General features: G+C 40.7%; 10 protein-coding genes and 2 long non-coding RNA genes across 15 annotated transcripts; 6 read left to right on the plus strand and 6 right to left on the minus strand.

Moving 5' to 3' along the window:
* The first annotated feature begins 22,350 nt into the window (after positions 1 to 22,350).
* LOC145431772 (uncharacterized) lies at positions 22,351 to 23,074 on the plus strand. Its single transcript, XR_013912068.1, has 3 exons — positions 22,351 to 22,526; positions 22,614 to 22,691; positions 22,824 to 23,074. It is a non-coding gene; the product is annotated as an uncharacterized LOC145431772 (long non-coding RNA).
* Positions 23,075 to 40,691: 17,617 nt separating this feature from the next.
* LOC113032166 (hepcidin-like) lies at positions 40,692 to 41,549 on the plus strand. The gene is made up of 3 exons (XM_026184869.2): positions 40,692 to 40,926; positions 41,014 to 41,100; positions 41,266 to 41,549. The coding sequence occupies exons 1-3, from the start codon at positions 40,843 to 40,845 to the stop codon at positions 41,356 to 41,358; spliced, it is 264 nt and encodes an 87-aa protein (XP_026040654.2). The 5' UTR covers positions 40,692 to 40,842; the 3' UTR covers positions 41,359 to 41,549.
* Positions 41,550 to 43,133: 1,584 nt separating this feature from the next.
* Positions 43,134 to 46,557, minus strand: LOC113032629 (uncharacterized). Its single transcript, XM_026185639.2, has 3 exons — positions 46,447 to 46,557; positions 45,514 to 45,558; positions 43,134 to 45,421 (listed from the first exon to the last, which is right to left on the minus strand). The coding sequence occupies exons 2-3, from the start codon at positions 45,551 to 45,553 to the stop codon at positions 44,571 to 44,573; spliced, it is 891 nt and encodes a 296-aa protein (XP_026041424.2). The 5' UTR covers positions 45,554 to 45,558; positions 46,447 to 46,557; the 3' UTR covers positions 43,134 to 44,570.
* Positions 46,558 to 47,757: 1,200 nt separating this feature from the next.
* Positions 47,758 to 48,672, minus strand: LOC113032318 (hepcidin-like). Its single transcript, XM_026185172.2, has 3 exons — positions 48,328 to 48,672; positions 48,152 to 48,229; positions 47,758 to 48,015 (listed from the first exon to the last, which is right to left on the minus strand). The coding sequence occupies exons 1-3, from the start codon at positions 48,412 to 48,414 to the stop codon at positions 47,920 to 47,922; spliced, it is 261 nt and encodes an 86-aa protein (XP_026040957.2). The 5' UTR covers positions 48,415 to 48,672; the 3' UTR covers positions 47,758 to 47,919.
* A 173-nt stretch (positions 48,673 to 48,845) lies between these two features.
* LOC113032602 (hepcidin-like) lies at positions 48,846 to 49,617 on the plus strand. The gene is made up of 3 exons (XM_026185595.2): positions 48,846 to 48,988; positions 49,076 to 49,162; positions 49,328 to 49,617. The coding sequence occupies exons 1-3, from the start codon at positions 48,905 to 48,907 to the stop codon at positions 49,418 to 49,420; spliced, it is 264 nt and encodes an 87-aa protein (XP_026041380.1). The 5' UTR covers positions 48,846 to 48,904; the 3' UTR covers positions 49,421 to 49,617.
* A 970-nt stretch (positions 49,618 to 50,587) lies between these two features.
* Positions 50,588 to 55,019, plus strand: LOC113032605 (hepcidin-like). The gene is made up of 4 exons (XM_080307848.1): positions 50,588 to 50,772; positions 50,871 to 50,948; positions 53,675 to 53,752; positions 54,553 to 55,019. The coding sequence occupies exons 1-4, from the start codon at positions 50,686 to 50,688 to the stop codon at positions 54,652 to 54,654; spliced, it is 345 nt and encodes a 114-aa protein (XP_080163974.1). The 5' UTR covers positions 50,588 to 50,685; the 3' UTR covers positions 54,655 to 55,019.
* Positions 55,020 to 60,696: 5,677 nt separating this feature from the next.
* rspo2 (R-spondin 2) lies at positions 60,697 to 120,032 on the minus strand. 4 transcript variants are annotated; one of them, XM_026185332.2, is made up of 6 exons: positions 119,807 to 120,032; positions 118,920 to 119,206; positions 93,373 to 93,561; positions 85,378 to 85,521; positions 84,923 to 85,111; positions 60,697 to 62,220 (listed from the first exon to the last, which is right to left on the minus strand). In XM_026185332.2, exons 2-6 carry the CDS (start codon positions 119,017 to 119,019, stop codon positions 62,105 to 62,107), a joined length of 738 nt encoding a protein of 245 aa, XP_026041117.1. In that variant the 5' UTR covers positions 119,020 to 119,206; positions 119,807 to 120,032; the 3' UTR covers positions 60,697 to 62,104. The 4 variants fall into 4 exon arrangements, with proteins under 4 accessions (XP_026041117.1, XP_026041115.1, XP_026041116.1 ...); XM_026185330.2 differs by having other exon boundaries at positions 93,373 to 93,557; positions 119,807 to 120,030; XM_026185331.2 differs by lacking the exon at positions 119,807 to 120,032 and adding an exon at positions 119,517 to 119,656 and having other exon boundaries at positions 93,373 to 93,557.
* A 6,142-nt stretch (positions 120,033 to 126,174) lies between these two features.
* eif3ea (eukaryotic translation initiation factor 3, subunit E, a) lies at positions 126,175 to 154,845 on the minus strand. The gene is made up of 13 exons (XM_026184134.2): positions 154,688 to 154,845; positions 153,483 to 153,600; positions 153,179 to 153,296; positions 150,380 to 150,422; positions 148,776 to 148,880; positions 143,707 to 143,832; positions 143,220 to 143,344; positions 138,895 to 139,021; positions 138,205 to 138,306; positions 134,306 to 134,415; positions 128,064 to 128,166; positions 127,461 to 127,595; positions 126,175 to 126,334 (listed from the first exon to the last, which is right to left on the minus strand). Exons 1-13 carry the CDS (start codon positions 154,775 to 154,777, stop codon positions 126,299 to 126,301), a joined length of 1,338 nt encoding a protein of 445 aa, XP_026039919.1. The 5' UTR covers positions 154,778 to 154,845; the 3' UTR covers positions 126,175 to 126,298.
* An 8,508-nt stretch (positions 154,846 to 163,353) lies between these two features.
* On the plus strand, positions 163,354 to 187,646 carry emc2 (ER membrane protein complex subunit 2). Its single transcript, XM_026184093.2, has 11 exons — positions 163,354 to 163,462; positions 164,264 to 164,377; positions 167,590 to 167,654; positions 168,595 to 168,680; positions 170,295 to 170,352; positions 175,936 to 176,021; positions 176,291 to 176,350; positions 179,391 to 179,472; positions 179,606 to 179,716; positions 181,435 to 181,539; positions 186,104 to 187,646. The coding sequence occupies exons 1-11, from the start codon at positions 163,360 to 163,362 to the stop codon at positions 186,188 to 186,190; spliced, it is 957 nt and encodes a 318-aa protein (XP_026039878.2). The 5' UTR covers positions 163,354 to 163,359; the 3' UTR covers positions 186,191 to 187,646.
* Positions 187,647 to 202,765: 15,119 nt separating this feature from the next.
* On the minus strand, positions 202,766 to 203,745 carry LOC145431773 (uncharacterized). The gene is made up of 2 exons (XR_013912069.1): positions 203,627 to 203,745; positions 202,766 to 203,023 (listed from the first exon to the last, which is right to left on the minus strand). It is a non-coding gene; the product is annotated as an uncharacterized LOC145431773 (long non-coding RNA).
* Positions 203,746 to 244,344: 40,599 nt separating this feature from the next.
* tmem74 (transmembrane protein 74) lies at positions 244,345 to 246,250 on the minus strand. Its single transcript, XM_026184919.2, has 2 exons — positions 246,112 to 246,250; positions 244,345 to 245,470 (listed from the first exon to the last, which is right to left on the minus strand). Exon 2 carries the CDS (start codon positions 245,401 to 245,403, stop codon positions 244,558 to 244,560), a length of 846 nt encoding a protein of 281 aa, XP_026040704.2. The 5' UTR covers positions 245,404 to 245,470; positions 246,112 to 246,250; the 3' UTR covers positions 244,345 to 244,557.
* A 15,028-nt stretch (positions 246,251 to 261,278) lies between these two features.
* On the plus strand, positions 261,279 to 270,530 carry trhra (thyrotropin-releasing hormone receptor a). Its single transcript, XM_026185947.2, has 2 exons — positions 261,279 to 262,473; positions 266,746 to 270,530. The coding sequence occupies exons 1-2, from the start codon at positions 261,667 to 261,669 to the stop codon at positions 267,184 to 267,186; spliced, it is 1,248 nt and encodes a 415-aa protein (XP_026041732.2). The 5' UTR covers positions 261,279 to 261,666; the 3' UTR covers positions 267,187 to 270,530.
* The last annotated feature ends 17,828 nt before the right edge of the window (positions 270,531 to 288,358 follow it).

A 288,358-nucleotide genomic window follows, 5' to 3' on the forward strand; every position in this document is an offset into this window, starting at 1 on the left:
TTCGCTTGGCACTCCCTTTCTGCATTTTTATGTACTATGATTTTAAGAGCCCGTCCTTCCCAAAACAGTAAAGTGTTGAAGGTTAAATCAGAGGTTCCCAAAGTGTGGGGCAGAGCCTTACTAAAACAATATATAAAAGTAATGAGAAAGTGGCCACTTTCATGAGTAAATCATATAAGCCTTATATGATTCACTATATGAAGTAGGCCACATCTTATGCAAGTCTTTTATAAGTTTCTTTTCCATTTGGGCTAAAGGTACAAACGCATATAAACAGCTGCGTTTTAAAAAATACCTGTGTAGGTGTGGACGTAGCGTAAAAGACTTAGTAGTTACTACCTGTAATTTATTGCAGTTTACTTTTATTTGCTTAATTGTTTACTAAATGTTTGAGTTGTGAAATAAACCGCAATGGAGTTTGAAAACAAATATGGGCGCGTGTGCCTTAGAATATGGGGACTCTTTTTGTGTGCGCACGCGCGCGCGTGTGTGTGTGCTCTATCTAGCTTTAAATCTGCATTGTGTTGAGTCACTGTATGTTTGGAAGGTTAACTTAGTGCAAATTAGCATTGAGTAGCTGGATTTCAGTGGAAGCGTAGCACAAATTTAAGCTGAATTTCAGCGAAGTCTGAGAAAGATAAGACTCCATAACACACCAAGGTCACCACTTGACTCTGCACCACCATCTGCTCAGCTGTGATGCTACTTTGCACCTGATATGCTAAAACGTATCACGGCTATGAAAGGTCCAGGGTTTAATGAATTTAATTAAATGGATTTATCGAACAAGCTGAGTTATTGTCTGTTGAAGCTCTGACTCACATCTGGAAAAAGGGGAACACAAAATAACACAAAAGAGTAATATCATGTCTACGTGTGTCTGGACTCAGCAGGGATGATAATAAATGACAAAATTTGAGAATATTTGTTCGAAAGCAATAGAGAATGACTCACTGCATTATATATCAGTATGTATTGCCACCCGGAGCCTCATTTCCTTCATTTATTGATGCAAAAAGGCTGAAAGTGGTGCATAAAAATTCACCAGAATGGGGGGGGGGGGTCACTTCAGGTATCATAATCCTGTATCTCATGTCACAGCACCACTAATGCATTAAGAGGCTTGTTAATGCAGACTAATAGGAAAAAGTGCTGAAACATCAGGTAGTTTACAGGTAGTAAAACATGTTTTTTAATGTTTTCACATTATTCTCATGAATACATGCTTGCTTTATGAAATGTGGCAGGTCCAAAGCACAAAATGTAATCTTATCCTGGATATTACGCCATAATCCATATAAGCAGTATTTCAGGCGCAGAGAGAACTTTGTGTTAGTGGTAATATAAGGAGAAATACTCTGAGACAGTACAGATTTAAGCTGTGTGGACGGTAGGAGACAGGACCCAAATGCAGGACATTTGGTGATCTAAGGGAGGCAGCTTTTATTGTGCTGTGGAGAACTTGAATACAGGTAAACAGCTGGGACTAATCAGACATAATGAGACAAGGCGAAAGCAAAACTAGACACACTAACACAGGACAGGGGCTATCAAAATAAAACAGGAAGCATGACATAAAGATGCAGACTAGACACTGAGACGTGGAAACATGACAGACTTGGGAACAGAGGAAATATGAACCACAGAGACAAAAGGAACTAGACACGGAACACAGGGAAGACGTAGTGGCAGAAAACCAAGACAAGCATACAACACACGGAGACAAATAAGGAAAATAAGAATACAGAACAAACCCTTCACTAGAGACATGACACCAGGAACACAGGGGAGGCACAGAAACAGAAAACCTAGAAACCAGAAACTATAAATACAATACAAACAGAAAACCATCATTCAAAGAGAATAACTAACCCAAAACCACAAAACACTGGATCACCAACCCAGGACCATGACATAAGCTGTTTATAGGAATACAAGATTTCAGATATACCAGAAAGAATGATAGTTAAGCAATAGATCTCAGGAAAAAGAGTTTTCAGTCAATGAAAATCTCTGACAATAGGAAAAAAAACTACTCGAAAAAGATGAACAAATCATCCAGCTGAAGCTGATGGCTGCTTTCAAGACCCACTGTTAGTATCCTGCTCACCTCTGTTTGTCAGTGAGAACTTGGTTATCTTTTAAGTGACAAATACCTCAGTCTTCCTATCATCCAGATTTGTACATGTCACTGCAGTTACACGTGCAGGATGTTCAGGTGAGCTGGAAAGAACACTAGAGCTGTGGACTTGAATGGCATCAGACTAAACATTTCATAGACTGCATTTTGCTTTTATTTGACAACAGCTGTTCTCATTAAGGTGGAGTCTGAAACCACCCTTTAAATTCTGAGTGTACCGAGCTGCTATAACTATCAAGACAGAAGTAATACTGATCTAAAAAAAACTAGATTGTATTGATAATAAGAAGATTAGATATTAAACACTTTATCCTTAAAAAGAACAGGTTTCCAGTCTTATTTAAAATATGGCCTTGATTTTCTCGCAGCACACATGCTGACTTAAAACACAAAAGCTCCTCAACTACAGTTCTTATCTCAAAGACCTCGGACTACAAAGCAAGAGTCGCATTCATTGCTGCACAACGATGCTACCACTGCATGACAAGCTGAAACTTGTGTGTATCCACTATAACAGTTGCTGTGAATGAAATTTTCTAGTGCATTGCCTGCACTACTAGTTTAGTGGTTTAGCACGACAACTGAGATGAGATGAGATAGCCTTTATTTGTCAGTTGCAGGTCTTTTGCCCACAACCGAGATGACAGACCTTGCCGACCGTACATACAACACACAAACATCACATTGGGGAGACAGGTCAGGCTAGGTAGCGAGGAAAAAAACATCGAAATGTGTAACACAAAAGGATAATACAGGAATGCACAGATATCAACACACCATAGCACAATAAACACAGACAAGCAACATGTGAAAGTGTTCCAGTTTGTACATCTGATCTGGGACCGCTGCAATCTTCGACTGCGCCTCCAGCTGACCCGATGTCCACATCAGAGGGGAGGTAAGCGTTGGAGGTGGCGTTGGATCCGGGGTAGGGAGGGTGATGCGTCAGTGAGTGCTTATCAGTATCAGTATATGTATGTGTTTGCGTGTCCATAGTTCAGCTGAGACAATGTCCTTCGCCCTGCCAGGCTAAGTAAACAGTCTTCCAGCCAACCCATGTGGCCTTGCATGGGACAGTCAGGGACAATGGCAGCATGAAAACTGAGCCAGGATTAAGGTCATGTGACTTGGTAATAGCAGTCGTAGGGCCATTAAGTGACACCTAGCCTTTTTATGTGTTTAGAACTCACTGGATCTATACTTACAGAGATTTTGATTGGCTCTTACTGTAAGGTTGCACGTACAGCGAAGAGTATTGAGACTCCTCCTGGGTTCATTGTGTCAGCTGCAGCTGCTTTGCTGTCTCTAGAGCTCCAGTTCACTACTCAGGGTGCTACTTTTGCTGCCATTTAACATTTTTGACACACCAGATATTTTCTAGTTGTTCTAAATGTATTTAGAAAGCTAAACTAAGTAATCAGTGTTTGGATTTTTTAACCATTTTTTATTTGGAATGTAGAGTTTATAAACAACTATTCATAATAACATACTAAAAGTCATGATATGCATTTCCTCAGTTGTGTGAGACATATGGTTTAATACAGTGTGTGTCCCACAGGTATTGACAGTAGATTTCACAAAGTATTACCCATTACAAATCCCATATTAATCTTTTTGGACAGAAGTCATAGACGGAATAATGAGCAACATTACTATGAAGATAACTGCATTTGGTGATGCAAAAACCATTTAAAAATAGAACAAAAACAACAAAAAACTTTTTTAAAATTATTTTAATACCCTTGATTTATGGTCAGTTCTGTTTTTTCTCAATTGCAAATGGAAGAATTCCTCCAGCAGACATTCAGCTTCTTAATAAAATTAGGGAAAAAAAGAGAAAATACGACATTAAGTTTGTGATTTTGTAAGTCCTACTATAGATTTACAGTAAAAGTAAATTAAAGTAACTGTCAGCAAAACACAGGACACAGTCAGGAGTCTCTCTGTTAGCCATTAGGGTTTTTCTGCTGCTTGTTTGGTGTCTCCTAGCTACTCATTAGATGTCCTCACTCTGCATCCAGTTGAAGTTTTTACTTGTTGTTTTTGTCTCTGCATTAATTACTCCTGGAATTATTCATCAGTCCACAGATGTTGTGCATTTTGTACTGCATTCATAATTTATAACTGAAACATTATCTGCATTACATCTAAACGGACTCTGACAGCAAGTAAATGTATTTTTTTCTTTTAAGTTCAGCAGTGGCCTGATTTCCTCCTCAATGTCCCTTATTTGTCTCACTGCTGGTCGGTCTGCATGATTACCACAAGAGGTTTAGTGGTCAGATGTCCCTCAGTACCAGTACATTTGTGTTAAACAAGAAATGCTGGGACGGGTGCCAGCAGGTCAGATCAGATCAGCTGTTTTACAAGAAGCTCACGTCACCTCCACCCACTCAAACAGCATGTTTTCATGTGGACAAATTATCGAGAAACAGTCTCCCACTTATCTGGAACAACTCTATCAAAACCAAAATAGAAAATTGTTTGCAGGTGTTTTGTGTGCCATTACAGCTTTATGTGTTATGTTTTCATGTCATTCTCCTGTTATTTTGTCTATTTTTATAACTGCTTTGTGTGGCTCTTTTTTTTTCAGTTAAGTAAAAAAGAAGTTTTTTTTGTTTTCCTTTAGTTTTTTCTGTGTCTGCAATCATTTTGTATTGGTTTGTGTTCATTTTTCGTGTCATTTTTAAGAGTTCCATTTTTTTGCATTCTGTATTTTTTCCTAATATTTACCATTAAGTCTGATTGTGCAGTGGCCTAAAGAACTTGAAAGAGAAGGCAACTTGACCTCTTTAAGTTTTTTTTCCACTTCTCATCCAAGAGGCTTTACATCTTTACATAAAGGATAAAGAATGATCTTTTGAGGATATCAGTGTTTACATTCTGGACCAAGAAGAAGTTTGAAAAAGGAGTAAAAGAGGCCTATGTCCACGGTAACAACCATCAATAGAATGGTGGCATATGTACAGTGTAGTCTTGGTAAATGAGTTTCCTCCACTCAGACCGTGCTTCAGGTGACCTCAGTGGGTTACATCACAAGGTGGGGCATCGTACACTAGTGCTTACAATTCTGTGTAAAGGTCAGAAGTCAAGTGGTCTTGAGCAGTACTTTTCTGAGCTTTCTAAAGGTCATTCAAAGTTCTTATTTGGGCATTGGGTGGTTTTTCACTCATTTTCAGATAAATATTTGTTTGTTAAGCCACTCAACACTCACCTATGAATCACTCAGGCATAAAAAAGCCTCCTTGTTGTGTTGTGTTGTTGTCTACACATAATAGGAAAACTAAGAAAAGAACCAATTTTAAGTTGTGTCTTAGGTACTTTGTTGGTAGCAGCCTGTTACAAAGAAACTGTTCCAATTTATTTATTTTGATGTACAAAAAAGATAATAGAGTTTGACAGGCATAAAACAGTATTTTTGCACCAACAAGGTGATTCCCAAAGAGCTGCTAGATAAACTTATCTCACTCAGCATGGTGTGCAGTGTGTCCTTAAAACACTGGAGGAAGCAGAACACACAGACAAAAGAAGTAGCAGCTCTAAAAATCATAATGCAGTAAAAGCATACACGGATAGAAAAACACACAATGAAATATTATCAGTCATGGATTGGCCTTCTCACAGCCCAGACCTCAGTATTATTGAAGCAGTGTGGGAACGTCTTGACAGAGAACAGAACAAAAGGCAGCCAACATCCATAGAGCTTTGAATGTCCACTATTGCTGAAGACTACTTAAAGAAATGACAAGAAAGTTGAGTGCTGGGACTGCGCCTTGTAGGCCTACTGTGTTTTAAGATTAGACAAGAAAGAACAAAACAGACTGCATCTGATGATGTCTCTTCTTTTACAATCACACACACAAAATTCACAGTCACCTGCAGCAGCCAAAAATTCTCAGGCAGCCATCCAACACTGCCCTCCAGTGGAATTTTGAAAAACAATTCCTCAAAAGCTACAAAAATTGGGACTAAGTTCAGTGCAGGTCATGGATTATTTAACCAATTCCTCATGAGAACAGTCTTATTAAACCAATTGGAAGGAACCTTGTTTTATCCTCAAAGCCTCAGACATAACATTTGCCACATCAATAAAGATCATCTTATTCCTCAAGCACTCAACATTCTCCAGGCATCTACTTCTTCACCCAGCGGAAATACCACCTTACCCACCGTGAGCCTTTTTCTGCTTAAAGCATCATAAGAGTCTTATTTTTTATGTGTTTGTGTGATGGAAAGCACATATTTTCAGACAGCGATCACGGCAGTAAAGCCATAAAGTAATGACGGAAATCTGGAACGGTATGGCAAACGTTATGTTCAAGTCTATATGATTTACATAAACAACAAATGGAAAGACTGAACGCGTCTCCGCAGTGAGTCATTTTTGGAGCAGACTGCATCATGGGAGAGTTTGCGCAGGCAGTAAGAGGGCAGCAGAGTGCTTTGAGATATGTTTGCTGTAAGGTACGACTGGGTATCAACAATATTAAAGTGGATATATATTGTACTTATTGCTAACCACCAAACACACTCGTGCGCACATAGTCACACCACACAGGCATGCAGGATGCGGCGCCGGCCAGAGTCATACACAAACACGCGTAACCCACACACATGGCTGTATATACCCACGAGTCCATACACATATACAGGAGTTTAGTGCGAAACCACATATACACACACAGGAGCGCTCACTCGCCATAAACCACACTCATACACACACGCACACTCCTGCAGTGCATACCTCCCTACTACTGGTCCAGACCCAGACACCGCATGCCAGTGCACCTCACTCCCTGAGCCACAGGCCGCAGGAGTAGAAGAAGAAACAGATGGGTACCAGCTGTTTGGATCAGAGCCCTGGGTACACAGCTACTGTATTGCACCACACACACACATACACACACTTCCACTGCATACATGAATACTTGAACTCATTCAAGTTGTTTAACTGCAGCTCTGCGTATACTGTTTCTAGCACTTATGCAGAGAATTTACAAGTAATGTATTGTTGCTGTACTTTTGGTCTGTTTAACAATTTGAGCTTTCTGCTCTACTACTAAACTGTTGCTCTTTATCTGTCTGCTGATAATTCAAATTACTCACCTTTCCTGGTATTAAATGCTACACGGCAACAACACATTCAGACATTGTACAGTTTGTCATTGCAGCCTTTAAATATGAGAATAGCTGATATTAAGGCGCTTACATAGTCCACATTAAATGGTGAAGGAATGATACAAAGAAAAGCAAGGTCAGACACTGAAATAAGTAAACTCATTAAACAGGCAAAGTGGAATCACACTGATTGGAAATCTGTAGTTGCAACAAGCTGGTTAATAGGTCAAATAACTTGTAACACAAGCGGGGGTTGCTGGCAGTGGTAATTACACACAAATTATCCCAGTGCTAGCATTAACAGCAGGCACACTATCATAGCTGTTAACACATACAGCATTAAGCTTTTTCTTTCTGTGTTAGCCACTGTGACGCACAAAGTTCAGGGTGCCCCACTTTTTGCCCTGCGACAGCTGGCATTCAGCCCCCATGTGGCCCTGAATTAGATAAGGGCAAGAATGTGGATGGATGAAGTAAAGTCATCACATATAAATAATTTTTGGTTGCATGAACATGAAATTGGATTTCTCTTCTGTCCACCTGCTCGATCTAAGTATGTTAGATCTCTGCATAGATCTGCTTTGATCTCCTCCTGAGAAATATATCAAATAAATAAGATTCTTAACAAATGCACTGCTCAGAAAATTAAAGGAACACTTTGAAAACACATCAGATCTCAGTGGGGGTATCTATGCCCTAAGGAGACTACTGATGGTGTCCTAAGGGGTCTCATCTCAGATCTGTACCAGGGTATCACTGAGCTCCTGGATTTGTCTGAGGTGCAATCTGACTGCATTGGATGGACTAAAACATAATGTTCCAGGGGTGTTCTATTGGATTTAGGTCAGGTGAGCATGGGGGCCAGTCAATGGTAGTAATTCCTTCATCCTCAAGGAACTGCTTACATACTCTCGTCACATGAGGCTGTGCATTGCCCGGCAACAGGAGATACCCATCAAGAATTTCATCCTGATACCTAATGGCAGTCAGGGTGTTGTTGCCTAGCCTGTAGAGGTCTGTTAGTCCCTCCATGAATATGCCTCCCCATCCCATCACTGACCCACAATAAAACCAGTCATGCGGTCCTGGAAAAGCACAGGGCACCAGTGGTCCAGCTGCTGATTCTGGTATTCTACGGCAAATGCCAGACGGTGCTGTTCAGTGAGCACAGGGCCCACTAGAGGACGTCAGAACTATGTTTCTGATTGTTTGGTCAGAAACATTCACACCAGTGATCTGGAGGTCATTTTGTAGCTCATCCATCCCTCCATGGAAGAAGGAGCAAAATATCCGGTCCTGCTGTTGGGTTCAGGACCTTCTGCGGCCCTGTCCAGCTCACCTAGAGTAGCTGTCTGTCTCCTGGAATCTCCTCCATGCTCTTGAGATTGTGCTGGGAGACATGGCAAACCTTCTGGTAATAGCACTTATATTAATGTGGCATCCTGGAGGAGTTGCACTACCGATCCAACTTCTGTGCAATCCATGAATGGCCTAATGCTACCAGTAGTGACACTGAGCCTAGCCAAATGAAAAAAAAAAAAAAAAAAAACAGTCATAAAAGATGTGGAGCGAAAAAATGTCAGTGGCCTCCACCTGTTAAAGCATTCCTAGTTTGGGGCTTTATCTCACTTTTGCCCATATAGTGCACCTGTTGTTGCTTTCATTAACATCAAAGCAGCTGAAACTGACATCAACAACCCCCTCTGCCACTTACTGACTTGATGCTATGCTCTGATGAAAAGTATTTTTGAACAATGTATCATGTTTGTAGGTGTGTTCCCATTCATACCTACTGCCAATTAACCTAACCCATGCATGTCTTTGGACTGTGGGAGGAAACCAGATTATCTGGAGAGAACCTACGCAAGCACGGGAAGAGCATGCAAGCTTCACACAGAAAGGCCCCAGCCTTTCTGTGGGTGGATAAGAACTTAGCATCGTCTTGCTGTGAGTCAACAGTGCTCAAGTATCCACTGGAATATACTGGCTTTCACAGTCTCACTGTCCAACTTTAATCTAACGCACTGCTCGACAGAAGCGACATGAAACACACAAAAATAAGTGCAAAAGGGGTTTATGAAAAGAATGTATCTTTACTCTCAGAGACCACCGTTCCCTAAATAGCTGTCAAATTAACTCATCACTGGCATCCACAACGAGGTCAGGGGTTGATTTTGATCATCCTCGACTCTCATTTCTTTTCTTGCGTTTTCTCCAGGATCCCAGCAATTTCGGATCCAACCTCAGCTATCAACTTTCTTCCTATGAGTCAACCGAGGTGGTGACTCCTTCAGCTCATTACAACATGACTTACCCAAACCAAACCTCTCCTTGTGCTCACTGGGAAGCATGTTTCTCCCTGTCTGAATGCTTTTAGTTACAGTTAGCGGTCGCTCCCCCTTATTACTCTGACTTTAAACAAAGTCAAAGTCTCATTAAATCAAAATACAGCATTGTGTGAAGTACAGTAAAGTTGGGATTTATCAGTATTTAATGCTTCTGTGACTGTCCTGCCACTACAAACGTGACATTAAACATCACAGGAAGCCATGTGCACAGCTTACAGCAGCAGTCTATACTGGATCAGCTATTGAATATTGCACACACACCACAAATGAAAATGGCATTGTGTGTACGGTTGCCCACGATTGTCCTGTGATTTCCAGCTTCAGCGCTGATGTGGTCTGGCCATTGTGGTTTTAGAGGGCAGACCGGAGCAACAGCAGGCTGGTTTGGAATCTTTTTTCCCTCTGGAAGCCAACAGGATGTCTTTAATGAACCACAGCGTGTTTGAACTGTCGCATCTCACCATACTAGGAACCCAGCCCTCATCGTTGGCGTGCACAACAAGAAAAAGGGAGAAACACAGTGAAATGAGAAACATGCAAGAAAAAAAAAACTGAACATGTATCAAATACAGGAAATGCCGCCTCCGAGACAAAGACCACAAATCAAATGTTGGTCATAACAGCGGGGAACGTCTGGGTAATTTATCATAGAGGATTCAAGAGCCCGAGGCCGTCCTGTTCTTGCTGTGCCGGGGCAAGTGTTTCTCCTCCCCATCGCACACATCTTCATGTCACGTTTGATGCAGCTTCACGATCACATCACAGCCAACAGTTCAGTGAAGTTTGTAGCTCCTTGTTGATTTACTTCTGAGGGTTTAAAAAAAAAAAAAAAAAAAAAAAGCAGACACCGTTGTTTACCACAGGCTACAGATCGCTGGGAGTGACCGGCTTGATTAGTAGTTGCCAGTGTGTTGAGTGTACCTGCTGTGTCCACAAGATGGTGTTGCTGGCGTATCGTATAACTAACCGAAGCCGCAATGCCGCTCGCTTTGGCAGCGACAGAGAGCAAACAGAGCTCACATCATTTTCACGATAACTGCAAACTGTGGTGATGGTTCAGTAACTGTGAGTGTTGATATGCTGCATATTGTTTCAATTATACCAAACTGTTGTTCCAGACCATGCCATAGAAAAATGCTGAAAATACTCCATGTTTGATCTTGTGGGCTCTTGTGAAACTGGAAATGAACGGTGATTAACTATAATGATGAAGAAAGGTTATGTGCCACAGGTTATTTGACTATTTAAGCCGGTCTACATAGAGAAGGCCGAGAAGGAGGAGCCCTTTTAAGCTATTTGCAAATGGAAGAGTCATGTTCTACAAAACGTATTATTTAGGATTGGAAGAAAGCTCTTAAGTATTTAATAGATTTTTAAAAGTGGGATAGCAATAACTTAAGCACACAGTCTTGTAAAAGTGACAAAGTTGTTTTCCTTTCCACATCGCATGGCAGCTAGAACTGCTTCAGTCTAGCTCAGTTTTATTTGTAGTATGTGTGTGTGACTGTGTGTGTGGTGGTGAAGTGGGAAGCTTTGTAGTGCTGAGTGAGAAAGACGAATATGGCTATGATTAAAGTAGGCACTAAAGCAAAGGTGGTAATTGGGATCATAAACACTCACTTTTCCATTTACCCCTCTAATGAAGCGTTCCTGTTTATTCTGCGCAAGCGATTCATCAGAAACACAGCATCCACTCTGAGCCAGCCGGAGTGATTAGCACCCCTCAGATCTGTTTACATTGTCTTGGTGGCATGATCAAGGATGTCAACAAATACGGTACGAGTGTGCAGTAAACAAGTGGCGGAGGACTTTCCGGGGTACCGTAGACTCCACGTGAAGATGGAGTTTACCGATCTTTTTGCAGACTTACCGCGAGTGTTTTGCGAATCAGCAAATATTAAAATAATGCAAATTAAAGTGCGCATTATTCCCCTGCTGTTAAGCGATTCAAAGCTTAGGGCAACACGATGAACAGCTGGTGGCACTCATTCAGATGCCAGTGATTGCTTGTGAGCACAAGTGAAATGAAATGATGAATGAAAACTGTACAGAAAAAACATGATGCAAACGTTTTAGTGCTGTAAATGCTTTAGGCGCTTGATTTTGGTTTTCCTTGTTTACCCAGTGATTCAGAAGTGGACAGATCAGTGCAAATATCGATAGTATCGATGTCATTGCCGGTATTGGTATCAGCTTGATACCAGCGCGACAGAATCGATACTGTGTTTCTGTCTTCTAAGGTTAGTATGTAGCCCACTGAATTATGTTAAATATATATATATTTTGGAACTGAAAAAATATACCTCAAACATGCGCTGTAAAAAAAAATGTCAAAAACCCTTTTGCCTTACCTATCGCCTCTATTTTCATGAACCTATAGCACATTTAAACAGCAGAAGCAGACCCAAAGTGCTTTAGAGGCAGATGCATTTACATTCCAGCTCTACAAAGAACCCAGTTACAAAATACATGAAAAGCTGAAAGAGACAAAAGTGTTTTGTTGTGTTAACGAATTACTGTGGAAAGTAAAAAAATACCAATCACAATTATTAAAATCATTATGTGATTCAGCTTATAAATCAAGAAACACTGATTCCTTACATAAGCTACTTTTTTTATAGGTTAAAAGTATTGGTATCGGTATCAGTAGCACTGGCCCTGTATTTACTTGCTATCAGATTGATACCAGAATCTGCATTCTTGCAGTGTCTGTAGTATAGATTTAAAACTATATAGGAGATCAAGTGTCATGTATACATCAAGTTTTAAAGGGGGATCCAGAATCCTTGTCCCTTGTGGGGCCGTGGCCTGAGGAGATTGTGATAGTGTGCAAACCAGGAAAGAGTCCTGGCCTACGTACACAGCCGTTAAACAACAGCCTTAAAGCCTCACTGTCAGTTGCTTGGAGTCGGGCATAGAAGCCTGCACCTCTAGTTTATTTAATTACATTTGTTGACCCAAAAGTGGTCTAACCACTGCCCTCAGTGTTAGCTCTCTTTTTTTTCCTATTTATTTTTGGTGTTGCAGTTTTCTACATGGTTCTTCTTTGATCAGTTTTCCAGCCATTATATTAAACTTTACCAAGTTCTTCCTCTGTTTATTTCAGAGATAAAATGTGTAGAACGAAGCAGCAACAGATGCCGGAGCAAAATGCAAAACTAGCAAAGATTGAATCACTGTTATAGCAGCAGTCAACAGAAACGGCCATTTAATCGAGAAAGAAACAACGGAGGGTAATTAGGTTTTGGCAGTATGAACCGGGTTTTAATTGCAGGTTTTACAAAAGGCCACCTCCTGAAGTTGTTTAACAAAACAGGGAGGGGAAAAAAAACGAGTGAAATGGAACCTAAACATATCTGCAAACATAGATGTTTGATCTTGCACATTTTTAGCATGTACAGGCTTAGGTCAAGTCAAAACTTTGAGGGGTGTTGTGAAAGGATTAGATCAAATTCTTAGCTAAGCAGCAATTCGACATATATATATATATATATATATATATATATATATATATATATATATATATATATATATATATATATATATATATATATGCATCTAATCAGCTCTGGTGTATTTTCACAGCTTTAACAGATGTTTTATTAATGACTGGAAGTGTTTAACTAAATATTACACCTGCCTTCTAGCTGCTTAGATTACAATCAGTTTAACATTCTTCTCCTTTCTCTTTAAAGAAAATGAGAGGCCGTTTGCATATCCACTTCAAGCCCACTTTCAAACAGGATTCCTTTTTATCTTTTCCCCTCACCCAGTGAATCTATCAATCCATCAGTGAACCCAGAGGAAGCTCACCCAGTCAGTGCGTTCCCTTCATCTTACTGTGTCGAAATACTTTATGGCATGTTTGACTTAGCAAATGATAGGAATAATGCAGGCTGTCAGGTAGGAAAAAGCCAGGCTACAAGGCCACAGCAATCAGGAAAACTTGGTCCGGTGCAAGGCATGACTTCAATAAAATGCCACCAGTTCTTTCTTTCTTTCTTTCTTTTTTTTTTTTTTAAAGCATTAGTCCATGGCAAATTAAAAAGTAGAGTGCAATTAAAAGAAATCACTGTGTAAATGTTAGCATGTGGAAGTTTTTCTTTTCCTTTCCCCTTTTTCCCTTCCTCCTAGCCGAACAAAGAATGCCCCTGAGGCAGAGCGGCGCAGCTGTTGAATATTACTACATCCATGTGTTTTAAATAAGGCCCCATTATAATCAAAATCATAAAAAAGCTAATGTGGCTCACTTAAACATTTAAATTTAAGTTAACCAATGTAGAGTTGGATCCTTTGTGTGCATTTCTTGTAACTGAAAAAAAAACAGCTTAAGCAACCATCAAAGAAGTCTTTATTGGTAGCAAATATTTTGTTATTGAAAGTATTTTAAGTAGTGATAGTACAAATAATTAACAGCTTTTGCCAGCTGCATTTTTCTAAACATTTTTCATTTGTCATTTTAGCCAGATTACACATCCAGGGCAGTGTATCTGTTGTGTTTAACTCTGAGTTTACTGAGCAGACAATCAGCTGCAGCACTGAGAAAAGAATATGAAGTACCATGAGTTATCTTTTCCTACAAACTGAACTGCATGGACTGCATGGAGGTAACATCAGAAATATAGAATTAATCTATGGTGGCAGTTGAATTATGAGTGTCCTTCCTAAATGAATTTTTCCTATAATTCCAGTCATCCCTCCACTGCCTTTAAGAAATATTTGATATTAGCAAGTAATGCTCTTTGGCGTATGGACCCTGGGATACTAGGGTAATTTTACTGTCTGTCCTATGTCCAGTGTTCACCACTGGACCTATTTGTATGCAGCGAAAAAACTTTCCTCAATCAGAAGCTGCACTATTGGGGCCCACAGCAATCTATCAACTCAGTTGTTTTTAGTCTTATTGCCACAGGTGTATAAAGCCAAGAACCTAGTCGTGTAGTCTGCCTTCACAAATGCTCACTGGAATCCAGTATGATCATGTAATAGAACAAAGGCAATTTGTGAAATTTCTTCCTAAATATTCCACAATCAGTTGTAAGCGGTATTTTTGCAAAGTGGAAGGAACCACATGACCTCAGAGCAGAGTCAATGAGTCCTGACGCAAACCTCCTTTTGCATGAACATCAGCACAAAAACTGTGCACCAGGAGCTTCATGGTATGGGTTTCCACGGCTCAGCGGCTCCTGTAGGTGTTATGATTAGACAGGCCAGTATTTTTTGTCTTTTATAGCAGCAGATATTGGCAGATCAGCCGAAAAGAGATCATGTTTATAGGTTTGAGGTTTGAGCATGAGTATTTAGAATTCTGTAGAGTACAAAAGAATGGGAGCATGAATGAATACAATAACATTGTGCATTTCTATTTGTACTCTATCCTTATATTTTACCCCACCTCCTTTGTTTTGTCTCTTGGCTGTATTGCCTTAGACATCGTCATACTATAGCACTTATAATTCAATACTTGAAATAACACAAATAGAAATGAAAAAATAAACAGATAAAAGATTTGCATGAAAAAGAGGAGCCTGTAGAGATGTAGCTGTTCTTGCAAAAGCAAAATGTGTGGCACCACAATGCATTTAGATCACAATCCTGATTGCAAAAGCGGCCAGACAGGATGGGATTAAAAAATAAATAAATACATTACATGTTGTCAAAAAGGCTGATTTATTTAGAGAAAGTAAAGCAGTCAGCAGACTGAGGAGAAAACTGCAGATACATTCTGTGGAGCCGATTGGTGTGAAGAAGTCTGCTGCGCTCAACCCTTTGGTTAGAAGTCAGGGTGAGGGTGTCGCCTCACACCAGGACAGATGGGTTTCCATGGAGGGATGAACATGTCTGGCCAAATCCACTTTTCCCCCTTATTAAAATGGATATTTCCGAGCTGTCAGAGGGTGAAGTCTGGTTTTGCAGAGTATCTTGCTTACTTCTCGCTGACAGTGGGCTTCCTTTCCCCATACGTTCAGCATCTCCTGAGGCTCTCGCTCCCATTATGTAGCACAGCAGCTTCCCTATGGGTCCCAAGCCAACACAGATCTGGCAAGTGGTTCACTTTTCACTTAGCGGCACACACTAATTTACTGAGACTCGACACTGTTTTGGGTCCGCGGTGCAATTCCCACGTTCCAGCTGAGAAAATATATCATTAGTCCCTCATCGTGTAATGCTTGCCACGTTACGTTATAAAAGCTGGGGTGTAAAGCGACATGGATAAAACAGGAGCAATTTCCAGTGTGCCTCATTTCGACCGCCTGCTTGGAATAAGTGGTAGGCGTTAAGAAATTTGAAAAGGGGACAAGATGCGGTGTTGAAAAGGCCATTTTGCTTACTAAATACTCCTGGGTGGCTGGAAGACTAAGCATTTCCATTGCAAAAGTCTCCAATAACGTATTACAGCCATATGAGCGCAGGTCTTTACGAGCCTTCCTTGAAAGTTATGTGGATTAATTAACTTTCCAGCCAAATTAAGATTCCATGCTAATTTTAGTCGAAGTCATTTTAATGAGATCTGCACAGAAGATGGCCAATTCACAATTCCTTCCCTCAGTTATACACACTCGCTGTTCCAAGGGTTAATAAATAAATAATGAAAAGAAGTTTGTTTACAACACTGAGGCCAAGTTACTTCATAGTAGACCAACATCCACAGGACTGTCACCAAGTGCAACCTTGCTCTGTCATTACATACTCAGTGAATGAAGACCCGTTTTTGGCACAAGACCACAGCTTTCTGGGCTTTTCGCTTCACAAACATTTTTACAGGCGTAACAGGCTGCGACCGAGCACGCCGCAACAGACCTGTCACCTCAAGGCCACCCCGCAGGGCCACACGAGACAGCTAAATATATCGCCTCCCAGGAAGCACCAGAGAAACTCTTGGTTCTGACCGGCTATCGTTCGGCTTAATTAACAAACACAGGTCAGAGCCAAAGCAAATTAGAGGCCAGGGCATGCTTTGTAGGCACTACCACACTGAAACCACAATACAAACCAGCTCCTCATATCGTATCAATCATCGATGCCCTTTTGTACACCCAGCTACCTCACTTCATATTTGCTCCCTGTTTACCCTTCTACTTTGTGCTTCTACCTATCCAGACCAGTTAGAAACCCTCTTCTACATCTTCGTCCTTCTATTTTCTTTTTAATCACACATGCACAACTCATTCATGTGGCAATGGTTTAGGTCGGCCGACACCCAGTGGCAAATGTGCCTGACCCCCTTTCTGCCCCCTCGAGCCTCCCTCCCCAACACCCTCTGGAAAAGCCACATCTATCGCTGGAGCTTTGTGGGCCCTGACTGGGAGCCTGAGCCCATTAAAGCCACGCTGAACTGTGTGTGTCTGCATCTCCGAAGTGAAGGGATTACAGCTTACAAAATGTTGTTCTGGGCCTCTCTGGGACGAGTAATGAGCGTGGCAGTCTCCTGTGCTGTATTAAACACTTCAGAAGCTCTGTTATCCTGTTTAACCAGCCTCACTGAGCAATTTATGGAAGTTTCTAACAAGCATCAGAGATTTAATGAAAGTTATAAGCATCCGTGTTATTTAGCAGATAATTAAAGAAAATTAAACGAGAATGTCACTGCAGTGGAATTCTGTTATTTATATCGTTTATAAGTGCGAGTGAAACATGATGAAAAGAACTTAAATTTAAGCGCAATTCATCAATAAATTTATTGCATCCTCACGTTAGGAAATAGCGATGCCGTTTCACTTCCTTTTTTCTCTCTCTCTTCTACGGTAGCAGAACATAGGGTTTTGTTGGTGCAAAGGCTCCTGTTAAATTGTTTCACTGGCACAGAAAAGCAGCGCCCTTTGACTCTGCGCAGAAGACATCATCCGCTTACAAGCTCTCGCTATTAAACCCATGCGTGTCGTAATAAGCCCCGCTTTGTTTCTAATACATCCGAGTGAAAACATTTATTGGACTAATTACAATGGTCTCGCGTTGGATTTTCTTCCTGTGTTACACATGCTTTGGCACAGTTCCCAGTATTGTATTGAAATGTCTCACTACTCATGAATGTGGTATTAACTGCCAGGCAGGCAGCAGAAAGGAAAGAGGGAAAAGCACCTTGGAGGGAAACAAGGAGTAGGGGACTACATTTTTTGACCAAGACATCCTCTCTGATGGCGTTTCTTAAGACTCGCAAAGTCCATTTGCTTTGTGATGGATTATGTTGCAGTCGAGGATGTATGAAATTACATTTACATGGGAAAGTTGATGAGACGTGGTTAGAGTCAGAAAAACAATGATAAAGTGGCAAACATGGTAAAGTTAAAATGGACCAATCTGTCAGCTGAGGCTCCAGTATCTTTGTTTAGCCAAAATTCTGTTAGGACTCTAAGGTCGAAGTTCTTTCCAGCATTTTTGCTGCGAAAACATGAGCCAGTTTTTGTGGCCTACTAGAAGGGAGTAGTGTTCCATCCTTGCAGGAGTCCACTCTGCAGGTGGGGGAGAGTTATAGGAGAGGTGAAGAATAAACTTAACCTGGTTGTCTACTGTCTTGTGCAGTCTGGGAGATGATTGAATGTTAGGGTGGGTACAGTTTCCTCTGTGGTGGGGTCGGGTGGGCTGTTCTGGGTCCTGTGGGGCTGGTCGGTCGTGCTGCCGTAGGCCCCCAGTCTGGATGAGCCTGGGCTCCCTTGCCTTGGTGGGTGCCGAAGGACAGGGGTGCCTACTGGGGTCAGCGGGGGAGCTGGCCCCAGGGAGGGGCATCTTGCTCCTTCCTTCTTTTCCTCCCCATCCCCGGCTGCCTCCCTCTTCCCGCTCAACACACCCACCCACACAAGTAGGACCTTGGGGTGCGGGTGTGTCACCAGGGTGCAGGGGAGGCTTCCCCCCCCCTGTCCCCTTCTGGCCACCTGTGCCTCAATTTTATTCCACAACTTAGACATCCACATTACTCACACTCTCATAACACATACATGTAGGGCCTTGAGGGTGGGCACGTTAACGGCGTCCAGTGGACGGTCTGTGTATTCAACCCCACCTCTGGCGCCGGTGCCCACCTCTCAATTTTAAATCCATGTAGACATTGACATTATAATCACTTTTTTCATAAGCAGTATTATAAGACTAGAAATGGAACACTGTTCCACCAAAGATTAGCAGAATTGCACAATCGTGCGATAGTGGCAGGATGATGTAAAACTGGAAAAAACAAAACAAAACAAACAAGCAAACAAAAATCCCTGTTGATTTAAACCCTGTGGGAGTATTACCCTCAAGAGGGACAAAAGGACCCCCTAATGATCCTCTACCTAAGCACATGAGCCAAGGTGGCTGATTGTGACCTAGACCCATTTTCACACCTTGGCTCATGTGCTTAGGTAGAGGATCATTAGGGGGTCATTTTGTCCCTCTTTGGGGGATACTCCCACAGGGTTTAAATCTGGGACTCTCCACCATTTGACCCTAGAAATGAAGAAGCTTCTTGGATAAGAGGTGAAACGTCTTCAAGCAACTTTAACCCTCTCGAGGCAGGCGTTGCCGATTTGCAACAGTTAAAAACTAACAACCTGATTACCCCACATACATATTTTATGATTTTTTTTTTACTCAGAAGTACCACTGCAGGACTTGGTTGTGCATTAACAACAAAAAGTTTAATTTGAGAGTGAGAGGGTTAAGAAGTCCAGACGCTTTTCTAAGCTCCTTAGACTACCATGAGCTGGATGACTGAGAACCTTCACAGACGGATGGATGGAAGCCATTTTTAAACAGTTTCCTGTTTTCAGACTCAAACATGATTGTGCAATTGATTGACAAGCAGTTCTGTGGCCAGCCGAGGTGGATCCCCTGATTACTCCATAACAAATTAAGCAGATAAACGAGCTGTGATTGATTCCAAGTGTTGAGCTTTCATTTAATATCTTTTCTCTGGAGCTTTCAATATGAAGTCCAAAGAGATGTCAGTACTAGCGAACGAAGCCATTGTTAGGTTTATTTGGGCTTTGCAGACTATCAGACAAGCAGCAAAAACTGTGGCCAAATCAATAATCTGGTGCATCCTTAACAATGCAACGACCAGGTCAACAACACCAAAAGGCTTGAAAGACCACATAAGACAAATACAGCAGATTACTGGTCAAGAAAAACCCTTTCACAACATCTGTCTAAGTCAAGGACAGTCTGAAAGATATAGTCTAGGTTAGACTTAAACAATATAATTATTGTAAATACAGAGAGTTTACTGAGCAAGAATTGTGTCACTACCCAAATACCATTGCACCAACACTAAATTGGCTGTGTGAATAGGTGTCTCGGAGTGTTGGCCATTTGATGGGCTGGTGACCTGATTTCACCTCATACCCCACGCCAGCTGCACCACTGAATTACACAAACAATTAAGAATTAAGTTAAATAGAAATTTCTGTCTCAAGGTGATTTTTGTGATTTATCTGTAGGTAATATGCAAAGGTGGTGAAAATTCTGTTCCATTTTAGTGCCTGTAAAGCCCCCTTTTCCTAAGCAAAAGATATTACCTTTCTCTGGAGCAGGACTTTCCATTGACTGTATAGTGACAAAACCATACAATCCGGTCACCATACTGTGGAGTTTAGCTCTTTTTGTCACAGGTAAACACGCAGTTACTGAAAATAAATGTCATGGTTGATGTAGTGGAATAGGAAATATAGCCAAAAGTCAAAAGCATCAGTGTCATTCGGGAAGCATGCAGGTTCTGCCAGTGATGACGCAGCATGAACTTAACAGACCAGCTGTTTGTTTGAAACAAACAGGCAGAACTCAAAACTGCTCTGAAAATAAAGACGTTCAGGGTTGCAGCTGCAGTGGCTGCCATCCTAACATTTGTCTACAATTAGAAGGGTTCTGCTTTTCCATTTCTTGGAGTGAGATTACATTACATTACAAAGTTTCTTTTACAATGCTAAAAGGAAAATTATGTTTCGGCTGTGGTAGCCCATTAGCAGTCCGCTGGCAGCTTCAGACCGTCCATCTACCTGCAGAGAGTATCTGTTGTCAAATGGGGGCAGTGTCAAAAATAAGTGCTTGCGTTGTTGTAAATTAGCCAGCCATGGAGAACAACTAATTTATAACATACAAAGAACTGAAGTGAAACCGAGTGTGCACTGCAGCTACTGTCTGTACTTTTCATGTCGTATTCTTGGTCTTTGCCGCTGTCACTCCTTTCCTTGTTCCAGCTCGATTGTTAACCAATTAGCATTTGGCTAATGCACCAAATCATACACGTTGTGCAGGAGTCTCTGTAGGCAAAACTACAACTGCAGTACCATAAATACAAAATATTGGGTATATGCAAAATTGTTTGATGGACACATGAGGGGGAACCAGTGAAACCTTCAAAGGTACATACAAGTAGCTTGGAGAAAGCACGAGAGCTGAAATAGTTCATGGTGTTTCTGTTAATCTGAGATTATTTAATATTGCATCTGAACGATATGAACCTCCAGTGAAAAACTGGAGCAATAAAAAAATAGAAAACTGTAGTAGGTCAGCTTGATGAGGAATTTTTGCATCAGTGTAGAGCAGCTATGCAACACCTGATCTAGTGCTGGCTTGCTCTTTGCTGAGTTGTAACAGATGCATATTTTTACTTCACATGCAGAACCCATCATACAGAAATGATTTAATTTAAAAGTTGTGGTTTGATTTGATTTAGTTACAGACTGTTCAGCCAAGAAAATCAAGAAATTCTCATTTCCCATAACCATTCACTGCAATTTCCAAGCCCCCTCCTGGAGGCAGTTACATGCTGCCAACAATGAGGCTGCCAACAATGAGGCAACAGTGACCCAGCTGAATGTAAATAATGTATCAGCAGACTCTACCATACGTCAGGAGAAGAAATCTCACTACTTCATTCTGTGTGTAAATTTTAAGAAGACATTTTTTTTTTTGTCAATTTGCTATTTTTAATCATGTTTCTGGTGGATTTGGTAATCACCCACATGTAGGCTACAAACAAGCGTTTGAATATCTGTTATTTATGTCCTATTGCTACTTTCCATAATCCCATACTTCTAAATACATAATATGGTTTCAATCTTTTATGGTTCATGTAACATATTCCGCTATAGTTTCGTTGTTATATCACTGATAACATTTAAAATGGTGAATTCACAAAGGACCCAACTTCAAGAAAAATGTAGACATTCATATACAGATTTATACTTTTATCAAACAGAGTATCCAATCTTAAATTACAAATCCCGAACTTTAATGCAAAATTCTTTTTGTCAATTCTTTTGTCTTTTTGTTTATCAGTAGTTTACGTATTCATTAATCTCGGAAAAGTGAACTTTATTCTTTACGTCATGCTGTTAATGTCAGAGATGTGGTAAAAGCTTTATTATGTGGCTGATAGTATATTCAGCAGAGGTTCAAAGATAAGTCAAGCTCCTGCTTTATCAAAAAACATTTCATCATTTGTTGACCATGACATTGTAGTCAAGCACACAGGTCAAAAGGCTTTGACACAGTGAAGCCAGGGATTTTAGTCATTGCAAAAACTGCAGTAATTGTTAAGATAGCAGTCCAATGAACAGAGTCTGCAGTTAGGTTCATTTTTCACAGACATGACAGTCAGAAAGAAGTTAATGATTGAGCAGACACGAGTAAAACATGAAGAAATTCCAAATTTACCAGTCTTTGGAAATTTTTCACCCATTTTCCCGAGCGTCTCGTGTATGGTGCCAGTTATGAGGCAACAAAAGCCTGAGGGGATATAAATACTGGCACTTTTTCTATACTCAGCCATCGGATCAGAAAATCTCAAAGAGCTGACAACAAGAGACATCAAAACATCAGAGAAGAGCAAGAAGTTTAAGCTAAAACCTCTTAAGATGAAGACACTGACAGCTGCAGTTACAGTAGCCATTGTGGTCACAATTATGTGTATTCTGAGGAGCTCTGCTGTCCCTGTTGTTGAAGTAAGAAATTAACCTTTACTATTACAGTATTAATAACTCTATTGTGTAGTAAATTTTCTCGCTCTAAACATGACAACTCATTAATAGGAGCAATTGCTGGTGGAGCTAATGAACACTGACAATCCAGCTGCAGAACCTGAAGAGATATCAGTGAACTCGTGGAAGGTGAGCAGGGATATTTGAATGAATCATTGGGCTAATTTAAAAGTGCCCAGCAGGGAGCTACAGAGCACAAACAAGAGTGAGCTGTAAGGCTGAAGATGAACACTGTGCTCATGTTTCTTGTCTTTTACATAGATGCTGCATAATGGAAGACAAAAGCGTGGTATCTTTTGCGGCAGGTGCTGTAATGGCAAAGTCTGCTGGAGGTGCTGCTATGCCTAACTTGATTTGGTTTTACTCCTTTTATCAGCTGACAACTTTAAATTGTTAAAAAAAAAAATGCAGCTGTTTTTACCCATGCACAACTGTCTATCTATGCACAACTGTGTAACATGAATTGCTTGCAAAAATAAATGCCTGAATAATAAAATGTAGCATTACTATAATACATTTCAGTGTTATTTTGTATGTCTACAGAATTTTTTCTATAACGTATATGTTAAAAAAAAAGAGTTACCTCACTGATAAACACCTTAAATAAATTAGTTAAATATTTAAACTCCAGTTAAGGTACGTAGTTTGGAATAATTGGAAAAATATAGCAGCTATAGCTAAAAACAAAATTATATAAGCAATAGCTTAACAAAGCATCTTCAGCTAGCTATACTTCTCCAAGTCTCGCAGAAAGTCAGTTATACAGTAATTAATTGATCTGTTTGTTTTTGTATTAGTCAGCTCGAGCTTGTAGTACAAAATAATATATAATTTCAGGAACACTAGCTTAAAGCAAACTCTGTATTAACTAATTAGCAAGCTAGCATGCTAAGCAAGCAGGTAATATCAGAATATCAGACTATCAAAACAATATCAGTATCAGTTAGATTCAAAACAAATTTGCTACACCAAATTGAAACAACTACCTGAACGTACTTTTTTCAGGTCACTACTGCTGAATGCTGATAAAAACTGTTTTATTTTTCAGCAAAAGAAGAATTAGCATTGGTGTAATGGCTCTTGGTGACAGTTATTTGACTAATAAGGTATGTAAGGGTGAACGTGTAACCCAGGGTATTTTCTGCAAAACACAGCAAATTTACAGATACCCCATAAAAAACTCACATGCAGACATTCAACTGTAAGAGTACAGTCACTGCAAGCATGACTGCTCATAAAAATAGCACACATAAAGGGAACCTGAGCAGCAGCTAATGCTAACTAAGGAAGTCTTTGCAGGAATGGAATGAACTAGGTCAATGAACATAGCACAAAGATAGTTCAACAAAGAGAGTGAACATGATTTTTTTGATATACAGAATTTAGACAGAGGTATTTGGCAGTCAGACTCCGATGGCCCGTCGCCACGGAACAGAACCCCAGCGGTAGTAGGAATTAGAGCAGGACCCCTGGAGTCTAGACCCTGGTAGTGGAGATTAAGATGGAGGCTTCAGAGGACCCTGAGTGATGAGAGGTGGGGATGAGGAGGAGGTGGACTGGACAAAGGCATCTGCCAATGAGAACGACTAACGCACAATGAGATTTAAAGTACGCGCCATGAATGCTGATTGGCCTGTGGATTGGAGTAGACCAGTTATGTCACAAACATCAGATACCATAAATCATCCTAAGGGAATTTATGCATAAGCTTCTTTAATACATACGTGTGTGTGTGTGTGTGTGTGTGTGTGTGTGTGTGTGTGTGTGTGTGTGTGTGTGTGTGTGTGTGTGTGTAAGGAAATTTGAGAAAAACAAAAAACCTTGATCCAAAATATGACACTAATGGTTCATTCCATCTCAAATTAACATGGAAAAAAGTACGGGCACAGTTTCACATATTTGAGATGAAAATGAAGACTGATAAATGACATGATAGTCCAAAAAAGTGTTATTTTGAAAATGTTGGAAAAAATATTTGTAGTCGGTAATGCAATGAGAGGTATAAAGGTATAAAGATAAAGATAAATTGTGAATGTATACATAGTACAGTTTGTTGTTTCTGAGACAAGCACAGAATTCAGAAGGCTTTTCAGTAAACGTGACTGTAGTTTGGGATTTGAGTTATTGCAAAAGATGCAATATTTGTAAGCACAGCAGTGAAACAGCTACAGTAAGAATGTAGAAAGCCCACAGTGCTTATAATCCTTTGTAGTGGTATGTGAAGGGGCATTTACAATGACAGATCAATTCATGCCACATTGTTAAAATTCTTTTAAAATAAAATTTTAAAAAAGCCAGTTGTCATTTTCTTTTGACGTGTAAAATGTACTTTCATAGACAAGAAATTAAAAAGTATGATTGAAGAGCCACTGTTCATGGTATGTAAACTTTTGCAGATGTTTCCGGCTTTGGTTAATTTTGCAGTCTGTGATCTATTTACAATCGTGTAACTGCATCATCCAAATATTTTCTTAATAAATGTGCAGATCTTTCCCGTCTATAAATAACAAACTTACTAACTAAACATTACTACAATATAATGCTTAAATATATTTGTGTTATTTGTGCTTGCTTTATATATAAATGTTATTTAACTTGAATAACTAAAATGTGGAGATAAACATATACCTGTGGCGACTGCAGGCCTAGTTAAGTTACTAAATAATATTTCAGTCATCATCATTAGGCCAAAAACAATTTAGGCCCGTTCCTCATGTACAAGGTATTTTGGAAAACATAATGAAAGCAGAAAATCGTCATTTTAAAGAAAGGCCGATGTACAAAGTCTAATAAGCATATCTTACCATTGGACTGCACACTGAATTCCCCATTCAAGCATTGGCACTTAAGTACATCAGCAGATCTTGCTGAAAGTAAGTCATATACTAATTAATTAGTAGTGCACATGTTTAAACCCAACAGTAGCTATAGCAACTAACAAATTATCATTAAATAGCAAGTAAACTGAATGAAATTAGCTAACAATTATCATAGTGATAAACAACAGAATATGGTTATATGGTCCCATCTCGTCATTGCTGATGGAAATACACGTGAAGGCAATTTTGCCCTGCACAACAGGACTTCCTGAGCAGTAACAAACTTGGTTTGGTGGGTTTCCTTGACATTTATATACTCAAAAGTCTGTGGTCCTTCAGAAAATACTAGAATTTTTATCATGATTTAACTCAAACTAATAATAATCTTTCAGACTTTGCTATCTTAAAGAACCTTAAGCAGACCTGCAGATCTTTGGCATTCTAGCTGTCAGTTTGTTGAGGTCATCTGGAGAAATTCTACTCCATGCATCCTGAAGCAGCTCTGACCCCTCCCCCACATTGGACAATCGGACCATCTCTCCCTGTTCCTCACACCTCGGTATTCACCACTCATCCAACGTGTGAAACCTGCTGTGAGGACAATTAAAGTGTGGCCAGAGGGGACAGACGCAGTGCTCCAGGACAGATTTAAAAACACAGACTGGAATATGTTCACCCACACAGACCTGGACCAGTACGCCTAATCTGTACTGGATTACATCTCCAAAACCACAGACAGTGTCACCACCCAGAAACGGATCACCATGTACCCCAACCAGAAGCCTTGGATGAACCGGGATGTTCGTCTCCTCCTGAAGGCCCGCAACACTGCCTTTAGGTCAGGAGATGCACACGCCTACAGTACAGCCAGGGCTAATCTAAAGAAGGGCATCAAAAAAGCCAAACACCATTACAAAAAGAAGGTAGAAGAACACTTCTCCAACTCCAACCCCCGACGCATGTGGCAAGGACTCCAGACCATCACAGACTACAGGACCACCAAACCCTCCCCCGCATCCTCTGATGTCTCCTTCCTCAACGAGCTCAACAACTTTTATGCTCGTTTTGAGCGAGGGAACCCCACAACCACAACCAAAGCAGACATGACGCCAGACCACCAACCTCTGACTCTCTCCCCCACCGATGTAGGAGCGGTGCTGAGCAGGATCAATGTCCACAAGGCTGCAGGCCCTGATGGCATCCCCGGGCGTGTTCTCAGAGCGTGTTCTGGGGAGCTTGCAGGAGTGCTCACAGACATATTCAATCTGTCCTTGGCCCACGCTGTGGTACCGGCCTGCTTCAAATCCACCTCCATCGTCCCGATACCCAAAAACTCCAACCCATCTTGCCTCAATGATTACCGCCCAGTAGCACTCACCCCCATCATCACTAAGTGCTTAGAGCGACTGGTCCTAGCACACTTCAAATCCTGTCTCCCCCCCACCCTGGACCCCCACCAATTCGCATACCGCCAGAACAGGAGCACAGAGGATGCAGTCTCCATCGCAATGCACTCTGTCCTCTCACACCTGGACAACAACAACACCTACGCCAGAATGCTGTTTATAGACTTCAGTTCAGCATTCAATACAATCCACCCCTCACAACTCATCAGGAAACTGACAGATCTGGGTATCAGTTCCCTCATCTGCAAATGGTTACTGGACTTCCTGACCAACCGCCCCCAACATGTCCAGCTGGATAACCACTGCTCATCTACCATCACAATGAACACCGGTGTACCACAAGGCTGTGTGATGAGCCCTTTCCTCTACTCCCTCTTCACCCACGACTGCAGACCTGCTGATGGTTCCAACACCATCATTAAGTTTGCAGATGACACCACGGTGATTGGCCTCATCAGTGACAACGATGAGGCCGCCTACAGGGAGGAGGTGGATCGTCTGGCTGAGTGGTGCGACAGAAACAACCTGCTGCTTAACACCGAGAAGACCAAGGAGCTCATCGTGGACTACAGGAGGAATGCTGACCCACATCCACCCATCCACATTAAGGGGACGGCTGTGGAGCGTGTGAGCAGCTTCAAGTTCCTGGGAGTCCACATCTCCGAGGATCTCACCTGGACGACCAACTGCTCCAAGCTGGTCAAGAAGGCTCACCAGCGCCTCTTCTTCTTGAGGACTCTGAGGAAGAACCACCTGTCCTCAGACATCCTGGTGAACTTCTATCGCTGCACCATCGAGAGCATCCTGACCAACTGTATAACAGTCTGGTACGGGAACTGCTCTGCCTCGGACCGGAAGGGGTTGCAGAGGGTCGTGAAAACTGCCCAGCGCATCGCCGGAGCACCACTTCCTGCCATAAAAGACATCTACAGGAAGCGGTGTCTGAAAAGGGCTGGGAAAATCATCAAAGACCCCAGTCACCCATCGCATGGACTCTTCACCCTCCTGCCCTCTGGGAGGCGCTACAGGAGCCTCCGGACTAAGACCACCAGGTACCGGAACAGCTTCTTCCCCACAGCTGTCAGACTCCTGAACTCTGCCTCCTGACATCTGACCCACGTTAAACTCATGGACTGAACATACACACACCCACAATGGACAACTGTACCCTCAAACACACAATAATAACATGGACTGAACCACCACTCACAACCACTAGCACTTTATATAGCCTCTGTAGAAACTATCTACACCCTCACTTATCTTAACTGCACTACTGTATAGCTCTGTGTAAATAATCATTCTGTACATTCGATAATCTTTAATCCTACAACTGTTTACAACTTGCATAGTTCCCATTCTGTATAGCTGTATATCTCAGATTCTGTAAAGTTATTTATTTCATATTCTGTATAGTTTTTCATATTTATATCCTGTTCATAGCCTGTACATAGCTTGTACTCACTACAGCCTGTACATACTTATAGTTATAGAATATTCACAACATACTTCATACCGTGTACATTATAACATACCATAATAGACCCATTTCTGTAATATACTCACATATCTATATTATTGCTAATATATATTGTAATATATCTATATCACTAAAGCACTTCTGGATGGATGCAAACTGCATTTCGTTGCCCTGTACCTGTGCATGTGCAATGACAATAAAGTTGAATTCTATTCTATTCTATTCTATAAGTTGGACAGCTTTGATTGACATGTTTTGGTTACCTTATCATTCTGTTCCCACAACAGCTCAAGAGGGATGAGATCCAGTCGCAGTCCAGTCATGTTAGCTAAACGCTTCTTTTCTAAACATGTCTTATATTTTTAGTTTTTCTGTGATGTCACGTCATTAGACTAACAAGACTTTCCTTTGGTGCGTCTCATGTATTTTTAACATTTTTGTTTATCCAAAATTACAAAATATAAAACAGGTGCACAAAGGAATATCTATCTTTTGCTTTTTTTTTCACTTCCCTGCTTCACAGGGTTCAGATGACCAACCACTGTCCAGGTTGTCAGTAGTTGGTCATCTGAACTAGGATGAGAAATAAGTTTTAAATTGATTAATATAATCAAAAAATTGTAAACATTTCAATTTTCAAAATATTAGGGCCTGCCTAATACTGTCCCAAAAACTGAGAATCTAATGATAGATTTCTTAGCTAGCTAAAATCAATTATTTGAATATTACTTTTGCTTTAAAAATAAGTTTCTTGTCCTTCACTTCCTAAGCAGTAGCATTAGGGACAAAGCTACACTTTAATTCTGGAGGCAGTGTATAAGGAGAGATTACCCTCAACAAAATGCATTGTGTTAGCTAGTTGGTGAAACAACTTGATCAGCTGTCTTATTGTGTCCTGTGATACTTTCTCTTTATTGCACGTGGATGTAACCATCAGTATCCTTGCATATGTCCACTTCCAGCTGTTTCATTTTGTACAAATCCAGCCAACATTTCCGAGTTTGTGTGGTTTATCCGTCTGACTTGATGCACCTCTCTGCACCATCTTTTCAACAACCTTATACTTATCACCACACTGTGTTTATGTGCTAAGAGAGAAATTATTTAATTGCAACTCAAACTGATTCTAAAGTACGATTTCTCTAACTCATCTATGCAAGACATTTTATATAGGGTGTAGTGTTGGAGAAAGTGGCATGGTGAAATATGTCTGCCAGCTATTTGGAGTTGAGTACAGGGAGTAGTTGATTGATGATGATTTGAGCCCTTCTCTATAAAGGGGAGAGAAAGAGGAATTGAGAGAGAGAAACAGGAAGGGAGAAGGTTGTAGGACACAGTTGTAGCAGGGAAGCTGGTTAAACTTGGAGACTCTGGTGAGGGAAAATGACATTTTAAAAGAAAATAGTTTTAACCTGGCCCGAATGGTTTTGCTTTTGAAGTTGTACCGGAAGGAGGATTCATTTTAATTAAGATTTACGTGGATTTGTTGTACTTAAAGCCTGGATTGGAAACTGTTGGACCGGTGGATTTAGGGAGTTGTAATGGAAAGTCTCAAGCGCAGCCATTCGGAGCAAACTCACATGTTACTACAGTCATAAAAGAACAAAAACAAAGCTATCCTTTTTCTGGTTTCTTATTCCACCCCCGTATCCATGTCTAAGCTTTCTCCTGAACGCCGCACAGCGACATCTGCAGATTGGAATGAAGACTGCACATCACAGGATTTTAAGGAGGAAAAGCCTACTCGGTAATTAGGAAGTGAGCAACCAGAAGAAGTCACTTGAATCTGGAGAGGAAGAGCTCTAGAGTGGTATTCGCAGGATCTGGTGTAGAATCACTCCGTACTGACGCAAGGCAGGTTAAGGTGGGTGAAAAGCCTTTCTCGGGAAGATGCAAGACTGATATGTGATTGCCTGCTTGTTCTTCTGAGTGACCACCTTTTCCTGTTTGTAACCAAGTACATTACTTTGACTGTGGTGGCTTCAGAACTACGCCTTCAGCCCACTAGTCTGCTTCAAAGAAAAATAAGGCTTGTGTAGCCTATTTTCAGTGTGAGTGTGGTGGTTTTCTACTGGTCACTATTAGAACTTATTTCTTGCACTGAGGCCGTTTGTTTCCCACTTTCAAACAACAACTTTGATCTCCACATTTCGACTTATTTTTCAAAATAGTATTGAGCTTAATATCATAATTTTGACTTTATTCGCAAACTGAACAAATACATTTTTTTCTTAATGTGGCCCTAATACTTCTTCATAGAAAGAATGTCTGTAACACACCGATATTTAACCAATCAATCACTCACCTCAGCACTCTGACATTCACTTAACTTATTGTGGTCTGACCTGTGTGACATGCAGCAATAATAAACACCAGCTGTAAATGTTGTATCAGTTATGATCTTGATAGGCACTTGAATTTTGTCTAACTTCCAACAAACACAGAACATTTATTGAAGTATTTTTCTTACAGATGGATCAAATTAGAAGTCTGGCGTTAAGTCAAAGAATACACTCTTTAGTAAGCTAATGGCTTTCTTCCAATAGGCTATTAAAATTGGATCGACATCGTTTAGAAAATAACCAAGAAGCTAATGTGATCGTTGAAAAAACACTTTCTTTCTTTCTGTTTTTCCAATTTTTAAATATTGTGGCTTTCGATCACAGCTAGAATTTGGCATACATAATGGCATGTAATCACTGTGACTGGTAAAGATGTTCTGGCGAACATGGCTGAAACCCTGATGTCAACTGGTCAAAACTAAAGTATGACTGCAAAAACTGAACCGCAGTTTGGACAGATGTTGATGTCTCCACAAACAACATAGGTCCTACAAAGTGAGAAGTCTAGATGTGGTTATTACAGTGAAGGGAATAATGCATCCGTCTTCATATAGTCTTTAAACAATGACAACTTAATTGGTTAGTATACCTTTGTGAACAGGAAACCACACACCATCTTCTCAGTGTTAACAAAGTTCAAAAAGAGTTCCATCAACCACTAAAATATAGTTGTACATGTGTTCTTTAATATGTTGTAATAAAAAAGCTGTTTAGCGATGACATTTATTTGTTATTATTTAAAAAAATCATCTGACTGCTACAGTCACCTGGAATAAAGTCATACAGTTGGTTTGTAGATGCCACTCAACATCCAAATGTCTTAGTTTTTAGTTAGCCAAGAAGCGCAGTCAATATCAGATCTCTGCTTTTCTTACAAAAACTTTTAAAAAATCAACATTAAAAAGGAAAAGTCTTAAAGCAAAATGCTGAAAGTGGTTCAGACATAGACATGTGGTCAGAGTGCTTTATTCTAATGTGCTATTTTCATGGAAATGCTTAATTTAGAAGCATCTACTGCTGAATAATTAGATGCTTGTAAATTAGATGTTAATTTTAACTCTAAATAAAACGTTTTGGGGGGTTTTTAACTGGAAGGACCTTAACAGGAAATTGATCTACTTGAGGTTTTAAAGTGGTGAATGACACTACTTATCATGAGAAAATCAAACGTCAGTAATATCAAGAGTGAGCATCACTGTCAACAGTGGTAGACTCAGTAATAATTCCCAGGTTACTATAATAACCTATACCAGGGAGAGAGGAGGGAAGCTTTTGATGTTACTGCATATGTGAATCTGTTAGGATCTATTTAGGTTCAAGTGATGCCAATTTTGTTATTGGATGCTGAACGCAAGGGTCGGGGAAGACATCTGCATACCAACCAAATGTTTGTGACTGTGCAGACTTGACTGCAGGGACTCTACATTACAATCCACCGACTGTGAATGTGCTCGAGACAGTGAACTTCAAATAGTATAACAGCAGTGACTAACAGGGTGTGGTGTCTTCTGCTGTTCGTGTCAACAACAGAGTAGAATCAACCTTATAGTGCCAGCTTAAACTCTAAGCTAAGGCAAAAGCAGGCTTGTTGAAATGACATGCTAAAATTCTGCCTTTTGTAGCACAAACTGTGGTCATAGTTAATGTTTAATATATGAATTTGAGCCAATGAGCATTTGAAATAGTCTTTTAGTCTTTTTTCTGCTGACATAAAGAAAATACTGGATAGCTCAGCTGAACTACCAAGTTCAGCTTCTTCCCTATGTACTCATGAACAGATGCAGACAGATCTTTGGATTTTAAAAGAAAAAAAAATTGTTCAATTTAAGCAGGAATTCCCTTCAGATGAATTCTGAGGAGACTTTTTTTTAAGAAGGGTCATCATTGTAAGGTTACAATAATTACAAAATTCATCATGTCAAAAACAGACACGGAATGATAAAAATACGGAAAGTCAAAACAAACAAGGAACATAATGCAAAGTCTAGTTTAGCAACAGAAGCTTTGCTCTAAAAGTATGAAGAGCGTTAAATTCTCCCAGAGAGACAAAAGCTTTCAGTTTTTTTCTGAAGGTTTTTTGTGACTGAGGTGCAAAATAACACGACTCTGTTCTACCTAGTTCAGAAAACATCCTGGGTACCCCAAAAGAGGAACCACCTGGAGGAGTGAATGTCATACCAGCTGTTGGAGAGTGATAAGAGATCACACACATAAGTTGCTGGGTTCACAGTATGCCCTGGTGGATAAAAATATATCAACGCTTTTGTGTCCTTAGGCTAAATGAAGGCCACGAAATCACATCATAACATAAACAGCGATGTGTTCCGACTCTAATTTTACCTTCAGATTTACTGCTGACCCTCCAGTTCACATGCGTTTTTGCCCACAGACAGTCCAGTTTTTTCAAATGTTTAAACATGTTTCCAGAAACTGCAGCTTAGTTTGGTGAAGTTTTTAAAATGTTGTCTATTTCACACAATATGTAACAAAACTCTGTCATTTCAGCCTGGTAATTTAAGTACAGTAAAAGAAAGAAAATCAATGCAGAGATACAAAAAGGTAACAGGAAATATTTGTTTGTTACTGTAATACAAATGATGCAGTTGAACTGACAATGAATAAATTTGTAATAACTACCTTCTGCCTCCTAAGCCCCCCCGTGCTCTTACTCTCACTTTTCTTCTTTCTCTCTGTTCTTGCTCACCCATCTTCTTGCCTAATATTACAAACTTTAGTGAAACAAAAAAAACAAAACATATGAAAACTGACAAAATGTGACTTGTTGACCTGTAGCAGCCAGTTTGAACAAAGCTTTTTTCATAGAAATGTTATTACTTTATGCAAATGCAAATGTTTCTTTACGATTATTTATCCTCTTTTTATCTGATATATCTGAATTAAGTGTAGTAAATGGTGCAGTAATTCTGCATGGTTTTCTTTGTTGAAATGGTTGCACAGATGCTCAAATATCTTCTGACTGCATTTTGAACAAACCTGATGGAAGTCGATGAAAGATCATGTCCTGATTTGTTGCAGTATTATTATTCTCTGACTCTCACTACATGTGCTAAAAAGACTTGTACTGTACTCCTTTCAAAAAAATTTACAGCCTCCTCCAGAGTAAATAAACGTGGACTCCAGCTAACACAGTACACCGACAGCATGCACTCATTATAGACAGTGTTGGGTAAGTTACTTTAAATTAGTAACTTAGTTACATTACTAGTTACTTCTATCAAAAGTAACTCAGTTACTTCAAGTTACTCGTTACTTTCAGAGTAACTAGTTACTAGGGAAAGTAACTTTGGTTTTACTCAGAATTCTCTTGTTAATGTGTTGCTTCCGTAACTGGATACCCAGCCAGACTGCCAGTATTCTAGCTTGCTTACTTGCCATAAGTGCACTGTGCCACCTACCAATAGAAAGGAAAAAATAATGTGCACATTTCCACAAGAGAAATCCCACGCCTGGACCGTCGTTGACCGCCGCATGATTCTAGCCTGCTTTTTACATCCAACACAAAAACTGCAGTCGTGGTGCTTTCGATGGTACTCAGAACTTGGAAATTCTGCCTTCTGAATAGGAAGATGTAGGTAACACCAGACTGCAGATGAGCTGCATACAGGGCTGGACTGGGACAAAAAAAAATCGTCCCGGGGGATTTGACTAGAGACCGGCCCACCATTATAGGAAAAATCATAAAGCCTTTGAATGAAAACAAACACTGTTGTGACAGTGATGTACACTGTTTTGATGGTATATATGCATCAATTTATCAATCATTTGTTGTAAGACTCAGATAATTATTTTTTTAAAAGCTAGACATTTTAAATGAGAATAAGAAAGAAAAGTATTTCCTTGTGCCCCCCTCTCCCTGTTAATGCCCTACATGCCCCCTTGGCCACACTTTGCTAGACCCGCCCCTGCACAGTTACCAGCTATCAGCTAAGTAAAAAAAGGATCCTGGTGTTATTTGTCTCTCAGAAACAGTTCATAACTTCCCTTCAACTCATTCATGTCACCTAAAAGGTAAACCTGTTTCTCCATCACCTGTTCAGCTCTGATGATTCAGTAAGGACATCTCCTGGTTTCATCTTCATGTTTCCCTCTCACCACATATTCAAACCGACATCATGACCAGCAGGTTTACAGCTGTGGCTCCAGCAAACATCAGCTGATAGTAGAAAGTAATATTAAATAAATTCTAACAACAGCTGATCAAGCTTAAACGTGCTGCTGTTGTTTAGCGCAACATCCGCTGGTTTCCTCTTTCTGGCGCAAAGTGAGCGATAAACAAACAAGAGAGAAAAGCCGATCAGCTGATCATTGATCAGTTTCATGATTGAAGTAGCAACAGGAGAGGGAGGGGCAGAGGATGAGAGAAGACAAGGCAGCACAGAATAACTCCAGCTTTGTGTCTTTTTCATTGTAGCTGAAGTCCGGGACAAACTGTTCCTTTTCACCTCAATACAAAACCCGTAATATTTTCTCTGAATACCAGACGATTCCGTTTTTACGGGACGGTTGGCAACTCTAATAATTAACCTTATGAACAAAATAAAGTTCAACATCAGTAACATAGCACCCACCCAGCTGTATAGAAACTCCGTCATGCTAGCTAGCACGCAGTACGAAAAAGTCAGCATAACGAAAATAAACTCCACCTAAACTTGGTTTATGTGACTCAGATAGACTGCAGGTCATAACTTCTTACCTGAAGTTCAGTTCACCTGATACTCGGACCGGCGGCTGCTTCAGGTCTCTCCTCTTGCCTCCCTTTTCCTTCATCCACCTGCTGGCTTCCACCACTTGCTAATGTTATTGAATCTGTGGAAGCTCCGCGATAGCCACCACACGAAGTAACGAATAACGAGCCTATCTAAATCCCAGTAACGAGTAACGCGTTCCTGGTTTTGGCATAATAACTAGTTACCGTGCTCGTTACCACAATAATAACGTAGTTACTGTAAGGCGTTACTTAATAACGCGTTAGTCCCAACACTGATTATAGATTAATGTGGTTGTTCTACAGCAACCACCAGAACTGGGATTATGCACTTGACTTGAGAGGAGTAAGAAAACAGAATTTAGTTGACTGCAATCTACAGTCTACTGACATCTAGTGGTGAGATTTTACAGACTGTGCCTTTAAACCCTGGAAAAATAAATCAATTTTTAAGACATGTTGCTAGAAAAGTCCAGCGTTTGTGTAGGTGAACAAAGCTTGCTAAATGATCCAGTCTGTGTTCAGAGATTAAACAGAATGATTTTTGAGTGAGACCAGTGGAAGTTGAATTGAAGTGTTACATTGACCATCATGCTTCCAGAATTGTGTTCACATTTCCACTTTCATTTCAGATCATTTTTTCTCATTTTTCTCTATTCTTAGTACACACCAAAGAGCAATGTTGTATTTATGTAGAAATATGTGCAAACCACCTCTTTACTGTTCCATGACTACAAGAGGAACATGAAGTATTCAAGGTGCTCCACCGAAAGATAAACATTTGCTTAATGACTGGGTGGATCAGTAAATTAAAACACACATTACACACATTTCCATTCACCTGCGCTGATGACAGATTAACTGTTTTAAATGAAACACACACTGGCAGTTTGGGTGAAATTTTATCGCATAATTGTTGAGTGTGTAAAGAGGCGTCCTGCTCTGACGTCTCCACTCCGCTGCAGATATAAGCAGTTACTCTGCAAGACTCTGACAGACCTTTTCCTCCATCCTCAGAGGAACCAAACTGCATCTTTTCTTTCAAAGCATGTTCAGTTCGACCTGCAGGTGAGTCCACACAGGTGAGTCTGCGACATGTCACGCAGCTCCTAAAGGCTATGTTGTTTTTATCTCAGTCTGAGTCTGTGGTATATTAAAGTAAGTGCCAGTAACATGTAAACTATTATCAAATAAATAATAAAACAAATGTAATCAATTGAACTCTATGTATTCTGTATATATATATATATATATATATATATATATATATATATATATATATATATATATATATATATATATATATTTAATGTTAAAAAAAGTGAAACTTATAATCATCTGTCTGCTTCTGTCTGAAAGGTAACAGCAGCGCTTCAGTGTCAGATCAGAGGTGAGAGGAAAATTAAAAAAAAACCAAAGTTACATATCTCCAAAGTCATTAATATGTGTATCAATTTCTAACATCAATAAGTCATTGTTTTAAAGGTGCTTAAAAATATAGATTAAATAAATATAATTAACACACACATTTATATTTGTGTGTCTTAATTCAATTCAGTTTTATTTAAACAGTGCCAAATCACAATAACAGTCGCATCTTTCTAGCATCATTGTAAGGAAGAATGTAAGATACAATAATAATAATGCAGAGAAAAACCCAACAATCATATGACCCCCTTATGAGCAAGCATGTTGGCGACAGTGGAAGGAAAAACTCTCTTTTAACAGGAAGAAACCTCAAACAGAACCAGGCTCAGGGAGGGGCGGCCATCTGTTGGGGTGAGAGAAAGAAGACAGGACAAAAGGCATGTTGTCTCAGACATGTAGCACATTGTACAACAAGTGTTTAGAAATCATCGAGTACTAAAGATGCTAAGAAACTCTCCATTAATGTTACTGGAGTGGAGATATCAGGGATAGGCACGGTTGTGGCACTGATTCACTCTTTAAAAATATGGTCACCCCGGTGTGTCGGCCAGAACACCACCTAAGGCCAAATTGTCAAAAAGTATGGAAGAAGGAACTTGAGGTTTGGTTTGAAGCACTTTATACTTACAGCTCAATTCCTGTGGTTGTAATCACAGGGGGGGTGTGTGTGGCTTTTTATCATTCACGCACACATCACATCCCACAGGAATCAGTGCACCCCCACCGGACCAACACTGCTCGTCCGACATGAAACTGGCCATCTTACTAACTGGATGATGTCACCAGACAGTGGGCTGGATCAAACTAACAGAAGGTTAAATATTAAATGAACAGTTTATAAACTTATATAAACTTACAAACACCTGTATCAGAATTCAAATAGAATTGTCCTGTGAACTTTGGGCCCTTTTATACAGTTACAGATATATGAACATCATAAGAGGTGAAAAGGCTGTTATCTATTCAGTTTAAATTCTTTTTTTTCTTTTTAGAATATATATATATTTTATAGCCAATGTAGACAGCTGAATGAAATTATACCACCCTGTTAGGTCAGACCTGAGCACTGCACAGCCTCCTGTACAACACTGCTGAAGGATACATGCTTTCAGAGCAAAACACTGCGCAGTTTAAGAGTACTGCTGATGTAAGCTGGTCGTGAAATGCTACACTGTGACTAATGAGGCACCTTGGACCAAATGAGTATAAATACCAGCACCTTTTACCGCAGCCAAGCATCACAAAGGAGCTGACAGAAGCCAGTCAGAGGATCTGACCGACATAAACCATTCAACCTTCCTGAAAATGAAGACATAACATGTTGCAGTTGCAGGGGCCCTTCAGGAGAGCTCTGCTACATTTGCCGAAACAGGCCGACTTAAATTCATGAATGAGCAGCCAAGACACTAACATCTGGTTTTCTTTAAGCAGCCACAAGAGCTATCGGGGGCAACAAGCAATGACAGTCCAGTTGCAACTGTGAGTCAGCTAACATAAGGAGATGTTAGCTGACTCACAGTTGGTGTGCTCAATTCATTCAATTAAAACAATGACTGTAAAATCACTCAAATATAAGTGTGTGCGTGCGTGTGTGTGTGTGTGTGTGTGTATGTGTGGTTCTTTTAAAACATATTTTCCCAATGCCTCTCTCCACAGGAGAAAAGGGGGGGCGGGGGAGGGGGGGGGGGGTATGCTAAGGGATCGGCTCATACTGCAGGCTCTTGACATTTTGCTCTTGTCTTTCGCACAAAATCAAACAGAATCCTGTTAGGTGTCAGGTGTTACTTTTGCTTCAGACAGTAGATTGTTTTATCCGTGCTTTTACTGACTACTGAAACTTATGGAAGCCCGTTTCTGCCACAAAAAAAAAAGTATCCATAACTTGGAATTTCAAGTTATCTTTCTCAAGATTTCGACTTATTAACTCAAAATTTTGACTCATTTTCTTGAAATTTCGACTTATAAATTCAAAATTTCAATGTATTAATTCCAAATTTTGAGAAAAGTAAGTCAAAATTTCGAGTTAGCTCTGCCAATCAACAATCTACGTGGAATGCACACTCAAAACCGGATCACAACTAATTGGCGCTTTCAGGAGTACGTTTGCTGATCGAAACGCCATGTGATTCCGCTAATAACTCAAGGATTTCATCATTTGTGAAGTCACGCTGAAAATAATCAGCAATTTGTGCATTCACGACTGGCTGTAACACTGGTAGCTTAGCTGTAGCATTTGTAGCTGAGGGCTTCAGCTTCCAGGTAACAAGGAAAAGACGTCATTCACGTAGATTACTGATTTCGACTTATTAATTAAAAATTTTGAGCTACATTTCGAGTTAATGAGTCGAAATTTTGAGTTATGAATACTTTTTTTTTTTGGCAGAAATGGGCTTCCATAGCACTAGCTTCTGTGGGGGTGAAAAAGTTGTAAACAGGAAAATAAACAAAGCGGGTGGCTTATGAATGCTCATATGATTTATCACATCATTGGACACTGCACTAGTACTGCTACTTTACAGTATACAGTATACACAAAAACACACACACAGATTCTTGGATTTATTCGCAAGGTGTTTCAGCACATAAATGAGCTGCTCCACTCACGGTTTGCAGGTGCACAGACCCCGAACCAAAAGGCAAAAGCCCTAAAATGAAACCCATTACACAGCTATTCACAATGAATTGTCAACAATAAGCTAAATATAGGAACACCATAAGAGGGTGGATCGATTAATAGATGGAGGGATGGACTCAATAGTGAGCAACTGCAATACAAACAACTGCAGCACCATTATATATCCATCTTCTTTAAAAAAAATAATTTTGTGTGTTATGCGTGTTTGTCATTATATCTCAAAGAATCAGCATTACTTTCCTTTTGCTTTGGTATTTGAGGACAAACTATGGTGAACAAGCAAATGCAGGCTTGCCTTTCACTTGGAATTTCCAAGCTGCAGGCTCAAGCATAGATGCTGGGAATACAGAGTGTTGCAAGTTCACCCGTGAGAGCAGGCTGAACCATTGTGAGTTATGAGCGACAAAACGTGTCCTAGCTGCTTAAACAACATTGAGCAGCACACCAGACAGGTTTCAGAAAATAAATACAGCAGCCAAGGAAGAGTTAAGAGATAATAATTCTGTTTAGATGTAGGCCTTCTTTTGTTTTATGTACAGTAACTGTAAATGTTGCTTACACTATGGTTCTATGAGGCACTTTTACTGTGAGTCTGACAGGTTTTAGAAATTAGAACCAGCAACTAAGACAGAGTTAAGATGTAATATAACAACTTAGTTTATGCAAATGTAAGCCTGTCTTTGCTGGTTCACACACAGCTGTAAATCCAGTAGTAGTCCAGTGCCTAATACAAATCCAGTGCTTGTATTAGGCACTTTATACTGGGTATGAAATCTAAACATAGAAGAAAGAGTTTATAGCTTTTCTTTAACTCAACTACAGAAGCGCATTTTCTACAGGACTCAACACGTCATGCAGTGCTTTCAGAATATTGGTTATATGCTTATCTCATCATTCTTAAATGAACTCACAAATGACATCCACAGTTTGACGGATTGAATCTGAGTATTTAAAAAGTTATTATCTGCAGCAAATAAACATTCGAGATCCTGATCTGTTTTCATCCGTTTGGTTGGTTTAAAGAATTCTTTCATGAGCCATTAAAATTTTTGAAGTTATTATAGGGAAACAACGTATCAATGATAATGATATAAATAGTACATATTTTGGTTCTTCAATAAAAGTATCAGAATGATGCTTGAAAAAAGAAACTTGGAGTTGTAGAGCAAAGAAACAAACATGGATAATTTCCCATTTCCGATGCAGTGGAATTTCCCAGTCCCACTGATGCAAGACTGCTCCAGACATAGCTTTTGTACTTTGAGTGCTTGTTTCTCTGTGTGTGAACAGTAGTTTCTGTACTCTAAGTGACGAGGCAGCAGTGGAGCAAATGAGTATAAATACCAGCACCGTTTCCCTCAGTCAACCATCACGAAGGAGCTGACAAGAGTCAACGAGAGAGTCAAAGGATCTGACCACCTTAAACCACTCAAACCTCCTGAAGATGGAGACGTTCAGCGTTGCAGTTGCAGTGGCCGTTGCACTCATGTGTATTTGCATTCAGCAGAGCTCTGCCACATTTGCTGAGGTTACATACTGTGTTAAATTCATGTAATGTGCTTCTTCTGCATGAATTTGTTGTGAAGATGCTAAGATCTGTTTTCTTTCTCTACAGATACGAGAACTGCAAGAGCTACAAGAGGCTGTGAGCACTGACAGTCCAGCTGCTGAACATCAGGAGGTATCAGCTGACTCATGGGTGGTGAGTTTACTTCAATAAATGAATGAAGACAGTAATTGTGAGATCTCTCAAATGCAGGGAGATGTTTAAAATAAACTGTGCACTCACAACTTTTCATAAAATTAGAAACAATGAAGTGACTTGCAGCTGAAGATAAACTCTCTGCTCTTCTCCTCTTTCACACAGATGCCGTACCACAGACAGAAGCGTGGCATGAAGTGTCGCTTTTGCTGCGGCTGCTGCAATGCTGGTGTCTGTGGATTGTGCTGCAGATTCTGAGAATATCTACCTGCGATTCTCACATCAACCACTAAGTATAGACTGTTATACATGAAATGATTTGACTGCTTAGCATTTGTTAAAGTCTGACAGTGTTTCTTCATCTGGTCATCCTGCTGTAACAGTGAACAGTGTACCAAGCATTTGGAACTACAGTATGTTATTATATTAAAAAGTTCAGAGTCACTATACTACAACATGTGCTGTCTGTTTCTGTTTCTGTCTGACAAGAATTAAACATTAATGGAAACCAGTGACATGAAGCTCCTGATGTACAGTTTTTGTGCTGATGTCAGTTAAGAGTTGTTGCCTCATACTCTTGCCCATGTCGTATGTGGTACAACCTGTTAATAGAGCCAAGCCATTGATAGCAAAAGTAAAGTGAGCATATTTTCCCATATTTGTAATTATATGAGTGGGGAGCATCTCATCATCATTCAATTTTACCACTAATTATGACAAAAATGCAGTAATGTACAATAGCTTTGAGCTGATGGACTGGTTCATTGGTTATTTGAAAGTTAAACCAAGCATACTTTTTTTTAAAGAATGTAGAAGTGTTAGATAATGTTTCCTAGAAACACTTTCTATACAAGTTCATTCATAAATGTTTTAGACAACCTTATCTCGACAACCTTTCACTGAATTTATTTGGAGGTGTTTTCACGGTGTGCATATGAAGTTTCTAAGCTGCATGATTAATGCAGGAATCCCTCACACAGAAGAAAAAGAGAGACTAGAAAGATTTGCGTACAGCAGAAATTTGATACTGGACATAATAATAGAAAACATCTCAACAATACTGAGAGACGTTGCACTGTGGTGAAACTGTAAAGTAGGTGTAACACTGTGTAATGCTGTTTCAGATAATATCTGTACTGTATGTGCGCTGCATCCGTTCTGCAGAACATTTAAGCAAAATATTTCACGACACTTCAAAAAAAGCTAGAGTAGCTGTATCATGTGGATGTAGCGTATCACAAACAGGCTCAAAGCCAGTACAACCAAACGTGATCAAACGTCAGGCCAAGGTGGAACTGATTCCTATCTTCTGTAACTTCTACAACACTGTCCAATAGAGACACATGAATGAAATGCAGTGTCGTTAAAAACACTGATGATTTTTTTTCATATTCTTCATTTTAAGAATTTAATATATTTACATCTGAATAAACTTTTAGGCATTACGCTGACTGATTGATGCAGAATTCCCGTTGGACTGTTCCCATCACGACCCAGGTGATCAGTCTCTCGATAGCTTTTCCTCTGGTTCCTGCTCTCTGCTGACACTCCTAGCTGCAGCCATGTTCTCCATTCCATCTCTTTAAACAAATTCTTATAAATAGTTTAACCATGTGCATTTAGTTCAGTATTACCTGTTGCCTGTGTCCTTGTCTTTTGGGAAAATACTTTACACAAATAATGGCTCAAAAAGGATTCCTTTTTTTTTACTGTGCTGCAATTGATTACTGGATTATTTGTACCATTAATTAGTGTCAACTAATTTTTATTCAGTCTCCACATAGGATATGCTTGTGAAGATGGAATATGGGGGAGAGCAGAAGTGCATTGAAGTTCCACAAAGGGATGAATGAAGGACATGCATATTGTATTGAAGAAATAAGTAATGAGAATGCTGTTATTTGCATTTACCAGCTCACCTATGTCAGACCTTTTAATAAACAAAATTCTAATGAAAGTGAGAACATGTATACTGTTACATCTTTCAGAAAATGTTTTGAAATTGTGGTGCACAGTTCAGAATAAATGTTTTTCAAAAACCATTGCGTCTTTTTAGTAAATGTTTATTTCCAAAAGAAATTTCTAGAAGTTCAGAACAGTAAAATTCCCGCTTTTTAGAATGAATTAGAAGATAACTCTTACGTAGTTAAACTAAAATACTCTTTTGAGAGTTAATATATAAACTCTTAACACCAAGTGTTAAATTATCAACTCCAGACAGATTTGGTGTTTAACACTAAATCAGAGTTAACGTACCAACTCTCCAAAAAGAGTTAAATGAACACTCTCTGGTGTGGACCCATATAGACACTTTAATAGTGTTGAAATCAAATCCGACAGTGTTAATTTGGACATGCTGGATTTGGAATCTACACAGTCACATCCATTCAAATTTTAAATTCAATTCAATTTTTTTTATATAGTGCCAAATCACAGTAACAGTCACCTCAAGGTGCTTTATATTGTAAGGTATACTTACAAAGAAAAACCCAACAATCAAATGACCCCCTATGAGCAAGCACTTTGGCGACAGTGGGAAGGAAAAACTCCCTTTTAACAGGAAGAAACCTCCAGCAGAACCAGGCTCAGGGAGGGGCGGCCATCTGCTGCGACCGGTTGGGGAGGGGGAAGGAAAACAGGATAAAGACATTCTGTGGAAGAGAGCCAGAGGTTAACAACAAGTACAATTCAGTGCAGAGAGGTCTATTAACACATAGTGGGTGAAGAAGAAACACCCAGTGCATCATGGGAATCCCCCAGCAGCCTACGCCTAATGCTGGACATACACTGTGCGATTTTTGGCCCATTTTGAGCCGATTTTTCAGTCGTGCAACCGTTTTGGGGATCGACCCGAGTTTGGCCTTAATCGTGTGTCGTGCATCGTATACATGGGGTAACGAGAAGTGATTAACACCTCACGATCAGCTCCTGATCATCAGTCATTTGGTCGTAAGAAAATCAAACCTGTTTGAAATCCTGTCGGCTGTTGTGAGGGTGTCAACGCAGCGTCTCTCACTGCGCACGCGCAAACACAGAGATGAAAGCGAAAAGACAGAACAGCACGGCAGTGCAGCGTGTGATCCGGACACAAGCGATGGAGGCACAACTTGTAGAACTGCCAAGCTCATCCGAGCCTTTTCGATGTGACTTCACAAAATTATCGCGACCACAACAACCGTGAAAATAGTGTAAAATTTTGTGTTATAACCTTCATGCTATGGACGAACAGTGTGAGCACTCAGGTTGCACAGAGCATCGGGCCGTATAGTATGAGACCCTGCATCGTGACCTACGAACTTCTAACCCCTACGAGTCAATCGGAGAGTTTGAACAGGAGCTGAATAACGCGACTGAAAAAATTGCACAGTGTATGCCCAACTTCTGGCAGCAAAACCAAGGGAGGATTCAGGGTCACCTGAGTAGGCCATCAGCCTACTAAAAGGATACAGAAAAATCACGTTGAAATAGTGTTAGTTGTCATCACTGGTGCTGGTGGACTCATTTGAACACCTCCGAAATTTGCAAACGTGCAAGCATTCCTCTTCTTCTTCCAAATCCTCTCTGGACCTTTTCCTCGAGCCTCCAGTTTCATGGTTGTCAGTCTCTTCATGGGCATCTTCAAAGAGTTCATCACTACTGCTCTCAGAGTGATCATACACAATTGAGCTGGTCCCCGAATCAGAGTTTGCGAGCCTGGATCTTTTGCTATTAGGCTCTTCTTCATCTCCATCTTCCTTTCTGGACCTTTTCGTGGATCCAACAGACAGCGGTACCTCATCAGCAATATTACCAAGATGAGGACAGCCCTCGCTATCAGTATCACAGGCAGAGATGAAGTCAGAGTCATCATCAGAAAACTCCTCGCTCCATCTGATTCTTTTGTTGGGCTCCACATCTTCCACATCCATCTCTCTAGACCTCTTCCTGGATACACCTGGCTGAGGATCCTCTTCTGGGATGTACGGGTGAACATCCTCACAGTCTTCAAATGCCTCATCAGAATCGTCATTTTCAATGCCGACAACAACAGCAGCATTATGATCATCATGCAGTTCATTGTTGTCAACATTGGCATCATTGTCTCTCACATTAATATTGTGATTGTTTACATTGTTGACATTGCCGTCATTGACATTGTGAAAGTCAATATATAAGACATCATATCGATCCTCTAATTCATCTAGTAGCTCAGTCAGCCTCCAAAAAAAGATATCATAGAGAGTAACATAAAGTCTTTCCAGTAAACCCCAGATTCCACCAACAGGTTCGTAAGCTGGCTCCTGATCTCCTCTTGGAAACATTTCTGGGTTAACCTGTCGGCCTGCAAGATCATTTTATCTTTTAATTAGCATTCATAAACATCTGCTGAAAATCAGTTTTTCATCAATTTTACGACTGAGTGCATGTGCTTACCATTACGGTTATTTTGTGATCCATCTCCGCTTCCATTCATTTTGACTACAAGGAACAGAAAACAACAATGATCACTAAACAACTCAGAATGTTCAGCGAATTTGCTTTTTTTGTGATAACTTTAGGCTACGTCCACACGTACACGGGCACTTTTGTAAACGGAAATTTTCCTTTTTCGTTTAAAAAAAACCCCGTCCACATGTGCAGTTTTGAAAAAATATCTCCTTCCACATGTAAACCCTAAAAACAAAGTCAGGAACATGCCAAATCCTAACCGTGTAGAAATGTTGGCCAATCAGAAGTCTAGAAGCCTGGGAGGAAAACCTCACAAAACCTTACATACTATACTTCTGAAAGGTTTTTGTCTTTTTCTGGAAAGGCAGCTAATGTTGTGTTACTTTCAAGTGCCTTCATCATTTCAAATGTTAATAGCTAAAGACAGCATTTTGGCTGGTATAGACTCACAACTTAGGAATGGACAAAATGCATATAGCATACATGAATGTAAATTTTTTAAATTACATTTATTGCAAACCGACGTCAGGATTTGTGTTGTGAGAGCGTCTGTGTTGAATGATGCTCACTCTGATGCCTCTGTCTTTCTAAATGGAGGGACAGTAACTGCGTGTGTTTGTGTAAGCGTGTAAAAACTGCAGATACTAAGATTAACAGCAGAGCTTCTGTCACTGTAAGATATGATTAAGAACATTTTCTAATTTATGTATAATTTGTCAAATATTACAACAGCTGACAAATAGTTAAGTCTTCATTTGTTTTCCTGAATAATAGAGCCACATCATCCTCTCTATGATGTAAAATATAGTCTAGACTTGCACAATGTAAAGTACAGAAATACTGTCCTGGCAGGCAGGAAAATCAGGCTTTATATTTAAGTAAATGATCTTAAGTCTATAAAATGAAATTTGAACTTACTTTAGTTCTTGGTAAGTTACAGAGCAGTTAATCCTCAGGGAAATGTAGAAATTTCACTAAATAGTCGTCTTCCTTCATATGGTTGCAGTGTCTCTTCAGTTTTGTTTTCATATGCTGATGTTTTCATTCAAAACATGTTTAAATGCTGCGATGCCATTCTAGCATCATAGACTGCGGAATGTACATAGATTCTTTTTACATCAAGTTGTATGCACAGATTTTGATATCTTATATGGAGACAAAAAATACTTAAGACAGAAGTGAATCTTAAAAACTAAAGCAGTCAATGTGTGTGTTTTTTTTTTTTATTCTAATAGTTACTGTAAAGTTCTACTCTAAGAGATTCATCTTGGCCTTTATGCAGGGTTAAAGCTCAATAATGAGGACACACACAAAATATAATACATTTCTTTATGATTGTTAGGCAAAAACAAAGAGAACCCAAAGCTATCAAAACATATATCCACAGTCTTATTCTTGCTCTGCTCCCTAATTTTCCCCTGGAGGCATCACTATGGCAACAAAACAACATGCATTAAATGACGTTCCAAACAACAACAACCAAACTGTTTTCAGTGCTTAATATTTAACATGTCTTCATTATAAACTGTATTTGTGCAAATCAGTGAGGTTGATGTGCACAAGCTGGGATTCAGACTTCGGAGGGTTAATCCAAAAATTAGGTTTACATTGTTGTTCATGACAGTGCAGATTTCTGACGTTTTGTGTAATTTAAGCATTTAACAATTTGATTATTTTCTAACAAAAAACAGTGTGAAACTCAAGTTACACTTGTGTTTGTAAATGAACTGCCCCATGTCGTGTAGCTTTCTGGATTTTATACTTATTGGGCTACATGTTTATTTATTACACAGGCTATACAGTACATAACATCAAAACTCACATGTTTTATCTAACTAAAGTGTTTAATTATGTGGGCTACAGACAATAATCAAGTTATGGACTCTATTTATATGAAAAATGTATATATTTACTGCATTTGAATCATTTTAACCATATGTAACCAACTGCGTATGTGTTTGAAATAAAAATAGAATATTTTGGAGAGTCTCCCCTCAAATGTCAGAACACTTTGGTGTTTGGTTAAATTGTGATTTTGAATCAGTTACAGGGGTTACTGTGATCATGAATGCTTTTCTCTCTATGTGTTAACACTGTCCAGGATATACCCTGCCTGTAGCCCTATGGCAGCTTTGATGGATGAATTGATGGATGGACGGTGCATAGCAGTCAGTTTTACAAATGTAACAAAGGAAAATACGACATTTAAAATGACAACAAAAATCCACATTATATCTAAATGACCATAAAGTTTATTGTGATAAACTGTGTAATACAAGCATGTAGTTGATGCAGTAACTGAGGACACAATGTTACTAAAACAGTATAATCTCACACATTAACTGTGACATACAGTTTGTTAATGCTGAGTGGTTGTTGGAGCAGGAATCCTCAGAACCTGCAGCAAACTCCACAGATACCGGGGGTGCAGCAGCCACAGCAAAAGCGACACTTGATGCCACGCTTGTGTCTGCTGTTATACAGCGTCTGTAGGAAACACAAGAGACATGAGCACAGAGTTCATCTGCAGCAGCATCACTGCTCTTTATATTCACCTGCTCTAACAAACACTTTCATTTAGCTGAAGTAATTTGGCCACCTTCACTCAGTTAGTGTTACTTACCTTCCATGAGTCCACTAATATCTGCTCATGTGCTGCTGCTGGATAGTCCATGCTCATTGGCTCCTCCAGCTCCTGCTCCTGTTAATGAATTGAGTGCAGTAGAAACCACATTGTAGCACTGAAACAAACATTTGCAGCTTGTAAGCTAATACACTTGGTTAAAGTCACGTTCTTACTTCAGTGACTGGGACAGCAGAGCTCTGCTGAACACAAATGAATGTGAGCACGACGGCCACTGCAACTGCAACACTGAACGTCTTCATCTTAGGAAGCTTTGAGAGGCTCAAGTTCGACTCTTTCTCCTGGTCCGGATGATTGTTGTGAGCTGAGTCCTTCTGTCTGAGGGTTAATGTGTGCAGAAGTGCTGATATTTATACTGATTTGGGCCCCTGCTGCCTCGTCACTCACAGCTCTTACTCTACCTGATTTCAGGAACATTGCAAAACTCCATATTTTCCTGTGCTATGAAATTCTGGGAATGGAAAATTCCTGAGGAAGGAGAAAATCTGTACTTTTCTCAGTCGGCATGAACTTTGACCTTCGGATGTTTAACTATATGGGTTTTCCCTGTCCTATTGATGCAAGCCTGTTCCCGACAGTAGTTTCTGTACTCTAAGTGACGAGGCAGCAGTGGAGCAAATGAGTATAAATACCAGCACCGTTTCCCTCAGTCAACCATCACGAAGGAGCTGACAAGAGTCAACGAGAGAGTCAAAGGATCTGACCACCTTAAACCACTCAAACCTCCTGAAGATGGAGACGTTCAGCGTTGCAGTTGCAGTGGCCGTTGCACTCATGTGTATTTGCATTCAGCAGAGCTCTGCCACATTTGCTGAGGTTACATACTGTGTTAAATTCATGTAATGTGCTTCTTCTGCATGAATTTGTTGTGAAGATGCTAAGATCTGTTTTCTTTCTCTACAGATACGAGAACTGCAAGAGCTACAAGAGGCTGTGAGCACTGACAGTCCAGCTGCTGAACATCAGGAGGTATCAGCTGACTCATGGGTGGTGAGTTTACTTCAATAAATGAATGAAGACAGTAATTGTGAGATCTCTCAAATGCAGGGAGATGTTTAAAATAAACTGTGCACTCACAACTTTTCATAAAATTAGAAACAATGAAGTGACTTGCAGCTGAAGATAAACTCTCTGCTCTTCTCCTCTTTCACACAGATGCCGTACCACAGACAGAAGCGTGGCATGAAGTGTCGCTTTTGCTGCGGCTGCTGCAATGCTGGTGTCTGTGGATTGTGCTGCAGATTCTGAGAATATCTACCTGCGATTCTCACATCAACCACTAAGTATAGACTGTTATACATGAAATGATTTGACTGCTTAGCATTTGTTAAAGTCTGACAGTGTTTCTTCATCTGGTCATCCTGCTGTATCAGTGAACAGTGTACCAAGCATTTGGAACTACAGTATGTTATTATATTAAAAAGTTCAGAGTCACTATACTACAACATGTGCTGTCTGTTTCTGTTTCTGTCTGACAAGAATTAAACATTAATGGAAACCAGTGACATGAAGCTCCTGATGTACAGTTTTTGTGCTGATGTCAGTTAAGAGTTGTTGCCTCATACTCTTGCCCATGTCGTATGTGGTACAACCTGTTAATAGAGCCAAGCCATTGATAGCAAAAGTAAAGTGAGCAGCTTTACAGTAACTGTCCAAAACTGTCAAAAACTGTCAAAACAATTATTACTAGTGCTCTTTAATTAAGTCATCATGAAGACATCCTTTGGTGTTTTTCTAAACTGATGTTGTTTCATGAAGTTTTTCACCATTTTTTCATTATTTCACCATTTTCATGAAAAGCTAAGGTTTTACACTCACAGCATTATTCAGATTTCTATAGATATGTTACTCAAGACGACAATATTTTTGAATAGGAGGACAGAACCACAGTGAGTTTTACATCTGGTGGAATTTTCCCATATTTGTAGGGAGCATCTCATCATCAATCAATTTTACCACTAATTATGACAAAAATGCAGTAATGTACAATAGCTTTGAGCTGATGGACTGGTTCATTGGTTATTTGAAAGTTAAACCAAGTAAAGTAAAGTAGGTGTAACACTGTGTAATGCTGTTTCAGATAATATCCCGCGGGCCAGAGTTTGACACCTATGATCTATGTTATAGTTAAGTTTAAAGTCTTGTGACATCATTAAGTACAGAAACTACTGTTGGGAACAGGCTTGCATCAATAGGACAGGGAAAACCCATATAGTTAAACATCCGAAGAAAAGGTCAAAGTTCATGCCGACTGAGAAAAGTACAGATTTTCTCCTTCCTCAGGAATTTTCCATTCCCAGAATTTCATAGCACAGGAAAATATGGAGTTTTGCAATGTTCCCGAAATCAGGTAGAGTTAGGTAGAGCTGTGAGTGACGAGGCAGCAGGGGCCCAAATCAGTATAAATATCAGCACTTCTGCACACATTAACCATCAGACAGAAGGACTCAGCTCACAACAATCATCCGGACCAGGAGAAAGAGTCGAACTTGAGCCTCTCAAAGCCTCCTAAGATGAAGACGTTCAGTGTTGCAGTTGCAGTGGCCGTCGTGCTCACATTCATTTGTGTTCAGCAGAGCTCTGCTGTCCCAGTCACTGAAGTAAGAACTTGACTTTAACCAAGTGTATTAGCTTACAAGCTGCAAATGTTTGTTTCAGTGCTACAATGTGGTTTCTACTGCACTCAATTCATTAACAGGAGCAGGAGCTGGAGGAGCCAATGAGCATGGACTATCCAGCAGCAGCACATGAGGAGGCATCAGTGGACTCATGGATGGTAAGTAACACTAACTGAGTGAAGGTGGCCAAATTACTTCAGCTAAATGAAAGTGTTTGTTAGAGCAGGTGAATATAAAGAGCAGTGATGCTGCTGCAGATGAACTCTGTGCTCATGTCTCCGGTGTTTCCCACAGAAGTTGTATAACACCAGACACAGGCCTGGCATCAAGTGTCGCTTTTGCTGTGGCTGCTGCACCCCTGTGGAGTTTGCTGCAGGTTCTGAGGATTCCTGCTCCCACAATCACTCAATATTAACTTATGAAGCTTTAAAATAGTCAGTTTTAACTGTGTTCATAGGATGAAACATTTTGATTTGGTAAGGTTGTATTTTCTATGTCTTCAATGATGTGACTGTATCAACATATTTAATCACATGTGTGTACTCATTAATCAAGTCTGTCAAATAATAACATTAAACGGTACTTCAGAATAATTCTTTTGCTCTGAAAAACAGATTTTATTACACTGCAGCCGATAAAGAGCAGCTTTAAGTTCAACAGTAGTTAGACTAAACGTGAAGTAGAACATTACTTCACGTTACATTTTTACATGGATGGCCTATAACTTGAAGTCATTATGTGGCACTACATAACATTTTATATAAATATAACATAGACAGTTCAATCGTTACTCAGTAGTACTTCTCACTGTATAAGGACCCAATGGTATGTGACAGCAAATGTGCTATGAAGTGTTGATTCATCCACTTTATGCAGCTACAACTACATTTATATAGATGGCAACAGCTGAAAGCAGTAACCAGCTAAACTGGTTCCTGCCAAGTCTGTATTTGTGCGTCAGCACTTTAGACTTTAGCCTCTCCATGCTTGGGACCTTATATTTATGGCATTGTTGTTTGGGTTTTTTGATTTAGAAGTTAATTTGTAAATTTAACATGGAAGTCTACGGGGACTGGCTTGTTTTTCAAGCAGAAAAATAGTACCAGCTAGTGGTTTTTGGCACTAACATCTTAGCTTTATTTTTTAGCCCTGGAGTTTGTTTGTTTTTTGTCAAACATTTATATAGACTCATTATGGACATACATTGAATTTATATATTTATATACACAGGCTCTAATATATCAATAAATTCAAGCTTTTGCAACTAATTCTTGTTTTAAGGATATTTTCTGTACAATCATTCCACCCTGGAAAAACAACAGTTCAAAGAAAGCATTAAAAGCTCAAAGTTACCACGACATTCATGCCCATGATGAGTGCATGTAAACTTTAGACCACATCTTAATTTCCCGTACAGATCTTTTGATCTGATGATGGATTAGACTTTCTCGTTTTGTTTCCATTTGTTGTTCTTAACAAGTTGGTTAACAATTCACAGTGTAGGTTTGGCTGTTATGTAGCTGATCATTTTCAGTGATCATTTATTGGTGTGAAGTGTTCAAACTAAACTTGATCACATTAAGTAATGCATAGGAGGGAGAAGAGGGGGACTACTTTTATCAGGACTTAGAGGAAAAAGGTAAACAAATCCCAGCTGTGTGATCTCCATTAATGACAACACTGCAAGAAGCTCTTATTTTTCTGCACAGGTACTTTAACACTGCACTCATTACTCCAGTGCTGAAAGCATTACTCCTCAGGGGCTGGAATCTTTTTAAAAATAATGAAATCATCCATCAATTCATCAATATATTCGAGGTGGATTTGTAGCTGCAGTGGTCCTTACAGCTACTATAAATGAGACCAAAAAATGAAGTAATTATTCCTTATAGTCCTAAAAAAACAGTTAAAAAGGCAGAATGTATTCCTACAGAGCCAATAATCCTACTGTTGTTGTTGACACAGATGTGCTCATTAAGTTAAAGCTAACAGGTCAGCGAGGTCACGGTACATGAGACAGAGTGGAGATAAGGGATTTTGGTTATTGCACAAGATGTTTAGTAAAATTCAAAAGACCCTTTCAACCTTTATCAGAGTAAACACACCGTGCACTCCTGTCATTATTGATTTTGGTATTTCCCTACAATTTATTTCCTTGAACAGATTTACATTATTAAAGTGGTTGTAATAGAGTGACAAAATTTAAAGATAAACCGTTTGCTCTGTGTTTAAGTTGACAGTTACATGACATTTGATACTGATCCATTTGAAACCCACTCAGTCTAGCATCTTCTTATAAGAAAGTTCCAAGCACTGGACACGTTGATTTGAAATAATAATTAGTGTATTAGTAGCATAGTGCAGAATATAGGTGACAAACTGTGTGCTGTATTAAACTGTTGCACTCATGAAAATTCAATACTATGGCTGAATTAAGGAATTAAGATTATTGAACAAATACTGTTCGCACCAGTGCAAAATACTTAACATTTTGTTGTTTGGGAATTTCCTATTACAATACCCAGCATCATTTAAGTAGTGTTGCAAGTCTTTCCCAAGAAGGAATAAAGTACTGCCAGTGACAAGGTAACACTGTATAAATAACAGCATGATCAGCAAACAGAGCCATTATGCTCAAAAGCGCTGATAGCAGAAATGAAAAATTCAACCTCTTTGACAAGTTAAACTGCTGAAAATGAAAACATTCGCGTCTGCAGTCATCTTGGCTGTCGCACTAACTATTTACATTGAGGGGAACGCTGCCTTCCCATTCACAACCGTGAGTAGCCTGCTTGATGTAAATTAAGATTTATTCCTTTTTATTCAATGCTCATCAGCTCTGTGTGTTTTACTGTGTTTCTGAATGTATGCAACTAATCAACAGGTAGAAGACATGGAGGAAGAAAAGAGCACTGATGATCCTGCTGCAATGCAAGAAGAGACGTCAGTAGAAACATGGATGGTATGCTGAGTTGATCAAATACTTAAAATAAGTCATGAAGCTTGAGTTCATTCAATTTCTAGTCTACAGTGTTTTCAAGTAGCACTTCAAAATACAGCCGACAACCCATCCTGTAATTTTACAGGGCAATTTTTTTATATTTAGGGTGCATTTTCAGTACCCAAAAAATACTTCAAAGAAGCAGAACAAAGCAGTAGCAAACTGAAGTTTTAAAGGATAAAAAGACAAAGAAAATATACGTCAAGTGTATTTGAGGAATTAATAACTGAGATATTTTAGAGGAAAGGACAAACGGTGTTGCCCAATCTTACATTGCAATTTTAGGGGAGAGGGCTGTATTACTGTATCATTACCCCAACCACCCTATATTACACTGCAATTACTCATTATTTTGGTGTCCACATTGTTGCTAGAAATATGTGCCAGTAAACATTGGATTTAAAGCCACTCACACTACATAAAAACACAGTAGAATTTCGGCTTCTTCTTTCCTTTAAAACCTCTAGTTGTCACAGCCTTGACGTACTGTACCCACACCAGTATCTGGGGAAAATTAAACTCTAGGTCAGGAAAATTCAATTCAATTCAGTTTATATAATGACATATCACAGCAACTGTCACCTCAAGATGGTTTATATTGTAAGGTAAAGACGATACAATAAGACAGAGAAAACCCAAACAATCAAACAACACTCTGTGAGAAATCACTTGGCAACAGTGGGAAGCAAAACTCCCTTTTAACAGGAAGAAACCTCTTTGATGTATTTATTGTTCAGACGTATTTCAATTTTTTTTCACAGATGCCGTTTGACATCGGGGAGAATCGCAACACTAGCCCCGTCAGATGCCATCATTGCTGTGACTGCTGCCTGTTCAGTGGCTGTGGCATATGTTGCCAGTGAGGCTCAGATTTGAGTAGCTTCCATCAAAAGCAGCTTTACTTTCTCATCTTCAGCTAAAAAAATATGATGTATGTATTTATCCATGCTGTATTTACTATTATGTACAATAAACAACTGTGATGATCAGAAAGAGGGAGTGTCTAGGGACAAACAACAGAGGCGGCTATATTTTCCGAGGGTGGTCTGCTGTCCAAGTGCAAACCAGGCTCAGCTCTGCAGTGGTTCACTTATTATCCAGTACAGAACATGGAGGTATGGCATCCAGCCATGGTGGTGTGCATGCTATTGTGTAACTTTCAGCATGGCTGGATCGTGCCTCACTATTATAATGACCACAAAGGTCAAATAAATGATGCGGTGTTAAACCGGTGTAGAAATAATTAGGGAACACACAGACGCAGGCAGTCTATCTGACAGAGTTGTGAATGGATGGAACAATATGCAAAGAAGTCAACAGATTGCAAGTGACATGCAGAACAATGGCAAACCCTGTGGTTGCTGTTTAAGCCTGTGTGATTACAATTTAATTACCCCCAATACACACAGAAGTGCAGATACACAAAGAAAAACACACACATTCGCTTACACGCATGCACAGACTACCAGTCTGGAGCCTGGTAGACTCCTGCTCTGATCCCACCCTCATTCAGCCTTGCAGGGGGCTGAGAGGCATGCCAGGCTTGCCTCACGTCCAGACGGATGCCCGTTGTACGCCCCCATACCGACAAAGCTGCTGCCAAACCACACAAGGAGATAGTAAATGAGTGCACAGAGCTCTGTTCAGCTTCCTTACACACACAGAGACACGCACACACACCATGTGGTTTATTTTATCTGACTCATACCCACATACACATATGAGGCACAGTGCAGGCAGGTAGCAATTAGGGCCCTGTTCATCGGTAAATGCAGTACACTACGTCTATAAATCTTTTAAACTAGTGATATTTAAGTGTGTAAACTAAACTTCTCGGGTGGTAAGATGAGGAAATCACACAGTGCTGCTTTTTGTTGGTGATTTGATTTGCAGGGGAAGGCGTTTAGCCAGAAAAATAATAATAATCATACAAAAGAAAGCCACTTTAGATCTTTAAGACAAACACAACTGGAACAAAGAGCTTTATGTAGCACATAATTACTGGGCTACAAACTCTTGACCTGATGGCAGCACTTGCTGAAATGTCTGGAAATAAACATAGGCATCAGAATTCAAAGGGGATGCCAGCCCATCTGATAGTAAATGTAATTTACAAATAGTCAGTAATTGTTATTTGAAGGTTATTGACCTGCCCGTGAGTCAGAAAGCTCCGCTTTCTGTGTCTGCACTGTCTTGTGTCTGCATCATTCAGTCTGCTGTTGCACTGTTTTTGCAATTTTTGCACACTTGCACTTTATGTAGTCCTGTAGCATGATCTTGGAGGAACGCTGTCTCGTTTCAGACTCTTAACTGACAAATCAGTTATCACTTTCTCCAGTTAATCACTTAAACCAGCAAAGAGCAGAGTGTCAGCCACTGACTCCACTGCAGGTCACGCTCGACAGCAAAGGCACGCACACACGCACGCTCAATCTGGGCTGGAAATGTCTGCGATGAGGTCAAGACCTCCCCTATAGCTGAGTTGATTAAACACGTTTCTACAACCCACACACTGCCCAATAAAATTTGCTGTGCTGAAGATGATGACTGTGCTGCCCTCACTGGGGGCATCACTGGCTCCAGTCTTCCCAAAGAGCCCAGCCCAGGGACTTACCCTCAACACCCTGCTTCAGCGGCTCCACTTCCACCTACTCACCACGGGCCTTAAGGGAGCAATCAACCTGGCTTCTTATTAGAAGGATAACAACCATTTGCACGTGTGTGTATATGTATGAATGAATATTCCTTCCACAGACCCTCCAAGTGGAGCCAAAGGTTGCTTCTGAAGCATGCTACTGCATAATCCATCCCTGAATCAAGGAGGGGTTGGGGATAAACATTCCTGGACAATGAGAGCCTGCTTTACCCCCTGCTGTATTCATACCCACTTAAAATCTGCTTACCCACAATGCAATACCTGGCTTAAGCGAATAGCCCCCCAGGAAGGAATGCAGTGCCACTACAGAACAACATATCCCTACACGTAGAAGCCACTAGTGTCAGCTATGGCTCACATAAAGCCCCTCTGGGCTCTGACTGAGTACATTATATCCCATTCAACTGGTCTTAATATACTTTAATAAGACCTGTTTTTGATTAATTCTCCCTTGAAACCAGTAGTAACGCAGCTACTAGGCAGTGGGCACATATAAAAATTGAATGAATGGAGCAGGGCTGCCAGAGAGTCAGAAGAGGGAAAATAGGAATCCTTGTGGATTTGTCCTCACCAGCTGGCTCTTGAGTCCAATATAATGGTTGTGCCCATGGCTCTCAAAGCACCAGTTAGAGGAAATGTTTGCCCAGCCTGTAATGCGTTTAAGGTGTGCAGTATGATTCATTTCAGGTCATAAAGCCCTTGCGTGTCACATCCTGAGTGGTATGAGCGAGTTGCTCTGCCTATGACTGAGCAGGGACAATGGCTTTGTGTTGCATTTGAATCCCAGTGAAAAAGAAACAGCTAGGTATTCCAGAAGAACGCGGGGTTGAATCGGCCAGGAAAAACAATAGTTACGGCACCCTTAGGAATCGCCACGCCGGGTAGGTATAGAAATGCCTGTCTGCTCCATGTAATGGATGGTGATAAAAATGTCCCATGTTCACTTCTGCACCTGCTGCAATGAAGCTCAACTGAAACACTACCAGCGCAAGTGACTCATAAATATCCCCATCTGTCATCCAGAAATTTAAACAAAAATATATGTGTGTCAAAGCATGGCAATATTAATGCACAAGGTGAGCATTATGACAAAGGGCCTACGTTTCCTGTCCCGCAGGTGAGGCCGACATAACGGGGCTACACGACTGCGATCATCCACGCAGGCTTAACTGGTGCACCGCTACTCCAACTTTGAATCTTTTTACAGTTTCCCATTTTGAATGTTTCTGCAGCAAAGCAAATGACTGTCACAGACAATTAGCTTTTATTGAAGACTGTATTTATTCTAGGGATTAACGTGTTCCCTAGCAACTCCAAATGAAGCGAGTTCCTGCTTTGAGAGTTGACTTTGGATTGCATTGTTGCAATTAGGAGCGAGTTTAGTAATAAAAGTCACCCATTAATGCCACCATTTCGCAGCCTTGTACACATCATGATGTCTAACATATGGCAAACTTGTTCAAAATATTAAGATCTGCTTGTCCTTTGACACCAGTATGTTCCTACTCAGTGCTGTTTCAGCCCGTGCCAAACACCATGGCTAACCCACCAGAAGATTAATGATTCCAGATTTCCGTCAACTTGCAGGGCAAAGCGATGGCTCATTATACAGTTATTAAAAACAGCAAATTATTGCAACATTTATTATCCAGGGCAATCTTATTTGCCCCACCAATGTCATAACTTCCACTTCTGCCATGCACATTGGAACAAATGTGTCACATATGCCACAACTGCTTACTCGCATTAAGCTGCAGCATGTTTAATATAGGGCAGAGGTCTCAGCACCCCTCCTGTTATCCTCCTACTGTCTTGTGAGCTCCATACATGGCCGACAGCAGATACGCTTAAACGCCATCCCAACCTGCTTTAAAAGCACTGATCTATCCGAATTCAAGCCCACTGGGTCATTTCCTGTTAGTGGTTTCACTTGTTGTGCCTTTGAAGCAGGCTTTAATAATAGGACCCAACAGAACTAATGAAAATGCTCTCTGTCAGATTAAAAGGGAGCTTCAGTCTCAGCCACCTAACCGCATTCAGCACAAACATTAAAAAAATGCGCACAAAGGAAGGCATACACACACTCACACACTTTACAGAAGTGGTTTGCACAGGGAGGACCATTCCTTCTGATGTGTGCATGACTGTTAACCTCCTCAACAATACTGAGAATTGCAGCAATGTCCTTTTTCTCACAGTCACAGAAAAACAAATGAGTGGAAAGGGACAGACCGATATTAAAGAATAACTATAAGAGTTTGATCGCATCGCATCAAATGTGCGATGTGATTCTTTGTACTTTCTTTTTTCCACTGTGGATGCTGCAATGTGTGCTTTAGTGGTGGTCTTGTGCTTAATGAATCCACTTCAGTGGAGTTCCTCTCCGTAAGCTGTAAGGTTTAATCCCCAAGTCTGGAGTAGTGATAGTCTGGCCCGGGAGATGACATCTGTGAATCGTTCATTAACTTGGAACCAGCAGCAGATGTCTTTAAAAACAACTTACTCAACCTCTATGACATGTTTAATTCCTTTCAAAAATTTATTTCATTTTTGCTTTGTTTCATTTATTCATTGGCCCAACTGGTTGTTTATGGGCTCCCTTTTGCCATCTTTAAATACATTTTTTAGAAAGTAAAATTTTACGACAGCTCTAGATGGAGGCCTAAAACTACTTAATACTACTTGTCTGTCAAATAAAGGCTTGCATCTGGGTAAGTTTGTTAGCTAGAGTTAAAGTTAGCTACCTTTAGACGTGCATTAAATTACATATAAGGTATTAAAGGCCATGGGTTGGCCATTGATGTTATTCCCCCCAAAATTTGGCTGCTTCCAAAAGCCCAAATAACAAGACAGAAAATGTGGATTTTTTTAAAAAAAACTAAAGGAAAGATCTCAATGGGAAAAAAATCATGCTAGAAATCTATACTGATACGGACTGGGTAATGTCTTTGGAACAAAAGGATGCCACACTGTTTGCTTGAAATGAAAATAATCAAACTACAAAGTGCAGATTTGAAAGTCGCTCTTAAAATCAGAGTGAAAAAATGATGAGGCAGGCTAGTCCATTATACTGGAATTTCACTGCAGCAGCTCACTAGTTTGTATGGCTCCCTAATGTTCTTGTACACATGCTTGACAACATCAGGGCATGCTCCTAATGTAACGACAGGTTCCTGGAGATCTACTGCCAGATCTGGAACAGGCTCAGTGAGCCCTATCAGTGACCTGGCAGCACCTGATCTGGATCCTCTTTGTGAACTTAACATGCTAGCCAAAAATGATTTCTTTGCTATAGCCATACAGGGCTTATTTAAACAATTCTGACATTTTGTATTGCGTTTGATTAAATGTTTCTATTCTCATTGTTCTAATGTCATGGTAACTAAAATAACCAAACGTGTTAGCTATTCTTTTGACTTGATAACCTTTTACTACATGTTGGTTTTGCGGCTCCACTGTTAAGCTTTGAAAAGCCTCCTGGGTAAAGTCTGCCGTGTCACTTGGAACACCTGTGAAAGATGTTCAGGCACTTAAAGCTGCATATTTGGCCTTAAGATAGACATGGAGCCCATAAACTGAGGGGTATTTCAACACTGACAGGCTCCCTGTGGAAATATCATTTGTGATTTCAGGGGAGGTTAAGCAGAGCAGGAAGACTGTGGTCTCTTTCTCCCAGGATGATATATGTATGTGACACAGCGCGATTCATCTGCTACTGGGCATCCATAAGCTGTCTGGCAGATTTGAATTTTTTTTTCTTTCCTTCATTTTTTGGGATGGTGATTACGCAGCGTGGACCTCGGGTTAAATTAGCCATGACTTGCATTAGAACATGCTCTCTTCACCCATATACCAGATAGATTTAGCATAAAGCTAAATTTCTCTGTGATTATTTAATGTTTTGAAGATCACAGAAGTAAGTGCGACGTGCATCACTTAAGTTGGTGATCGATTGTGTGTCGCATGACAAAAGACACAGCCAAACGCAAGTTGTTAGGAAATTATAGTGTAATGCTGGAGATGGATGAGCCACCAATGACATCCGCTGGTTTTGTAGCTTTCACGAGGCTACGTCATAGTGAATTACAAACCCTTAACGGTGCTGTCATGCCGTTAAGGCCTAGTGGACCATATCCAATCCTTTGGCTGGAGATACCACTTGTCTCATGCAGTATGACATGACGGATTTCACAAATGTTTTTGAAATCACTCAATGGTACTCGGGAAAAAAAAGACAAGAAAACTACAGTTTCAGAGTTTAGCCACATATATTATAGCCACAGACAATAATGAAAGGCTTCATCATACAGTCACATGAAATGTTTTTTAATAAAACACAACGTACACATATGCAGTCCTATGACCATACATTTGCTGGATCCTAATCAATAAACCTAGAATATGTCAAAGCATAGTTTTATTAGTCTTGTTTTTTTTTTCTTCTTTAAAACATCAAAATCAGTAGATGAGGTCAAATGAAAGGAATACAACACCTGCGTGACAGACGAGAAAGCGTTTCCACGTGTTAAAGATATGCACTGTTATAAGGAACGCAAAGAATATTTCAGCATATAAGAGTAACAGTATGAGGCAAAAATTCTCACTGAACCAAAAAAAAAGTACAAAACAGAATTAATAAATAAATCAAATATATACCATATAAATGAAATAGCTATATGGTGGCTATGTTTATTATTTGTTTTTAATCATTTTAATCTGTAGCTTGTATTACAACCTTTTTTTCTCTAAAACATTTAGAACGATAAACGAGTCAATACTGAAAATACAGTAATAAGCTTTCAATATTAGATCAACTATGTACACGAGTCTGTTGCCATGCTAGTTGAACAACTAAATTTATTCTTTTCTTCTTCTTCTTTTTTAGTTTTTTAACCACACTATACAGTTAGAGCATAAAGCGGTCTGAACGTAAACAGTTTGTGCTGAGAATAAAATACTTTGCAACTATGCATGGTAATTTCTTTTAATATTACTCTCAAAAATGTACATAACATAAAGGCCACAATGGGAACACTTGTCTCCATGAATAAGGAAGGTAAGGATAGCTTTGACATAAATATAGGGAACAAAAAAATAGTCTCTCTCTCAGGTCAAGATGCCATTTTCTTGTCCATCAGCATCATTTTGCTTCCTCGAGCGTATTTTTAAATCTCTCCCGAACAGTTTATGTCGCCAACTCCCTCACAACCTCACCGTCCCCTTCCTGGCTCCTCCGCCTCCGCGGTACCTCTGGTGGCTCCTCCGTCTTCCGTCACCCCAGACGTTGAATGACATGGTTAATGACGATGAAATGAGTTCGGTAATGTCAACTGTAAAGATCCACAAGGTAACAAGGCTGGGAGAACAGAGTCACCTGGCTGGTCACTGCAGCTCGGGGAGAATTAGCAGGAGGCAGAGACATGAAAGCATGTGTTTGGTGTGGTTGTGGTTTAGTGTTGTACTTATATCACACATTATATGCTGTATATTGTTGGACTGGCAGATTTATGAGTCCTGGTTGGCAGGGCGAAGGTGGGATAGGGCTGGGCAGCAGGACGGGAGGTGGCGGGGTTCGTGATAGTCGTCAGTCAGAATATAGGTGCAGCAGCGGCTAGCAGCTTTGCGTTGGTTCTTTGTTCACTGGGTAGTTTCAGTCCTCACTGGCTGGAGCGTTTAGAGGCCAAGTGGTCACTGTGCTGGTTCTGAGCTCGAAACCGCAGCCTCTGCTTGTTCTTCTTCTTTGGCTCTTTGGATCGATGCTTTCCTGAACCACCTGAGCAGAAACAAGAGAGAGAAAAGATTTTTCATTTTAATCATTACCGTCAGGTGTGAGATTCTCTGAGTGAGAGCGATTTTGTATTTTACACTGCCTCATGTCAAACTCGTTCTCTTCTTTAGCCTAAGGTTGGCAGGTCATTTCAGTTAATTTTATTATTATTAACCTCCGGCTCTCTTCCACAATGTGTATTTTCTCTCGTGTTTGCTGACAATTGGCTTGTGAGGGCCTTAAAAAGGTACGTATGTGAACTTTTGCCAAAGCCTGCATTGTGTAAAAAGTGAGTCCTACGTTAGGAAACATCACAAATGAGGTCTTAGCTTGCTCCAGCCCTCAGAACTGAACCCCAATTTTAAACAAACGTCTGTACAGCCCAACACTTCACTGTCACTGCAATAGAGAGCAGCAATAAGTATGGGAAGTTGCATAACTCTTTTCCAAGTTGGAAAGGTCCCCCAGCCCAAGGTTAATCCATCCCAGGTTTCACTGGGATGGGCAAAGCATGCTGGGAACTGACTTCCTGCTCTCATGGAAGCGTGTGTGGTGAAGGATCTGCACCCAAGGCTCTCTGTGACAGAGAAAACTGGCTACTGAACCACAAGGCAACCAATCTGGCTGCCAAGGCCACAAATAAGATAACGAGGTGTGTGTGCAAGATGTATGTGTGCAGAGGGAGGAGAGGGGAGGCGGGTGAGTGTGAGGGAATTTAGGGGGAAAGAAAATCTAATGGGGGGAAAAGTGGAGTAAGGCTTGGATGATGAGAAAGATATCTGGATCCTGATCTAGAACACAAAGAAACAAGCCACGCTCTGGTTCGCTGACATGGGAAACACAGGAGGAAAGTGCTACAGAAAAACAAGTCTCATATGGTGGCCTTCACCGCTTCGACATCTTATTACAGCAGTTGTTTAAGCTTTTGTCTTGAAAGGAAGGTAACGGTGTGTAAAATGTGGCCCCATCTCTAATTGCCTTCTCATACTGTATGTGCTGGTGTTGCGTTGGCCCTTCAACGCACCCATACAAAAGACTGTTTTCCCGTTCTCAGGGCTGCTCTGTGAGGTAGATTTGAAAATATTCACTCATTTAAGCTGACACGCATGAGAAAGCAAGATATTGCTCTAGTAACAGGGTTTCCCAATGAATAATACAGATGCATGCAAACATCAAACCATCTCTGAGTTATTTCCTGCAATTAATCTAATCTTGTTATTTTCAGTCACTTTGCCAATCTGAAACATGGCAATAAAGTTTCTTGCACACAGCTCCTAGTTAACATCACCCTTTGAAAACAACTTTCACATCTCTTCCATCAAACTCTCATGCCCTTCAATTGAAAATATTCCCAGGGGACTTTGTACACTTGCTTAGCTGATTCTACTCTAGATTTTCTGCGTGACTTAATGTAGAATAATATTAAAGTAAGTCTGGAGCTCAAAGGCATTTGGCCTATAGGTTCATTTTCCTAATTGCTCTTTAAAGAGGTAATTTTCATTCAAAACAGTGTTGCTAGGTGCCTGATAAACATGGCTTTCAGTGCAATCAAGTCAGGATAAATTACATTTGACAGCAATAAAGTACACGGTGCTGCATTAAACTCCTTCAGTAACGGGCAAAGCCCTCGTGGGCCATTCCTTGGACGCAAGGCTGCATTTAAACTGAAAAAGCCTGCATTTACAGCAATTGCTTAAAACAAATAAATATGTGAGAGTTAAGTTAAAAGGCTCTTTTCCTGGCTAGTTCAGGACTGGGCAGGGGATCTGTAATCCAAAGAGTTTTACGCTCACAAAACACACACACTGAAACAAACTCAGCAGCTGCACAAGCAGGCTGACTTATAGAAAATCAAAACAAAAGTTCACAAATTAATAGTTACGCTAATTAATTACAACCTGAAATGCCTGATTAGTACCTCTTCTACATCATGCACTGCTACTATCACATATTTTATTGAGCAAACTTGAATTTTTTTATTGTTTTAAATGATTGTGAAGAGAATGAAAATTAAAATTTTTAGTGACAACAAAACTGAGCTACAATCAAAGGCAAAACAGAACCTGCAGTGTAATTCTACATGTAATGCCTAAAGCTAGTTTTCTTAGCATTATTTTTTCCGCTCGCTGTGCCCCTGACCACATTTTCACTTGCGCTTCTCTTGAGTGCTTATTGTTGCCTGGTTACAAAAAAACATCGCCTGCCCAGTTTTTCTTCTCCTCCTGCTTGATTTTGATTAGTTAGTGTGAACACTGGCATTGTTCTGAAAGTTTAAGTGTTGAGGCCAACTGAGTAAAGACAGTAAACACACACACAGACAGACAGACACTGATTGCCTTTATTTCCCACAAAGAAACAGCTAACTAGCTAAACAATGGGAATGGTAGATACGGCGCTAAATAGGGCTAAAGCTAAGTTTGCTTATTACATTCCTGTTGCAAATTAGGAATTTGCCATCCTTAATATCATTATAAATTTTTACATGGTATAAAAATGTCATATCACAATACCAATGATATTAGCAACACCATGCATTTACATTCCCAAGCTGGCACAACAGCACAAGCCCAGACATGTCTGACAGCGAGAGCCACATGTCAGTCTAGGGAGGAAAAGGGAGGTACTCCAATAAAGCTTTGCAAAATATGCAAGAAAACTGTTCTCGCTAAAGGAGGAAACAACAAATTGTTTTGCCACTTGAGGCACGCCATCAAGTACAACCACGCAGTAAAGGCAAGAGAGCTGGAGATATGCCACCCAGAAGTAAACAACTGGACCCCATATGACATGATGGAAATTACTGACTCGGTTACACGGTGGTAAAGGCAGGCTTTGAGCAAATGGTTAAAAAACCCGGCCCAGGTTACAGCATCCCAGATAGGAAATATTTTTTTAATTTCGATTTATTACGTGACATTGTGGCAGGTTCCTGAAGAGCTCCATTATTAGATCATTTCAGTCCCTGCTATTGTAAACTAAAGAGTTAAACAGTTGTGTTACAATTTTACTTAAAATTTACACAGAAAACACTATCTAGGCTACTTTACTGTGTCACTGGATATAATGCCGTGTCAGTATGGCTGCATTGCTAATGCTGGCACCTTGTTGCAATATGTTCAGACTTTGAATTAAATAGTCTATCATCAATGACAGTAGCTCGCAAAGGATGAAAAGAAAAGAAGGAAAAGAAGGATGGAAAATTCAATCCATTTTGTTTGCACTAATAAATGCTGCTACCTATAAGCTCCAATCACTGATATAATCACCAGTTGCACACTTCCAATATAACTTTGGATGAATTGACATTCACTGTGCGTTTATACACCACTGTGCACTGAATAATTAGTTATTATTAATCTGAATGCTTATTTAATAGAACTTATTCTTTATGGTTGGTAACCTTTGCATTCAAAGTCTCAAAACAGTGCCTCCATCGTTAGCACCCTCTTGCAACGTTGTTTCAAAAGCTTTTTTTCCTGTTCAGTCTTTTGGTGTGTGGCTGTGGCAAGTTGATGACAGCCATCAACAATGAGTACAAGCAAAATCATCATCCTCCATATGGAACACAGGAAGTAAAATAAACATGGGGGCCTTCACAGCAGAAACCAAATACACTGCCTTCTAGCCTGTTCCCTAGCTTTGGTACCCAAAAAACTTTACTTTAGCATTTGCATGAATCCTGACTCTGTCCACTGGCTCCTTGTTGTTTTTATTATTAATTGAAAGGCTCTCCTCTCACTTTCTTTGTTTTCAATATTTTACCTGTCTGTGTTCCCATGTTTTCATCCCAAATGTTTCTTTTGGGGGGTTTTTGGTTTTTATCTAGCAGATATTGACAAGTTCAGACTTTTCCAAGCCACTAGTGACTCCTTCCAATCATACTCCTTCACATCAACATTACCAGTACATTTCAAAGCTAAGCTCACGCCCCCAAGCTAACTGATAGTGCTTCATAAACACACCTCAACAGAAAATTAGGACCATATTTCATAATCCAGTCTCAACGCTGACAGCTAGAGGGCAACCACTCCCCACATAAGCCCCTTCCCCCCTGCATCTGGTGCAGTCCCAGTGTGATGTTTTATCATATCTACCCTATGAACTCCCATTTAGCCTTTCCTCAGGGTACAGTGCACACTGAGCTTTCATCATCTCATATTTACGACCGATGTAATCACTTAAGCTGATTACTAGGGTTCACAGAGGAAACAGTTTAATTTGCATCAATTGCTTTCAAAACCAAAAACAAATTCATAAATCTTACAGCATGTAAAGATAATTTTCTCTTGGAAGGCACAGTGGCCTTCAAATCATTCTCCGTCTTTGTTTTGCATTGAAACTGGCACAGCAAGGATCAAATCAAAAGAACATGACTTTTATAAGAAAATTATCTCCATTTAAAAAAAAATAAAAAATTCTCTTTCCATTCTGGCTGCATTTACTATCAGTAGAGCAAAACCGCAACTTCACCAATGTTTGGTTCTCCTCCATAGATACAGTCTTCTTTGCCAACTTGACGTTCGCATTCGGGTTTGAACTGAAAAGTGAATCAAACAAACAAACAAAGCTCTCAAGAGCAAATCAAAATGTTTTTGCATTTCGGAATCAGAAGCAGAGCCTGCGGTGGGATTGTTATTTACCGCTGTCAAAAGTGACCTTTGTGGAATTCTTTTGTGTATCAGTCAGCGTGCGAGCACATGTGCGAATGATGTGCGGCATATGCCCTGTACGCTTGCGAGTCCATGATCGTGAGCTTCTATATCACCTTTGTGAGCTTGAGAAATACTTTGTGTCATTTCCAATTTTTTCAGCTGCCAAACCAATGAGCAAAGAGATATTAAACCTCTCCACAAGCACCGTAGAGGACATTCCTCAATAACCTCTTAAAGCCATTGAGGATCTGCTACTTTTTCTTTTTCTTCCCTATCCTTGCTGTTTCCCCTCTCCATGTCCCCGACTTTCTATTTGAGGCTCTCAGTATGGTACAGCTCCAACTAAGAGTTAAGTGCTATTAGACGTATCATATTATTAGGATCACACTCCAGAATAATATCTTCTTGCGGAATGGCAATATGACTACTTGTCCAACTGATGCACTGAAAGATAATCAGTCAAATCCATATCCAAGGGGAAGGGGGCCAAAGCCAAAGCTCCCTTCATCTATGTCAAAGCCAATATGTTTGTTTTGGAAAGGGGAAGCAAATTGAAGAACATGTATAAGTTTACATGAGAGAAATCAGACTTTTGTTTACTTTTGTCACCATAAAGAGATTTTCCCGTTAAAGTAAAAAAAACCCCAAAAAACTACTTTTTCACTGTTTGCTCACGCGTTATTGTGAGGCTACTGCTATCTTACCCTATCGTCACAGAGGCCGCAACCTCCTAAAAAGAAGCAACACACCAACCAATGGGCAGGCCAAGTGATTTCATCCACTCACGGCTCCGGCAGCAGTGCAGTGTTTGAGAACAAAAATCGATGGCTGACCTCGAGAAGGCATTAAGACATACGGTAAATGGGATCCTACGCTGCTGAAAACTTGCCCCTGCTCTTCTGTTACCCCATCCTTTCACTCGACACAGACGGTCAATTAATAAGTTTCGAAAAACATGGAATAGGGACTGGGGGCAGAACAAAGAAGAAAAACAACAACAAAACAACAACAAAAACATTCAAACAGTTTTGAAGAAGATTCAATGGGACTCAAGGAAGGTAAAGCCGGAATTTTTGGCGGCTCGTCTTTTTCATAAACAGGCCAAAGCGGAGGCCATTATTTGTGAGGGAAGGAGAGAACTACTGGCGCCAGTGAGATTTGATTTCAGTGGCAGAAATTGGATTAGCAGCCATTAAGGGCCTCCTCACACATACATTTATAATGCTGTGAAGGGGAAAGGATCTGCAGCCAGCCAGTACTCACACACCGACAACTCCTCTGTCTGGGAAAAGGTTACGGACTGACACTGCCCTATATTGCCGCTGAACTCAGTTTGCAGTTGATTTATAGGTGGGACATAGCCATGTGACCTCAGCTGACCCGTGGTTCATTAAGGCGTGGGCCTGATAGGTAAGCCAAAACTTTTAATGGCGCTTTGTGCTGTTTGTGTCCGCCTGTGGGGGAAACGCTGCAGAAGGGTGATTTGACATTGGAAAACAAGGAGAGCGTGCTACAGGATGAAATTATGTATAAAAAGAGGCCACAGTTTGTAACAGATACAGATGCGAAAGGAGAAAAAGCTCCAGTATTTGAAGTACTGTGGCAGAGACACAGAAGTCAGATAGTAGGAAAAAAGAAATCAGCCCCTTGACAGAGAGGACAATCATTTACAAGATGCTCATCTTGCCAGCCAACTGACAAAAGGCCCTCTGCACAGCGTCACTTAGCCCTAACAAGGTTATTCTGGATCACACTCTTTCATTCACTTTCGTTCCGTCCTCCTTCCCTTTCACCCCATGCTCTGCTTACTATCACCACGCTGCTGGCAGAGAATGATTTAAAACATACGCATTCCGATTTAAAAAGCTAATGTTGGGATTAGGTCGCTCATTATTTTCTCATCTATGACCACGGCAGAGGATAAGCGCAGAGATTTTAAAAAGCAGGTTAGCTCTCTGCTCTGCTCTTTGATGCCTTATTTCACTGACAGTAAGTTAAAGCGAAAACCGGACTCGGAGATTAGCGTCTCTAAGCAGAGAAGTCCTGGCAAAATATGCATGACTGACACGGTGATTAATGCGCCCGATGGTCAGCACAGACAGTTTTGTTTTTCCCCCTTGGGAGATGAACGATAACACCAGCAAGATGCAGCCGCAACCTGCACAGGTCGGCTACAGAAGCAATGAAGTTCTCCTCCATCAGTCTACTCAGGGTTCAAAGTCATGCTCAACTTTGCCCAATACACTAACTGTTCCCCCGGGTTACCACTGCTGCTGGCTCGAGCACTCACAAACAAGTTATTAACAAGAGACCTTGACAGATGCTTAAATTAGACTATCTTCCAAAGAAACTCCAAAGTCAAATCTTGCCTTCCAGAGATCTTTCTTCACATTTACTCACTTAAAACATTCCAAAATGTTGGAAAGTCAGGAATTAGTTCTTCCTGCTGTACAAGAAAGCACACAGTGGATCGATTCCTTAGGCCAGATTTGAAAGTTGGAAAATTGGAGCACGTATCATTTCCCACGTTTCTGAGATACAGTTTACTGGCACAACATAACATGATAATCCTAGAGCTAAGGTAACTACTCAGGACAGAGAAATAACATGCCAATGAATATAATAGGAGCCAGCGTACAGTATATGCCCATATGAAATTTATCTTAAAAGATGTTTAGCTAATCATAGTAAAGTATGACTTTTCTAACTATTGTTTACGATGGAGGCTAATTACATTAGTTTACCAATTCATAAACAAATTGAATTAGATTTTTTACATTATGTGGCCCATTTACAAACAACTGCAAAGCCTTCAAAACTACACATCTTTATTCATTTGTAGAAAGAGAGGATGGGTGAAGTAGCCTGTTTAAAGCTGAAGGTGTTTTTATTACAGAAAATCAGCAGCTACTGTATCTCAGAGGCATGAGCCACCACCACCATTACTGTCTATTATGTCAAAATGTAATGTGTGTATATTTGTGTTCATCGTGTATTCATCATGCTGAGTGTGTAGCAGGGATTTATTAAATACAAGAGGATTATTTTGAAATGCATCAATTTGATCGATGTTTTGTTTGCTCTGTTAACTAGTCAGCTAAAGATGCCAAATACCACAACAGGAGCTGTTGACTGATGTATCCATGGTTTTATACAAAGGTTTCCCAATGTTGCACGACCGAGCACACCAAAAAAAACCAAAAAAAAAACGGTGGAACAAATGTATAATCTACAACCTTGAGAAGAATGCTATTTTCTCATCTGGCTACTGGGCTTAAGAACAGACATGATTTTGGCAGGTTGTGTTGACAGATAGAACATCAGTTCAAAAGAGGTTAAAGTGAACCACTAAAAGAGCAGGATGTTCTTTCACTTTAATACTGTATCACAAACACTCTTGATTGAAGAAAAGAGCCCCACGCAGGAGCAAGATGGTTCCTTACCAGTCCCTTTAAGAGCTAATTGTCTAAAGCTGATATTGAAAACTACACCTCGGTTCTTTGCCTCAATTAGCATCCCGTCACTGGACAACAGGTCATATACACCGCACAAACACTTAACCTCAAACTATAAATGCTTCCTCTAAACTGCACTGAGCAGATGCCTCGTCAGTAGACAACCGAACACAGTGATACAGGGATAGATTTCCTCATCCTCAGTGGTAAAGCGGTTCAGTCATTATTTCTAATCGTTTGGTGAGCGTACCAGACACAGAAAAGGAGAAATTAGGTCTCAGGGGTTAAATTACATGACGTAATCTGGTTTCTGGTCTGTGACATCCTGCAAACTGTTACGGTTTTCCCACTTCCACTTGGGGTTGCCAAAATGTAACAACTTGGGAGCAGGGATCGTACGCACGCTGTCGCCCCCTGCAGCAATGAGAGGCTGTCTGAACATAGGCATGCCGCTAATGCGAATCAGCCTCCTCTCAACTCGGAAGATGTGCCTGCTAGAGAGGTACGATACTCACTCTTCATTTTTCTGTTTGAATTAGGGCTGTATAACTGATCATCATTGATTTTTTTTTCTTTTTCTTTCTGGTAAATGGAGCCTTGCTGTATTGCGGTAGCTTTACACGGCTCATGGTGTCATGAGGGTAACGTCAGCAGCCAGTCTGTGAACAGGCATTAAGACCAGCCTGCTGAGTCTGATGCCCCTGGAAACCGCAGGGCCCAGAGAGAAATGAGCAGCCCCCTCTGCGGTCTGCTATCTACCGACTGACTCATCGACACATCTGGGCCTAAGTATACGGGGGCTGCGCTGGCCCGTGGGCTCTTGGGTAAATGATGGATAATTAGCTCTAGTTGACTTTAATGAATGGCTTAATGTTGTGTTTCATTTCTGATGACAAAAATATAAAGCACAGCAGTTATCAAAGGGAGGCCCCTGCACCAATGTTCCTGAAGGCTTTGCCACTGGCGTGGTCTATTTGCTTTTGAATTTGTTGTGCGCATGGGGGAGTGAGCTAAAGCGAGCTACAGTGTTCAGCAGTGTAAAATATAAACATGGATCCAAAGATCGGGGAACTTGCTGGGATCTACAGTACAGTAGCAAATTCATTATTCTAGACAGTAAGCTATTACAGATGTCAACTCTGTTTGTCTTTACTCAAAGATAGGAAGAGCTACAGCACTCCAGTTTAATTTCCATGCCTTCTATATTAAGATGAGATCTCTATAGAGTCTTTGATCCGTCTTATAATTTCCACATGCGGTGATATAAAGCAGGAAATGTGCTGCAGAGTTATCATAGTCATCCATCTTAGTTTCCGATAAGTGCTTTGCATCGAACTGATGAAATTAAGCTTTTTCAGCAAACACATGATCGAGCATGGATTCATTTATTCTACTGGACACTCGATAACAAGATTCTCAGAAGCTTGTGTAATATAACTGCCGTTTACATTTCTGTGTCTTTACAGTGATGTACTGCTGCTTGCTGCTGTAGCTCTTGATCTTATTTGACGGTTCGGTTTCATGCACTTGTACACCATCCACCTTGTCCTTGATACAGTTAATCAGACTTGCGATCCACAGGCAAAAGCAATAAAAAAACCACTCACTCCAAAGAACCTCAGCAATCTTCCTCTCTGTGCATAAACAGGCATGTCAGCAGAATTAAATGGGCACCTCTAAACGGATCTGGGCAAGAAAAGGAGATCAAACTATGGAGGTGATATAAGTATTTGGAGCATTTATTATTTGTCTGAGGAGGGGAATCTGCATCTCCAGGATTTGTTGAGAGTCTGGGGCTCATGTAACGCAGGGGGTCAACCCCCAATGAAGCATCCTGGCTGGGGGATTTACCTGGATCAGCCACCTCCTGTGAGCCTGGAAGGCCTGAGCAAGAATCTCTCTGCGTAACAGTTCCCCAGCCTCCTTTATAGACAGGAATAAAATGGGTGTTAGCATACGCACGAGGGGGCACACAATAAGGTGTATTAAGAGTGGAGAGGGCTTTCTGTATCCCTGTTTGCCAAGTAGCATTCATCCCAAGTGTTTCTAGGCTTAAACATGAAATCGATAGCATAACCAGCTAACTAGCGTACGCTAAACAGCATTGCTTCCATCATAAAAATAAACAGTAATTTAAGGAATGTCTGATCTTGTATTTGTGCTTACTGTGCTTACAGTATTTATTGACTCTTTTCTTTATTTCTAAGTGTATCGTCTGCTATTGAATTTGGCTTACAATCACCTTTTTAACAAGCCAGCTAATCATCTATGGTCAGCTGTGTCATTGAGTGTTTTCCAATGTGTTTGAGTGCACATGCTCCTCTAATCAATACATCCTCCTGTCTCTCTAGGTCTGTAAGGGAATGGGGAAGGATATAGAAAGAAATTGTTCAGCAAGACTCCCTTTTTACATCTCAATTCTGCACAAGCCTTTTCATCCCCCACCCCTTCTCTCTACTGGGAAACTTCAGGAGGAAATCCCTCACATGTTTGGACATGGAGCACAACTGTCCCAAAAGAGGACCAGACCCTAACAAGCGGGGAGCCAAACTAAGTCAGATGGGCTTAGGCACAAAAACATAGACAGGGGCCATCAGGATCATGGTGCAATCCCTGTGCAATGGCCAGTGATGAGAGAATCAAGGCTGGCAGCCACTTTTTTGTTTTCCTTGATTGTTCACCTAACTCTCAAAGGGTGCTGTTGTTCAATCTCCTCTGGTGATCCCACAGACGGCACATATTTTTTGATAAAAATAGTTCATTAGTTCACAAAGGAAGGAAGGGGGGAGATGCGTTTGATGTTCGCTGAGCTCCTGTTGCACAGGGAGAGAGGTAAAGCCAATTCAGGAAGGGCTTGATCCTCTCTAAGGCCTGTGCTGCATCAAACACTTGTCAAACACCAGACAGACAGACAGCTGAGTGGCTCTGACAGATCCGATCACAGACACGAGCAATAAGAGTCACTGCCGGCTCAGCTCCTCTATCCAGGCACCACTCACTCCCTTGTCAATAATCCCCCTTAAATTCACAAGAACACAAACAGAGGGCTTTTAGGCATATGGCAGACATTTTCTTGTTGTTTTTAGCTGTGCGTGATTACAGTGCAATTTCAACGGTCGTTTCATGGTCTCACCTCACCAGGGAGAGAGAGTTGTGTACTCCAGCATCTGTCATAGATGCAGCAGGGGCAAGAGAAAGGAATCGAATCAAAGAAAGACTTAAGCGCTCTCTAATCTGAAAGAACTGTCTCAAGGCCTGCTGGGATCATGGTCCTGAACCTTGCCACCCAGTGAGAAGGAGCATTTACATTTGAGGGGATTTGATATGGTACCTGGAATAGGTTGACTTTCGTTGAATGGCCCATTCAGTCATTTCTTGACATTTTCTTTGGAGCGCTATCATATTCTGTGCACTAAACGGACCATTTTTAACATGACAGAATATTCAAACTCTGAGAAAATGCCCTTTGCGCCACTAAAGCCAGTGTGCTAACACAGTCTAAAAGAGGTCTGGATAAGCACCATTTGCTCTTCTGTAACTTCTCCAAGTTTCAAGAAATTCAGTCAGATCATTTCTGTTGTGTAATTTCAGTGACAGACAAGCAGACTAAGAGGACTGAAAATGTATTATGTGCAATCAAAAATGTAAATTTGCCCGTTATTCTCACCAGGATTGTCTCTGTGAGCTTTCCAGCTCTTCTATTGCACTTGGATTGCTGACTGATAGTCCCATTCTGACCATCTGCATGTATGCATTAGCAAATTCACCATCCTTAGACCTCAAACTTGAGCTGAGAACAAACCTCAAATAACGTGTCAAATTGGCCCAACTTTCATGTCAAGGATCATCACCGATGATGAGATCTGGGTCACTGGCTATGACCCAGAGACCACACAGCAGTTTTCAGTGGAATAATCTGAAATGTCCAAGCCCGGAGGCGGTGAATCAGATCAGGAGTACAACCAGAAAACACGTTCATCTTTATTTTCGATTTTGGACTCTGGGGTCAAACTGTCAACACGGAGTGCTAGTTTAATGTCCTAAGTCATCTGAGGGGAAGAAATTTGGCGCATGCCATCGTCTGACCAACGGCATAGCACTGATTAGGAAGACGTTTTTCAGTCACACAGACATAATTGTCATTCAACACCCACCCTGCTTGCCCTTAAAATGAAATCCAAGCAGTAGGATTGCTGTTTTGACACACTGGAGAAGACCTTAAATAACCTTAAAGTGTAATTTATGGTCCTGCAAATGCGTCCGTCTGCGTCCGTTTCCTTTTGGGCAGCAAGCGGAGAGGGGGTTTTCACCCACCGCAGACGTGCTCGCGTGCAGTACTCCAAAATCACAACTGCACGTCGCTGGACGCGGATGTCGTACGCATGTGCCAAATGCTGATTAGTTGAAAAGTGGGCCGAAACATGGAAGGGAGCCACAGAGGAGTTCCGTGCAAATAGGAAAACCACGGAAAAAACTTCAAAGATCAAAAAAATAAAGCACGAAAAGTACGTTGTGTATTCATTTTCAGTTCAGCTTTCATCTGTTGCAATGTCGGTCTTCTCCGTGGATGGCTCACAGACCAATGACAGCAGACCGGATATACTACATACTCTAACTCAAGAACAAAAACTTCCAGTAGACTGTGAACCATGAATTCTACTTAATGATCATAGCAGCATTTAGATCCAAATTGTGCGTGTTACTTTATAAGTGCAATGTTCGGTGCCCTTGCATGGTCAAACTAACTGTAACTGTAACAATAAAAAATAAAAAAAACCTCTGCAACAGCAAAAACACAACAGAAGTAGAAAAAAACCCAAACTCTCACAAAACACAATGGAAGTGTTTCTGGGGACACAATAATGTGACGGACCAGCTGCCGAAGTATCAGATAAATGTTTGCTATTAGCCGTTTACTCACTTTTGGAGCTGTTCCGTCACAGTATTGTTTCTTCCAAAAAACTTTTATTTTGTGATTTATTTATTTTTTGCTTTTGCATTATTTTTTCTATGTTTGTGTTTTATTCAACTTCTGTTGTGTTTTGTGAGCTTTTGTAGAATTTCTCTCTTTGCTGGTGTTTTCTTAAATTGCAGTGAATTTGACCCCTCAGGAACACCGTCAAAAAGTAGTTACAGAAGGATTATTGCACTTTGTTTACATCAAAGTGCTGAAACCCTAAATCAAGAGGAACGTGTCATCCACCCAAAGAAATACAAAGATGCTGCATTATATTATTCTTGTCCTCTAATATATTGCTTACAAAATAACAAACCATGGTAACATTGCATGAATTGCTATTTGCCTTTGAAAATTCATGGTCTGGTGCACTTATGCCACCTGCAATTGTCTAACAATAAAGAAATACTGGTGAGTCCAGGCTGTAAAACTATTGGACATAGTGAAGAAGTAAGCTTTAACAGAATCAGATGCTTGACCTATTTCTTTTTCAAAACTAGACTCATCAAGTAGTCAAAAACCTGAACCAAAATGCATGGCAACAAGGCTCAGTGTCTGCTGGGATGGAAAAAAAATAGGCAAAAGCTTGATAACATGCTAGCATTTCAACTTTAATAAGACACTACTTAGTCAGTATTAGCTTATATTAGCTTACAGCTAGATCTGTCCTGGACAAGTGGCTAAAAATCAATCAAGTTAAATACCCTACCTGCCACTCGCTCCAAACTAAAAGCATGTAAGAAGCTAATAACTTCAGATTGGCTCGTGGAAGCTACTTTGTGCTTGTGTTTTTTGTTCTTAGTCTGAGCATGTCAGGGTCACTAACATCCTGCATTCACTCATTTAAGCTGACATTGTTAACCTGTGACATTACCCTGGCATTTTGCTTTTAGTTGTGTGCTGATGAGAGTGCAGTGTTCTTCAATGCTGGTACGCTGGGCTTGGCCTCTACTTACCACCGTAATGGCTGTGCTTTTAGTCTGCACCCCCTGTATTTGTCACTTAGTTCACACAGACACATAGAAAAACACCCCAGACATACACGCAGCCAACGGCCAGCAGGTCTATACTTGTTCTTTGTTGTGTCTACATGTCTCTGCGCTGGGTCCACGTTCATGGACATGAGTGGGTCAGAAGCCACAGCCTCTCTCTCTGAATCACTAGCTGTAATTAAACGCTGTGATGGCTCTATACAGACACTCGGCAGCAATGGAGAAATAAAGTGAAGGCGATGGAAAGAGGAGGAGAGGAGTTGAGTGGTGTGGAGTGGAGCTGAGTGGAGAGGGGTTCTTGGAGGCTGAGCCAGTGCAACTGTGGACCAGATGTTTTCAGGCTGTCCCGTTCGGCTCCTCGCCTGCCTTCTATTCTCCTCAAGCCAGACCGCTTAGAGAGTGAGGACCACAGAGTGCCGCTTCAAAACAATGTGCGCCACGCGAACACGTCCTCCTCCGTGGCATGCACTTTATTCCCGCACTGTGATATGTGATACACGAGCACTAGCGTGTCATTCGAGTGCGAGACAGGAAAAGAGAATGGAAAGAGGGACGAGGGAAAGAGTAGATAATGCGGTGACTTGTTCTGCCTGTGAGGTCTGTTTTACTGTTTATCGGTGTCTATTACACGTTTCTCACACTCGGGCGGTGTAAACGGGTGTGCGCACGTGTGCATACGCATCCTCATCTGTCTGGCGTGTTGTGGATGTGGAGATGAAAGCGTTCGTGGGCCCCACAGGAGAGCTGGCAGCAGCGGCGGACTGGAGGTCTGGCAGACAGAGAGGCGTTGCAGGGATGGGGCGCGATCAGACAGATCACTGTTTGACCAGTTCGGGTTATTTAAATATGAGGTGACAAACCCCAACACGGGCCTGCTTCAAGCTATGGGTGCTTCATATTTTCAGACTGGAGAAGAAATGATGGCTTTACATTTTGCCTTGTTTCAGCTTTAAGAAATTACAATAAATAACAGAGTTGACTCTTATACTCCTATAATTTCATGCTGGAAAAGCCTCTAAAACCATAGTAACCTCCAAATACATAGCAATGAACTTCAATAAACATTTTTTTAGAGGGCAAACAGGTTCCATATAGTCACATATTTTACAAAAGGCCAAGGAGTGCTACATATATGATCCATCACAACTTCAAAGATCAAATCAGAAGCTGTTTCCATCTATCCTTGTAAAGACTGTCTTGTCTGCAGTTAAAAAAATAATAATAAAAAAAAAAATCACAGGGTGTAACGGCACCAATCAAGGGGTCGTTGGTCGTTTTATGGTCATGACCGTTTCATGGGTAATATCAGCCCATACACTGCACAACGGGGGGGCATGAGAACATGAAAACATTCCACTACTGTAGAACATTTCCCCTCCTCCCCCTCTTCTACCACCTCCTTCTCTCCCCCCACCAGTTTGCTGCCACTTTGTTTGTTTGTGTACGTCTGTTTTTGATGGGGTTGTTGATGTCGGCCCATATGCCTCATTTCCTCAGCCAGAAGACGACAACGGAAGCCGCGCAACCGACGCAGCGTCCCCTCGTCCCCGACAGAGTTCCTCTCTGAAAACAGTGTGATTGCAGTGAAATGCTGTCTGCAGTCACGGGTGAGCGCAAGCATCAACTTTTGGCTGTCGCCATCAGCTAGCTCGCATCAATGGGAATAAGGACAGCAGTAATGCACATTTCAATAAGCCCAGTCAAACAAATAAGAGGACGTCTGTATCTAATGTGCGTACACGAGTCTACAAAAGGCAGTTCAGCAAAACCACAACTTAACTGGGCCAAAGAGTGTGAAAAAAAACAACAAAAAACCCTCACACCCCTCCTCTTTCTTCCTGCTTGGAAAAGACCAGATGACAATAATGTGGAGCACGGAGCCCCAGTGAGTGCCACTGACCCCTCCTCTTCCAACGCCCTCCCCTCCCTCCATCCCCCCGGTCTTTGAAAGGCCTCCACATGTTTATGGTTCATGCCTGTGGTATGACGATGGATTCTCCATATAAAAGCCAGCAGGATCATGGGTGTTTCAAATATTGCTCTCTGAAGACAGTTGCAGACAAAATGACAGCAGCCATATTTATTTTGGTCAAAGAGCAGGGACACTTAGTGGGAAGTTAATCAGAGACACCCCTGTTTCCCCGCAGGGTTCCAGCATCACCCCCACATGCCCTATAAGGAATGTACCCAGGGAAGAGAAGTCTCTAAGAAGACTACCGGTAATGACTTTCTCCTGCAGTGGAAGATTTAACACCACCACGAGAGGCCAGAAAAACAAACCCAAAGGTTCGGTTTGAGACCATCGGCATAAAGCACGTGTTGATGGTCTGTCCAGACAAGAGCCTAGACAATCAATTTTAGGGAGATATGAAACACAAGCGGAGAGATGGGGAGAAAATCATGGCACAAATGCGCACACGTGATAGATGAAGTGTTAATTTGTGCGTGTGACCGTGGTGGTGACCGTAACTGCCATTGGCACTGAGATGCCGGAGACCTGGCCAAGGCAGTGACAGGTTGATGTGTCTGTCCTCTTCACCCACGCTCTTATTCACTCCAGCACAGCGCAAAACTTCCAAAACACGCTCACCTCAGTTTTACAGAGCCACAGCAATGTGTGCAACACATGGAATTTGTCATGTTTAAATTAATTCGCTTTTTTTTTCTTCTCGTCTTTCGTCTGCCCCAGATTTGGTAAGAATTTAATTAAATCAATGATTGATGAGTGTTTGTGCAGTGGGTGGTGGTGGCAGGTGGGCGTCATCACAGTCAGACACCAACTCAAGCCCATGTGACCGCAGCCAAACCATCAATGCTTTCCAAAGGAGGCAGAGTGCTCCTGAGGCCCCCTCACCAGCTACTGTGTCAGCCCCTATGGAGCAGCCTTATTAAATGTAGATTAAGCCGTGGCTCCATCAGTCACAACAGGCTGCACTGAGAGGCACAAATAATCACTATGACAGGGTGGCTGCCAATTAGGGCTCTCCTTCTGTCCTGGGAAAGCGCTCCTCACTCCACTCCCGCTGGCGGGAAGAACTGATCCAGATTGTCCGTGATGTTACCCGGGCCAGAGATCGCCATTAATCACCACCTGCCATTGTAGTGCGGTAGAAATCAGAGCGAAACTTGTCATCTGTGCACCAGCTCCACTGACTTCCTGTAGCGCACACCCGGCGAACATTAATTGGAATAATGAGATAAGTACACAAAGGGAGAGGAGTGCAAACCTTTACTGTCGAGAGCTTTGGGTAGAGTTTAGAGCGGTGTCTCGAGCAGAGCTCTGTCGTTGTTTGGCTTGGACCCACTGCGCTGTGAGCTTTTCTGCTGAGCCGAGAAGACCACGCTCCATCAATTAGGCTCAAGTTGAAAGTGTGCATCTGTTTTAGAAGCAAAAAAAAAAAAAACAGGAAAAAAAAAACTGGCCTCATAGTCGAAGGGTACATCCGACAAAAACACACACAGAAATGTGTTTGGATGTCGGGTTTCCAAGCCAAACACAGGCCAGACTCAGATGTGATCATGCTGAGTGCGTAACTCAAATACTCAGAAGTGAGTGGCATCTTTCGCCAGAGCTTAAACCCCTTGGCTCGGTGAGTATAAACACCAAAATTGTGTCTCACACGCTCATAGGCATACATATAAACTGCTCGCTTAAATGCGAGCGCTGGCAGAATCCAGAATTGTTTGGGGTCGCGAGCGGTGTTTGCCACAGACAAAGCAGGCTGAGCTGAGCTTCCTCCAGATTGGATTTAAGGCAATCACCATCCCTCTGTGCATCATTTTACAGGAGCAGAGACTTTCGAGCAGATGGTTCGCAGACGGTGAGGACTAGGGGGGTCCGCAGTACTGTGGATTCACCGCAGAACCAGACTGGGTTCAGACAGAACCTGGCATAAAATCCCACCAGTCAACCAAATCTTCCTGGAGTCTGGTCTATCCAGGGCGGATCTGCGTTCCTTTTAGTCTCGTACACCAGACTGTTGGTAGTGTGCCACTGCTCTGTCACGTCCAATGGCTTAAATGGAGACAAAGGACCTCAAAGGCCTAGAGATGTCACACTGCAGAGGAGTGATGAGGTGATACACTGATTCTAAGTGGGTTTATCCTCTTCTACACCCCTGCCTCAGAATGTATTAAAAAAAAAAAAAAACCCTCAAGGTTCAAATTGATGGCATTGGGAATGGACTGAGCAGCAGGAGCAGAAGAAGTAGTTATCACAGTTACAGTATAAACATAAACTGCACAGTTAAGTTATGACAGGCAGTATTAGTGGTGGCTGGATCCAAGCACTTAAATGACTGATGGGATGGAGGGCTTGGCCTCAGCTGAGCCCTACAGCAGAAAGGGTTTCTCTGGTTACACATACGAGAGATCAATACTCTCACTAAGGCCTGCAGCTCTCCCAAGTGCAGGTACATAATCCAATGGCCAAAGATAATCATTATATGCTCCTTCTCTCTTAGTCTTCCTCTCTCTGCCTCTTTCTGTTTCTCTCTTTTTCTTTCCATGAGGTCAGCGATGTGCCTGCGAGTCTTCACGGGCTCAGAGTAGCAGTCGTAGAAGCGTAACTGTACACTGAAGCACATTGTTCTAAAAAGCCAGATCCTAAATGTCTTTTGGTTATCACTTCCAAATATTTGCAAAGCTGTAAATTTTTACTATTTCATAATTTCATATTGTAAATTTTTTGTGCTTGTTCGCTTAACTTTGGCCTTGGCCGCAAATATCTACCTTTACCTAGAAACCTAATAAACACCTATGGAAATACAGCTCTGAGAGCTGATTTGCAGAAACGGTTGGACATGAGCCCGAATTACAATGGGCCATTTGTGTTGGATTTTGCTCCCTCTTAAATGCCAAATCGGGGATAAGAGTTTTGAAGGCTTTAATACTTTATGTTGTTTACACAACATTTAATGTCACTGCCATCGCCGAAGCGGCCATTGTTCAAAGATTACAGTAACATGACTGGGGAAAGAGAGAAAGCTGAGGCAACTCCAAAGATGGTTTGATAGGCAGAAGGAAAATGAACTTCAAATGGGCATCAAACTCATCGCACACATCTGCTTGTAAACCAGTGAATCTGATGACAGGGGGCTGCTGGGAAATCTCTGTAGGGAATTCCTTAAAGACATCACCTATCCTCTATTCCCATCAACACACAAGTCAGGGAATGGGAGGAAGCCAGTGCTGATAGTGTCAGAGCTGCTATTAATAATGTCTCTTTATTGTTTCTAGCCTGGTCAGAGCAATGCTCCAGGGATCCAGGGGCTATAAGAGCATTTTACCATCTCAAAGGTACAATGCGTTGCCATGGTGGTCCAAATGTAGGTTATTTTTGCAACTTTTTTCCGTCATTCCCACCTGGAAATGACAGGATTTCACTGTTATTTCTTGTAAGTTTGGAGAACTACGTGAACGACAACCAAAATGTTCCTGGCTAAACAACGTGGCTCCGGATGCTGAAAATATACACTAATTATCTGTCTACTCATTCTATGTGTTGTCATGTATGCAGTACAGTTGTAATGCTGCAATAGCGTTTTCTTTAACAGAACCCTTCACCGCATGTTTTGTCTGTCCGTGCGCCACAAACTTGCGTAATCAGGATCCTGCTTTCCTAGCAAACACTGGCCCAAATGGATCCCAGCAGTGCGAGTGATATACGGTGTTTACACTGATCGGCAACACGCACTGAAGACATCAGACGGTGCGTCATGTTCAATGTGAAAACTCACCTCTTCACTTTATCTGGGCTTTACTTTTTCCTCTTGTGCACATTGTACAGTGGGATTAAATCTCTGCAGACACAGAAAGGGAACGAAGATCGCTCGTGTAGCGTCTGTTTGTGCCCTGCCTGAGCTGGGAGACAGGGATCTGTCTGTGACGTCCAGTGTAATTTAAATACGTGGCTGTGTTGAAATGCATCCATAAATAGCATATAGATACATGCTTCCTATTATTTTCTGTCTCCATTTAATCCATAGCATCTTTACAATGTGCAGTTATACAATCCTGTGCTGATGTCTATGTGCTTTACGTATAAATAAAACATTGATTACTGCATTGCAAGGTTTATCATGTGCATGTTTCTGACTAAACTGTCAGGGACAGACTCCATGACGGTCCGACATCCTTTAGTGGGACCTGTGACCAATTCTGGTATTCTTTGGTGAATGCCAATTGAGCTACATGGTGCTAAACTGACAGCACAGGTCCCACTGAAGGACATCACGCCCCCCTGTACATGAGTAGCCCAGGACACACTGGAAGTCATTTTGTTGGGCTCTGGCAGCCCTCCACTTGAGAACAAGAGAACAGATACTGGTCCTGTTTTTGGTCGATGCCCTGTGCAGCTTTCTTTCTGCATCCTCCAAAATTTAGAGACTGCTGAAAGACAGCAAATCTTCTTGCAGCAGCACATATACAATGTGTTGTCCTGAAGGAGCTGGACTACCTGTGCTAACTGAATGTACTGGAGGTATTGTCTCACACCACCAGTAGTGATAAGGATGCCAACAAAAAGAAGAACTTAAGAAAATTAGTCTGAAGAATGGAGAGAACAATGGACTGTTGTCACCATCTGTATTCAAGCAAGGTGAAATGATTTCAAAATTCTTTATGCTTCTTTACTGTACAGATTTATATCAATGATCATTAACAGACTTTTTGTTACACTTTGATGATCGAGTATCATTTTCTGAGCAATGTATTTTCTCAGATAATTGCATTAAAATCAGGCCAAGAAGAACAGGCACCATAAACTCTCTAAAGGTCCAAGTTCAGTGATTGAATCAATTTCAAGCATCCTCTGCCAGCACTGGTGAATGTGGCCGTGCCCTTAACTTTAAGCACTGATGCAGTTTAAAAGCGTTAGCTGAAACAGTCCGAAGATGTTTGGCAGTAAAAATTCTCTTTTTACGCCTGTAATGTTAGCTATTTTAACATGGGAAGCTATGTGGACTGAGCTGTATTTGGAGCCCCCCTCAAGTGGACACTTAAAAAACTGCAGTTTCCGCCTTCTTTTTCAGTCCCGGATGTCGCTGCTTGGATTTCACTCACAGACGTGATTATTTGCCGGCGTCTGTCGGCTGAGCTCCCAGGCAACAGTTCTAGATGTGTGCACTGCTTCTCCTCCCATTTACTTCAGCAGCTTCCATTTTCACATTGTATTTATTTGAATTGTAGAGTGTTGCATTTCACCGGCCTTTGCCAAGAAGGGATTTTTCACAAGCAGTGAGGAATTAACAACACATGCCTAAGTCTGAAATTTGCCTTTATTTAACGGGCCACCGCAGCACTTCACAAGCCCAGAGAGCCCCAAGATGCACACACAGTGACACTTTAACACACGTTTTGTAACCACTAGAGATGTAACTCAAGTCACTGGAAAGGGAACTGTACTGAGAGGTTTACAAAGACTGGATCATCAGGGAGCAGTAGCGTTAACTAAGATGGACATGGGCAAGTCTGGTGTCGAGTTTTTAAAGAATCCAAAGGGGGGAAAAAAGCTTCTGCTACGCACTCTGTTCATAATTAACAACTCTCCATCACTGACTTCATGCTTGAGATAACTGACGACAGTAACCATGTACAAAAATGCCACATTTTAATTAAAGGAGGTCATAAAATTTCTTGGAAAAGGTCAAGCAGGCATGGCAAAGTCATGAAGAGGTGCGTGGGGGTTGGGAAGAATTTCCCTGACAAACAGCAGAGTGCTTTAGGAACTAAATGTGCCATGGAATCACAGTTTCCAACCCAGACAGCAGCAACTGCCTCGGTACTGCTGAAATATGAGAAACTATCAGGGTTTATTTCAAGTTTATTTACTCTTTCACCACTTTGCTAAATGACCCTCCCATTCAACGGTCTAGGCCAAAAATGGAGAAAAATCCTCAAGGTTAGAATATTTTCCTCTTTCTGTTAAACACTGTTTTGACAGGCTGAATGATATCTGCCACTGTAATTGCTTCCTTATTTGGTGAATTAAATATTTACACTTGGCCTATTCTAATCCAAAGTTTATGAGAGACGTAAAAGCACATTAAGGGAAAAGACATTTATTTTAAAAGCACTACTAACTGAGGCCGTCACCCCAAATGGTGTGTTTGGACCATCTAAGAGAAAATGGTTTACTTTTTGAAAAAAAAATGTTTCCTTTAGCTCTATTTGCACACTGAGAATTTCCAGATTTGACTTCTCATTTAATGGCCTGACATGCATGCAGCACGCACCGCAAATATCTCTCAAGTTGACGGGAGGAAACAGAGACGGCCATTGAGGAAACCTGCAGTTTGTACTTTGAAGAGTTCCACTGAGGAGATGGAAGAGAGGGGCGAGGAAATATACCCAAGAAAAAGAGCAGGCTATCTTATGGCCGCCATGGAAAAACTGTGATATTTCACGCAAGGAAATGTGACGGCACACCTCAAAAAAAAAACAGATTCTGAAAACACAGGTACAGGAGTTACATGAGACAGGTGGAACTCTGACAGGATGGGAAGAATTCTCCTTTGGGATAAGTGCACTGTTTTCTTTAATATTGGCCCGAGTAGAGCAAACCTTAAAGTGAGTGTGGATAAAATCGGGACTGACTGACAGAAAGCCTTTCTCATACACAAAAAGCAACACATGGCTGTGTAACTTCCTCACCGTTCCTGCAGTGCCGCTTGGCCATTTTGCACATCCTGGACTCGGCGATGGTGGGACAGGGTATTGTGTCCTTGGGTGGTTTCTTTACAATGTGCCGCGTTCGGGTCTCCAGACCCCACTTAAAGCCACAGGTTTTGTTTCTCCTGGTGCAGGCTCCCCATTCGCTCCACTGACCCACCTCGCAGCCCTCTGCAGAGAAAGACAGAAAAAAGTGATGTGCCGTGAAACCACAGCGCTATCAGGGGTCAACACAGATACCCCGGGGTCAAGATTAATGCAAGCTGAAGGAGCTTTTACTTGGATGCCATAACTTCTTTGTGTGTGGTCCCATTGTTTTTTCTTTAATAAGCAACTCACACTGAGAAGTTATAGAATACTGTTTACAGATAAAGAAAGGTGTAAAAGAGAAGGAGGCATTTCCATTTTTTTCTACATATTTGTTTCGCTTCACATACCTCCACACTCCATGGTATCTTCCAGCGGGGCAAAGCCCTCGGGGCACTTATCAAAGCAGCGCCCTTTGTGTAGGTAAAAACCCGATTTGCACTTGGTGCAGAAGTCTTTACTGAAGCAGGACTCGCAGTTCTCTATCCTGCACCCTGGAGGGAGAAGCAAAGAAAGAGGGAGAGTCATCAGCAAGCCTCTCATCTGGAGCTGATCGAGAGCTAAGGGGTTTTGGGGAAAGGGGGAGGCCTTGAAGGAATTATACTGTCTCTCCCACAAAAAAAAGAAAAAGTCGATAATGCTTTGTGATTCATTTCTCTACGGAGCTCTAGTCTATATCATAGGACTTGTTTTCCCTGACATCAATGTGTTTTCACCTTCGTGTTCTTGTTGCGCAGTGAGCGAGCAAACAGTGTGAAAACGCAGCAGCAGAGCCGGTGAGGAATTATGTCACGCTGACCTCTTTCAACAGGATGAACTGACATCCAGCACATGAGCGCACATGTTTTCAACTAATGCTCGTGCTGAAACAGGAAGAACACATCCCGCCGGAGCTCTGAACCTCTGAGTCCTTAATATGCTGTCGTATCACTTCACACGCTTCCGATCCGCGTGCGTTTCCATAGCTAAAGATCATTCGGAACTCGGGTTTTCATTAAACGGCGAATAGTGGCTCTTGATCACAAAAGCGGACGACTCTGTGTGGATGCTTTGGCTACAATATGAAAGGGTGGCAGTGCGTTTTTTGTTTTTATTTTTGGAGTGGAAGGTGGGACGGGGACGACAAGATTTTCTATTGCACAGCTAAATAAATGCTGAATCCTTTAGTCAGCAAAACCAACAGCGCACTTATCCTCCCACGCCACACCCTGGTGCTGCACATGACACCCTGTGCCGCGCTTGCAAAGAAAGGCAACGGCAATGTGTCATCAAGCTCTCTGCAAATAACACATCAGGCAGGGCGAAATTACAACAACCACACCAACGGGGCGACGCACAGGCCCACATGATTAGTAGGAGCCTCCCCGGGGCTGTCTAATTTATGTTGCTACTCAGAAACATTATGTGGCTCTTTTGCCCAGTAAATTCAGAGTGAACCAAACCTTTAACCTGCAGGCACCATCCACCTCAGACTGGAAGGCTGGGTTCTTGTGTAGGGTGTCGTCTGCTCTGCTGATTGTGTCCTGTATGAGGATGCATAAGCTTACATGCTTTTTCTCTCACGTGTTAGTGGTGGAGGCTGAGGGTTGCTCTTTTATCTGTGACCCTTGCAGGGCCCAGAGATGGGAAGGTTCTCACAATCACACCCCTTAATTACACCATCTTCAGCTAACCATCAGGCCTCCTCCTCGACATTCCTCCAAAACAAGGGGGTCCCTCCCGCTCCACTTTGAACCCTAAAGTATGGCCTCTGCCCACTCACTCTGGTCTCACGCTTTCCCGACCAGTCTAAACAAACCATGGACACACACACACACACACATATGCACAAACACACACATACCAATAAGATAAGGCTAGTTATAAATGCGATTCCACAATAAAGCTGCACTCCACATTCTGAAAAATGAAGGTGGACTCATCATCAATCACTCGCTCCTTGAGCTATTTCCTGCTTTCACACATCGCTTTTGCTTTAATAATTCAATCATCTGATATTATTGTATTATTATTATTATTCATCTACATATTTTCTAGTTTCATTACGGATTTTCTGGCGTTGACCAGGCCAAGCAGTTCTGTTATAAATGCACTCTGCTGTTCTTTTTAAGTATCCTGCCTCTGTCTGGATAAGGAAGTTAAATCAGCAACGCTTGGGTCTGATACAAAACAAGCCCAATACAGGGAGCGAGCAAATAAATCACAGCGCTAATTGGAAAGCACAAAGCTGTCTTTTTACCCCTCACACTTCCCAGGCCTGTCATCACCTGAGAGACTTTTAGCTTTTGGACCAAAAAATAAAAGAGGGAGCGGGAGAACAAGAACATCTGGCAGCACTCTGAAGCACTGGGGCTGTTGTGCAATCCTTGGTTATTGACAGTAAATATGAGCAACCCAGATGTGCGGAGGTTTATGTCCTTGCAGAAGCAGCATAAGCACTTGACAAGGTTTTTGATTAAAACATCACTCTTGGTTTCAGTTTTTCAGATGTAGCCAGGCAAAGGCTCAAACACCCGGGTATCTAGTTTTCTAAATAGCAGATAAGCAATGATGTCATGCTGGGAAATGGATGAGGTGGACGACAACATCAATGCAACTGCATGGGAGTTAGAAATGAAAGTAGGCAAAGCCGGAGGGTCAGAGGTCGTCGGCATGAGGGGCAGGTTAGGAAGGGAATCCCTGTGACAGACATTCAGAGTCCAGCTATCAGCCAAAAGGCTATCTGGAACAGCGTGGGCTATCTGAGGCACCGGAGAAGCCCCTATACTGACCACTGACCAGCTCAGCAGTGAGAAGGCTAGTCCAGCAGCTCCAGAAACAGATACAGGGGAGTGGGTTCACTCTCCCAGCGGGATTAACCTCTGGACCACCTTTAAAGTCTTCATCTAGGTGCCACAGGGAAACTAATGAGAAATAATGAGGTCATCAGATCCCAGAGAAGGCCCGGTGTTCCTGTGACTTAAACTTATTATCATCATTATCTCCCAGCCTGGTTCTGGCTGTGACTTATATGATGAACACTGGAAAGTGTGTGTGTGTGTGTGTGTGTGGTGGGGGGCAGTGGCTGAGGATGCTCAGTTTTGAAGAGATTTCGTCAGTGCTTCACCACTGTTACAATGTCACTGCTTCACTTTTCTTTTTTCTTTTTCATCTGATTTTGCACTTCAGTTGTACGCGGTTTGCACGCCAAGTGCTTTTGAAGTCAAGACATGAGTCACCGAGTGTCCCTTGTCATCTAATAGCACATGCTTGGCAGAAGGAAGTCCCTCAGCTGTGGTCTGGATGGGGAACCCACTGATTTGATCATGGACACTTGAAGCTCCGTGTCAGATTCTGTCAACTTGCTCCACTGGCTCACAGCAACATGTGTAATCACTTCATTTATTGACACGAATCCTCGCTGTGCAGAGAGAGATGGTGTTAAATCATATTGTTCCTCACAGGCTTATAGCTGAGCCCGGAGTTGGGCTGTCAGGCCAGTCATCAGTCTACTGAGAGAGCCACCTCCACAAAACTAACCAGACTTGATGATGCACAGCAGGAGTGTCCATGTTATAAAAAGGGCCTGGCAGAGTGAGGGGGAAAACAAGCCCTCTTTTTCCATCTTTCTTATCCAGCCTAAGTCGAACAGCTCTAACCTACTGTAGGGGCCCTGAATTTGGCTGACATGGAAGCTTTGGCTTGCCCGCTGCCACCCAGCCATGTCGTGTGGGGCTGCGGACGGCAGATGTTCGTGGCAACAGCCAGCGCTGCCATGTTCTTCCCGACACTCTCCGTGTGTTTTTTTCCCCACATGGCTGCACCTCCGCACACAAGCGCAGAGCAAGGTGGAGCAGAGGTGATGTTTCTGTCAGTCAGTATCTCCCAAAGAGAGATCAGGGATGACAGACATGTCAGCAGGTCCTCGTAGTTTCACTCCAAAAGGCACAATCTTGTGATATGCTGGGCTCCTATATTCCAGCATGTACTCGCAGACAGCTCAAGCTTCAGACGGTGGTCAAGCGTAGACAGCCCTTCCACTCTTGCACTTTGGCATGCATAATTATGCAGGTCTCTGAGAACAAACCCAATTCAACTCTGTGTCTGGGTGTAAGGTCCTGGGAGCGGGCTTGGTTTGGTGGGCCCGTTGTATTGTCTGGCAAATCTGAAAGTGCGGTTAGTAAAGCTGTGATGATTAAATGTCCCTTGGTGAAGCTCAAAGGCCAAAAGCAACTGGTCTTTTTGTTGGTTAGACTGCAATGGAAATACCCACATGCTCAGAAGCAGAGCGAGGAAAGGGGAGCTTAAAGGAAAGACTCCTGCCACTGTTGCCAGCTAAAGGCAGCAAAAACTTAAGTACCTTTACGCACACTTGTGCCCATATGGTTAACGATCATGATGCATAACGGATCTGCAACCCAACAAATTCCCAAAATGCACTTTAAAATTCAAATGATCTTGGAGAGGTTACATCCAATGAGCTTCTATTTTGACCCATAACAAAAAAGAAAGAAGTCTCTAGAGCACAACAGACTGGCACTAAATTAGGGGCAATTTTTAAATCACATTTCCAGGATACTGGATCTCAGGCCTTGATTTGACTGGTTGGTGGTTGGCAGTGAACGCAGCGTGGGGTTTTTAAAGCTGCTGCATTGGGGTAAGGCAACTGTGCTGGCAGCTAGAGTATGTCTAGCAGTGGGGGGTCTGTAATACACCCCGAGGGAGGAAGTCTTCAATGCAGCCCTGCACTCATGCTGACTCTCTCAACACTTTGTCTCATACAGAAGACAGCTCTGATAGTCGCCTTTCAGCTCATAATTCTTTCAGCCAGTGAGCTCGCTTGTGATAGCAAATGACAGAATATGCTTTGGATGAGGATTGTATATTAAAAGCAAAGTGATATGAAATGTGACTTTGCAGAGAGCGTGACTTCTCTACATTCATGCAGATTTGGCTGTACACAAAGCAGCGCACTGTGTGTCCGTTGCTACAAATCTTCCCTGCAGAGCGGTGGGCTGACACTCACAGACACCGGTGTGGGGCCTGTTCTGGGCGACTGATAAGAACTCCCGTGGATAACACTGGAGTTATAGCATATGGTTTATGGCTCATATCAACCCATTCATTAGCTGCTGAAAGGAGTTTCAGGGGAGCAGAGGTCCAAGAACATAAAATATGGTCACACAGAAAGATATTATGCAACAAAAAGACATTACTGACGAACCAGCTCCATCTCCGTGATGGCAGTAAACACTGTGGCTCCCATGTCTCAAGCCTCTTTGGAACCTAGCTGAAGTGTAGCTGCAAATGGGCTTCCAGTTACGTTACGCCACAGAAAGCAGAGCTCCCATTGTTTCAGTCTCTAATTATGGTGTTATCTTCCCTGCAGTGAATGGGAAACCCCCCAGAAAAGTGTGCATTAAATTTAAAATTCATCATACGGCACAGTTTCTCAAGGTATTCAGAGGAAATTCAAGGAAACATTTTAGTAACAAGGAGCAGCAGTCAACGTTGAGTTCTTTGCGGATTTGCAAAGAGCAAAGATTTAAATGATCATACATTAAAGTATTGCTGTTGGCTTCAATTTTAGTAGAACCGCATTATCACAGTTTTTGGCGAGCACTTTCCCAAGACATGCTAGTCAGGTGGACCAGACTGTCTGCAGTGCACAGAAGCTGGGTGAGAATGTGATCCTCTAAAGAATGAAACGCGTGAATGACGACCTGTTAGAAGACCAGAAAGCCACAAGAAACCTGCTTTCCAGATGAGCCAGCTGACCCTAATAGAGATCAACCATAATAGTGCATTTGGAGGATCTTTAACTAACAGTTGTAGTCAAGGATCTCTATATTTATGACCAGGAGCTTGACCCTGAACAGCAGAGAAAGTACATCTGACATCTAAATTTACAGTCTGAACCATGACTTGTTCAACATAACAGTATACATACGATTTTTGTATTTGTCTTAGATTCCATACCAGTGAAACTACAGCCCTCTGTCTAGCTATCCTTGCTTTATATTGCATAACAATGTCAGTTTACGGTTTTCCTTTAGAAAAAGTGAACATTAGATTTCAGAGAGAGTCCCCAATCCTATCGACCTCTTGCTTAGTAGAAGAATTTCAGAACAGCCCTCAAAAAAATTCTTGAATGTGATAAGATCACACAGACAAACTCGGATTTAATAATAAACAGCTGTCCTCTAAGTGATTTCAGAGGCAGTGCTTAAAAAACACCAAAGAAATAGGGCACAGAGAACCCCTCATCATCGCCATTCATGTCCACTGTGTCTGAGTTCCAGTTGCCTGCATTAGCTCACAAATATTACCTTCCAAGTCGATAAAATGTCCGCAATAAAATGATCGGATGCCAGCTGTTTAGTGGAAATGACACACAGAGCGCAGTTGAGAGTGAGACTCGAATAGGAAACCGGATTAGAGAGCCACAGCTGAAGCAGCGATCACATCAAAGTAGTTCTCGCATTAAAGTCTGATGCTACATGACAATACAAGATGTTGTTCTATGAGCAGTTTGCATGGCCAGTGATCCAGATTAACTTCCCACACATCAGGATCCGTTAAAGTCAAAATTCAGCCTGTGTGGGGCGGTGCAGTCAGGAAAGCAGGGTTAAAAAGTAACGTTTTAAAAGACTTTTTTTTTCTCTTCGACCAAAAAACAAGATGTCTTTCACTTCTAGCTTTCTCTGAGTAATGAAAATGGGATAAAGTGACTTTGGAGCCTTTAGGATTTTGCCTCTAATGTGGGAAAACTGATGAACTATGAGCATGCAAAGAGCAAGGGTTTTGTTTGTGGGTATCCAATTGATACCAGCAGTCTGCTAAAAGAGACGTTCAAAGTTTCAAACTGCACTACAGGATATTTCTGCAAACCTTTTGTGATCTTGTTATCCTAAATCCAAAAAAACATCCTACAAAAAGGAAAAACCGCCCATTTCGAATAATCTCAATCTCAATGTATTTCCTCAATATTTTTAATTTTATTTAGTTAGTAAAGGTTTAGCTTTATGTTTGGTAAGAATGGGAACAGGCTGACCCACAAAACACTGTTAGTAATTAAGAAAAACGTTATTTTAAATTCATTCATGAATTTATATTTTGAACCTTTTATAGTACTAATTTCTGAACAGAGCCTCAAAGACTGATGGAGAATCACAACCTGACCAGGTAAAAATGAACATGCGCTGATGTTCCACTGCCAGATTTCTGGACACTGAAGTTTCACTTTCAATAGAGGCCGTTTATGGCTTGAAGAAAAAAGAAATTGGTAGTTTGGCTGTAATATGCTTTTATTTTAATATCAAAATGAGCCAATCTATATATTTGCATCTAGATGGGCTACGGTTGCTGCATGTCAGAGGCAAAGGTACGGACATCCTCATCTGGGACTTAATTTCAGTACGCCTGTCAGAAGTTTGGCCTAGGATTTAAGTTCCACTGTTTTTATATGAAACACTCAGCCAACACCTATAAAGGTCCTCTCTATTTCTCTCCGGCCATATTTCACGTTCGTAAAGGTTAAGTTACGAAAGTGAAACATGAAGAGGAGAAGGACATATTTGATTGACAAGCTATTGTTAATAGTATAATCTAGAGTATGTAAGACCAAAGGTGTGGTCCAAAACACTAATATGCCTAATGATGAGGGGATATTTAATATGGTTTCATTACTCAAACAGTAAATAAAAGTAAGTCAAGTTCTGAATTATATTGCCTTTCTCTAAATACTAAATACAATATTAGTCTAAGGTGTAGTGCCACTTTTATTGCTTTACTTTTCTTAATCAAACTCTCCAGTCAATGCACAATATATTGGTGGGTGGCCTGCTTTCTGTTCACAGGCAAAAAAAAATTCTTTGACTCCCAAGAAATTACACTGTCTAATGAAAACCTCAATCCACAAGCTCCGGCAATCAGTCGTTAAAACAAGTAAGTTTCCTTCCCTTATTCTAACATATAAACATCTTTCTCCATATTGCATAGTATCTCGAAAAGGACTGCTTTACCGTACTGCTGTTTAATGTGGCCCTAAAGCTAGTTTTGGCCTAATTGCATTTGCATTTTGGTTGCATTTGTGGTTCGATTTCATGCCTTCAGACAACCTCGCGTTACAGAGGCTGCTAAGACAAGGCTTCACCAGTTACATCCACCTGTGTGAACGGATGAGCCATTCAAATTGTCAGGCATGTGCGTCTCCTCTGAGTAAGTCGCAATAAATCATTCGCTGTGGGAAAATGGGAGGTGGTATTGTATGTCTGGCTAGGGAGCCAAGGGTGGAAGGAGATTTTGGGGAGTGAAGGTGGAGTGTATGAGGGATGCTGGGTAGGTTAAACTCGATAGGATCTTACTGGAGCACATGTTGAGTTCGGGGCTGCGCATGCCGTAGTATCCGGCCGGACAGTCGTGAAGACACTCCCCATACTGCCTCATCCTCTCCCTCCGCAGAAACAGGAACAGTTTGGGCTGGCAGTTCACACAGCCGTTATCCCTGGAGCACACCGAGCAGCCTTTACAGATGGGGTACGCACCATAGCTAGCTGCAGGAAGGACAAACAGGGGGGGTGGGGGGAAGAAAGAGGGTGACATAGGAGCAAGAGTTGATTAGAATCCGGAAGAATCTGTCACTTTTTTTCGATCAAAGATTTTGTTCACACAAAACACACAGATTTATATTTCCTAAAAACTTTCTGAAATCAGCATTTGTGATCGATCCTTTATTGAACAGTGAATTTACCATCATCAATCAATGATCATCAGACACAAAAAATAATTTTTATTTTCAGTGCGTGTGTGTGTGTGAGGTCAGTGCTTCTGTTAGCTCGACTACCGCTGGAAGATGTAACTTCCACGGTGGTTCAGATGGCTGTTTATTCTGAACCAGCAACAAAGAAGCAGGATTCCTTCAGATCCTTGTATCATTACTCATCTGCGGATGACCGTAAGTTCACCCTGTGACAGGGACGAGGTGAACAAGAGGCAACACACTCAACTGTGGGAGGGCTGACCGTTAGAATAATACCTAAGTACAAGAGTAAAAACCCAAACAACCATAATAGATATATCAGCAGGATATCCTTCAATTCATAGTAAATATGTCCAATTCAACAATTTGTCATTCATGCAAACTCTAGTTCGCCTCTCAGCGTTCGAATGCTGATTGGTTATGAATGTGAATATTGCATTAATTCTGGTCAGAGCTGGCCTCCTAAACGATTGTGTTGAGACAGCCGATGAAAGCCCCCAGAACCGCAGCAGCTCTAGCCTCAGCTCGAGTTGCCTGTGGAAGACAAAGGAGCCAGTAAAAAGACAGTCCTTTCTACAATAAGTGACTTTCAATCTAAACTCCTTAGCATCCCGTTTACAGGAAAATATCCTCGGGCCATTCCAAACGAGAGACACTTCAGATGTTCTTCAAGCCAAGTCTTGAATATCACAGGCAGGGACTGGGTAACAGCGGTGCTTATACTGTGCGACCTACCACAACGCTTAATAAAACACTGTGTAGCAAGCTGGACAGCCTGAGAGACAGAGCAGAGCATGCCTGCATTACTGGCCATAGATCCACATATTAGATTTCTCTGAAGGGATTCAACCAGAAAAAGTGAGAGCTAAGTGGGCCCATTGCAAGCATCAGTTTGTAATCATGTAAAAAATAAGTCAGCGCATGTCGGAGGCTGCCTTGGTCTCATCTTTTTTTCATTTGTTTTGTTGGAGCGCTGGGAGACAGTCTTTAGAGAGGTATGCTGGCTCTGCCAAACTGTGCTCGTATTCCTGAAGCCAGAGTGGATGGAAGTAAGATTAAGTGCTAATCAGAATGTGTCTCTGATGGTCTTTAGGGATGAGGTTTACAGCGACACTCCATCGATCACAGCAGCGCCGTGATGTGCGCTCCAACTCCATTCATCACACAGACTGGGGATGGTTCATCTCCAGTCAGCACTTGCTCAGTAAGACATGAATGAAAACCCCAAATTAATACTAGCGTTGGCTCTTCCAATTCTCAGATGGAAAATCGTGTCTTATATTCAACTGTCAATCCAACGTTTTAGTTGTGCCAATGCAGCTCCAAGATGGCATCCTCAAAGTCATCTGGCGGATACAGGTGCGCCTTACCTAGCATCTAGTACAACTGGACAAATGTCAAGTGCTTTCCTTACCTTACAGAAAGTGCTATAATAACGTGCAGGAACTTAAAGCCGACTTCTATTTCCCGTCAGGTAACGCTATCGCTATCACGAGAATCACTCCCCCGAATATATCTCATATTTCATTCTGTCAATCCTTCCATTCTGTAAGACTAAACTGCATCATTAGACCCAACCTCAATACTCAACCATATATTCCTGTAGAATACACAATCTGGGTGCATTTACAGCAAACTGACATTCGCATTAAACCAGTCACATGTACTCCCGTCTGCCCTTGCTAAATCTGAGCATAGCACTGACAGAAAAGGAAAGCCAACTTGGCAAAGGTAAACCTGTCAGGCTGGAAAAAGTTTATTTCTGCAGCGCGTTTCAAGCGGGCTCAAACCTCTTAACACTATGCTAACAAAACTATCCTAACAAGAATGAAAGAAAAACACTATCCGGGCCTGTGGTCATCCCAGACCATTGGCAGGTCAATCAACAGAGAAATTATAGTTATTGAAAGGCCTTTTGATGAGCCTGGCTCAAAGTTCCCGCTCATTCTTTGCTCTCCGTTGTTTCTGCTTGTTGCTAATCTCACGGTGTCGGCAAGTGAGGACAGCGCAGTATACGTTGTTTGAATGAAGCATTTCCCGTGTCCTGGAATTACCATATGACTATGGGGAAAGTAGGGAAGGAAAGGCTGAAGGCAGTGGAGAGAAACTCTTTTGGTCCAGATCTTGGGGAGATTAGCTTGTGTGTGTGCGTCTGTGGAAAGGTTTGGAGGTTTAGGCCACAGGTATGTCAGGAAAGAGGCCACAATTCACAGTGTCTGGAGCTACGCTGTCCAACTCACGTCCCACACTACCGGCATAATGTCTAGTGCACTTTACATCAATCTGCCGACTGCCAGCAGGTTTCAGCCATTCTTAAGAAAAACATCCAAATGTACTTAGAGCAGAAGAAAAGATACTGAAAAGTAAATTAACAGACATCTCCATATATTACAGCAGTTTAATTTAATTTGGGAGGACCGTATAGTTAGTTTGCTAGAGAATATGTTCCAAATTGTAAATGTGGTCCCTTTTTCTTTTGGCATATTATGTCTTTCCTATTTTCAGACACCAGGTCTACTTAAACCCAGTCTATCTTAATGCTAAGTGTGTTCAGACACATGTTCCATGTTCTTCTTCTGTTCTTCACGCCCATGCTCTTCTTCTGTCAGTCACTTTGAAATTAAACTGACCCACAGATGTAGAACAAATGGACCGAGTGGTCAACATCTCATTATGGATACCAGGTTTAACGTATACGGTATGTATTTTGAGACTTCGGGAGAGGACTGCACATCATTAAAAGCACCACTCCTTTCACATGATAAAGTGATGTCGTTTACAATTTCAACCACAAAGTGCTTATTACGTGAAACAAAACAAATCCGCAGTTCCCACTTCTGACAGCTGAGTAAAGATCCCCCTGGGCTTCAAGTACTCTATTTACAAAAGCCCAAATCCATACGAACATCGCTGAAAAAGCCTCCACAAGGACATTTTAATACAAAAACTTAATAAGTGCCTCAATGTGTCATGTCTACAAGGCAGAGCGCTGTGCAAAGTTGCTGTTCTCATACAGGAACCACATGAAGGACCCCTCACATATCGTCTACCTCAGCCTTCACAAATGTACTGTGACAGCTAAACCCTGGTAAGTCCCGAGGGAGGAAAATACCTTGAAATCATTTGCATTTATAAAGAGAATTTACATAATGGGTACATTTTTAAAAGAAAATGCTGGCAGTTTGGAGAAGATTACGTCTGTGTGCAAGTTTAAAGCAGAAGCCAGTTAGCTTAGCAAGATCTAACTTTCCTCATTACAAAAACTGTCCAAAGTTTAAACACACTACATGGCAAGTTAATTTATAAATTATTTATAAATTTCTGGACAGATTATTGATATGGCTAGATTATGATTGTGCTGTTTCCCTATGCCCCAATATTTATACTAAATTAAGTTAAAGACCTGCTAATTATAGCTACATATGTAGCTTACAATATGAGCGCAAGACTGGCCCAAACCTTATTTAACCTTTGTCAGAAAGTGTACTTTCCAGTGTGCCACTAAGCAGTGTCCTTTCAGCTAATTTACAGAGGATTTTCTTTTTCTTCATGCTTCATGCTTCTATCCAACTAACTATCCAAAAACCCAACTGCACCTGGCATCTTGTGGGCTGTCTTCTCTAGAGTGAGATGGCAGCCAGTTTGGAAATACTCTCATGTTATAAAAATATAATAATCACCAAAATTAAAATTGATCATGTTACAGTGAAATATGCCATGCAGTTCCAACACCTGTTTTATTTTAGATCAATAGCAGTTAGCTTAAAGGTTTCTGAGAGTGACAAAGGCAGGGTGTTATTCTGGAATCCCCTTGAATTGCATTACTTAGACATCAACCTTCTCCAAATGAGGAATGACCAACTTGATGCCCCAACACAAAAATACAGTGCTGTGAAAATGTATTGAATGGTTGGTTACAATTACAGTGGAGATGACAGATCTTGTAACGCAAGTTTACATGTTTGGCTAGCATTAGCGCTGTCAATATGCTCTAAAATCTGCCAAATCTATCTTTTAAATCTCATGTCAAAGTAGAAGAATCCACAAGATCAAGATTACCCTTCATTAAGATCCCATACAGGAAGTTTGGCCATAAAAGTAAATACATAGGAGTAGAAGCAGTAACAGCTAACTAGCGCAACTGACTCTTGACTTCATCCATCAGTTATGCATCTACTATAGGATGCCACTCACATATTCGACTGGGAAAGTACCCAGTCAAGAGTCATAGCTATGCTAATCAAGTGGTCAAGGCTGCAAGAGAACATGTTTTATAAACCTGCTATTAAGTATGTATGCTGTTCATCTTAAGTTTGTCGAACAACAGTTAGAGTCACAGCATAAGAATGACAGCGTGTTTGGAGCGCGGCAGCTTTCGTTTTGCAGCCTGGGAAATTTAACTGCATGCAGCTCAAGAGTAATTAGGGCTGCTTTAAGATCAAGTTGAAAAAAAAAAAAACACAAACTCCATTGCAGGTAGATTTTTATGAGTCCAAAGCCAGCGTGACAGATTATGCTCATGGCTGCCAAAACCATCAGCATACGCCATGAGGTTCCACCCACGGTCAGCTAACTTCCTGCCTTGCACTCACCTACCTACTGTTACCCATGAATACATTCATATTGAAAGATTCCAACTTTCTGCACTCCAAACCCCTAACAAGGCAAACTGCATATAATTTTTGTGTTTCTTCAAGAGCGGTGAACTTCACAAAAAGAACAAAAGACATGTTTTAGTAGGCTTCAGTGATGTAGGTCTTTTTTTTAGATTGACTTTGTTAACAAATCTTAGGTCATTACTGATGAAGACTGATTCTCTGTAACCATTTTCAGGCCCTTAAAGATATACATTTTATTTTCATTTCCTTTAATTTTCATAGGATCCTTGTATTTATGTTTTTTGGTATGTCATTTTCAGATGCAAGGATTTTTTTTGTTGTCTGTGGCCAACAACATTTAGAACAAAGCAGTAACATGATTCTGTTTCATGCCTCGGCTCCTCAGTTCAAGTCACAGTGTCATTCACTCAGCAAAAAGTAACAGACCATAGTTTACCTTGACACCTGTCATTTTAACCAAGCACTAAATAAAAAACCAGAGAGTGGGCTAGCAAAAAGCGTGTCCCGGTTAACTGCTGAGGTGATGCAGAAATGCTGCAGACTTGTATCGGTATCATAACACGGTGGTGAATTCCGAACTCAGCAAAACTGAAGACTGGTGCTTATATTAAAACACAACTCTTTCTATTCTCATAGTTCTGCTTCATTTCTCCAAGGGCCCCTGGTATGTAAATCTAATAATGCAGACTGTGAATGCAGCTATCCAGCACACTGTCCATTATTTGGAAAAGGCACTTTACAGTGCAGGACACCTATATACATACGGGGAATCTTGACATCATCCAGTAACACGGCAAAAATATATCAGCCGCTTCATCTATATTATCCATAAATGTCACATGGTCAAGAGGCAGTGATGGAAAACCTCAGCTTTTGGAGTAGCAGCAGGTCACAAAGACTTGCACTCTCATGTGGAAAGCGCCACATTCACCAACAGAATTATACGCTTTCCTCGTGGCACTGGGACTATTATTGTTTATTGTCTACCTCACTTGTTCCCCTTAAATGCTGGTATAAGCTTACTGCTGTTCCACTTAAGGGGAAAAAAGAGAAAGCATGGGACAAGGAAAGGGCATATACAGGACAGCGCAGCAGCCTCCAGCTGACTGGCGGCGAATCGTACCAGAAGGAGCAAAGCAGCCACTTTCTGGATCTCTTCAAACCACCAAACTATCGAGGATTACGCTCCATAGCTGTAGCAGTGTCAGCCCTCACACCCGCAGTTCACAAGCGGTTGTAACATCTCAACATTGTTCGAGCATGGAAAATGACATCAAACGACCTGCTTTTCGGGCCCGTGACTTTGTCATGAATTTGGAAGTCGCACTTAGCTAAAAAATTGCGGAGTAAAAGCAGAAGGGGTAAAAGAGGGGGGTACTTTGGGCCTGTGTGCTGAAGGCGCATTTCTGTTCCAATTTAGCAGAAAATATATTGGACTTGCCTCTGACTCTGTTCCAGCTGGAAACAGTCAGGTTTTAGGATCTATGCCTTTTTCCCCCCGGTTTACTTTAACAGATCATACTGTAAGCACATGTTTATAATTTGGGACAGTCCTGCTGCTTATAATGATTTTGCAGCATGAGACTGAGCAAACACATTTTGCTGTCAGACATATTAGCCCCAGCCAAAGTGTTCTTGTGACACAGATCCACCGTGCGACGCAGGCAGCTCGGGGATTTGAACCCTCACTTAAAAGCGTGGTTGTTAATGTAATGGCGAATGGGTAAAACAGGCAGCTATGGTTCAAACAGGCAAGTGGAAAAATGGCAACATGAAGGCAACACTTTTTAGTGCGTAATAAAACAAAAAGTCAAACTAATTTAATTTGGTGTGACTCAACAGGTCGGGCCACAGTGCCATGCAGGTGAGAAAAATAGATTTGACTCACTGGATAACCACGGATGCAAATGAATGGAAGGAATAGTTTGACATTTTAACAATTTTTTGGAGTTTTTTTTTTCTGTTTGTGTTTTTTCTGAGAGTTAAATAACAAGATTGATACTGGTAGGGTTAATGTGTACATGAGAACTAACATGTTAGAGTCTCTGGTGGTTTCCCTATTTACTGCGCTCAGCCAAGACATACATAAGTTTCAAACTTCCCATAAAAAGACAATTTATTTGCTGTACACGCATAGATTCAACATGATTACACAAGATAAAACACATTAAATAGCCTAGTGAGCTTTCAAGGGAATGTTGGTTGTTTTGCAGCTTTAAAATTCAATGTGGCCTAGCTCTATGTCTCTATGTCTCTGTCACGTCAGAGTAAAAACAGGACAACAACCTCTTTGTGACTAGGAAAACTTGGTGGTTGATTTTTTTCTGCTGTTTGCAACCAAATGAGAGTATGAACAACAGGTCACCCAGAGATTGAGCAGTCAACATCCTCAAACATCATTTAACGACAAGTTGCCTGATGGGAGGCAACCTGTCTACAAACCATTGCGGCTCAACACAGACTAATTGCAACCACTCTTAGACTCTAAGTGAAGGTTTTGGTGAAGGGTTGCAAATAACTAACATCTAATTTATAAATGCAGATAGACAGAAACATGCTGTAATCAGTCTGAGTGAGTCTGCGTCAATGAGTTTAACTCCCCTGCAACACAACCCTTTGCAAAAGGAAGCTCAACACCTGCTGTTGTTCTGGTTATATTCCTACCGGTATATAAAAGCAAGGCTGCCAAGAATCTATGACTCCATCTACTACTGTTTTATCACCATTATTATGCACCAAAGTCACTGTGAACACAGTCTTCAAAGCAACATTTTTAATGCAACAAGGTTGCAAGTTCATTCAAAGTGTGATTTGAATGTCCTTCCTGATTTTGCAGCTGGTCAAATAGAGATACATTGAGAGTGCTTCCAAGATTATCTGGAAACACTCTGCACCTTTAGCCCATCTGTCCAGTCGAACTCTCAACCTTGCACTCCTTTCAAGTCTGTATGAAGACCCCAAGTTAGTTCACTTCCTAATATCTTTAAGACTTAAGTCCCTTATTCGGGTCAGACACAACATCTGGATTCCTTGATGTGAAAGAGACCTTGTAATTCCTGTTTGGAAATTCGTAATAAAAGATGAATCACTAACCTGCCTCTCGCAGTGTTTTCACACTTTCAACCACAGTGATGGACACTTACACCCTTCAGCCAGTGGAAAGCTGCTCAAAAGCTGGTCATATATGAGAGGGGGAAAAAACAGAATGACCTTGATGTGGTGGTCAACTAACGGCATCGCCTCTTCATTGTGGGTTGCGGTCCCATAAATGTTTTACAATTTTGCCTTGCCATGAAAACAGCAGAATATCTGTTTGCAGTCCGTGTCAGCATTATTTAAACAATGCAGTGAAACAATGCAAACCTCTAATCATGTTAAACTTTTGTTCCAGTGGAGTAAGAAAACAAAAAAAGTCAATTCTAAAAGAGTTGTGACACTTTAAAAAGCATTTGTTAGGAACGCTGCATTTATGGGCCTATTTTATTTTTGGTATATTTTATAGATTTACAGCACAGCTTTAAAGTGGTTTAGAAAAAAATGAACCAAAAACAACAGTGTTAATTGTAGCACTTTGACACTATTAAATGCACAAAATATTCCCTATTTAATGCACATGAAATCTGTTCTCTTTCTTGCCATTGTTTCAGTAAAAATGGACAAAAAAAAAAAAAAAATCAACCTGTCTGCTGCCTGTGATGGGTCATCATCTGTTTTTCATTCTCTTGGTGGTTAATACTTGTTTTATACATTTACACTAGGACTGGCCAGTGCAGGTGCAAAAGGATCTTGTCATATTTAATCACTGGGGCACTGCAGGAGTTAATTGATGAGTCACGAAGATGGACTTTATCACCCCCTAAACAGGCACCATGAGATGAACATGTGGTTTGCATTTCTTGCTGGCTCCATTGCTTCTTCTTGTCTATCTTTTTTCAAAATTTCAACAAAAGGTGATGATGTTCTTGTGAAACACCAGAGTTATTTCAACCCATTTTCAGTAACTCACACCAGACTAACGATGGTGCCAAGTGAAATCGACAGGTTCAGAGCACATTAACAAACAAGCAGTTGGATATTGGAGATTTTATCAATAGCAAACATGTTGTTTAAACCAGTGAGGTGATGGAATGTGGACATTTTTATGCTTTTTTTTTAAAAGGACTGGCCTGGATGAATTATGGACCTCTACGTAAATTTGTGCCAACACATTGACCTTTAGTTGCAAAACTACATGGAGTATAATAAATTGTTTTATGGTTTTTTATTCGTGAGACTCCAGAGGTGATGCATAGCACATTTGGAAAGGATTAGATCAATTGTCCAGGATGTGGTTGCAAAATACAGTTTAAAAAAAAAAATCTGCATCATTCAAACACGACAAGGTATGTAGTAAGCTAATTGCAGATGATGGTCCATTTTCAGCCCTTGTACCAGATAATTCTCAGATCTGGTTTTTGCTTTTTGCGAAGCTACTTAACAATGACAAATTATTCGAGCATAAAAAAAACGCACCTAAATCAAGCGAGTGTGTCGATACATAACAGACAACTTAGCCAGGCGACAGTTTTAATAGTGTCCTTAAGGACTTTGTTACTAGCAGCTTGTCACAAAAACATATAATTTTTGTCCCACTTCTAAAGTAAAATCCAGAAATAAAACAGTATTTTTGATTCCCAAAGAGATTATAGCTGAAAATCTGGCATATCTCAGCATGGTGTGCAGAGATGCACTGGGCCCTTGAGTTGATCCATGTACTGTCCACTGAAGCCTCATCAGAAATGGTGTCAGTGGAAGTGTGGCTGTCAAGAAGCCATTATTAAAGAAGGCAAACAGAGAGGAAAAATCTGATTTTTTTTTTTTTTTTTGCCAAATTAGAAAAGAACTGGACTGATAATCAGTGGAAACAGGTTTTTTGTAGTGATGATGTTGTGTTTTGATCAAATCATTGTATCAAATCACATCTATGGAGGACATCGGGAGAGAGGTACAACAGTGAGTGTCTACAGCCATCTGTCATGGTTTTGGGCTGCAGTTAAGCCAGTGATGTTTATCAAAATTGTTGGAATTATACATGCAGAAAAGTACAGTCGAACTTTGATCCACTATGCAAAAATCATCTGACAAGTGTCTGATTGGCAGCAAATCCCAAACACACTGCCAATGCAACACAAGCATACATGGATGGTAAAACATACAATGGTACACTATCAGTCATTGACTGGCCTCCCCAGAGCCCAGACCTAAACGTTAGTGAAGCAGTGAGAGATCCAAAGAAGAGCTTTGAATGTCTTTCAAGATCCCTGGGGAGTTATTCCTGAAGACTGCTTAAAGAAGTTCTAAGAAAGCTTGCCTAAGAGAGTTCAGGCTGTGCTGAAGAATAAAGATGGTCATACCATTGACTTTCAGGCTTGTTAGAACTGTACAAACTTTGTTTTTGTTTTACATTTCAGTGAATCACGGCACCCATTCCCCATTTTCCTAACAAAATATAAAGAAATGAGGAGAAGCTGATAACTGATAACCTAGTGTATATCTAGGCAGTCTGATATCAGGAATGTCAGTACATTAACAGTTTTTGACACTGACTGAAAGAGCATAAACTACTTATTAAGTATAAGACATGCAAAATAAGAAGTAATTCCCAAAAGAAAGAAACCCATTTGGAATTTGTATAGTTCAGTATTTACACTCCCTCAAATTCACTCAAGCTGTGGGAAAAATGTGTTCTCAGAACAGAAGGAAGAAATGGCTGAGGGGAAAAAGCTGGGTGGAGGGAAAGGTGGAGTGGCTGTGATTAGGCCACATGTTGGTAATTTATCACACATAAACCTCACACCTAATTTTCACACCTGTAGCTCACCGTGTGGGTAGTCTAGTAATTCACTCACACACGCACCTCCACACACAAATACACACTCTTACACCGCTGGGTGGGACTTGGCTGTGGGTTTTCCCAGTGCAGGAGGCGACCGAGGACATCACAGGGATCAGCAAAGTCATCGGGCATATTTGGCATATTTGCACCCCATGTAGCTTCTGCTCCATCTCTCCCGCCCTAACCCGTGCACACGCTCCCCTCCCCATGTGTCATCACCTTGACTAAACTCATCTCCACTTCTAGCTCACACATCTGAAAAACAAAAAAACTTGGACGTGACTTTTTCGTACTTGCCAGAAACATATTTTTGGAGCTCCAGATGGAAGATAATCATCTTTTGCTGAAGTGTCACGCAAAAACAGACCGTAAACTTAAGGTTTTGTTACTTCCTATCACTGGCTCACAAAGCTGGGAAAATAAATTATTTTTTTAAGTAGAAAAAGCTGGATGGATCACAATGAACTGCTAAACGTGGAACTCTGAAATAAAAATATAAGAAATTGCCATCAATGCTGTATTAAAAGCTCAGATTTTTACTTGAAAAAATTAGCTTACTTTCACGCTTTTTAAATGTTTAGCAATTACAGTAAATTGTGGAATTAGTGTTAGTGAATAGTAGCTGAAGGTAGGGCAAATTCCATCATTGTAAAATTTGATTACTTGGCTTTACTTTAAATTATACAAACTTACTCTCTCTCAAAAACATTTATTAGCCTCAACTTAAGATGGTCAAGATATGCTAACTTGGTTTTTTTTTGTGACCATTACTCAAGGTCAAAGGTGTAAAATAAAAGTTCTCCTATCAAGTTAAACACACTCTATGCAACTTCAGTTGGATATGAAATATTGATCAGATAATGATGACGATGACTTTAATATAAATGACGCACTGTGCCCCATACACCGCACAGTTTAAGAAATGCTGGTTATACGAAGATAAAGTACAAAAGTCACATATTCAGATTATAACAAAACAGGAGTTTTGTTTCCTCATGGATAATTGTGACTTTGTTTTAGTGTCAGAGCAGGTCGCAGGAGGGGTCATCTTAATATTCTATACAAATATAGGTTTTAATATTAAATTCTATACAGTGGAACCCCGACTTACGAAATGAATTCGTTCCCGAGGGTCTTCCGTAAGTCAAAAAGTTTCGTAAGTCGAAGCACCCATTGCGCCTTTTGAGTGAGGTGATGCTGAACGATAGGCTATAGGCTAATTGCTAACTAGAATAACAATATGTCGTTCAAGTGGAACAGCGAAGCGCAATTACGAAAGCCAAGGGGTTGTCACATCATTCGGAAGGCATTCTGGGCATTCTGGGCTCGGCCAATCAGAGCCAGCGGATTTCGTAACACGGACATTTTGCTGTAACACGGGCAGAAATATTGCCATTCAGTGCCTTCGTAACTTGAATTATTTCGTTCAATGGGGTATTCGTAAGTCGGGGTTCCACTGTATTGTGTAACTTAATCATGTTTTATATACAATTATTCTGCTAAGGAACTTTAAAAAAACAAACAAACATACAGTATGTTTATCTTAAATGAAAAAGAATGAAAGTTTAAAGGAACAGTGAAAAGAAACATACTGGTTTCTTTTCACTGGTTTTGGACGTTAAGAAAACACACTGAATGTTAGATCCAGGAAAAGACTGCCAATTGTGAGGACTCGCATAAATCAGCCAGTTACTAAAAGCTTTGACATTTTCTGTTCGCCTCACAGAGTTTCATTATTTATTTTCTTAGGGGTAGCCAAATTTTGGGAGACGGGAGCAGGAGCAAAGAGCTGCCACCTGATGGAATCTTCATTTTCACAGAATGTGTTTGAATCAAGTCATTTATCATTAAAAAAAAAGGAGAAAAAAACGAAAAGAACATGAACAGCTGTTGAAAAATTCTTCCTTATTAAGTGCTTAACAAGATACTACTTCACACTCGCACTTCACCCACTGAGGCCAAAAGGGAGATCTGAAGTGCTTACCGGGGTCAAAAGTGGAGAGCACCACAGGGGGCAAATGGCAAAGACCTGGTCTCGCTTTCAGTTGTGGTGCCTGACACTGAAAAAAAAGCTAAAACTCCTAAACATCAAAGCCACACTTTTCTCTCTCTGTCAAAAAAAGAAAAACTGGACTGGATCCAATATCGACTTTTTCACGGGAAAATACCGCAACCTTGTTTGTTTTCTCACTTAACTGCCTGCTGCCAGCTTTTCGACGAGAGAAATGGTCACAGCACAGGTCATTAGAAGGCTGAGACTTATATTTCTTTCACTAAAGCTGCCATTATTTTGTTAAGTTCTCTTTAACTTAATTACCAGAAAGCGCACACATACACAAAGAATCTTTAAAGAGAAGTTCATCTGAGGTACTTCTCAAGTCTGCGATGTACAGTTTTGCGTAGAGCCGCCTGCTCCTGTAGCAGGTGCCTGGGTCACATCTGGCCTCGTGTTTTCACACCACCACAAACCGGCACCTGAATGGTTGGCACTGCCCAGATTTCTTAACAGAAACCGGCTTGTGTTGGCTCTGAGAGGCCAGGACTCAGCCCGCGGGAGGACATGTTTCTTTTCTTATATTGCCTTTTGAGAGAACCTTGGAATAAATGCTTTCATAACGCATGAAGGAGGGGGGCATTTTGCTGTAGCTGAATTTTCTTTCAGCCCGAATACTGCACGTGCTCTTCAGTATTTGACTACTGCACCCAAAAAAAACAAAACAAAAAAAAGAACACAGGCTTCCAAGGTATGTGTTAGATGTTTCAATAAGATTTAAGAAGCCGATACTCGCATCCAAAACCCTCTGGGTGGTAGGAGGGTTGTCAAGTCTATCATTACATGCAATGGAGACAGATGAATGGATTGAATGGCTGTGCCCGCCTTTTACCTGCACGCCGCTGCGTTTGCTGCTACAGCTATGAGCAAATCAACTCAATAAAGATTCAGTATCTTCTTTGTTACATATATCAAATAAATGTTGAGGTGAGATCATTTATTTTTCTTATTCTATTTCACTAAGGCTTTCACCCTTTGAATACAAATGTGTGCACTCATCGTCATTGCTGATGCTAAGCAGCCCCATGCTGTCCATTACACTTCACTAGTGTTCATTACCGCACCAAGGCGGTACCATCTCTGAAGCCATTAGCTGGTAAACATATAAACTACACATGACCCTTGTCCACAGATACCTATTAGTTATGACTCCTGCTGGTGACAGCTGTTTACACAGCTAAGGCCGCATGCTCCTGAGCCCTGGCACTACTCCAAATCAAATAATATCCAGTTAAGGAGAAGTCAGCCAAGATGTAACACAAGTGCATAACTAGAAGGGGGTGGGGGGAGGGTGAAGGAATTTGACAAATGTTAATGGACCTCTTTCTTTCTTTTTTTTTTGTTCTTTTGAAGCTTATACTTCTCTGTCTAGCATTTGTCTCTACCACAGTCATGTCTCATTGTCTGCATCCTAAAACAAGATTAGTGAGAAACCCTAATGGAGAAAGAAAAGTCAAAGGCAGTCACCACAATTGATGTGCTGTTTGACAAGGCGCAACATAAAAATGCGCTGCATTAAAATCATAACAGCTTAAAAATTTTCTCCCGCAATTAGACTTTCACTCGTGTGTGTGCGTGTGCATTTGTGTCCAAAGCCCATGTGGCATGCAGCCAGAGGAAAAAACAACAACAAGACAAACAGCGACAAAAATGTCCCCGACCACAAAATACAACGCTGCATACAATACAACAAAATGAACTGTATTACAGTGAACACAGCTGTGCCCATTCTGTGAAACAAATGGGACTGCATCTCATTCAGTGACGGACAGCGTTACCCAAAGTGTAGATTTGACTGAGAGGGGAGGAAACTACACCTAACTTGTCGTTCTCATATTAGTTCGGGGATAATCGAGAGCGCGCTCCAACAAACTGCTTCAAAATCTCAGAGACTTCACAATTTGCTCTAGTTATTTAAAGCATCAACCTATTCTGTGAGTCCCACATGGATGCATTTTCATTTGTTAATTTGTCAGTCATTCAGCCAGGTTTTTCCTAATATTTGTAAGCAATATCTAGGCCAATCACAGGAGGACATCCGGTCCAAGTGTAGCCCACTTAGACTGTCAGAAATAAACCTTACTGCTGCAGTGCTTACAATGAAGCTGCTTTAAGCAATATCTTTTAGACTAACAATGGACTGAATTGGTATTTGATGAAACAATCCCTATTTTTAAGCAAAGCGAAGAAGTAAACAACTAGAAACTTAGTGCGTAAAATCTGCCTGGCTTAAAAAATTTACAAGGACTGACATTAGCAGCTTAAGTGTTGCATATATTCTGTAGAAGTTTGCAGAGACCCCAGCACAGTAAAAAGAACTTGCTACTCTGGTATTTGTCACACGGTCAAAAACAAATCTCAAACTGATCACTAATGATTTAACCGGACAGCTGGAAAGTCTAGATAGCAAAAGTTAGTTTTGGTACTTCGATTGTTCAATCACACCTTAAACCAGATTTGTTCTGCACGCGTGGGAAAATGCACATGCTTCCTCTTACTGCTTCAGTTTAAAATTAATTTGTTTTCTTTCTCACACTGGGTTAAAGTGTGTATGTCAATGACTTTTATTGTGAAATGCATGAAGAGGAAGAAGCCCACAACAGAGAGCATTTACAGAGAGCCTGTTGATTGCTAGTACTGGTGTTTCATGAAAAGCGGCAACTACTCGTGCTCGAAGGATAGTCAGTGAAAATGAGTGAATGAAGCTACAAGGCTAACATAATTATTTATATCTGCTTCTAGAGAAAACAGCTAAAAAATACTGTCGTTACATGACATCACACTATTACATTAGTGTAATATTTAGTGTAACTTTCTTTGTCTTTGGGCGTCATTCATAGACAGTTTAAAGGATGGATATCATCCACTGGTTTCTGAAGTCTTGTTTTAAAGCCTCAAGATTAGCATTTTCACTGTCATCGTCTTGGTTTAAAGAAATAAAAATCAGATGTGTTGAGGAGGTGCACACCTGACTGTGAAACTACTCTTTGGCATGTGAGTTGTCAATAATGAGTTGGCAGCCAATGAGCATGGATAATCCTTCTTTTTTAAACAAAGTATGACAAAGATTTGCAAATGAGACAGTTTTCTATTCAATACGTCCCAAAATGAGTGACTGAGCCCATAAACCCACCAGGAAAGTGTTTGCAGAGGTAAAGACAGAAAACGTAATTAAACTTAATTGTGACTGGAAGTCGTTTTGCAACCACAGCTATTGCCATCTTGTGGCCTTTAGATGGAATAAAAGTTTATGCTTCATTTAACCAAACCAATGTCTAGGGTTACTTTTACAGTAAAATACTAAATAAATAAATAAACAAATAAATAGTTTAATTATTGATTAAACCAATTTCATTCATTTTTATAGTTAATGAAAGTTTCTTTTTTCATTTTGTTTTCTTATTTTTCTTATTTTTTTTTCTTTTCACCAAAACAGTGTATAAGCAGAATTTTCTATGTAATTTGACATTCTTAATACAAATAAGGATCAAATTTATTCAGAAAAAATATTTTTCATAACTAGTCAAATAAAATATAAATTTTAATCCTAAAATGTTAAATGAGAGTGTAGCAATTTTATGTACATCAGTCACACAGTGTACGTGTTGGTGACTTTTATTGTGAAATTCACAGGAAGAAGCCAACTACAGATCCCATCTATAAAGAGCCCATTCATTGCTAGTATCACATGCTGCATGTTCCAAACCTGTCAATTCTGATAAAATAAGCACATATAAAAATAAAACACTGTTATTTGGGAAGGCTCGGGGGGATTTTATGTCGAAAACACATCCTTTTTCCAACAAATAACCAGCTCCCCATGGAGAGTCACACCTGCGGCACCAAAGAAACTCATTGAGCGAAAACTTAAAAAAAGCCAACACAGATGTTTTGTTTTTCCAAGCTCAAGGTTGGGAATGAGCTCAGATACTGAGCGTACATACTTACAGTTTGACAGCTAGGATGCTAGCCGTTTAGCGAGGAGTTTAAAGACACACAGAGGTGCTCTGTTATCTCGGATATAATCTCACAGCTCATCAAGCTGAGTGACAAGTATTGGGGTGTGAGACTGAATAAATCTGACAGGAGAAGAAGTACACTTCACTGCCTTGAGGCTAATGTTGCTGTTACTATAGCTTCCATTACAAGATTGACCTACAATCTTGTTGCTTTGCTCTGATAAGAGACAGACCAGATCTTATCCAATCCTTCCTCTATCGTGCACTCTCTGTTCCCATCACTCCTTTTTGCTCCTTCTACCCCGACCTCATAAGTCTACAGGGTATGACCCTCTAAGACCTTTTTAAATCCGACACGCAGGCTACGTTGCTGTTGGTCTGTTTCCTCCTCCTCGTCCTCTGCCTTCCTTTCTCTCCACAGAGGGAGTCAAAGAGACAATGAGCTAAGCATCAAGGCCCAGTAATGACTCCCAGCCCTGTTTCTGATTAAAAACACACCGGGTGCTTCTGCACTCCACAGGCAGCTATGAGGCCTTCCTCTCCTCACACCATGAGGCTTGAGAGTTAGATGACAGAAGCACAGGCCAGCCTCAACACAGCTCCATGGCCAGGAAAACAAAACCAAAAAATAAAATAAAAAATCCGGTCTAAGCATGACACGTTGTATCATTCAAAGCTCTTGTCTCAACTAGTCCAAGCCTAATTCCACAGGCAAGTCCTTATTTAGTCTGAGGGTGCCCAATTACCAACATTAACCTCAACCTCAGCCAAAACCATAACAAAGCCATAACAGAGGGTGCTTACAGTCCCCGCCAACGATGCATCAAGGGTGGGGGTAAAATATCTTGTCACGGTTATATGTAATTGAAAGTGCGTTGGTTTTGTCTTTCACACAGTATACAATGATACTGGCAAACCAAGATAGCAAGAAAAGCGGATTTTGTTGAGCGTTCTTCAATAAAGCACCTCAGTGCCACTCCATAGATGGCTGTACCGCACCACGCACTCAGCAGGCGGCAGTGGGGACTTCCCTACCTTTACCTCTCCGTGTCCATACTCAGGCCACCAAATTACAGACGTGCCGCAGAGAGACGCTTTATTGCATCTGACCAGCTCACTTCCTCTCCATACCAAAGGCATTACATGCTGAGCTTTATTTTGATGTGGCATGTAAGCATAATTAGAGGTCCCATAAAAGAAGGGAGGGGGGGAGAAAAAAAAAGGAGTCTTGTCCATCTGTCGAGTGTTAAGGGGTGGGCTGGGCACGGGGGTAGCAATCAGAGAGCCCCATGCCTCCTTCTTGTTAGAGCCATTCTAACAGGCATTGAAGCAGACCTTAGCACCAAACTCGAGTCAGTGTGTGTGTGTTTGTTTCTGTACATGCTGGTGTATTTTCTCAAGGGGCCTCCTTGAGTTTCAGATTTCCGGGCTTTGCAGATCAATGCAAAGTAGGTACTAGTCAACACGCACACAAAGGATCATATCAATATGGTAAACAAGAGCACATACTGAGTGTGGCTTTTTCTAGAAACACTATACATTAGCCTTCCTTCCAAAGGCTCTTGGGCCCTAAATGATCCACTAAACATTTAGAGCCAGCCGGCTATAAAGAAATGGAATATTCATAAAATATCTTAAGGAAAATTACATGTTATGTGTTGTGAAAACACATTTTTTGCTTTCTGGTTGTCATTTTATGCTGTGTAGTGTTGACTAAGGGCACCCTAACCCTGACCATTTCACATATTGGAGTGATAAAAGCACACGATGTGATAAATGTGCTCAATATTCTATTATGTATGCTATGTACGTTTTCCAAAAGTGACGATTTCTATCGATATACTTTTGATATCTGGACGTTTAACATAAAACTTATCATCAGACTCAAGCTAGCTTAAAGCTAGCCTGAAGCTAGCCTAATTCAATGGTTCTCAAAGTGTGTGTCGCACCCAGCTGGTGGGACCCACAGTTCTGGCAGGTGGGGCGCAAGTTACCTGGCAGAAAAGTCAGGTTTAACATCGGAATCCCTTTTACTGCGGAACAAAGAAATTTGCGGCAGTTACGTTAATAATATGCGCATCCGCTGAAAAGCTGCACCCGCGTGTGTAAGTCGACAGCCGCAATAAAGAAGTGTACTGAAAAGTGCGAACATGTGGTCAGGTCTGTCGTGCATCATTTACAGTGGTGCCGAAACCCAGGATTGGAGCACAACAGACCCGGCCACATGTTCGCACTTTTCAGTACGCTTCTTTATTGCGGCTGTCGCCTTACGCACGCAGCTGAAGCGTTTCGGCTACAGCCTACATACAACAACAACAGGACCCACTTAATTCTGTTTTAAGCCGCTCAGGTGCGTCTGCCTCCCCCGCAGCCGTGCCGCAGACCACGCCCCGCCACAGCTCTGCAGTCAAAAACAGGCTCACTGCAGCCACTAAGAGTGAAAAGTATTAAACTCTCACTAAATCCTTTATTTTTCATCTCTGTTCACAAGTTTCTGGATTTCTTTTTTATAAGGCTAAGACCCAACTTTATTTTTCCATGTTTGGGAATGTTGACATTCTGTTTAACTTGTTGCTTTTTTGAAGAAGTGGTGCAGACGAATGAAGCAGTCTAGTGACAAAAGTTACAGTTGTTTGTTTAAAACAAAAGTTACTGAAGGATTCATTGTGAATGAGTTGATCTTATGAATAAAGCTGCTTTTCTGTCATTGTTTTGTTTAGATGGGGCGCGAAAGTATTTCTTCCTGCCGTGTGAGGAATGATGTAAAAGTTCGAGTACCACTGGCCTAATTTCATGTAATAACTAGAAGAAGGAAAATAGGAAAATAATCAACATGTAAAGAAGGAAATGTATGTTTTTATACAAGTTTTTATACTTCTTAAAATGTGAAAGGACAGCTCAACACTCAACCTATTCCTTTTTTTCGTGGAGGTCATGAGAACATTAGGTATCACTGCTATGTGTATTATGTGAACATACAGCAGCAGTCTGTCAGCTAATAAAACAGTACATAAATATTTACACCATTTTACAATTTTATAATAATAATTACATTGTTGTAGAAACCTTAAAGAATACTGTATATACATATGTAATTGTAATAAACTAGAATAACTGCAAATAGCGAATCCAAGTGCAGTAGTTTACTGCAGTTTAACACAAACCGATGTTACAGGGAAAATATAAAATCCCACTAGTGTAAGTGTAGTTTTTACACTTTCTGTAGTGTGTTAAATTACATTGTGTTAATTAGTGAGCTTTGCGTGTGGTTTTGTTGCCTTTGGACAGAGTCAGACTGACTGTTTTCAGCGCTTACACTAAACTAAGCGAACTGGCTGCTGGCATAAGCATGATCTAACTCATGTGAATGAACACATTTCTTAAAATGTCCAGCTTTAAGCCTAATTTTAATGCTTTGTTTTGTGTAAAGCGAAAGGGGAAATGGCTCATTTTAACAATTCCCATGATTAGATTCATTGAGGAAAAAAAAAAACACAATAGATGCCTATTGTGTTCACATCATTACCTCTAAACAGCTCTTCACTGGATTCTTTTAGAGGTGTGTATTAGTAACGTGAGAGGTAAGCAGCCTGGAAATGCATTCTGGTGTAAGCTCGAGGGGCTCCATCCCCAGCTCTGGGCAGCTCTCCCACCTGGAAGGACCTTGTATGTGTTTTTTTTTTTAAATACTCTTTTTGTTTTGTTGTTTTATGTGTGGCACTTAGAAATGATTCCCAACATTAGAATCTTTTATGGCCCAATAAACTTGAGAGAATTGGACCAAATTGGCTGCTCATATTTAGAAGCTTTATAAGGAAACGTATTAAGGTGTAATTGCTGCGAAGGAACAGGCATAGGTGAGGGATGCAAAAAAAAAAAAGTCTTCACACTCTGGACAGACACTGTAGTTTTTGTCTGCTGCTGAGAGATTCCAGTCACCATGAGGAAACATGGAGTGTGTTCTAAGATTTTATATAATAGCTTTATTTTATTTCACATTTCCGAAAAAAAAAAAGAAAAAAATTTTACAGCGTGGTAACACATCGCCTAAAATTGAAAACATCTGTTTGGCATTTAGCTTTGCCAGTATATGGGATCCTCAGATGACAATAGTTGAAAGTTGGAAAGGAACATCCCCATGCGTATCCCCCTCCTAACCCTCCAACCCAGCCTCCCTATCAAAAAAAAAAAAAAAAAAGCCAAAAAAGGTGGGGAGAGAATTTATGAAAGAGAGCCCGAATCTGGAGATGGAAGAAGTTGATAGACGAATATGAGTACATCTCCTACCTCACGATCACACGCTCATAAATAAAAAGGTTATTCAGCAAACTCAATTCATTCATTGGGATTTACTGAATTTTTCAGATGGTAAAACAGTGGAGAAAAAGCAGATCGGATCATCCTACTTTGTCGTGGAGCCCAATAAAGAATCCAGATCTGTGTCTCCCTACAGAAGAAAGTTCATGCCACTGCATGTTTTTTCCTCTTGCTGGGGGTTTTTCAGCAGTGTAGCATGGCACGAACGCACTGAGGAGCCTTTCACCGGTTTCACCTGATACCGCTGGGACTTGAAGTGGGAGCTGCACTACAGGCCGGGATCGACGTGCAGGTCAGACGAGGAGCTAGTCTTTCGACAGAGTTCGGAGGCTGGGTCAGACTAATGTGATTTATCAATATAGTGCATAAGTGAATCATTGTCCTTAATGGCCACGATAATCCCCAAGACAGACCGTGAACATGATTAGTTGAAGAAGTTGGGGTGGGTGAAGGGAGAGGATGTGTGTTGTGGACCCTTGATCATCGGTAACATGCACCTGCAGGGTGTCCATGTATCTGCCAGTACTCTTCCTCTCTCGCTCACTCTCTCTCTCAGACACACACAAACACACACACACACACACACAAAGATTTACACTTCTCGAAGCTTAGCTGACAGGGCCTGGGAGAAAAAAGACAGAGCTCTGTTCCTTGACGCTGGAGCTCGAGCTCAGGTCAAGACTCAGCCCGCTGTAATCCCTCTCAGGTGATGCTGTTCACATTCAGCCGCTTCCAGCTGATCTGCTTAAATATGCCTTCCTCATCCCCTAAAAAGCCCCCTCCTCTCTCTCCTCAGCACAACCTCCAAGGATGGTGAGTGAGAAGGACGGATCTCTGCTGAGATCAGATCCGATGGCTTTTCAGCATTTTCCGGAGACCAATCCCGTGCTTCACACGAATAAAACAAACACACTTTCAAGTGTTAGCTATGGAATAAGAAAGAAAAAAAAACAGACGAGTGAGGCTGCAGTGCTAACATCACCTGGAGTAGAGTGGCATCATGTGAGAAGGTCTTGTTAACAGACGTGCCATCAGGCTTTTTCCCTCCACACACACTTTTTTTCCAGACTAGCGAGGGTTGGTTTAAAAGCAGCTTCTTGGAGCGTTCCCTGTCATTCCCCTTAAACACTTAATCAACAGATTATATTGCGCTGAAGTGCTGTGTTCCAACATTAACACTTACACCCACAAACCTGGGACTTTGTGCAAGCTTTCAGCACACACAGGTCCACAGGCTGATGTGCAGGGCTCAGAAAAGAGAGCGCACTATGTGCAAGTAGCTAAGCTGCATCTAAAAAGAAAATCCACCAAACTTTTGCTGTATTATCAAAGTAAACCATAGAATCAGTTAAGAAGAGTCCACTACCTGAGAGTATCACGTTTTCACTCATTTTCAGTAACATCTTGTGATTTTTAGCACTAAAACCATATTCCCCCCCCCACACACACACAAACACATCCATGCTGCAAGTGTCATGCATCTCTAGCCTCGCCCCCTCCAACTCTGCATTGGTTTAATCTAATCACTTTGGTCCTTCAACAGAAAACACGCAAAAAAACAAGCATCTGGGAACCCAGTTAACACAGTTGAGTAACAGATTCCACAGCTGAATCTGATCTGAACCATGCTATGACCTGCAGGGAATTCAAATTTGGGATTTCTGGCTTGATGCACAAAGGGTTAACAGTATCACATGGCAACTTTTCACCACTCTCGACTGCCATTACCTATTCATTACCAGTTAAAACGGCTTAGGGCCCCACTGTGTATCCCTGTTCCTTCAGGCAGCGCTCCTACTCGAGCCTGATTTTATGGAGTCAGCAGGTGGCATCATTAGCCAGAGAATAAAAATGAAAAGTAATACCCTTGTGTCTAGCTATGATATCATAGCAGGGCTCATTGGCATCATTTTCCTATTTCTAGTGGGCACGATAGGGGGTAAGGAGGTGTAAATTTAATATATTCTGTCATCTGTTTTACTTCTTTTTTTTTTTTTTTTAAGTGTATATGCACAATTGCCACAGTCAAAACAAGAGGCTGGTTCATGCCATGCAGTGTGTGAGCAACACCAGACCAGCCCAGAAAACCACACAAAGATCCCAATCTTGACCGCGCGCCGGGGGTCACATGCAACGGCAGCGTTACTCCTTGACAAACCCGCCCGCCCCCATTCCCCTCATTATGATGGCATCTCCATTCCTTACACCTCGCTCAGTTATGCGGCTACGTGTGCCATAGCATATCAGTGGCAAAAAAACTCTCTTTTCTTTTGTTTATACTCATCAGTGTTTGGTAAATTAAGCAGGATGTCTTTCATTCCTCGTTACAGCAGTTTCGCCTGGGGGAGCCGAGCACGGCCAAACTGAGTTTTAAACGTGCCTGGGTCTCAACACTCCTGAAAGCTTTGGATAGCTTCCCTGTGCATGCCAGACAGGCTGTATATAAAACTGTCACAGGAACCTTGAGGGCTAGAAAAATATTCAAGCATTTCTAGGCCTATTGGACAATGATCTCTTACACATGCTTCTTTCAATATAACCGTGATAAATAAAGGAAGGAAACAAATACTGAAGACTTGGCTGACTGCCCACTGCTTGCTAGGATGGCAGTTTTGGCCCAAAGTGCTGTATATCCACCCCCCTCAATACAGACGCACACACAAACACACACGTATACTTTAAACATTACAATAAAGGCCAAACCTGTGCATATTTGCACGGGGTTAGCATGACAAGTGTAACATCCGCTCTGAGAGTGAGCGGTAACAGTGTGTAGCTTATCGTCCTCAGCCTGAAGCTGTTCTTGAGGTCAAATGTGTAAGTTAACCTTTTGATCTCGTCCCCGCTGGTTAGGCCACCCCCCAGCTCTCTTCCTTCTTTCTCTCTCCGAACTCTCCCTCACACACAAACAGACAGCAGCACAGATAAAGAGGCACCTAAAGACAAATGTGCACCGCTGGATTTGCTGCTTGACCATCCAACCCTGCAGATTACAGGCGCTCTTAAGGGCGAAACACTGCTCTTACCACATAAATGGCACTCCATATCTTGTGTGCTATCTAAAAGTTGCACGGTGCAATGAGAGAGAGAGATGCAGAGAGAAAGAGAGGGGCTGAAAAACGTGTGTGTGCCAGTACCCCGCAGTGATTGCCTGATTATTTGCAGATGGGCAGTGGAGGGCTTGCAGAGTGTGGAGGTTCCCCCTGGCACGCAGCGCATATGATTAAATATGTGATTGCCTTACAATTTACATGAACCCACCCCCCCACCACCACCACCCCCCTTTGACTTTAAATGAGTTTTTCAAGTGTCCTACCTTTAGACGTGGGTTGTTAGCGCCATGCGCAAACTGGACCACATTTCCTCTCACGGTCACCCTAAAAAGGATCTCGGCAATGTGTTATGTCACAGGTCTGAGGAGGGCTCCGCAGGGGCCACTTTCCTAATCCGGCTGGCTCCTCATTCATACAGAGTAGAGAGTGGTATTTACGAAGGTGCTGCTCCCCCCCTCCTGTCCCCGACCCCTCCTCACAGCTCCTGCGCCTCTGCAGGGTGATTGTTATGCGCTTTTCCTACCAACTGTTTAAAGTGGTTATGAGATCAATTAAAACCAGCTTAAGAGGTGGTAGGTGGGAGGGAGGGTGGAGTTGAGATGTGGCATCCATAAGTGTGAGGACGGGGATTCCGTATCTGTCCACTGAATAAGTCACCTCCTGCTCGCTACAGACCCAAAGCGCTATTTATTTATGTAGCGCTTTACGATTTATGTAGCGCTTTACGTGCCTCCAACACACTGCACCTTTTCTGGTACCAGAACATCCACAGATAGCCTGAATTAACGCTAATCCAGTTCGCTCTTTGTCATTTTGGATGCGCGTGGCCCATTTTGCGCACATTTTACGCACCAGTTACCGGCTCTGAAATCATTAAACAATGTGGAAAATCTTATTTTAGAGAGGTCAGTAGGTTACATGAGATGCTGTAAGAATGAGCTGTAGCTCAAACAACTATTCATTTTTTCTCCTTTTTGCATGGATTTCTGGAATGTTCTGGTTTGGATCGACGGCACTAAGTTACGTGCGTTGAAAACAAAATTCAGATTTAATTTCATTTTCTAAAAGAAAAACAACAACAACAAAACCCAACAACTTTCCGCCCGCGTTTAGTGCGCACAAAACAGGGGCTACAAGTAGGAGCGAAGAGGACTTTTTACAGAGTGTGTGAACAACCTTGTTTAGGCTAGTTACCTCCCCGGACACACACAAACTCTTTGCGAACCCTTAAAAGTGATGCTCCTGTAATACTGGAAGGTTTTAACCTTCTAGTTACCTCTTTTGTTTCTCCTCCAGCGGTGCGACGGCGCCTGACAGTTGCTGTACTCCATACAGTTCAATATGATCAGGGCAAATGAGAAGAGTCGAAACTGCATCTGGACGGCGGTGTGTAGCTCGGACTCCAGTTAAAATCTCGAAATCTGTGAAACGTCCTCCTCCACGTTTCTTTAGCTGGTCATCGGATGTGTCAAACATAAGACGAGATGTGACATCGTATCAAGTCGCCGACTGGGATCATTTTATGGAGCGCGCTGATCCTCACTGAGTAAAAGTGTCCGTGCGCTGAGGGGGAGAATGACAAAGGAGGTTACTGTGATAACAGTGTAACGAAATCAACACCTTCCCTAAACACTGATGCGTGGGGATGATAGAGGAGTGCACTGAAGCCCCCCCAAAAAAAACAAAAAAGCAGAGAAGCTTCTGTGTGTTAATGTGTCGGAACAATCGCAAATGTAAAGCTCAAAGGGCACCCCTCTCTAAAAATAAAAATAAAAATAAAAATAAAGGCAACTGTGCGTAGTGGTCGCCAAAAAAATAAAAATAATAATAATAAATAATAATAACGCTCCGTGAGTAACGTGATGTTGTGTACCTTTCACAAGATTAAGTGCAATTCCGCTCCGGTTCCACTTTCAGCTTCCCACCTCTGAGTGCAAGTGCGAATGGGGAACGTGCAGCATCCCTCTCTGTGTGTGTGTGTGTGTGTGTGTGTGAGTGAGAGAGAGAAACTTGTGTCTCCAGAAGAGAACAGAGGTCCGAGGAGGAGGAAAAAGGTGGTAGCGGTAAAGAAGGGGAGGTGGTGGAGGAGAAAGAGGAGGAGGGGGTCCTTTCCTCCTCTCTGTAAAGAAAGGGGAAAAATTGGGGTGCTTAGATTCCGTTTACCTGCGTTTCCTCTCTCAGGCTCGTCCACTTGGCTTCCAGCAGAAACACATGTGTTGCTTGTTTGAGAGCGTAAAACGAGAGCCGGTGAAGTGAGTCTGCGTTTTGCGCGCTGCTCAGACTGAGCGGTGACTTGGAACTCCCGATCGGTCCTGATGCTCGCTGCTGCCTTTTGCCAGATATAAGCGCCGTGTCGCTGTCACGTGTGGAGACTCTTCGCGTTGTGTGTTGCTCCTTATTTCAGATGTTCGAGATGACATTTCTTGTATTCCCCCCACCCTCCCTCCTCTCCCCTCCTTCCCCTAGCCCCCTAGCGCAAACTCGGCCACACTGGCCGATCCGAGGCTGCCTCTGGGTCCTAGTGAGCATTAAGAAAAAAGCTGGATCGTCATTCAAGAAGAAAAGAAAAAAGTTGATGTATTCGTTTCTGGATAATGGGATTGCAGTCCGTATACAATGGACTTTTTTTCTGCCAAACGACAAGATTATTTAGGACCCAAATCATCATCCAAACACGCCCCTTTGCCCTTCGGCAGAAGTTTCAAATCAAAGTTTTTGACTCCTCTCAACTGGAGATGTAATTGTTGCACAGCCAGTCTATCTCGGTTGAGCTTTATTCCACTGACGATGGCCCTATTTAATAATTAGAGGTTCACCCCACGAAAAAGAAAAATTATCTGCATAATTTATGGTAATAGCATGGGTAAAGTCAACCATACGGTCACGCCTATTTTACTCCAACCCCCACCCCCTCTCTGAAATTAATGCTAATCGTCGGAGAGGCTGTAATTGTGGAACTTGGATCAATCATTCAATCGTTTCTGGGAGTTTTTCCGCTTTTCCCCTCATGCCGGGCCTTCCAGGGTGACCCACGTGACCCCAAAGAAAGGACATATCCAAGTCGGTGAGCCTTCTCCTTCAGTCAGGAGCGTCTCACCTCGTGGGGAAAAGCTGGAGCTCGTCCACTACCCCCCCTCCCCCGACATTCAGACTGCCGGCTGACCTGCAGATGAGTGATTACAAAGGGCAATGAACGTATTAAAGTTGGTGACGGAGGGCTTCAGGTAAAACAGCCACACACATAAACGTGGCCGTGTGCAGAATACCATTTTCTCCTGATGTTTTCTGACCCAGTGGAATCCAAGTTGTAAATGCTCTACCCCCTTCAGCCACTAGGTGTGGCACTTAATCTTTTATTTATTTCAGGAAATTATTTTCATGTGAGAGCAGCTCCGTTGTCCACGTCAGTGATCCTACAAGTGGGAGGTCAAGAAAAAGGAAAAAAACAACAAAACAGGGCAGATATATTTCTTACACTTCAACCAGCAGAGGAGCCAGGTAGTTTAAAAAAAAAAAAAGGAACACATTACTACTCAAAAACCCGGTGGTACAAGGCATGATTTGGTCACTAGAACCGAAAAAATGTGAGTGAGGGAAACCCTATGTTTAAAAAATAAATCCTGAAACTTATGGTGACCTTTGTCCTCACTTTGTTTATTTATTTATCCAGACATTGTGGTCAGGAGGCCTGTTAGCCACAGGCAGAGCTGCTGGTTTGGATTTGTCTCTAAAACAACATCTAAGAGTGCACGGTTAAGGTGAATGTGATAATTTAGGCCTCCGGCACTTTTATTTTCATGATGTGTCATGGAGAAGGGGGTCGGTAAACCAATCACTTTATTCTCTCCATCCCTCCCCTCCCGCTCCTTGCAGTGCACAGAAGTGGGGATGAGGGGGGGTGACGTCAGCATTTGGATGGTCTGGCTTAGAGCCCTCAGTGCCATAACAGCAATGAGGGGAGCTGCTGTTCACTCTGCTAATCAGAGATCCAGGCTAGATGGTCTCCATCGTGGGTTTTTTGTCACAGTTTATTTAGTTAGAAAAGGAAAAAAAAAAAAAAGCCACTCCACAGTGGTCATCTACAAATCGGAATATCCAAAATGTCCAGGGCAGGATGAGAGTGAGGCAAACTGAGAAAGTTCAATCTGTTTTTAGCAACTTTCCATGTTTGTGGCTCCAAATGGAAAGAGGGAAACTTCAATATCCCAAAATAATCCAACATGACATTCACAAACAGAGCTGAAACATTACAGTCCACTTGTGCAAACAGTTTTAGAATCACCATAAATCTAGAAAACAAAACCGTCTCCCCTCAGGGTTCACTTTAGGAGCTCTTCCATTAGATTTAACTGAAAACGTGAAATAATCTAAACAACTACAGTTCACCTGCTGGTGAAGATCGATGAAGTTTTGGAACAGCTGATAAACCTGACCTCTAAGGGAGACTGCGTTGAATAACATGATCCTATGTATGACAATGTGCCCACGTCTGATCAGACTTGTTTTGCATGTGTTTTATCTAGGGACGGATTGGTTTGTCATTAATCTTTTGTGTCCGTTTCTGTGGTGTTTCGAATTCCAGTTCCTTTTTTTAAATGAATAAACCCAAGCTCATTCAAAAACAATAATGAAGGGCTGAAATGCTTCAAAAGTGGGGTTTTTTCTGCAATGAAGACATTACATTTCCCTTTAATAAAATGGAAACAGACCAAAAATCCTTTTTTGAAAATCCCCCTGGCATCAGCTGTTGATTATCAACAGTCCTGTTAAAAATTAAGTGCATCCCTACTGTTTCCATAGGAAATGTGAGGGTTAGTAGCAGCCAGGTGCAACTAATCAGCTGCACCTAATTAACTGATCATCAGTTATAAAAGACGTTGTTGTGGCAGTTTGCCGGTCTGGTTTATTCTGTTGTGTTAATACAATGCCACAATCTTCACAGTAACGTCACCCAAAGGTGAGACTGTGCAGTGCTCATAGAAACATGTTAAATCTTACAATTCATGACACTACAATGGGAAAAAGACTGAACAAGTATGGCTTGTTTGCAAGGGTTGCAGGGAAAACCTCTTCTTTGTAAAAAGAACATGGCAGCATGACTTAGATTTTCAGATTTGCATGTGTTTGGAAAAAACTAAAAAAACTAAACAACCCCTCCAGCATATCAGCACATATACCTCATACCAACTGTCAAGCACAGTGGTGGAGGGGTGATGATTTGGGCTTGTTTTGCAGCCACAGGACCTGGACAGCCTGCAGTCATTGAATCAACGATACTAAATAGTGTCGTGAAGTAGACAATAATCCCGAGCACAGGAGAAAATCTACAACAGAACGACTGCAAGAGGGAAAAAAAAAAAAAAAATCAATGCAATGGTCCAGTCAAAGTCCAGATGTCAACCTCAACGAAATCCTGTGGGGTGAGCCTGTGGCTCTGTATAAACAAATACCCACCGACCTCAATGAACTAAAGCAACACTGGAAAGAAGAGTGGGCCAAAATTCCTCCACCATGATATGAGAGAGCGATAAAGTCAGACAAAAATAATTAGTTCAAGTTATTCCTGCTAAAGGTGGTTCATGAGATTTTGTTTGTCTGCACGTACACATACATTAATACACACACACACACACACACACACCTACCTATCTATATATACAGACATGCAGACCCTTTCCAAAAAATTAGAATATCATGGAAAAGTTTATTTCCATACTTCCATTCAAAACATTAAATTTTCATTGATTATAGATTCATGACCCACAACTTAAATGATTTCAAGTACGTAGTTTTTTTATTGGTACATAATTTGGGCTTCCAGCTCATAAAACCCACAAAAACAGGAATTCAAAAAATTAGAAGCAAATTTTACAGGGCATGAATGTTTTAACAGTGTCACACACAAACTCATCTACTAAACTAAAAGCACCTGCACAGGTTTTCCCAGGTGTCATTAAATTGCTTCAGTTTATTTCAATTGTCTCAGTTAGGTTCAATATAGTGAAGACTGCAGACTTGACAACTGGCCAGAAGAGCATCACTGATACCCTCCATAGGATGGGTAAGCTACAAAAGTTCATAGCTAAGGAGGCTGGCTGTTCACAGAGTGCTGTGTCTGAGCATATCAATGGAAAGTCTAGTGGAAAAGCAAAATGTGGCAGAAGATGCACCAGCAGAAGAGATGACAGTGGCCTTCGGCAGATTATCAAACAGAAGATTTAAGAATATGGCAGAGATCCAGCTTCAAAATCCACCACATTCAGATGCATCCAGGATATGGGCTATAACTGTCGGGTTCCTCGGGTCAAACCACTTCTGAGCCCGAGCCAACGTCGGAAGCGACTCAACTGGGCCAAGGAGGAGGACTGGACTGTTGGCCAGTGGTCCATGGTCCTCTTTTCCGATGAAAGTACAGTGTGCCTTTCATTTGGGAATCAAGGTCCAAGGGTTTGGAGGAAGACGGGTGAGGAACAGAACCCAAGCTGCTTGAGGTCCAGTGTGAAATATCCACAGTCAGTCATGATTTAGGGTGCAAAGTCCGGTGCAGGTGTTGGTAAACTCTTTTTTAAATCCAAGGTCACTGCAGCAGTCTACCAGGATGTTTTAGAAAACTTCACAATTCCTTCTGCTGAGGATTTGTACAGAGATGGAGATTTCATCTTCCAGCAGGACCTGGCCCCTGCCCGTACCAACCACAAGCTCCAAAACCTGGTTTGATGGCCATGCCATCACAGTCCTTCACTGGCCAGCCGGACCGAAACCCCATTGAGAATCTATGGGATATTATCAGGAGGAAAATGAAGTCCACCAGACCCAAAAACCTTTAGAGCTGACAGCAAGCATCAAGGAAATCTGGGCTTCCACGACTCCCAGGCAATGCCACGCCGCATCGAGGTAGTGATTAAGGCAAAGGGATTCCCAACCAAGTATTGAAGATTGACATATCATTTTGAAAGTACGCCATTTTTAATTGACTTGATGTGATCCTTTTTTTTTTTTTTTTTTTTTAAATGCAAAAACTGAGAAGTAAATGCTAATGTCTTCATGGTATTCTAATCTTTTGAATTCCGGTTTTTGTGGGTTTTATGAGCTGGAAGCCCAAATTATGTACAGATAAACAACTAAGTACTTGAAGTCATTTAAGCTGTGGGCCGTGAATCTATAATCAATGAAAATTTAACGTTTTGAATGGAATTATGGAAATAAACTTTTCCATGATATTCTAATTTTTTGGAAAGGGTCTGTATATATACACACACATACATATAGTTCAGTAGTCTTCACTTTACATGTTGGTGAATCTAAATGTGGCTTTAATAGGCAGCTTTTTTTTTTATTTATTTACCTTTTCATTTATTCTGTTTGTAACTGTGATAATCATTTCCAACCAAAGAAGATAAATCTACATTTTAGCAGATGTGTTTGTGTCTAAAACTTGAAGTATTTTTTAAATTCTGCTAGTTTTTTTTTGTGTTTGTCTTGATGAGAACCATTTCAAAAGAAACAATTCAATCATAGTTAAATTCTGATATCACACCTTTTCCAGCAAAGCCCAGAAGGGATCTCAGTTAAAAATAGAACCGATTGTGAAACCCTGCTCCGATACCTATGTTTACAAAGCACGCTGAATAAATAAAATGGGACATGCTGTGTACTTTGAACAAACCCACTTAAAAAAAAAAAAGAACAAAAAAAGAAAAAACAGGTTTTCATATTTCACCTCTAAATGTACACAGTGCACTTGTGTTTGTCAACCGAGCTGGTCTGTGACGCATTATGAAAGAAAATAAAAAGAGGGAAAGCGCCTATTATCGGTCTGTCCTGCTGCTTCTTGGACAGGACAGTGTCACTCAAAAGGAGCACGTTTACGGGTGAAGCACACATACGGGTGATCAAACACTCGCTGCACTTTCTGGAAAGTGCAGGTGTATTTTTTTTTCTTTTTAAACATAGAATTCCTTGTTTAGCAGTTCAGTTGCATGTAGGAAGAAAATTAAAGGCACATGAAGGATCGACACCCTGTTTGTGAGCAATAAAGAGGGAGTTAGGGAGAGTCAAAGGACTTGAGTTATGAGAAGGTCGAAAGCAGAGAAAAGTGGGGGTGGGGTGGGACATTAAAAAGATTGTGTCCGTCTGGCTAATGGTTCTTTATGGCTCCCTCATGTCCTCAGATGGACAGGATGACTGGCACACAGTATGACCACTGGTAACTGCACATCACCTCCATTGCCCCCCCCCTCTTTCCTTCAGCTGACATCCCACTCAGGGAGGCTGCCTGCCACAGTGAAGTGAACCACTAAAAACACCATAAAACCAACAGACTAAACAGCCATTCATCATTACACACGCACTAGTCTTAACTGTCCCACTCGGTGACTCAATGCGAACATTAAAACTTCATCAAGTATTACCGGAGCAAAAAAAAAAAAAAAAAAACAAGGAAAGAGAGAGAGAAAAAAAACAAAGTTCTGACCACTCAAACCTCAAGTGCAGAATGTAATGTCCAGAAATAAGACAATCATGGGTGAAAATGGTTTTGTTGGTCACTTTTATTGAATTGGTGATGACTTGAACCAAGTGCAAAACAGTAATCTGCTCTTTGAGGGACAAGTGTGGGGGGAAAAAGATGCAACACCACAGGGCACGGGTGATCCATCAAAATCCGCTTTCCTGACCTGCCCAGCTCGGTGTCTGCAAGAGAAGCGTGAAGAAAACATCACATTTAGACCATTTGCACATCACTGTGAGCGATCAAAACAAATCTTTCTTGTTGACTGTGGGAAATGTAAAAAAAGTAACATACATGTGCAAGCAGTTATATGATGACGTTTTCCCCTTGTCGGGTGTGTGTAATGTGTGTGTTCTGTTGGTGAGTGCTGGGTGGCTGTGAGAGCTGACAGGGACCCTAAACAGCTGGCCCACATGGTAGGGCTGTAAATGTTCCCTATATGCAAGTAATTTGTAGCCTTAAGGACAGCAGGATGCAATCGTGCTCTGTGAGTTGTTTGCAACCTCTCTTTTTTGGTCTAATTACAAAAACTCCTTAATTGGGAGGGGGGGGGGGGGGGGGGGGGTGCTTTTTTTATAGGATAACTTTAGGGTTGCACTCCCGCTGCAGACATTCAAACAATAGGGAGGAGGCTAATTGAGCACATCAAAAAGATACTCAAGAGGCGCACGGTTATCATGAATGCTGTAACTGCCTGGTCTCGGTCGTGTCGGGCTGCCCGTCAATCCGCTCTGACAGATGTCAACTTTTCAGGGAGTTCGGAGCATCATTTTAGCATTGCGCGTAGTTGCAATGTTTGAACTGCCTACATAGCGCCATAACGTGCAAGGTCAACATCAAAAACAGACTTAAAGGGGATGACTGGACCCCGAGCCAGACATCTGTAACAGGTCCTAAGTGCAGAAAACTCCAGACTTTGACTAATGTTCACCAAGGCCAGAGTGAGGGTCCACCTTATTTACGCTGCTGAGCTGAGTCACTGAGCTCGGGCCTCGTTTTATGGTTGTTTGGAATCTACCTTGTCATTAGGCCTTTGAAGAGCAATGGAGGGATGAAAGCATTAGCTCTGTTAAACTTGCTCTTACTGGCTTTATTCCGTGTAAAGAGAGCTTTTGTTGACGGTTGTTCATCAACATTCTTGAGCCTTGTTCTTCTGAGCTGATCATTTGAGGTGCTTTGAACTACCCTGAGTGCACGCTGACCTTCAGTCTGATCAGTTAAGTGAGTTTTGCTTCCCCTACAGCGACGAGCAGGGAGTGGAGATTTGTGTGAATTTTTATTTTAATGTACACTTTGTGCATTACTCACCTCGTTTCTGCTGCTCTGGGCCTGCTTTTTCTCAATGTTCATGGCCAGCATTTGGCTGCGGAACGAGAGGCTCTTAGTCTTCTCAATCACCTGCTGGTAAGGCGATATGGCGTTGTTCCCCATGACCACATGGCCCTAGAAGAATGGATAATAGCCTCACAATAATGCCAATAACTTTTAGTCTCACAGGCATGCTATTGTACAATGACCAACCAGAAGTATCACATAGGTCCTATTCGTTTCTACTGTAGGCACATCTAGATAATTCTATGTCATTCTGGTAGACTAAGCTATGATTTACTGATTACAGAGAACTGTTGCGATGGGTATGCCATAACATGTAGGATCAACATAGAGCCTCATAAGAGGATATGTAACAAGGCTCAGATACTGCGGTTACAATGTCCTTATAGCTACCCTTCCATTTTAAAAAAAATAATAAAATTTTAAAAATGAGGATAGCGTTGGGCTCCTTTTCCCTCCTGAGGTTACACAGAAGTGGTTCTGAAACAGCCCCCAATTTGCTGAGATTTGTTTTAAAGGATTTGATTCATTACTTAAGCACAGAGCTGACTGATTGAGGAAGAAGACAGAGGGTCTCACCAGTTTGGAGTCTATCTTGGCATCCAGCCTGGCGTTGCGGATGAGGTTGACGATCCATCTCTCGGCTTCCTCGGGAGTCATGTTCAGTTTGTCTGCCAGCATGCTGTTGAGGAAAAGGAGACAGTGAGCTCTAACCTGGTTCGGTTGAAATAATTCAAAGTAACATTGATATTAAATGTTCTAGAGACATTAAAGAGTTCCCAGAGGATGTGTCTTTGGTCAGCAATCAAGTTAGAATTTTAATTTGACCAATACTTTTAGCCAATGACAGGATATCGGCAAAAATCAGCTGTTCTTGTACATTAGTGTACGTGTGTGGAATAGCACGTTCAATACCAATGTATGTAGATCGAACTGTCACGACTTCTGCATGAGTCTCAATTGTTGTAGCTTGAAGCACTATACTGAGCCACCAACAGTCTAGCAAAGTCTAAAAAACAGCTGATAAAATCTCACACTTTAAGAGGGATTTTAATATAAAGTCACGTGAAAAAGAACATTTTCACAGAATTCCAAGCAGACTTATATAGCAGTAAGTACACATTTACTGCTTCCATAGGAATTAAGAGGGTGCCAGGTGCTTCCAATCAAATACACTTGATTCAGCAAGTGTGAGCACCTCTATAAAAACAGAAGAAGAACACACGAGACTTCTGGAACAACATGCTTTGGACAGACGAGATCAAAGTGGAGATGTTCGTCCACACAGCTTGCACAGTGGCACCTTTAGCAAAAACCAAACACAGCATATCAGCACCAAGACCTCATGCCAACTGTCAAGCACAGTTGTGGAGCAGTGATGATTTGGGCTGATTTTCGGAGTCATGGGACTCATGGAGTTGAACATCAACAGTACAAAAGTATTGTAGAGTCAAATGTGAGGCCATCTGTCCAACAGCTAAAGCTTGGTCTGTATGGGGCCATGCAGCAAAAGAACGATTTCCTGCACTGCAGCAAATCTACAACAGAATGGCTGAAAAAGAAAAGAATCAAGGCGCTGCAATCGCCGAGTCAAAGTCCAGATCTCAACCTGATTGAAATGAGAGGACTTTAAGAGAGATGTGCATAAATGATTCCCCACAAAACTCAATGAAATGACGCAACGCTGTATAGAAGAGCAGGCCAAGACTACTATGCCAGAGACACAGACAATTTCATACAGAAAAGTGTTACTTCAAGTTACTTACACTAGGTGGTGAGTCTAATCTACTAAATCATGGAGCTATACTTAATTTTTGAAAACTGCCATTTTCAAATAAAATAAATAAAATACCCCAACTGAATTTTACTGTTAATTCTCAGGTAACATTTAGCTTCTGGAAACCCTGACTTCAATTAAATGTAGCTGCTGTGTGTGCTGATTCATGCATGAAATATGTTCTAGCACCCAGTAAATCGTATTTAATGCTACTCTATGTTATGACCGATGTTGCACATTAGGTCCCAAATGACTGGTTATTATTTCCATTTGACAAAGTTTATAAATGGCCAACACATTGCACTTCAGGCAAAAAATATATATAACACACCCAAACACTTCTAATGGTCCCCTGCTAATGGGAGCTTGATTTACAGACTTGTATGAACAACTCAATTTGAAGAATGGGTACTACCCCATGTTGTGAACCTCTGTAATTATTTAACTCTTTCTCTTTTTTGTCCAGGAAACACTCTTTGTCCAGGAAACACTCTTTGTCCACCTGGCTGCTAAAGCTCATCAGACAACTCCAAACAGCAAATGTCCCCTGAAGTAAAAGCCAGGTAGGAGACCGGGCTGCTCTTTGATAGAGCTGGATGTAGATGTGTCACAGTATAAGGAGGGGGTTATGAGGGTGGCTGGCATTCTTTGATCCAAAGCTTTCCCCATTGCAGCTGGCTTCCCTTGTGGCTTTCAAAATAACTAGACCCCCTCGATACCCCCTTCCCCCTACATTTCCTGCCTCTTTCCTCTTGTCTGACCCTCACCACCCTCCACGCCTACCACATTTCATATCAGGGCCCCAATAAATATTCCCGGCCGCTTTGAGCACTACTCAGAATGACTACAGCAACTCTCATCTCAAAACCATGAAACCAGCCCCTCCCTTGAGAAGCACAAATCCTGCTGGCACAAATGCGTGAAATCGGTATTCCTGCAAAAAAAAACAAAACAAAAAAAAGCAATAGCACAGGTTAAAAAGGCCTGTATTAAACAACTGACTTTGTTAATGATCGCTTCCTGGTCAATTAACCCCATTTCGCGAGACCCCTTCAATATAAGTAAGAATCTGCCCAGACAACACCACTTTTCACTCCATGCCTCAGCAAACAAATTCAACCACTAGTACAGATTTCAACTGTCTCTCAGAGGCTTATTTAAGACATTCTTTTAGTGGGAAGTAATCTTATTTTGGATTTGTGATATGTCTGTCTTACCTCAAGGCTTAAAAACTTTAAAAAAAAGACTACCACTTTCTAACCCATGAATGTTGGTCAAATGGTGGCAAAACCACATAAAGAAGGGAAGTGAAATGATGTCAGTGTCTGGATGAGGCATTAAAAGCATAAACAACAAATAAAAGGCATTACCTCAGCATAATGAGAAAAATAGGGTTTGGTCTCCAAGTGACAGTGCACATCTCTCAACACTTACACCACAAGTGAAGTGATTGAGAAGGTGGATAACAGGACAGAAAAAAAGGCAGTTGCGAGGAGTTCCCAGCAGCCCAGAGGAGGGGAAAGGATATGAGGAGACTGATGAAGCTGTCACTCATAACAACAAACCTTGTAACATTAGCTCTGCCGGACAGCTGATTACACTTCAGCTCATCAAACCTGTGGAAAATGATCCATGACAGCAACATTGCTCTGATGGATCATTGTCTGAAACGTCACAAGTTTGTGTGTAGGCTGTCTAAAGACCCAAGTTTAGGTTTGATGGTTAACACATGTCGGTGATCGCACTGACACCATTTCACATCAGCAAGTGTTAATTTAAAGTAAATGATGCGCTGATGAGTAGCTGCAGCTCACACTGTCAACTCGGAAATTCAGGATTTCGATTTCATGCTCTGTGAGGCAATGTGTTGCAGGATCTTGAAGACAGTCCTTAATAACTCTGTATGTGGGATCATTAACGTGGTACAGGATGACTTATTCAGTAACATCAGGCAGGCAGACTGGAATATAAGGGGTACAACTGTAGGCATCAAAAGCACCTAAAACCTTTGAAGGGTACTATACATCGCACTCTATCAAGCTGACTGATATTAGTAACAATTCTTCAACTATTTATTTAACAATTAATCTAACGCAAATTCAAAAGTAAATTTGAAACTGGTTCTAATTTCACTCCAGTGAAGGTGATTGCTGCGCAGGAATAATGTGGGTGTTTTGTTTGACAATTCAGGAAAGTCGGGACGCATGTCAGTCAGGTCCAGGTCAGATATGGTGATCAAAACAAACATGATCTGGTTTCCTCGCTGGGGACTTGAGCTAATCCTTAACCCTTCTCGCTGTTGTCTTTGCAGTATAACACAGGAACACAAAGTGCCCCAAAAGGCCCAAGGCCTTGGCCTGTACGAGTCAAAGCCCTCTAATCTAATTTATAAAATAAAGTCTGGCAATGTTTTGCTCCCAGGAAGCACATTTGTATATCAGAGCAGGGTAACTTTATCTTATGTTCTAGTGACAGTGTTCTTCAACAGCTAGCCTTACTTATATCTCAGAGAGAAGGAAGATCAGAGGGAAGGGGAAAAAAGACAGAAAAGGACAGATGTGGGAGCATGCAGTGCGCAGGTCAGAGTTAACAACCCACACTATTGACATCTTTTGGCCTTAAAGCTGAACAGGCAGCTTCCACGCCTGGTTTTATTTTACACAACCATGATCCTGTTCCTTTGGGGAGAAGGATCACTTTCATTTCGACCCCTTACTCGCTCTGGCTCCTGAGCTTTCGACTTCAGGCTAGGGGACTCCTGTGAGTCTCAATACCAAGCTCACACTTGAACAGAGAGGTCAGGCATTGGGGTCTAATTCAGTTAAGGGAGAGAGGAGGATTTTGGGGGGGGGTTCTTCTCCAAAGTAGACCCCTTCTTAACATGGCTGGCCTAAAATGAATGCATTGTTAAACACTAACATATGATAGTGTTTAGGAGAGTCCAAGCCATTTGGAGCAACCTCGTTTTCGGCTTGGGGTAAAATTGATTTTTCGGAGAAACCGAAATGATTGTGTGGTCTTTTTAATGACTCACTTGTGAGGTGGAAAGCTCTTCAGTGTTACTTCCAAATACACACGACACCCCTTCCAAATACCAGTGAACTGTTGTGTACAACACAATCCAGTCATGAGTGGGGGTGGGGGGTGGGTGGGGGGGACAAAACTTCCCCAAATGACCACGTCTCAAGCATTTACTCATAATGTCAAAGGACAAGTGTGCATTTGAGGTCACAGCAGGGTCTGAAACATTTATGGAAGGACTAAGGAAATAAAGCCTGTAAATCAAACAAGGAACGCAAAGCTAAATTGGAAACACGCACGCACACGCACGCACTCTTGAGACACTGAAAAGTCTAGACAAAAAGACGTGTGTGTGTGTGTGTGTGTGTGTGTGTGTGTGTGTGTGGGGGGGGGGGGGGGGGGGGGGCGGTGGGGTGGGGGTTGCAAGTGTGGGCTAAATCACATTTTCTACTACTTTTGTATCTCAAGCTGTGGGCAAAAGGCAAGCTAAATATCTGTGAAACCATCATGGCCAGCAGCTATAAAAATGTCCTCATTAAAAACAGCCATCAAATTCATTTGAGTCCACGCTTGGGTGCAGAGGGCTTCTGGGTAGAGGACTAATGACTTGGAATTTAGTTGTCTGTCAAAAACAGACATGTTCTGTCCATCGTCACAACACCACCAAAAATAAACACGGAAATCCCTAAAACGACCCTTGGTTTGTGTTCCTGCTTCAGAAACCTCAACAAACAAGAGAGTTGAGGACACACAAAAAGGTGAAAAGTAGAAAAATCACTGTTCAACTTCCTCTTTCAATGTTACCACTAACCTTTTGTGGTCCTTAACAAGTAAATGGATCCAATTGCACTAAGTCTGCCAAAAAGAACCAGGACTCCTAATCAATTCCAGACAATCTGCAATTGGAGATTTCGACAGGGCCTGATCATGTTCCATAGTTCAACCTTGACTACAGACTTCCACAGCTCTATGTAGCAGTCAATGCAATCATTTTCGTGTCAGAAGAAGTAATTCATTCCCTCTTTCCACTGAGCATCACGTGTTTGTGAACCATACTTGGAAATGCAGCCTTTCCTTCAAATCTTTAGCAGTCACAATAGGCCTGAGGGACGGCATACTGCTGTGTGAAAGCAGTGGAAAATGTGTACTGTAAATTAGTCTGGAACAGTATGAACAACAGAATAACATATGCACTTCCTAACGTCAGAGATAACACTTACAAAGACAAGCGGGATTTCTCTTTATCTTTATAACTCTCTCAAATTGATGCCAAATCCTATAATTTTTCTTAATTACAAACAATTACTATAATCTTTTTTCTTTCTCGCCGCTAATGCTCACTATAATTAGCATTTACTAAATTTCTTGGTTTCGGGGATGGATCCAAGGTCAATTTTATTTTAATGTAACTAAATTGAATTTCAAGCTAACAGTCAAATTAAGACCTACAGAACCCCCTGACCTCCATTTACCCAGCCGAAGAGAGCTGAAATGTTTATGTGTACTGGAGCAGCTGGGAACATCTAAAGCAATCCAAACCCTGACCTCTTACTGGAAGACAACTTGTAGTGAACTGGCCTTGACAGGTGGTCTTAAAAGTTTAGTAAGCACAGCAACCTGTAGAGACCTGGAAGCAGTTAACCCCCATAATACTTATCCCCAAGATGTGTGGGGTTAGCATGGCTGTGCACGGAGAGGCCAATAAACACTCATTTCAGGAAAATTCCTTTAATCGCAAAGCAGCTGTTCTTACTTCCTGCATCTTGAAGTGTAGCGATATTAAACAGTATTTCCTGTTAATCATTAATGATGTCAGTCAGTTTTCCTGTCAAACATATTCTACGTAGCAGCACACAGGCATTCACAGCTTTCAAACCGGCCAGAAGTGGTTTTTGGTTACACATCCTCTTTGCAACTGACTTCATGTAGCAACTGCCAGCAACTTCCAGGAATTACTTGCCAACTAGTTGGGGAATACACATCCAATACAACAGACAACTATTGAGCAATGTGTGTTACTAACCTGATGCTAATGCACTGGTGAATTCTGCAGAAGGTCTCAAAGATGAAGAGCCGTGCGTTCTCGATGAAGTCCTCCAGGCAAGCAACCAGGAAGAAGTCATTCACAAGAACCTAAGAGACGGAAAGAAGTTCATGTTAGAGCACTGTACAACAGGTATGAAAGCAATGCTTATTTCTATCAATCTAGGACACTGGCCTAAAATACACACAACTCTGAGTTTGGACCAGACAGAGTGGAAAGTCATGAGTGCTTTGTCTGCCTCTTTTAGTAATAAGGGGGAAAAGAATTCAGTTCACTAAGTAATACACTTCAAAAACAACCACAAATCTTCAGATTCTACAACCACCACATTACACCATTCAGTAAGAACAGATGCAGCCACAGAGATGACCACCCTGTCAGCGACTTATCACCGGTCATCTAGGCTGTTGGTTCAGTGTCAACTCTCTCTCTCTCTCTCCTCTCTGTAGGATTGTCAAATTTCACAGCTACTGTCATCCAGCATCTGCAACACCACAAGCTAAATTCCATTCACAAATGACACTGATTTTTTTCAAAAATATGTACTGGGGGAAATAAAAAAAAAAAAAAAAAAAAATCACCTGTGGCCGGTTACAATAACAAATGCAGCCTCATTTTGACTCTTTCTTACTGCTGCATATGGCCTATTCATCCATTTATCTACTATAAATGTTCATGTTCCAACTACGGTCCCAGAGGTACTACTGTATGAAATGCTCCCATTTCCCAGTGCTTACTGCATTCCAATGCACCAGTGAGAGCTATTTCACATCACAGACCTCTATCTTCAAAAGTTCTGTAAGGATTACCAGCTCTTTGTTTTCTTAAGCCTAGAAAGCTGCTATCTGCACAAAGTTCTGCTTGAATAAATCCCAACTACATGGCGCTATCAGGCAACACACGTTTTCAGCTATGACAATGCTTATCTAAGGCTGATAAACTTTGAACAGCTAAGTGCCCTAATTATTGTCATCTGGGATTCAGACCACAAAGCTTAAACAAATTCTGGAAGGGGCCCGAAGAGCCCATTTATGTGCAATCTGAGGGCCGGACTATAGGTAGCCCTATACTTTTCATTCTTTTGCCATGCAAGCATCTAACATCTGACAGCGATTCCAGATTTGGGTGGAGTGGGAAAGAAACAAATAACAACTTGTACAGCCTAACCAAGCTAAACTCCCTATTTGAAAGCACTTGGCTCATACTTTTGTACCGGCTGCAGTGAACTGAAGTTGGGAGAGCTGAAAACGATACGCATGTCGTGCTATTGTGGCAATCAGCAAATAAATGGGTGCCACTGTTCTCAGCGGATCAAATGTGAGGCACTACAAATGTTCATCAAGACAAAAACCAATTGCAGTGTGTAGTGGTTTACTTCAATCACTCCATGGTCTGTGAGATCCTTTAACCAATGAAACTATTCTCTTGCGTGTGACTTTTCTTTCCCCGCACAAATGTCTCACCGACTTCAAACAAGACCATTTTGGGAACAAACACATGTTTGCATAGCATCACAGTAATGCATTAGAGGTGCTGTTAAACACTTTGGAACCACCCAACTCGTTGTGAATTGGACAAGGTTAATAGAAGCCTTTTGTGCCAACTGGACATGCTCTGATAAGACTGACAGGTAAGCTAGTGTTAAAAGCACCTGGAATAACTTGGGCTCTGAGAGGAAATTGGGAGTGAGCATCTGTTTCAAGCACAGTCGAGTATGTAAACAAAACCCCACGAGGTGAGGTCAGGACCTACCCAGAGAGCTCCTAAAAAGAGCGTGCAAGTGTTTAACAAGGACGGCGGTGTCATATCTTAGTCAGTGTAGACCTTACAGAAAAATATTTTTTTTCCCCACGTTGGATGTGTTCTTTTTTTTAAAGTACATAATCACATAAAAACAAATTTGGCTAATTAATTTCGTTTTAAATTTCTCTAAGTAGCGATATGGTGAGGCAGATGACTCCATATTAGAGAAAAGAGAATAAATCTAAATGAAACAGAACCTTAAGTATACCACTGACATGAGTTATAAACATTTTCTCCTAAGAAAGAGCCATTTGATCAGGCCACATGTTTTTCATTTATCTGCAAGAGGCAAAAGATGAAACGGGGGCCAAATAGCCCTAAGTTTAGTCTTTCAATCCTCTGCACCTCCAAATTAGCACGTCATCTGGGAAAGCCAAATTGCAGTGTGTATGCAGAGAATGAACTAAGAGATTAAGTTCTACTAAATAAACACACAATATGTACATAGCAAAACAATCAGGACACCTGCTCCGTCTTTAAATTTGATTACTTACCACAGAATGTGTCCAGAATATCCTTTAGAGTATCCATGTATCTTATATACAAAGGTCACTAATGCAACAATCTTTGATAAACTGTGGCAACTGTCTAGTTTCAATGTACCTATTATTTTGTCTGTCACACACAAACCTGACAGAATTCAAATGTAAAAATTGCGCAAAATCTTGAATTAACCTTAAGAAAAAGAACACTGCTGGCAATATTTGAGATCAGAAGATACAAATTAAGCCAAATAACTCAATTATGCACCACAGTGCCCAAAATTAAATTAAATTGACCTTAAAGTGAAAAATGAGTCAGAAGAGCCATTATTTCTTATTCACCCAGTCTAATAACGCTTTCAAACAAAAACCTGTGGCATTTTTAAATCTCTAGTGGTAGAGTGGGGCCGTTTTTTAAGAGTGGGCTCCTGTTCTGCTCGTCTCACACTAAGCAGCAACCTCCAGAGCTAAAAAATGTAAACAATGCGAAAGTGCCCGAAAGAGAATTTCATGTTAAAACGATCAATTTTAAAGCGTTAGAACGCATGTTTACAATCTGGTGCTGGCCTCTATAGATGGTTTCCCCCTGTAAAAAATAAAAACAAAACAGAAAACAAAAAACAGGGGTGATTTTTTTTCTTTTTTACTTTTTTGTTACTCCACCAGCCCAGACATTGGTGTGACCTCTTTGCATGACACGTGTCCCAGCAAAGGCAGCTGTAGCCAGTCTTTTGTATATAGTCAGTAATATAAAAAGACTGGACCAAGTTGTGTGCGTTTCTACTGCAAATTATTGAAATTGAGTGTATGACATGAAGGAGAACATGGACTAAATTAGCACTATTCTCTAGAAAAGACCGAACACAGACCTTGAATAGGTTTTGGGAAAAAAGAGGGCAGAATGTTATTTTTATTTTGCATCATGTCTTTGCGGGTTTCTTCCGCAAAGTGAGCTGTAAATCTTATCTTGTTCAAGGACAAGTTCTCAAATCATCATGCTGTTCAGTGTGTTAAGCTTTGTAGTCAACACACAAAGAAGACTTTTACTGTAAGCTACTCATATTTCATATTAAGTTACATTTCATCATTGCAAACCGAAATTGAAACAAATGCTCTGAACAGTGGTGTTATGACAGATCTCCCTCTTAAACCGAGTGTCTGCACGCCTCTGCAGAGACTTGTGCTTATAAAGCTTTTATTGTTAACGACTAGGCTGATGGGTCAATTACAGGACATAGCATAATCTGACTGAAGCCTGAGTCATACAGTGTCCAAGGAGACCTCTACATATCAGACAGTGAGATACAAGGCCCAGCCTATCACTGCTCTGCCACACTGGACCCACGCAGAACTGTGGCGAAAAGAATCGCTGTGTGAACGTGCAGAAGGTCACACACAGATGACACGATTACTAACCATTAATACTATGATGCTCTGTGTGAAAGTTCAGGGGTCTGACCCACAAATCAGACGTCCTCAGAAGACCCCCATATTGTCACGCAGATGAACAAAAAACCAAAACAACATTTCTTCTCCATTTGGGAGCAAAATGATGAATTTACTGTTGGTGAGATGACTGAAGTGGGTACTCACCGATTCACATTCCCTGAGCTTCTTCTGAGCACTGTCAAAGTCAAAGTTCACGTACAGGCACTCCACAAACTCTGTAATCGGATCTTTGTAGGTGTAAGATTCCTGAGAACATAAAAATCACAGGTACAAACATATTTGTGTGTCTAAGTTAGAAAGTTAGGGCTCATCGACAGTAAGGTGCAAGTAGTTTATACAGTTTATTTAGAAATAAATACGACAAATATAGCAAACGTAAATCACTATCTGTATATGAAGTTCAAGCGTTTTACAATGTAGTCAGAACCACCACCTGCTGGACACAATTGCTAAATAAATGAAACCATGCTCTGAACTCTGAAGGGCTCTAAATTTCTTAACTCACATAAGGCTATAGAGCAGACAGTACTGAGGACATCTTTTATTCATTACCAACAGCCAATCAAAACAGTGCTTAGATCTCTGAACCAGCTACTGTCATTGGTAGATAAGGCATGGGCACACAACAGTTAATCAGTTTACTGCCATTCATCAGGAGTTCAAGGCTTCTCTTGCTTGACTCAAACTATAATATATTTTGTGCTTAAAGTGAAGTGTTAGCAATGCTATTGGGTTACATGATCAGTTACCCACCCTTCAAAGCCAGTATGGCCAATAAGTAATGACCTAATAACGGTGCACTCTGTGACAGATTTTTTTGTGTGTTTTTTTTACCTGTTGTATGACCTTCACCAAATCCTTCAGAACTTGCCGACGTTTACGGACATCCTTGTTTGTAATGACCGCTGTAGTTAGGTAACGCAAGATGTGGGGGCACATAGTCTGGATAGCATTGAGGTATCTGGAGTGAGGTAGGATGAAAGCAATCACTTTTAAGACCAACGTAAGCATAGATGTGATCTTTACAAGGACACATAATATAACATTTTGGGATTCTTATCAGGCTCCTGGCATTTTCAACAGAGAAAATCCTTTTCAGCTAAACAGATAAATGTCCTAACGGGACCTTCATTGGGTCGGCCTGGGTTCAAGTTTTAGCCATTTCTTTCATTAGCATCTTAGGGGGGGATTCTGGCAAGAAGATACAGATCAGTGAGCAGGGACCTGCCCAGTAGCTGAAACTCAATCCAAGAGGGACTGATGCTCCAAGCACAGGTCAACTTGCTAAGGGCTGAACACGAGAGAGACAACACTGTTTCAGGCTCATTATAATCCCACACCAACTGTGGAGATACTGTTTCTGTAAAAACATGCTGCACGCACAACAACTGGACGCAATATTAAAACCACCTGCCTAGTATTTGTGACATCAAAACAAATCCAAATTAGAGACATGGACATTTAACTACACTTCTTTCTGATAGCACTTTGTGGTATTGAGGGAGTCGGGGGGGGGGGGGGGGGCTAGCATCAGGTCCTTTAAGTAATTTGAGTTGCAATGTTGAAACTACGTGGACTTGTTTTTAACAACACAACCCACACATGTTCAAACAGATTGAGATCTGGGAAATTTGGATGCCAAGACAACATGGTCATATTCCCAAAACCATTGTTGAAAAATGTTTGTGGCAGAATGTAATATCCTGCTGGAAGAGGCCATTTCCACCAGTGAATGCCACTGCCATGAAGGGGTGAACATCTTCAGCAATGTTTAGGTAGGTGCTATGTGTCAAAGTAATCTTAACATGAGTTCCAGGACGCAAGGTTTCCCACCAAAACATTACTCCAAGCTAGGGCTGCTCGATTATGGCAAAAATGATAATCACGATTATTTTCACTGAAATTGAGATCACGATTATTTGACGATATTTATTTAACCCTTTAAGACCTACTATAGAACCAAGTCCACCAGAGCTTTTTTTTTTTTTTTTTTTTTACATGCTGTAGTGCCATTTGTGGGAGCATTTCAAGTTGCTATACATCAATACAACTGTTATAGCCCATATTTTAATAATATGTATGCATTAAGTCCATAGTAATTACATAAATTGCAAAAAAGTGCAATAAACTACAAAAAAAATTGAAAATCGCTTTTGTTTTGTTTACATATATTTCTACTTGGAGAAATTTAAGAGGCTTATCCCTCAAAACTTTAAATACAATAAAGTTGCAAAAAATAGTTTACAACAACAGGAAATTTATTTTGAGTGTCTTCATAGTTTTATTTTGGAGATACAGCAATTTTTATATACTGCAGGAAAAACAAAAAACAATCCTATGATGCAGATTTGCAAAGAAAACAGCATGTGCATCATTTCACTGTGGGAAGTGTTACGAACAGCTGATAGGAACGGCAAAGCGTGTTTCTGGAATATTATGTTTTTGTTCCTGCAAGCGCTTTTTATGCAATTTTTGCAAAGCTATATGTGGAACGAAACCGTGACCGAGGACAAGCTGATGGCATCAGATGTAAGTACAACTCCTCCGGTTTCATATGCAAAACAAATTATTGCGCTAGCTTACACGGTTCAGGTTCTACAGGGATTTAAAAATAGTTACGCAAAACGGAGCGTGCTGCTCTGACCGGCTTTAAAGGGTTAACAATGACTTTAAAAAAATAATATAAAATAGTGAGCAACACCACTGAAGTTTTTTTTTTTTTTTAAACTCTCTTTTCAACCAACTCTCCAAATAACTTCTGCTTAGCTTTCCGAGCTTCCCTGGGTCCTCTTAATCAGCGGTCTCCAACCTTTTTTGCGCCACGGACCGGTTTATGCCCGACAATATTTTCACGGACCGGCCTTTAAGGTGTCGCGGATAAATTAGGGAGGGGCTAATAATCGGCTCCGTCATTTTTAATGATCGTTGAAAGCCCAGATCGTAATCGTGATTAAAATTCGATTAATTGAGCAGCCCTACTCCAAGCATCACACTACTTCTGCCAGCTTGTCAGCTTTCCATAGTGCATTGTGCTGCTGTCACTGCCTCAGGTTAAGGACCAGCAAGCTCTTTGCTGTTCACATGGTGTAAAAGTAAATTGTGATTTACCTTCTTTCATTACTCCATGGCTGAGTTCTGATCTGCTTGCATGCTCTTTATAAATAGTTTTGACAGTGGACTGGAGTCATCGTGTACTCTGCCCAGTCTGTGGCTATCCAAGAAAATATGCACCAAGTTGCAATTCACTGTGTGTTCTGACAGTTTTGTAATACCCAGTATTAAAATGCCCTTATCATGACTTTAAGAGGGTTTGCAATCCTTTAGTGTGCAGTTTAATTTTTTTTGTAAACGGTTAGCAGACTTTTGAAAGCCACGGTCCTTAGCCAACTGAATTCACCTAATTGTTTAGCCCAGGTAGGTTCCTTCAGTTCTCCATAGCTAAGGCCAAAGGAGCACATGTTACTCAGAGGAGCGGTTCTAAACCAGGCTTAATTATCAAAATCAATTAAAGGGACAGGGGAACCTGTGGCATTTGTGAAGTTCAGTCTAAAAATGGCAGTGGGCTACCTTTAAAAAGCCACTGTTGGCCTGGTTTTAGGAGAGCTCCCTTTCTTGCTTTGTAGTTGCTTGACTCCCGTGAAGAAGAAGGAGAAAAAAAAAAAAAAACCCACAACGCTCCCTGCTGTGTTCCTGATTAACTTACACCTACTCATTCTCCTGGGGGCTCCAATAACAAGCAATCTTGCATGAATCACTGTACCATAGCCTTCTTGGTGCATTCACTCTAACCCACTTAGGAGACTTGTTTTTTTTTTGAGTTTTCAGGCAACAAGCATCACTGCACTGGTTTACTGAAGATGCTACTGAGGCATGCAGCCAAGAAATCAACTATGAGTTCAGGTTTCCTCTATTTAAGGAGTCTGTGTGAGAACACAGGAACAGGTCCCGTTTTACAGCTTGTAGGAAAAAGAAAGTCATGTCAAACATCCCAAGGAGGGATTTCAACAATCAAGTAACACAGGGTGTACTACTGCAGTAGTGTTTGACCATTTTGCACCAGTCTTATACTTTGTTACTGGATATTATTTCCCCTGAGGTCTGCGCACTCTGTCAATAGTACACAAACAAGGCTTTGGACCAACATTTGCTGACTGCAGGGGTAAGGGAGGTCAAATGTGGAGCTGAAGGCCAACCACTGGTCACCAACTTCAGCCAAAGGAAGTACTGGTCAAGAGATGGGAAACAAGAGCCAAGCCAAGCCTCAGCGGGGAAAACATGAGGTTTCAAGACTGTGAAACTGCAAAGCACACAAATCTACCTCAGTTTGTCCAAACAGATGGCTGGGTGAGCTTTTCATGAGTAATTATTGGGCAGGCCTCCTTAATCATCCACAATAAAATTAAAAACTGAGTAAAATTCAGGGAACCAGACATTTGAGTGTGCTGTGTTGTGGTCGCCTGTCATACTGTCTGTGGAGCCCAATCATCTGTACAATTATACAAGCCTGCAATCAGAACAGGGGAGGGAGCTAAGACATCAAAATAGGTGGTGTGCAAATTTTAACACAGTGTATAAAGTTTCCGATCTGCGATACATATGGCCTGGTTCTCGACTTGGAGAGTAAACAGACCACACGAAAACACACTTCAGAAACCACTTTGAAAAAACCAGCAGTGTTTCATGAGGAAGCCCACCACCAAAAAAAACGTGTCATGACAGAAAACAGTTTCCCTCTAAATCAAGTTCAGCGTGTAAAATGTTTTATGAAGCATTTTGATATATACAAGTCAGATAACACGTTAGAGGGTCAAAATATAACACTGTAACCACAGCATATCATTTTTTTTTAGTCATGGCCATTCTCAAAATGCAAAAAAAAAAAAAAAAAAAACAATTTCGAGACATTATCTCATTTTCATTTGCATTTGTAATGCTAAACCACAAAATGCCATTCTGAGTGTAGTTTAAACAGCCAACAGGGCCGAGTCTCAACCACACTGCAAAACTGTGCCTTTCTTCTTTTAGACATTGTTCAGGGGAAATGTATCTGATCTTTTCAACTACTTCCTGGGATTGTTTCAACAGTTTTCAAATTCCTCTCTAAAAGAATGATTGAAGTCAAAAGACTGAAAAAAAAATATAATAAAAATGGTACTTACTGTGGCTGATACAGAAAGAGCTCAATGATATTGTCCCTGCCCTTGGGGTGGTTGAAGAAGACAAACAAAGACCAGTGAATGAGCCACGTCCTTTGCTGAAGAGACTGGAGAGGGGAGCTGACGGTCTGGACACAGCCAAGGCCAAGGCAGAAACCCAGTCGAGCATGAAGACAGACACGAAAGAAGGTCCAAAAGAGACCACCAAAAGGCAAAGAGAAAAAAAAGAAAGTCATTTTATGTCACAAATATGTTTCAAGACAGTTCTATTAATGCTCTTCTCATCTTCAAAACAAAGAAATCACCTCGGCTTCCAAAGAAACACCGATAATGACTTAACACAAATCCAAGTTCTTAAGCAGTCAGATGAGTGTGTGTGGCAAGAAATAAAACGCCACAGCAGAGCTGTACTGCAAGTGAAATGTCAATACGGGAGTCTATGTAAGGGAATCTAAATGTGGTATCAAATTCTGAGAAGTGGGGCATTTACGTTGTTATCGATAGTCTCTCTCAGGCGGGTGAGATCCTCCATGGCTGCCTCCCAGTTCTGCATCAGGATCTCAGAGGCCAGTTTGCCCCACAGCGAGTTCAGGGCATTCCTGTCTGTAGATGGGACCTTGAAACGGACAACATGATACATTTGTTAAACTGATGACACAGTCCCACCTGCAAAACAAGTGTTTTTCCACATTACTTGACAGACCAAATACTAATTAAGGTTGTTCTCATACAGGCTGGCAGACCAAGCGGCAACATCTGCATCCATACGCAGCAAGCCAGGGCTTGTCACCATTTGCTTGGCTTCAGTAGCAGTGTTGTATGATACAGTAACTTTTCTCATTTATATCCTTCAAACCAATTAAATTATGTCATGGCAGGGGAATGGAGCTTGACAGACAAGAGAAATGAATTATGAAAGACTTTAATAGAACCACATTCAAAGCACTTTTGGGTAAATTGCCACATTAAGGACATATTTGAAGAATGTGTCACTGAAATTTCCTGAACAGTCCTACAGAATTATAGCATTTGGTTGGAGAGTTCATTTGACTGGGTAATGCCAATAAGGTCCTCAGGTTTAAAAACGCTTCAGCAAGATGAAACCATTGTTTAAAATTCGAATTGTATTTATTGCAAGGGGATACTTTTGACTTGTTTGCTATCAGAACTAATCCAAAGATTATATCTCATAGATTGATAAAATCAGGGCACAAATCGGAGACTGTTCTAAATGAATGTGGCACATAGGTCATGACTTTTTATTTGCTAGCATGGCTGTGTAGTTAGGATGTTGCTGAATCAAGATCGCACTGCCCAAGTCTGTGCAACAGAGCGGCACAGGAGTGATAAAATAAGTCTTCATTAATATTTAAATGATCCAACTTCAAAATATCCAAGAAAATTGGAGTTGTTATTATTTCTTGCAAATATTGCTGCTCTTTAAACAAGAAATGAAAAGTGCCACCCATCACCTTCAATAAATCTGGACAACTCTGTCTTAATCACAAGGTAATTAGGCTGAAATATGAACCAAGGCTAACAAGACACATCTTTGAGAGGATAATTACTCTCAAACGTGTTGCAGGCTACAGTTTCTGATTCCCAGAACCCAGCTAAAACAAACAAACAAAAAAAAAGAAAGAAAGAAAAGAATCCTGTAATGAAACGCAGGTTGAGAATGCCTCTGAACCTCTGCGATGCAATCACTCTGTAGTGGACCACTGGACTACACCCTAGGGCTCATGGGAAACTGTGCGCCACAGTAGTCCACGATAACACCAAACACCAGACGCATTGACATGAGTCAAGCAGGAAGTCGGGGTGGGTGTCTGTGGAGCGTCCAGAGAAACCTAGATGCTAACCAAACGCCCCTGTACAACATCGGACAGCTGCTGTAGTAGACTGTGAGACACGACAGATGCACACACGCAGGAAACGCTTCAAACAAAAAGGAAAAATAAGAGAACAGGTTTCCGCTGAAACTGAAATTGGTGATTATTTGGCTATAAAGGGATTTCTTGCTTAGCAAAAAACAGCTACAGTCTGATAACATTTCATCAAGCTGTTATAATATGAGATGATGGCAGGTAAAGGGAAAATATTTGGAAAATCTCTTGTGGTATTCCCCCAAAGGAGAAAACAGTAAGATGCTGTGTGCATCCAACCAGTCGGAGCAGCGCTCTTTGATCACAGAGCACGTCTCTGGTCTATAATGAATGATTTTTTTGAAGGGGGGTTTGCAGAAGTCACAAGAAAGATCAGCATTGTAGCTCTGAGAAGAAACTGGCTATGCTGCCGATATAAAGGTCAGCGTTTCATCTGTTCTAGTGTTTTGTTTTGTTTGCTATTTTTTCTCTCTTGGAAGTCCCTGCCTGCTACGTTTGGCTGACCTCCAGGTCATTATGGCAGCTTTCTACACACACACACAGTCTGGCTTTTCACTAGTCGCCACGCTAGAAAAGTTTCAATACCTGGGTTTTTCCAGCAGTTACCTTAAGTTTCCATTGGTTTGTGAAATGGGCACATTTTCGCTGACTGACCAGCAACAATAAATTTACTGTGCTGGGGATCCGTCGGGATACTCAATCTTTATTCTTAACATTCAATCCCTGCATTAAGTGATGATATGAATAAGTTGCTCTTTTCGGGCTAGGCCACACTGTAACAAGACCTGAGGCATGGATTTTGCAAGGCTGGCTTCTTTCGTTTAATTGACTGGGTTTCCCACGTTAAATGACTTTATGGAACCTCACCTCTCCCATACGGAAGGGGGGGGCAGACAAGGGGCCTGTGAGGATGGGAGGTCCACAAAAACACAAAAAAAAGACAGGAGGAGGAGAGGGAGTAGTGCACAGAGTCTCACTAATGAAACCCATTTCTACCTATTCCCCTTTCTAAAAAGCCTCTCGCATTGTCAAGAGTAAGCAACAGATATCCAGTTACAGAGGCTGGAAATGAGGAAACTAACAATTTGAGGGTTAAAAAAAAGGGACTCTGCTGGACTTTGAACAGCATACCTCAATTAGAGCAATTTTGGTTTATTTAGACTGAGTTGCAACGCCATAAACAACTGTTGTTGGGATAGTGGGTCATACGCCTTGCAAGCTTTTGAAGACTTTTCTTACACGCTATTGATTTGTCTCTTCCCTTAACAGATCTGAGCACATCAGTAAAATACCCAACTGCTTTGGGCTAAAAGAGTTGTTTGTAGGGAAGAATCGTTGCCAAGATTTTCAGGAGGGGAACAGAGATGTGCATGACTAGTAGGACTGCCACGATTAGTCGACTAGTCACGATTACGTCGACGAATGTAATAGTCGACGCGTCATTTGAAGCTTTGAAGCCAAGATCCCAAAAGACGCAGGAATAAGTAGTAGGATTTAAGAGTGTAATAACGGACTGAAACAGAAGACGGCAGCACTGCATGCACAAGGATGCCAGCTGCCGTTAAACCCCGAAGAAGAAGAAGCCGTGTCCGGTATCGTAGCTGTGTCCAAATTCAGGAAGCGCATCTTCCTGTGCCTGCATTTGTAGGCCAATTACATTACAGCGACACAACGAAGACTGTCCAAATTCCAAGACTCCGACAAATGCGGCCTTCATTTCCCCAGATTGGGGATGGGTCGGGTGTATGCTTCATGGCCCAACCTATCGACCATCAAAATAATCGCTTGTGGCAGCCCTAATGACTAGGCAGAGTCACCGACATCCAAAAGACAGGATGCAGTGCCGTATCAAATGCTAATGAGGACAGAAACAACCAAAAATGGTCTTAATATTTTTCACTCTAATAAACAGACAAAATGTTGATATTATTCTGCCTGGCCTGCTTTAGCACAAGTCCTTGCTTTACCACACAGCTAAATGCTGAAACAAAAGAACAACAAAGCTAGAGGACAAGTGAGTGACACTGTGAAACCACCAACTATGCAGGCTGCTTCCATCGCTCATTATAGGACATTCAGCTCCAAGTTTAACTCACAACACTTGATCTAAGATCACACACAAGGAGTAACAATAGAGTTTAATTTCTGCAGGGCATTTTGATTTATTCCAAATGACTTTAGTCAACAAATTGTACAAGCTTGGAGAGTCCCCTACGTGTCACAAAAACACCACGATCACTGATCATTGCACTTACCAAAACTTGGCAATTGTGATTTTTTTAATGCATCCAGGTGAGTCCACTCTCATTTTCTGATTCTATACACAATATGTCTTTGTGTTTGTAAAGTAGAGGCCACCCGATATGAGGTTGCTTTCTTTTTTTTCCTTTTTTTTTTAAAGAAACAAGAGTGATACTAATATATCCTCCTGGGCATTTAAAAAAAATGTTTATGGATATTTTTTCTTTCAGACAAATTAAACAATCAGATTTCCCAGGCATTTATTGGGTGTAGTTATAATTCCTTAATAAGATAACATGACATTGCCGTTTACCCCCCGCCTTTTTATTTTAATTGTCAGAACATCCAGTGGATTACTCATTTATGCTCTGCCCAACTCAGCTAAGATCAACTGTTTGTGTTTCTGGCGTTCCAAACGTGTGTTGTGTTGCCAACAGGGAAGATGCAAAATTCCTTTCGCTGGACAAAATAAGCATCATCAAAATTCATGATATGGTTGAAGGGTGTTTCTCGTCTCTTTTTTACCTTTTTAATTTTCATTTATTAGCGGTTTTAAATACTGATACCACTACATTGGAAAAACAGCTAATATCAGCCAGTACATCAGCCTCACAAATATGTCAGTCAGGCTCCATTATAGAGAACATAGAGAGCGTGCATGTACATAAACTGAATACTGGCAGTGGTCTCGGTGAACAGTAATTATCTTTCTCTGCGAGACAATCACTGGACTTTGAAACATCTTGAAAACTACTTAATAAAACTTTGGCTTTGTCCTCCAGCTCATCACTCCAAATTCAAAATAGAAAGATAGCTGTATGAAGACAGCTATTAATTACGTACAGTTAATTTTCATCCCCCATGATAATCACACACCCTCTTAGAAACACCTTGCAAATTGCATGAAACCCTCTTAATGGTAACTGGGAGATGCCTTGCATAACTAAGTACATAAGCTCAGAAGTCGTGACTAGCGACTCTCTGGCCACAGCACTCAAATCAATAAGCTGTCTACTGAGTCCCGCCCCGTGAGAAGACTACAGACAGATTATGCAGTCCGCCACTGATCACTTGGCCCAGTAAAAGATCCTACTCAAGTCCTAGAGCAGCAGTCTCCTCCTAATACAGAAGACGTGCAGGGAATTGAACAGGCAATGACGTAAGCTTTTCACATTCAATTACTTCTAAGTGTTCTTTTCCTCTGCTATGCAAGCACTGGCATATGGAGGAATTAAAGCTATCTGGCAAACCTAATGTGACGTTCAATTTTAATATATCAGACGAACGCCTTGAGCTAGTATATAAATGAGGATAGAAAAATAGTACTGGCACTCTGTTAAGTGAAGGGGTACCGGTTATCAGCAAATGCCACCATTCATGTTCAATAGATTGTAAATGTGTTGAATGTGTGCGACCAAAGCTGAAAGCTTACCAAGACACGGAAGAAGTAGAGGTACTCTGCAGCACCAGAGTAGTTTCCACACTCGTACTGGAACTTGGCATACCTGTACAGGGTGTCTAAATACTCCTGACGAAACTGCAAGAGAAATACAGCATAAACACAAATGTTACAGAGACAACGTGAATTGCTGACAACGTGAAATGGTAAGACTAAAACTTTATAAATACCATTTCTAAAGGGGACATTGGTATGTATTGAGACCTTTTCTACAGTAAAAAAAAAAAGATGAAATCATTGAAATGTTGACCGATTATCAAAATTATATGATAATTCTTTACAGAACATTATACAGTTGTAAATTATGTTTATAAAGCTTTTGATCATATAAGTAAACAGGTGATGTGGTGATGGTGTCCTGTTTCACTCACTCGTTAGCATTTTCACCACTTGTTCTCTTTTACTTTCTCTAGTTGTTTGGTTCAACTGAGAAAACATTGTGGCTTGGGTTAAAATGAAACAAGTTAGGAGAGACCGTAGGCGAGGCCCCAGTTTCACTACTGCCACAAGCAGTGTGTCACAGGAATGTGCTCAAAGACAACTTCCATGTATCTCAGGTTTTAAAAAAATGGCCGCATTTCATGCTATTAGAATCATGATGTGAGCTTACGATCAGGAACAAAATAGCAATGTCAAGTTTTAAACCATCATTGCATTAAATAAAAAGTAAATAACATGAGCTGGTATCATCAGAATGTAATCAGCTGAAATACAATATATATATATTAACACATTATGGATAAAATTCTGATTTTGTTTTGTTAAAAGTAAAATAAACACAAAAGTTTAACAACAGTCATAACAAAAACTCCAGAGAAACACAAATGACCTATAAATTAAATCACAAATATGACAATATTCCATATTTATTTGTTGCATCTGAATAATTCCCTGCTGTGGTGGCACACTGCTAAGTCATTTTTTTCCCCCAATGAAAAGGAAGGGACTATTTAAATTAAAAAAAGCAAAACAAAACAAAACAAAATTCCTTCCAAGATGTGGTTATATGAACTATATATTATATATGGGGCTATCATTTCAAGCCTACATGTCTTCCTATATTTAAATGTCCTTCCTGTCCAGTATTTCAGAGCAGCGTGAGCTAACGTCAAGCCGTTCAAGAAGATTCAGAACAACCGTGACAGGCAGCAAGCGCCTTTTGCCGCCCAAGCCTTTCCCAGTGCATACTGAGGGGCTCTGAGCTCGGGCTGTGTCGAGGTGCACTGAGGACAGCATGCAGGTCAGCGGGATACCGGAGTAGGAGGGGACCGATGGAGGGGAGGGTAAGAAGCCAAACATCACGGTAAATATAGAACCTCCGGCATTCTTGCGGCTCTATCCACGAGTCCCGAGCTACTCCGTTTATTCTTAACAATTCACCACAGAATGTAAATGTCCACAGAATTTGTGCAAGCCATACAAACCCCGAAAATGAGTTAAGGGTTTTGGGAAGTAATTTTGCATTTCCCTGCTCGGCCTGTCCCTCCCGCTTTGCCCCTAAAACAACCATGAGTTCACAAAAGAGCCATGGGAAATGCAGCGAAGAAGTGAGATGTCAGCAAATCAGGCCAACTTACGTTATGTTTCTCTGCCAAATAGTCAAAGAGCATTCGTCCATCTCTGGAAGACAGAAACAAAAAGAAGAAAGCAAGACAGTTCCTTTAGTTAGAGACCATTTAACTTGAGTTGCCGTTTGGCTAAGGAACTGGCATTTAGACCATCATTCAGGTATATTTTTCCACTTTTGGGCCAAATCAAGAACCATACATAAATGAAGACCATTTCACTTTTAAAATGGTGTGATAGGCTGTTTATTACATTTGGTTTGGCCAACATAAATCTATGTTAGCCATGTCAAACAAATGATGTCTGGTGAATAAAGTGAATACTGATTTTTCAGCACAGCCTCTGTGTCTCTATGGGTTTGACAAAATAAAGGAATGCACTGGCTTCCCTTAACTGTTCTCTCCTGAATGCATTTTACAACTTTGCCTGTGACCTAAAATCTATTTATGTGAACACCACATAGAAACTATGTGTGTGCCTGGGTTGAGTTCGCTTTCACAGTGGGAATGAATGAGTGTGCATTTACTGGCACAAGTGTGATGTTTGTTAAATGAAGTTGATTTAGGCTCTGAAGCTAAAGATCCTTTATATCCACCCTCTACTGTGAAATTTCAGCCCGCTGTCCACGCTAGTAACACATATTGCGATCAATTAACACACCCACTAGCATGTGCAGTTCTTGCCACAAAACACAGTTTCTTAATAAGGTTCCACATAAGAAATATCCTGAGGCCAGAAAAGATTTACTCAGGTAAGACGACTGGCCAGTGGCTGGGGCTGATCAGGCTGAGGACAGTTATATCATTAGTGGGGATCCAGTTAACCCTCTATTAACCTTTATTTCCTGACAAGCAGTTTTCTTGTAGGGTTCTTGAAAAGACTGTTGTTGCTGTCAATTGGTGCGGCATAAATAAAATAGAAAACACAGTACACCTGAGTTGAGGACAGAGGCAAAGTAACAATTTCAATTTGCTGGTGATTAGAGTTATATAATTACCATGTACCAGGCAGACATCCTCCTACTCCCTGTCCAGTGGGCTACTTCACACTAACAAAACAGTCTGTGTTGACAAGTAGACATCTGAACAGCAGCTCAGATTGCATTTAAAAGCACATCCACAGCTTACTGATGGTTGCTTTTATACACTAATAACCCATGCTTGTATCATTTACTTAATTAAGTATGTCGTTTCTATATGCAACCCACGTGGGGGGAATAGACAGATCCATTTCTCCTACTACGTGTGATGTGATCTTACTAGATTTTTCCACATATTGCTCATGTTTGTGGTCTTACATGCAAAAGACTTGTTGCATATGTGGCAACAAGTGTGACTATACTCAAGTGTAACCACAGCTTTCCCAATCCTCACTAAGAGCAGGCTGTGTGTGTCTGTTGGATGGTGGTGCTGCTGCTCCTGCCCTTCACACAGAAGCTCCAAAAGAGAGATCTCTCTTCTGGATTGGGAACATGGAAAATGCATCATAGACAACCGTCTTAATCTTAACGTAAATTAGAAAAGAAATTGGTGAGATAAAATTTTCGAGATAAATTTAATGTAGTAAAGTTAAACAGGAAATGTCTTATTTATTTCTCCAGTATCAAGAGTAAAACTGACAACATTACAACTTCATGGCACTCCAGTGTTTAATCATTGAAACCCTAGGCTGTTTAACAGTGCTTAACAAACTGATGATGTAAAAGATCCAATCTGTCGCTTTGCACCCATCAGGAGATGTTAGCACACACACACAAAACCCCCCACCAAGCAATCAGTAGCTTGTCTACTCAAAAACCCCAAAGTGGTTTTCAGTGCTTTAACAACTCCAAACAAATGAGAACATAAATCACTGGTCATCCTAATGGTGATTATATTCCACAGAGTGTATCCAATAATGACAGATTGTTTATAGATATGGTAAAACATGATTTACTATGACAGCTGAGTTTGGATTACGGCTTCAGAAGAAGTCTTAAAAAAAAAAGAAAAAAGCCTGGTAAGTGGTAACTTCAATACAAACTATAGGATGAGAGTTTTAATCTAACACACTTGGGGAAACTGTTTGATGTGAATCTTCTGTTAAACCATTTAACCCTTTATTTCCAGCACCAGGTGATCCTATAAACGAGGCATAACGTTAAAAACAAGCAACTGCATTAAGCAGAATTTAGTCCAGAATCGTGGGATAAAACTGTCATTTTTAATTAAAGACAACTAACCCCCGGTGAGTTTCCTATTGTTTTATAAACCAAGAAAAGATTGATGTAAAACATAAGACAGAAACTTTCTTCCTCACTTTGTGCTGACAGCAAACGAACAATAAAAAGACAAGCGCTAATACACTGTTGCCACTATCAGGCTTTGAATCTCACACAACAGTTTCTACAAGTATGTGGCTTAAATAAATAAGTGCAGCCAAAGCACAAACCAGAAAGACATTAAACTAGAAAATGATCTTGATAAACCCTACACACTCTTGCCAAGAAACAAATGAACAGATAAAGCTGGATATGACTGTTTTAATTGAAATTACCACAAAACAGTCCCGATAAAGTTAATCATAACATTATCCATCTGCCTTTTTTTTTTTTTAACTTATGTCTTCCTGAGAAGGCTAAGTACATTTTTTGTTCAATGTGCAGCTCCTTGGACTTCATAAAATCCATTAGCTATGCTGCTGTGCCGGTTTTACTAACCCAAGAGCCAGTAAATTTTACAAACTCCTCATGTTTGGCATAAAATCTGTTTTGGGACACTAATTAAATACAGCTGAATGATATGTTTAGAGTAGGAAATAACAGATTCTACCTGGTTGACTGCATCTGCCTTGTTGTCTCAGGGTCTTCAAACATCTTCACGATGGGTTCGGTCTCTGACTGCAGCTGCTTTAGCTGGGCCACAACCTCTGTCCTCTTCTCCTTCAGCGCTGACACAGGAAAGAGAAAGAAAGTCATTAGATGCAGCAACACTATAAACTAGCAATCAATACACCAGTACTAAAAATGGCTGTAAAACCAAGTTTACTGATAAATCAATTTTGAATAAGTGTGTAGAGTAGTGTATGTTTCAGCTCTGGAGAAACCGGGATAAGCCACTGAGCACCACCACTTACTATGGGGAATTTCCTTCTCAGCAAACAGGCTTCTGTACACATCCATAGCAAAGTCCACCATGTTTGTGTCACTGAGGAGGTCCAATTTCCCACGAAGTAATTCCTGCTCATTGTAGATCTAAAAAACATGTCAAATAATAGGAAACAGAACAGAGGACAGAGTGTTTTGTACATTAATTCAAACCCTGAGATTCAAAGTTACAAAGACTGATTTTCTTTTAAATTATTATAAAGCACAATGTACTGAATAAATTTAGCACATCTCCTCCATAACGTCGGGCAATACATTAACAAAAGCTGACAATTATTTTGTATTTGTAACAGCGCACTCTCTTTGTTGGCTATAGCCGATTCAACTAAAGGCGGCAACAGTTAAACCAATAACGTCTAGTATGCTATTTTCCGTAGATAAATAGTTTCAGACGACCGGGAAAAAACTTGCTCGTCTTATTAGCTTTCTGCATCAATCTGCTGGCCACAAACGTTGTATTAAGTGAACCAAAACGTCCAAACTAAATGACTATTTCAGCACTGGGCATGATTTTTTTTTCCAGTTGTTCGCTTTTTCAGGTTTTGGGGTTTAGCTTTTCGGAGAGAAAGAGGACTACAGTATGTTTCATCGCCCGGCACATTCACACGGCAATAACACTGAACCGAATAAGGACAAGTCTGGTACCACCGCCAAACAACTCTGTAAAACCAGCTGCTTCGAGTTTAGAAAATGTGGACTCATACACTTAGCTAAACTTAAAACTTGCATTTAAAACTTCAAAAAAAAAAAAGCGTGGTTTTACCAGTGTAAAGTGAATCACAGTCAAATGCACAACTTCCGACTCGGGTCTTTCAAATATGGAACAAATTGAATTCTTAAGTGTGACACTATAGCTCATAAAATCTTGTGTTATACGTTTTTCTTCAGCCATATACATAAATCTTTACGCTAAACGTTGATCTTCTCTTTTTAAAAACTCCTCGACGTTTACAGGCTTTGTTCAAACGGTAACTTTAACTTTATTTATTTATTTTACTTTGAATGTCGTTCCTACATTTCACACTTCCGGTTAAATGTCGTTTCTTTACAAAGCGGCAAACAATGTGGCTCGTGGAGTACATGGGTTTTTACAGCAGCTTAAACACCGACATCTGCTTGTTAAAACACCAAAAAAAAATGTACCGAAATGTTAAAGTTTTCATCTACTTCGTACCTCTTTGACAGACAGGAATTCCAGCAGAGGAAAAACGAGATGTCGGTCTAAAAAGTGGGCAATTTTGGTAGTGAGGTCGTACTCCGCCATGTTTGCTCCGGGGGAAAGGGAAGTAGTAGAATGACGCAGCTGTTTGCTGAGAAACTAACCAATCAGCGATATCCTCACTGAGGGGAAAAAAAATCTAGCAGTGGGTTTAGAAGTGTTTCCAAAGGCCAATATGATTTCGCGTAAAATTCTGTACATAGTATGAATTTATGTTACCAGTATACCATTTTGAGGAGAGATAGATAGACTGTTGAATTTTGTTGGTATTGTTTTACAGCAGCAGGATAAAGAATAAAAATAGTAGCTTATAATAATAATAATAATAATAATAATAATAATAATAATAATAATAATAATAATAATAATAATAAAACGTTAGAGTGATATGTATGAATTTAAGACAAATCTTATTCCTGACAGGTGTGTTTACCTGTCACAGGAAGAAGCCTTATTATACAGTTTAATAAAGAATGGCAGGAATAAATTGCTGAAGCGTTCTTTATGGGTTGAATCAGTCTGAGGGAGAAGAAGTTCTGCTGCCTCAGAAGTGTGGAGTGGAGCAGCTGTGATGGATTGTTCATGATGGAGAGCAGTTGTCCTTCACTGACACAAACACCTCCACATACAGGCAAACGATGGTTCCTGCCTTGTGAATCATTTTGTTGATCCTGCTGGCATCTCAGGCACTGATGCTTTATGATGATGAATAGCAAACAACAGGAAAGTAGATGGCACTTGCTACTACTGACAGGTAGTAGATCTCCAACATCTTGCTGCACAGATTAAAAGTTCTGAGCTTCCTTAGGAAATAGTCTACTCATCCCTTCTTGTACACTATACTGCCGGTCCTTCAGTCTGTCAGTCAGGTGAATGCCCAAATGTAAAGTCATGGTTCTCAACTATGTTCCCTAATGGCAAATACATTATTTCCAAGAAATGTGCATGATTTTTAAAGTGTAGTACTTCATTTTATTACTCCATGACAATATGGTTCTTTGTCATGGAGTATAGGACATGAGTTTTACATACATTTTTACCCTTTTACTGTGTTGTTGCTTATGTGTGGAAATGAGCAAGGTTTTTTTTGTCTTTCCTTCACTGGTTTCTGAGAAGGATACATGACTGTGACCTGTAATACTTTCAGAATTCCAATAATTTCCTTGTGGTGTTTGTACAGTGAAACATTTCATTTATAAAGAGGGGTCCATGTGAACATATTGTTGAATGTGAAAACATGGGCTTTCCTCCAGACACCACCAATATTTCTGCTGTATGACTTCTTTATGGGACGAGAACGGTTTGAGGGCAAATAAAGTCATATTAACCACCACTTGCTTGCCGTCTAAATTTTAATGAAAACAACCGCATCATTTTCCAATTATTTTCCTTTTCCTAAAGGTTAGAATGTCTTCACTGTGCATCAAAACTATCCCTTGTCCACCTTCATTTCAGCAGCTGCCTCATAAAGGTGCCCATGTGTCTACCATACCCGGTCAACAACAGCCAATATCAGCTACTGAATGGCCCATCTCTAATGGGTTTCACTGCTACCTTGTTTTCCTGACAACCACACGGCGCTGTTTTGTATCTCCACACAATTCTCCCCTTGTTAGCGCCAGTCTCTCCCTCTTCCCCTTGCACTTCTCCCTGCCGCCTGACTGCAGGTAGAAATGAGTCATAAACAGACACCACTCACCGTGGCCAGTTTCTGTTTTACTGGGTGCTTCTGACACAGCCAGCTCTCGCTCAGTGGCAGCACGCTTTAAATGAAAAAGAAAAAAGAAAACACAGCTTCGACTCTCCTCAAACATCTTTTTTGTTGTCTGCTTGGTCTCACAAATGGTTGCAGTAAAAAAAAGGTATCCATGAAAATTATTCGGTCTGTTTGGCAAGTATGATTAGGGAATTTGTTACTGTTAGCTCATTCATAGATTTAATATGAGGCCAGTTTGGCTGCTGCCACTTAGCTCGCTTTATAAGATCACAATAAAATACCTTCTGTGTTACAATATTCTTTACTAGATTTTGCTGATATAAGCAGGCAGCAATGCTTCTTTTCTTTTCTTTATTGCTGTATTCATATTTTTACATACTTCCGCTTGTACGCTTTTTTTTCTTGCAGGAGTTCTTCAGCTGTTTGAACTGATCTTTTGTTTAATCCTTAAGTCTATTTCACTTTTAGGAACAATAGACCTTACGCTTTTTTTAGAAACCACGCTTCCAGTAAATATTTTATTTTTCCTGTCAAAATGTTAGGGACTGCACACAAAAAGTGCAGGAGATGGGAGAACAGGTCATAAAGGGGGCAGGGGTAATTTTGGATCTTGAATTAATATTTTTATTTCAGCTTTCCTTTACATAGTAATGCTGCTATAAGTTCAATGTGAGGTACTCGATTAAACGTAATGTACCAGTATATGACAGAAGCAATATAGCATCATTATTCTGACATGTGAGAGTGGTTTTCTGTGTCTACAGGAGAGTTCAAAGAAGACCTTAATCGCCTCGAGAACAGGCTCACTTTTTCACAAAGTGAAGCGTGCCTTCTCACAGCCCTATTAATTTTCATCCAGTTACCGTGAAGGAAAAAACCTCCGTATGGTCTTCCAACCTAATTTATTGCAAAATGATCAAAACCCAGTAATTGCTCCTTCATTAAACATAAATATGTGGAATATATTGTCCATTTAAAGTGTAATGTGAGTTGTGTACTTGCATTTTATGTGCAGGCCATAATACTTGTTATTACACAATATTGAATTAGGAAGCAGTGGTGAAAAAAAAGTCTTCACTGGGGCAGACAAAGCCAATAAGCATTCTCGGATAGGTTAAATGATGTAGAAATGATGTATTTTAAACAGGGATTCAAGGGCCAAGTTGGATTGGTTTCTTTTGCTTCAACTAGCCAATCCTCACAAAAAAAGGTACTTGGGAGGTAGTATTTTGGGAAATGTGAAGGGGAATTCTCTTTCCTCTCTTTTGACTTTGTTTCAGTTTTCTTCTCCAAAGCCACAGTAATGTTATTTTGCTAATAACATATCGATCTCGCAAAAATATGTTAAACCGGTTCTTCCATCCAGACCTGAGAGTCTCTGAATGGTCATAGTATAGGGCATAAAAGAAAAAAAGATTTTCTCTTTTACAGTGATCAGTTGCTATCATTTTTCTGTTGAACATAACCTCAACCATTGTTTTTTAATTTCAAACAGAAGTCTCTGAATACATAGCCGTGAGCATTAAACAGCCCAAGACAGTGAACACAGAGCTATGTTCAACTCATTTCTTTTCAAATGTCCACAAGTAATATCACCTTATAATGTGTGATCTACATCAGATGTACATCAGTCATAGGATAAGTAAACCTCAGTTAGACAACCAGAGACAATAGATGAAAATGTGCTGAAAAAGGGAGACAGGCATCAGATGTGAATCAGAATCACAATCAGAAAGGGTTTTATTGCCAAATGTTGAGCAGGTTTAAGATAAGATAAGATAAGATAAGATAAAACGTTATTAATCCCTCGGGTGGGATAAATAAACTATACGAAGGGGATAAATAGAATAAATAGGAATAAAAATAAAAATACAAGTGAATTGCACATTTCAAGTATGGAGTCTATTGCACCGTTGACTATTAACAAAAGTATTGCACAAATGTTTACAACATTAGGAAATTGCTGCGGCACTTAGTGCGAAACGTGCTGTAAGACAAACACTTAAATAAACATGAAAATAAAAATTAAAAGTGCTAAGCAGATTGATGTATACATGTACGCAGGTGATGATCAGTGCAAAAATGGAACAGATGCAGAGAACACAGTGTAGGGTCATGTGTTTGTGGTGGGAACAGTTTTATGGTTGTTGTTCATGAGTCCAACAGCAGAGGGGAATAAACTGTTCTTAAGGTGAGAGGTTCTGGTCCGAATGGACCGGAGCCTCCTGCCTGAGGGGAGCAGGTCCAACAGACTGTGTCCAGGGTGAGAAGGGTCAGCTGTGATCCGAGCTGCACGCCCCAGTGTCCTGGAGGTGTACAGGAGGTGTGAGCCACCGTCATGGCTGTCTACTGAATATTAAGCTGGAATTAGAGTTGACTATCTTAGCTTAGCTTAGTTTAAATGATCTTTGTTTCATTTAGCTCAACATGAGAACTACAAATGGGGAAAATGACTGTAATTGGCATAAATGATTATATCAAGCCACAGTTACTTCGCGGAAGTCATTGCTCAAGGAAAAAGGAAAATTCAACACAAACCGGTATGAAAGCTAGAGTTTTACACTTGAGCTCTGTATGAACTGAAGAAATAAGATACGTTGTGTTTATTGGTGGGACTTTAGCAGCTCTAGTAGGAAGATTTTATTACCTTGGCACAGAGGCTGGGTTGGCTAGGCGTTTCCCTGTTTTTTCCAATCATCAGCCAGAGCTAACCTAGCAGGCAGTTGGCCGTAGCTTCATATTTACCAAACAGATATTAGCCTGAATCTATAAAGCCTGAACCATGAAATAATTACCAAGAAATAAATCTAATCATTTTTAACCTTTAGTGTGTTTATTAATCTTTCTGATAAATAAAAAAATATATGAATTTACATTTATGAGTTTTAATTTCTATCATTTTTGCTACATCCACCACCTTTGTTCAATTTATGGTTTTAAAATTAAAAAACAGTGCAATTTATTTATTTATTTTCAGGAAAAAGGTCACAAAAACTAATTACAAAGTTAGAAATGTGTCATTCCCCTCATTGTTATTAACAAATGGAAAGGATTTCTTTTCTGAGGTTGAGGCTTGTTAATTGTTTTTGCACCCAGTCCTACTGTGATAGTTGTCTCTCAGATTTAATTCCGATCCTCTGTGTGGATATATTTCATGGTGGTCTGCTATCTAACTTAACTATGTCCTGCCAATGTTTCTTCAGCTTTGCCTTCTCCAAGCCAAGGTGCTTCACGGTCACCCCACCCAACAGAGTAACTAATGATTTTCTCCTGTCAGCTCTCAATGGTACACAACCAGGGGTAGTGAATGAAGAGGTCTGGGCTCAAAGGATTATCAAAACTTTAAACAAAGCCCATAAAATGTGGAGTAAATATAAACAGTCATCCACCATTTATGCCTCTGTAAATCAAAGCATGTGTGTTTTTGTAGGATGAAGCAGTTGCAGGCAGTGACGGGTTTGACCACACGTAACATCCAGGTTCAATACTGGGATGTTGTCAGGAACAGCAACACATTTCAGCATGCACACGTGCTATCTATCACTCTACATGTTTGTCTTGCAGAAAATACTTTTCGGCCTTAATGGGATAAACTCAAAGGGCGCTGGAGAGATGGGCCAAATATTCCATGAAAAACCTCAGCTCTTTGGTTCCCTGAAAGCTTTCTTGGTCAACAAATGAATCCAAGAGTGGGAGAGGAGATGACAGTGCCAAAGACACCCACCACTGGCCTCAGTCTAATATCTGTCAAAATATAAATCAATAAGATCTGAAGACAAATGACTCGGTGCTGGAGGTTGCAAAGCCAAGCATCCCTGAGCTGAATCTGAATTCCGGCATCTCATATGAATTTCAATGATTATTTTTGTAAACTTTTTAGATATGCATCACCTCGCTCTGTTTGCATGTCAGGTTATAAATCAGCAGCCCACACTCCTGATTCAGGGCCCAGTGCTGACTTCAGCACCGTCACACTCTATGGCAACGAGATGAAGGTTATCGACCAGGCTCATGGGCCAGAAAACGATACAAACTCCCAGTGTGCACCCAGTGGCACCGGGCAGAACATCTGTGCAACTGCACAAGTCACCTTGATTTGTTTTCACAACACATCAGCAATAACACAGAGGATACACAAGGGAGCTGATCAGTTTTTGACCCGTGTAATCCTTCCTCAACAAGCACTGTTTCCATGTTTGCTCCTTTTGTTATGCACAGCTTCACTTTTCCTCTCTGTAATTTTCTTTGAAAACATGACATTAGAGAGAATGCGGCACTATCTCCAAATTTGCGGCCATGATTATTCTTACCAGAAAGAGAAAAAAGGGAAATCTGATAACTCCAGATTATGTTGTAAAGTTACAGGCATGTGCTGCACTTGGGCGATTTGAATTTCTTTTTTTTTTCCGTGGATTTGAAATTCTGTAATAACTGCTATCATGTGTATTTGTGCACTAGACAAAAAAAATTCTCTTGCAGCCATGGAAAGAAAGTAATACTGGTGAACAATACCCGTGCCTTCCATGATTGGCAAACCTCAACTCATACCCCCTGGGAAGTTGTAGAAGTGCTTTATATTTCAAATTCTACCCACACACACAAAAAAAGAAAAGAAAATGCTGCTGGAATGGATGAGCTCCACCAGCTGCCGAGACTTAGAGTGAAGATGATGTGATTCTTGGATTGGACTGAGAAGACATTTTCAATATTTGGCTCGGAGGTGTCAAAATTGTCATGCCACTGCCAAATGCTCTCTTAGAGATCAAACATTCTCTTTAATAAGACTGCCCGAGGGTTATGTAAGCTTAAACTCAAATATAAAGTCTTCCAATATGACTTCTTTCATTATTATTATTACACATTTCAGGAGGAGCGGAGCTACATGCTCATTTGGAAGTGAATAGATGGAACTGTCAAGAGTTTGTAGAAATCACCTGCAGACTGAGTTGAAGTCTGCTGGAGGTAATCTCACGCACAGTAATGTGGATTTAGCAAGAAAGGATGATTGGATGTTAAACCAATCCAGCAATACATAATATACTACATGTGGTAATACTCCAATCCACAATGAGCAATCAGGCTACTACACAAGGTGTCAGGGGAGCAATACATCTTAAGGCCCGTGCTGTGTGAGCACCGTCAATTACCAGTGCAGTGCTGCTCTGACATGAGACTGAATATTGTTTTTGGCATCGAAGGCAAGAGGGAGAAGAGCAAGACAGTGAGCAAGCCTAATTGTGATGTGCCATAATTTCCCGCTCAGGGCCTCTCAGTCATATGGGTGAGGTCAAAGGTGCAATAGAGGGAGTCCATCAGAGGCAAGGCGTGCTGAAGTCATCTGTACAGAGTTATTCGGTGTGAGGTGAAGTCAACTTGGTCAGACAGGAGACCTAATCAGATTTCAAAGTAAATACAGTGCCGCCGGCTCCAGAAGACTGAGTCCAAACATTGCTGCTAATTGCATCTGTCTTCATTTTCCGCATCTCACTGTACAACAGCAGCGAAAGAGAAACCTAGATGGAACAGGGACTATTTCAAAACCGCAGAGAGCACCTCAACGTTACCTCAATTTTTAGGTCGTAACTGTTCATTTTAGAGATTGCCAACTCTGATTGCTTCTGTCAGAAATCAAAATATAATGCCTGTGAAGTGTTTCTACTGGAATATTTCTTTCTTCTTCTTCTTCTTCTTTATACACGGAGACTGAAAAGGAAAATATATATAGTCTTGTCCCGTTTGCCTTATGTGGGACAGAGCATGGAAACCTACGTAAGCACAGTCAAGTAGCACAATTTGCTGCAACTGATCTCCTGTATTGTGACATTTCTGTACAGGAGAGCTGCTCCAAGTTAAACAGACGCCTTATGTCAAGAGGCTTTTTTTTTTTTTTTACCATCACCACATCCAGCTGCATCTCAAAGTTATGGACGGCTTGTTCACAGAGTGCTTTTACCATCATGTCCTGAAAGTCCCAAGAGTTACGCCCGCCACATGGTGTTTATTGTAGGTCACCATTAGGGCCCTGGCCCTCAGTGACACCTTGGCAGACGGGGGAAGGCTTCCACCCCAGAGGAGCGTGAGTGACTGTTTTACTGTGGCGGTTTCGGTATTCTGTACTCCAGCAAAAACCCAACCACATATCAACTGACTGCCATATGCAGACTTGAAAATTACAAGTGCACAAATAGTCAGAGCTGAGTGTAATTTAAACTGTACATACAATGTTATTAATTGTGTCTCTGACAGGCATGATGACATTTCATTGTTGCCCTATACTGGTGAAGCCAGACTGTTTTTTTTTTTAAAATCATATCAGTGTCCTACAAAAAAGAAGAAGTCATGGACAAATAATCATGTTGCCCTCTCACCGTTAGAGCATCGGCAAAGTATGCATAGCACTAGGCTATGGTCAGTGAGTAGCACTGGATATGACATCAAATCTCCGAAATGTCTCTGTAAGCAAGTTTGTGCTGAGTCCACATCAACAAGTGTGTAATGTGGTAAGAGAGAAGTGTGCGAGCAAGCATCCACAGCGAGGGGATGAGATTCACAGAGGCTCCTGAGGGAAATCAGAATAAAACGGTAGATTTGCTTGGAAAGCACATTTCATATTTTCAGAGGAAACCGAGATGCCGATTATCCTACCCGATACTTAAAAGGGAAACATAAAAACGGCAATGGAGCGCGAAAACGACATCATCTGGATTGTAAATGCCTTCTGTACCTGCTATTTATTTTGGGATGTATTGCTGAATACTGCAATGCAAGAGAGGGACCTAATTTACCCTAAGGCTAAGTCTAGACAAAAACACTAAGGATTTTTTATTGTATGAATAAAAAATACGTAAGCTGTTTGGATGAATTATAGCACATCTCAAGCGTTATGAAAGACTTGGACTTAATAATAATAATGCATAATCGCAGCAGGCATGTCCATGACGTAAGCACGGCGTACGTTATCACAAAGGAAAAGATGGCGTCGGTAGCAGAAATGTACGATGTAGGATGGGAAGGTAAGATAAAATAGCTACTCTTCAAGTGTCACACAGGCACGTGTTCTTACTTTTTGAAAGCTTCTGGCGTTATCTTGCGCACTGACATGACGTGGAGTCGTCGCTGTTCCAGACTTAATATACGAGCTCTCAAGCTACCCTTTAAAGTGGTTAGCTAAACATAGTTAGCAAAGTGTGCTACCCAGTCAGTTTTATGTTCGCAGTAGTCAGTAACCGCTTCATTGTCCCTAGCTTCAGCGTAATGATGGCGTGAAAGCACCGGGAGTGTGCAGTGGAAACCGACGTTTGTCTCTTTGAAGAAAAGACACAGGGCTTGTTATCATTTTAGCCCGGGTTGGCCTAATGCAGCGGCTAACGGTAGCCACCACAGACTACGCAGGTGTCGGGTCCTGTAAAAGAGCTGGAACACGGCGACAGTAACGCAGTACCGTACTAATGTTGATGCTGCCTTTTCTCCGCCTGCACTTGTGTGCATTCATAACGTCTCCTAGTTGCTCGAACATTTTCGTGTCATGCTGTCAAATCTGTTGAGCTAAATACATGCATAGTATATGAAGTTTGGTGTGTGTAATGGTCCTAATATCGTAAATCTCTTCAGCCACACCGGTTCAAATGCCGGACAGGTTTGAGTGCATTTATAGATAATAAAGTGTGATTTAGAAAAGCTGTATGCCGCTCACACTTGACAATCGTGTGGTAGAGTGCTACAGAAGTGAAGGTCTTGAAATAGTGAATTGTGTTGCAATCTGTTAATTTTCTCATTTTGCAGTTGTCCTTATTTTTCATTGTCTCTGTCCAAAGAGATGAGAGATAAGCTGCGGAAATGGCGAGAAGATAACTACAGAAACAGTGAACAGATTGTGGATGTTGGTGAAGAACTCATCAGTGAACATGCATCTAAACTGGGAGATGACAGTAAGTGTGTCAAGGCTGAATAAATCTGAAGATTGTCATCTTATGTCATTATAGACATGTTTTTTGTGTGTGTGGTTAGGTGGAGTGTTAGACTTAAGAATACTGATTATATTATATTATTTGGTAGTATTAAAACAGGTAACTAAACATAAAAGCAGAGAAAATTTTGTCTTTGTATGACAAATTCAAAACAACAGGAAAAACTTTATACTTGTAATAAAACAGTGAGTTGTTTGTTCCTTTTCACTAGTGGCGACCTTCAAAACTGCAGTATTTAGGCAATAGTTTAGGATTTAGACTTTGTAGTGACTAAAACTACTTAATAACCCTCAGTAAAATTTGTCAGTAATAATTTTCTTGTTCTTAGAGAGAATCAAAACGTTGTGGACTTTTTAATTTCTGGACATGATCTTGAGCTTACTGTGATGTGGATCATGCAGATAAGCAAAGACAGTTCTGAGAATACAAGTCTGGACAGGGGATAATGCTTAAAATGAAAAAGGGTGAACGGAAACCAGTTCATATTTTAATGTCTTTGGTTTGATGAGTAAACGTCGATACAGAAATTAAATTGGTAGATTGTCAGGAAAAACACTAAAACATGATTATTTTCCAGAAATACAGTGAGCAGGAATACAGCCCTACACAGTTTAATAGTGTAAAGAAAAAAAGAATAAGGAGTGTATTCAGTTACCTTTCACAGTGCACACCATATTGTTATTCCTGCAGATTTTATTTATTGTTTTAGCTGCCCTGCTGCACTACTTCGTAAAACTCTCCCTTTTCCTCAAATCATAATGATTTACAAACCCCTTAAAAGAATCGGACGCACACTTGACATGCTATGCTTTTATTGAAACCAACTCCTAAATTGGCTGTGAAATGAGATGGCAATTATCAAAACATGAGTTGGAATCATTAAAGTGAAGAAAAACTAAGGGCATTTGTTTGTTTTGGCATAAAACCTTTTGGGTGGAGGCTGGGTGTATTTCATTTGGCTGAACATGTCTAGTTTATTTATCAAAGCTGCTGGCTTAACATGTTGCGCTGATTTCCATTAGTCGACTTGTGCAGGCACTCTGTTATGTGTTATAGAATGTTGTAATGTCACAGTTGACTTAAAGAAAAATTGTCAATAAACATTTCATATTTTTAAAGCTCACCACAGAGTTAAACATGTTAAAGGGTTAGTGCGTGTTATGTTGGTGAGGCTTAGCATGACTTGCTTCACAAGCAAATAAATATAACATGGAAGAAAATGCAGAAAGTGTTGTCATATAACCACCTATAACACCTATGTAAATTTCCATTAATAATTTTATTGGTGTTGAAAAGTTTTGCAATGTTTGGATTGTTTAAGAATTAGCGGTATAGTTATATAAATGTCACCCACTTATCAAAATAATTTTATATCTTATTTCTTTAGAAACTGATATGTACAATCTTTGTATTTGTAATGAAAACAGTCACAATATGTTGTTAACCCGACCACATTTAGCAGATCAAACTTGCTTTGGCACAAAAACTACAGTCTGTGTTATAACAGTCATACAACCCTGAGCGAAACATCTCAGCATGGAATCTACAGAATTGTTAGTTTAACTACTTTAGTTTCACAATGCGTCAGCACTGTTTTTAAGAATATTAGTAATATTTGCAGGATTTTTTCTTCAGAATATAGCTGCACCCTTACTAAACCGCCCAAATTGTGACTGTTGTTTTTTTTCCCTGATGCCTCAAGAGATAATTATATCCATACTAACACTTTGTATTGTATTATTAAAGTAGAATTTATTTGGAAACTGTAAACAGACTGGTTCTTATGTAGTGTTTTTCTACTTTACTTAAGCACTCAAAATGTTTTATGTCTCATTTCCCCATTCACAAATGCTTTTTCTATGCCTATGTGTTTTCTATCTAGCGTTCACACAGATTCACACTCTGTTAAATTGGAGTTCAATATTCTACCCGAGGATGCTTTTGGAATACAGATTTGAGCGGCTAGGGATTGAATCACTAACCTTATGATTAGTAGATGACCTGCTCTACCTCTTGAGCCATAGGCACCATTTCAACATAATGAGGAAAGCAAATTATGGGGTTGAGTGTAACTTTCAAACAGTCTAACTTAAGGACCACCCGGCACACAAAAATGAATTCACACAAAACCATATTAAGATGTTCCACCTGTGTTTATGGTTGTGTAAATGCTTTCAAAGTGATCTGCAAAGCTTCTGCATCTAATATGCATTTAAAATGATTGTTAGGACTAATAAAAACATAGTTTTAAATAAATATATTTATTTATATTTGTTGTACAGTCAAAGTTATTTTTAGGATCATTCCATCTAACATAGTAAAATCTGAGAAAATTCCCACTTGACCCCCATATAAGCTTTTTTCACTACTTGGAAATCTATAGTTCAGTTCCCGTCCAGATGTCAATTCCACATGTTGAAGTGTCCTTGAGCTAGATACTGAACCCCAAGTTGTCACTCTACTCACTGGAGTGTTGTGTGTCTGTGTGATAGTTATAAACCATGCAGTATAGTATAAACATAGGTAACATTTAGTACAAAGTACTTTTTTATGCTCAAAGTAAAAAAGCTGTTTAAGTAATAATCCATTCCCCACTTACTTACTTACAAAAATTAAATTCAAAATCTCACATTAAATCAGTGACATTTTTTGACACTCTGAAAATTGACTGAAATTGAATTAACTGAAACCAGTTGAATCCAGTTGTTATAAAAAAGTTTTATAATTTGAATGTACATGTGTGTTCCTGCTCTAAGAATCTTCCTTAAATGTAAAAGTAAAACTACTGAAATTGAATACATTTTATGACCAGTTCACTGCTAGCAAATCAATAGTATGCCTGTAAAATTTTTCAGAAGGGTGTTTATGGATGTTAGTAATACAGCATGGATGTTTTTAAGTAATAGTCAGTGTATGTCAAAAGGAAAATAATAAATGTTCCATGATGTATTAAATGAAACAGAACAGTTCTTTTAATAATAGTAATAATAATAAACTCTTGGTTCTCATTGTGGAAAGTGGGGAAAAAACATCCCATGCAGTTGTTGGGGACAGACTCTTAAGTCTCTATGTCAAGTGTATAGTTTAATATATCAAGTTTTAGATGTTATGACAGACAGTGGAATGGAAAGGGCGTCAACACTTTCTTCTTTGTCTGTGTGTTTTCTGCCCAGTATGGATTATTTATGAGCAGGTGATGATTGCAGCCCTGGACTGCAGTCGGGATGACTTGGCTCTGGTAAGTTTTCGTCGCACTTCCTCACACACCCAAAAGCTTCACTCTCTCACAACCATTACTACTTTGCAGCACCTGCGCTGCCAAATGTGAAAATCTGATTTTTATTTGGCCAAGTGGTCTTTACTTTGTCTGTACTTTGGAAAAACAGTTTAATAAGAACTGGAGTTAGTGGATGTAACAAATACATGGAGATGCACGCTTCAAGTGTTCACTGAACTTGGCATCTCTAACAAAGTTCCACCTTTTTTTTCTCTTTAGGATTTATTTGTCACGTAGTGTCACGTAATTATTCAGAGTTTAGGTTCAGAAATATGAAAATGGTCAAATCTGCATGCAAAACTAGAAGGGGTGGGGGGGACAGTAATTCAAGTAGTTCATCTCCAATCAGTATGGATGTGACAGCTCCCTTTGGCTAAATGAGTGACTCACCGAGTACAGAGAAGGCTCGAACTCAATCATTAGAATTAGTTGTCTGTTGGCTATCCTCTCAGCACTTCTGCCAGAAAAAAAAAAGCAGAAGGACTAGACTTAAGCTGATGGATAGCAGATACGATCCAGGTCACACTGCAGACTTTTCCATCTCATTCATGATAATGCTGAATGCTATTGTTACTATTGTCTTCTCTTTCACAAATTCAAACTTTGTGTAGAAGAGGAAGAAAAGGTGGAAGTAGGAGAATCTGCACTTTAAAAAAATATATTTTTCTTTTTTTAAATATAGTGATGTGGCTGTCCCAATGTGTAACAGAGAAATAACAGTTCATTTAAGACAGTGAAGTTTGCCTTATGGGAGAATGTCTGTATTGTTGGTTGTTCAGTTAAGTCCCAAGACAGACCGTTTGTATCAAAGAAGCTTTGGTATTTGCGTGAGAGTCAGCGTAACATAAAGTTTAAATACTGCCATCTATAATTGGTCTCCCTTCTGCCCACATCCTTGCAGACCTGTCTACAGGAACTGAGGAAGCAGTTTCCAGATAGCCACAGAGTGAAGCGATTAACGGGCATGAGGCTGGAAGCTTTGGAAAGGTAAGCATTGGGAGAGAGGGCAGGCAGAAAAAAGCACGGCCTTACTGTTATGTATGGTACTTTGAGAGGCTTGGGGACAAGAAAATGTTAGCAGATCCTAAGTGGTACAATGGTCTGGGTATATGTAAGTACAGTGTGTGGGGTAATGTGTGTTTATGTTGGATCACCCAGCATTCCTTTTGGAGAAAGAAGGGAATGGAGTGGGGAAAGGTTCAGTGCTGGGTAGTCCTGTGGCCCTTTAGACTGAGGTAAGGATTCCCGGGAAGGAAGTGGTTAGATCCCACTGTTATTCTGGGGGTCTCTCAGCACTCTCTGGTTTCTATTCTGCTGTTGTTTCCTTATTTTGTTACTTCTTATTCGCCTCTTTTTTTTTTCTCTTTGCCTTCCCTGTTTTGATCTCAGTGCTTTAAGAGCGTCTTGGCTATGTAAATATTGAAATGCCACCACAATCAGAACAAGGAGTCTGAGGAAGGAAGATAAACAAGGGGGTATTTTAGTTTGTACTGATCTGAAGTCAGGGTAATTCAATCTGTTTACTACCTCACTCACATTCCCCACCCCGATTACCATTGCTGGTTTATCGGTTATGTCAGAGTTTATGTGATAATTGAGAGTGATTGCTTCAGCACTGTCAGATTAAATAAACTCCACACTGGGATCTAATTGGCAGCAGACAGAGCTACACTTCAATGACGCAGCTTCAAACAGTAAGGGCCTTCCCCTCCACACATGCATATGCTTGCCCACACATACACACACATGCTTGGTCCTTAAATAAATAAAGCAAATCAAAGTGGCTTGTGAGTGGTTGCCTGGTGCCATCTGAAGTCTCCCAAAGTGTGGCTGAGTAATAAAGTGAATGTGAGGGAAGCATCAGTGCTGGAAGTAGGGCTGCTCATTGCTAATGGGAACCAGAGGTGCTTCTGTCTGTTGCGGGATTAACCATTTGTGATCAAGGAACCATGCTGTTGTTTGCTAAAACATCAGTGCTGCAGATTACTCCTTACAAGCAAAAAAACATTCTTTGGCGCCTGGTTTCACATCATAAGTGAGGAGCACATGCATCCGATTGCAAGATTTTTATTTATTTGTAACCATGTATCCATTATTTATAGCTCATGTATTTGTTCTTGTTGGCCCTGTCCAACAGTCTGAAGCACACTCTTTGGGATGCAGCAGGCTATCAGGTTCATATGCATGTTTTGTGGTAATATGTGGGCCCAGAGAGAAAAAGACTGTTGCAGACACAGACAGATGTAAAGGCAGCATTTTAATTTTGTTTAAAGGTGAAAACAACTCTACACAATCAAATGAAAATACAATCTGAAAAACAGGGAGTTTTATTTGTATTGATGTCATGAGCCATTGTGAAATTATATAAGCCACCGTATGACCAATAACCTAAACTTAAATGAAGGTTTTTCTTTCTATAGATTAATACTGATTTCTGTACAGCCTCATTGTAATCCTAGAAACCTGCCATAATGTGTACAGAAACTTAATTGTTTTGAACTCTTTTTTTTCCAAACCATCTAATTTTACTTGACTGGGAATAGGGATTGGTTTAATTTTTAATAAAATGTTTTTTCTTCCCCCCACTTTCCCATGCTGAAGGTACGATGAGGCCAACAAGCACTATGATGCCATTCTCCAAGACGACCCCACCAATACGGTAAGGAAAGAAAAAAAGAAAAGTCCCCTGCTTAGCGCTCTACTTTGCTTCACTTTGTGGTTTCAGCTTTTTGGAGGGCTTTAAATCTGTCGAGGCAATTCGGTGTTAGCAAGGGAGTAGCTAAGTTAAACTCCAGTTGGCCTCTGGCCTCAACCACACTGCTGATCAGCCTATCACCCACACAACTAAAAAGTGTTTAAGGGAGGGGGCTGGGTGGCTGGGGGGGTGATTCATAGTCTTAGTCAGTGGCGGACATGTTTGGTGGAAGTAAAGCGTAAATATAGCTCCGGTCTTTGAAGATGATGATTTACTGGGCCTTTTAGACCTCCACCCCAACTGAACAGGGATAAGCTCCCTTCCCTTCACCTTTGCTCTCTACTGGCTTCAGGTGCAAAGTGCTGCTGGATGTTAAGCTGGTAATACAAACAAGTCTGAAGTAATTCTCTGAAGCCCACTCCTTGCCATCTTTTCTTTTCAATTTACTATCCATCACTGTAAAATAACTTGCAGAAACTTGTCTAGCCAGTGTTCTGCCAAACCCACATACCTTAAACACAATGTACCTGCTGGTAATTGTTTCCAAAAGGACATGTGGCCAAACAAGAAAATAAATCTTTTAAAGGGTTTTCAGAAGAAAGCAGCTTGTTTATTTTGGCTGTAGCCTCCCCCCCCCCCAAAAAAAAAAAAAAAAAAGATGTGCAAAAAGTCCTGTGCCATGGTGCCATATGGATTCCTTTAGATGCATTAGATATTTTCTTTCAGCAGGCAGTGTGCTAGAGACACATCATAGGTACTTTGGATTTCATTTCACAACATCAGCTTTGTGCTTTAAACAGGAATAAGCTTGTTCTCCGTGTGTCATGGAGAAATAGCCTCCCTATCTTTATCTTGCAAGAGCTGCTGCCTCCCATCAGTCTCTGTCTGTCTCGCACTCACTTTATAATTATTTGTCGCTGTTTTACACTGAGATTGTAAATCATTTTTGCTGGTTAGTATAAATATAATTTTGTTTTACATTACAATTATAATATACATTTTTATTTATCCACCCTTATGCTGGATTCAGACTACATAACATTGACAGAAAAGCTACAGAAAAAAATAACTTTAGCATTACATCTTCCTTTAAATCTTGCATAACAGTTCTGTAACTACTGTAAGGCTTACCAAGGTAAACATGGTGGATTCTGCCAGCTGCTGAGAACTTTTTACACCAGTCAGCTGTGTAGAGCTGTAAACATGACAAAACAAAAGAGAAATTATACTTCTGTTGCAATTGGTTTAACATTCTTTTCCTGGAAATTGTTAGCTGGCACCTCCTTCCTACCAGATGACATCATGCATATCAGAAACACTAGCTAGCATGATTGATTATGGAGCAGTGTGTTGTCTTTCAGTGTTCAGTGACTGACCGTGACTGTGTGTCATAACAGCTACTAGTTCAATGGTATTTTAACGAATACAAATTAAGCATCAGATCAAACGTCAAATTCAAAATGTTTTAGCTTTCATTAAGGCTAGAAATAACAAGAACTTGAAATTCAGTTTTTCCTCTCACTGTGATGATTTGTTGGTTGTTAGAAATAAAAAAAAAATGCAACTTTTTCAAGAGGTAGTGACAATTTATTTTAAAACCTGAAAACTACCCTGAAAATAAGACACTCAGCAGGAGTCATATAAGGTTTATTGTTGGATTGATAATAGTTTTGCCATACATAATGTAAAATATGGATATAGTGAAGTGCCTAAAATCCTGCATTCTATCTGAATGCCACCATATGGTGATAGCTGTGGTTGGGGAAAGAGAATTCAAGTCCAAGTCAAGTCTTTGGGAAAAATGTTTTTTGTTTTATTTTGTTTTGGGGGGGTTTTTTTGTCACGTGACATCTGTAAACATTTTATTGCTGAGTAAATCTTGGTCATACTATGTTTCAATTGAAGGATTATCTGTGGTATGAAGCTGCATGTTTACTGGCTAATGAGTTGTCAATCACAGGTCATTAGACAATCCCTCCTCCTTTTCAATACATCTGGTCTTTTGCAACCAAGATGGCAAAAAAAAAAACTTATCACAAGGCTTCAGAACAGGACTTTATAAACCAATGGATGATGTTATGGTAGTGTTATACTGTCTATGGGTTGTTCTGAAAACAATGAAACAGATACACAGCTGTTGCTTGATTGAGCAGTAAGAAAGATAAAAAGTTTAATGAGAGGTTATTAGATTAGTGTCTGAGCTTAATGAGTGCAGTTATTGAACCAATCCGGAACCAGACCTGCTCTGGATCCAGCAATTGCAAGCATGGCTGCAACTAAAGCACAGAGCAAACATTTTAAAGATGGGTTACCAACAGTGATTAAATTTTTCAGTCATGATGCCTACCAATATTTGGTAGCACAAAAGTGTCATTGACATTTTTGTCATAGCCTGCTCTCCTGAATGACTCTGTCGGTCCGTTTCAAACAAGGAAATAAGACTCGGGTGATTGCAGTGAATATTCTGACACGCTAACGAAAATGAGATTCAAGTTGCAAATTCTGTGATTTTCTTCCAACGCTGTCATTGTCACGTACAGTGATTGGCACTCAGCCAACTTATGTTTGGTTATTAGAATGATCTGTAGTGAATTGTTTAAATATATCCACTGTTCTGATAATGTGAGTTGTAATTTCAGTGAGTCCCAGGACACCTCCCAGACATGGCACAGATCTAATGTAGATTGCAGGGACATACTCGGAAAGGGAATGGTCTGTTTCCTGGTCTCTGCGTGCTAGAGACTGCCACCCTTTCAAGCGTAGGCTGACATTCAAACCTGGGACTGGGAGTGGAACAAAACAGACAAATATGTCCTCTGTCTCTGAGATGTTAACCTTAAACCTTTTTCCCAAAATCCTTGTCCTCAATGGGTGTAGTGATGCAGGGTGGAGCGACGATTCAATGACATCACTTAGGTCACCTGTCTTATTGTGAGGGCTGCCTCCTCCCTACATGTTCTCCAACATGCTCTTAGGATTCGGGCAGGGGATGGGCCTGAGAAATGGCGGAAAATTGGCGACCACAAGGAAGACTTGCGAGGCATCCCAGCATGCGAAGCACAGATTGGAAACTGAGCTGTTGTAATTACAGGCTGTGGAATAGATGTGGTACCCATTAACCAAAATTGTTGAATCAACAAAAATTGCTCAAGGTTTTTTTTTTTGCCATGGCGCTGTCCAAAAAATGTTTCAAACTCTTAGCCCTTCCATTGCTTGCTATGTTCCAATACCTACAGCAATGAGCTGGCAAAATTCTTGTCTGCGTGCATAAATGCGATTTTTCCACCTTTTTATTTCTTCCTGTGAGTATTTTAGATTATGTGGTGCAAACAGCATTTGCAAAAAAGGATGTGCTAGTTTAGGATTTGTTTAAAAATGAGTGGACTTAGTGATTACGTTAATATTAAATTCCAACGCTCTCATTTCACCCTAATTGTTCAATATAAAAAGCTAGTATTTCTTAAATAAGCCGCTGAGGTCACACAGACGACTTCTGAGGTTGACCCACAATCATATGCAATTAGAGATTCATTGCTAGACAAGAGTTTATTTGTGCGGGAAAAGCAATGTGAAGTTTAAAGCCTCACGTCAATGTTTATTGACCACATAAATGTGAAGTATACTCTGAAAACTCTTGGAAGCGTTTGACTTTCAGACTTTAAAAAAGGATTCGATTGTAACTTAAACAATCTGCTGTGTATGGGTGCAAACATACCTGTGGGGAAAAAATAAATAAATAAATGCATAAAATAAATTTTTAACCTGTTTCACACATGTCAAGTGTGCCACCTGTGTTGTGTGTTCATGTCTCATCATAGGGAACGAATGCTGTAGGTCAACTCATGGTGCAGTGTTGACACAAATATGCTAGTCTGTACTTTTTGAGTGTCCTCAGAGCATTAATTAAAAAAAGAAAAAGTCATAACGACAGAGGGATCAGATAGTCAAATGCCAGGTTTTTGTTTTTTTCTGGATCAGTAGCTAGAAAAGAACAGGGAGGAGTAGGTTGGAGTTACTTTATGTTTAATAAAGTGCTATGACATTTCAGAGCAACAAGTTCCATATGTTGTTTTGAGCCCAAAGATGTTCGTTATCCAAGAAAAAAAAAAGGGGGGGGGGGACAGAGAGAAGTGGGTGTGTGTTGAGGAAAGATCTTATTTGTGTCTTTAATTTGAAGTGAGTATAAATTCTAATTTCATGATAGACTGCAGATTAAATTGGCGCCCTCTTTGTTTTAATAGTCTGAATACAGGTAGGCAATAGAATTGTGATGCACAATGTTGCTGTATGGATACAAAGCGTGTCACTCCAACTCGAGAGAAGAGGCCCAGCCTTCTTATCTCTTCTCAGATTTTATTGGGAAAGTGCTGACCAGATGTAGTGAGCACATCTCTCTCCTTTGAAGAATTTCAGGACACTATTCTTCATCTGTCTTGTTAGCTTCTTGAACAATAAGTTGCAGCTCAAAGATGCGCAGTCCAGATCATCCAGGCTTATTAAAGAAGAAGGTATTAAAAGGAAATAATTAGCCATTCACGGTTCACTGCTGGTTGATAAATTCATGAAATGTTAATTTTCTCTCAACTTGCCTGCCTTCTGCTTATGTTAAAATATTCTTTCCTTTATGACGATGATGTCTTGTTGCACAGCGCTCCTTTTATTTATTTTTTTCGGTTAAAGCTGCTGTGTGTCAGCAGGTCTTTGTCCCAGCTTGATGGATAAGTGGATTTCTTACGATGGCATTGTCAGAGGAGACCCAGATTTACAGCCCCTAGACATGACTCATACACAGCCCTCAATGGCTTTGGTTATGAGAGGAAGCCCCACTCAATCAAGTGCCAGTCCATAAATAAAATAAGCTGTGGCAGGGCAGTGCACTCCTAATGGAGCAGCAGCCCCTGTTAAGGTTTTCACTTACTATCAAAAGAGAAGAAGGAGGTGGTCTGGGGGGAGTCTAACATTTGGAAAAGTCAGGGCAATACTTTCTAATTCAGATTGATGAGAATCTAATCCACCTTAAGGTCAATTCAACATCAAAATGAAGCGGAAAGCAATTTTCAGCTGATGTAAGTCAGGCTGGTGCAGCGCTAGATGCGTGCTGTGCCGGCAGGAAGACAGGCGTTGGGGTTTGGAGGAGTGTGCCATTTTCCCCACTTGGTTAGGGGATGACTCACCACTTTATCTCAGCCACTGAGCTCATTCCAACTTCCAAACATTGACTCATAATGTGTGTCCGTATCCCGTTGGACATGGTCGCTAACTATCTCCAATTATGATTAAAGTCCCGCAGTAATAATATGAATAAACTTAACAAAGTTAACTTGACAGAGTCTTGTCTTTTTGACTCTGTGGCTGTTACTTTGGAAAGAAAGTGCAGTTTTTTCTTATAGAAAATGATTCATTGTCATAATGGAACTTTAAGAAAGCTTGTGGTACACTGAAAAGTGAAACACTTAGACTCACAACTCTTACACTCCCTCATGCTCTTTACCCTCTCAACCACTTGAGAAGCTGAGTTCCTAATCCTGTTTACACTCTGCTCTATAGGCAGCAAGGAAGCGCAAGATCTCCATACTGAAGGCCCAGGGGAAGAGCACTGAAGCCATCCGGGAGCTCAATGAGTATTTGGAGCAGTGAGTGTTTGTTACAAGGGGGGGATCAGCCACCCCTTCTCTTCATCTCCCCAGATTTTTATTTTAATTAAAAACGAACCTGCTTTCAAGAGTGCTGGCATGATTTGAGCATAAAATGCCAACAAATGCTGTCAGCTGCAAGACTGTCATTGTTATTATAATACACAGTGGTTGCTTAATCCTAATATTTTTTTTCTTTAATATGTTAGTTTCATTTATTGTTTTACTCCTCTGGAGGAAGAGAATTTAATGTCAGTATTTGTTTACAGGTTTGTTGGAGACCAGGAAGCATGGCATGAGCTGTCAGAGCTCTACATCAACGAACATGAGTAAATGCATTTTTATATTTTAACCAAAACTATTGTAGTATTCACTTCCCTTAAAGCAGAGCCAAATTTCCTTGTATATATACTTTTTCATCTGCCTGTTCTATGTACAGCTTTAAAAAGCTTGCATTCTTTGTGGTTATATTGGGACCCACCTTTGCAGTTACAATACCCAAATCCAAACACTATTCAAGTCAAACATTTGCTATGGTCATTATGATCAAACTGATGCATTGTTTTATACAGTTGGAGCATAAACAAACCCTTTTCTTTTAGATAAAGGATTCTCCAATATGTGATTTTGTAACAGTTAACACAGGGAACAGCATCACCATGTTCATCATAGTTTATTAACAAATGCACATGGATTGATCTAGACATCTTGTGTAGCAAAAATTTGGTATTTAATTGTTGTTTAAGTGTGAGTTGTCGTGTCAAGGTTATCAGACAAAAAGTGACTTGGTACAGCTGCTTCATGTTTAGGTTGCTTGTGTCAGGACTTCACATCATTCTGATGGCTTGATCTCCAAAGGGCCGTTGGATGGCCACAATGGAAGGCGTTGAGATGCCAAACTCAGCCAGGGGTCTGAATAGAACCCTGGCTGAGTTTGCCATATAAGACTGGTTTAATAGGATTTCAGGCTTAAGCCCCCACCCACTCCTACATATGAGAGCAGAAAGACTCCCCAGCCTGATATCTCAGTTGCCAGGGAGAACTGCCAGACAGACAAGAGCACTGTAAGACAAAAATAATTTTGTTTGTGTCACTGTTCATCCTTCCTTAATTGTCTGGGGCTCAGAAGTTAGTCAAGCGGTGTCTGTAGTTTAACAACATTTTTTTTTAAAATATATATATATATATATATGCGTGTGTGTGTGTGTGTGAGAGAGAGAGAGAGAGGGGGACTTGACTGTTGTTGCTCTGGTAGGAAGGCAGCAGCAGCAGGAATGTGTAGCACGGTGAGAAGGCTACTTATTGGATATTTCATGCTTTGTCTGGGAGGCTTTATTGCTGTAGTAGCCAGAGGAAATCCTAGGGTGAGCGGATTATCTCCAAGCTTATCCCAACACTTCTAATATCACACCATTCACTCCCACAGCCCTCTATCTACAGGCGTGTCAATTTCTTTTCTTTGTCTTCTTTATTTTGGGTTACAAACTCCCTGTTTCCCCTCCTCCTCCTCTTCCGGATAGTGAGGCATTATCACCACTCTTTTCCACAGGGATAGATCAGGAGGCAGAGGGAGAGGACACTTGCTGTGAAATTCCCAGGAGAAGGTGGTGGCACTTTAGCCGCCCCCCTGCCACTAGAGAAAACAGAAGTTGATGGAGAAGCAAAGCAAGAGAAATAAACTCTCCTCCTCTCACTGCACAACACCCTGGAAGCTTAAAATAAACAAAGCAGTCTGTCTCTGCCTTGCTGCTGTTAGGGTTGTAGTAGACAGCATTAACAGATTAAGAATGTAATTAATAGCCTCTGAGCTGACACTGTTAAAACAATCCGTATGCCGCTGATGTTTAGACAGGAGATTATTTTGTCTGTTGCAAGTATTGCTCATAGCCACTGTTGGAATCTGCTGCTGGCTCTCATTCTGACCCAAGTTATGAGCCTGTTCAACCAAATTGGACTGGTCATCCAAAATTGCAGGATAAATAGTAATAATTTTTTCAAGCATACTTTGAATCCAATTTTGTCCAATGCATAGTCAGAATGTGGTATTAAAATGGGGGGTACGCCACTGCTGATGGTTTTACTAACCTCCAAAAGAAATAAATACAGAGTCTCACACATGATGGTGACACTACCCTCGCTCAAGCACTGTGGTGTAGAGGGAGCTTAGAAGCTGCCATAAAGAGCACATTGGGTTAGAAGCTTTCGTTGAAGAGTAGAAGAGGTACAAATTTGGCTCCAGTACAAGACTGATGGAGCAGGCACTGGTGTAGGCCACAGCTATTGCACGAGCACATCTGAAAGTCTTTATAGAGAGGAAGTAGTAATTGTAAGCAGCCCCCAACCTCCCAAGCCCTCTGATCTCCCTTTCTACTCAGCCCCTTTCCACTGTTTTTTTTTTTCTTCTCCTTTCTGTGTCCCCACCTTTCTTTAGCTCCTATGCTCTTAATTTTTCAGCTAGTTACCATGGCAGACTTCAGGTATACTGATAAGTTTTTCATGTTATTTCAAGCATCAGTCGGATCATTTCATTTCTCACAAAAGCAATAAAAAAAGCAAAATGCGTCTTTGCATTTTGCTTTTTTTTTATGAAGTGAGAAATTTGAGAAGTCTTTAACAGGGTAAAAGCCTGTTCACACAAGCAAGATTTTTGTTTTTCAGCTTATTCTTTGATAAAGTTTAAGTTATATGTAAAATCTTGAAAGGCAAATAAAAATACAGAATTCCTTAAGATATTAAGGCTTGACTACAAAACTTTGCCCATTTTCTGTTGATAGGTCTGCTCTCTGTCTCGGCTATGTGCCTATGTGCTAGCTTGCATTTGGTTAGGTGTGCAGACGTTTTATGGCTTTGTGTCCAATGATATACTGTATCTTAGCTTGTCTTGGCCTGGTCCTGTGAGGGGGGGAAACTGTGTATTAGAAGTGGAGTGGCAGCAGATTAGTGTGAGGTCAACAGCTCAGCAGTCTGCTGCTGAGAAGTGATCTCATCTGAGTATAGGCACAGTGTGCCAGCTCTTACTGTAGTGCTGACCTCAGGAAGGTAGTTAACTACACATTAAAGACAGGAAAAACACACAGATGGACACAGTGTCCCCAGTGGAGAAAGAATCACCACACTAGATAGGCTTTTACCTTAGCAAGCTGTCTAGACCAAATACCCTTTATTGTAAGCGTCTGAATAAACCTCTCATCTGGTGGGCCTTTATATATTATAAGTCTGTCACCTGTGAAATGACGTGTACCCTGTGCAGTCTCATCTCAGACCTGTGAATTTACTGAGCGTACCCGTTGTGCTTCACAGTTGAACAACCTTAAGGATGACACATCCACAGCTGTATCAAGCTTACTGTTTTCTTTGTCGCTTCCACAGCTATGGAAAAGCTGCATTTTGCCTGGAGGAGCTGATGATGATCAATCCTCACAATCACTTGTACTGTGAGCAGTACGCTGAGGTAGGTAACCACCTGGATGTCTGTCACCAAATACAGAGCTGGTCATATGTTGTTTATTCAGATGTCATGTTGTCATTGCTTGAGCTGCCCTTTAACACAGCTTGTTGCTTGTGTTTAATGCCTCCTCACACAGGTGAAGTACACTCAGGGGGGGCTGGAAAACCTGGAGCTGTCCAGGAAGTATTTTGCCCAGGCGCTGAGGCTGAATAACCGAAACATGAGGGCATTGTTTGGTCTGTACATGGTGAGTGCTGCTTTGAATGAAGAGAAAGTGGGAAAGAAATACAACAGTGGTTGAGCCTTTTTTTGTAACGCTGTGGTTTTTCAAGGTTGAGGCTGGCCACAGTGTGTCAAGACTGTACTTTCTCTATCTGTATGTGTGTGTGTGTATGTTTTTGGGGAGAGCTCTCAGACGGGTCAGCTCGCTGCTGACTCAGACGGTGAACTCCAGCACTGGAAAAGCCTGCCCCTCTGGAGCCCTTTATTTTAGTAATAATACCCCCTTGGTGAGACTTTTTCATGTTTATGACTTGAATAAATAAAGTAGTTATGGGCTAAAAAGGAGAAAAGCATAAGGAAGAGAGCAGCACAGCTGTTGCCAGTATTTTGTGACTGCACTGGCAAATTATACAATCAGGTTCTAGTTTAATTGGAATATTGGCCAGATAGCCCATTCATCTACATATTTGTTTAAACAGGATATTGTGTGCTAGTGCCAGTGCATCATACGTAAGGGAGATCTGACATAAAAACACAAACAAAGCAATGCAGGGAGCAATAGGCAGAAAGTGGAAGCAGCTCTTTACGCAGCGAGCCCTGGTATTTTCCTGTTTTCTGGACTGGGATTCTTCATTTAGTCCAAACACCTCACAGCAACCCACACCCTCTGAAACATCACAGGTCTAGAAGAGGAGCAGTGAAGGTCAGATCCAAGACATTTAGTCCTGCTAATTCTCAAGTCTGACTGGCGAGAGAGCAGGTTTCTTTTTTCATGATTATTATTATTATTTTTTTTAATATATCGTCCAAAGACCCTTGGGTCTTTAAAGGATACTTCAGGTGGTTATTTATTCTTGTAGTAGTTAAAGAACTGTCTTAATGTGTTTTGCACATTGTTAGCTAGCCTCGATGGTCCAAACAGTGACAGGTGCAAGTTCAACATAAGGGAAAACTTTCACCATCTTACACCATCTGAGTCAGTGTGGCACAAGACCTGGTAGCACTGACCACAGACTGGTTGTGGACTGGTAACTTACACCACTCACTTGGGGATTCCCCTCCACAGTTGTGCACACAGTTATTCAGGGATAGCCTGTCTGTGTTGACATCATCTAAATTGAGGTTTCTCTTGAGCTAAAAAAAATAGAAATAAAAAAAAAAGCTTACTAAAAAAATACAGAAGCCAAACCATTTTACAGAAAAAAAAATAGGGCCAGGTTGATTGGTGCGTAGCTAAAGTTTCAGCACACTGGTAGGTTGGGCTTTGAAGTGCAGGCAGGGTAAGCCCTCTGGGGTTTGCTGCGTGGAGATGATGGCAGGAACATGGGAAAGACATGGGATTTGTGGTTCGGAGGGGAGCTGTCGGGGCAGGCAGAGACCGTGATTCACATGGCGCTCCTTTCATTTCACGTCAGGCTTTTTTCAAAACATACAAGGTCCTTTCATCGGCGGGAATCAATGGTGTTGGAGAAATTAGGCCCTGTTAAGTGACAATTTACGTATGAAGCATTAAAATGCTCACTTTTTCCTCTCCGTAAATGATTTCCCCTGTGTCATCAGGCCAAGGTCTGTTTTTTCTCTTCATTCTGCCACAATGACTAGTGGAGTGGTAGATGGTAAGAGTGGTTGCACATTCATCTCCATTACGCTTTTATTGCTGTTTCACCAAGTTTTGATATAAGAACACCCCTTCCCCTGTTCTCTCCTTTGCATCTTCCTTCCATCTTGTTTTTTTCCTTCTAGTCTGCAAGTCACATCGCTGCCAGTCCTAAAGTTAGTGCCAAGGTGAAGAAGGACAACATGAAGTATGCTGCTTGGGCTGCCACTCAAATAAATAGAGCCTATAAGGTGAGTTACAAATAGACTTTAATCTAATGTGATGTGAGTGCACCTAGCTTTTAATTTTTCTTTCTTTGGTGTCTCTTTCCTGCTGAAAAACATTTTTCCCCCACATCAATCTTCACTCTACCAGACACTGAAAACCACCGATCAGAATTTTCTGCTATGTTGCAGCTTTCATGGAGTACTTGCACACAATATTCAGAGATCCTAAAATCCCCCTTATTTGCATAGAATGTGAAAAGTATTCCCTACCCAGTATTGACCCTTAAATGCACAGCAGTCCTGTAGGATGCCTTTGACTTGCATGGCTGTAATAACAGCCCTGACGTCTTTTACTGTGTCTGGGTACATTTACTGTTAATGTGTTGACTTAAGGCCACAGCGTCTGCTAAGACTTTATCCTGCAAACTGGCTTCACAGATGAGCTTCTTGCAGAGCCACAAGCTGATTCTCAGAGGACAACACTAAACTATAGCGTGAGAGTAGTCTACTTCAGTCTTTCTCAAAGTGGGATATAGTGACCCGTAGCTGGATTTGAGGAAAAATGTAGGAGGTTCATAGCAGTTCCAAAAACCGTTTACGTATGTTGTCTGATTTCTTCAGTTCCAGTGTTTAACTAGCTGCTGTTTTAATATTTTACAAACAGATTCAGTCTTCCCTGTGAGGCGGTCTTCCATTAAGTATTTGCTTTGCCCTATTACTGTAGAGAGCAAAATTTGGGAGAGAGAGAAAGATAAAAAGGAAGCCATAAATAAGGTTAATAAAGGATGGATGTGGACATGCATGCATGTATTTGCTGCTTTAGCAAGGAAGGGGCAAAAGTAAGGAGTTTGTCAGATGGTATCACTAAAATGGTTTACAGTGTCGTCCTGGCAACCAAAGTACGAAAGCATTAAGATTATTTGCCATACTTGCCAGATGTGTTGCTTATTTGGGCACCAAACGATTGTAATGTAATAAGTGGTTCCTCACTCAGCTTCTGTGGGTCCTACAGAAGCTGAGTGAGGCTTCCTGCTGAGCCTCTAAAGACCTTGTCTCACCACATTTGACTCTACTTGCCTTATAGGCACGTTTCACATGTTGAGCCCTCAGTCTGACAGTTCTGTTGGAAAAAGTGTGCATGTAACATGATGGTGAACTTTTTTGCAGAAGTGTCACAAAACGGCTCTAAGCTGTCACTTGCTCCTTTGATTTGAGTGAAAAAAGAATAGAAATAAAATAAAAATAGAAGAGCTGTCGTTGAAGTGGTACAGCTTATTTGGTTTAGATTAGCACTTTTATATTTGCAGAATGTCTTGATAAATTTAAAAAATGTTGAGCTGGCTTAGTCAATGCAGAATGTCTTCACTGAAGTCAAGTGCATACTACTTTTCACTTTGATTTTTGTGCCTACTGACCTTATCCTGTCTTAGAAAAGCTTTGATCTTAGCAGGGGAAAAGATGAATATCCCACACTGATAGCATTTTTTTCATATATCTAAGACTTAAAATAAGAAAACAGCCCTGATGGTTTTTTTGGTTAAAATAGTGAAACTGTATATTCTTGGAACTTCTCATTCCTAAGAAAAATAGCATCTTATTGGGCTTTACCAGAAAGTTTTTAAATGTTGTTACACAGTAGCATAACAGGGAGTGTGTTAAAGGCTTTAATCAGAGACAGAAAACACATCTGTAATATAACTAATGAAAGAAATTGATTGATACATGATACACTTTCATAGTGCCTAACTGTATAAAGTTTTTATTCTCATTAGTTTTATAGGAAGAAAAAAATCTTTGGTGTATTTTTTTTCTGAATTGACCAGTTCTGCAACAATTTATATTTTTTCCCAGGGATTTAATGTGCTTGAAAAAATAATGGCCAAGATGAAAATACTCTGGGCCAAGTTGTAATAGCAGGCTAAAGTAGTAGCTACTCTTAAAGGCCATTGGACAAGTGTGTAAAAGCTAGATTATGTGTGATTTTGACCCTGTGCTGACGATAATGAAACACCTCAGTCAGTCACACCTTTATCCTCCAGGGAGCATGATGTGAGATTCATCGCAGCCCTCTGCTTCTGCCCTGCTCTGCAACCTCCTAGTATTTGTTTAGTTGCTTAGTGGAGTTGTGTGGATTTCAATTCAGCTGTGAGCGTGCGACCACATTACGGGTATGCATACCTGGCTGCCACCATGTGTCACGTGTGCTTCTTTTTTTCCCCCTTCTTCCCTTTGTTGTGTGAGATGAGTTAAATGACAAGGTGTGAGGTTGCCTCTTTTAGTTCTTCGATCTCACCTCGGGTAAAATGACTCTTGAGATGCCCTCCATCAGACAGCTGCTGGCTGCTGTGCGCTTGTGCTGGCTGATTGATTGCTCCTTTAAAGCGTCGCCCTTGTCAGTCGTCCACATTTATTAGGCTCCGGTACCTGGTGATTGTCATACCTTTGTGTGAGGAAACTGTGGGCAGGTGAGTGTACGAGGGAGCAGACATTGGTGAGGGGTCATGACTGACAGGGTTGCATTTCAAAAGAGAAAAGAAAAAAAAGTAATTACTGTGGTGAAGTTGGATGTGCAGGAGACCTGGAGATGTGTGGGTTGTTGTTCCATCAGGGGTGAAAGTAGTACTACATAGCCTGGCCTCTTTTCCTAACTCTCTAAACAAATTCTCTGATTAGCTCTTCTGTCACGGACAGAGGCTCACACTGCGTCATGACTCCATTATCAGATGCTCTAAATAGATGTGGAGCTGTCTAGTCTGCTCCTACTTGTAGAGCAGAGCAGGAGTTAATGTGGTGGTCTCACCTCAGGCCGAGGAGATAATTGACTACTGGGCTCAGAGTAATGGCGCATTAGACAGCAAAGCAATGAAATGCACAGATCATTATAGCTACCCCACCACACAAACACACACACACACACACACCCTAAATCTAGAAGAATGAGTCACCCTTGGAAATTACACACCCAATTGTACACCTTAGCCAACTGCCCTCTCTAAGTTGGAGTTTGGCAAAAGGAGAAGGAAAAAGCTTTTACCATGGAAATACAGTATGGACTAGGTTAAGCCTACATTTATTTCCTGTTTGTAAAGGCTTGAGAAGGACCAAACGTTGAGTGACTAAATATGTCACAGCAATAAATCAGTGCTTTATGGTATATGTAGAATTTTAAATAATCTGCTTAGCGGTGTTATTCCTCAAACATCCCAAGCATCATTTTTTTTTGGTCACACCAGCCCTCTTCATGCCTTTCTTCACTACATCCATGAACCTCCTCTGTGGTCTTCCTTTTTTCCTCCTGCATGGCAGCACCATATTCACTGTTCTTTGTTCCTCCTCTGTACATATCCACACCATCTCAGGCTTACCTCTCTAACTTTGTTTTTAAACTGCTCAGACTGATTACAGCTGCATGTGTCAGCTCAACTGTCAGTAAAAGTGGCTTTGTGCTATTACCCAATGGATTAGCTATGAAAATATGAAATTAACCATCTTATAATTGTTATGAGACTGAGACCACCTCTAAACATGTTAATTTCATTACTGGAAACAAGACTCACTTTTAGGGATGGCGTTAAGTGGGCCCTTCAGGAACTGCAGTTCTTCAGCATGTGTTGGCATGCTAACATGCCAAATTTGATTGGCTGATTATTAGCATTTTGTTAATCTGATTTTGACTCTATTATTATGCTTTTACATTTTGCATGACCTCAACCTGCTGACTACATGAATATAGAGCCTTAGAACTGTTTACTCTGGATTTATTCACTGCATATATGTTGTAGTTTACTATACAGAATTGTCATAACATACAGTAACTACAATTAAGTGAAAATGAGCAGGGCACATAACTTTTATCAGCTGATATCATTTGCCATGTATGTCTTTCTTTAGACATGGTTACAGACAAAATTAAATCTATGCCTGTATAGGTAAAGTTAATTGAACTGACTCATTTTGGGCCCCTGGTTCCTTGCCGATGGTTAAGGAAGTCGCCTTCCGCAGTGGTATTTTTTGAGGGGGTGCCTTATCCATGGCAAAGTTAAATTGGGTAGAAAAAGTGTGTGCTTCTGTGTGTTTGCATGAGTAATCTGATACATGTCTGCGGATTATAATTTGCAGCACTTCCTGCAAAACCCTGTGGACACAGTGCAGAAATTAGAGTAGGGTGTTACATACTTCTATACTAGAGGCCATGGAAGAGGACTAATGTGGGCATCCTGTCTCGGAGCGCACTCAAAATGAAAATGGCACTTACGCAACAGTTGAGGAAAAATCCTGATTGGAGGTATTATTTTACTTTGCATGACCCATTTACCAATTCTATTTAATGACCACTGTTGCGTCTCTGATTATTTCTGCTTCTATGCTTCTCCATTCTAAATGGGGAAAAGGATGTTTTTGGTTAGTTGTTGAAGCATGCTACTGGGTGGATGAGGTTATCTCTGATTCTGTGAAGCTGTGTTTAAGTGTGTTTGGCTCTCCATTACGTTAGTTGGCAGAGAGATCTAATGAGTTGATGTCCTCTTTTTCCCCCTTCTCTCCGCCCTTACTCTGTCTCTGCCACTCACCTTTGTTCTCTGACTTGCAGTTGGCTGGTCGTGGGACCAAGGAGAACAAATGCTCCATGAAGACGGTGGAGGAGATGCTGGAGTCGATGCAGATCACAATGTCCTAGACGCCCTTGTGTACATCGGTCCTTGGAGCAACATGGCAGCTCAAGTAGCCTTGCAATGTGACCAGAGTGGTTGTAGAAATTATTATTTTTTAATCAGGTTCGGTTCTGTAAGAGGACATTTGTTATGCTCAAACACATTGATTTTGCCACCTGCCTGGGAGTTAAATCCACATATTTCAAAATGACTAACAAACATACAAAGTGTCTCCTGGACTGTACTAACCCTCCCATTTCTAGGTTCTTTTAAGTTCAGCTAATATCACTAATTACTACATTTGCATTAATGATATGACTGTAACCAGGAGAAAAACAAGCTGTACAGTAAATGTTATTTTTAAGAGATCCCACATGTCTGCACTGATGTCTGCTACTGTCTGTTTCCATTCTATCTGTAAATGAAAAAAAAAAAACTAATTTAATAAACCAACTGTTCCCCCCCCTATTTTATTTGATTTTTGTTAAATCTTTTAACGTGTTTTCATAGAAGTTGAGTATAAATTTTCTACCCATCTGTGTCAGTTTAAGATCAGGATACGTAGGTTGTTTTTGGATTTCTGTTTGTTGGCAAATTTGCACCTGCAATAATTGTCCTGGACGATTTAAGAAGGGCATCTGTCATTAAGGCAGCAGCAGGATCAGAGGTATGACATATTCCACTGCTTCTCAGTTACCCCTCTGAACAGCATTTGAAACAGCTTTAATACACTTGCGATTAACTCTGTCATTAACATGTGGCATCTTGTTAAAAACAAAAAACAAACTGTTCATAAAGAGAGTGCATTCATAAGAGGAAGGGAAGAAAAAACATCTTAGTTCTGGTAAGTTTTGTTACTTCTGCCGTTCACTCAGTTCACTCAGTTCTGTGATGGTTGAATGTGAATCCCATCCAAATGTGCACCTCAAGTTGTTGCTCACCCGTGCGGGGTCAGCTGTTACTTCCATTTCTTTTGTTTATTAAGTCAAGGCAATTGTCTCATAATTTCACTCTTCGGCGGATGGAAAACTTGAGTGTCGAGTTTATGGTCTTTTTTTGGACAGCGTTTAAGCTGAGAGAGTAACTAGCCCAGAGATGGGAGTGTGGAAAGCCATTTTCTCAAGTTTTTAATACTCTCTGACCTTGGTCAGTGGATGAACGTGTCTGCATTTGATTTTTCTCACCAATCTGATGGAATCAGTAAAAACCAAGGGACATTTGAGAAAATGCGGGCATGAATTCTTTTTTACAGGAAAAGCACTGAGGCTAAATTGAACTCTTGTAGTTGCACAATTGGAGTAATTTGATTTGAAGCTCTGTGTGTGCGTGTGTGTGTGTGTGTGTGTGTGTGTGTGTGTGTGTTTGTTTTTTTTTTTGGGGGGGTGTTATGTTTAATGCTCCCATGCACCCATGTAAATATTTCAGTACTTCAGAAGGTCATTTATGAACTTATAAAAGCTGAATAAAGGTTGTCAATCAGTGTGTTTGAAGTCATTATTATCATTATGAGATACAGGTCTTTAGGTCTAGCCACACTGAGGCAACAGTGCCATCTGTAGTCTAGATGAAGAATTTGGGTAAAGCCTTTGCAATACAGCAGTGAGTGACATACATTGGAAAGAGGCTGTGAATGTCATGCACTAACCTTAACCTGTATGTAATGTTATTTTTAGCCTGTCTGCAACCTTGATTTGTAGAGGAAGAAAAACTGTGTTACACACCATTTAACAGTCTTGAATCTGATAAATCTTTTCCTTGTGTTCAGCTGTGCGGTCCAAACATATCCTTGTAGAGTCAAGGAAAACAGAATCTTGGCCTGTGCTTGTATTAAGTCAGACTAAATCTTAGCATCACTTCTACAGAAGCACCTGCTCATCAGTGTTTTCTCCCTGTGGTCTAGGGTCTAGGAGCATGACTTTAGTGCATACCTGATCCTAAAGCTTGAGGAGAGAACCTTCTAATCCCTCTAAGCTGCTGGCTCAGCCTGGTGTGTATAGTGAATTCACTGTTAGTGCTGCTCATAATCCTGGATTCTCTGGGAGATTAGCCCTTGGAAAGGGTTTGCTTGTCCTTGGCTGCTCTACAATGGTCAGGTTAGCTGAAAAAGGATGAGCCTGAGGATGAGGAGCTTATGAGGACTGGATAAGAACTGTGCCTGATCAGCCTATTCATCAAAAGCTGGGGTGATGACAGTGATTTACAATTAACACTTGCACTGAATGACAAAGATTGAATTAGGTTATTTCTCAAGTAATATTACTTTTATTACAGGACACGTTTTTTTATTTTGTGATCATCAAGTGCTTGGGCAAAGGCAAGATGCTTGCTGGTAAACCATTAAAGCACTGTCAGATATGAAAAATGTGCCCCCTAAGATTGAAAGATGCGCCTAAGAGTTTTAACAAAATTTCTTTTGGTAACCCAAGTGTATGACTCTGAATGGCAATGCTCATCAACTGCCCCCGCTTTGAACAATATATTTGTAAAACTCTTGGATGGATTTCAATGATAGACACTGGATGATTCCCACAAGTTTTTTTAAAAACAAAAGCAGATAAAAATGTTGGGGTTTAGTTAGCTTTTTGGCTGTGACGTTTTCTTTTTAAAATATTCATCATACCCACACGATAAGCCCACTGACACAGGTGATCGCTGGCCTTTGCTACTGCAACACTGGGACTGACATAGTAACTGGCTGGAAGAACTGGAACAACATGTTGCAAAAACACAGAGAGTTCCCAGAGGATGAAGCTTAATGACATTGGGGATCCCTCGAGTTTTCCTGTAACACCATTATGAGGTTTACATTTTTGGTGTTTAGCCTGAGTCTTGACCACTTGAATGGATAGCCCCATTCATTTTGAAGTATCAGTTGTCACATACTTTCATTATAACTAAGCACTGATCTAATGATGTTCCCAACAGCTATACAATATATATGATGCTAACTAGCAAATGGAAATATGCCAGATAATGCTGCCAAATGTTCTTGATGCCATTCTTGTGCCCGTTGGCACAGGAGGCCACAGGCACACGTAGCAAGATTGACCCTTTTCTATTCTATTTTCAGTTGCAGTTTGGTTACGTTTACATAACAAAATTAAGTCAAAAAATGGTTTGAGCTAAAATGCAAGAATGTTAACTACATTTCTCTGGCAACAACCCGTAAAGAAAAGTTTTGACCATGCACAACTGTTTGAAGTTGTCTAGTATTTTAACAAGTTGAATAATATTATACTGCATCTAAAGGGCAAGGAGCTAGCCTGTGGAAAAGACCATGGGATTGGGACAAGAGTTTGTAAGAAGAGTGACTGTGCAAGATCAAAGTAGAGGAGACGAGAAAAAAATATGAGTGTAGGTAAGGGGCAGACAAATGCAAAAAGTGCAGCAGGGTAACTTCCCCAAGGTGAGGGAGTGAATGGAAAGAAGGAGTGAGGTTTCCTGAAAATTCATCCATCTTTGTCTGATTTAGGGAGAGAGACTGGAAGTGCCAAAGATGGATGAGGCATGCAGTGCTAAATCCAGCCCTGTCCAGTCACACAGCCGGGCTTGGCGATGAGATAGTGTTTTGGCCAAGAGCAGGGACGACCTGACCCGCTCCTTTTTTTCTTTTTGGGATGCAGAAGAAGTAAGTAGCTGGATTGCTTAAGATGGATCTGTCAAGTAGTACCTAACTTAAAGACCTGCAATGAGATGTCTTTCATGCAGTTGGCCCATCCGGGGCTCAGTTAGCAAATTTACAATAATCTGCAACTTTGAGCGCTTTGTTCCATCTCAGTTACCTTTGAATATTAACACGTGTACACTGCAATAAATGACTTTCCTTAATTCTGTGGTATTTGCATAGATCTGCTTGGCTTGTCATGTCAATATAATGCTGTTTTCGCAATGAAATTCATTTTGTGCACAATGTTTGACACGCGTATATTCATCAAAGCAGTTTTTATTTTTTTTACTTAGATCCAGCTGAAAGCATCTCATTCACCCATTTGCATAACATAGTCAAGAACTGCTTCAATACATGCTGATAAAGAGGTAAGATGGTTACATTTAAAACTGAAGGGATTGCAATACATAATACATTGCAAGCATTGCTTATGAACTAGTGGTGTAATCTGGAAAAACTTTTTTTCTCTGGCTCCTATTGCACAATGTCTCCTTGTTGGTTCTGTTTTATTTTTCCTGTACACAATTGCACAGGTATGAATGCAAAGTTAATTTTTTCTCCAAGGGCATCAATGCTGGGAAATAATTTCCTCTCAAGGCAAGAGAACATCCCTGAGAAAAGCATGTGAGTGTGTGAGAGAGGGAAAGAAGACGAGAATGTGTGGTTATGAAAGTGTGATTATGAATGTGTGGACAATGTGCAGGCATGCCTTTGTGTCAGCTTGAGTTTGCGCGCACATGCAAGCGAGACTATGTGGTAATTTCAACAATATGAGGAACTTTTGCCCGTGGAATTAAAACTATTGGCCTCAGGCGATGCTTGTACTCCAAAGCCTCTTGACCAGGAGGCTCCAGACTGCTGCTATCTTCTTCCAGAGGATATTCTGCGGCCTCCGCACTCCTTTCTGGTTGTTGCGCTGGCTTCTCAGCTCCAGGCTCTCTGGCAGAGGTCTCGACTGTGCACATGTTGAGGCTGTATCCTGTCTGCAAAGTCTGTCACAGTGTAGGGCATGTGTCAAATCGGAGAGGGGGCAAGTCGTTGGCTCCAGCAGACAGTTGTTCTTTCCAGCCCAGGCTTCCCAAACCACAAATCCCCTCTCAGCATGTCTTCTCAGCCAGAATGCACAAGCCTACCCCAAACAAGGCCTGGGGCCTAATTACAAAAAGGAGGGAAAACCAGAATTGGCTACTGATTGAGCTTCCTGGGTGAATGTTAATGGCAACCACAAAAGGATATTTTATACTCTGAGAGTGATGCAGCAGAGATTGGAAATATATGTGGAAGCTGGGGAGGCTGCACAGGCAAAGCTTTACATGCTTTTATGAATGCAAACAAGCAATAACATGTTCTTTGATTCCATAGGCATTGTGAGACATCATATTTGTGTCTGCGCTGCCATCCAGGAATGGTAAACATTACTGTGCTACAGTTCTGGTCTCAGAGGAGTTCCAAGGCACTTTGCCAAACCTCATTCCAACTGGGAACAATGGGACACACATATTCCTTCACATTGCAGCTTTAGTGGTGTTTGAGCACTTCCTTCTCTTGAGTTTGAGTACCTATATATCATGTCAACAGTGTAATGCCTGTCATTCAAATACTGCATTTTATCGCAGTCATGTATTGTATATTAGTAGAGCCTTAAACCAAACTTTATTGGACACTCATTGAAATACTTGGAAAGTTCAACCATATTACATATTACAAATTATTATCAAGAATTTATAGACTTTTTTCCAAAATGTTTCATTTTTATGTTGCAAATGGTTAGTTTGGGGGCAGGGAGGGGTTATATGCCATCTGTGACATAGCCTGATCTTCCCTAATTGCCTGTGAGAAACCCACGGGGCACTAGGAACTCATGGAAGCTGTTTTTTGTGTTTGTGCTAAGCTAGGATAACAGCCTTAGCTTTGCACAAACTTTAGGCTTCTATGGAGCACTATGGAAGTGGAATTCATGGCATATTAGCTTATAAATGACCCAGGTGCTTTCCTACTCATTGTAAATTAAGGACACAATAAATGATTTCTTCATGGGTCCTAAATGAATGCTCGACTGCTAACTGCTGTTACCTACCTACCTGTTGCATTATGATGCGCTAGGCCAAGGATCTTGCTTTAAGGCATGACCAGTAGTATCGTTATTAATTACATCCATCTGAGCCCATAAGAGCTGCACTTGTGTGTGGTTTAATTTATTCTCATGATAGCTTGTCCATTCCACTGCTTATAGGGTGGCTGACCATCAGTCTTGGGGTCGTTACTTTTCTTAAAAGTAAATCCATATGTTGCTTACTCCTAAAATGACCTGAAATGCATTGTCAAATAATTACCAGTTAACAGTATAAACATTAGGCTACAGTTCCACACAATAAAACAAATGTGAATCCTAATGAGGACACACGTACAGTCTTTCTTTTAGTGTTTTTACATGTGAACACAAAGTTAAGCTGCAAACAAAGGAAATCAGATCTTGAACTTCTGAAACATGTAAAGGTAGAAATGGAGGCTACAAGCCTGACTACTCATCACTGCCTTTGTTACCTGTTGAAGATCAGGCTCTGCCCTGACGGCGCTTGCAGTTTCCTGATACATGCTAATTATGGCAGTGAGAAACTCAGAACCCCGACTGCAGGATATACTGATATGCAATGTGGTCCACTAACTCCCTTTGTATTATCTACTTCACACTATTTGCCTGAATCTCATTTTGTATTTTCTAAGGTTACAGTACATCTTCCTTTTACATCCATCCAGTCAAAACCCATCACACCCTTTCCCTGTGACAGGATTTGTAATAGACATGAAAACACACCAGTACACTCTTGTTTGTGGACAACAGGGGGAATTTTTGAGTAGGTTTTCACGATGAATAAAAATCAACTCTAGCATATTATTGCCGCGTACAATTTTATGTGTGGTCACGTACACATATGTACACCAATGGATACTTTGGTCACACAAACGCATTCTTGTCAGCACAAACTTGGCAGACTAGCAATGCTACCATCTGCTTGCAGAGAGAGAGGAGTATGGCAAATGGTTGACCTCAAACATTCAAGGTAATAGTGATGGGTTCCATTCAGTCTCTATCTCCCAGACAGCACTAGAAACCCTGTTCCACTGCAGTTGGATGTCATGCAACATGAGCCACAGCACAATGACAAAGTGCTTCTCCAGTTAGTTGGCAGTTACTGTGATATTTCTCAGACATTTACGTAGTTTTGTGTAAACCTGACAGACTCGTTTATTCATCCAGTTCTTACATATGTAAATTGTGGAGCCAGTTTCCAACAGTACTTTAAGGTAAGATTTTTTTTTAATGATAATTGGGAGTAAAGTTCTACTGGTGGAGGATTCTTTGTCCTTGAAAACAGCATAAAGTAAGTAACAGATCACAGAGAGAAAGCTTGAAGCAGTGGGGCGTTGCCAGCAGACTAATAGAAAAACTGAAAAACAAAATAAAAGTACTTGGTTTATGAGTTGGGTCCTCATCAAAAATGAATAGTTAGAATGCTTGCCAGAGTAAAAAAAAAAAAAATCCATTACCTATGGCAGCATTTTAATGGACTCTTTGTTCATCTGGACTTTGAACAGCCAAAAGTTTTAATTATGCATTTCTCCATTTCAGAAACACTAAAACATGCATATATTTTGGGAGTCACTAATAGTACTTGTTAAATCTGATTTCCAGTGGCCATGTTAAAGTTAAAAGTGTGCATGCAACTTTATGATTCCCCAAATCTAATAAACAGTAGGTGTAAATTCTTGCATATAAATCAGTACATTTCCTATATTAAATGACAAAGTTGATCAGCTAAATTGCACTTGCCCCCGTGACCTTCCCTCGGTATTAGTGTTGGCCAAAGTTTGAAGGTTTTTGGCAGAGCCAAACCACAGAGTCTAATTTCAGCACATATTCCTCTGAGGTCAAAGTGGGATCTTTCACATGAAAACAGATTATGGAGATACTTCTTCCACTGTCACATTTTACATTGCAAATTGTGTTGATCTGTGCAAAAAGCATAATGTATTTCAATCAGTACTGGCAGTGATCCGCTTTGTAAACTTTTAATTATTCATCAGTTATCAAACCTTGCAGAGGAAGTAACTCAACAAATATGCTGAAAGGCAACAAACAAACATAATAAACAATTGTTCTTGATCAAGAATGCTTCTATAGCTAGTAAGGCTGCGATGATGGTTTTAAGAACAACAGTTTATTCCACTAAATGCAATATAATTGTATAAATAATGTCAATAAACTCCCCAACATTTGTGAAACTATTGAAACTATTGTACTTTTGCATGTATCCACTATTACCTTTAAGATTGCACATTATAACCTTAACACAGCATTTGACAAACAAAAAAACATAGAAGAGGATTATGTTATGGCTTACTCACACTATATGAAAAATAGGACAGCAACCTCCCTGTCTATGACAAACTGGTGGTTGCCCAGTGATTGCGTTGAATTTTTTCCCATTTGGTGACTAGATTGTTTAGATATTGCAATCAGTCTGAGCACAACCACAGCTCTGTTCTGGTTTTATTACTATATAAAAGCAAAGTACCTACACTGAAAAAAAAAGACCATGTTGGATTTACTTAATTCAGTAGTACTCAGTTAAACTCAGTTAACTTATTCATATTCAATAAACCTGTGCATTTTGTGTTGATAAAACGTGATTGAAACATGTTTAGATGACGTAAGTTGAGCTCTTGGAATATTTTAATCCTTCAATATTTTGTCATTTTATTCCAACACTATTCAATAACTTTTACCCCGATACTACTTGGTCATTTAAATACTACATACGTTCAACAAAGTCTAGGGTCTGGTTAACATAAAAATTGAATGGATTTACAACGACTACTATCTTTATCCAGGTTGCGGGGGCATAACCCTGAAGTGATCGGTTACGAGGCAGGGTACACTCTGGACAGCTCACCAGTCTATCACATAGAGACATACAACCATTTGCACTTACATTCATGGGCAATTTGGAATCACCAATTAACCTAACTCAAATAACTACATGACTTTTAACTGTGGGGAGAAGCCAGAATACCCACTGTCAACTAGCTAGATTGTGGATTTGAACCCAGGGCGTTCTTGCTGTGAGGCAACAGCACTAACCAACACGCCACCAATCCAGATGAAACTTGAGGCTTGAAATCTGTACGTTTTTGTCCTTGACAGGCTAAACCACATTAAAAGGCAAGGCGATAGCATACATGTGGTGTGTGTCTAGTTGTCTGCCTCTTATAACGCCAGTGATTTTCCTGCAGTTTGAAATCTCATGTGATCATGAATATTTCATATTTATTTCCTATCTTATTCATAGCCTTTTCCTTTTTTGTTCTCTTTAGGTCACGAGCAGTTGTCCAAGCATTTCACTACATATCGTACTGTGTATGACTGTGTACGTGACAAATAAAATTTGAATTTGAATTTGATCTTGTGAATTTCATGAGTCCAGCAACTAACCACTCTTACTAGATTGTATCATGTCATCTCAACAAGAACAAATTAAGTTGTTGAATTTCATATAGATCCTACATGATTTAATTACATTCACCATAGAAACATGAAATTATTTTGTTCAAATTACAAGTTAGACTTTTGTAAATGTAACAACCACCCAATTTTCTTTTTTTGGTATACCAAAAAAGTAAAGGCTGCTGCTCGAATTGACTGACATGGATGCCTTCCTCAAACCACGATCCAAAGCGTGAAATCATGTGCGGTGTTGCGAGATTTAACATTTCTATATTGTTGACTTACTTCACTCGAACATGATATGAACAATTTAATATTCCCTCTCTGCATATCATGTAGTTTCTGCACAATATAGTTACACTTAACTTTAAAGCATGAGGGAGTTGTGTTGAATACACGCAAGACGCTCACATAAATCCAAGAGATGGACAATCCCTTTTTTTCAGTGTATGTATGCAGTTACTTCCCTGTCTTATAAATGCAGAATGTAACATCACACTCACAGTGGAATGATGTGTGTTCTTTGTGGATGAATGCATGCATTCAATGCATCGTTGCAGATGCTAACATGTGACTGGATCAGTGTTACAGCTGGAGAATTTATTGGTGAAATAATTCAGTTATAAAAGCCCCAAAACACACCAGCACCACCACTCATGTTTTAGCAGTTTGCTATTGCGAGTCAACGACAATCACACTATATCATCAAATAATGGTAAGCTAACATTTTGTGTAAGGCTTGAAGTGTGAAGATATTAAATTGTTACATTTTAATATAGTTGATCAACTTACTGTAAAATGTCTGGCATGTCCAATAATAGCTGACTGGCTCCTGCGACTAGCAACAAGCACTAATATTCAATATTTAAACTGAAATGTGACTCAGTATTTTATGATCAGATGGCATGTAACCCCTAACCCTGCCCCAAGCATAAATTATGCGTATGCTTATTTATGTATTGCCAGTCCATTTTTTGCAAAATGTCAGTTACTATTGTCATTGTTTTATCATTTCATATTGTCATATAATTTATAATTTATCAAGTCCAATTATAAGAGTATCCCTTTTTGCCTTTAACTGATTTTTTCTTGTTAAATTGCTGCTTTTCTGAGCAGTGGCTCTTTTTCCACCACTGAATAACACAGTGCAAAAGTTCAAACCACCTTCTTCAAATATCATCATCACACTGGCTTTAGGCAGAATTACTTAAATGACACCAGTCTGGATATTGTAGCTGTGTATCAGCACGTCCAGAGGAGCATCAACAACACCACAGCAGACAGAAAGGGCAGATCAAGTTCTTCTTTAAGCTATCAAATTTTGCAAGATCCAATAAAGTTTACCTTCTCTTTGGCAACTGAGACACTTTAGTACAGCTCAATAATCTCAATTGCCACTGCCTGCTCACATTAAGCCCACTGTATCATGCAGCAATGCAACACTCGTAAAGATTTGGATAAGTAATACATATCACATGCTGAACGCTGCATGCTCTTCAGAAGGGTTAGGTTACCTTTGTGGTGAAAGCTTGTCAATAATTGCTGTTTATACCTCTGGAAACTTTGTGCAAGAATTTTCTCTTCCCTTGGAAAATAATCATTGATGCAAATTTGATTTGTTGTGGAGGTAATGATTCAGTCCAAGATCAAGGCTGGTACGATTTCCTTTTAGCCCAAATTGGGCTATTTTTCCTTTTAGAGGTCTAAGCAACCGGGATAACAACCCAGAACTATTACGTTTCTCGACTCTTTTGCCCTCACGCCTCAACACTCTTATGGTTCTTATTTTGTTTTGATACATGGCTGGAATGGTATCAAATCCTTAAAGTAGCAGAGTCTGCAAGTCTACCTGAATGTTCTGAGGGTAAACCAGGAGAGACAAGAGGCCTGAATTACAATTAGACCAGTTGGTAGAAAAAAACTTGGACTGTGGTATATACATATTGGAAAAGCTGAGGTATTTGTAAGAAAAGGGGAAGTAAGTTGAACTTAATTGGTACAGAGGGAATGAGTAAGATTGTGGTTAATTTTCTTTCTTCCACCAATGAACCAAGCTCATATATGGTAAGTCATGAATGGACCCATTTCCATACCCAGATCCTTGTCCCTCAGGGCTAAGCATAGTCCCTGGAGATTAATAACCCTGGTTTGAGACTGCAGACATTAAACCACAGACACCACCATCATATAAGCTTCCAGATTGAGGGTTGGCACATTACATTTGAATAAATACCTATCCTTGGCGATACATTCCATCTCATTACCCATCCTCACTGTTACCACTGACGTCATTGCAAGCGTCATCCAATACTGCAGCCACAGCAAGGTCTACAGAGGTTAAATATGATGTCTTTAGGTTTGGATTGAACAGCTCCTGTCTGTTAGCAGTGGAATAAGGAAAGCAAATGGTCCATCTTTAAAAAGGAGAGAAGCAGTGATTTGTTCGTGGCTGCAGAGTCGAGGCCTTTGCCTAAATCATCCAGAACAGATGCCCCGATCCAGCTAGCTGGCATCTCAGCCTGCACCCTCTTTTCCTCCTTGCTGGCCAGCTCTGGTGTCTGGGAATCTAGGATGCTGTAAGTCATCATCAGCCAGTCAAGTGGGAAGCCAGAGCTTTATATGGATGCCGAAGTGAGAGGGTTAGGATGATGTGCCAGCGCCTGTGAATTCAAAGCTGCTGGTAGTGTTATTTTTAGTAGTAGCAAAAAGTGCGCTGTGATGGTAGCAGCAGGAGTTGAGCCAGCAATAATGCTACTTCTGACAATATCAGGTTACAAGATCTTATTTACTACTGTGATTGTAAGCATATTTATGGTAATTTCATGTGCTTTCAAAAGTAGGGGCAAATAACACTATAATTTATTAAAGATTGAAGGCAGGATACATGGTGAGTTCCTGTGCTCTTTGGGACCGTGTGTACATAATTTCGTTCCACCTCATGTTAACATGTGATGCGAATGACAAATAAAGCTTCTTGAATCCTTGAATTCATAAAAACAAATGAAGCATAACCCTAGTAGTGCTTGATAACAACAACAGAACTAACTATATCCACCATGCTACTAGAATTACAGTTAGGTCCATAGATTTTTGGACAGAAACAACTTTTGTCTAATTTTGGTTCTGAACATTACCACAATGAATTTTAAATGAAACAACTCAGATGCAGCTGAAATGCAGACTTTCAGCTTTAATTCAGTGGGTTGAACAAAAGGACTGCATAAAAATGTGAAGAGCTAAAACATTTTTTAACAATCAATTTAACTGCATTTAGCTGGATTTGAGCTGACAGTATGTTTCCAAACACCTCAGAATTCATTCGGCTGCTTCTGTCCTGTGTCACACCACAGTAAACACTAGTGCCCACTGTGTCACACCACAGTAAACACTAGTGCCCACTGTGTCACACCACAGTAAACACTAGTGCCCAGTGCCACTGGCAGCCATCCACGCTCAAGCCAGCACACTGCCTCCGCCGTGTTTTACAGATGATGTGGTACACTTCGGATCATGAGCTGTTCCACACCTTCTTCATACTTTTTTCTTGCCATCATTTTGAAAGAGGTTGATCTTGGTTTCATCTGTCCAAAGAATGTATTTCCACAACTGTGCTGCCTTTTTAAAATAAATGTTTTTAGCAAAGTCCAGTCTAGCCTTTCTATTCTTTGGTCGCACTGCACCTTGCAGAGAACCCTCTGTATTTATTTTCACGCAGTCTTCTCTTTATGGTAGACTTGAATATTGATATGCCTACATCCTGGAGAGTGTTGTTCACTTGGTTGGCTGTTGTGAACGGGTTTCTCTCCACCATGGAAATGATTCTGCAATCATCCACCACTGTTGTCTTCCGTGGACATCCAGGTGTGTTGCTGAGTTCACCTGTGCTCTATTTCTTTATCAGGATTTACCAAACTGTACATTTAAGGATGGCTTGTTTTACCTGCATGAAGATCTCCTTTGACTGGATGTTGTCTGTTCTCAGCAAAATCTTCCAAATTCAAACGCCACACCTCAAATCAATTCCAGGCCTTTATCTGCTGAACTGATAATGACATAATGAAGGAACTGCCCACACCTTCCCATGAAATAGCCTTTAAGTCATTCGACCATTTACTTTTGGTCCTTTTAACAAGAGGGTGGCACATGTTAAGTAGCTGAAACTCTTAAACTCTTCATTCAGTTTGAATGTGAATACCCTCATGTGACACACCATGGACCCACACAACATTCGGTTATAGTGCATCAGTTTATATTTACAGGGTGTCAACCACTAGATGCTTTTCTTCACGGCAGCTCTGCCACAGAGCTTCCTGTTTGGCACCTTGACTGCTCTGGACAGCTTCCCAGCTGCCTCAGCAGACACACCCCTCCCTGGTCCTCAGCGTCACTTCAAAAAGAGGGACATTCCTTAGAGAAATCCCCTCCAATATTACTGTAAAATGTCCAATATATATGGACCTAACTGTATATAGTATAGCATATAGTATATAGTACAGTATAACTGAGTTTTCAAATGTTAAGATATTGAAAAGATCAATCGGTTACACCCAAAATAATATTTTAGATAATAGTAAGCTTATAAAATAAAAATTGCTTTCTCCAGTAATAATGTATTTTTTTTAAAATCGTATGAGGAATGTCACTACCAATCACTGATGTTCTGCACTTCAGCTAATTTGGTGAGCAAATTTAAAATGATCTAAAGTTGTGAATACAGGAAAAGCAATAATAAAAGAGTGACAAAGCGTTGTTTGTGACAAAACGGTTAGGTACAAGGACCTAAATTATAGTAAGTGAAAAAGCAGTCAATGTCCAAAAAAACTTTGAAAGACCTTCACATAATCTCTACAGCTATTGCTCAAGATCACTGGAAAATTTTAAGTCTGGCTTCTTGGAAACAAAATATAAAGAAATGAGGGATGGCTCAAGAACCTATTCCACAATAAAAATGTTTTTTTTTGGTAGTCAAAATTTTTCATGAGAGCCAAAAAAAGTGAAAAAAAAAACCCAAAACAAAAATATACAAAAATATACAAATACAGATAAAAAAGATAAGATAAAAAACAAATAATAATATAAATTCTGAGTTGACTGTATAGCTACTTGAAACATTGCCCTGTGCATATTATGCTGAACAATTTTAGAATTTTTCAACAGAAGGGCAGATATAAAACTGCCACACACTTGACATAACAAGAAATAATTGATTAGGAGGTCCAGGCAGTGACTTAGGCTTGATGACTCCTGCATCACAAATTGTTTCTAATGACAATGAATATCACCATTTAGGTTACAGTTAGAATTAATGCATGTAAGCATTGCACAGTTCCTAGTAGAGATGGACCGATCCGATATTACGTATCGGTCCGATACTGACGTAAATTTTTTCTCAAAAATCGGCTCATATCCTAGTAAGCTGCAGTACTTTTTCCTTTGGGAAGGTACCATCTGTGCAGTCTGCAATTCTGTTGAAGAAAGATGTTGAATCTATTTAATTATTCTTGAAAAATAATTGATTTCTGTGCATTTTTTTCACACTGCATCAAATTATAGTTGATTATGTTGATTAAGCATCATGTTGATTATGTTGATTAAGCATCATGAGGTGGAGGGTGGGTGTTTCCCCATCTTTTTTTTTTTCTTTTGCTGGGAGTTTTAGAACCCTATTATTTAGGTTGCTTACTCTTTAAAATACCAGAATAGGGAGGATGGAGTAGGTTTGATCAGTATTGCTGAACTATGAAATATTTGGGTGCTGTGTATTTTTTGCATACAGGTATAACAGAATAGTTTTAGTGTTTTGTTTTGTTTTTTAACTTGAGTATGAACTTATACAAAAACAGCAAGATATTAAAAAAAACAGTTTTATTGATTAAAAATACACTATATCGGCTTCATATCGGTATCGGCAGATATCCAAATTTATGGTATCGGTATCGGACATAAAAAAGTGGTATCGTGCCATCTCTAGTTCCTAGCACTAAATTCCTGGAGAGTGCCTGGACTCTTTTCAAGAATGGAACACATGAAGGTACAAGCTGGGTTTGGCCAGTAGTGTTCACAAACTCCCACTGTGTTTAGATAGTTTCCTGAATATGAGAGAGTCATTTATGTGTGATTATATGGGGAGACTATGAATGCTGTATGTTCTTACAGACTGAACAGTACCTCAAAATATTTGGCCCCTGTGAAGTCTCGAGGCAGTGTTCTGGATGGAATTCAAAAAAGGAACTCTATTGTTCTGTTGAAAGACTTCAACACTTGTGGGTGATGACAGAAAAACCTGGAGTTGACTGAATAGGTGGAACAAGAAACAGAATGGTTCTCTCTAGCCTGTTAGAGTATTTATTGCTGGGGTCATTATGTGTACAAATGGGTTAAACTACTGTCAGCTTAAAAAAAAAATTAAACATGTGCTATAGTAGATTAAAAAAAAACATACTGCTGTGATGACAAATTCTTTTTTCTGCAGCATGTAGTCTGCAGCATGTCGCTCCGCTTTTACTCCCGTCGGCAAATCTCCACACAGGAAATGAGGCTCTGTAGTGTGCTGGCAGGTGATGGTCAGGTTAGGATTAATGTTTTGAAACAGAAGTGTCTCTGTTCCTCTCTATCAGCTCATCGCAGCAGCTACAGTATTGGCAGCAAAGCCAGAAAACCATGTCTGTAACATTTCCTTGAAGAAATAGCAAGAGTTTCTGATTGCAGGATGCAAGACAGCAACCCTAAATAGCTGCAATTCTTAAGAAACTACAGATTGCATCTTTGAAGGGCATTCTGATGTAGGGTGATCAGCATATACACTCAGTAGGAGTGTTTTTGGTTAAAATCCTTTAAAATATGCTGATCTGACTCTGATCAATTTCTCTTGTTTGTTGGCTCGTTTGTTTTCATGTGGTGATGGTTTATTGAAAAGGTGGGTTGTAACTGAATCCAGGTCATCCCTTTAATGTAGTATCACCATTGGTGTAACTGGGCTGCAAACACTAAAAGTGTTGTTTGTGCTGTAGACAAGATGCAGTGCTGGCAGTCAGATGGGGCGAGTGTGTAGTGTAGTGTAGTGTATATATTTTTCTTATCAATGAGGATACATTTTTTTTTTCCAAGTGAATCCAGCATGTCCAAATTAACACTGTCGGATTTGATTTCAACACTATTAAAGTGTCTATATGGGTCCACACCAGAGAGTGTTAATTTAACTCTTTTTGGAGAGTTGGTTTGTTAACTCTGATTTAGTGTTAAACACCAAATCTGTCTGGAGTTGATAATTTAACACTTGGTGTTAAGAGTTTATATATTAACTCTCAAAGAGTATTTTAGTTTAACTACGTAAGAGTTATCTTCTAATTCATTCTAAAGAGCGGGAATTTTACTGTTCTGAACTTCTAGAAATTTCTTTTGGAAATAAACATTTACTAAAAGACGCAATGGTTTTTGAAAAACATTTATTCTGAACTGTGCACCACAATTTCAAAACATTTTCTGAAAGATGTAACAGTATACATGTTCTCACTTTCATTAGAATTTTGTTTATCAAAAGGTCTGACATAGGTGAGCTGGTAAATGCAAATAACAGCATTCTCAACACTTATTTCTTCAATACAATATGCATGTCCTTCATTCATCCCTTTGTGGAACTTCAACGCACTTCTGCTCTCCCCCATATTCCATCTTCACAAGCATATCCTGTGCGGAGATTGAATAAAAATTAGTTGACACTAATTAATGGCACAAATAATCCAGTAAACAATTGCAGCACAGTAAAAAAAAAAAAAAAAAGGAATCCTCTTTGAGCCATTACTTGTGTAAAGTATTTTCCCAAAAGACAAAGACACAGGCAACAGGTAATACTGAACTAAATGTAAAACCTCAACCTTTTTAATTTTTACCTAAACCGTGTACACAAAACTCTGGAGGGATCTAAATGCTAACGTAGAATCCAGTCAGGACATCAGCTACTGCTGTATGCTCGGTTTTTTTTTTGTTTTTTTTTTAATGGGCGATCGTTTTCAGGCTTCAAGTAGCACCATTATACCAACATTTCACATTCTAGACATTGTTTTAGGTGTATTTGACCAAAGGTTTGACTGAAAATTCACATGCAAGCTTTTTTTCAAGGCTGTGGTATTTGCCCGCAAACAATACCTTTCAGCTAGCTAAGACAGAATATTATGCTATCACCAAGCAACACGGCTAGTGCCTTTCACACAGCTTTGTCTCAACTCCAAAGAGCCACAGAAGTAAAAGCTCATAATAATAATTGAAACAATCTTTGAAAAAATGACTTACCAAGCATGGCAAACAACTCAAATATGTAGAGCAAAATGTTCTGAAACGGCTTCACTTCAGCTTCGATTGGAGCCTATGGTGCTGGGGGCGGAGTCTGTCAATTTACTCTGTTGGTGTCATAGCCCCTGTAGGAGTTCAGAGTTAAGAGGTCAAGAGTTAATGTTTCCATTGTAACACCTCCAGATTTGACAGAGAAACACTCATTTTTAACACTCGATTTTAACTACTATCATTTTACACCTCAGAGTTACATTAAAAGAATGTGACTCTACTTAGAGTAAAATTAACTCTACTTTTGCAAGAAGACTATTAACACCAAAAAATTTAACACTTTTGAATTTGCTGTGATACATGCAAGTTTTTTTTGATGGGGGCAAAATTGTAATATTTTGTAATTTATTTATTTTTTAAATAGCAGAAGCATGGATGGTGGAATTTTCTTCATACCAGAAAACCACACCTTGTTTTGCTCATAGTAAGCTAAATCTTTGGTTACGATAAGGTGTGAGACAAGGCTGATAAAATCAGTGGCTGTCAGGGTCCTTCAGCAGATCTGTTGGCTCAAAACTGGAAGATATAAAGTTCTGTCTGTGGCTTCATTGTAGTTTTCCTGTAGTACTTTATGATGTCTTAATATAAAATCCCCAGTTATTCGTATTTGCACTCATCCTCAGAAAAGTATTTTATATTTCTAGGATTCAAAATATTGAGTTTTGCCCATATGAGCAAATATTTGCCTGCCTTAAGCAAGATATCAACTTGCTGGTATGTTGTACCAGAGAACAGTAGAGTTTAGCCGCATGTAAAAGTCTGTACAAAATTTTTGGGTTATCTATCCAGTGGACATCGAGATATTTACTTGCTAAGGAAAAACTTTGGGAGGAAAAAATAATCTGATCTCCAAAGTCAGATACCAATATACACGAATGCTTAGAAACATATAGATATCATGGCAGTTCAATCAATATGAACCATCCTTGAAAACAAACCTTGAAAATAAAACTATGCAAAAGTGAAATCAGCCGTTTTCAGCTCAACATCATGGTAAGAGCTAGTGGGAAACTACGGTTCATTTGAGTGGTCCCTGATTGTACCCCAGATCTACAGACCCCATATGAAGCCTTTTTAAGAACACAATGTATTTTAAGGTCCTACAAAACAATTAACTAGTGAATAAATAGAATGTGGTGGAGACAGATGCTGGTGTGATTTGACCTGTTGATGTTGTGGAATCTGTGAGAATGTGCTATGGGTCTCCATGTCAAATTTGACTCCTGGAGAGTGCTTGGCAGAATAGCAAAAGGCTCTGAGTTACTAAACAGAGCCATTAGTGTTGGGTAGACCAGTGGTCTGGCCTGAGGGCCTGGTTGAGCGGCAGGGGTCCTGTGGTAGGAAGTTGTGGTCTGTAGAAGGCAGGCAAAGGGATTTGGAAGCGTGAAGCCCAATTCACATGGCCTACTGGCTGGACCAGGGTATGAAAGAAATAGGGTGTCTGGGAAAATATGTGGATATTTTGGATTCATCACATTTGGAGACCACAGAAGACACTGAATCTTACTATCTATCTTCATCCAGGCATCTTGTGACAAGCATAACCCTAGTATTACTTTTGTATAATATGCAAATGTTATTTCATCCCCAAACAACAGTAAATGTAGGTTGATACTGCAGATAATGTATGTACTGTGGTTCATCCACAGTACTGGGGAGTAACGGAATACATGTACCATTGTTACGTATTTAAAATACAAAAGACAAGTAACTGTATTCGGTTAAAGTTACCAGTTAAAAGGGTGATAATTAGAATACAGTTGCTTTGTTGAAATAAATGGATTACATGGTCTTTTACTGTTTATGTTAGGCTATCCCCTCTCTAATTTTGGTAATTTCACACATTGCTGGAGACCCAAACAAAACACGAAATAAGAGGCTCTAATGTAAGCGCCTTGTTAATGTTGGTGTCATCAGTTACACAATGGACCTGAAGCCAGCACAACAGAGCCAGCAGTGCATGGGCAGGAATACATTCCTTACTTGGAAATTCCACTTCGTATTTAAACAACAAAGGGATGGGCGAAATTTGACCGTTCAATGCGAACTCTGTTTGCCAGCAACCAAGCTGCTGTCAGCGTCAAAAAACTCCACCTCCAACCTAAGGGAAGTAAGTTATTTTTTTTAAAAAAAACTAATGTTAGCCTACTGCAACTACCTTGTTTTAGTTGTGGTAGCTACCTGGGTTATGTGCCACTTCAGTATCTTTGATGTACTATTGCTGTGTGATTTATTACTATTACTGAAGGCTACTTGCCACCAAGCTAACATTGTTAGCTGCCATTAACTGAGGTTAGTTCATAGACTGCAGACTGTTATACTTGATGGATAGCATTAACAACCTCCTACCCACAAATAATCATGTGCAATTCTGAAAGCAAAGTCTACAAACTTACCTCAGCTAACGCCAGCTTGGTGGCGAGCATCTGATTACTTTTTTCAAGTAACGAGTAAAGTAAGGGATTACTATTGCAAAAACGGTAATTAGATTACCGTTACTTCCCGTAGGAACGCTGCGTTACTAAAACCGTGATTTTTTTGCGAGAATGTCTCATGACAGTGACGTAAGCGAGTGCGCCGTTAGTGACAACAGCTGTGTGCAGATCAACAATGGATCACATATCGATTGTGAGAGAGAGTATGAGCGTGCAGCGTTTAAAGCGTGGAAGTACTGACCTTACTTTGAGTTTGATTCCATAAAAAGTGAAAAAAACATTAGCGTCCATTGTGCGTGGGAAGAAAACGTATTTTTACAGCGAAAAAAACCCCTAAACTTCCAAGCAAGCACCGAGTGCGCAACGACGTAATGCGCAACTGACCGCTGCACACCTGCACCAAGGTAAACCTCCGCCTACTGCAGTCCTGCTTTACAGTTGAAAATAGAGCAACAGGACCGCTGAGTCTTTGACTTTATTTATTTTCTGCTGTGTTTTACTTGCATCTATTTGAAAGAGTGAGTGTAAACACAAAAAATATTTTATTTTATGTGCTGGAATGTGTAGAAAATAGGTTTAAATGTTAAACTAATTTATTCAAGTCAGAGAATGTTGCATATAATTAAATTTTTGCTTGATGCATAGAGTTAAAAGATTAAAACTGATAAAACAAGTTAAAAAAAGAGACTTTTCCATTTGATTACATTTTGTATGATGGATTATGCAGAAAAAGTAGAATTGGGCTAAAAGATCTATCGCTTTATCACCTATTCAGGTTGTAAATCGTGTTTTTAAAAAGTAACTAAGTAACTAAGTAATTAATTACTTTTGAAAATAAGTAATCAGTAAAGTAACGGGGTTACTTTTTTGGGGAAGTAATCAGTAATTAGTTACTGATTACTTTTTTCAAGTAACTTGACCAACACTGGTGGCGAGTAGCCTTCAGTAATAGTAATAAATCACACAGAAATAGTATATTCATGTAGTTGTAAAAAGCATGACAATATATCCAAAGTATTCAGATTACGTAGGCACTTAACGGCAATATTTCTGCCCGTGTTACGTGTAACAAAATCCACTGGCTCTGATTTCCTGGGCCCAGAATGCCTACAATGCCCAGAATGCCTTCCGAATCATGTGACAACCCCTTTGGCTTTTGTACTTGCGCTTCGCTGTTCCACTTGAACGACGTACTGTTGTTGCAGTTAGCAATTAGCCTATAGCCTATTGCTCACTCAAAAGGCGCGATGGATGCTTCGACTTACGAAAATGTTCGACTTGCGAAAGAACCTCGGGAACAAATTAATTTTGTAAGTCGGGGTTCCACTGTATTAGTGTTACTAATTACTAATTACTAACTACTTAATCAATATTGTATTTGAAATACTTATCTAATTACTGTGTCTGAAAAGTAACTTAATTACTCAATAAGTTATTTAACTAAATACTTCTTAAAATCCCTATAAACCTTGAGTGGACAAACAATAGAAATTAAACTCTTTAAATAATAAATAAATTTTTTTTAAAGATGGAGACTCTACAGTACGCAGCGATAGCATCTCTTCCACAATGTAGTCTGCATTCATTTTTTAAGCTCACCTTCAGACGCTTTCTGTGCTGCTGAAGTAAAATCAGGTTTTGCCTGCTTAGCAGGAGTTGCCGCGGTGTTATCCATGGATGATGAGCAAAGATCACTCAGAAGTGTTCGTCTCTGCTTTCGTGTCAGGCGCTTCAGTAGATTACTTGTGCTATTAACAGCAGCCGATATTTTTTTCTCCTCAGGACATAGCTTACATATTACTGTAATGTTCTTGTCTGCTTGTTTCAGAAAAGTGAAGAGACGGGAATATGTCCATTTCATAAAACAGGCATCCGACATCTTCTGCTTTAGAATACGACTATGCAGCACCTGCACTACAGCGATGTTAAAGCGGCAGAGTTTACTTTTACCTTTAGAAGATAAATTATTGAAATTAAATAATGATATTCAGCTTTTATTCTAAATGTTGTTTTGGTCTCCAGTGTAGTGAATGTATGTCTGTCTCTCTAAAGCTGCTTTCAGTATAGCCCTTATTGACAAGAGATCAACACAGCAGATGGCTCCCCATGTTTAATTTGGCCAGTTTTTTATTTCTGTCTCCTGACAGAACTGCATGGATCACTACACTATGAAACCATTTGTTTTCTCTTCCTGTCTTTTACTCAGTAAAAATGTTATAAATAAATAAAAAAAAATTAAAATAAGGCTTTTAATCAATTCTGAGATATTGTTCTGGTCAGTTAAGTAGCACAGAGGGCTGTTAATAGGTTTGAGGTGCACTAGAGGGGCAACAATGACAAAACCCCTAAAACAGGAATGGTTTTATAGGTGGAGATTACTATATTTTTCCCTTTTTCTTTTTTGATTGTTTTTTCACTAGTTTTGCATTTGGCTAAGCTCAATGTCACTACTGGTAGCACGAAATCATACCTGGACCCTACAGAGGTTACACAGGTAGTCCAACTCCTCCACAAAGAAATCCTTGGACCCATTGTCAGACCCTTCACTTGTACAGTGGTTCCCGGGTGCCTCCTACTGTATGACAACATCTGGCTTCATGTAGTGAGAGTATGGAGGCAGTTCCTGAATGATCAAGAAATTGATACCATTGACTGACCCTCAAGCTTTCCCGACCTAAACCCAACAGAACACCTCTAAGACATCCATCCAATGCTCCCAGGTTGCACCTCAGACTGTCCAGGAGCTCAATAATGCCCTGGTCCATATCTGGGAGGAGATCCCCTGAGACACTATTCATCATCTTATTATGGTAAATGGTAAATGGCCTGTATTTATATAGCGCTTTACTAGTCCCTAAGGACCCCAAAGCACTTTACACATCCAGTCATCTACCCATTCACACACACATTCACACACTGGTGATGGCAAGCTACATTGTAGCCTGGGGCGCACTGACAGAGGCGAGGCTGCCAGACACTGGCGCCACCGGGCCTTCTTACCACCACCAGTAGGCAACGGGTGAAGTGTCTTGCCCAAGGACACAACGACCGAGACTGTCCAAGCCGGAGCTCGAACCAGCAACCTTCCGATTACAAGGCGAACTCCCAACTCTTGAGCCACAATAGCCCCACTTATGAGCATGTTCCACATTGTTCGGCATGTATAAAAGCACATGGGGACCATACAAACAACAGAGTACCATTTTGAGTTGCTGCTCATGACTTTATCAAGGCTTAAGACTTTTGCACAGTATACTAACTATATTCTGAGTAATTTTAAGAATGTAAATTTGACCCTTTGGGTTACACTTTAACAAAGCCACAGGGACAATGGGAATCCCATTTTGCTAGTAGACTATCCCATTCTTTGTGTTTGAGCTGTGGGTCTGGACATAGTGAGTTCTTGCTTTGCAGAGGGCCAGTGGTTATCACTTCAAACACATACCACATCATTCTCTATCCAGGACCCTTTTTACCTGTGGTTGCATGTTCTTCCAATACTAATTAAACTCCACAAACCTAAGGGCAACACAAAAAGCCAACTGCTAATTTGTTTACTTTCAACAGCTCCACTCCCTTTCATGTGATATGTGTCTTGGGGAGCTTCTGGCACCTGCCAGGGGCTTTCTTTAACGTAAGGGTGAGCCAGACTGTCCTCATGAACCCAGCAGCTCGTTTCAGTTGCAGTAGACTTGACGAGGAAAAAGAACTCAAACTGTGGTTGTGTTCAAGTCTTGAAGCACTGACACAGTGATATCTTTGAAATACTGGCTGTGGTGAGCAGAGAGATGGTGCTATCTGTCAAATCCTGATTGATTTTATGATTACATCAGTCTTCCTGATTGTCCATTGTCTTCTCAACCATTCACTCATACTCCCAAAGCGTACACACACACACACACACACACACACACACACACACACACACACACACACACACACACACACACACACACACACACACACACACACACACACACACACACATTTTTGCAATGATTCAAACTTTCTGAATAAAACAGTGCTAAAGAGAATCTCTACCTGAGACAAATTTTAATCAAATAAACTCAGGAAGTAGTGTATAAAGTGAATGACCCAGAGACTTTGATACTTTCTGATTCTACTGGTTTCTTTTTCCATTCTCCACCCTTATTCTGCTGTCTCACTGTCTCCAGGGAAAGGGAAGAACATCTGAAGATGATCACAGAGGGCATGTTCATACGTAGTCTTTCAGGGCCCCAACTATTGAGAATATAGTGAAGCAGAGAAGGTCATCATATCTGTGGGCGCTTGGCAGGATGACTCATGCTGGGTTATATATTGGTCACAGCGGGGCTTCCGTTCTGGAGTTTACACACTTTTCACAGGATCATCTTTCCAACCACCATGGGGCTAAATTCCACATGTGCATGCTAACTTCTGTTACTTTTGCCTAAAGCAGGGGGTAAAGTGGACACGGACCAGCAGGTGTGATCTTTTACTTAAAAATGAAGGTAACATTCCCTCGCCACATGATGTAGGTAAATGATTTGGATCAGAAAGACAGCATTTACCAGGGTATAAACATTTGTGAGCTGGTCTATATGAAGAGGTTGAGAAGATAATTGTATACAAATGCATGCTAAATTGAAAACTTCAATATAACCCCAAGAATGTTTTTTTGCTGTTATGATTCAGCCAAACCCTGCACACATATTGATAACCATAAGCAAAGCTCACCCTTGTGGGTATTTTTTATTTCCAGTATGAGCATCAACTTTAACTGAGCTTTTGCTCTACTTCAAACTTCAGTTAGTTCTTGGATAGTATTAGTACAACTTTTTTCTTCTCAAGGGGAAGCACTTGCTTAAATCACGTCTAATTAGTTGATGCACCCCTTATGAATGTAATACAGAGATGTACTTTGGTCTGGTGTCCTCACTGCTGGAAAAGACTGCAGCCGATCGGATGAGTCACCCGTCAATAAAATCAATGGAACCTTCATTTTCCTAGTGGCATCAATGCGGCTGTTATTGCACGCATGCAAAAGAGATATTAGTTGTTACAGGACGTACTATGACTATAGCAACAAGGACATTTAGTTAGTGCATTGAATAGTAACAAAGATATCATACATATGTTTAAGTCAAATCTGAATAAGATAAGAATAAGATACTATATACAATAGAATGAAATACAATGTTGTCAGAAAAAGAGAATTGCAATTAGTGTTATTGCACATGTGTGGATGTGTGTGTTAGATCCTTGTTGTGGAGTCTGAGAGCAGCAGGAAGGAAAGACCTGCGGAATCTCTCTGTCCCACCATGCCTTGTAAACCTGCAGTCTCTCTCTTGCTATTACACATAGCCCTGACTCAGACCTGCGTAATGCAAATGTGTAACTTGAAATAACATATTTGCATTACTAGATCAGTAATTAGCAAAATAGCACCTTTGTTGTTATTTTTATTTCTCCCCTCTTTTCACCTCTTGTGATTAGACGCATCTCCTTTCTTATCTTCACCCTCTGTGAACTCTGTGTTGACTTTTGATCCATTTAGCAGCTCATTAGTTGACTGGTACTGCAGGTCAGGAGTGGAACCAATATGTATCAGGTTCCTGCAAGCCCCCAAATTGGAAGAAAATTAGATTTTACCTTTATAAAACTGATAAAGTTGATAACAGGTGCTCTTCAAACTCAAATTGATTGGGTTTGACATTAGGACTTTAACAGTATTGAACTGAGGTAGAGTTACTTACAGTTACTGGGTTTTAAAATGGAGTGAGGCTCTGGCTCCATTGATCTGGATACAAGTGCTTGGTGATGGAACATACAGTGTGATGTCATGACAGTGGGGTTGACAGCCTTTATCCTTGTGTCCCCTCTTGTGGCTAGTTGCACATGGACACATATTTTTGTCATTAGTTCTGGGTCTGCCATGAATGCATTCAGCACTTTGAATAATTTCTCTCCTGATGTTCTTTGATGCAGTTCTTTGGAGAAGACAAAGTCTCCCAGTATTTTAGCATCTCATATTAAATTATATAGTGAAAAAATGGTATGTACAGGACTGCATAAAGTCCTGTGAAAAACTAAGTACACCCTTACTAATCCCATAGAAATTTAGAGTATAACTAGCACCAGGTCCTAATAATCAAATGCACTTGATTGATTTTCTGCAAGTGTGATCACTTCTATAAAAGAAGAGGTTTAGCAGTTTGCTGGCAAAGGTGTTCGTTACCACAATGCCACAATCTTACCAGGAGTGAACATCCCAGCAAATTTACCCAAAGGTCAGATCATGCAATTCTCAGAGAAATTGCCCAAAACCCAAGAACTACGTGTCAGATAATCATTCCACTATACTACGTGTCAGTTAGCATGTTAAATGTTAAAATTCATGACAGTACAATAAGAAAAAGACTGAACAAGTATGACGTGTCTGAAAGGGTAGCAAGGAAAAAGCATCTAAAAAACATGGCGCATGACTTAGATTTAGAAAATTGCATCTGAACAAACAACAGGATTCCTGGAATAATGTCCTTTGGACAGACAAGACTGTTACACATTTGCAAAAACCAAACACAAAATATCAGCACAAACACCTCATACTGTAACAAAACACAGGTCCCATGTCTGTGTTTTGCAGCCACAGGACCTGCACTCATTGAAGCTTTCACTGAGTTGACCATGAACTCCTCTGTATGCCACTATGTTTTAGATTCAAATGTGAGGACATCTGTCTGAGAGCTAAAGCTTGGCCTGCATGGGGTCAACCGAACCAGATAATGATCCCAAGAACAGCAACAAATCTACAACAGAATGGCTGAAAAAAGAAAAGAGTCAAGGTGCTGCAATGACCCAGTCAAGGTCCAGACCTCAGCCTTATTGAAATGACAGGATCTTAAAAGAGCTGTCCATAAACGAATGCCCACAAACCTCAATAAAGGCTGTAAAGCAAAGTGTGCCAAAATTCTTCCACAATGATGTGAGAGATTGATGGAATCATACTGAAAATGATTACTTCAATTCATTGCTGCTAAAGGTAGTTCTCAAGCCTCTGAATCATGTGTTTTAGTTTCACGGGACTACAAAGAGACGTGTGGAAACTCTCTTTTCACATCACTGTAGATAATGGTTCAGCTACATCTGTTAGTATAGTTTTGCTCTTAATCAAGTCAAGCCTTTCCTCCTTCCTCTTCCTTCTTCCTCTTTATTACAAATTTAAACAAATAAACACTAAAAACATGCTTTTTACTGGTACATATTTCACATTAAGAATTAATTTTGAGTTACAATTTAATATTCAAGATGTAAAGTAAACTGGACTGAAGAGAATTTCAGGCAATGATTTTGTCCTCACTTCGTTACAGACTGTAGTATATAGCATCATTCACACTCATTGACCTTTAGTTGCTTTAAAAATTGCCCGTACAGTTAAATCTCCAGCATGTGCAGGAGATTCCTCTGAACCTCTGCAGTTCCATACATTTTGTCACTCTTGTAGCTTTCACTTTAACGTCTGCCTTCAACACTTTAGGATTTATGGAGGAACCATTCTAACATCCATGAGAGGTTTATGAACCCCAGTAAAATGTTATTTTGTTCCGTCTCCCAAATGGTCAGACCACAAACCATTCAGTCGTGGCATTAACAGTCAGTATTGACCTGTTTTTCTGCTGCGGCCTGCTCCCATGGCATCCAGTCAAGACTGTGAAGACAGGCCTCCAGCCCAATCCTTTGCTCAGATGGAGAGAGCAAACTGAGCCAAGCACTTCTTATTCTACAATAGTCGGGAAAATTTGGATACTGTCCACAGCCTTTTATTGGTTCAGGCCCTCTGGGCTCTCGCCTTGATCACAGCATCAGACTTTTTCTGGGATGTTTTCGTGTGAACCAAGGATCACACAGGGTCAGACATTTTAAAGCATTGCATGTGGTGTTTGTCATTTGTGTTTGTCTGTGATCAAAATCAATGTTCAATATGGTTGCGCTGAATGGTTGTTTATTCTGACTGAAGTGAATATGGATGCCGACAGCCATCTTGGCTAACCCACTGTATTTTATGATTTTAACATTGAACAGAAGATTGAACTCTATAAAGTTCTCAGAATATTAGATTTCAGTAAGTATTAACTTCTGAATTGTCTATCATTATTTAATTATAATTCTGTGTTCTATCAGATTGGACAAAAGAAATTATTTAACTTGTCAGCTTCAAGTCCTGTGTGAGTTTTGTAGCTAAAGATCATTACTATTGGTCCATTATTTCTGCTTTACTGTCTCAGGTGATGTTTACTTTGAAACCACACATAATAATATCTTTACTCAACTGTGGCTCGTTCTTGTTATTCAAAACTGTATGACTGGAGACAAGCTAGTAATGCGCCCCCACTGAAACACATTCATTCATTCAGTTCATGTAGTTACTGACATATTTGACATTCCCCTTCAGATCATTGACATCTAACATGTCTATTGTAATTGTTTCATCATATTTTAGGACTGAGATTTGCTTTAACCCCAAGCCTATTTGGCTGTTTCAGATGCCACTGAGAGTGTCCAGCCTACCTATCTATTCCAATGAGCAATAAATCCTGTGACGAACCTATGAATGTGGTTTCCTGAAATTTGGTGGAAAGAGTGCATCTTAAACTGTACAAGGGAAAAATACATTTTCCCACCACAAAAGAATTACATGAAGGAGACATGACTAAAAACAGGCGGTGGTTTGACATAGGAATAGCACAGTGGAAAGTAAGGCTGTTGTGGTTGGAGCAGTGGAGAGCTAGGTACTATGCTATGTACTTTTGCCTGTAAACCAAAGGCTAAATTCACAACTCGTTATCATGGGGTGGGGTGGGGAGTGTGTGTTTGTGTGGTGGTGGTATGAGGGTCGACCATAAGTTTTAAAAAAGTTACTAGCCTTTTAGAGAAGCAGGTTCACCTTTACGAAATTATTATATGACTAACAGCATGTCATAGGTTTTATTTAAAGCGTTTTGCACAATTCTGACCTTAAATCTGTAGCTTCACTCACGTTTTTTTCACTCTCTCTGTTTTTATATTGCACTCCATATCCCTCCCCTCCCTGAGCCTGGTTCTGTCAGAGGTTTCTTCCTGTTAAAAGGTATTTTTTTCTTTCACACTGTCACCGAGTGTTGGTCATAGGGGGCTGTATCAACAGCAGATCAAATAACTGGACAATGTCAAAGGAGTCTTTCACATGAGGAATTCACATCTTTGCAGTTTCTCACAGAATCAAAGATTTTAAAAGAAGCTGTCATTACCATGTAAAATCTGAATTGTGTAAGTAAAGTAAAGTAAAATTTTATTTATATAGCATCTTTCTAGATAAAAAGATCACAAAGTGGTTGTTGGAATTTAGCAAGAACACAGCCTTAAGGCACTTTGGATTCAAGCTCCAGCCTCCTTATGACAGTGCTAACAGCGCATCACCGTGCCGCTAACTCAGATAATATATAGTCAAAATGCAAGTTTAAAAAGGTGGAAAGATAGTATGTACAACTGGATGTAACTATGCAACTCGATCGCTATTGCTAGATTATTTACTTGATCATATTTAAGTTATTATTGTGACATTCATCGATTTACTTTGTTGAATATTACCACTGATTACCATCATTATTTGCATGTCACTAGACCTGTTGATAATATGTTTATCTTGTATATGTTCAGCTTTCCTGTCCTGCCCTCTGGCAATACGAATAAACGCCACTTTGACACTAGTCAGAGATTATGAATGTTAATACTGATAGAAACACTACATACTGGAAAACAAGCCTCAGCCCTCTATTTGTCAAAGTTGAATGTTTTGTCTTCTTTTTCTAATGCGATTGGATGCCTTGAGCATTTTTTCCTCATTCATTTCAGTTGACGTACATGTTAAATCTTTACATGATAGCTAGATATACGAGTCGCCTTTCTCGCTCGCTGTGTGTTAATAGACCTCTTTGCATTCAGTCATTATTTGTTATTAATCTCTGGCTCGCTTCCACAGCATGTCTTTTGTCCTGTCTTCCTTCTGTCACCCCAGCCAGTTGCAGCAGATGGCCCCTAGTTGACCCTGGTTCTGCTGGAGGTTTCTTCCTGTTAAAAGGGAGTTTTTCCTTCCCACGGTCGCCAGAGTGCTTGCTCATATGATTGTTGGATTTCTCTCTGTATGTATTACTGTATTACTGCCTTGAGGCAACTGTTGTTGTGATTTGGCTCTGTATAACTAAAACTGAATTGAATTGAACTAAATATATACTAATTCGAACAACAGAAAGGATAAATGTTGCCTTTTAACACAGTTGTTACATGCTGTGATGCCACTTGGCTGAATAAAAATGCGTGTTGTGTTTACTTGTGCACTTGTTATCCTGGTTATGATTTTTGAGGGACATGCACATATAAAATTACATCTTAATTCCTGTTACCTACTGGACTGATTTTGTGTCATAATGTCAGCTCAAAGCTATAACACAGGAATCTATATGTGAGCAGCCTCTGTGAAAAAGCTACCCAGCCGCTATGCAATCACAAATTTAAAATGCATGACATTTTAATACAAACTAAAAAAAAAAAAAAATCACAGTAAGCTATATGCAGTCATTGTATACAATTTGCACCATCGGTACTACAACTTTTACCTCAATCTTAACCAAAATGCACATGTGGTACAGCAAGATGGAGGTTAATCTGTGGAAACTGTGCTGCCACAGTCACCAGCGCTGTGACAGGTATATTTCCACGTGTCCTCTTCTCAGGGCAGTTAATCAATCAAACCTACATGCAATAAAAGCAAAAAGGGGGTGTGATTATTATTCTACTAAATGTGATGCTGTCAGGGTGCCATTTTTTCCCTCCTTTGCTTCATTGCTTTTTTTTTTTACAGCTGGTCATAGATGTTTTATGGCCCCCCCAGCTCCTAGCACACGGGCGATTCGGTAATGGGGGCCTCATATTCCCGTAAGACTACTTTTTAAACAGACTGACATTGTAATTATTGCTGGAAAAGGGCTGTGATACAGCAAAAAAAAGGAGAGCGTATCTTTGTGTGGCCTGTGCAAAAAAGCTCTCCTGGAAGCCTGGGGCCATATGACTGCATGAAAAGACCTCGGCACCAAAAGCTCGCACGACCCTCACTGATGGCTCAGCCTGTGGAAACCATCCTGAATGTCTTATTTATTTATTTTTTGGGGTTCTGAAATAACAATGAGGAACAATGGAGGCGCCAGCCCGCAACCCATGCTAATCTCGACACACCTAGTTTAGTGTTTAACTGACGCTCGACGCACCACTCGGTATTAATGCAGCTATGTAGCGTTTTTGTGCTAAAGAGAGAAGGTTGACAAATAAAAAGAGTGTTAGAGAGTTATGGGGTGGCTTATTGGACCCAGGCTGAGGACCCTGGCCTGAGCAGAGGTCTGAGCTGTGAGGTCATCCAGACAGAAGATTAAGATTTTACACGTTAGCGGTTGTCGCTCTGTGGGTGGTGCGCAGCAAGGACAGGGGCCAACGTATTAGCTGTCATACTTGTACCCACATATTGGATTTCTGTGAAATAATATTTGGGTTTCTGGACTCCTCTGCCCCACATTTAGTCCAGACTGTTCACATAGCCTCAAAACCCCCGGAGAAGCATGTGAAAATCTAAAAGATAGCACTTCAAAACCAAGAAGAATGTGTAATAATACCCAGAGGCCAAACTCGTGTTTCCTTCCATATCATTCACTGCATTTCTCGTGTAGTCTGATTTATTTGTGATTTTTTTTCTGAAATGACAGAAGTAAAATAAACCACATAAGACTGTCATGAAACTTTTGAATAAATTTCACAAAGAAGTTGTCTTGATAACATTTTAAAGTATGTCTGACTGCAGCGCTAATACAATTCTGAAAGACTCTCTCCATTTACGTTTAAAATTTTAATATGATACTCAGCTATGGCGTTCAGTTGTCTCTTAGCTTGGCTGAAGAATGTGGAGGGACTTGTCTGAAATACGTTTTCCTTTTTACTGCTTCCTAGAAACCACGGTGCATATCTTGTGGTCATTCTTTAATTAAGACAATTCAAAGAAAACTTTAAACTTTTTATTCTTCGTGCATCTGTCAGAGTAGCATCCCTCATGTGCCTGTTCTGAAAAAAAAAAAGTTAAATGGACAAATGTTAAATGCTATGAATGCAAGTACATGATATCGATTTTGTTCATTTTGGTTGAGTGAATTTAGTTTTTAGGTTATTATTATTATTATTATTATTATTATTATTGTTGTTGTTGTTGTAGTTGTTGTTGTTAATAATATCGTTATTAATATTATATAATTAATATTATATAATTATGCTCATATGCTTCCAAGTCAATCATTCCATCCTGCCTTTTATGCATAGGGCATCCTAATATAAAAGATGATGATTTCAGAACGAAGCTGATTGCTAATGCAAAAAAAGGGGGGAAAAAGAAAAAAATCATGAAAAAGTTATTTTTTTGTAATTAAATTCAAAAAGTTATATTTCAAATGTTTCAAGTCTTTTAAAAAAAAAGTTGTTCATAATTATGGCATATACCTCATAAAATCAGAAATCCACTGTCTCAATGTCTCAATGTATAGCTCTTAATCTAGTTTACTGCACATGAATACAGTCAGTGAAAAAGTGTTTTTTCTGCAAAGTCTGGCTGCTCACAGAGTGCTGTATCAAAGCATATCAAAAGAAAGAAAGATGACTGGAAAAACGTGAAGAGAAGAGGCGTAAAAACAGAAGGGATGACTACTGCCTGCAGACATCTTTAGGAAAGGGGCTACAAGGGACGATTATTGACTTGCCTTTCAGAACTCTGACCTTTCTGTGTTGTACTGTAAAAGTCTTTGTCATTGATCTTAGGAAATGTTCTAATCATTTAATTTGAGATGTTTCTGTAAGACAGAATCATAAAAAATGAAAGCAAAGAAAAGACTTGAAATATTTAAGTTTAGATGTAATAGATATAGTGTATGAAAGTTTACTTTTTTAAATAAAATTTTTTAAAAATCTGATATTCTGATGCACTAGCACATCAGTCTCTCACACCTTAGTTTAGAGGTTGCAGGCCCAGATAAGTTGATGGTGTTTCCTTTAGGTCTTTTTTAATGCACTGTTTTAACTTTGTGTTTGTGAATGCAGCAGTGACTGCAATGTTCTAGGTGTGTTTGCTGACATTAACTTCATAATGGATTCATATTCGTTTTTGATGAATTGCCAGCTGGGAGCTGAAAATCACAGGGGTTAACTGACTTTTTACAGATCTTTGGATTTCTCTGCAAGATTTCTCTGACAATTTGAATGTTCTCTAAATGATGAAAAAACCCAAATCTTTGCATTTTTAGGCTGAGATATGTTACTACTTTTTTGAACTATTTGTTCTCTTTGTCATTCTTAAAGGCTTATTGTAACAGGCTTTGTTTTTACCCAGTCATGTCACTCAATTGTTGCTAAACAGTGCTAAATAATTTTCGAGTGAGCAGCTGGGTCTTTCTTTAAGCATCACAAAACTCTTTCACATCCTTTCCTGAGTTTTAACATTAGTTCTCTTTGTATTACTTGCTAATAAATAGGTTATTTTATGATTTGCAAACTACAGTTACGTTCCACACATTCCACAATTGTAGGCATTTGGACAGACAGAATGGAGAATTCATACATTTTTTAGAAGCAAAAATGAAATAAGATACAGCCATCTTTCTACATATAAGATGTTTTTCCATCTTATTCTTAGGATCACATAGAACTGAAAGACAGGTAGAAACAGTGAAGCTTCACAGAGGAATTGCATAGACATTTTCTAGATTGCATGAACTTTAATGACAGATTTCATTTAGTTATTCACAATAGGGCTGCCACAATTAGTCGACTATCAAAATTGTCGACGACTAATTTAATAGTCGACGCGTCATGTGAAGCTTTGTAAGATCCCAAAAGGCGTAGGAATTAAGTATTAGGATTTAAGAGTGTAATAACGGATGTACAAGGATTCCAGCTGCCGTTAAACCCCGAAGAAGAAGAAGAAGAAGAAGAAGCTGTGTCCCAGATTTCATAGCGCGGCCCTGCTCAGTTTCCAGCAGCTAGTTAGTTTTAATATTACTGTTATTATTCCTCCTGGGTCACAAAATAAACGTTTAACATGTTTTCAGGCAAGAATGTAGCTGTGTAAACCTCAAATATCTGCTCAGTTTATCAAGACACCACATATTTTCAAAAGCGCTCCGATGTTTTTGGATACGTCTGTTACCCACTAGCTCGATAGCTAGCAAGGCTCACTGAAGCCCGTGAGAACACCGGACTCCGGGCAAATCGTTTTCAAACCCACCGCCGTCTTTTGCTATCCAGGTTAAACATGATATATAAGTCACTTAGATAACTTAAAAATTATATTGTTTGGCTTTTTTTTAGTGTTTTATTTGTTCCTGAGTAAATCGGTTTGGCTGAAATTAAAGTTATCGTTTTTACACAGCTGAATAAACGTCAAGCAGACAACTGATTACCAGAAGTGTGAGCTGCTCAAGAATATACTCCGGTGTCCTGTTATATTTTAGATAGCAAGGAGCAGACGGCTGAGTTTATTAAACTTCACCGAAACAAACTGCAAATTTCATTAAAATTTAATAAACTATCATCTTGTCTTTATTTTTAGTTAGCACATACCTTAAACACTTAAAGCTGTAAGCTAATTATAGTTATAGAAGAGCAGGTGCATGCTGGTGCAATAAGCTGTATGTTTTACGTCCAATGGATGCATGATCTGATTAGCCGACTAATCGCAAAAATAATCGGTGACTAGTCGACTATCAAAATAATCGTTTGTGGCAGCCCTAATTCACAAAGGTGTAACAAAGTACACTCTAAAGAGAGCCAAAGACTGTTAGAATCAGTGGTTAAATCAGATGTCTGAGCCGTTTCCCTTTAATTATAGCTTCAGTTTTGATGAAAATTTCTGGTAGAAAGTCTGAAGCTGCCAGTAAGATGTACATTTTTAATGCCTTCTACTTTGAATCCTAGAGAACAATCCGGGTCTTGGAGAGCATGAATACATCCATGACTGGAGCCAACAGTAAGCTCCTGAATATTTTAACATATTTTCAGTCAATTTTCTGTTAATGCAGGCTAATTAGGAATTGCTTATTCGTTGCAAAAAAGAAAAGAAGTCACTCATTTGGACCACAACACCGTTGATAGACCTCACATTCCACCTAGTAATGATATAATGGGAATTACCACATTTTTGACTGCCTGACTGTGAAAACAGTCATGGTTAGCAGTCATAACAGAACAAGAGCAAACCTCCGCAGTCATAATTCTGCCTCAGAGGCAACGGAGTCACTGGCACGAACACAGCCACTGACGTTGAATAAAAACTGAACACCGTCAAGGTCACAGTGCCACAATCCTCTCAAGCACATTGCTTTGGGAAGTGGGAGATGTTGAAACACATGTTTTTCATATTGGCTTTGTGGCGTGGAGTTGATGAGTGCTCTGTTACATTAGCACAGCATGCAGCGCTGCTGTAGGAATCGCATTCAATTTCATCTCTCCCTAATTACTCGCAATAAGCTCTCACTCGATTTACACGAATCCCTCTCAGGAGCCGCACTGCCGTAAGAGTCATCAGCGACCTGGTATCCTTTTCAGTGGTAATATTAGTGTGTTTCAGTACCCTCGAAAGGTCCATTAAAAAGGCCCTTCAACAACATCATTAAGACAATTTACATTTGAGGATCAAGCAAAAGCAGCATGTGTTTCTTTTTTTTTTTAAAGCTTAAAGTTTTCCCATGAGAAATGGAAATGGAAACCAAACATTAAAGCCCTAAAACAAATAGCCTTTTATGATTTACTTTATTGACCTGAAGCAGAGGTGGGAATATTAAGGACTTTCCGACCTGGACACTGTCATAATCTCTCAGCCTTTGCTCGCCAGGATATTTTATATTTGCCCTGCCTTGCCCTCAGTGCACCTGGCTGTGTAAATAAGATGGGATTTGTGCTGGGCTTGTTAATGATGTTTGGAAGTATGTTATGGTCATGAAAGTAGTAGTAAAGTAATAAATAATGAGCAGATCTCGTCCAAAGTATGCACGCTCTCATGTGGATGGATTTGACATTGTTCAGAGCTGTCAGATTAATTTGTGTTTGTCCTGTCTCCTTTTCCTACCCTTTTCCCCGTACACACATGCACACACACACACTGTACTATCCTCTTCTAGGAACAAATGAAAATGGACACATAGTTAATAATATTAAAAGGAGTCCAACATTGGCTATCTTCAGTGCCCTATACCTCAGTCTCCTGCTTCGTCCGACCCATTGGTTTCAGTGATAAAGCAGGTCGTTTCCCAATTACACCGCTGCTGTCACTGCAGAGTAGCCAGAGAGCAGTTTCATGCACCCTCCTTCATTTGTCTCCATCAGAGTCAAGGGCACATATGTGTAACATTGCAGCATTTCACTGGCTCTTGATTCTAAAGTTCATGGCAAATGTCTGCTGTATGTACAGAAAGCAGTGCACCTATGCATTTGTCACATTTTATTCATTAAAAAAGCCCTTTGGCATTTCATGATACATGCATACACCTACTTGTCATGGCATATCGCCACTTTCTAGGGATTACCATGATCCATCGAAAGTGGAACAGTGAACCTAATCCTGTCCAGAGATAAGTAAACAATGCTAATCACCATTTAATATATTATCTCTTAAGTTGCACAATAACTGTGTATATTTATACACCCTGAAGAGTTTTATGCTGGTTATGTAGAAACTTTGTTCTATAACGCTGAGGCAAAAGGGAAAGACCCTGCATCCTTCCAAGTTATAGTCATACATAAACCCCTCTGACCTACTATAAAAGCCATAATAAATCACTTTTACATGTTGGTTGTTTTTGTAGATTTAACCAACACTTAGTGAACTTTAACTGTACTGGTTGGCGGATTTTTTTTCTTCTGCTTTCCTCTGTTTCTGGTTCTTGTATGGAGGATCAGAGCTGTGTCTTCAACTATAATGCAGCAGATTGTAGTTGAAGAGTCTGCAGTTTCCAAGCTCAAAGGCTTTGCATCAGGTCTGCAGTAGAATCGGTTCTGGAGTAGTCAACGTTTAGACCAGTGAGTGATCTCAAAAATAGCCTCGCTGGAAACCATCCAGACATGCATGAGAAGATGAGCTTCAACAGGAGATCAGCCAAATTTAAGAGATGAAGAGAAAATAATAATGGGAACAAACTAAAGAAAATAAAGGAAATAAAGGACAAATAAAGCAAATTTCCAATAACAACTTTGAGAGGTGCAGTGGAAAATGTGCTGTCTTTGGTATCATTTTCTGCAAACTCTCTGGCCAGTTTTTGGAGGGCCAATGGAAATAAGTGCTAGACTGGACTCCCAGAGATCACAATATTTCTGTGTTTTTCAAAATAAAACATGCCAAAGCTGCAACCAGCTACCCCATTATCTTCATATAAAGTTACACATTCTCTTTATCACATGCATTTTGCAGTAGTTGTGACTGACTCATCATTTTTATGGAAAGCATCCCCTGCAAACGTCAGAGTCCTCCTCTCCTGCCTCTCACCCTTTCACCCCAGAAGAGAGTTTATATTCTTGTTTACAGCAACATGCCAGCAGCCCTCTAGCCACACAAATGCTTCTTATTTTCACTGCAACCCTCTCTCTGTCTCTTTTTGTGAGGCTTTTGCCAGAGCAGGACGGCTCTTTGGGTTTAGGAAAGAAAAGGCCTGACAGCTGCCAACAACCATCGGTGGTTGAGAAACAATGGCACGCCCTGTGTGATTCTCACTGCTCCTCGAACCTAAGACGTCCTCCCTGCTGTAATCCTCTGTTTCTTTTATTCGTCAGATCACGGTTGCCTCCTCTGATTGGTTGTGTCAGCTTTGGCCCAGGAACACTGAGACGACCTGACCAACATGGTCAAGCCCCTTGCCAAGAGGACAGAAAAGAAAGAAAGGGGGAATGAGAGAAATGCTTTAATTGCTGCAAGAATCTAGACAGTTTGGGAGAATTTCCTTAAGAAATGTGTGGTTAATAAGACAGGCGAAAAGTGGCGGTGCGATCCAGCGGACTCGAATTTGCTCCACTTCCTGTTCTGCAACTTGTGTGGCAGATGCTCTTGGTTTTGGCCCGGCTGGGACAACGGCTGAAGAGTCATGAGCAATTTTTAAAGTGCGGCTGGGTGGGTGGGGTTAGGGGAGGGTTGTGTTTGTCACAGCAACAGAGGTGGTAGTGGTTATAGCGATGTAGGGGAAAGCCATGGGTAATAGATGTTGACAGATGCGGAATGGGTCGACATGTTCAAGATGCAAAGGGAAACAACTGAGGAAAGATGACTGAGCATGGGCGGTCCCCAAGTCCACACTTTGCAGCCGGCTGATAACAACTGCAATTCTGACATATGTTTTTTCATCGATTTGAGATTTTTCTGAAATACCTCTACTATTTCCCGATATTGGAAGATTTGTTCACACAGTAGCTATTAGTCATTTCTGTGGATATGTGTAAAGCTTCTTCGAGCCCATTGCTTTGGCCTGATGCTTAGAACTGTGAAAGTGATCAGCGCTGCGGTTTCTGTCTGCATTTCAAACATCTCCGGCAGTTTAATTCAGTGTTTGATCCTGACAGAAAATATTTAAATAAAGCCCAAAATTGTGTCATCAAATACCAACACACACACAGTTCACTTTGGAGAGGTTTGGAGCAAAGACACGTTTAGGCCCATTTTAGTGAGTTTATTGGAGTGGACGCATGGGGAGAACAAGATTAATGGCTTCGGCTTTATCCTGGCAAATCAAATTCCAATAAAGCTTAAAGAAAAATTAAAATCTGGCCAGTGCGAGCACTAAACTGCCACTTGATTGATGCATGAGGCTAAAAGTAGTTCCAAAAAATCTGCAGGTGATTCTTTTACAGCCCAGACATCCAATCCAAACGCAGGAGTTTTTATTAGCGGCCGATTGTTGATACAGGGATGCTCATTTCCTAAATGAAATGCAGCTCATCTGTGCGTGCCTGTCAGAGAGAAAGATTTATAATGACCTGGTTGAACATTTCATTGCTGGACATTTAATTAGAACTCCTTATTCTTTGTTTAAAACCAATAATTCAAGTAAAATGAGTCCAACAACCTGCACTAAGGATCATATTCAGAGCTTCCTTTTGGCTGCCTATTACAATTCTTTTATGCTGTTACTTGAGATTGAGTCAGTCATACAAACCGAAATACCGACGTGCTTTTGAGGAAAATGAAACAGTTTCTTATTCTAGATCGCTGCAGTCAAATAACATTTTTTCCCCTCACAGAGTTCACACAGTTCAGAGAAATTGAGAGACACTTCAACAGGGAGAATGCAAAAATACCATTGTGGGACTGGAGCTACAAGTTGGGTCTAACCAAACAGGACTTTGTTCCAAGGACTCGAGCTTTTCACAAAGAGAAGGCTTTGTTTTTATACTTTGATAGTTTGAAAAATCAGACATCTCTGAGTGAAGAAATTATTTCTTGCCATTGTGCAGAATCTCTGAGGGCAATTCTCCAGCAGAAGAATTTTAGAGATTCTCACTCTATAGCTGTTTTCACGGGTGAACTTCAGACAGTAATGGGAGGATATGTTGCAGCGTTTTCTGAAGTTGCCCTTTCTTATATGTAGCAAACAGCTGAAAATGGTACACTTTCAACTAAACATGTGTCCTTGTCCTTTGATTTAACCTCCTTTGGTTTACAACCACAAATCAAAAAAGTTGGGCCTCTATGTAACATATAAAATAACAACAAAGTGCAAAGATTTGCAAATGTATCAAACACATATCTCATTCACAATAAAACATAGAAAATATATCAAGTGTTTAAACTGAGTCATTTTATTATTTCAGGAAAAACAGTGACTCATTTTGACTGTAATGTCAGTAACACATTTCAATGAAGTAAAGGAGAGGAACATGTTTACTACTCTGTAGCATGCCCCCCTTGACAGTCCCTAAATACCTGGGAGACCATCTGTTGGACTTTTGGGAGAGGAATATTGTCCCATTCTCGTTGCTCAACAGTCCTGGGTCTTCTTTGCCATGTTTTCCATTTCACGATGCTCCAAATGTTGCAGCTGATGAATGGTCTACACTGAAGGCAGGTCAATTCAGTACCTGGACTGTTCCATTATGAAGCCGTGTTGTTTTAATAGATGCAGTGTCCAAGGCCACCCCTGAAAGCGCTGTTGTCTGGATGGGAGCATATGTTGCTCCAAAACCTGTGTATTCCTTTCAGCACCAGTAGCACCATTCTAGGTGTGCAAGTGCCCATTCTTTAGGCACCACCACACCATCAGAGATGCAGACTTTTGATAACACTGGTAACAAGCTGGATAGTCCCTCCCTTCCTTAGTTTAGGTGATGCAGTGCCCACTTTGTCTCAGTACATTTGAAATGAGTTTGGTCCAGAGTAGCCGGCAGCGTTCCTGGATCATGCTCACATACAGCTTCTTCTTTACATAATAGAGCTTTAACCTGGGACTCTCTGGCAATTTTCCTTATATGCAGTGTTTTCTGAAAACATTCTTGAACCCAAGCAGTGAAAACAGGGATGAGATCAAGGGCAATATTACTTTTCTGCCTTGTCCCTTGCACACAGACAGTTTTTTGATGATACTATGTAGCTGATGAGATATTCAAAGTCTTTTACCCTGAGAAACATCTGATAATGTCGCACAATTTGTAGACACAGTTTATTTTGTAGATTTGTCTGCTTCTTCACATCTTTACTTTCGAGAAACTGAGTGCCTAAACGCCTCAGTTAGATGTTTTTTCCTACACTTTATGCAGGATCCCAACCATGCTATCCTTACCTTGTCGCTAATGGCCATCACATCCAGTTTATACTTGGCTGGTTAGATGCAGCTGAATTTCCAACTGTGCTGCATCAGACATTTGCGTTCTCACATGAAACCCCTTTGGGAAATGAAACAAAACTTCAGGACTGCTGTGGATGTGGGAAAACAACTTATTTTTATTGCTGTGACTGTCTCATTTATTCTCTGCTCTCACTTTCATTCCTGCTGCCCTCCTAATATCAGTGCTGTCTAACATCCATCATTTGCATTTTGTACAATCATACAATAGATTAACTTCAGGCTATATCTCCTGTACCTCATTCACCGTAGGATACCCTCCTGACCTCAGGGTTCAGCATAGGGCCAACATATGGCGCTCTTACAGGTACTGAGAGCTGAGGCTGCTAGAGGGAGGCAAGATGGATGGAAACTATTATGGGTCAAGCGCTCCTTGAGGCCTGTGTCATAAAGCCTATCTGACTATCAGACTAGATATATATGGGTGACAGGACAGGAAAACATGATATCGCCTTCTGATATTTTGGACTCATTACACATTTTTTGCCACAATACAGAGCAAAAATGTGATACTTAAGCAAAGATTTGTAAAAAGAAGAACAAAGACACACACAACCACCCACACAAAACTTTTTTCTCTTTTAAATAAACATGACAATATTTTCTCGCTTCATACCATTAGCTGTACTCCAGGATAATGCACATTAACACCAGTGTAGGGTCATGAGACAGAGCCAGGGGAATGTATGGGGCTGGTGTGGTGGCCTGTGGTCGTGTGCCAGTCAGGCCATCATCGAGAGAAGGCCATCCCCGCGAGAGAAGATATCACCATAGCCTGGTTGGCTGACAGTTTCAGGGCCCTTATTGAAAAATCAATGTCCATTTGTGCGTCCAGCTCACCTGGCCGTCTGCCAGCTCGGCTGAAGTCACCTAATGAAGCCTGATCCCGTTACCTGATTCCTGATTCACTGAGTCAAAGTGACTTTGCAGCTGAAGTCATCCACCCATCAGAGACCTCGGGGATGAGTTCAACGTGAACCAGGCAGCATGCTGTTGTTGTTGTTGTTTCAGTTTGTATCCTCCTGTTCTTTTTGGTGTAGAGCAGCGGGCAGACCTGCATATCTGCAGGCGACATGAATCATTCATAGTGAAAGCTGATGGTTAGCTTAATGCTTGTTAGAGCTTATCAGAGCATATTTTGATTAAATTAACACAAACATACTTTAAAATCACTTATCATTTACAGACATGAAAATATTCTTTTTCACAAAGTGAAAAGAAAAATTGATGTTTCAAACATCCACTCTTATGCTGCATCAATGGCATCTTGAAGTGACCATAATCACCAGTTTTCTGACTTGTAAATAGCATACACATCATGTGAGTTGAAATCATGAGCAGAAAATTCTTCTGAAAGTTCCACTTTTCTGACTTAATGATATAGTAACAATGCAGAAGTGCCCGAAAAAGCAGATGATGTCTCACATCAGCCAAATCCTGTCGTATGAGGTAATTAAACACAAATCTAATAGACAGAGCAGTATTATTGCGCATTATTCATGTCAGGAAACAACTTTACTGTACTGCCTTGATGTGAATACCGATGGGAATTTTACCAAACTTTACAATCCAACCTATATACCATGAATTTTAATGCTCATGCGTGAGCCAAATACTGCAAGAAATCAAATTCTTCTCATTCCTGCTTCTTTACAAGGCAGGAATCCTGGCTGCCCACTCACTGGCTACAAATACACTTAACAAACTTTCAGATCAGTTTATAGTTTAGAGGCAAGTGCGAGAACAGTTAGAAGGTGTTTAATTCGCCTATATTTGACCACATTTACAAATATTTGTAGGGATGAACGTAAGTGTGTTGTATATGGAGGGAGAGAAGCTGAGTACTAAATTATTAAACTGTTTCCTCAAAATAGATAAGGTAGGATGAGATACATTCCTGTAATCATCCTGCAATCATTCCTGTTTTAGCATTTGGAAAACTTGGGTAACCCTCTCTCTAATAGCATACCGTAAATGACTCACACCAGGATGGATGGCTAAAACCAAAATGCAGCCTGTTTCCTAGACTATACACTGTACAGTAGATTGTAGCTGTGGTCATCTTTTCAAACTCTGTGGATAGACCACTGTAATATCACAGCTGAGACTGAGGCTTTTCTTCCAGTCACTCCACTCACAGTTTACCATTAGATGGATAGAAGGACTACACTATGGTATTGTGCATTGTGATTCATTTTTAGCCCATGCAAGGACTGTGGTCTAATTGTGTCCGGGAAACCTTTCCTGTGTGTAAACGCTCGGCCACTCTGACTGATCATTATGTTAAATGTCAGCTGGCTCTAAAGTTGTGGCTGTGGCAGCTGAGCAGCAAAGCCACCCTACTTCGGTGGATTACTGCTCTCTGAAGTTTCATCTATCCGCGGATGAGTGGCCAACAGCGGCAGCAGGCTGTAATCCTTTGGGCCACAACAGCAGTGCCTGATCTAAGGTGGAATGAAACATCCAATCGTAAAACTCCAATCAGCAGGCTGGGGGCAGCAAGCTGATCTTGCAGCCGGTGACGCAGATGTACAATCCCTCCCCATTTGACTGGGCCCTGCGCTACTCTGTCCAACAATGGAGAAAAAAAAAACAAGCTGGGGGGGTTGATGATTAAGTGTTTCGAAGAGCATTCGTGATGTACCTTCGTGAAAGGTTGACTCGTGTTGGGCAGGACGAACGGCGGGAGGAGGAGTAAGGTCAGTGAGGATGGGGAGACGAGAATGATGAGGAGGAAGTTGTTGGAGTAGGAAAGGAGGAAGAGAAAGAGGGGAGGAAGGCACTGCCGAGGGCATTGCACATGATAAGAGACAACATCGTCCAGGAAGGAGAGTGCTCTGCCTTTAAAGCAGCCGATGCTCTCAATGTTGAGCTGGCATTCATTACCAGAATGACGTAGTCTGTCTGTGCGCCATGTCTGTCCCCAGTCTGACCCTGAATTCACACTGGCCCCTTCCTCCTCTCACTGAGTGGGAACCGACACTGCCTGGGCCTGTGCTGCACCAATTCTTTAACATACATGCATCAGAAGGTTTTCTCTAAAATTCCTTTAGATTTTGGGAATGCCCCCTCTTGGTAGTTCCACCACCCCAGATCAGCCACCCTCCAGTCCCCCTTTCTTCTGCGCCGCAGAGCCTCGTGGAGGAGGCAGTGTGTAATGCAATTTGGTTGATTAAAAGAAAACATTAAAGCACTACCTTATTGAATTTGACGGCACGTACGGATCCGGATCTCACCGGCCACTCTGTTTTATTGGCCGGAATAAAGGGGATCACGTCATTCCTTGTTGCCCCCCCTCCCTCCCTCCCTCCCTCCCTCCCACCTCCACACCGCCCTCCCCACCCTGTGGCCCCGCCTTCCCAGACAAACCTTGGCAGGAGGACGTCCTGGCAGGACAGAGATTTGTTTAGACCTCGTCTCCCTCTTTCCTAACTCCCCACCCTTTTCTCATTGCACCTTTCTAACCTTGCCACCGCGACAGAAAGAGTGGTGGTGGGAGTGGTGGAGGAGGGGGGTGATGGAGCTGGAGAGAAACACAGAAATGGAAAGACAAAGTGAGAGAAAGACCCTTGGTGTAAGCGAAGAGGAGTGATTTCATTTCTGTCAGTTCACAGGCTGATAGGTCATCAATCTCATGAGTGGCATGGGTTAGAGGTATTCACCTCCTTATCTCTCGGTGCAAGATGTCTTATTTGCTGTTCCTAACAAGTTACAAGTACTGTAGTCTATCATTTAGACTCTGAAGTGCAATTGTGTTAGGGAGATGGGATGGGTGGTGGTGGTAGGGGACAGAGATGCATGGGGTAAGCCTTCCGTGAATATCAAGCACCTGCCAATCTCCTCAGTAAAGGCCAAGTACACTCTCAGCTTGCCATATCCAGTCCATTTATTAGAGTTATGGTGATGGGGCTAGTCTACCCGATCGTGTATGGGAGCAACAAAACAACTTCTGAATGGAAGTCCTCTGTTTAGATGACATCATCTGTGGCTGCTTCAATTACGCTGCAAGAAATGAATAACAGCACACAAGGGATGATGTAATGCATCGGCCCTGTGTGCAGCCACTGAATTTAGACTTTTAATCTATATTGGTCTCGATGCATTGTTGACTCCAAAACCCTTATTACATCATCCACAGTCTGTCTTCAGCAGAACACAAGAAAGAAACTTTTTTTAATCCAATAATGGTGCGACAGCATACTTAAATGAGCAGAATTTGGTGTCCACTGTAAACAAAGATGATGAATATATTGTTGCGTGAAGGTGATTCAGGCAAGTGCTTGTTGGATACCCCCTCTGCCCACGCCTTCGAGGAGTCACAACTAGAAGGGCAGCATCCAACAGTTTTTGCAAATTTAGTACTGGGACCTCAGCGGCAGAGCTGATATCAACCTCTGGATGCACAATACACAAACAGACTTATAACTTTTAAAGACATGAGTTTGTTTTAGATTCAGCGTTTGGCAGATTATCAAACAGCGTCTGGAACCCTCACCCCCAAACCACTCCAAAATTTGATCTGGATAGGCTGCTTCCTATAATTACAATGGACTAATTCCAGTAATTTTCCAACCCCCCTCAGTCCAGCAAGCATCCCCTCCTTTATGTAGCCATTAGCAAGGTAAGTAAGTGACTGCCCTTCCCCACGGAACTAATTCTGCATATATTTGTGTATCACCATGCCTTGCGCTTTATTCTAGGCTAATGTTGTTAGTGTCCAAACTTGATAAATCTGTCCTGTTTGAAACAACCAGTCTGTTGCCTTGTCTTTTCATAGTAGAGGGTATGTGAGGGGAATTGTGTCATTTTTTTTAAACAAAAACTAATCAAAAAGCAGAAACAGTGCAGGAAAAACTAAGCACACCCTAATATTCAGTAACATGTAGCGCCACCTTTAGCAGCAATTACTTGAAGTAATGGTTTTCTGTATGACTTTATCAGTCTCTCACATTGTTGTGGAGGAATTTTGGCCCCCTCTTCTTTAGAACCTCGTTTAAATTCATTGAGGTTTTCGTTCATGCACAGCTCTCTTAGGGTCCTGCTTCAGGAATTCGATCAGGTTGAGGTCTGGTTTTAACTGATTCTTTTCTTTTTCAGCCACTCTGCTGTAGATTTGGTGCTGTGCATGACCCAGTTTGGGCCAAACATTACCTGACAGCAGAGATGGGCAGTAACGCGTTACTGCAATCTGATTACTTTTTTCAAGTAACGAGTAAAGTAAGGGATTACTATTGCAAAAACGGTAATTAGATTACCGTTACTTTCCCGTAGGAACGCTGCGTTACTAAAACCGTGATTTTTTGCGAGAATGTCTCACGACAGTGACGTAAGCGAGTGCGCCGTTAGTGACAACAGCTGTGTGCAGATCAACAATGGATCACATATCGATTGTGGGAGAGAGTATGAGCGTGCAGCGTTTAAAGCGTGGAAGTACTGACCTTACTTTGAGTTTGATTCCATAAAAAGTGACAAAAACATTAGTGTCCATTGTGCGTGGGAAGAAAACTTCTTTTTACAGCGAAAAAAACCCTAAACTTCCAAGCAAGCACCGAGTGCGCAACGACGTAATGGGAAACTCACAGAGACACTGCCGTATCCTTCCACTGACCGCTGCACACCTGCACCAGGGTAAACCTCCGCCTACCGCGGTCCTGCTTTACAGGTGAAAATAGAGCAACAGGACCGCTGAGTCTTTGACTTTATTTATTTTCTGCTGTATTTTACTTGGATCTATTTAAAAGAGTGAATGTAAACACAAAAAATATTTTATTTTATGTACTGGAATGTGTAGAAAATAGCTTTAAATGTTAAACTAATTTATTCAAGTCAGAGAATGTTGCATATAATTAAATTTTTGCTTGATGGATAAAGTTAAAAGATTAAAACTGATAAAACAAGTTAAAAAAAGAGACTTTTCCATTTGATTACATTTTGTATGATGGATTATGTAGAAAAAGTAGAATTGGGCTAAAAGATCTATCGCTTTATCACCTATTCAGGTTGTAAATCGTGTTTTTAAAAAGTAACTAAGTAACTAAGTAATTAATTACTTTTGAAAATAAGTAATTAGTAAAGTAACGGGATTACTTTTTTGGGGAAGTAATCAGTAATTAGTTACTGATCAGTAATTAGTTACTGATTACTTTTTTCAAGTAACTTGACCAACTGCCTGACAGACAGATAATTGATTTCAGGTGTTCCAATAATTTCCATGGTCACAGGTAGGGCTGAACGATTATGGAAAATAATCTAATTGCGATTTTTTGCCCCAATATTGCGATTGCGATGCGATATGCGATTATTTTTTAAGGTCTTTGTCTTCTGTATTATTAAACAAAGACAAGCAATACATCATATAGTATGGCCAATACTATATTACATTAATTTTAAACTGTTCTTTCCTGGAAGACAGACCTCTGTTATGATGACATGAGGTGATGCATGAATTGATGACTGACATTTTTATTTAACTTCTTCAATCACAACAGTATATTTGAACATACACAATAGTTTATTTTTAGCTTACAAACATCTGAGCATAAAGTGCTGACAAGGAACCCTGGTGTAAACATTAAAATGAAAGTCAGTACAATGTGCAGATTGCAGAAATATACATAAACAAAATCAGTGGCTTTACCACACTCAGTTTTTCGACATCTGTGAACTACTACAGTCATTCAATTAAAAAATAATATTAAATAAATAAAACTAATAAATAAAAAATACACACATCTTACTGATCTCTGCAGTCAGTAACATTACACATAAAGTGCAAACATAATAGCAATTGTATAAACACACACACAAACACGCCTTTAAAATTTAAAGGTGTGAAATTGGACGGTCTAGCCTTCTGATTAGCGTCACCGCTGTCTCGGTGGAGTTTAATAAACTCGGCCGTCTGCTTCTTGCTATCTAAAATATAACCAGACACTGGTGTAAATTCTCGACTGTCTCATACTTCTGTTTAATAAGTTTTCTGTTTGACGTTTAGTCAGCTGTGTGAAAACCAAGGAGGAACCCACCCGGGGGATTAATAAAGTTTTATTTTATCTAATCTAATAACTTTAATCTCAGCCAAACCGATTTACTCACGAACAAACAAAACACTGAAAAAAGCCCAACAATAACATTTTTAGGTTGTCTAAGTGACTTATATATTACGTTTAACCCGAGCAGCGAAACTCCGCGGTGATCTGAAAATGATGTGCCGGGAGTTGTGCCGTTCTCGGCCGCATCAGTAACCCTCGAGCTCCCGGCTAGCTGTCGAGCTGGTGGGTAGCAGACGCCTCTGAAAACGTCGAAGCACTTTTGCAAATATGGGATATCTTGATAAACCGAGCAGATATTTGATGTTTACACAACTACTTTCTCGCCTGAAAATATGTTAAAAGTTTATTTTGTGACCCAGAAAGATTAGTATGAGTAATTTTAAAACTTAGTAGCGGCCGCCATTGCTGGAAACTGGAGTTTGGCTGGGCCGCGCTATGAATTCTGGGATATGGTAGTAATTTGGACAGCCTTCAGCACGTCGCTGTGACGTAATCGGTCTACAAATGCGGCCTCAGGAGGATGCAGCCCATGAATTTGGACATGTCCAGAGTATAATCGCAGCCTTTGCGGTTAGAAAATTGCACTTGATCATGTCGCGATATTATCGCAAATGCGATATATCGTTCAGCCCTAGTCACAGGGGCATAAAATCAAGCATCCAAGCCAAACATCACCAACCACAATGCAAAGTGTTGGATGCAGTGGCGCAAAGCACGCCAACACTGGACTCTAGAACACTTCTCCGTCTGGCAATCCAATGGAGGAATCTGGGTTTGTAGGTTCCCAAGACAACAGTACATGTCGGACTGCACTGTGCCAAGTGTAAAGTTTGGTGGAGGAGGGATTATGGTGTAAGGAACTCTTAATGTTTCAGCATATGAAGACATTTTGGACAATTTCATGCTCCCAACTTTGTGGAATAACTTTGCAGATGTCATCTTCTTGTTCCCACATGGCTGTGCACCAGTTCACAAAGCAAGCTCCATAAAAACAGTCAGCTTGGTGTGGAAGAACTTGACTGGCCTGCACAGAGTCCTGAGCTCAACCTGACAGAGCACCTTCAAGAGGAATTAAAGCAGAGCCTGTGAGACAGACCTTCTCATCTAACATCGGTGAATGACCTCAAAAATGTGCTTCTGGAAGAATGGTCAAAAATTCCCATAAACACTTAAACCTAAACCTGTGGAAAGCTTTCCCAGAGATTTGAAGCTGTTATAGCCAGGGCTGCACATAAGTGGTCCGCAGGTGAGCATTTGCTGTCAAAATAAAAGACGCGCACCAGATAAGAAGTTGGAACGCGCGTTTGCGTACATAAGTTGTTCTGGAGGAGGACAGACATTTGTTCAGAACTCTTAAAGATGTCGAAGAAGCAAGCTCCGTAAGCAATTACTTTGGTGTCCCTCCACCGCAAAAGAAGCTGGCCGACATCATATTAAACCCTATGGATTAAAAATGGGATGTCAATGAAGGCAGACGAGCAAATACTTTTGGCAACATATATCATTTGTCAATATAGATCAGTCTGTCTTACAGTATCTTGTTCTTTTCATCTAGCAAACCCCTGGTAAATTCAGAACTCTGCAGTGTGAATGCATGTAAACCTGCTCCTGACAGTTAAAGGCAGGAGTGCTAAAGAAGTGCAGGACTTGCTGGGATAAGCTAGCGGTTGGCCTACGGATGTTCCCAATGGTTGACTGGAAGCTTATTAGTCATCATACTAATAATCAAAATCACATTTCTTCTTCAGTGTTACACTCAGTCCTCCCCTGAATAGTTGCTTTTACTTGAATCACAAATTGATTGTTACAGGAACTTTGGATGTTGAGGCATTTCAGTATTAAACTTTGTCAGTGAGATATTTTCTGTTATGTAAAACAGGACTAACATCTGCTTCTCACTAAACCCACATGTTTTGAATTGACAAGAGTAAAAGAGAGGATGAAGCATTAATTAGCAAAGGATGAAAACTTTATAAAAGCAAAATTCCAAAGTCATAAGCACCACCTAGGAGTGGTTCACTCCTAGGTTTATATACCAGTTTTTAATGCATTTACTGGCCGTTTCTTAGGTCAGACCTGCGCATGCATTTCAAACTCTGGCTGTCACTTTTCACCATTTCAGCTGCATCATTGCAAGGTGGACCATGAAGTAGACAAATACAGGGAAGGGAAACATGAGAGGAAGAGAGAGGAGAGTTCCAGAAAAAGAGGGGGAGGATGAGATTGCAGTGGCGGTGAATGTAGAGGAGAAAAGCAAATTTGAAGGTTAGGATGATGAGAATGCACTGACTCACATCGGTGCGATGTGCCACTGAGAAACTCGAGATGCGAGCAGATACGATTGAATGCTAGAGTTTCCCGCAAAGAGCCCCCTTCACAGCAGAGCATTGAGGGAGGTGGGGAGGGGGGGGGGGAGGTTAGGAGGGTGGAGGTATTATTGCGTTAAGACATCAGATCCAAGGCATCTTCATCTGTGTATCAGTTGCATCAAACTTTGAAATTGAAAAATGAGAGACATGGGAGATAGAAGAAGGAAAAAGGTGGATTAAAGTGAGGAAGTGCAAAGGGGTTGGAATCTTTACAGTGAGGTAGCAAAAAGCCATGAGCTTAAAATGGGAAAGACAATAAAAAAAAGTGTAAGATCTTTGGGAGGTAAAGGAGCATTTTATAACCTCTCACCATTTCAGACTCGTGGTATTCTGAGGAGCCACAGGCCTGGATGAATTATTCAGTTTCTGGCTGGAGGATCTCCTCTGGGACTGCCGTTAGCTCTCCTCTAACGTTAGAGCACCACTTGACGGTAAATGCTCGCTGGGACAAACAAGAGGTCCTTAAAAAAAGACCTATGCACTTAACTCACACTACAGCAACCCTCCTCCCCCACAACACACACACACACACTCACCCCCTCGTCTTGACCTCAGCCAAGATCAATACGCAGCCGGAGCCAGATGTTGCACAATACCTCGGCGGGGAAGGAAGGTTTCTAAGAGGAATCCTCCAGAGGAAGTTGTGTGCCTGCATTTATAAATGTACCGAGGGGCATGCCAGTAGATTGTAGCGCTGTGAGAAAAGGTAGGGTGGCTCGCATTCAATTTTCACGTCACTTTTTATTTATTTATTTATTTATTTTTACAGAACAGCAGTGATTTGCAGAGCTCAGCGCTGTAATCCAGGGATTTCACACAGCCTATCCTCAGAAAGTCAGACCTTCGGTGCTGACAGGGCAATAAGTGCATGGGCTTTGGATTTCATTGAGAGGTCCAATGCTGCCATCTTCAGGCAATAAGGTGAAGCATCATCATCACTGACGGCAATATTACTGTATATGGGTGATTGTAATTCTAGCACAGCGATCCTTTTCTTGGTGCATGTAACTGATATCGCTCTGAGGACTCTATACTTATACTGGTACAAATGAACAAGATAAGCAGAAGTGACTGTTCATGAAGATAAACGTTTCCTCTGCTGTAACATCCTCCAACGATTTCCCCATCATAATGTTAATAATATTATTGGTAAATTGGTTCGCTGTTGAGCGTTGGCTTTCAAACCAGCTGTATATTTTTTTCATGATGTCCAGTTTCAATAGGTTGCACAAACATTTTACTGTTCACAGGTTTCTCCAAACCTTTTTTGAATTTGAACAGGTTCAGCCTAAAGCGCTCACATCAAATCAGATCTGCTCGTGAAGTCCCAGCTCTGGCCTTCTTCGGCCTTTTAGGATAAATGTTTAAAATAAACAAAAATATAATAAATAAAAAGAAATGTTTAACTTCTTAACTTCCACACATGCACATGGTGTTTGGGATATTGGAATATTGGAATTTGGAGTTCAATTACCATGCCCATATATATAATTTTCACCAAGCATGTGGTTAAAAAATCTAAACGTACTTGTGGCATTGGTGACCTGGTGGAAAAAAGTGATACCACAAAAGTTATATCTTAGTAAATGTTATATATTAGTAAAGAATTAGCATTGAGCTTGCAGCCAACTACTGAAGTTATATGACACAAGATATCCCCTCTAATGTCTTAAAGTATAGTATCAATCTCAATTTGAAGACAGAAAGATCGATTGTGGATTTGGAGTGTCAAACTATATATATATTCTCCTCTCACCCGCCACTGCAGGCAGTTTTTCTCTTTCAAGCTCGGGTCCTCTACCAGAGGCCTGGGAGCTTGAGGGTCCTGCGCGGTAACTTTGCTATTCCTAGGACTGCGCTCTTCTGGACAGAGAGCTCTGATGTTGTTCCTGTGATCTGCTGGAGCCACTCGCCTTGCTTGGGAGTCACTGCACCGAGACATTGCCATTCAATAATGGTAATATGGTAATGTCTGTTCTCCCCCCCACAGCCCCCCCTTTTTTGCCTTTTTAACTGTTTTCATTTTCTTTGTCCTCACAAGAAATAAATGAAAACAACAAGCTCATTATTTGGTCCTCTCTGTGTTTCAGTTTATCAAGCTGTCCTTTCTTTACATTTTGTTCAGCTTTGGAGAGCTTGTTGGCTGTGGATTCAAGCTAAGGCTCAATTCATTGGAAAGCTACCACTCATGCAATATTTGTTTTATAATTCTTTGAAAGCTTGTAATGCATAATTAACCCAGAGTAAGGCATTTTCACATAAGGCTTTTTAGTTTTTAATGTAATATATTTACTTACAAATTTGTAGCTTCACATTTATGTTATTGCAAATTCACTTAAAGTAAAGACTCTGAATACCTCTTGAAAAAAAAGGGAGCTCTTTTTATTATTTAGATTCTCTCTTTTTTTCTGGACCCGATCTATTTGCTGTTGAAATGACCGACTTTGCACAACATAATCAATAAAAGAGATCTTATTTTAAGATTTCAAGGTGTATTCACCCTATCGACAACCTCCCTCCCTCCACCAGTCAGTATCATCTCTCAGCAGACTGATACCAATCAGTAACACAACACTGCAGGGAAAATGAAATGCAGTGCTGCAGTCAGCTTTGCATCGCCTGCTTTTGGTCTGGGCCTCAGACCAAACACTGCTGCTGACTCCCTCCAGAGTCTATCCTCTATCTGCTGCTGAATTCCAGATAATGCTGATTTCTGTTTTTCAAGCGGCATGTAGGAAGAGCTGAAACTGCAAATGAACAAATGAACACAAGGAGACTGGATTTATTCCTGGAGGTGGAAACAGTATTATTCTTTGAGTTAAACATCTGTGGATGTATCAGCAAGCTGCAGTTTTCATCCAAACATGGAAATGTAATTATATTGGCAGGCTTTTATGGCAATAGTTTTGCTGTCAGTAGAAGCAAAGACAACAAGCTTGCTGATTTGATCTTGAAAGGTCAGCTTCCTGATTTTTTTTCTTGCGATACTAGTCACTATGCTCTAGGGATAGACTGATTTTATGCACATACACATGCTCACCAGATCCTATTTCCATATCTTCTTGAGTTGCATTTTATGTTTAACCCAAGCAGAATGCATGCTATCATAAGTATAATAAACACGATACTAGTTACACATCAGCATACATAGTAACTGTGCACATGCTAGAACTGGCATTTAGCTTAAAGCACAGCTGAAAAAATAGAAACACACAATCATTCGAGGCAGTATAGATGTAAATGTGCTGAATATTTCCATTGCATTGTTCCAACGTCGTAGAAGAAAAACAAACCGCTTTCTTGGCTTGGTGAAATTGTTCTCAAGGACACACTCTGCGCCACCTAGAAAATTTACTGCAGCAAACTTGCAAGCAATCATTATTTTCTATAATTAGAGGTAAATGCATAGGCATAATAGGGGGAAACAAGCATACATGGAGGCCATGCATGACAAATAACCACATTAGTAATTTGATACAAATTAAATCAATAGATCCCAGCAGTACTGTGTGATTTACAACAGAAGGGGCTAAACAGCGAGGTGATCAAGAGGTGAACAAATCCTATGATTTGTTGTGCAATACGTCTGCATTACAGGCATCTGCTAAGCTGAGGAGGCATTGAGCGCAATGCAAATCTCATGGTAATGGTATTGTTAAAGCAGCCACTGTGTAACCACATCACTGGCAGGGGCACAGCCTCTGCCATTGCAAACAGCGCATTAAAAATTCACTGTAGTGGATGATCAGAGAGGCTGAGAGAGACACAGGGAGAGAGATGTAACCTGCATTGCCTCCTTGCAGCGGCTGAGTGGTTTTACTGTAAGATTGATCTAACCGATCACCTCATTTCCTCTCTCATCCACCATAGCAGCCAAAGCACTGATAGTTTATCCGTCTGAGAAAGTGATTTTAAGGTGCCAAGTACAACACAGGAAATGGCCCTGCAGACGTTCTTGTATCTGGTTATGGCAAGCCTTATTGCCGACTGTGGGATGAGGCAGCTAAAGAGGCATCACTGAGGTTTGCCAGCGAGGGAGTGACAGAGCAATTCTGAGGACTGTTTCAGTGTCAGCCATGCAGAACACGGCTGACCAGAGACGTAAATCGATTTGACATGGAGCAGTAGTTGTGGTATTTTCTTGTAAGAATAGGGTTTTGTTCAGTCTTACTACACAGCATAGGAAATTGCTGAACCGCTGAGGCTTACAAAATGGTATGGCACAGGCGAAAGAAAGACAAGACAGTACTGAGTAGGAGGGACCATATGGTAATAAAGTTAGCTGAAGAAAAAACACACACAGGCAGCATAAAAGTATTTTTCAAAAGCTTTGATGTCGTCTAAAAGTGAAACCGCGGGAAGGGGCTTGGATGAGCCTGAACAAGGATGTTCTTGGAGTCTAAATGTAAAACAGCCCAGCTAAGTGCATCCATAGCAGTGAGCTTTGCGGACAATGAGCTTTCCAAAAAATCCAATATGCATATTGACTAAAAATATCCTGTCTTAGTACGGTGGTGGAGGGAAGAACCAAGAATGAAGTCATATCCCCGAAGAGTTTGGCTTTAGCTTTCTCCTCCAAAGCAATCAATCAGAATGGAAATTTTTTTTGTGGGCCTCACTCTCCACTGATAGACAGAGAGCAGACACAGGATAGCCATGAATGTACAGTATCTAATATGTATGACCAATGAGAGCCAGTTGTTTCTGTTTTTTCGTTAAAAGACACAGAAACCACCAAAAATTTACACAGCCAACAATTGAAGAAGAATTAAACATTTTAGGAATTAGCAGTTTGATCACCAAGTTCTGTGACTTTGCCCATAAAAATCCCAAATCATATCCAATTTAAAGTTGGCTAATCTCCCCTTGTCCTTGTGGCCCTCTGGTCCGCTTCCAGTGCGGTGGGTGTGTTCTGATTGCTCAAACTTGCACACAAAACTGACCTCTCGTGCACGTTCTGTGTGGAGAATCTGATGTGTGGAGAGGCCAAAGAGCAGTCTTCAATGGAAAAGTCTCCAATACTGGAAGCTAGAGAAGGGGCATCGAGGCAGCGGGTGCATGCTTGTCATTTTGTTGACATTTACGATGTTTTATGGTGTTGTGCAGCATGAATTTGACCCTGCAGTTCAGACTGGTAAAATGTATTTCCACTATGACATCCTAATACATCTAAAGGAGAACATTTGATGATGGACAGACATAACCGAATATATATGTATACATAATATAGCTTTCTCATCCACTGCCTGCATTTAAAACCTCTGTAGACCATCTTTGGACTCTGTGTCCACAGAAACAGTTTGAAATGAAATTTTCAGGTCAGCAACTCTTTAATCTAGAAAAGGTGACATGTAACACCTATGCCAACTCATATAAATACACCCATACTCACACACATACGTGTAGTCTTAGCAATGACAGGATGGGGAGTGTAATATCACCTTTGGGAAATTAGCTGATGGCAGCAGTTTGACTGCACCTCAGCCTTACCCGAAAGGATCGACTTACGGAGAAGTCAACCAAATATCAATAAGGGTGATTTAGCTGTGCACTGCTGAAGGATAAAGAGCTTATGCATGAAACCTCTGGAAATACACTTGAGCTTGGCGTGTAAAATGCTGTCGCTTCAAGCAAATCCCCTGATTAAATCCCCCGAACACATTTAGTTGGCTGTATGAGGGGAAGCCCGGTGTTGGCTGTGAGGAGGAGGACAGAAAGAAGAATGGGAGATACAGAGGAAAAATGGGAGCAGGAAAAGAATAGTATGTGAAAACCTACAGCATAATGCATTATATACCACACATGATGCTCTTTGATGTGAGTTTGATGTGTGCCCCCCTCTGGGATTTATGGCCTTCTGTGTGTTACAAGAGTGACATTGTCACAGATGTTGCAACATTTGTAAATTAAAGGCAGTGCAGTGTTATATTTCTGGATTTTGATCCAATTGCTCAATAGTATCATTCAGAATTTTTGGCAGTGGCTCCGTTGGTGCTGACCTATCAGTGATGAACAGGTTTCATTTTATGTGGAATTACTGGGGAGTGTGAAAGAAAGAGGAAGTGGGAAGAAATGAGAATCTAGCAACCCAACTTGGATGTTGCACTTCACCTCCTCAGCCAACGAGACCAGGAAAGCGCTCTCATTGAAATATGATTAAGATTTACAGCTCCTATGAAGAGAACAGGACAATTTGCCTTATTTGGATCATTCATTTTTATTACCTTTCCTGGAAATGTCTGCATTTAGTGTTTTATTGCAATTTTGAAATGTAATGGTTGCTCTTCAGGGATGTACACACAGGAAATTAAATGCTCTAATAACAAAAACTTGCATTAGTCCATTGTTGACAAAATCCGGGCTCATACATAAATGTCTTTTGCTTAATCTTACCATCTCAGGCCATTTTTCCATCATCTCCCATCTTCCATCAACTGAATGTCATTCAGAATGCATGTATATGCTCTGACAGTATATAGAAGCAATACAACCGAACAAAAGCACAGCAACAGCCCCGAGCTGTTTACCATCGACTAATAAGCCTCCGCATCTCATTAATAGAGGCTGACTCATGTCGTTTTGAACGTAAGCCTTGAAATAGGGTCACACAGCCCGAGAAAAGAAAGGACAAGAAACTAAGGTAACAGTAAGAGTCACTTGAACTCGTCTTGCAGAATGCAACATTTGGCTGTTCATAAGAATATATGCAAATAAGAATTAGCGCTTCATGCATGATTTATGAGCCTTAAGTGCAAAAAATGACTTTTTTTTTAAAGACAATTGTGTGAGATTTTTAATAGGTTTTTTTTCAGCCTGCATTAAAAACCATCAAGGAGAAACATAAGGTTATTTTAACTCAGACTAAGCCTAGACCAAAGTGAATTCCTCCTTAACCAAGAGACAGAAGCAGGTCTTCACCTTGTCAGGTCACTAGAGCATTAACATTTTTAGCAAGTCTGCACAGGATAAACCTCTTTTCCTAAGCTCTATGTGCTCACCTGCATTTCTTTTCTCTCTCTCTCTTTTTTAACTCAGCAAATCAGTGTGATAACATCAAACATAACCTTTTAAAAAAGAGTGAGACATCACTTAAGAGAGGTAATTAGCTCTTTGAAGTAGTGACAGCTTTCCGTTTGGAAAATACGGCAGCGCTTTCATCTGTGATTAGCTGTTCTTAAGTCCATCCTCAGGTAGCAGAAGATGGAAAGAGACTGGTAAGCACAGGCTTGCTCAACCTTGAAACGTAACAGGCACTTGGGTTGTGGTCTTTTGGGACCCCTCCCGCAGGCGTGTAAGTCTAAAATATGCTGAAGGTCTGCAGGGGGAGGGGAAGTCTGCTGTGGCAGCGAGAAGGTGAGGCAAGAAGCTGAGAAAGAGGAGCAGGGCAGATCAACAGAGAGCAGAGGAAGGTGCAGAGTGGATGTGATGGCTGTCAACTGCAGTCAAATTTGTCATAACTATCAAATCAATGTGCAGCTTTGGCTTAGATGCATGAAGCCAGCCTTACTGGCTTACCTCAGCACTGCACCAGAGAGGGACTGTCACTGGATATTACCATGTGGACTGCTGAGCCTATTCGCCCATGTGACAGTAAACAGGGACAACGATACATCCCGTCTTACTCCCACTTTCCTGCTCTGGGGACACAAGCATCCCCCTACTTCCTGAAATGTGCCTATGTGCAATTTTGGTGTTTGCATTATATATGAATAACCAACGGAATAACCTTAGTAATAAATGGAAGCTCTCAGGGATTGTATCTTGAGCCAAAAATAAATAAATAAATACAATGTTTGTGGCACAAAGCTCTTAATGCTCTCCCTGCACTTTTTTTTCTAATAGTTTAGTCATAAAAAGATCATTTGGGAATAATTTAATTCCAAATAATAGATTTCTGGTAATAACTGCTTTGGATGCTTTTCTTGTTCACTCTTTTTGCCACGTGGAAATGTAACTGGAGGCTTGATCTGTTGCTACACTATTAGATAAAAATGTTGCAAACTTACAGTTTGAAATTATAAGTACAGTATATGTTAGAGAATGACAATGTGAATGGTATTATATCCCAGTTAATCACAATTCTTTTATATGCAGAGCAGCAGCTTAGGTAATAGTTTCCTCCACTTCATCTTCTAAGGAATACTGCCCGGATGAGTGGCTGGGACTGGATCTAGTTTTCAGGTTGATCGAGCCGTACAGTTTGGCCGAACGCTTGGAATAAGCGATGACCTTTCTTCTATACATCTCTCCCTTCCACATGGAGATCATCAGCAGCGTGGAGAGCACCACGCCGCCCAGCGTGAGCAAGCAGAGTCCCGCGATGACGCAGCGATCCAGGTGGGCACCTATCCGGGCGCTTTCCATCTCCAGCTTCTCCATCTCTCTCGCCGACACGCTATCGCGGTCCACCACCACATCCCTGGGTACAGCGTAGGAGATGATCACCAACGAGATCCCGGTTACCAGGAACGTGACTGCACTGATAAAGCCGTAGTCAATAGAATTCCCGGAGCCCTCCCCGAAGGAGAGATCATCCTCGGACATAAAAGAAAACTCGGGGAGAGTCTCAGAGCAGGGCTCGCCGTTGCGCACGGCTCTGTGAGTACTTTTGCAACTAGACTCCGGGCTGGCCAGTCGCAGGTTGACATTCTCGTCGATATAGGTGAAAGATGTCTCTAATTCCTCGTCGCAACAAACTCGAATTTTTTCCTCACCGAGGTGACCAAGTTTAATCTCCGCGCCCGCCTTGCGCTGCGCTGTCCTTGGTGTTGAAAGACACCGGCCATGGCAGCTGCGGACCGGGTTACAGGCGCCCTCCCCCGGGATCGCTCCTCCTGTTGATCCACTCGACTTGCGGGCATGCAGCTTGGCCGAAACGCGGTCAAGGGCGTCGGAAATGTCGGGCTGTTTTCCTCCCTCCTTTGCGGGAAGCAGCTCTGGGGAAGCCATTCGTGTTTCACCACCCGCTGGTTCACTCTGAGCCTTCCTCCCACGATGTTTTCACTCCACAGCATCCCTATTAAGAACACACACCACGTCTAAGTTTAACGGTGCTTATAAATGAGATTCATGTCATTGTAGATAGCATTCTTCTTTTTCTCATATTTCATAATTCACGAATGCGCTAAAACTTGTGCGTAAAATGAAGAATACACATATAGTTAAAATAGAGTAATGCTGACGAAAAAACCACTTTAAAGTTGATGAGATGGTTTAAGAATGGACCTTAAAAGGCGCTTATATGCCAGTGCTTAGCCAAATGACTCTTAATCCAATTAGGTAAGCAAAACGTACAAATCGAGATTAAGCTATCTATTTTAATTCTGTTTTAAAATATACAGTGCTTGATCCATAAACACCTTTGTGAAACTGAGCTATAACTAATCCCTGCAAGCAGAGAGATTCATAACCACTATCAGCCCGAGTGCATATACTTACAGTAAAAAAGCATCAGTAGCTTTAAATAAAAGCACCACTAAGATATACCCTAATCGTCCTGCACACTTAATTTGGATTCAGCGTAAGATATGAGATGCTCCTCTGCATAAGGGTTGGACCAGCGATGCATATTTTTTCTAATCCCTGACTAAAAAAACACACACACAAAAAAACCCTCAATCCTCCTCAAGCTGCATTAATAAACAGAAATAAACTCACCGCGTTACTTAAGCATCCCTTTCGACTTCTCTCCGTCACAGCGGATGATACCACACAACGGAGGCAGACAAAAAAAGCCTTATCGGTAGATATGCTTTGAATATATTCTGAGCTTGCTCAGTGCTTTGGCAGACCGGCTGCACTGAGGGGAGCTCTCCCCTTAGTCCCTCCCACACACACACAGCCTGCGACGCCCACGATGTGGCGCTGAAAGGAGCGCTGCTATCTGTGAGTCGATTGCGATCGCTGTCCGTCAACAGAAACCAAGACTTGAAGGGCTGAGGGAAATCCTTATGAATGGCACCGAAATGCCAGTTAATAGTTGTAAAGCTCCAGCGCACTATACTTGGAAATATCGTAAATAATGTATAAGCTCAAATGCCATCAACAAATTGAAAAAGAAAAGTCTCTTGGTGAAATTAGGAGTTTAGGAAAGATTCCCAAGGTCTCTATGAAGGCAATGTTAAACCCCCACAGAGACAATTCATACAGAGATGCTAATGCAGTAGAGATAAGGGAATTAAATTAGTTTACAGTGGGGACTCCTCGGCTTACTGGGATAGGTCTGGGCACTGGGTCAGTACTCTGGGCTTCTTGTTGTTGTTCTGCTGAGGGGAGCTGCTGTCTTTGGAAATAGCCTTTGCTGTGATGTGTGTATAACTGTTCTGCAAACAAAGGCTGGGAGGGTCAGACTTTTCAAAGTGTTACTGTTTTGTAACAATGATTGATGTCATTCATGTCACCTGCCAGTGCTTTTAATGTTGTGGGTGACCACTAATGATTTATATAAAAACAAAAGTTTTTTCTGTTTGCTTTGCTTTGGCAATAAGGCTCTAGTGATATTTCAGCTGCTGTTCTGTCTGCTAATCATCTTTGCTTTCCAGCAGTGATGCAGCCTTTTGCCAGGACATCTCTTTTTAAACCACACATTTCATGTGTTGACTTTTTTAAACTAGTGGCAGGCGAAATGTGGGATGGAAAGAGGGGGAATAAAATGCTGTAGAGTCCCACATAAGGTGGGGCACCTGGTCACTCTAGATCCCATGTAGCCTACTCTACAGGAAAAATACAGTACAGCATTTTAATATTTCTGTAGCCACACAACTGAAGATCATAGACAAACATAGAGTAATCTCTTCTGTATGTCAATTAATGGCATCATCATGCCAGAAAAAGCTATCCAGCTGTGTTTTGTATATCCATCTGTTCTTTTGAGCTCTCTCAGAAGATTACTGGTCACTATTTCAAAGTGCTCCTAATCCATGTTTAATCTAGACATATAATAGGTCCTCTGATCTGTGACCCTATGTAAATGTTTTGAAAGGTTTATGTCATTCATTCTACATCTTCCACGTACTCGTCTTGGTACCATACTCAAGGATTCATATTAATCAAATGACTCTTTGAGAGTGTCACTTTGTAAACGAAATGCTAAGTACGAACTACCAGCAACTGTTTAAGTGCCTAATCCTATTTTAAAACATATATTAATTTGCTGACTGTTCCACCTTATTTGGTGCAAGCAGACAGCAGCTATAAATATAGTTGCCACATTTTCCTTGGGTCCTGGTGGCTGGGTGAATCGCTTTGGCTCATTTCCCAACAAGACTTCCATTTAACAGATGAGTAAGGAGAAAGGGACAGGAGTGGGAGGGGGGGAAGAAAGAATGGCAGGAAGAGGCAAAGATTTACTTTACCCTTTTTGTTCCAGAAATTAGTTTTCAGAGGGATGTGAAGCACAAATCCTCCCAGGTCACTGACTGATAGATCATAATGGTTTATCATAATGGTAGTCAGAGCCAGTCCTGTGCAGAGAATCAGAGGCAGCAAGCTGAAATCTGTAACAACAGCCAACATGAGATGCTATCTGTCTGCAACAGTGCACCACTTTTCCTGCTGGCAAGGACATCACGCCTGCAAGAGGAGGGGCAGCAGGGGATTCAGTGCTCCTAAAGGGTGCATATCCATATATCCTTGTAGCCTCTTCTACCAAAGGCACAGACCCGCACACAAGAGTAAAGACTATGAAAGATGGATGTTCTTTTCCTTTAGTCAGTAGTGGATGTCATGGTTGGGATAGAGGGGGCAGCAAGAGGGACAAGAAGAGCTAGACACATGTGGGTGTGTGAATTATGAAATGAATTCATGAATGAGAAAATAACTGAGTTCACCTTACTTGCAGCTGCTCCGGGAGCTCCTGGAGTTATTTAGTGTCCAGGAGCAGCAGACTGCAAAGCAACATAGTTAACAAAATCGCATGAGATGTGAAATAAGCTGCTACCAGAAAAAATGCCCAGAGGGTCTTTGTACCTTCTTGCAGGTTTAATCTAACAACGTTCTGCATAATGAAGTTAAAACAGACTAAAAAACAAACACGTTCCTAAAGAGAAATCATTTATTGCTGTATAATGATATAGGCTGTAGTGCAGCTTTTGTAGTTTACGCTCCAACACAGTACATGTCATCAGGAGTTGTCCAGGGCTGAGCTCGGGCATACTCTTCAAGAAATGTTCAGCCAAATGAGATTCCAAATAATAATTAAATGATTAGATTCAATCAGTCTAATACACTCACCTTTACACACCACTTGATTCAATTCAATAAGATACTATTTATACAGCTCCAAATCACAACATCCTCTGCCACAAGGCGTTTTATACTGTAAGGTTATTACCATGCAATAATACAGAGAAAAAAGAGGAAAACCGCAGCAATCAGATGACCCCCTATGAGCAAGAACTTGGTGACAATGGAAAGGAAAAACTCTTAAAAAACTGTTGAAAGTAAGAAACGTCTGGCAGAACCAGGCGCAGTGAGGGGCAGCCATCTGCTGTGACCGGTTGGGGGTGAGGAGAAGAAGACAAGATAAAAGACACTGTGTGGAAGAGAGACAGAAAATTATATTAACTAATGATTAAATGCAGAGTGGTACATAAACACACAGGGAGTGGAAAAGGTGAATAAAGAAGAAATAGTGCATCATAGGAAGCCCCCAGCAGTCTAAACCTATTGCTCCCTAAGGGAGGGTTCAGGGTTACCTGATCCAGCCCTAACTATAAAACAAAGTTTTAAGCCTAATCTTAAAAACAGACAGGGTGCCCCTCTCCAAAATCCAAACATGGAGCCGGTTCCACAGAAGAGGTGCCTGAGCCAAAGGCTCTGCCTCTCATTCCACTTCTAAATATCCTAGGAACCACAAGCCTGCAGACTGACAAAGAAGTGCTCTATTTGGGTGATATGGTACAATGAGGTCTTTAAGAAAAGATGAAGTCTGATTATTTAGGATCTTGTATGAGAGAGCTGTGAGCAAGGCCCACCACTTCAGCTGCTTTTTAATGCATATATCTTCTCAGCCAATCACGTGACAGCAAATCAGCGCATTTAGACGCTCAGACAAGATGACTTGTTGAAGTTCAAAGTAAACATCAGAATAGGAAAGAAAGCTGCCAGATGGACTGGACTAAGTATTTCAAAAACTGTTGATCTACTGGGAATTTCCCAGTACAAAACACAACATTTCAAACCTTGAAGCAGACAAGTCATAGCAGCAGAAGAACATATTGAACAGAAATGGGATGACAGTGGACTGGTCTGATGTGCCTTGATTTCTGGTGATGGTAGGGTCAGAATTTGGTATAAAGAGCACGAAAGTATGGAAACATCTTGCCTTGTATCAACAGTTTAGATTGCTGTTGGTGGTGTAATGTTGTGGGAAATATTTTCTTGGCACATTTTGGGTCTCTTGGTGCCATCTAAGCATTGTTTAAATGCCGGAGCTTACCTGAGTTTTGTTACTGACCATGTTCATCTCTCTGTGATCACAGTGTGCCCATGTTCTGATTTCCAGCATTGCTTTGACTAAGGTGTACCGATAATATAGTCTCCATTAAGTGCATATAAAATATGTGAAACAAAGCAATTTGCTAGCATTAGCTTGCTAGCTTTAGCATGCTTTAAAAAAAAGTAGGCTTTCTCACAAATAATGATGGAAAGAAGATTGCCTTATAAATTACTTTTGCAGGCTGAAAATTTTTCCTGCTTTGTTTGACTTTAAATATTTTCCATAAATGTAACTTGTGTTGTGGCTGATGTTGTCTTGGAACAGTGACAGTCACAGTCGTATAAAGAAATTGTTAAAACTATAAAATGTTTAGAGATGGTTCTGATTATGGAAATATAATGTCAAGACTAACAAACTGGGTATTTTAGCTCTATCCATCTGGACAAAAACATATTATTAATTTGATGCACCCTCATTAAATTATTTCCACTGAACTGCTCGAGTGTTACCGTGGGGCACAGCAGTTTGGCTCAACATGCAATCATTTGTGATGGGGAAGCGTTCAGCTGTTTGACAAATGTTTTTACCTTTTCTGAGTAAAGTTCATTTTTATTTGTTAGCTTTATTGTATGATGGTAGTACTTCTTTACTCTTAACTGTAAGAAATAATATGAGTGCTGTATGTTGACCAGCAGTTGAGTATTTTTTGTTTTTGGTATTACTACATAATACTAAAAAAGAAAGAAAAAGCACAGTAAAGATGTAGAAACTGTGAACAGAGGAGAAGTTAGTGCAGTTTATGGAGGTGAGATCACAGGAGTTTGTTCCCAGAGTTCAAAACAGATTCAATGGTCGGAATCACAAGAACTGGAAAACCAAAATGCTCAGCTCTCTGCTGGGATATGAGCGCTCCTTACTTCATGGTTTATCTTTTGTTTTACTTTTTCTGCACATGATATCCAATGGAAAGTTCAATACCACCAGGAATTTATTCTACCAGCAAAGGGGTAACTTGGGCTAGGGCTATCCCTGGTTAAGCATGAGTAGATTCATTCTTAATAGACATTAGGTTGAATCTCAGACTACTTCTTTTTCATCATCATCTTGGTCATGAAACTTTTTCCAGTGAATTCGTCAATTACTTTTGAGCTTCTGAAAATCTGAGCTAATATAATACTTTTGTTAATCCCTTTGAATTAAAGCTGAAAGTCTGCACTTCAATCACATCCTAATTGTTTCGTTTAAAATCATCTCTGATGATGCACAGAGGCAAAATAATCAAAACAAAACCAAAAAAATAAATGTGTCTCTGTCCAAATACCTATGGACCTAAATCTAGAAGAGAGGAAACTTCTCCCACTAGCTCTAGCCTTTCTGCATATGTATTTGAAGGTGTTTCTGTGTGTTTTTGTCAGATGGAGTTGTTAGCAGAACGACTGTTGGTGCAGGTGAACTTCTCACAGCTGTGAGCGCTGCACCAAATCTTTGGCCCCATCCTACTGCTCTTCACTGAGTCCTCACCCTGAAAAAAATTCTGGTAAGCTTTGCTACTATTTCTTATCTAACAAAACAGAGGTTAACTTGGGGAGTCGAGGATAGTTGCCCAACACAAGATCCTTTTACAGTGATCAGAGTGATCAAAACATTTATTAAAAACATTTATCTAAATACAAAGTTTCTATAGAGACAGCGTCCCATAATGAAAACTGCAGAGAGCACGAGAGCCTGTCTGTGTTTCGCTCAGCAGTACACACACAGAGCTCTGTAACATTACAAAATTGACTAATTTGCATCATTTTTAATCAACTTTTCTCCCATATTCCAAATATTCCAAATAGTATGTATAATATAATTCACCGGAGAAGTATGTCTGATTTAGTTATTCCTGTTTTAAGCTATTGTACTCTGATAAGGACTTGTGTTTCATGAAAGCTCCTGTAGTGTGTCTGATGTGAGATTTAGGGTTGTCTGTAGTTATAAAGTTTTCTGTTTAAGTGTTGATGTTGTTCATTGTTTTGGTTACCAGTGAATACTGGTAATAAAAACCCCCAACTCGGTTTAGACAGCAAGTCAGCATGAGGCATCATGTTACATGTGTGATCAAGCACTTGTCACACTGCTTCTCAGTCTGATGGATAACTGAAGTATAAGCTGAAGAAAGATCTGGAGATATGGATTATTAAGGTAGATTATAAGTCCTGAATTTCTTAAGCTCAATACACTTTCTTTAACTGCATGAGGATTTGCCAGTAAATTAGCAAGGACAGCAACACACTCCCACTGCCTGCAGTGAAAACTTTGTTCCTGTAAGTGCAGAGAAAGGCATTGAAGTCTCTGTTCTCATATCAGCAAGGCCTGGAGGACTGGAGGGCTGCCCCAGCCTCAAGCAAAGACAGTTTTCCTGGAAACCTAGAGGGACTTGCAGGTGTCTGCTCTCAGAGTCAAGTGGCCCCCTCTATCCCACATCCTGTGGAAGACATGTTTTCCCCTCTCATGGGGGATCTGCTAGAGCTGAGAGCCTTTAAGCTTATCTTTCATACAGCCATGCTTTATAAAATCCCAGGGGGTAATGAGTAGAGCAGCATAAAACAGATTTGGCATAGATGAAATTACCATTTTGAAATTGGTTGGCTGATTTATAACTGTTGAATGAAACTTCTGAAAAAAGTTAAAGAAAGCAGAACTTTCCTATAAATGTATGACCTACACTTAAAGTAAAACTCCAGTATTTATTGTATTTAACTCGAAGTCGTCTTTAAATTACAGTGTCCTCTCTCAACCATGTAAAAATGCAGATCACGCGATCCTAAACAACATCTTTCGTTTTCTAATCTGTTGTCCTTAGAATCAGAAACGAACATGTTCTTTGCAGTACAAGTATATTTACAGCCTAAAGCTATCCGGCAACTAAGATCTTACAAACGTCCTACAATTCAATCTTTAAGTTTATTAGAATCTTGCACTATTTAATAATCAGACAAGCTGGTCACACCGCTGAATTGGGCCCCTAAACTCCGGCTCCTAGAGTCAAAAATCACTAATGTATTCTGTCATATTGAACATATTCTGCAGGCCCTTCAGCACACCTCCGCTGACCTGTTTAGTGCAGTTCTTGTTCAGACCATAGCTCTTGGAGATGACGAGTCGCTCCATTATCTGAGCTACCCGACATCTGATGTGGGTGACACACTCGTCCTGCAGGCAGGCGTTGATACTGTGACACTTGGTCAGCACTCTCATCATGCCCTGGAATGTGCAGGGCTGGTTGAACTGATCCCTCCCGGCTGTGGCTTCAAAATTGTGGTCAGGCTGGTCATCAGTAGCTGTAATCTGTAAAACCACAATATTCAACATGCTTTACTGTGTTATGATTTCTACTTTTTGGTATGTGTCTGTCACTGAATGTTCACTGACTGTTCGTGGAGACAGCTTGAACTGTAAGAGCGATACAGCTCAGTGAGCCGTTGCTCATAAAAAACATATTTACATACAAGGAATATGGATGTTTATCTGCACTTATTTGTGAACTTTTTCCCCTCATCGATTGTATATTATTTTATATTCTTTTGTAGATTCATCGCCCCATGAATGCATGAGAACAATAAAGATCAAAGAGCAAATACTGAGGCGGGGAATATTACGGTATATGAATCACACAATATGGTTCTGCAGCAGACAATCTTCTGCAAATTGCACCATTATTTAACACTCACAGAAAAGGATGTCTTTAATCATCTGCACCTGACGTCACTAGTGGGAGAGTATTTCACTCAACTAGTAATTGCTGCAGGTGGACGTCTCACAGCGTTGAGCAAAGTGCTAAGACAATGAATCCAACCTGTAGCTTATCACTGAGTCATCTCACCGTAGGATCACACATATGTCTGGGCTTTTACTGTTATATTAATGTTACAGAAGTTGAGTTGATGCATCTGATAGAGGGGAAGACTAGTTTCCCAATGCAAGACATATTCAAGTAATCCACGTATCACATGCAGTAAGTTACATTTTTGCAGTATGCTGAGCAGTTTTTCAGTTATTTAATCACATTTTTGCATAAAGATTGACCATCATATAAACTGCAGCTTAATGTGACTCACACAGAACTGAAGTGTCTTTCATTCATGCATGAATGTAGCAATACTGTTGTGTCAGTGAATGTAATTAGATTTAAAAAAAAAAAAAAACGTAAGTAGACCTACTGATGGCATGTTTGCTGTCCACAGCCGGATGGGTCATAGGTTTTTCCTTTGACTTTGATAAATACCTGCAGCATCAAAAATCAGTGTGGCATGCATGTTTATCCACATGTTTGCCTTGTTATCGGCTCTCAATTCCAAAGTCTGCATCTCTGATGGCATGGAGGTGCATCAGTGTGTATGGAACTGGCAGCTTGTACATATAGAAAGGTATCTACAGGTTTTAAAGCAACACGTTCTCATCCAGATTACAGCTTTTTCAGAGAAGGCTTTGCACATTTCAGCAAGACTGCTAACATGGCTTAGTAGTGGATGACTCGGGTGCTGAGCTGACCTGGCTGCAGGCGACACCTTTCATCAGTTGGAAACATTTGATAAATCATGAAAAATGCAAAATATGACAAAGAAGACACAGGAGTGTTGGCAAATGAGAATCTGATATCAACGAAAGACTGGGACAAGATATCTCTCCCAAAATTCCAGCAGCTGGTGTCCTCATTTCCCAGATGTTTAGGGTCTGTTGTTTAAAAACGAAGGGATGCTGCATAGTGGTAAACATGGCCAAGTGGGTCCAGGCGATGTGGGAAAGCAACAAAAAGTGTCCAGGTCGGAAAAAGGAGACAGGGAGGCAAAAGGGTTAAATAAAAGAGTTTTATTAAAGTTTCTATTAATAACTCAGCTAAAAGAGACGGGCAAGCTGCTATCACCATTTGAAGAAACAAACAAAGACTCAGGCATCGGTCAGTAAACTGAAAAGTAAGTTAAAAAAAGTTTAGTCAAGAAACACTCCTCTCCACAGAGCAGGAGTAAACCATCACCGAACACAGCTCACTAGCTGCAACCACCAACATGACTCTCTGGCACCAGAGCTCACTTTTCTCTGGCCTTAAATACCTTTAACTGCTGATGTGAGTCAGCTGTACAAAAGAAAAGGGTGGTAAATGGCCTGCATTTGTATAGCGCTTTTCTAGTCCTTAAGGACCCCAAAGCGCTTTACACTACATTCAGTCATTCACACACTGGCAATGGTAAGCTACGTTGTAGCCTAGGGCACACTGACAGAGGCGAGGCTGCCGGACACTGACGCCACCAGGCCCTCTGACCACCACCAGTAGGCAAACATGGGGTTAGTATCTTGCCCAAGGATATTTGGCATGCAGCCAGGAGGAAGCCTGGGATCGAACCACCGACCTTCTGATTAGTGGCTTTTTTTTTGGATCCGCGCTTGTAGGTTTTAAAGGTGCTGCAATAACAACCTTGAAAGATTCCCAATACATTTTCTGAAACAGTGGACAGAAATACAATTCACCCATGACAGAGGAAAGACATAAGTTTGAAAAAATGTTCATACTTTTTGTTTTCTTTCTTGTATTTCAACCCCATTCAGTAAATCACTGGTTTCAATGTCCACGTACATTTAGTAACCAGTTTAGGAAGAGCTCTTTCAGGCCATGTCCACACATTTCAAATATAAATGGCAGGAAAATCTTCTCAGTTATTGTGGGTGATTTTAGGAGCTGCCTCACAGCTTGAAAATAACAAGTGCAGTCAAGTTGTAGGTCAAACTAAGCCATGAGTACCATATGCTTCCTGCAGCTAGAGGTCATGCTAAGGTCTCTTATGATGAAGTGTGCCACATGGCAGGGAACAGTAGATTATTAATAAGCAGGTGTACACAAGAGTTTGTTTGGGAAATCTGGCACGCAAACCCTCGAGCAGCTCTTAAAAGGCCTTCCAGAGAGGAGAGTGCTGGCAGACAGCGGGGTGACGAGGGAATTAAGTGGAAGGCCGACTGGGTTAGTTGGGATATTTTTTTATTTTATTTTGAATACTCGATGTAGTGGTGGCAGCAGACACTGTTATAAATTATTTAGCACTTTAGACCTTAAAGTAAATTTGCAGTGACTTTCTTAAATGATGCGGTGTGTCTGGTTTCAAGACAGACACTGTGGGATAATGGAAGGATAATAATGGCTTTCCTACTGTATGTGTTTGTGTGTGTGTAGGCAAAGATTTATACTACATGCAAAGATTAGCCTTCATACACACACACACACACACACACACACACACACACACACACACACACACACACACACACACACACACACAAACAGCCTTTGTAATTAAGAAAGGCAACTCAGATAATTCATTAAATCCACCATTTCATCGACCCCTCTTCTCTTTATCGTCTCTTTATCATAATTAATGCGATGTTATCCCTTCACGCCACAGCTGCTTTTGCATTATAAAGCTCTCAGTGCTCTTGATGATAATGGTCTCTCCTGTCTTCTGCCTCTGTGTCTCCATCTGCGACACTGATTATCTCTCACAGCTATTATGCTGTGGCCTAATTAAAACACAACAAACCGCATGTTTTAGCGTCCGGATCGCATATTTCTTTTAACAAATACATAGTCAACGTCAGTTAAGCTCTGGGATCTCTGTGTGCAGGCAAAGTCACAATTGCTATTTAGTATGGGCAAGGCAAACATTTTTGAGAAAATTGAATGAGTTTTATTCATCGGGCAAATGGGAAAGCCTTGTGTTTGAGCCAAAGAACTCATTTATATTTGGTGAATACAGTGAGCCAAGCACTGAGTAGTCTACTGGCACCACTACCATCAGTACCGATTTTTGCTTCTCAAGTTTACCTTGAATTTTCGAGTTGGAACAAAAGGACCTCTTTCTTAAAAGCTGCAGCACATGAATAATGGATTGCATTAACACAGAAGCGACTGATGTGAATTTGCGAATGTGCCCAGTGATAAGATATTCAGATATCCGTAGCCACTCGCATAACAGTTCTTTTACCTCCTGGGCAAAAGTAGATAGAGAGACCCTTTTACAGCATCAGATGGCTGGCTCTCCATCACGATTTGTTTTGTGTCCTGTAATCTTTCAGCAACAGCCGGCTATTCCTGGAGGTGAAACATCAACCCAAAGAAACACTGAAGGGATGCGTTTCATAAATATGAATTATGGAGACAAAGGAAAGAAAAGCATTTCTATGTAACCCAAAGGAAACTGTTAAAGGACTCTATAGCACAAAAACTGAATAGATATCAAATTCAAACAACATTAGGCCTTTGAACTTCTTTTAAAAAAACAAACAAATAATACAAAACTAGATAGCAGCCACTTGCTCACACTTTCAAGCATCCAAAATGCACTCACAGACCCTAAGTACATGTGCATAGATCTCTCTTATCTTTAGTTAATAGTCAGTCATCACACATTTCTGGCAGCTTAGCTCATCTTGTTCATTTAAAGGCAGTAGCACACCTTAACCACCAGGTGGCATTGCAGACCCACAATAAATGATGGTGAGCGTTGGAAACAGCATCAGGACATAGGTGAAAGTTATGAACTGGTTAGCTGTGAAAAGTACAGTTTGTTCAAGTACTGAACAATGTTTATTTCTATTTATGCCTTTATGGTATTTTCAGAGAAAAACTCTTTGACTTAGATTTATTTTTGAGTGAATGTGAATCATGATCACATGATCATATGATGCACAGAGCTGATGAACATGAACTTCACACTGTTATGACATTGTGCAGTAAAGAAAACAAACATCATTAGCCTGCTTTTACTTGAAGGGATAGTTTAAGATTTTGTTTGGCAATGAGTTATTGTTATTGTTTGTGTCTAATATGATGTTATGATCGTGAGAGGATTGTTGTTGTAGTTGGATGGCTATCTTCAGACTCTCTCTCCCATGGCCACCAGCTCATTCTTTGCATCAGAAATCAAATTCTCTAAAATGTCAAACCGTTGTTGCAAATAAGAAAGGGACTGACAGTAACATTTCCACTTCAGTGATAAATAAATAATCTCCCAGTTATGATCCTGAAATACCTACAACAGAAAACAAAAACAATGATCAGATTTGATTCACACATGCCTGACTAATGATGATTTGGTACGCAGTCAGCAGAATGCAGCTACATCACAGCGAGCATGATCTTGCACATTACTAGAATCAATATTCGTTAAATGCAAGCTTGTAGGCCTGGATGTGTTCTTCAGGGGAGTAATTACAATTTTTTTTTGCCCACCTGCAAATTGTGTGATTTTACCTCTTGACCCCTCTGCCGTGATGAGTGATGATCTGTCGCGGTCTCCCACCTGAACCGAAACACTTCACTTACCCGGTGGTGCAGCGTAATAGCACAGAGAAAATCAATACAGAGGTGACAGTGAATTAAAGCCACTGGATAAGGACACTGATATAAAACCTTTGCAAGGATGCTGGGATTATCCCAAGAAAGCCAACTGGCTAAAGACTGCGACAACTCAGGAAGCCTAAAACCAAGATAACTGCTGATCCTTTTACACTGTCTTGCTTTTTATCCATACATCCTGTGGACAATCTTGCCACGGTGTGGAAAGTAGCTCTTTTCCTACACGCCTTTCAGCTCTTGTTGCTGAACAGGCCTTCTGGGAAGGTTATCCACACAGTGATATAAACAGCTGCATTGCCTACTCTGCTAATATCTGAGTAATCCATCCTTCTTTTACTCAAGCCTGTGCAGCTTTCCTGGGAAAACAATCAGTATCACTGTAATCTGGACTAGTGATGAGCAACTGCCTCAGCTGGTTTGCTCATCCTTTTTTGTCTGCGGGGCCTAAAAACACCACAGGGATGAGAGGAAGAGCGCTAATCAAAAAGAGTTAAATCATGCCTGCGTCAGTTTGATAATCCACAGTGGATTTCCATGCAGATGGAGATAGAAGTAGACAGTAGAGGACTTTTTTCCCCCTCCTCTCCCTCTGAGAGGCACTTCACACACACGCACATACAACTCCACCTCAGCTCATGTTACAGGTGTTATCCCCTAGGAAAATTGTTGCTGGTGGGTTCCCGCCTTTCTCTCTGTCTACGTAGCAATGTAGACAGAGAGGTATAATGGAAAAGCAATGCTGAACAGCGTGAACCTTCAGCTCCTTTCCTTCTTGATGAGAAAATCATGTTGATGCAGGTAGACAACAGAGAGTGAGAAGGAAGCAGCGACAGCCCTTTCCCCTGCTACGCTGATCACAGAGTTCACCTGCAAGTCAATTTGAATAGAGACGCACTGTGTAATACAAATCTCAGAGACATAAATGAGCTTAAAAACATGTAATATGGTACAGATATGCTGCTGTCAGACATTAGATAGCTCCGAGTCATGCTGCCAGTATTTTTGGAACTACCACAGATGACACAATATTGCACAATATTGCACTACGGAGATATTAAAGTCACCTTTTATATATTTGAAAATTTTATATCCTTATACTGCCATAACAGGTTTTCTTTGGTGCCTGCAGGACTCAATAACATGTTTAGTATTATCTTATTGCACTTTATGGGATTATGTTTTATCTTTTATTACATTACTATGTTCACGTGGTTCCAGGTATCTGGATATTGACACTCTGTGTAGCTTTTTTTACCCTCTCTCTTTATGAATATTACTAGGCGTAAGGAAAGGTAAGGCATAAATGAATAATGTGCTGCATGTATGTGTCAGTTTTCTGGTGGTGGTACTGATTGGCACTTGGCTTGTTCAATGATATACTGGGGTTTTTCCTGCACAAACACCTCTATGATTAAGAGAGAAAATATATTTCCCAATGGGAATCAATTCCTTGGGCAAAAAGTGTATTCAGAAGTAAAGATGTCATCAGAGTATTGTCCCTGACTATGCCCATCCCTTTATGACCACAGTATACCCATCTTTTTTGGCTGCTTCCAGCAGGCTTACATCCCATGTCACACAGCTCAGATCATCTCAAGCTGGTGTCTTGAACATTGTGGTTTGTTCACTGTACTCAAATGATCCCCACACTCACCAGCTCTCACCACATCCCAAAGGTGCTCTTTGGGATGTGGTGTAATGGGAGTGTTTAATGAGAAACAAATCTGCAACAAGTATTTGATGCTGTCATGTCAATATGGAGCAAAATCTCAGAGTAATGTTTACAGCACCTTTCTTAAGCTACACCATTAATTAAGGCAGTCCTGAAGGCAAAAAGGGGGTTCAACCCACAAATTATCAAGGCATACCCAATAAAGTCCCTGGCAAACTTATATTTAATATGTAAAACCTCCAACGTTTCTGTACAAGGCTTAGCAGAAGCATTAAAATATTGTGAAATGCAAAAATGACACATTTCTCACTGAAATAATGAAATCAATTTGTTAATTACAGTAAATTTGCCGGTTTTCTTTTCATTTTTATGCAATTGCTGGTTGATTCAATATAGAACACTTACAGTGTAAAATGGGAGTTTAAAGGTGAAAAGGAGCTATTTATGAAAGAAACAAGGCTTTAGAGTATTAATGTATTAATGGCTTATAAGTGTGCTTTCCTCCTAATCATTAACAGTCAGGGTTATCTGTTCACTTGTTTAACTTTCTTTATTATATGCATTTTAAGGAGTACATAATTATAACACAGTACAATAATATTACAATTAGATATGACGGCATAAATAACTCTAGCAAATGAGTGCCTAACACAACTTGATCTTTATTATTATTAGATATAATAAATACATTTCAGTTCAATGTATCCCGTGAATGAGGTGTTTTATTTAAAAAAAAAATCTGACTCTTCACTATGATTTGTTCATATGCGAGAGCATTGATTGGCTGTTAGCTAATCAGCGGTACAAACATATAATAAACAGAAAATACATTAAACAAAGATGAAAAAGCATCATTGGCTTCTGGGCTATAAAGAATAAAAAATATAAAAGAAAATTTACATGAGATTTGTGTGTGTGATGGGCCTAAGTTTGCCACATTAGGTTCAACATAGATGGGAATAATTAATTAGGCTTAAGAATATGGGGATTTTTCTCTCAGGTTAAAACTCTGGATATGTTAAAATAGCATAATTAAAACAAATTAAAAAACAAAACAAAAAATAACTGCGTCACATACACAGCAGAACACTTATTGTGGAGGTGATGATGAAACTGATCTAGTAAAGCAAAATCCGAGTTTAACTGGAAATCACTCTAAAACCTTTATTGGTTTTCCCTCTTATTAGAACTTTTGTCTTAGTTTTACTTTTTCTTGGAATATTACTTTCAAAATTAGCATGTATTTTTAGAACGGCCCCACGGGAGTCCCTGGTTTGAAAAAAAAATGTTCGTGGCTCCGGTGCGTCAGCCTGTGACTTCACTGGGCTGGAAGGAGCAGAGATGCTCTGCAGGAAGCTCCCAGTCATGACTGTGTGAGCGGTGAGACGAGAGCGAAGCGTGGAGCCTGCAGCACCTCCTCTCCTCTGGCTGCAAACTTCAGACCTCTTTATGATGTGTGAAGGGAAAAGCGCGCTGGAGTTTGATTTGATGGCTTTTCGATATCACAAAGTGGAATGGATTTCGCTGAGAAGAACAGACAATTTGACTGGATCCTGTGCGGATGAAATTAAGTTTTTAAAGGATTTATAGAAAGGGGCTCTTGGTGGATACAGTTCGTACTGTGGCCCTGCAGAGATTTTTCACTGTGTAATGCATGTTTCTGAAAGCTCGGTGTAATTTTCTTAAAACTCCAAAGAGCGACAGCTTCCTCTTGTCATGAAAAATCTCACCATGGATAACATGACTGTGGAAAATGACACTTCGGTGCACGACAACCAGACCCTTGGAGTGTGGACTGACTATTCATTTGAATACAAGGTGGCCAGCGTGTTTTTGGTGACTCTAATATGTGGGGTTGGGATCGTGGGGAATGTGATGGTCATACTGGTAGTCCTGACCACCAAACACATGCGGACTCCCACTAACTGTTACCTTGTGAGCCTGGCGGCGGCTGACCTAATGGTCCTTACGGCCGCCGGGCTGCCCAACATCACCGACGCCTTGCACGGGCAGTGGGTGTACGGCTACGCGGGCTGCTTGGGCATCACTTATTTCCAGTACCTGGGGATAAACGCGTCCTCCTGCTCCATAACCGCCTTCACAGTGGAGCGCTACATCGCCATCTGCCACCCTATTAAAGCGCAATTCTTGTGCACTCTATCCAGGGCTAAGAAAATCATCATGCTGGTGTGGGCGCTCACCTCTGTTTACTGCATCATGTGGCTCTTTCTGTCAGACACTAAAAAGTTGATCTATGACAACGTGGTGCTGCTCACCTGCGCCTACAAGGTGTCCAGGAGTCACTACCTGCCCATCTACTTCACGGATTTCACGGTGTTTTACGTGCTCCCTCTCATGCTGGCCACGGTTCTGTACGGACTGATCGCCAGGATACTTTTCATCAATCCACTGCCTTCGGATCCGAAGGACAGCACCAAGAAGTGGAAGAAGGAGACGACTCAGGGAGGGAGGATGATTAGCACCAGCTCCTCCAGCAGCACCACGGCTGCCTCCCGCAGACAGGTAGCTCATTATCGTCACCATCATCCCCGTAGCACTTTTCTGCGTGAGTTGGGTTGCGGAGGGACTGTATTTCGTTCCAATTAAAAACAAGTTAAATGTTTCATTTCCAGCAGATTTATTCTGCTTCTCTGCTTTTTCTTCTTCTTTTTAAATCCAGATAGATATTCTGACAATGAAATGTAGCCCTGCGTTCAGTTATGCTAGTCTAAGTTTATGGTGACAGGAAAAAACCTGTCTGTTTGGGATTTGGAAGATTTTGTACCGCATGAAACAGAATGAGAACACCCAACCTGGGTTCCTTGGCTTATAAGCGTTTCTTTAAAAAGAAAGAACGCTTTTTAAAAAGCCGTTTCTTTAGTGAAAGATCCACAGCTTCGTGGATTACAGACATTGAGAGAAATTAGACTATGTCTTCTCGTCCTTATCTCCGTGTGAGGGGGTAAAATTTTAAAAATCCTGCAAAAAACAAAAAAATCTCAAAAATCCTCAACTGCAATTCCATCAATGCTGCACCCATATCAGAGGCGGGGCTACATTCTTAATGGTTGTATTTCAGGCCGACATTGCAGGCACACACGTGTCTGCAGTCACGGTGCATGAGTAGTTGGTGGATTGTTGCGTTTCAGACACGTCTGCAGGGTGAGACCTCACCCTCTCCTGACGAATTTTCACTCGGACCCAAGCAGACCATGCAAATGCCTAAACTATACTGTCCCTCTAGCACAACAGGGAGGGCCTGTCTTAGTAAGGGGGTTTATGGAGGGGTTTAGGACAAATTCATATACCTAAACGCAGCTTCTGTTAATCTTATTTTATTCTGAAAACTTTCCATTAATCTTTAGTTCCTAAAGTACTGGTAACTGAGCCTGGTGGAGTGTAAAACCAGCCAGTTCATTTCCCTTTCTTTCTTTCTTTCTTTCTTTCTTTCTTTCTTTCTTTCTTTCTTTCTTTCTTTCTTTCTTTCTTTCTTTCTTTCTTTCTTTCTTCGTGGAACAGAGGAGATTCTATAGCTTAGGACTGAATAAGAAGCAGAAATTTTGAGATAGTCCATCCTAAATATAGGCCAAAAAATGAATTATCTTATCTTATCTATGTCTTTTGTTAAACACACGGCCACATGCAGTACTGCTAAACAGTCTAAAACAATTTCACTATCTATCTTCTGTTTAGTTTTTTCTTTTTAACATTTTAAAAACAGTTTTATGAATAAAACTGAATCCTCTAAAGGTAAGGACACCATGCCAGACACCTAGGTAGGCTGCAGGGAGAGATGTTTGTTTATCAGATCAGGGGAAGAAGCCTTCCTGGAATGACAAGGGGGTGTGGTAACCCTGAGGGAGCTCCATGCTCTGCTGGGTAGTCAGATCAGTTAACCCTAACTCAAATAGACTTTTAGTCCTTTTCTCCATCAGTGGGGTTTTTATTCTAACACATTTCTGCCAAAGCACAGCCAGATTTGCTTGTTATCGTCAGCATTCACAACTCAACACAGACACAACCAACAACCCCTCCCTCCTACCACATACCTTACCGAGTTACCTAAATGTCAACAGCAGCTAAGATTAGGCACTCCACTTGCTGATGGCACTTGCTCTGCCCCTATCCAAGTCAATTAGACTCACCTCACTGCAGCTGAGACAACATGTCATGAATATGGATACGGGTTGATTACATGCACGTTTAAACATCAAGATTTTTACCCGGCAACTAAATTAATAAATCCAATCTTTGTAAAGTTGTGATTAACGATTTGATCCAGTTACTTAATAAATTATATAAACATTAAATAGGTGTTCAAATAGGTCACTAATATTGACGAGAGACTTTCAAGCTGGAAAGATTTTTATCTCATCAAATCTTTTCATTTTTTTAACTGGATAGTTTGGTATGAGCCACTGATGTGTAGCATCAATGTTGCTTTGATTAAGTGATGCACCAATTGAGCAACAAGCTGATCAGCAGTATACTTGTCCCTCTTTCCCATGTTAGAATCATGGTAAAAACTATCCAGTCCCTGAGGGGTGTGCTTATGTAGCACACCCAAATTTTGTATAAATCCGCTGTAAAAAGGACCCATTTTCACTTTTGTTTTTTCTGATGTCATTATCCTCGGGTGACATATAGGAACACACTGTACATGTAAACCTAATAAGCTTGCTTCACAGTACACCCATCTGGTGTGTGCTGCTAATTCAGGTGATTTTTGTACAATGCGAGTGACTCCACCCTAAAACACTTACCAGATAAATAATTGGCAAAACCCCAGTGCAGCAGTAAAAAGGTCAATCCACGCCTCGGTGTATGTGTAGCCATGTTATTTGTTGCAATGTTCGAGCAGACCTGCTGGCATTTTCACAGCTTTTACGATCAACAAAGTTCTCAATTCAAATTATACCCCTAGTATATACAAGTGCAATCAGGTGAACGAAGAAGAGTTTTTGGCTTGAAACAGGTGATTTTCTGGTACTATAGCATGCTGTATTATAAGTTAGACCATTTTGGGCAACCTTTTCATGAAAATGTCCAAAGGTTGTGACAGTGTCTTGGTTTGCTGGTTCCAGATGATCAAAGTTGAGCACAAAGGTCTAAAGACAAAAGCAGAGTTCTGTATTTGATAGGGACTCAGAATTTCCAATCACCAAACTGGAAAAGTCGAAGAAAACACCCACTTGATAACTTGGACACATTTACTCAGCTCTGACATTCAAATTTTGTTCATAACCACTATGGTCAAAGGAAACTCTTATTACTGTCCACAGTAATCCATGTTTGACAGTAAGGCTCAGCGCTGGCACCTTCCTGCCTTTGCATTTGCATGCGTGAAAAGCTTTAGGCTGAGAGGTGCAGCATGACCCCTAAGAACACAGATCCGAGCAGGCATCAATGGCATGACATTGATGAAGTCAGACACAGCATAAAAATGAGGAGCTGAGCTGGAGGTGGGTCACGTTGTATATGAGATTTGCAAGTGGGAAACACAGAAGTGTATCAGCTGAACCACCAGCTGTTTGCTTAGCTGTTATCAGCTCATATTGATACTGATATAAATAAATGGTCGTGACAAGTTTAAAATTTTTTAAAACAAGGTTTTTTGAAATTTAGTGTGGGGCAGCTTTCCTCTTCTGAGCTCAATATTGTTGTCTTTAAATATTGTAGTAACGCTCCACCATGTGGGAGCAGGTGAATGATGACCCCATATATGCTGCAGTTTTAAATCTTTGAACCCTGGTCAGAAGTTTTGTCATGAGTTTTTAAATCATGGCGTGCTGTTTTTAAGGACATTTTTTGTGCCATGAAAGCACATGTTGAGCTTTTTGTTTGCCATTTCAGGCTGTACCCATTGTAAAGAGATTAAATAACCAACACAGTGGCTGGGTGGAGGTGGCTTAAAGGCGGGAGAACAAAGGTTCATAAGGTCAGGAGGTAAACTGCTTATCCCCGCCTCAGGATTTGATTTTACCTTTTTTTTTCTTTAGAATTTTACATTTTGCCTATTCAATTTGGCAACACCACCAATTTTCAAATTATCCCAGTGCCTTCACATGAACCTTGAAATTAAAAAAAAAACAACTTAGATTATCTGGTCAGTTGGTGACACCTGTGGTCACTAATAAGGATTTGTTTTGTTGTTGTTGTTGTTTTGTGTAGAGGTATTTTTAACACATTGTACTGTGCTCTGACATCTGAAACAAATAGGCTGTTTCACAGGAAAAGCCACTTCACCAGCTGAATGTTTCCAATGAGAAGCAGAAGTGTTTGATGTTCTGCAGCTGTATAATAGGGATGTTGATAGGCTGACCACACTGAGAACAAATTTGTAGATGAACTACAGAGTTGCATACATTAAATAAATTAAATCCCAAAGGAATCACAGTCAAAACTATGCAGAGTGTTAGTTACAGACAAAAACTAATATTAGCAAAAAAAAAGTTAGGGGTGAAATTTCATATACCACATAAAGATGTTTTTTCATTTAACTGTGGGGAAGGCGCAGCTGCATGTAAAGACAATGTCGATGCATGATAGGGTGTTGGTTTTGTGCATGCTGGCTCATAGCTTACTGGGTAAAAAGCTGTTGAACAACCCTGTGCAGTAGTGCAATGTGTTGGGCTTCATTTACACCTGATGAGCATTTAAAAACTTTTTATTATGCTGTCCGAAACAGGTTCGTCTTGTAAATGAGTTATTGAATCTCAGTGAGATTACCTGTAAAAATAAAAGTTAAATAAAAAAAAAAAGCTTCTTTAACACATGAATGAATTTTTTTCCCAGGTGACAAAGATGCTCGCTGTGGTGGTGATCCTGTTCGCCTTACTTTGGATGCCCTATCGTACCTTGGTGGTGGTCAACTCTTTCCTGGACAAGCCCTACCTGGACACCTGGTTCCTGCTCTTCTGCCGTCTCTGCATCTACCTAAACAGTGCCATCAACCCCATCATCTACAACGCCATGTCTCAGAAGTTTCGTGCCGCTTTTAAGAAATTGTGTCACTGTGGCCCTCAGCGCATGGAGAAGCCTGCTTCCTACAGCGTGGCCCTCACCTACAGTGTCATCAAGGAAACGTCCAACGGGGAAAGTCCTGACCACTTCACCACAGTTATGGATGAGCTCCACACACCGTCTGCTCAGTACCTACCTGCCAGCATCCTGCCAAATGCCAAAAAGATGGTATATGAAGAGCCTTCTCCGTCGAGCAGGGATGTCAAGGCCTGACTAGAAACAACCTTTCCACCTGAAGGTGGTATCAGAGATTCTGACAGCTCCAGTATTGATTCTGACATGTATTGAATATACAGGTTCCAGCTTTATTTCTCAAGATTTTTTCCTCTTGTAAATGTTTGTTTTATTTGACATCAACATTTGCCAGAAGACAAATAGGATGAGCTGCCCTGTGCTGTAGGCTTTCTTGCATTTTTGTGTGAAATGCAAGAAGAGAGAAAATATCATAAAATAGGAAGTCTTAATTATTAATGCAGGAAGTGATCCTCCTCAGCCCTATGATGTAATACAAAATCACCTTTTCTATTAACTTTACCATAAGCTTTATAGTATAAACTTGCATGGCACCGATTTGTTATAAGTTACTGTATAGCTGTATGACAAATTTGTCGGAAGTAGGGTGCCTTCTCATCTCATCTTTCTCCCACTAAACAAAACCAGACTGTTGAATAAGACATTAAAGTAGTAGTCACACTCAAAAGGAAATTTCATTAGTGGATGTCATAGGTCTTTGTGATAATAGCCTTGCCGTTAGAGACCTTTACGGCAAGTTTAAAATGATTTAGCTGTCTCGCTTAACTCTTTGTTTGTTCCCATTAGTCTGATAGTGCCACTCTCAGCTACAGCAGGCAGCTGTTTTCAACAAACAGCTCTCGCTCCATCCAGTACAAAACAGCAGACAGACAGATTTAGCAAACACTGCTGTGGATGTTGAGCAGATCAGATATTCCCCCGGGAGTCCCCATTTGGTCGAACATTTCATAATTAAATTCAATTTGCCAGCTAAACATTTTCACTGCAAGTGAACAAAAAAAGGAGAAACTCCAGAGTGTGCCTGAAACACAGCTTAATCCCTAGTCCATTCCCTCATTATCAAACAATACTTAAATAGTCAGCTTCAGACAGAAGTATATACTAAATGGACGTTCACTCATTTTCATTTCATTTTCTTAACCGCTTGTTAACTTGGGTTTGCAAGCAGCTGGCGCCTATCCTAGCTATCATATGGTGAAAGGCAGGGTGCACCCTGGGAAGTTTGCCAGTCTCTTGCAAAGCAATCACACGGAGACAGACCACCATCCACGCTCACCTTTACAGCTAAGAGTAATTTAGAATCACCTGTTAGCACAACACACGTCCTAGAGGAGTACCCACAGTGACTCCATAGAGGCACAGCGAGAACATACAGTGGATTCAAACCTAGGAACTGGCTGTGTGATGAGACCTTGTTTATGTACAACTGTTCTTCATATTTATGGCTGATGTGACTGTTGAGCGATCACTTTCTATTCGCTTGACTCTGCCCAGCTTCCTCTCCCTGTTCTGGGAATGGAGCTCTTATTTTCCTTTGACCTAAAGTGGTTAGTAACAGTCAGACGATTACTTTTATCACCACAAGTATGCCATAAGCATACCACATTGCACACTGACAACTAATCATAGTAGTATTCTGTTACATCGACAGTTCGGTTGATGACTTTCTGTCAGTCTAATGACATTTTGATATAATTTCATTCTCTGGCCAGGTGTGTGTTAGCATGGAGCAGGTGCCCATGTTGTATTATTCCTTTTGTTAATCTTATTCACAGCACACGGCAACATTCATGAGTAGACCAAGAGGATGTGAACCCTCTACCATGACATGCTGTCACACTGGACTATAGTTGAAATAGCAACACACTAAACACACTAAAATAAAGATAAATTATTTCAGTGGGGTGGACAACTAGATGCTAGCGCAGGTGTTCAAGAGTTTACAGTGAACCTATAAATGAGGTTCATTTAGATGCGTCCCAGCAGATTCCTGGGTTCAAGTTTTCATTTTATTTATCATCAAGCATTTTATAAAGTTTATCTGTAATGTAACTAAGTGCTTTTGCTGTAAAGTAACATTTTACTTTCTTTTATGTTTACATTTTTGAGTGTTCTGTACAATATTAGACTTTTGTTTTGTTTCTGTGCTTGGACTGCATACACTGTATCACCTGTACATCAAAGCCTCTCATTTCTCAGTCGTTAAAATGTTCTGTCATGATAAATATTTATATTGTCTGCATTACGCAGCCCCATAGGATATCGTTTTACCAACCCTACCATACACAAAAGCAAATACAAAACTCTTTTTCCGTTGCTAATGTACCACTAGAAGGCTAGTACAGGATTTTACATAAATCCAATGCACATGACATTTTAGTCTTGCTACAGCACTACAGGGAAAACACAGATGTGGAATTATGTGACCTTTTAAAAATAGGTCTAAATATGAGAACAACTTTATCTTGCTTTCTCAATTTAAAATCCACTGATGTCTAACGATTTCTCTGTGGATTTCAAACTAAACAGTGACAAACACTAAAGTCTTCTGTTGGCTACTGTGACTATGACAGCTGTGGAATCAGAGCCCGTGGTGGGGGGGGGGGGGTGAGTGGCCGGTGTATCATAATGATAAGAGAAGAATGTGTAGCTCTGATGTGCAGAAAGAGAGGCTGTTTGTTAAAGGGTCTGGTAACAGTCGTGACAGTAATTCACTGAAACTGCAGATTGCAGCACTTTTGTGGGATTTATCCGCTCAGCAAAACCCAACAGAGCAATGATGGAAGGTGTAAATAGATCGCAACGACGTGCCATACTTGAGCTGGCGCAATCCACACTGTGTATATTGCTCACACCCCACTATTAAAGGATGAATTTTCTAGTGTTTCTTTGAGCTACATGTACAGTGTGTGTAAACTGAAGACGGCTCAAGGGGATAAATAAGTAAGGAGCTCAGTGAGAAGGGCCTTTTTTGTGTTAATCTAAAGGCTTTTTTCTGTCAATATTGTGAAGTTGCTTGAAATTGTTTGTGCAGTGCAATGTGAAATTCAATTGGTATTGTGTTTTCAAACATGTGGCAGCAAAATGGAATTTGTATTTTTCATTTTTAAAAAAAATAATAGCTCATTTTGATCTATTGTTCCATCAGTGTGTTTACCATCATTTCACAACAGCGGGTGGGGGCTGAACTCCAAAGTGGAAGAAAAAGACCGTGGTTTGTAGTAGTTGTAGCGTAAAGTACCTCTTATTCGTACAAGTTTCAATTTCTTCCTTTGTTCTCGGTTGAAACATATTTCTTTGACAAACAGCTGCGATGGAGATTTTTTGTTCTGCACGGTGCACTGTCTGCAGCATGAACTCAGGCTTTTGTGAAGTGCTACCTGATGAGTTTCCATCTGATGCAGTGTGGGGTTTTTTGTGCACTTTTCTTTCTGCAGGTGGCTTTTCTCTGCTTTATCAGTTTGATGGCTTGTTTTGTATTTTGTAACCTTCTTTGTCAATAATAAACACAGATGATAATTACACGATGCTGGAGATGGTGCATTATTGCTACGTCGATATACGCTCTTTTGTTCCCGATTCTCTACAGCTCCACCACTTCTGATCTATTACCAGCAGCCATTGAAGAAACTGCCTCATCCAAGATACCCTTATGAATCAGGCACAGATAGCTCTGCGAGCTGCGATCACACCGAGGACATCAATCACAGGTGTTGATTGCTTCGTTCTGAAACCACTCAGCATGTGGTGGCCTCGTCTCCTCTCGCTGAAAACTATCAGAACCCAAATGTGCTCAAAACAAATAATGTGACAACCGTGTGAAATTTATGTTTACTGTAGGTAATGTCACTAAATATCTGATCCGTCAAAGCTCCCTCAATTTTGTTAAGTGATAATGCCACCACTGGAGTCACACAGTAATTTCCCATGCACTGTGATGGAGCTGGAAAGAGCTTAATGTGCCAGGAGAGAATGTCCCTGGAACACGGAGGCACTGTTTGCCGACTGCATTTCATCAGCTGCACGCACTCTAGCTGTAATCTGACTGGCACACAATTGTTTTCACAAATGCATGTGAAGACACAGATTTTATTTTAATCCCCCTACTGTTTGTTGCTCTGTGTCTAATTTGTAAACTTATTTGGAAAGCTTTCCGCTTGTGGTGGAACTTGAATAATGAAAAAAAAAAGGTCTTTTCAGCAACTCCCTTATTCAGAAAGCTCTGCATATTTGAGTTGGCAGGTTTTATACTGGATGCCATTCCTGAAGCAACCTTAAAGGGATTTGCATCTTCTCAAAATAGCGATCTTTCACATCTTAAGTGAATGTGAAAAATGCTAAACTATGGAGCTACTAAAAGTAAGAATAATATTATCCATCAAATCCATCTGTAGCTTTCATTATTGTATCTTTTTTGATGAATGAAATTACATTCTGGTGGAAGCAGAGAGTGTTCTAACTGGACAAGCAGGAGGATGACAACTGATGCGTGAATTTTGAGATGTCTACCAGCTCATCCCTGCTTGTTATTTTATCACTGCTCCAGCTGGCTGTTCTTGTCAGGCTAAAATGACCCTCTGGCCACTGGTAAATGTCCCAGTGCTCCAGATAGGCAGTCTGCCACAGAATGTTTTAAACTATGGACTCAGGCTCACGTTCTTCAGTATGCAGATCTATTCCTTTTTAGCCTGACTTGTCAAACTGACTTGCTTTTCTTTTTTGATTGTTACCTGCAACGTGTTCTAACTAGAAACTGCAACTAAATATTTTTGGAAATGGGAGTATAAATATAAGCTAATCAGAATCAAACAAAGTGTGTCTCAAAGCTATAACTCTTTCCTTTCTTCAGTGTCTTTTAATGCTAAAAAAACAAAACAAAACTCAAGCAAACTAAAATGCAGCACTGCAAACCATGTGAGAAGTTCACACTGCTTATTGCTCAGATGTTCTGGGGGCAGTAAGTAAGGAGAAGGAAAGTCTTGTGTTTCTGAATATTGCATATATCTGTGATTAACCTCTGCTCCTTTCCAGGTCATCTGCTACTTCAGCTAGTATACAGGCTCACAGGTGTGAAAGATTACCTAAAACTAATACTGAGATCAGATTATGGAAAGTATGTATGTGCAACAATTATTTTCCCCTATCACACTCTGTCCAAAAGAAAAAAATGCATATGACTTTAGCAATGTAAGCATTGTGGCCTTACAGTGATAGTGCCTCTGTTCCAGACTGCATAGTGCTGATATTTCTCTGAGGGTGGATTGCCTTAAAAGTTTGCGCATGAATCTCAGAGGATAAATCGAGATGGCTTTGATGATCACTGGTCTTTTTTATCTTGTGCTGCCCTGAGGTTCAAGTATGTGGCTCTTTGTGAAATGTCCTGACAGCTATTGAATGAATTTCCATAAACTTTCCAACAGACATTCATGCCTACTTAGGATAAATTATTAGCACTTCAGCTCAGAATTATAGCTTGTTCAATAATTCAGCTCGTGATCTACTCCAGTGAGTGAACATGGCAAATAATTGCCAAACATTAGCATGTTAAAGATGAGAACATGCCACACAGATTTGAAGAGTTGTCTGTACCTAAGTATGGCTTAATAGCACAACCTTTAATCTTTACTCCTGCTTCTTTTTTTATGCTTGACACTCGTAGAACTTGTTCTTGCGCAATCAAAAACACGGTGATGGGAAAGCCGAATGTTTCACAAAATTTCAGTGAGTTCGTCATCTGTCGGGTTCAGATTTGAGGGTCGGGAGTATTATAACAGAGCTGATTACATATTCACACTGCCCACCCATTCGCCTAGTTTCTTTGAACTGGAATAAAAATGCAAAGCCCACCTTCACTGCCAAGTGATGGTGAAAGGTTCAGTTGTCATTTGTAAAACCATTTCAGCCATTGCTGCAGCTGAAAAGAAGAAACCATTGAACAGCACCTTCAGGGCTCTAACACAGGTCAAGGTGAAACCTGGAAAGTCAAAGAAACATGCAAACAAATAATTCCAAGAATATATGCACATAATCAGTGACCTCCTCAAAGAAGGAACACATACATAACTACCACGCAAAAAGGATGAAGCGCTAAAGAACTTGTCTTTCTTCTCATTCCCTCATTCAAACTCAAAGAGTTTGGGGAGTTTGCAAGTGAATTTCCAGTTTAGAATAAGCTTTCTGGCATAGAGGACAACCTAGATGTCTGTGAGGTGAGTCCAGTGGCAGAACCCCAAGCCAGGCAATGCAATGAGAGTGTGAGGTATTAATTCTGAGTCTATCTGACAGACATTTAATTGCCGTGGCTCAAACCTTTTCCATTACAAAACAAAGACCAAAAACTGATGATCAGCCAAGTTTGCAACTCATGCAGGTAGCACCACCAGCTGCAAAGTGACTTACTCTGCTCAGTGAACTCAGTGTACAATTTTGAACTGCATTAAATTGTTTCTAATGAGAATACATTAAATCCGGTGCCCCAGTACCCAGATGCTGCTGTCTTTGAGTGCTTTCCACCTCATTTACATCACAATAATAGTAATTATGTTACAAGAAGGTCAGGATAATATTTCCATATTCATGGAGTTCAAATGTGAATGAATCTTACGGTGATTGAAATATCAACTGACATTAATTGGTGCTACCTTTTATACAGTTAGTCCCTAAGCATATTTCTCATGTGTGACCACTAAATCAAAGCTTCATTAGAGAAACAGCTGAGTAAACCCCAGCAGTTGATATACTGACATGCAACTAATTCAAGCTTGCCAAGACACCTGCCTTTGATTATACTCCTGTCAGAGTATTACACTACTAAATAGGAGTAAAAGCCACAGAGGTACCAGCTTTTTCCACCGACTGTTTCTAAACACATTTATTCAGTGAAAAGGAGTAATGATAATAAAGATGCACTGGCCTGGGAGAGCCACATTGCTTTGACAGAGTTTCAAACTATTGAAAAGTAGACAGGAAGTCAGACTGAAGTAGCCAAGAGGATTAAACGCCTCAGCAGTGGGCAGCTACACCGATGGCATGTTCCTGGCTTATTCCCTGCTCAGCTTTCTAGCCCTATTACATATTCAGTGCCGGGTAATTTTCATGTCCATTTTGAATATGAGGAGCAAGACGGGAAATTATGTTTCAACCCTGAGCAGAATGCCAAGAAAGAAATTTTAATGGGCAAAGAACACTGTTGTGATAATTTAGCTCTTATTCAAATTAGAAGAATAGAATAGAATAATCCTTTAATTGTCCCACAAGGGGAAATTTGGTTGTAACAGCAGCCAAAAAGACAAATATACAAACAAACAGTACACAGGACACGGAACAGAAACATACACAATTTTTCTTACATATTTACATTAAGATGTAAATACAATTACCATTGTAGGCTGGATGTGAAAGGATGTGAAATATTGTAAAAGTAAAAATAGTTGAAATACAACAGCACAAGTGTGCACATAGAAATATTGCTTTGACCACAGACAATATGAGAGAGTCAGAGTCAGATTGATTTCTAATTGAAATGAAAGGTTTTTTTTTTCATTTTCATCTTAATAATAATTTAAAAATAACTGTGCAAATATGTGTCCTGAGGCACTTCAAAAACATTTGCTTCTAGAAAGGCGTTGCTTTGACTTAAAGAGGAATTCACTGAGATGTATATGCTACTGCTAACTAGCTAGCAACAGTAGTTAGCCAAGACAAGCTACACCTTATGTGATCCTGATCAAACTGTCAATAAGGATATTAATATAATAGAATAAAAGCAGAATTATAAATTCACTAATTTGTGTGTATCAACATTTTGAGATATGTGCACATAAATATTTGTTCTCACTTTAATTTACCTCTCATTTTCAGAGTGCAAATGATTAGCAAAACAACTATGGTGGCATTTTGAAAAAAATAGGGATTCATCACATCACAACCAGGAAGTAATTCCAAAAACATAAAAATACAAAGTTAAAGTGAAAAAAAAAGAGAACTATACAACTCAAATAGCAGACAGCAGTAGGATGGTCAAAGAGGTTGGAATTATGGCTGTTCTTTCCAATCCAGTAACTCCGCAAGTGGCAGTCATTATGTATCTGCTAATTGACTTTAAGAAACAAACTTTAACTGGTCCGTACACTGACTTTGTCTGACATCACACATTTGCCTCCTACTGATTCTGATGATCATCTTGGAAATTAGTAAAGGCTAAAAAAGTGGAAGAGCTTATCTGTTGCCATATGTGTCATGGTCCTGGGTTGTGTGACCCAGTGTTTGAGGTTTTTTTTTTTATATAGCTTTGGTATTCATTTGTGCCCTAGTTTAGTTCATCTAGTTAATTTCTAGGTTGCTGTTTACTCCTTTGTTTCTTAGTTGTTTATGTCATCTCCTCCTGTACTCAGTCTCCCTGATTCGTGTGTCTACCTGTCATGTGTCATGTCTGTGTGGTTATGTTAAGTTCATGTCATGTCTAATCTCCATGTTTCCTGTTTTACTTTGAAAGTCTGTGTCCAATGTCAGTGTATTTAGTTTCACTTCTCCTGTCCTGTCTTTAGGTTCATGTGTGTCAGCTGTGCTCCCATGTGTGGCCACTTCCCTTGATCATCCCTTGTGTGCATTTAGTCTGTGTTTCATTCAATCTGTGTTGGGTCGTCTGTGTTCCACACCCTATGTCATGTCAGATTCCAGGTTTAAAGTTTATTTTTCTGCTCATCTGTGTCCGCACCTGGGTCCTCCAAACACTCTCCACACGGTCAGCCACTGCGGACCATGACCCATATCTATGATATTGCTGATAAACAAACATCAGATTGCCTCTTGTCTTTCTGGTTTTTCTCTGAAGACTTTTAAAAACACACATTGCTTCTTGGAGTATTTATTAATGTCAAAGTATTTATTAATGTCACCTGTCTTTATCCTGCATGCAAATGACCAAATACATTCTAAAACCTATGTTAATATGTCCTCTGATGGGAGTCTATTTCCCCCTTGCAGACACCTTTTCAACACCACAATAAGATGGGCAACTTTATCAAACAGTGTGAGACTTAGTGCCTCACTCTGAATGTCTCTAAATGAAATGCTCCTTGATGCAGGGCAAGCTGTTGACTATACGCAAGAAGTTATGACAAGAAGTTATCAAAAAAACAAATTGCCCCGAGATAATCCACACTTATACGGAGATAACATGCAAACTCCACCCCATCTAATGCTTTTTTCTTATTTTAGCCATATTGTATGTTTAAGCTTCTGGGTTGGATTATTATATGAAACACTGGTAAGGTTTCAAATTGCTCAGGCTTCAGACTGCTTTGAATTCCCCCTTTTTAATGTTTATTTTCTACTGAAGCTGATTTACCTGTATGGTCATCTGTTCCCACAGCTGTTTAACCTTCAATCATTTCTTCTTAGCTTCCAGAGTGAGTTTGCTCACTTTGGTTTAGCTTTTACTGTTTAAAAATGTTTGATTTTAGTATCGTCAGTGTTTTAGTCTTTTTCATTATTAGGATATAATTTGTTTGAGTTGGGGGGGAGATACAGGGAGGGTTTTTTTTCCCTGCAAATCAAATACTAGAATAAAGATACAAAGGAGCACAAAAAACCCCCAAACAGACAACATGCTTTTAAATTTAGTGGTCCTCATCTTAATGCTCTGACTTTCAGAAAAAAACATCCACAGCATGCACAAAAAATGCAACAAAATGTTTCATTTTGTTTTAAGACACTTGAGGCTGTATGGGGTTAGGAGTTACATCATGTTGATGTGCTGTTGCAGAGTCCTAGAGGGCGACATCAGAGAAAGTAACCCGACAAAGCAAATGAAAAGCAGGACCACCAGCACAAAACAGCAATAAAGGTAATTGAAATGAAGGAACATAACCACTTATAGAGGCCGTTTTTGTTTGTTTTTATTTTGTCCCTTCATTAAGCTCCTGAACTCCAATGTTAAAGATTAGTAGAATATGGAAAGGCATATATGCTGGAACAATAAAGCAATTTGCAACACTACAAAAAATCCTTCTTTTCATCTTTCATGTTTTCATCTTTCCATGTATGTTTTCTATGATTTCTGTGGTTTTATTTATAGTCAGATACCAGATGTAAAGCAAGGAGTGGTGCCATACAGACTATAACTTTCTCAATATGCTGTTACTAAAAACCTTTATGGTATTTTGATGTGAAGTTTTGAGACAATATTTCCTAAGCTGGTGTAAAGTGGAAAGAGATTAGATAAGATTAGATTAAGATATAATAAAGTTGTGAATAAAATATACATGTTGCCGTTTTGTGAGAGCTAAGATCCTGTAGAATTTGTTTGTGGTTAAAATGAATCCCAGTGCTCCCTATTCGTCAGTAGCGCAGCTTCTGCAAAACTGCTCTAAGGCGTAAGCTACAAACCTTGATGGTGCATACAAGCATCAAGCGAGGCATGAAAAATCTGGACTGAAGAGGGGAAAATAAGACCATGCTGGCTAATGTTTCCATTACCTCAGCCAATCAAAATGTGAAGAGAAAGAGAATGACTGTGGTATGAAAGAAGCTGTGTGATCACAGCTAGGCGCCTCAGGAAATCTCTCAGGAGTGCAGCCTTTATGAAACAAGTCAGTGGACAATAAAAGTAGAGGGAGGATGCTGAAAACAATTTGCGACAGATGAGCTGGTCACCTGTAAGGTAGACTTCGTAGAAGACGACTTTACGCATTGTTATTCAGCACTTTTACACATATCTGTGAAATTAGCATTGGGATATGGAGTCTTTCCTCAAATTTAACGAACCCTTTCTACTTCAATTGCTGATTTCAATATCGTGTCAAGTCAGCCAATTTTACCTGTGTTTTAACTGTTTCCTCAGGTTAAAAATGTAGTGTTGGGTGTTTAACTGATCTGCATGCAGAGAGTCAGAGGATTAGGGCGGGATCCCCTGAGCACCTCACACGAGAGCTAGCTAGGGAGGATTCTTGGTTTGCTCCCCCCCCCCGTGGAATTAGGCTTCTTTTGAAGGGACTGTTTTTGTTTGCAAATTGACTAGTCATACACTCACCGACCACCTTTTTAAGTAAACCTGTTCAACTGCCAATCAACCAATCACATGGAAGCAACCCAATGCATTTAGGCATGTAGAAATGTACTAATATTTCCAGTTTGATGGCATTTAAATTACACATTTCTAGCCTGATTAATCACTGGACAAGCTACACACTGTGAGCCACGTTCAGTCATTTAGGCTTTCATACAGCTCTTTAGCAATTTTCTTTAATCACAGACATTGTAATCTAGGGTTGAAAATGGATAGATGGATACTACGACATTTAAATAAGGAGCTTGGGACTGAACCAGCAACTTACTAAATAATGATCATTCCCATCCACTGTCAATCTCCACCTGTGGAACTAGCAACAAGCATACATCACTGCTATCATTACCTCGCCAGGCACCAAGATCTCATGGAGCCACTATGATAAGGCCTAAATCTTCTCACGATTATCATAAACCCGCCGAGAGAGAGGAGGAGAAGATAGATGGAGAGCTTGCTAAAGTGATTGCCAGTGACCTCCAGACATTCAAAACTGTGGAAGGAATGGATTAAAGCAATACAGCAAGACTCTCAAAACTTTTCCATCAAAAGAATCATGGAAAGAAGGGCATCTGAAGTGTCTGCAGTTTGAACATCAAGGGCTAAAACATCATTTCAGTCAGTGCCTCTATTGTCAAAAGAAAATGTATATGTTGTGCAATAATTTGTATGGCTTTAATATGCACTGCACTGTTACAGACCTTCCTGCACTTCCATGTGCAAACATGGAACATCAGAGCTGGTGAACAGAGAACCCAGTCGTGATATTTGCTAAGTCTGAAAAAGCATGAAAGGATGAGTTGGGTTGGAAGTGGGTTGCAAAGCGACTTGCAGAAACTGGTGGTGGGATGTCTCTTACAGCCAAACATTTTAGCCAACTCCCTGTCCCTCTGTGTGTGTGTGTGTGTGTGTGTGTGTGTGTGTGTGTGTGTGTGTGTGTGTGTGTGTGTGTGTGTGTGTGTGTGTGTGTGTGTGTGTGTGTGTGTTTAAGGATATATTCAATCTTCAGTGATGCAAAATACTGAAAAGCTCAGAGTGCCAATTAAACAATAGCTGGACAACATGCATCAACATTATGTTTACAGTCAGCATGAATCAGCAGATAAGATGCTTATATTTTTAGCTTTTTAAAATGGGTTTTCTTTTACAAAGAGGGCTGAAGTGTTTCCTCAGCTGGTGCTCCAGTTTCTTTCTTGTGTGTGAAAAGTTCCATATGGATGCGTATTGAGCTTAGGGTCATTTAGCTCATGTTTGCTGTGGGGTGGGGGGTTGTACAATTCAAACACCACAGACCTGAATGTAGTGCTTTGTAGTTATTTGCTCAAATTGTTGCTAACACTGTGTGTTAACACACACAGTGTTTGAAGGAAATCAGCCAGTTTGCTAAACAAAGAAAGATAATTGATTTAACTTTTTGTAGCAATCACTGAACATAAGAAAGGCAAAGAATAAATGATTTAAAAAGCAATGTGAACTCTGTCATGCAGAAAAAGCATTTGACAGAGTTAACTGGAAATTTCTATTTGCAACTTTACACAAATTTGGTTTTGGATCCTCTTTCATAAACTGGTTAAAAATATTATATAATTCCCCAACAGCTTGTGTTAGAACAAATGACCAGACATCCTCCAGCTTCTGTCTCTTGAGGGGCACCAGGCAGGGATGCCCACTCTCCCCTTCACTATTTGCAATTTTTATTGAACCACTAGCAGCAGCAATTAGACAGAATTCAGTAATTAAGGGCATAAAATGCAAGAACGTGGAACATAAAATCAGCCTTTATGCGGATGATGTGTTACTCTTTCTCCAAAATTCACAAACCAATATCTCTGGGGTGATTGAATTGATAAACTCTTTTGCAAGAATATCAGATTACTCAATTAACTGGTCAAAATCTACAGTCCTACCGATTAATTGCTCCTTCCATAATTCCTCTTCTACACCACTGCAATCGGGAAATATAAAATATTTAGGTATTAATGTTTCTCCCAAGCTTGCAGATCTAACTAAATTAAACCATATCCCACTTTTAAAGAAGTTAGAAGATGATCTGGCTAGATGGAAATGTCTACCCATATCACTCATGGGAAGGGTTGCCGCTATAAAAATGATGGTCTTACCAAAAATAAATAATTTATTCTCAATGATCCCAACTAAACCCCCACAAGATTGGTTCAGATCTCTAGATTCATGTATGTCCAAATTCCTTTGGAAAAATAAACCCCCACGTATAAGCTTAAAAACACTACAAAAGACCAAGGATAAAGGAGGACTAGAACTGCCTAACTTTCAGCACTACTTCTTAGCCAACAGGCTTCAGTTTATCTCAGGATGGCTAAAACACACCCTCTTAGATGAACCTTGGCTAGATGTAGAACAAGCACTCCGCAATAATCTAGAGATCTCAGACCTACCATTTATCAGCTCAAACATCCAACGACATGAATGCTTTAAAAGCATCAACATCAGCTCTTCTCTGACAGCATGGTGGGAGTTTCTAAAATTGACGGCGTCTTCATTAATCCCATGCAAACGTACACCTATCTGGAACAACCCTGACATATTACAAAACAATAATATGATAAACTTTTCAGATTGGAGTGATAAAGGAATCAAATATTTAGAACATATACTAGAAGGAACAGAATTTATTTCATTTGACGGACTAGTTACACAATATGGGATCAACAAGAAAAGATTTTTAGAATATCGACAAATTAAATCCATAGTAAAAAAGAAATTTAAACCAGGTCAAGTTGAACTACAAACACCACCAAGTGTGGTTCAATTTCTTACTCTTAAACCCCCCAAATTACTATCCAAAATATACAGAATGCTTTCTAAAACAGATGAATCAATATCACTTCCTATTGCAAAATGGGAAGCGGATCTATCAGTTAACTTAGACCTAAACTTCTGGTCTCAGATTTGCTTAAAAACCTTTCATCTAATTAGAAATCCCAGTCTTCAATTAATTCAATACAAAATATTACATAGAGTGCACTATACAGGTCATCGGATGTTCAAGATGGGCTTTACGTCTACCAACAACTGCTCACACTGCCAAACCAATTCACCGGACAATTATATCCACGCTCTTTGGTTCTGTCCACCAGTTCAGAAGTTTTGGCGCGAGATATGTGAAGACTTATCGAAGTGTCTGAAATGTAACATTCCAACTTCCCCCTTAGTGTGTTTGTTGGGCAGCTTAGATAATGTCACTTCAGAAAAGAATATCGCCCATATGGTTTTCACTGCCCTATGCATAGCCAAGAAAACTGTCCTCATGAACTGGAAAAATAAAAATAATCTTAATTCTAACCAATATAGAAATTATCTATTAGATTACATTAGTCTTGATACAGCCTCTGACACCACATCAGATCAATTGCTCTGGGCTCCTTTGATCAGCTCCATCACCTAGTGGGGGTGGGGGGTCATAGTTTGGTCCCGCCTTCACTGTTGTGATTGGTGTGGGGGTAGGGACAGGCTTAGGGCGTCGGGGGGTTCCCCGGAGGCATCTTCCTTGGGGGGCTCAACCCGGGGTAGCGGTCATGTCCGGTTAGGGGCTCTGTTGGCTCTCCGGTGACTGTTTCCTCGCGGCTGCGTGCAGCGGGGCTAGGGGAGGGTCTGTGCTGACGGACGTGGGTTACTGACCTGGTAGCCTGGCTGCCCCTGGGTGGGTCCGGGATGGGCGTGAGGTTCTGGGGGCGCTCCGTCTCTGGGCTGGGACCCGGACCGGGGCCTCGGGGGCTTGGGTCCTGGTTGGTGTGTTGCCGGGATTGTGGGCGGGTGGGTGCATGGGGGCCCAGCCCTGGAGCAGGGTGCCGCCGGTGCGTCGAGCCACCTGGAGGGCTCTTCAACTGGTGGGGGAGATTGTCACATCTTGCAGGAGCTTTCCTCTCCTCAGGAGCTCCCTCTGCAGGAGGGGGAGATACAGGAGAGGTGGAGGAAGATCTCAGCCTGGGTGTTTATTGTCTTATGTAGTCTGGAAGATGAGTGGATGGTGGGGTGGGTGCAGTTTTCTCTGTGGTGGGGTTGGGTGGACTGTCCCGGGCTCTGTGGGGCCGGGCGGCGCTGCTGCACTGGGCTCGGTCTGGATGGGCCTGGGCCCCCTTTCCCTGGCGGGTCGCGGAGTATGGGGGTGCCTACTGGGGTCAGCGGGGGAGCTGGCCCCAGGGAGGGGTCACTTGCCCCTCCCTTCCTTCCCTCCCCATCTCCAGCTGCCTCCCTCTTCCCGCTCCACCACAACCACCCACACATGCAGGGCCTTGGAGTAGGGGTATGTCACCAGGGTGCAGAGGAGGCTACCCCCCCCTCTGTCCCCTTCTGGCTGCCTCTGCCTCAATTTTATCCCACAACTTAGACATTCACATTACTCACACTCTCATTACACATACATATAGGATCTTGGGGGTGGGCACGATACACGGAGTCCAAAGTACCATCAGGGTGTACACCCCACCCCTGGCATCGTTGCCCACCTCTCAATGTTAAATACACGTAGACATTGAGGGCTAGCAGGAGGGACCATGCGCTTACCTGCTGCTCTCTGGCAGGTAGCTCCAAGCCCTCCTGGGTTTTAAATGCACCTTAGAACACACATGCATCAACATTACAATGAGTGGGTGGAGGGAGGTTCGGAGTCTTCTCTCACCCCCGTTCTCTGCGACCTGCTGGAGCAGGGGGGCTAGGACTAGGAGGAGGAGTTGGCCGTCCGACTGCGGTCTGGAGTGTGGAGCCTTCCTGCTGCTGCGGAGTCGGGGCGGTCTGCCTCCCCCCACCGCAGGGAAAAGGGAAACACCACCTGGGTCTGGGTGCAGTTCCCCCCTCCAGGGGCGGGGGCACCTAGACCCGGTTTGTAGAGTACGCTTGGGGAGTGTGATCGTGTGTACGTTTCTTTATGTCTGTCTCCACGTTGGTTGAGTGTGGAGTAAGTGCATATGAGAGCATGAGGGTGGGAATGGATGTTTGTATCTATGTGTGCCTGTATGTCTGTGTCTATATGTCAGGTTGGGTGTCAGGCGCCACCTCTCTGGGGACATCTCAGGCCCTCCAAGGTTTGGAGACCTATCTCCCCCTACCACCACTTCCCCTGCCAGTGGCGGACCCCCTCGGACATCGGTGCGTTGGTGGTTCTTTGTGTCCGGGGATGGGCGTCCAGGTACACACCGGCTCACTCCTTGGCGGCCGCTTATCGGGGCCTGGGGCCTGGGGCTCGCTCGGGCCACTTCGGAGGTGGGGTGCCCCCGGCCTCTCGGCCTGGGGCTCGGTCACTCAGGCGCAGCTGGCTGCCGGCGGAGCTCACGGGCGCGTCACTGCAACTCCCCCTGGCTTCTGCTCCGCGGCTGCTGAGTGAGCCCTCATCTGGGACTCTCCTCAGCTCTTTCCGGGACAGTGGCGCGGCTGCCCCTCTGTTGGTCTTCCTTGGTCTCTTGTGTTCTGGGGGCCTCTGGATGTCTGGAGTTTTGATCTCCTCCACACCTGCTTCATGCCCTGGAGGACGGGGCTGTGGCCCCCCCACACCCTCTAGCAGATTATTACATGAAGGAACCTTTTAAAAAAACAAAAAACAAGCGCGTCCATGCTCACAGGTGTACACACGGGTGATCACACCCACAAACTACACCCTTTTTGGCTCCTACCTCAAAGCACACTGTGTTCTGTTGATCTTATGTGCTGCACAATAATGTTTAATATTTAGTATTTACTGTCATATTCCCATATATCATTGAGATGTTGTTTATTCTATTACTCTTGTTCTCTTCTGCTTGCTTTCTTTTTTCTTTCTCAGCAGGTGATCCAGGTGATTGATATATGCATTTTTTTTTCTCTGCCCGTTCTGTTGGTTTTTGTCTTTTGCCCTTCTCCCCCGTCCCTCTTCTCAGCTGTTTCTCTTTCCCTCTTTATTTCTCCCCTTCTTTCCCCCAGTCAAGTCTGTCCCGTATTCATTAAGTGAAAATAAAATAAACAATAAAAGGTGAATCAAATGGACCATTACGGCAAAGCTGGGATGGTCAGTTTGGTAAAGTAAATCCGTTGGGCATCTTTCTTTGCCTTTAGACAACAATTCTGATGGCAAAAGAGCCAAACGGGACAGGCCAAAAGAAAAAAAAAAAAAAAAAGCAATGTGAACAGAAAAAAAATCTGAGAAAATATTTTGGTCAGTTGATGGGAACAAGGTCAGGTGTGTGTGTAAAGCGCAGCACATTTAATTTCCAGTTCGCATTCCCGTCACATTGCTGACGAGGTGAGCAACATGTAGCCTTGCTGACCTTGGTCCTGCCTTTCTTCTTCTGACAGATGATAGCAACGTTGCTGAGCAACAATGGCTAGCTGTACCTTCCAGCCAGGACATAAAACTGATTTTAGGAATTTAAATGACCATTTTGTTGAACTTTGTATTCATATCCTATACACCATGCTAATAAAGAACACATTTTTTTCTAAACTTGTCAGAATAACTTTTTGTGAATCCCAACTCAGTGAATGCATAAAGCAGATTACATTTACCCTAACTTATTTATAAACTTTCCATTTAATCCAAAGGTTATTTCATCTTTTTTCCAAAGCACCGTCCAGTATTCAGAAACTAACAGTAAATGGTTTTGTAAATTTATAGCATATTGCTTCTATCTCTTTTTTAAATTATGATGATTGTGCATGCCATTTTGTTTACAGTTCCAGCTGAAGGTTTGCATACTATGCATATCTCTTGAGCTAGCACTGTTAAATTGTATCCCCAAAGGAGTGAAAATTAAGGGAGTGTACAGAAAAGGAAAGGGAATGTAATTTCATCAGTCAAGGTTGTCTAAAATATTCCAGATTAATTTCTGTTGTATTCTTACCTCGTGAAATTCACAGTAAAAGCTCAGATAAAGACAAACTTTTCCATAATATTGAGTTGCCCTGTTGTTGAAGCCACTTCAAGCAGCATAGGTTCTTAAAATGAAAAGACAGCAGTTGTTTACGGTCCATGCCTGAATCAAAGTACCAACAGGAGAATCATGACCCTGTCATGGCTCACCTTCACAGAAGAGCACCAGCACTGAGCTGAAGGAAGAAAGAAAAAAAACTTGGACCAATAACAGGTACACAGATATGACCTCCACCCTGCATCTTTATAGATTCAAAACCACATACCAGGTTCAATAAACCTTTTTGTGCATGCTGACATAAAAAGGACTTTAAAGATAAGGTTTGAAGTCACTCCTGGACATACGGATTTATGGAAGAGAGGGACATTTCCTTTTTGTGGTTAATTTTTACACTACTTGTGTTGGTAGGATTGTATTTTTTTTTATCAACTTTGGAGTAGAGAGTGTGCTTCAAATCTAGGCGCTGTCAGTAAAAATGATCAAGAAGCCAAAATGTTGCCAGGCAGTGCTTCTTTTTAAAACAAAAAGACAACCTTCACACAACCTCACAGTCAAAACCAGTAGATTTTTCTAAGCGCCTCACACATCTAAGCAGATTATAAAGACTACGCAAAGCCCCATCCTGGTTACAATTACAATGTCGGAAATGCATTGCAATTGTAGAAAGTGGTATTACTACTGTTTTCAGGGTAATCTTGTCTAAAAAAAAAAAAAGAAAAAGAAAAAAAAAGATTATGTTTTATATTTGGATTCTACTGAATATCAAGAATAGAAAACCTTTCAGGTCAGAGGCTAGACCTGAAAGTCCTAAGGTCATGCCTTTAGCATTTTAAGACTTAGTTGGGAAGTTGGTCTAATAGGTGGCTCATTGTGTAGTAGTTTACACATTTGCTTGGCAAGCAAAGAGATGCTGGTTGGGTTTTTGCTGAAGACACAAATCCCTTGAGGCCTATATATGGAAGGGCATCTGATGTAAAACTCTGCCAAGTCAAAACATGTGGGCCTACCTGCTGTGGCAACCATTGTGACAAGGGAGCAGCTAAAAGCTGCAAATTATTATCCAGTTAAAACTTCAACCCACAAGCCCACTACTTAAAGTCATCCATCCATCTATCCATCCATCTATCTATCACTCCATCCATCCATCCATCCATCCATCCATCCATCCATCCATCCATCCATCCGTCCAATTCAGGGTCAAGGTGGCTGTGAGACTATCCCAGCTACCATAGAGTAAGAGGAAGAGTAAACCCTGAACAGGTCATGTATCTGTCACAGGGCCAAACAGACAGAGAACCATTCACACTCACACTCATGAGCAATTTACAATTGTTGTGTTTACATACACTGCTAAGATGGTGAAGGGTTGCTTACAAGGGGGACTGAATATGAACATATACTCAGTTACCCGTAGGGGGCTCTGTGACTAAGGATGATGGAAGGAGAGAAGAAGTGAAGTGTATGGTGAGATGTAAAATGGCGAACTACTGCTGAATATATACGTTCCATTACAAACCAAGCCGTCTCCGTTCTTCTGTCGAAACACCACAAATTGGCGACGAGGATGAGTGCATCAGTTCCGAGTCCACCATCTTTTCTTCCACATGTGGGTGAGCCGCCGATTCCATTTACTACATGGCGGAAAATATTCGACAATTACATGCTAGTAATCAATGCCACGGGAGACGTATGGCCGGATGCTAGGAAACGCGCTGTTTTGCTACACTGCTTGGGCCCGGAGGGACAGCGGTTATTCTACACGTTACCGGAGCAAGGTGATACATATGCTGACGCCATGAGCACACTGGAGAAGCACTTTGTGCCGAAAGTGAATGTCGTGGCGTGCCGTCATACATTCAGACAGCGTATGCAACGAGCGGATGAGACTGTTTCTCAGTATGTGGTGGCTCTGAGAGCATTAGCTTCATCTTGTAACTTTGGACAAATGGAAAGTGAAATGATAAGAGATCAGTTGATCTCCAATGCTCATCTCAGCGCTGTGAAAGACAAACTGTTACTGGAGGATGAACTCACACTGGATAAGGCTCTAACTATTGCGAGCCAGGTAGAAGCAGCAGTCAAAAACGCTACTCTACTCTCCACACCCGGCTCGTGTCCGACCGCGCCTTTTCAGACAGTCGACGCGGCAAAATTCCACTCTCACCAGAGGAGAGGACCTCGCCCCGCTAAAGGCTGCACTCCAGACCAACGCAAACGGGGAGGTTCAAAGCAGCAGCAGCGGAAGTGCTTCAGGTGTGGTTCTCACAAGCACTTAGCTAATGATAAAAACTGCCCGGCTGCTTCTTCAAAATGCAATAACTGCGGGAAAAAAGGACATTTTGCCAAGGTATGTAAGTCGTCAGTCAGTGAAGTGAGAGAAGTAGTGGTTCCAGAATTGGCAGTAGGCCTACTGTGCGTGCAAGATGCTAAAATGATGGCAGCTATTCAAGATAAGCTTACCTGCACTGTCGACATTGAAACTGTACAAGGTGGCTCTAAGACAGTAGAGCTGATAGTAGACACTGGAGCTTCTGTGTCTATTCTGCCAGAAACTATCTACAGACAGTATTTTGCAGACTGTTCACTGGTGCGACCTAAAGTCAAACTAGTTACTTATGCTAAAGATGAGTTGGCTGTGATGGGTTGTCTGCCTGCATCAGTTGCACTGCATGCACAGAATGAGAAAGTTCCTGCTTCCTTCTACATTGTCAAAGCTGGTTCCCCACTATTAGGCCTCGACCTCATTAGAGCACTGAACGTCTGCATCGTCGGAGGCAAAGTGGACCGTATTCAGGATGAAACTGCAGATGAGCCGGATTCGTCTAACCAGAAGTCTGCTGTGTACAATGTTGATCCTATTCCACCAGCTCAACTTGGATGTGTTAAAGGGTTCATCCATAAAGTACAGGTAAACAACAATGTGCGGCCTGTACGCCAAAAGCTGAGACGCCTGCCATTAAGTGTACGTACAGAGGTGTCAGCAGAACTCTCTCGCTTACTCAAAGCTGGCATAATTGAAAGGATCGATGCAGCTGAGTGGGTGAGTCCTTTGGTCGTGGCCAGAAAGCGAAAAAAGGAGTTGAGACTGTGTGTTGACCTTCGTGAACCCAATAAGAGCATTATTGCTGACTGCCATCCTCTTCCTCATATGGAGGATCTGTTTTCTGACTTGGCAGGTGCCACTCACTACAGCCAGATTGACCTCAGCTCAGCATACCACCAATTACCTTTGCATCCGGAGAGCCGCAAGCTGACTGCTTTCATCACTCATGAGGGACTGTTCCAGTTCACACGTGTCCCATTTGGCCTAGCATCAGCACCTTCGGCGTTCCAGAAAATGATGCAAACGGTCCTGAAAGATCTGCCTGGTGTTCGCAACTACTTGGATGACATCATCGTCTACGGAACA

Source organism: Astatotilapia calliptera, chromosome 11 (assembly GCF_964374335.1).
Source record: "Astatotilapia calliptera chromosome 11, fAstCal68.1, whole genome shotgun sequence".
Taxonomy (NCBI): domain Eukaryota; kingdom Metazoa; phylum Chordata; class Actinopteri; order Cichliformes; family Cichlidae; genus Astatotilapia; species Astatotilapia calliptera.

Coding starts and splice junctions, on each gene's coding strand:
- LOC113032166 (XM_026184869.2), top strand. CDS start 40,843: ATGGAGACGTTCAGCGTTGCAGTTGCAGTGGCCGTTGCACTCATGTGT. Junction 40,927..41,013: donor GCTCTGCCACATTTGCTGAG/GTTACATACTGT, acceptor CTTTCTCTACAG/ATACGAGAACTGCAAGAGCT. Junction 41,101..41,265: donor TATCAGCTGACTCATGGGTG/GTGAGTTTACTT, acceptor TCTTTCACACAG/ATGCCGTACCACAGACAGAA.
- LOC113032629 (XM_026185639.2), bottom strand. CDS start 45,553: ATGAATGGAAGCGGAGATGGATCACAAAATAACCGTAATG. Junction 45,422..45,513: donor ATCACAAAATAACCGTAATG/GTAAGCACATGC, acceptor ATGATCTTGCAG/GCCGACAGGTTAACCCAGAA.
- LOC113032318 (XM_026185172.2), bottom strand. CDS start 48,414: ATGAAGACGTTCAGTGTTGCAGTTGCAGTGGCCGTCGTGCTCACATTC. Junction 48,230..48,327: donor CTGCTGTCCCAGTCACTGAA/GTAAGAACGTGA, acceptor ATTCATTAACAG/GAGCAGGAGCTGGAGGAGCC. Junction 48,016..48,151: donor TATTAGTGGACTCATGGAAG/GTAAGTAACACT, acceptor TGTTTCCTACAG/ACGCTGTATAACAGCAGACA.
- LOC113032602 (XM_026185595.2), top strand. CDS start 48,905: ATGGAGACGTTCAGCGTTGCAGTTGCAGTGGCCGTTGCACTCATGTGT. Junction 48,989..49,075: donor GCTCTGCCACATTTGCTGAG/GTTACATACTGT, acceptor CTTTCTCTACAG/ATACGAGAACTGCAAGAGCT. Junction 49,163..49,327: donor TATCAGCTGACTCATGGGTG/GTGAGTTTACTT, acceptor TCTTTCACACAG/ATGCCGTACCACAGACAGAA.
- LOC113032605 (XM_080307848.1), top strand. CDS start 50,686: ATGAAGACGTTCAGTGTTGCAGTTGCAGTGGCCGTCGTGCTCACATTC. Junction 50,773..50,870: donor CTGCTGTCCCAGTCACTGAA/GTAAGAACTTGA, acceptor ATTCATTAACAG/GAGCAGGAGCTGGAGGAGCC. Junction 50,949..53,674: donor CATCAGTGGACTCATGGATG/GTAAGTAACACT, acceptor ACTAATCAACAG/GTAGAAGACATGGAGGAAGA.
- rspo2 (XM_026185330.2), bottom strand. CDS start 119,119: ATGTTTGACACATCCGATGACCAGCTAAAGAAACGTGGAGGAGGACGT. Junction 85,112..85,377: donor AGATACCATGGAGTGTGGAG/GTATGTGAAGCG, acceptor CTTTCTCTGCAG/AGGGCTGCGAGGTGGGTCAG. Junction 62,221..84,922: donor CAAGCGGCACTGCAGGAACG/GTGAGGAAGTTA, acceptor GTTTCTGCTCAG/GTGGTTCAGGAAAGCATCGA.
- eif3ea (XM_026184134.2), bottom strand. CDS start 154,777: ATGGCGGAGTACGACCTCACTACCAAAATTGCCCACTTTTTAGACCGA. Junction 150,423..153,178: donor AGGCAGATGCAGTCAACCAG/GTAGAATCTGTT, acceptor TCTGTCTTCCAG/AGATGGACGAATGCTCTTTG. Junction 139,022..143,219: donor CTCTTTCTGTATCAGCCACA/GTAAGTACCATT, acceptor ACCTCACTCCAG/ATACCTCAATGCTATCCAGA.
- emc2 (XM_026184093.2), top strand. CDS start 163,360: ATGCATAATCGCAGCAGGCATGTCCATGACGTAAGCACGGCGTACGTT. Junction 163,463..164,263: donor GTACGATGTAGGATGGGAAG/GTAAGATAAAAT, acceptor CTCTGTCCAAAG/AGATGAGAGATAAGCTGCGG. Junction 176,351..179,390: donor CTCTACATCAACGAACATGA/GTAAATGCATTT, acceptor TCGCTTCCACAG/CTATGGAAAAGCTGCATTTT.
- tmem74 (XM_026184919.2), bottom strand. CDS start 245,403: ATGGCTTCCCCAGAGCTGCTTCCCGCAAAGGAGGGAGGAAAACAGCCC.
- trhra (XM_026185947.2), top strand. CDS start 261,667: ATGAAAAATCTCACCATGGATAACATGACTGTGGAAAATGACACTTCG. Junction 262,474..266,745: donor CGGCTGCCTCCCGCAGACAG/GTAGCTCATTAT, acceptor TTTTTTTCCCAG/GTGACAAAGATGCTCGCTGT.